The sequence below is a fragment of the Microcaecilia unicolor genome, chromosome 6, assembly GCF_901765095.1.
Source record: "Microcaecilia unicolor chromosome 6, aMicUni1.1, whole genome shotgun sequence".
Taxonomy (NCBI): Eukaryota; Metazoa; Chordata; class Amphibia; order Gymnophiona; family Siphonopidae; genus Microcaecilia; species Microcaecilia unicolor.
The window spans coordinates 10,726,210-10,964,184 of NC_044036.1; the positions used below are offsets into that span (position 1 = coordinate 10,726,210).

At 46.1% G+C, this 237,975-nt stretch overlaps 3 protein-coding genes across 4 annotated transcripts; 1 reads left to right on the plus strand and 2 right to left on the minus strand.

Annotated features, from left to right (window-relative positions):
- Positions 1 to 39,567: 39,567 nt before the first annotated feature.
- On the minus strand, positions 39,568 to 154,931 carry CCDC24 (coiled-coil domain containing 24). The gene is made up of 9 exons (XM_030205355.1): positions 154,795 to 154,931; positions 148,774 to 148,985; positions 122,175 to 122,353; positions 99,160 to 99,327; positions 90,393 to 90,497; positions 75,507 to 75,561; positions 61,433 to 61,496; positions 56,941 to 57,055; positions 39,568 to 41,566 (listed from the first exon to the last, which is right to left on the minus strand). Exons 2-9 carry the CDS (start codon positions 148,933 to 148,935, stop codon positions 41,026 to 41,028), a joined length of 1,389 nt encoding a protein of 462 aa, XP_030061215.1. The 5' UTR covers positions 148,936 to 148,985; positions 154,795 to 154,931; the 3' UTR covers positions 39,568 to 41,025.
- LOC115471625 (von Willebrand factor C domain-containing protein 2-like) lies at positions 142,977 to 188,661 on the plus strand. Of its 2 annotated transcripts, XR_003942381.1 has the most exons (5): positions 156,030 to 156,544; positions 166,650 to 166,779; positions 167,429 to 167,870; positions 180,843 to 180,846; positions 188,647 to 188,661. XR_003942381.1 is itself a non-coding variant. In XM_030205356.1 (4 exons), exons 2-4 carry the CDS (start codon positions 156,221 to 156,223, stop codon positions 167,614 to 167,616), a joined length of 642 nt encoding a protein of 213 aa, XP_030061216.1. In that variant the 5' UTR covers positions 142,977 to 142,986; positions 156,131 to 156,220; the 3' UTR covers positions 167,617 to 168,530. The 2 variants fall into 2 exon arrangements, 1 of the variants encoding a protein (XP_030061216.1); XM_030205356.1 differs by lacking the exons at positions 180,843 to 180,846; positions 188,647 to 188,661 and adding an exon at positions 142,977 to 142,986 and having other exon boundaries at positions 156,131 to 156,544; positions 167,429 to 168,530.
- Positions 188,662 to 208,701: 20,040 nt separating this feature from the next.
- LOC115471760 (beta-1,4-galactosyltransferase 2-like) lies at positions 208,702 to 235,589 on the minus strand. The gene is given in 6 exon segments (XM_030205576.1): positions 208,702 to 210,549; positions 213,293 to 213,397; positions 215,979 to 216,101; positions 235,384 to 235,419; positions 235,421 to 235,484; positions 235,487 to 235,589. Coding segments are annotated over 6 exon segments (582 nt in total). The 3' UTR covers positions 208,702 to 210,398.
- Between the last annotated feature and the right edge of the window lie 2,386 nt (positions 235,590 to 237,975).

The window sequence follows — 237,975 nt, forward strand, 5'->3', positions numbered from 1 at the left end:
CTGCTATTTAATGTTTGAGTATTTCTTGGTGAACGTAGTTAATCCTATCCCTTCCACTGCCCCGGATTTCAGAGTAAGGAATGGGCAGGTATAATAAAGATGGCAGTGACTGGAGGGTTCTAGTCTTGTACAGTGAAAGCTGAACATTCCGGGGAGAATGATTGATGAGTTTGCTCGATGTCTTTTGGATGAATAGAAGTTTTCCCTTCCAGGACATACACATGCCGGGGATGGTAATGAATGCCAGCTGTGAAGTCTAGAATGATAACTGCTCATGTTCAGGAAGTCCTTTATCCAATGTGTATGGACCAGTCCAGAAGAACTTTCAATCCTCACGGCATCTGTAAGTTGATTTAGAACCACAGTAGCATAGTAGATAACAGCAGATAAAGACCTGTATTGATCATCCAGTCTGTCCAACAAGATAAACTCATTATATAAGGTATGATGTCAGTGGCATAGGAAGGGGGGGGCGGGAGGGGCGGTTACTACCTGTTCCGGGGCAGAGAGAGCAGGGAACCAGCGGAGCCGACGCAGCTCCCAGCGACGTACCCTCGGGGTGGACCGGCCCTCCCGCCCGCTCCCTTTCCTACACGTGCGACTGGTAAGAATGCACTCCTGAGGGGGAGGGGATGTGCGCCGAGGTGGGGGGGTGCGCCATGCTGCACCCGGGGGGGGGGGTGCGCAGCGCTGAACCACCCCGGGTGGCAGCCGCCCTCGCTACGGCACTGTATGATAAGTACATAAGTACATAAGTAATGCCATACTGGGAAAAGACCAAGGGTCCATCGAGCCCAGCATCCTGTCCACGACAGCGGCCAATCCAGGCCAAGGGCACCTGGCAAGCTTCCCAAACGTACAAACATTCTATACATGTTATTCCTGGAAATTTGGATTTTTCCAAGTCCGTTTAGTAGCGGTTTATGGACTTGTCCTTTAGGAATTCGTCCAACCCCTTTTTAAACTCTGCTAAGCTAACCGCCTTCACCACTTTCTCCGGCAACGAATTCCAGAGTTTAATTACACGTTGGGTGAAGAAACATTTTCTCCGATTTGTTTTAAATTTACTACACTGTAGTTTCATCGCATGCCCCCTAGTCCTAGTATTTTTGGAAAGCGTGAACAGACGCTTCGCATCCACCTGTTCCACTCCACTCATTATTTTATATACCTCTATCATGTCTCCCCTCAGCCGTCTCTTCTCCAAGCTGTATAGCCCTAGCCTCCTTAGTCTTTCTTCATAGGGAAGTCGTCCTATCCCCGCTATCATTTTAGTCGCCCTTCGCTGCACCTTTTCCAGTTCTACTATATCTTTCTTGAGATGCGGCGACCAGAATTGAACACAATACTCAAGGTGCGGTCGCACCATGGAGCAATACAACGGCATAACATCCTCACACCTGTTTTCCATACCTTTCCTAATAATACCCAACATTCTATTCGCTTTCTTAGCCGCAGCAGCACACTGAGCAGAAGGTTTCAGTGTGTTATCGACGACGACACCCAGATCCCTTTCTTGGTCCGTAACTCCTAACGTGGAACCTTGCATGACGTAGCTATAATTTGGGTTCTTTTTTCCCACATGCATCACCTTGCACTTGCTCACATTAAACATCATCTGCCATTTAGCCGCCCAGTCTCCCAGTCTCGTAAGGTCCTCTTGTAATTTTTCACAATCCTGTCGCGAGTTAACGACTTTGAATAACTTTGTGTCATCAGCAAATTTAATTACCTCGCTAGTTACTCCCATCTCTAAATCATTTATAAATATATTAAAAAGCAGCGGTCCTAGCACGGACCCCTGAGGAACCCCACTAACTACCCTTCTCCATTGTGAATACTGCCCATTTAACCCCACTCTCTGTTTCCTATCCTTCAACCAGTTTTTAATCCACAATAGGACATTTCCTCCTATCCCATGACTCTCCAATTTCCTCTGTAGCCTTTCATGAGGTACCTTGTCAAACGCCTTTTGAAAATCCAGATACACAATATCAACCGACTCCCCTTTGTCCACATGTTTGTTCACTCCTTCAAAGAATTGAAGTAAATTGGTCAGGCAAGATTTCCCCACACAAAAGCCATGCTGACTTGGTCTCAGTAATCCATGTCCTCGGATGTGCTCTGTAATTTTGTTTTTAATAATAGCCTCTACCATTTTCCCAGGCACTGACGTCAGACTCACCGGTCTATAATTTCCCGGATCTCCCCTGGAGCCTTTTTTAAAAATGGGCGTTACATTGGCCACCCTCCAATCTTCCGGTACCATGCTCGATTTTAAGGATAAGTTGCATATCACTAGCAGTAGCTCCGCAAGCTCGTTTTTCAGTTCTATCAGTACTCTAGGATGAATACCATCCGGTCCAGGAGATTTGCTGCTCTTCAGTTTGCCGAACTGCCCCATTACGTCCTCCAGGTTTACCGTGAAGTCAGTAAGTTTCTCTGACTCGTCCGCTTGAAATACCATTTCCGACACCGGTATCCCACCCAAATCTTCCTCGGTGAAGACCGAAGCAAAGAATTCATTCAGTCTCTCCGCTACGTCTTTGTCTTCCTTGATCGCCCCTTTTACCCCTCGGTCATCCAGCGGCCCAACCGATTCTTTTGCCGGCTTCCTGCTTTTAATATACCGAAAAAAATTTTTACTATGTTTTTTTGCCTCTAATGCTATCTTTTTTTCATACTCCCTCTTGGCCTTCTTAATCTGCGCCTTGCATTTGCTTTGACACTCCTTATGCTGTTTCTTGTTATTTTCAGACGGTTCCTTCTTCCATTTTCTGAAGGCGTTTCTTTTAGCCCTAATAGCTTCCTTCACCTCACTTTTCAACCAGGCCGGGTGTCTTTTGGACTTCCGTCTTTCTTTTCTAATTCGCGGAATATGTATGGCCTGGGCCTCCAGGATGGTATTTTTGAACAGCGTCCACGCCTGTTGTACAGTTTTTACTCTCTCAGTTGCCCCCCTAAGTTTTTTTTTTACCGTTCTTCTCATTTTATCATAGTCTCCTTTTTTAAAGTTAAACGCTAATGTATTTGACTTTCTGTGTACAGTTACTTCAAGGTCGATGTCAAAACTGATCATATTATGGTCACTGTTATCAAGCGGCCCCAGTACCATAACGTCCCTCACCAGATCATGCGCTCCACTAAGGACCAAATCTAGAATTTTTCCTTCTCTCGTCGGCTCCTGCACCAGTTGCTCCATAAAGCTGTCCTTGATTTCATCAAGGAATTGTGTCTCTGTAGCGTGTCCCGATGTTACGTTTACCCAGTCTATATTTGGATAATTGAAGTCACCCATTATTATCACATTGCCCATTTTGTTCGCGTCTCTGATTTCTTTTATCATTTCTGTGTCTACCTGCTCATCCTGGCGAGGCGGACGGTAGTACACTCCTATCACCATTTTTTTCCCTTTTATACATGGAATTTCAACCCACAGTGATTCAAAGGTATGATTTGTGTCCTGCTGAATTTGTAATCTATCTGAGTCAAGGCTCTCATTAATATACAATGCTACCCCTCCACCAGTCCGGTCCACCCTATCATTACGATATACTTTGTACCCCGGTATGACAGTGTCCCACTGGTTATCCTCCTTCCACCAGGTCTCAGTAATGCCTATTATATCCAATTTTTCATTTAGTGCAATATATTCCAACTCTCCCAACTTCATATGGATACCTGATCTTGATTTGTCCTTGCCATTTTCAGGGCATAGACCGTAGAAGCCTGCCCGGCACTGTCCAGCTTTTATTTGACTTTTATTTTTTAAATCCTGATTATGTATCAGGACGTATCCTACATAGCAATGAAAGAAATTTATTTATATGTCAAACACATACATGTGCTCTTGTCTGTTGAAGGTAAGTAAAAAAAAATTGAGTCTGCTGGTGAACTGGAAAACAGATTTGCCCCATGCTGTTGCCCCCACACTTATCATTAGCAAAGAAACATATACCAGAAAAATTGTACTATAAAAAGTCTAGAAAGAAATGACCTAATAAATTGTTTCATGGATACAGGCTGAGGGGTTTTGACATCAAGAAGAGATGACTTTTTCTGACGCCAAGGAACTGGAAAAGCAGAAAATAATTCTGTTTTTTTTTAATGCAGGGATATCAATTTCACTAGGAATTTTGGTACAAATTAGTGAAGCCCAATTATGTTTGCTTCCCTAGATATGGTGTAGACCAGAGAGAAGTCCTGTGAAAAGCATCAGAGCTCATTCAGTGTGTCTGACTAACTGGTTCATTCTACGGTAGCCAAATTAACGCCAAAGGAGAGAAGCGTGCAGAAAGGCTTTCTTCTTGCGGAAGAATTGATTTGAATATGTGTAGAATCTTTAAAAATAGTCTTAAGGTACTCCTCCATTGTTGTGGTCAGAAAATGTAAAAAAGAGGGCTATGAGGACATTTTTGATGCTGTGTTCAAGATTTGGTGGTGACTCCCTGTTGTTTAGTGTGTTATGAATACCGTAGACGTGCTCTCATAGCCGTCAGCCTGCTGGGCGACGTCTGAATGCATGGGCAGAAAGGGTTTGAGACTTCCCATGTTGGTAACTGTGCTGTTGAGTTGGGCATTACTATAATCTTCTTAGCACATGCGTTTTGTACTATGGGAACAAAGTTCAGCCACCAACTTCCCGAGGAAGACGCGTTCAAGTCCTGCTTTCAGGGCAGTTTTGAAGAGTTGTACAAAATCAGCTTCAAGCATTCTCCAGTAGTAAAAGGAGGACATGGCCTCTTGATGGCGTCTAGGTCAAACTAGCTCTTACTACTTGTTATTCATAGTTTTATTTCAGCATTTTTGATAGCGTCAGGGCACTTTACTGCAAGAATAAAGCGTAACACTAGAGCGAAGGTCTCAATGTATTAACGCGTAAGTTGTTGACTAAGTTGTTTGATTCTGATACCATGAGTCAGTGTCTTTCCTCTCCTCTTTTCATATCACTCCTAAAGGAGGCGTCGCCGGCTTTGTATTCCTCCTCCAGTCCTGTGATCGAGTATAGGATGTTATGTCCTAGTCCTTCAGCTATTACTCTGCGAGCCTGTGCTTTGGAGACCAGGTTTCTAATCGTGCCGGTGTTCTCGTTAAATTAAAGCAACCCCTTGAGAAAACTGGAGGGAAGGTGAGCAATGAAAAGATTAACTCTTAGGGTGGCAGTTTGCAGGACACCGTTTTTATGAAAGAGATCCTGGTGGCTTCCGCCATGTGGCACATGCTGGCTGTAGCAGAAATAAGCAACTTGAATGCAAGCAACAGGTCAAGTTTCCAGGACCTCCACAACGTGTCTACATGAGATAGATATTCAAGCACCTCCTCCACTGTATTCAGATATACCTCATGCATATTCATTGTGGGTAACCTGAGCTGTTTTGGGCACTCAAAAGACCAGAATTATAGGATATAACCACTAGGTTTCTGTGAAACGCAGTCCAGATTTTGAGCATCTTCTGAACGCAGTGTCTCTACCTTCTCAATGTTGGTGCTCTTTAGTTCTCTCTGCCTCGGTGCTGAATGGGAGTTATTTTTATAGCTTGATAAGCAGATGTTCTGAATAGGGGCTATCTTTATAACTCTCGGTGCCAGCTGTGCAGATTGTGGAAGAGTCAGATCTATCTGTGTATCTGAATTCTGTGTAATAAGACCAGCTATCCTTTGAGACCAGAGCTCTGAATGTTGTAATCGACAGGTTGAACTGGGAATCATTTGCAAAGCTCCTATACTCCTCAAGTGATGAAAGCAGATCAGGCCTCATGAGACAGTTTAGTGTACAGTGGGTCTGAATGGAGTTAATCTGCCTATATTTCAGCTAATCTGAATTCCTGACCAGTGGTTGGCGCCCGAGGAGGGAAGCTGCCGCTTCCTTTTCGAATCTGTAATGGGTGGGGAATACCTGCCCAGAGTGATGAAGACTGACAGGTGTTAAGGTTCAATCTGGGCCACATTTTCAATATTATAGCTCTCGGAGAGCTTGGCTCCAAGTGGTGCTAGGGTTTCCAGCACTGGGGTGGTGAGTTTTCACGTATCTCTGCCAGAGGTCTCCCAGTTTGGCTGAAGACTTCATACATTATATCAGTAGTTTTCAACTTGGTCCTCAAGGCCCACCCTGGCCAGTCAGGTTTTCAGGATAACCACATTAAAAATGCATGAGTTATATTTGCATGCATTACCTTCATCAAATAGACATCTTTCTCATGCACATTAATAGTGGATAGCCTGAAAACCCACCTGTAGGCCTCAAAGAGCAAGTTGAGAAATTCCGTGTTCAATGACCTTTCAGGTGCTAAACATTCCACGTTGCTGGAGAGCAGGCGGTACTTAGTGGTCTGAAAAATAGGAAAGAGGTTGTCCATTCATTAAACGCATCTTCCAATGAACTTCATACTTAGAAAACTAGAGCACAACTCCACACAGCCCCTTTCCTTGTGGGATAAAATGTTTGCGTATGCCCGGCTCTTACACCACGTCCAGATGTTCCACGAGCATCTTCCCCGTACTGCCTCCTTGTTCCTTGTTCTGTATAGCTCATGTTTATATCATTTTGTGTTCTGTACAGTTGTAAAGTTATTGCCCACTGGCGACTGAAGTAGTCTGTAAAATAGTGGAGACCTTTGTATATTATTATTTTCTTGCTGTAGTGTTGATCCACCAGTGAAAACAGTATTATGATCTCCCACATGACTAGGTAAGAGTGTTTGTAATTATTTTAAGACAAAATGTATTCTCTTTGGCAAGCTAATGTTTTAATTCATTAGGAAACGTATTGTTTGGGGTTTTTTTTTAAGTGCATTATGTCTTCCAATTTTTGTATCCATTAGCTCTGGTCTTGCTTCTTCCCAAGGGTGACCTCGGCTGTAGTGTGTCGTGTACAATATTCACGCTCTGGGGCTGACTGTCACTAGCTATCTAGACTCATCCAAGTCAGGACTTTTCCTGCAAGCGTCAGGTTCACAGTCAGCACCATTGTCAACCACCTATTTGAGGATCTCTCTTCTGGCTGAAACTATCAGTTGTTCCCTACTCTGTCCTGCTGTCTTGGATGATGAGTATAAATTTACTTCCTTTTCTCTATAAATAAATTGTCTTTTTAAACTTTTTAAAATGCATCTATAAATTCTCTAGAGAAGGAAACAGTGGATCCCCTTAGCTGTTTAGGATGCCTTGTGCCAATCGGTCCTCCTCCTTTTAACATTATTACAAGCATTGCCGGTATTGGTGAATGCATGAGAGGACAGGCAGCAAAGTAGAACTTATTTCCAAGATGGCTGCCCTGCAGCTGTGGCACTCCAGTTCTGTCTCAGTATTTTCCTGCCTGTAATTCCGAAGCATTAAGCAGAGGATCCTATCCTCCATATATTCATCTCAGAATTTTAATATGAAGTCTTCAGTATGGCAGCGAGATGTACCTCGTAAAGTGGAGTCAAGATCTAAATGCGATGCTCTCCACCTGGTTCGTCTGACACTGGTGCTGAAAGCCTTACTGTTTAACGGGCTATGGGGTGTTGATCGGTAGGAACCTGCCAAAGTATACCGAGCCTCCTAAGCTCCATGATCCTGGAGAGGACACTGCTGCTTCAATGTATCACTTCCACCATCAGCCTTTGCCCACGTTAACAGTCAGTGCCACGGTTGGTGAAATTTGGGACACATCTGTCAGAGTCCACTGTTGCTGAGGTAACCCAGAGCCCCAGCTAATGGAAGGGTAGACCTACAACTGGACGTTTCCATTTTTCCACTTTCCTATTCCCTTAACTGTGGGTTTTCTCCCTTTTGACAACAAAATGGACAGACTCAAAGCAAATCCAGTACTTCGAGTGTGGATGGAACTGCGCAGCTCTCGTGTTCACTCTGTGAAACGTTACCCAATAATGTCCATGTTTAATTGTCAATAGTAATAATAGTGCAAAGTGTGATGTTACTGTGTTACCATACTGTACAAACGAATGACACTGATCTGTAGATTTTTCATGTCGATAGATTTTAAATGAAATTGATATTATGTTTTCTGTGTCTTCTTTTATTTGGGATTTATGAGCATTAAAGAAATAGCTATGGTTACTAAACTTGGGTATATCCAAAGTACACTTGAAGGGCATTTCTAGAAATTGGGCATCAGCATTGCTTCTTGCAGCTCCCAAGTGCCAGCCCAAATTCACACTGGGCGTTGTAAACTTCAAATGATTCAAAATAATTGGATAAAAGATCTTTAAAAACTAGTCTAAGAGGCTCATTTTCAAAGCACACACAAGTTCCATACTAAGTGCTTTGAAAATATGCATCAAAGAGGGCATATAATGATACAAAAAAAGACTAGAAAATATGGATGTAAATTATTTTAATTCTATAAACAATAGAGGAACAAAACGTGTGCCCATGTGACTTAGAAACAAGTGACCACTAAGTTCATCATTGCACATGAATAAAACCTCCATATGAATCAAAACATGTCTTATCTTCAGTCCTGATAAGTCTCGCAGGTCAGAAAAGTAATGCAGGACTGGGTACTACTGGTTTCATCAGGAAGTCACGTCCTCATAAAATGACCTAAATTTCCAAAAATACAAAAATTGAAAAACTCTTCAACGAAAATATATAAAGCAATCGGTCCATTTCTCAATTTTGAAAAGATTTTGTGGCGGCTGACTCCATCCAACCACTAAACCCATGCCATAACATCAAACAAAACTGGCAGGGGAAGTCACATGAGCAGGATCACCAATGAATTTAAATCCCACAGATTATTACGTTACTTCTTAAAATTACAAGTCATCCCAGTCAAGATCTTGATTCAACCCTTAGGAATAAAAGTCTGTTAGCAATATATGTAACACTGTTCCTTCCTCAGTAATATTTGAGAAACATCTCTGCCCCAACTTAAACATACCATTTCTAATACTACAAATTTTAAATCTTCCAATTGGTGGTGGGCGGAGTGCCAATACACATCTAATGACAGTGGCGTTCCTAGGGGGGCTGACACCCGGGGTGGATCGCCGATGCGCCCCGTCCCCCCCCCCGGGTGCAGTGACCCCCCCCATCCCAGTGCAGCGTGACCCCCCACCCTGGCAAAAGAACCACTCCCGGGTGCACGCCGCTGGGGGGGTGCCGCGCGCCGGTCACCTTCATTTTCATGCTCCCTCTGCCCCGGAACAGGTTACTTCCTGTTCCGGGGCAGAGGGAGCATGGAAACAAACGAAGCTGACCGGCATGCGGCACCCCCCCCCCCCCCCCCAGCGGCGTGCACCCAGGGCGGACTGCCCACACCTTGGTACGCCACTGTCTAACGGTGCTCCCTATCTGGCAGTTCTTAAACAGCTCAAGTGCTGTACAATGTGGACCTTAACATAGAAACAGAAAACAATGTAGGCAGATAAAGACCATATGGCCTATCCAGCCTGCCCATCCATGCTATCTACTCTCCCTATCACTCCCTTAGAGATCTATATACTTGACCCAAGCTCTCTTGAATTCAGGCACTTTTTTCATCTCTTCCACCTCCATTGGGAGGCCGTTCCATGAACTCGCAACCCTTTCCGTAAAGAAGTATTTCCTCAGGTTACTTCTGAGTCCATCTCCTTCACCTTCATCCTATGCCTCCTCGTTCCAGAGCTTCCTTTCAATTGCAAGAAACTGGGCTCCTGCGCATTTATACCACGTCGATATTTAAATGTCTCTATCATATCTCCCCCTCCTGCCTTTCTTCCAAAGTTTGTTTAGAAAATTTGTATTAGGCGAGGTTTAAACAGCAGCTGTATACTGTTGCTTCTTTTTATTCTAATTTTATGTTATTTTTGTTATCTGTCAAACTTGCTTGCCATCTTATTGTAAGTCGCATTGAACTAATCTGGGAATAATTGTGACTCATAAGAAATAATGTGGAGTGGAAATAATGGAGTGGAGTGGAGGAGTGGCCTAGTAGTTAGGGTGGTGGACTCTGGTCCTGGGGAACTGAGTTCGATTCCCACTGCAGGCACAGGCAGCTCCTTGTGACTCTGGGCAAGTCACTTAACTCTCCATTGCCCCATGTAAGGCGCATTGAGCCTGCCATGAGTGGGAAAGTGCAGGGTACAAATGTAACAAAAATAAAATAGATACTATTGGAGATTCTACATGGAATGTTGCTACTATTGGAGATTCTACATGGAATGTTGCTATTCCATTAGCAACATTCCATGTAGAAGGCTGCGCAGGTTTCTGTTTCTGTGAGTCTGACGTCCTGCACATACGTGCAGGACGTCAGACTCACAGAAGCAGAAGCCTGCGCGGCCACATTGGTGATCTGCAAGGGCCGACTTCTACATGGAATGTTGCTAGTGGAAAAGCAACATTCCATGTAGAATCTCAAATAGTAGCAACAGTGGAGGAGTGGCCTAGTGGTTAGGGTGGTGGACTTTGGTCCTGAGGAACTGAGTTCGATTCCCACTTCAGGCACAGGCAGCTCCTTGTGACTCTGGGCAAGTCACTTAACCCTCCATTGCCCCATGTAAGCCCCATTGAGCCTGCCACGAGTGGGAAAGCGCAGGGTACAAATGTAACAAAAATTAAAGTATACATATTGAGATCTTTAAGTCTGTCCCCATACAGACCACATACATTAGTTTGTCCAGTGTAGCTAGACCACAAGAGCACTGAATCAAATAGACCTTGCTCAGTTTCACAAGTTGTAATAGTCTTTAAGTAATGTTGTTTAAGAAGAGTAGGATGCTGAACTACATTGGTCTCTATCACAAAAACACAATATTGACAACACCCGCATTACTGATGTTCACCACTAGATGGAGGTACAGTCACTATATTGTCCAATTTTGTCAACAACTCTCTTAGATTTCTTACACAGCAGTATGCAAAACAGGGAAGGGGGGGGGGAGGAGAAGGAAAACAAAGCGTGCAATTTACTTGCCAATGTTTCAGTACAATACATTTAACATCAAACACTTGCTGTGAATAAAGAAGTACACACACACTGCTACCCTGTTGAACATTCAGACATGCTTGCAACAGTACAGATCTGTGTGCAAAATGCACCCAATTATAAGATTTTTTTTAACCATCTGCTGGGGATATCTCCTATTTAAAAATCTGTCAGATAATAATTGAGCGTGAAACAAGAAATCCTTTTGGGAACAGCAAATGTGTTTAGCTACAAAAACTGTCCAACCCGTGTATTACTCCTCAAGTGACGGGGTTGGAAGCTACTGTACTGCAGCAAACATATTTCTATCTGTTGATTTTTTGCTATAATGCTCTACCCAAATCAGTCAAATGTACCCAGACCTACTTAAAATTCAGAAAACTATTGAAAACTGTACTGTTTAAAAAGGCTTATATGTATTATATAGAGGACGACACGGGGCACCGGAGAAAGAAAGCTGTGGGGGGTGGTTAGTGGTTGAGCTCAACTTATTAAGCAAAATCCCCATGGTGGAAACATTGATCAGAAATTGTTAACAATATATCAAGCCGACTGTGTAGCTCCTAAAGAGACGACATTTCATGTGCTCCACTGTCAATCAGTACATATCTGTGCACTCACTGATCGACCCCTGATGAAGGCTTATTTAAAAGCCGAAACACGGACCGTGTAGGGTCCAAATAAAGTTTGTTTTCTGGAGCATCTCACCCTGGTGTCTCGGATTGATCTCTTGAAGTTGTGTTTTCCACTTCCTTTGGTGTTATTCTCTAGGCTCAACATAATCCAAATTAACTTCTAGTCCAATGAAAGATGTAATGGACACTAATTATATTATTATCTTTCACATATTGTTGCAAATGTTAAATATCTTACTTTTAACCTGTAAAAATGTACCAAATGCACTGTAGCCTTTTCTACAGATATGTGTAAGCCACATTGAGCCTGCAATTGGTGGGGAAATGTGGGATATAAACGTATTAAATACATAAATATAAAACCCTCTGAAATGAGGGCTGTAGCGATGTCCAAAAAAGTTATGGACTTGTAACTCACAGATGTGGTGAACCAGATATGAAGGTCTCAAGTGTTCAACCAATCAACAAATTCCCTCGACCCTGATTCAGTCCATCCATACCAAAAAAATATATATATCTATAAAACGCTTGAAAACCCATACTTGTGGTCAAAAAGATGAAATTTATACCTATTGTTCTTCAAACTGAGCCAGGTAAAGACAAGCAACCGCTGGGGCCTCTGTCGACCACAAAAGCTGTTCTTTCCATTTTTGTTTGATGTTATGCGTGGGTTTAGCAGTTGGATGGAGTCAGCCATTGCAAAATATTTTCCAAGTTTCCAAGTTTCTATCTACACTTCTTCCCTTGGTTCATTAATCTCATCCCATGGCTTTTCCTACCATCTCTATGCTGATGACTCCCAAATCTACCTTTCTACCCCTGATATCTCACCTTGCATCCAAACCAAAGTTTCAGCGTGCTTGTCTGACATTGCTGCCTGGATGTCTCAACGCCACCTGAAATTAAATATGACCAAAACCGAGCTTCTCATTTTTCCCCCCAAACCCACCTCCCCGCTCCCCCCGTTTTCTATTTCTGTTGATGGCTCTCTCATTCTCCCTGTCTCCTCAGCTCGAAACCTTGGGATCATCTTTGACTCTTCTCTCTCCTTCTCTGCTCATATCCAGCAGATCGCCAAGACCTGTCGTTTCTTTCTTTACAACATCCGTAAAATCCGCCCCTTTCTTTCCGAGCACTCTACCAAAACCCTCATCCACACCCTTGTCACCTCTCGTTTAGACTACTGCAATCTGCTTCTTGCTGGCCTCCCACTTAGTCACCTCTCCCCTCTCCAGTCGGTTCAAAACTCTGCTGCCCGTCTCATCTTCCGCCAGGGTCGCTTTACTCATACTACCCCTCTCCTCAAGTCGCTTCACTGGCTCTCTATCTGTTTTCGCATCCTGTTCAAACTTCTTCTACTAACCTATAAATGTATTCACTCTGCTGCTCCCCAGTATCTCTCCACACTCGTCCTTCCCTACACCCCTTCCCGTGCACTCCGCTCCATGGATAATCCTTCTTATCTGTTCCCTTCTCCACTACTGCCAACTCCAGACTTCGCGCCTTCTGTCTCGCTGCACCCCACGCCTGGAATAAACTTCCTGAGCCCTTACGTCTTGCCCCATCCTTGGCCACCTTTAAATCTAGACTGAAAGCCCACCTCTTTAACATTGCTTTTGACTCGTAACCACTTGTAACCACTCGCCTCCACCTACCCTCCTCTCTTCCTTCCCGTTCACATTAATTGATTTGCTTGATTTATTTTTGTCTATTAGATTGTAAGCTCTTTGAGTAGGGACTGTCTTTCTTCTATGTTTGTGCAGCGCTGCGTATGCCTTGTAGCGCTATAGAAATGCTAAATAGTAGTAGTAGTAGTAGTAGATATGGTAAGAGTCTAGAAAAGATCAGGAAAACAAAGGCAGCAATAGAATTTCAGCTTGAAGTTAAATAAGTACATAAGTACAATCAATGGTAATAAGCCATCTGGACTACTGCAATGCACTATATGCCGGGTGCAAAGAACAGACAATCAAAAAACTCCAAACTGCCCAGAATACAGCCGCCAGACTCATATTCTGGTTCACAAAATTAGTTCACAACATTATCCATGGAGACGTACGAGCTTACATGTCTGACCTGATAGACCTACCACCTAGGAATGCGAAAAGATCATCCCGCAAATTCCTCGATCTGCACTTCCCCAGTTGCAAGGGAATGAAATACAAATTAATGCATGCGTCAAACTTCACCTTCTTGAGCACACAGTTATGGAACGCACTGCCGCGCAACTTGAAATCGATATACGAAATAGCGAACTTCCATGCACTACTGAAGACCCATCTCTTTGAAAGAGCATACCAAAAAGATCAACCCAAGTGAAATTGCACAACTCGCTTATTTAATTTTAGAACTGTCTCCTAAAATCTGCTTGTATACTACGACTTCGATTTTCTTATCATGCTGACCAAGATCATGCAATACTAAATGTTTATTTACTAACATTCTTCCACTACTCATGTGTATTGTAAGCCACTTTGAGCCTGCAAAGAGGTGGGATAAGGTGGGATACAAATGCAACAAATAAATAAATAAAATATTTGGAAAAACCAAATATGAAAGCGCAAAACCCCTAAGAGAGAAACTTCACTGGCTTCCACTTAAGGAGCGCATTGCGTTCAAGATCTGCAAGATTGTACACAAAATCATTCATGCAGACGCCCCAATCTATATGCTAAACCTCGTGGACCTACCTCCCAGAAATGCCACAAGATCACCCTGCAAATTTCTCAACCTGCACTACCCCAGCTGCAAAGGACTTAAATACAAGATGATGCATGCCACTACCTTCTCTTACAAGAGCACGCAGATATGGAATGCATTACCTACAGACCTGAAAGCAATTAAAGAAACAACTATGTTTCGAAAATCTCTGAAAACATTCTTCTTCAACAAGGCCTACAATGAAAACCTATAACCTCACTAAGTCCATTCAATTATGAACGTACACCCTCTGTAACTACCTTAACAACTCTCTTCCTTCTTCCCTCTCCCCTTCCTCAATCGCTACACATAACTAACTGTATCTGATATCCAGCTATGACAATGTTATCAAATCTATGTAAGCCACATTGAGCCTGCAAATAGGTGGGGGAATGTGGGATACAAATGCAATAAATAATAATAAGTAAATCCACACTGGGAAAAGACCAAGGGTCCATCGAGCCCAGCATCCTGTCCACGACAGCAGCCAATCCAGTCCAAGGGCACCTGACAAGCTTCCCAAATGTACAAACATTCTATACATGTTATTCCTGGAATTGTGGATTTTTCCCAAGTCCATTTAGTACTTGTCCTTTAGGAAACCGTCTAACCCCTTTTTAAACTCTGCCAAGCTAACCGCCTTCACCACATTCTCCGGCAAATAATTGCTAAAGAACGATTTTTTAAGTCTAAATTCTTTTATTTTTCTATTTTGGGATTCAGAAACATCTAGAAAAGGTCAAAGGTTGCTATTGCTCATAGAGTCTGCATGTCTTTATCAGAGATACCTGGTGTCCCGGCTTTCTTCATTATCTTGCTAAACCTGCTGTACATAGGACAAGCCCACTGAGACTAGCCCCTTTTCAACAGATATGTGTAAGCCACATTGAGCCTGCAATTGGTGGGAAAATGTGGGATATAAATGTATTAAATAAATATTCAAATTTGTTGAAGATTTTTTTTCAGTTTTTGTATTTTTGGAGGCTTTTGGAAATTTAGGTAATTTAGGGCCTCTTTTACTAAACCATGCTAGCGATTCCCGGCACGGCAAATGAGAGGAAGCCCATAGGAATTAAATGGGCTTCCTCTCAATTGCCATGTGGGAATCACTAGCGCAGTTTAGCAAAAGACGCTCTTTATCTGGACGTTACTCCCTGAGGAAGGCGGTAGTACAGCGAAACCCAGTGCTGTATTGCTTTTCTGACCTGTGAAACTTATTTATCAGGCCCAAGTTTTTCTTTATAGGGTTTTGAATTTGTTAAAAATTATTTGTGGAACATTTATAGTACCATATGGAGGGAGGGGGGTTCGTGTGCAATAATGAATTTGGTGATCACTTGTTTTTAGATGACATGGCTTGAGCACACGGTTTTCTCCTTTACATATTAAACAAGTTATATATGTTATAGAACTGAAATTATTTATATTTATGTGTTCTAGCCTTATATTTTCTAATCTTTTTTTTTGTATCATGAAACTTCAAATGATGCCACGCGCATAAACTTTCCATTGCCATCATGCTGCTGCCAATAATCACAGTGAATCCAGAAAAAACAAGAATCCAGGATCACCGAGTATTGGGTTGTTAAGTTCCAGACAGACTTATCACCACTTCTATCTGTCAGCTACCTGGAATATCTTCACAAATGCTTCTCACCTTACATTTAGATAAGAGGGGGGAAATAAGCAGCTCTGCTTCCTGGCCTGGTTCTCTCAGAGCCAAAGTCACAGACTCAGAACCTGGCGGTTTGTTTGAAAAAAAAAAATGTGCATTGAGAGGGCAGTTCTAGGAAGGTTCCAAGATCCAACTTGCTAAGTCTTAATTCTAGAATAACATCTGGGTGTCCAAATTCCATTATAGAAGACTGGCATAAGTCGGCTTTGATGCACTAACATTTAGGCATGAGAAGAACGGAGTGGGAAAGGGATGACGGCTCTTCCAAGATGACCACAGGACACCCAAACGTAGGAAAATACTCTTTATTGGTCTTGAACAAAGACTTGACACGGCATCATTTTTTGGCAAAACGTGCTTGCCTCTTGAACATAGAGGGCATGAAAAATAGAAGATGCACAATTTAGAAACTGGCTGCAGTGAGTTGGTCTTTAGAAAGACCTTTACATAGTAATATAGTAACATAGTAGATGACAGCAGAAAAAGACCTGCATGGTTCATCCAGTCTGCCCAAGACAAACTCATATGTGTATACCTTACCTTGAATTTGTAGCTGTCCTTTTCAGGGCACAGACCATATAAGTCTGCCCTCCCCTATCCTCGCCTCCCAACCACCACCCTCCTCTTCCCCCCACCTGCTCCGCCACCCAATTTCAGCTAAGCTTCTGAGGATCCATTCCTTCTGCACAGGATTCCTCTATGCATATCCCACGCATGTTTGAACTCCGTTACCGTTTTCATCTCCACCACCTCCCGCGGGAGGGCATTCCAAGTGTCCACCACCCTCTCCGTGAAAAAATACTTCCTGACATCTTTCCTGAGTCTGCCCCCCTTCAATCTCATTTCATGTCCTCTCGTTCTACCGCCTTCCCATCTCCGGAAAAGATTTGTTTGCGGATTAATACCTTTCAAATATTTGAACGTCTGTATCATATCACCCCTGTTCCTCCTTTCCTCCAGGGTGTACATGTTCAGGTCAGCAAGCCTCTCTTCTACGTCTTGGAACGTAAATCCCATACCATCCTCGTAGCTTTTCTTTGCACCGCTTCCATTTTTTTTAACATCCTTCGCAAGATACGGCCTCCAAAACTGAACACAATACTCCAGGTGGGGCCTCACCAATGTCTTATACAGGGGCATTAAAACCTCCTTTCTTCTGCTGGTCACTCCTATCTCTATACAGCCTAGCAATCTTTAGTAAAATGCTTACTTTATATCACTCACTGCAGCCTATTTCTGCATCATGGCATCTTCTATCTTTCATACCCTCTATATTCAAGACTCCTGAGGCAGGCATGTTTTGCCGAAATACATTCGGTGCTCTGCTCCTTGTGTTCCTTTATCAGTCCCTCTGTCAGAGATCCATACTGACACCTAGCATAGGAGCAGCTGGTGGGAGAGGAGAGGAGCTGCAGTGCAGCTGAACTTCCTCTTCTGAATAGTTTACATAAATAAAGAGGAAGCTAGAGGGGGGTTTACCCATACCCTTAGTACCCCTGAGGAAGGTGCAAGATGCAAACATTCTGTTCCTTACAGTTTAAGGAAAGAGAAAATATAACACACTGGAGCAGTACAAAATATATGAGGAAAATAGGAAAGGAAAAGTTACAAATTAAAAACAAAAGATAACAAGGGAGGGACAAAATTGTGACTCTGGGCAAGTCACTTAACCCTCCATTGCCGCATTGAGCCTGCCATGAGTGGGAAAGCGTGGGGTACAAATGTAACAAAAATAAAATAGATACTATTGGAGATTCTACATGGAATGTTGCTACTATTGGAGATTCTACATGGAATGTTGCTACTATTGGAGATTCTACATGGAATGTTGCTACTAATGGACATTCTACATGGAATGTTGCTATTCCACTAGCAACATTCCATGTAGAAGGCTGCGCAGGCTTCTGTTTCTGTGAGTCTGACATCCTGCACATATGTGCAGGACATCAGACTCACAGAAGCAGAAGCCTGCGCGGCCACATTGGTGATCTGCAAGGGCCGACTTCTACTAGTGGAATAGCAACATTCCATGTAGAATCTCAAATAGTAGCAACAGTGGAGGAGTGGCCTAGTGGTTAGGGTGGTGGACTCTGGTCCTGGGGAACTGAGGAACTGACTTCGATTCCCACTTCAGGCACAGGCAGCTCCTTGTGACTCTGGGCTCCTTGTTACTCTGGGCAAGTCACTTAACCCTCCATTGCCCCATGTAAGCCGCATTGAGCCTGCCATGAGTGGGAAAGCGCGGGGTACAAATGTAACAAAAATAAAATAGATACTATTGGAGATTCTACATGGAATGTTGCTACTATTGGAGATTCTACGTGGAATGTTGCTATTCCACTAGCAACATTCCATGTAGAAGGCTGCGCAGGCTTCTGTTTCTGTGAGTCTGACGTCCTGCACGTACGTGCAGGATGTCAGACTCACAGAAGCAGAAGCCTGCGCGGCCACATTGGTGATCTGCAAGGGCCGACTTCTAGTGGAATAGCAACATTCCATGTAGAATCTCAAATAGTAGCAACAGTGGAGGAGTGGCCTAGTGGTTAGGGTGGTGGACTTTGGTCCTGAGGAACTGAGTTCGATTCCCACTTCAGGCACAGCTCCTTGTGACTCTGGGCAAGTCACTTAACCCTCCATTGCCCCATGTAAGCCACATTGAGCCTGCCATGAGTGGGAAAGCGCAGGGTACAAATGTAACAAAAATAAAATAGATACTATTGGAGATTCTACATGGAATGTTGCTACTATTGGAGATTTTACATGGAATGTTGCTATTCCACTAGCAACATTCCATGTAGAAGGCTGCGCAGGCTTCTGTTTCTGTGAGTCTGACGTCCTGCACGTACGTGCAGGACGTCAGACTCACAGAAGCAGAAGCCTGCGCGGCCACATTGGTGATCTGCAAGGGCCGACTTCTAGTGGAATAGCAACATTCCATGTAGAATCTCAAATAGTAGCAACAGTGGAGGAGTGGCCTAGTGGTTAGGGTGGTGGACTTTGGTCCTGAGGAACTGAGTTCAATTCCCACTTCAGGCACAGGCAGCTCCTTGTGACTCTGGGCAAGTCACTTAACCCTCTATTGCCCCATGTAAGCCGCAATGAGCCTGCCATGAGTGGGAAAGCATGGGGTACAAATGTAACAAAAAAAATTCCTTGTACGTGTCCAGGGAGGGGTTATTTCCACTGGGCATAGCACCCCTATTAAATTTGAAAAGTTGGTTCCTATGCGACAATCTCAGCCATTTACTGGTGTCTAGGAAGCATCAGGCAAAAAGCCAGTAAAAAAATAATAGGTTTTCAGCTTGCATTTAAAATTATTAAAAGAACCCTCCAACTGCAAGTACTGTGGGAGGCCATGCTATAAATCACACTAAAAGAAGATTTTCTACAGACATCTAGAGTAGAGAGATGCGGTAGCCGTGTTAGTCCACTTTTAACGGTAATCAATAGAAATAAAATAAAACATTGAAAGGAAAATAAGATGATACCTTTTTAACTGGACTAATTAAATACATTTTTTTTATTAGCTTTCAAAGGTAACCCTTCTTCATCAGATCAGAAATAAGCAAATGTTGATATTTATGTTACTGGAATGCTTTGATGTTTCACTTATATATACTGTTATTTTATATATAAGTGAAACATCAAAGCATTCCAGTGACAGTCTCACAGGATGAGGGTGGGGTGGGTTAGGTGAGAGTCAGGTGGATGTGGGACAGGCAGATATGCATAGCGATAAGAGGGTGACGTGGAGGTGCATTTTCGAAAGGTACATCCAAGTTGCGATTTGGACGTCCTTGCAAATCGGTGAAATCCAGGGGCGGGGAAACCCGTATTTTCGAAACAAGATGGACGTCCATCTTTCGTTTCAAAAATACCGTCAGAGACGTCCAAATCCTTAAATTTGGACATCCCTAGATTTGGTCGTCCCTAGACATGGACGTTTCTCACTTTCGGCGATTTTCGAAACCAAAGACGTCCATGTCAAAAACGTCCTAATGCAAGTCATTTGGGCGTGGGAGGAGCCAGCATTTGTAGTGCACTGGTCCCCCTGACATGCCAGGACACCAACCGGGCATCCTAGGGGGCACTGTAGTGGACTTCATAAATTGCTCCCAGGTACATAGCTCCCTTACCTTGTGTGCTGAGCCCCCCAATCCCCCCCACCCAAAAGCCCACTGCCCACAACTGTACACCACTACCATAGCCCTTACGGTTGAAAGGGGCACCTAGATGTGGGTACAGTGGGGTTGTGGTGGGTTTTGGAGGGCTTGCTGTTTCCTCCACAAATGTAACAGGTAGGGGGGTATGGGCCTGGGTCCGCCTGTGTGAAGTGCACTGCAGTACCCACTAAAACTGCTCCTGGGACTTGCATGCGCTGTCATGGACCTGAGTATTGACATCTGAGGCTAGCACAACATATTTTGAAAGATGTTTTTTGAGGGTGGGAGGGGTTTAGTGACCACTGGGGGAGTAATGGGAGGTCATCCCCAATTCTCTCCTGTGGTCTTCTGGTAATTTCGGGCACCTTTTTGTGCCTTAGTTGTAAGAAAAACAGGTCCGGGTGAAAACATCCAAGTGTTCGTCAGGGACGTCCTTGTTTTTTTCGATTATGGGTCAAGGACGTCCAAGTGTTAGGCATGCCCAAGTCCCACCTTCACTACACCTCCAACATGCCCCATTGAACTTTGGCCATCCATGCGACCGAGTGCAGTTGGAGATGTCCTAAATCGGGTTTCGATTATACCGATTTGGACATCCTTCTCTTTCGAAAATGAGCCCAATAGTAGACATCATATAAAAAATGCCAACCAGGATGTCACCTCTGTGGGGCAGCATTTTACAAAACCAGAACACTGTATCAATGATTTTATGGTGAGAATACTAAAAGCAAACTTTAAGACAATCCAGGAATGTAAGACCTTTGAAGTCAGAATGATTAAATATTTTGATACCCGCCAGACAGGATTTAACAAAGATCTGGGTTTTCTAGCCCATTATAAACCATAAAATTCTACTGCTTTGTCACCCTCTTAGCACTATGCATATCTCCCTGTCCCTCATCCACCCGACTCTCCCTGCCTTTCACCTAACCCACCCCACCCTCATCCTGTGAGACTGTCACTTGAATGCTTTGATGTTTCACTTACATATACTATTTGTCAACATTTGCTTATTTCCGATCTGAAGAAGGGTTACCTTTGAAAGCTAATCAAAAAATGTATTGTTAGTCAAATAAAAAAAGGTATCATCTTATTTTCCTTTCTCTATTTTCTTTTATTTCTAGAGACATCTAAAAAGAGCTAATGAAAAGAAGGGACTGATAGGAGACCCTGATTATCAGACTGAAGAGATCTAACAAGAGAATAAGCGATTAAGAAATTAGCTAAGAAAGATCTATAGACTAAGATTAACATTTGTCACATCAGATTCAAACAGAATCCTATAAGTGACTGGGCGGGGCATGTTGCTTCCGACCATAGAGATGTTTAATGGCACTGTTTGCACTAATTGAAGTCTATGTAATTGATAAGCAGGCAAGCGCACAAATATAGTAACATACATAGTAGCAAGCGCACAAATATAGAATTACAGTAATCCAATTTCGATAATTCTAGAGAATGAAGAATACGAAGAGAACCAGAATCTAAGTTTTTCACATCTGAGAGTGAAAAACAAGAATATACAACCCTAGAAATGTGAGAATGAAAAGACAGAGTGTTATCCAATAGGAGTCTCAATACTATTGTTGACTTAGAATAAGGAAGAAAGGTACCTTTAATTATGAAACCTGGAGGATCTATCTCAAGAGAATGAGAATTAAAAATCATAGCTACAGACTTACTAGAATTTAACTTCAGGCCACTGCAGTTAACTAATCTGCAATGGTGTCTAATTTCCTTGAGATTAAATAATAAGAGGAAAAAGAACGAGAAAAAGGAAGGAGAAGTTGGATGTCGTTATAATATATGAAAAAGGTGAAACCCAGTGTTTGAAATAGCAAGATTAAAGGAGCCAAAAAAATATTAACGAGAATGGGTCCCGAAACTGAACCCTGGGGGACCCCAGAAAGTAGTTTGTGAAGTCGAAATGGAGTTAGAAGGATACACTATATAAGAGCGATCAGTTAAAAAGGAATGAAACCATTGAAGAGCTTGAGCAGTAATGTCTAAATCCTTAAGAAGACTAGATAGATCTACTAAGTCGAATGCTACTGACTTATCTAGAGAGAAAAGAACCACATCCCTGCCCCATTTAATATGAACCTGATGTAATTGGTAAGCCCCAACAGTTGAATGGTGGGCATGAAAACCTGTTTGGCGAGGACGAAGAGCATTAGTTTGATCAAGGAAAACCGAAAGTTGAAGAGAAACAAGTTTTTCAGCTATCTTGGATGCAAATGGAAGGTTAGAAATTGGTCTGTAATTCTTTACAACAGAAATATCTGATTTAGGATCTTTAAGAGGAGGAGTCACAGTTGCTTGCTTTCAAGAGGAAGGAAATGTTCCTGTAGCAAGCAGTGGCGTAGGCACCGGTGGGCCTGGGTGGGCACAGGCCCACCCACTATAAGCTGAGGCCCACCCATAAGTGGCACAACTCTGATATGGCTGGCGAGGCTCCTCAAGCCTCGTCAGCAGAAGACTCCCGGCATCCCTCCCTCCCCTCGCCCACAGGCATTTTGGCATCTGTCACCTCAACTCTCCAACCTCTCTGTACCTTTTCAGTGCTTCATGAACAGCGACTCATACCCACAGCTCGTGCCAGCCCAGAGCCTTCCTTCTGATGTGACTTCCTGTTTCCACAATAGTGGTACCAGGTCAGAGGGAAGGCTCTGGACTGGTGAGAGCAGCAGGTATAGGTCACTGTTTGCCAGGGCTGTTTTTGACTCATGGTCCCCAAGTTATAGTAAAAGAGCTCAGGCTCTACACACCAATTCTGCCTTGTCATAGATTTTGTGATTGGTTGCAGGGGGCCTGGCTATTGTGGAGTGGGTCCCTCAGTGATCACCACACCCCTGAAGGGTGGTCTGGCATTTGAGTATCGGCACCTTTTTTGCTAGAAAGCACGCACTGCTGTTTGCTGACAGTGAAGCACTGAAGATTTGAAAAAGTACCAAGGGGAGGAGGAGAGGGTGGAATTGAGAAATTATTGGTCGCCTGAGGGACGGAGTGGAGGGAGAGATACCAGATGGGATTCTCATGCCCACCCACTTTAGGCTCAGGCCCACCCCAAATTGGGTGTCTGGCTACGCCCCTGGCAATCATCGAAAGAAGAAATGAAAGAAAGAGCTGAAGAAACCTCACTAAAAGTGAAGCTGGAATTTGGGTCATTGAAAGGAGATGATGCACAAAGCGAAGAAACGGTCTTCTGAAGAAGAGTCATTGTTGGAAGATTAAGGCAAGGGATGCTGTAGGAACAGTAGATGAAGCTGTTTCTTGATGCAGTGCTGCCCTCTTGTGACAAAAAGACATGCATTGTGATTGTAGTTTTCTGAGCCCATTTATTTGTTGGGATTTATTAACCGCCTTTATGAAGAGATTCACCCAAGGCGGTGTACAACAGGTACAGTTTAACATAAAACTTACAATTTTGTTAACAGCATAACAATAGTAAGATAACCAAGAACAAACATAAATGAGGTAAACTCGAAAATAGTACATTGAAACCTAGCAATAGAACTACCGTGAAACAGTATAAAAAATACACACATTTAACAGCACTAGAATTCAAATACCAGAGATATAATACAATGTTAGCTTAATACCGATACACCTAATAATCAGCGCATTAGAACATTCAACTAACATAGATATGATGCTAAAGATTTTCTACAATATGGCTTACCATATAGCTGAGGGACCAAAAGCCAGTGGCGTAGCCACAGGTGGGCCGGGGTGGGCCAGGGCCCACCCACTTAGGGCTCAGGCCCACCCAACAGTAGTGTTAGCGGTAGCTGGTGGAGATCCCAAGCTCTGCCAGCTGAAGACTTTCCCCATGATCGTAACAAAATTCTACTCTCCACAATAATGGCACCTGCGCATGCTCAGTTTTCAGTGCATGCCTGCTGCAGACTGCCAAGGTGAAAAGAAGCATTTTCCTGCCAGCGGAGATATTTTTTTGGTGGTGGTGGTGGGAGGAGAACATTTGGTGCCCACCCACTTCTTACCTAGGCCCACCCAAAATCTGTTGTCTGGCTACGCCCCTGCCAAGAGCAGATATACAATGGGAACAAGATGTCAGTTGGATAATTTGATAGTTGGCTAAACTCAAGGTAAGTTCTTTGTATAGTTAAGCAAGAGATAAGGAACTGGTCTATGTTACAGTGTGTGTAGAGCAAGCTAGTCCAGGTGCAGAATGAGTGTATAGTCAGTAGGCTTGGGAGAAGACGCAGGGGTGTGCTGGTAAATTGTTAACAGGGGGCTCTCTCTCGCCAGCAAAATAAAAGAGAATTCAGGAGGGGCCCAAGCCCACATTTTGGGATCCATTTGTTAAAGTAGCCATGGAGAACCGGCTCCCAAAATTCTTAAAAACTTAACAAACGGCTCTCGAGAGCCTATGAGAGCCTGCTCCAGCACACCACTGGAGAAGAGCCAGGCTTTCACCTGCTTCCTGAAGTAGAGGTAGTCTCGAGTTACACCTAGCCCCTCTAGGAGTAAATTCCAGCGCATGGGGGTTACTCCTGAGAAGGCTTGATGGCGGGTATCACATCATACTATTTCTTTTGATGAGGGTACAGATAGTGATGATCCTTGACAGGACCTTAGAGGTCTCAAAGATGTGAAGAGGGCTAGCTTATCCTTTATGTACTCTGAAAATCAAACACAGAGTTTTAAACTTAGCCCTGTAAGATACTGGTAGCCAGTGTAGCTTTCACAGGAAGGGTGTGATTTAATTACAATCCCCCTGACATTCAAAAGCCTTTAACCAGCCTGGATCAGCACCTGGCCAGTTAAATGCCCCATAACTGGCTCTCCACAAATTTTCTTCAGGACACGGCTGGCTATGACCCACTGAAAATTCAGTTAGCAGCTAGTTGATAGCTGGTTATATCATGGGATATAGCAGGCTATCCAGCAATTTTCAGCACATTGCCGGCTAAGTTTGGAGACCATATTTCGCTGCATGAATACCAGGCCTATCTTTGGCCAGTTCAAACTTAACCGGTCAGTGCTGAATATCGGCTTGGCCGATTAAGTTTGAACCAGCCAAAAATAAACCAGATATTCAATGTCGGTCACCGGAAAGGGCCCGGCGCGGAATATTCAGGCTAAGCACCGACCGCGGGACTTAACCGGGCTCACTCCCACGGTCTGAAAATCAGGCCCAATGTTTAAATACAATGCAGTCATTTATCAACCTCCTGATAAGTCCTTTTCTTCATTTCTCACTGACTTTGACTCCTGGCTTTCCATCTTTCTCAAACCCTCATCTCCTTCCTTCATTCTTGGGGATTTTAACATTCATGTTAATGATCCCTCTGACTCTTTATGTCTCTCAGTCTCTCACTTTAACACCCTCCTTCAATCTTCAGCTGTGCTCCACTACCACTACTCACCAGAATGGCCACTGTCTTGATCTTCTCTTCTTTTCCAACTGCTCACTCTCCAGTTTCTGCATCTCAGTTCTTCCCCTCTCTGACCATCATCTGATAATCTTCACACTTAAACACCCTCTCCCCCCCCCCCCCCCGAGTCCCGTCCAATCTCCACCTATACATTTAGGAATCTTCAGCCTATTGACTCTTGCACTCTCTCCACTAGTGTTTCATCCCTCTACTCAACCACTATGTTATCCAAGTCTGTCAATGAGGCTGTCTCTTCCTATAATACTATTCTCTCCTCTGCTCCTCCCATTCCCCATTCTTTAAGGCGTACCAAACCCCAGCCTTGGCTGACCTCTAGAATCCACTGCCCCACGTTCCTGTGCTCGATCTGCTGAATGCCTTTGGCTGAAATCCCGTGCCCATGCTGACTTCATACATTTCAATTTCCTGCTGACCTCCTTCCAGTTTACTCTTTCACTTGCCAAACAAAACTACTACATCCACTTGACAAACTCTCTTGGCTCAAACCCTCAACATCTCTTTACCGTACTGAATTCTCTCCTCAAAGTGTCTTCGCCTCCAACCTCTCATTCACTTTCTCCCCAGACTATGGCTGAGTACTTTCAGGAGGTTCACAAGATAAACCTTGAGTTCTCAACCAAGCCACCTCCACCTCTCCTTCCCCCAGTCCATTCTATGAACCCTCCTTCAATCCCCACCTCCTCTTCTTCCTTTTCTGAAATCACTGAAGAGGAAACTACTTTAGATGTTAGAGTCAGGTCTAATAGAGCAACATGCAGGTTCCCTCCCTGGAGTAGTGTCTATGTTTATAGAAACTTTCCTCTTTGAAACTAACTACCTGTTCCTCTGATCCTATTCCCACCCATCTACTCAGCACTATCTTTCCAACTGTCATCCCTTCTATTTGTCAAATCCTCACTCTTTCACTTTCCATTGCAACTATTCCTGATGCCTTCAAAAATGTCGTAGTTATACCACTCCTCAATAAAACGTCATTGGATCCTACCTGCTCTTCCAACTATCGCCCCATCTCCCCCTCCCTTTCCTATCGAAGATACTTGAATGTGCTGTTCACTGCCGTTGTCTTGACTTTCTTTCTGTTGCGTGACCAGGTTGTGAGCCCTTCATTCATAGTGGAATATTATGATAGACTAATCTCTAGCAAGGCAGGAAAACGTGGCAGGAACCAGGCAGGGTTTCAGCATAAAATAGCAATACCGAAACAAAGTTTGGCAGGAATGAGGCAGCGCCTCAGCAGCTTGGGAACAAGGCTAGCTGGAGCTGAACAAGAATGAGACAGTGCCTTAGCAAGTCAAGGACATGCTCACAAACAGGAGCCTGGCAGCCCAGGAACCCACTCATACCAGAAGCTGGAAGTATTTCAGGAACCCACCAACACACAAAAATTGGAAGTGTATCAGGTACCCATGCATAAACAGAAGCTGAAGGTTTCTCAGGAGCCCACATGGACACAAGAGGCTGGAAGTGTATCAGGATCCCACTCATACACAGAAGCTAGTGGCTTCTCAGGAACCCGCTCACAAAGAGAAGCTGGAAGCTGAAGGCTTTTTAGGAACTCATTCACCACCAAGCTAGAAATTAGAGGCATCTCAGAACCCACAGAAGACAAGGTAGCAACCACAGGTGGTTATGCCCCACCAAGGTAGCATCGGACCTAGTATCTGATGTCACTGCGGGGTCAGGGCACGCTGGCGAGTTGCCTGCACAGACCCTGTGACACTTCCAAGGGTCAAAAAAGGGTGTGCTTCTTCCGGCACCCGACACCAGCGGATGGCACCAGCCCTGGAGTCACGGTAGGACTGTGACAATTTCATCTCAAGCTATTCTTGACCCACTTCAATCTGGCTTTCTCCTTCTACATTCAATTGAAACAGCCCTTGCTAAAGTCTCCAATGACCTGTTTCTGGCCAGATCCAAAGGTCTCTATTCTATCCTCATCCTTCTCGATCTATCTGCTGCTTTTGACACTGTTTATCACCACCTACTCCTTGCTATGCTGTCCTCACTTGGATTTCAGGGTCTGTTCTTTCCTGGTTTTCTTCTTATTTCTCCCATCACACTTTTAGTGTATACTCTGGTGGGTCCTCCTCCACTTCTATCCCACTTTCAGTTGGTGTACCTCAGGGCTCTGTCTTGGGACTTCTTCAATTCTCCAACTATACTTCTTTCCTTGGTGCTCTGATCTCCTCCCATGGTTTTCAATATCACTTTTATGCTAATGACTCCCAGATCTACCTCTCCACACCAGAAATTACAGCAAAAATCCAGGCCCAAGTCTCAGCTTGCCTGTCTGACATTGCTGCCTGGATGTCTCAGCGCCATCTGAAACTAAAGATGGCCAAGACTGAGCTTCTCATCTTTCCCCACTAAAACCATCTCTCCTCTTCCCCCATTCTCTATCTCTGTGGATAACACTCTCATCCTCCCTGTCTCATCAGCTCATCTTTGACTCCTTTCTCTCCTTCTCTGCACATATCCAACACACTAGTGGTGTTCCTAGCTCGGCTGCCACCCAGGGCAGATCGCTTCTGCACCCCCCCCCCCCCCGAGCATTACCCCCCCTCCCAATGCATCACCTCCACCCCCCAGTGCATTGCTCTTACCTCCTGGGGGTCCAGGGAGCAGTCACACGAAGCCGCCACTGGAAGTCTCAAAAAAAGCGATGCGGCAGCGGGCAGGAAAGACTGGGGATCTTTCTTGCCCCGAAGAATCCACTAGACCACCAGGGTAGCTTGAGATATGTGCCAGGAGGGCACCCTGCAGCTCGGGGAAGGAGAGGGAAAGCTCACATCGCCATGCATTTCTGCAGGGACCCCACAAGACCTGGGTCCATCCCCATGGGATCCACAAAGACCAGGGTCCACTCCCGCGGGATCCCTGCAGACCCACCATTCCCACTCCCATGCAGTTCTCTCAGGGAATCCAGTGGGGAAATCGAAACCATGTCCCTGCATGCAACAGGGTATGCCCAGGACTGGATCAACCCTGACGGGCAAATGTGGATCTAGTTGGCAACCCTAGCCGGGGGTGGAGTCAGCACTTAACTGGTTAAAATAACCACAATCCTATCTTTATATGGTTCTTAACTGGCTGTGTTTTAGCTGGCTCCCTATTCCGCGATATTGTCCAGCATTGAATTTCCAGGCTTAATGCCGATCGCTGCCAGCTGAATATCAGGCCTATAGTGAATGAGGTCACATCAGGTATAACAAGATTTAGAAGTCAAGGGCATCTGGCACAATGCTTAGGAGTCAGAGCAGGGAGAAGGTAATCCACCTAAGTAGATGAACACTAAATCCCACGTAAATATAACAGTGTAAAGAGAGTGGGAAGTGGACCAATGACTCCACGGAAACGGAATATAAGATTTCAAAGTACCACTTTATTCAATGACTCGACACAGAAACTGTGTTTCGGCCACAGGCCTGCCTCAGGAGTCTAAAACAATAAATATAACAAATGTTCAAAAAAATATAAATTAACATGAAGAATGTACATAAAAATATCCAAAGACATATATATTATAGACATAAAATAAACTAAAAGCATATATGCTTTTGGTCCAGTTCCCACTCTCTTTACACTAGGAGTCAGAGCAGAACATTACTGAACCTTAATATCATGTATACCCTGGAGGAAAGGAGGAACAGGGGTGATATGATACAGACGTTCAAATATTTGAGAGGTATTAATCCGCAAACGAATCTTTTCCGGAGATGGGAAGGCGGTAGAACGAGAGGACATGAAATGAGATTGAAGGGGGGCAGACTCAGGAAAGATGTCAGGAAGTATTTTTTCACAGAGAAGGGTGGTGGACGCTTGGAATGCCCTCCCGCGGGAGGTGGTGGAGATGAAAACAGTAACGGAATTCAAACATGCGTGGGACAGGCATAAAGGAATCCTGTGCAGAAGGAATGGATCCTCAGGAGCTTAGCCAAGATTGGGTGGCGGAGCAGTTGGGGGGAAGAGGGGTTGGTGGTTGGGAGGCGAGGATAGTGGAGGGCAGACTTATTCGGTCTGTGCCAGAGCCGGTGATGGGAGGCGGGACTGGTGGTTGGGAGGCGGGAAATACTGCTGGGCAGACTTGTACGGTCTGTGCCCTGAAAAAGGCAGGTACAAATCAAGGTAAGGTATACACATATGAGTTTATCTTGTTGGGCAGACTGGATGGACTGTGCAGGTCTTTTTCTGCCGTCATTTACTATGTTACTATTTGCTTTTGTCAGTTATCGTTTGCTTTGCTACTTAGGTTTCTTTATTTTCTCTCTTTATTCGACTTTACTTAAAACTTTCATGCTCTCTTTTGTCTATTTTCAGATTGGGGTTTTTTTTTTCATTTTTGCTGTTTTCTAGCTTTGTCTTTTTTTTCTTTCTTGCTATTCAGTTTCAGATTTGTATTTTGTTTTGTCTAATGTTTTATTTTGACGAAAAGAAAACAGGGACACACAGGATTCTAGAAGTGAATGGCCTATAGAAAAAGAGAATCCTACAATACTCAAATCTATCAAAACAGATAAATTATAAAATCACTTTAGAACTTAAGAGCTGTCCTACTGGGTCAGAACAAGGATGCAACTAGCCAAGTCCTGTTTCCAACAGTGGCCAGTCCATGTTACAAGTACCTGGCAAAGAGAGAAAATCAATTCCAAATAATACTAAAGTATATATTTGAATAAAAAAAAAATAAGAAAATTGAGGGAAAAGGTGAGCTCAGAACAGAGTCAGAAGATATTTCAAATGAAACAATCCAATCTGTAAATATATTTTAATCAATTGTTGCACACCAAAAACCCCTCATACAGTTAAAAAACAAAAACCAGTGAGTACACATTAAGTACAAAAATCTTAGACTAGGTTCTGTCCACCAGTCACTAAATACAGTATCATTCATGGTTTATAAAAATAGTGAAAAGAATGCTGGTTGGTGGTGGTTCAGTTAGGGGACCTTGTATTAAAATGCATTTAATTTTGGGTTTACTGCATAATAACACATAATTTTAATGCTGCATCAAGAAGGGCATTTCCCACCATTTTTTTTTTTACAATTTAAAACAGGAAAACAATGTAACATTGTACAAATTTGATATAAAGATATATATAGAGTATATGCAATGCACAGACCAAAGAGTATATGAGATGCATGAAATAAACTCACCGGCGTAGCATTTTACACTAATCAGCTTTAAGCTTGTTCCAATCCTCCTGATCCCAGTTTGTTCCAGTTCGCCTGACCCAGCTTCCCCCCGCTTGCTCCAGTCCATCGGCTCCAGCCTGTTCCAGCCCGCCTGTTCCAGTCCATCGGCTCCAGCATGTTCCAGCTCGCCTGATCCAGCCAGCGTGTTCCAGCTCGTTCCAGTTCTCCTGAGCCCAGCTTGTTCCAGCCCGCCTGATCCTTCCAGTCTATCGGCTCCAGTGTGTTCCAGTCCGCCTGATTCAGCTTCTTCCGTCTTGCCCCAGTCCACCGGATCCAGCGTGTCCAGCTAGTTCCAGCCGCCGATCCAGCCTTCCCCCTGCTGTCCATCGGCTCCAGTGTGTTCCAGCCTGCCTGACCCAGCCTCTCCTTGCTTACTCCGATTCTTCTGCTCCAGCTTGTTCCAGCTCGTTCCAGTCTTCCTGATCCCAGCCTGTCCGTCTGCTCATCCTGACACAGTTCATCTGTTCCTGCTTGTTCCAGCCTGTCCATCTGTTCCTGCCTGTTCCGGCTTGTTCCTGCTTGCTTCAGCTTGTTCTGGCTTGCTCCAATCCATCTGCCTGTTAACAAATCGAGTAACCTGCCTGCCTGCTTGCGAGCCTCTCAGCCATTGACTTACCTACCTGCCTGCTAGCTTATCAACCATTGACTTACCTAATCGCCAACCCAAAACCTATCGTCAAGCCCTATCTATCTGCTTAACACCTCAGTCATTACATAGGCACCCATTAACACCTGTTAACTGCTTAACACCTCATTCACTATACAGTCACCTGTTACACCTCAGTCACCACCTATGGCCCCTGTCCATGTTCTCTTCCTTGCCCTGTCCCTTCCTAATCTTCTTTCCCCCCCCCCCCCACTCCCACTGTCTACCATTAGAACTATCCGCTGCCCTCCCACCCTGCCCGCCACCGCAATACCCTATTCACCTCCATCCCTCACCTCACCATCCCTCTTGTCCCCCTCCTCCTTCCTAGCTCTCAACCTTCGGCACTTCCTTCCTGCCATTAACCCATCCCCTTTCCTCCTAAGTACACCCCGTCTTCGTCGCCTTCGCCGCCCGACCTCCCCCACCCTCCTCTGCACTCTCTTGCTCCTCCTCCTGCTATCCACGGGAGACATTAACCCTAATCCAGGTCCCCGTCACCTGTCCCCGTCTTATCCCTGCGAACGATCCCGGGACGTCTCCAATCTCGTCTCTATTCCCCTCCTTCCCCCCTCCTCCCTCCCCTTCTCAATCGCTTTGTGGAATGCCCACTCAGTCTGCAACAAACTGTCTCTCACCCACAATCTCTTTATCTCTCGCTCCCTTCAACTGCTCGCCCTAACCGAAACCTGGATCTCCCCGGAAGACTCTGCCTCAGTTGCAGCCCTCTGCCATGGAGGTTATCTCTTCTCCCACACGCCCCGCTCAGTTGGCCGCGGCGGAGGCGTTGGGCTACTACTCTCACTCTCCTGTAGTTTCCAACCCCTCCACCTTCCGCAGTCTCACTGCTTCTCATCCTTTGAAGCCCATTCCATCCGGCTATTCTACCCACTACCACTCAGAGTGGCAGTCATTTACCGCCCCCCTGATAAATCCTTCCCTTCCTTCCTTACCGACTTTGATGCTTGGCTCTCTGTCTTTCTTGACCCCTCATCTCCGTCCCTAATTCTCGGAGACTTTAACGTACATGCTGATGACCTATCCGACCCCCATGCTTCTAAGTTCCTCACCCTAACATCCTCCTTCAACCTCCAGCTGTGCTCCACCACCCCTACTCACCGTGATGGCCATTGTCTTGACCTCGTCCTCTCCTCCTCCGGCTCACCCTCCAATTTCCACGTCTCAGCTCTTCCTCTCTCCGACCATCACCTGATCACATTCACACTTCTTCACCCCCCCCCCACCCCGTCCAACTTTAACCACCACCTCCAGGAACCTCCAGGCTATTGACCCCGCCACCTTATCATCTACTATCTCTAATCTCCTCCCCTCCATCACGTCCTCCGCAACTGTCGACAAAGCGGTCTCCGCTTAGAATACCGCTCTCTCCTCTGCTTTGGATACCCTCGCACCATCGATCTCCCGTCCCACAAAACGCACCAATCCCCAGCCCTGGCTGACTCCTTGCATCCGTTACCTTCGCTCCTGCACCCGATCCGCTGAGCGCCTCTGGAGGAAATCTCGTACCCTTTCAGACTTCCTCCACTACAAATTCATGCTATCCTCCCTCCACTCCTCCCTATTCCGTGCAAAACAGGACTATTACACCCAATTGACCAATTCTCTCAGCTCCAACCCTCGTCGTCTCTTCACCACCCTTAACTCCATCCTAAAAGTGCCCCCCGCTCCTACTCCCCCTTCTCTCTCTCCTCAATCGCTGGCCGACTATTTCCGCGACAAAGTGCAAAAGATCAACCTTGAGTTCACGACCAAGCCACCACCTCCTCTTCACCCTTTAACCCTTGCCCTCATCCAACCTACCCAGGTCTCTTTCTCCTCTTTTCCTGAGATCACCGAGGATGAAACTTCCCGCCTTCTTTCCTCCTCGAAATGCACCACCTGTTCCTCTGATCCCATCCCCACCAACCTACTCAACACCATCTCCCACACTGTCACCCCCGCCATCTGTCGCATCCTCAACCTCTCTCTCTCCACTGCAACTGTCCCTGACACCTTCAAGCACGCCGTTGTCACACCTCTCCTCAAAAAACCTTCCTGCCCCTCCAACTACCGCCCCATCTCTCTTTTACCCTTCCTTTCCAAAATACTTGAGCGCGCTGTTCATAGCCGCTGCCTTGATTTTCTCTCCTCTCACGCCATCCTCGATCCACTTCAATCCGGTTTTCGCCCTCTGCACTCGACTGAAACGGCACTCTCTAAAGTTTGCAATGACCTGCTCCTGGCCAAATCCAGAGGTCACTACTCCATCCTCATCCTCCTCGATCTTTCCGCCGTGTTTGACACTGTCAATCATGATTTACTTCTTGCCACGCTGTCCTCTTTTGGGTTCCAAGGCCCTGTCCTCTCCTGTTTCTCCTCTTATCTCTCCCATCGCACCTTCAGGGTACACTCCCATGGATCTTCCTCCACTCCCATCCCACTATCTGTTGGAGTTCCCCAGGGATCTGTCCTTGGACCCCTTCTCTTCTCAATCTACACCTCTTCCCTGGGCTCGCTGATCTCGTCTCATGGTTTTCAGTATCATCTTTATGCTGATGACACCCAGCTATACCTCTCCACACCTGACATTATCGCGGAGACTCAGGCCAAGGTATCGGCCTGTTTATCCGACATTGCGGCATGGATATCCAACCGCCACCTGAAGCTGAACATGTCCAAGACCGAGCTCCTTGTCTTTCCTCCTAAACCCACTTCTCCTCTTCCTCCACTCTCTATCTCTGTTGATAACACCCTCATCCTCCCCGTCCCATCTGCCCGCAACCTCAGAGTCATCTTCGACTCCTCCCTCTCCTTCTCTGCGCATATCCAACAGACTGCCAAGACCTGTCGCTTCTTCCTCTTCAACATCAGCAAAATTCGCCCTTTCCTCTCTGAGCATACCACCAGAACTCTCGTCCATGCTCTCATTACCTCTCGCCTTGATTACTGCAACTTACTCCTCACCGGCCTCCCATTCGGCCATCTATCCCCCCTTCAATCCGTTCAGAACGCTGCTGCACGTCTTATATTCCGCCAAAACCGATATACTCATATCACCCCTCTCCTTAAATCACTTCATTGGCTTCCGATCAGATATCGCATACAATTCAAGCTCCTCCTCCTTACCTACAAATGCACTCAGTCTGCGGCTCCTCACTACCTCTCCACCCTCATCTCCCCCTATGTTCCCGCCCGCAACCTCCGCTCACAGGACAAAGCCCTTCTCTCAGTACCCTTCTCCACCACTGCCAACTCCAGGCTCCGCGCATTCTGCCTTGCCTCACCCTATGCCTGGAACAATCTTCCTTTACCCATAAGCCATGCCCCCTCCCTACCCATCTTCAAATCTCTGCTCAAAACTCACCTCTTCAATGCTGCCTTCGGCGCCTAACCGCTCGAGAAATATAAAATGCCCCAATCCATCCACCCTATCAGATTAACTGTTCACTCGTCCTCTAGATTGTTCACTTGTCTTTAGATTGTTCTCTTGTCTTTTAGATTGTAAGCTCTTTGAGCAGGGACTATCCTTCTATGTTTGAATTGTACAGCGCTGCGTAACCCTAGTAGCGCTTTAGAAATATTTGTTTGTTTGTTGTTTTTGTAAAATAGGATACAAGCGGAAACCGTTTTTTTCTCATGCAAAGCAAAGCAAAGTGCTTTTTTGGCATAATAAGCTTTATACTTATAAGTTTGAAGTAGCAGATTCCACCACTCTTGGTAAGTAGCTTGATATAAGAACTTCCAATGCAAGAAAATTACTTTTAAAGCTATCCCACCATTTTTTTTATTGCAGGCTGTATTTAGTTTTACATTACGATTTGTTACACTGTAAACCGCCTTGGTTCCCTATCGTGTAATGTGGTATATCAAACGATTAAATCAAATCAAATCATGTGCAGTACCTTCTCCCAGTTAACACCTCTTCTTTTCGAGGCAGGACGCAGCCCTGCATTAACTCTTCATTCGCCAGTTAATGCGCAGTTAAGCGTAACGTGCTAGCTGGCAAACGCTTCCATGCCCACTCTCCGACCCATGCCAGAAAAATTCTGAAAACTTCAGTAACGTGGTTTAACGCGTGGAAACAAGCAAACTACTGCAAACCTTGCAAGTAAATATTGGAATATGCAGATCCCACCATCTGCTGCACTCGCTCCAGCTCTCTTAACAGTTCGCTTCAAGTAGCTGATCCGTGTAAGGAGGTAAGACCTCAGCAGCCCTGCTATAAGTTTGAATTGGAGATGGGTGGGACAGGGAAGAAGCAAAAGTGTCGTACACCAGGGGCGTAGCCAGACCTCGGTGGGAGGGGGGCCCGAGCCTGAAGTGGGGGGGCACTGTTTAGCCGCTGACCCCCCCCCCCCCGCCACTTTGGACCCCCCCCCCCACCGCCGTGCAGGACGTAAGACATCAGAAACAGATGAACACACCACGAAGGCCCCGGAGTCGACTGGCGCTGAAGACGACTCTTCGACTGGCGGGGATTGGGGACCCCCGCCAGCAAACAAGGTACCTGATGCGGTGGTGAGGCGGGGGGTGGGCGGCGGGGGGTCAAATGTAGAGGGGCCAGGGCATAATCTGTGGGGGCCCATGGCCCCATATAGCTACGCCCCTGATGTACACAACATCCACTCCCAGCGTAAAAATGGGGAGGGGGGACTAGTGCCGGACAGAGAGAACATAAATCGAGCACTTCCAGAAATTCTCTATAGGTTGCCTAAATTTAAACAGCAGGATGATACGCACTCAGGGGGGTCTTTTACAAAGGCACGCTAGCGTTTTTAGAATGCGCTAAATGCTAGAAATGTCCATTGGAATATATGACTAACAAAAAATAAATCCCACTTGAATTCAAGAACAAAACAGTCAATCCCAATACAAAAACAAAACAGAGATATCTAGAGAAATGCCCAATCCTGTGGCATAAATATCTGGATTGAAAAAGGGACAAAAGGAGAATTCAGTACAGGCTGCGCCCACAGCTGAGCTTAAATTTCCGACGAACGGCTCACTTGAAAGCTCCATACGTCATTTATGCTCCTTGATATTATCCCTTATCTTAACTCATGTTTCCTCGCTATTTCACTCTCTGTAACAAAACATGAGCAAACATGAGTTAAGTTCGTTCCTGTCTGCTCGTTTACATTCTGGTGCTTCCCCAAACCCCTTCTCCAAATTTACCTTTTCTTGTTTAAAAGGCAATGGTGACAGCAACAGCAATTTCCCATAGGCTGCCCTGCCGCCAGTCATGGCCCCTTCTCTCTACTGCGGCCCGCCTCCGAGGTAACAGGAAAGTCATAGAGGCAGGCCACAGTAGAGAGAAGGGGCCGGAACTGGCGGCAGGGCAGCCTATGGGAATCGCTGCCGCTACCGTCACCATCACTGCCTTTCAATAAACAAGAAAAGGTACGTTTGAGGAAGGGGGTAGGGGAAGGAAGGAAGAAAGGGCGGGGATGATGACACCTCAGAACAGTGCCGCCTGAGGCCCCCCCCCCCCCCCCTCAGTTGGTCTAGGTTTAACATATTTGCCCCGACAAAAAAAAAAAGAGGACAACATTAACCGTGCCCCACCCCTCCCCATCTCTCACCCCCTCTGTCTTGCCCCCTCCCCACCAGTGGCGTACCAAGGGGGGGCGGTGGATGCGGTCTGCCCCGGATGCACGCCGCTGGGGGGGATGCCGTGCGCCTGTCCACTACGTTCATTCTGTGCTCCCTCTGCCCCGGAACAGGTTACTTCCTGCAATCTGCTTCTTGCTGGCCTCCCACTTAGTCACCTCTCCCCTCTCCAGTCGGTTCAAAACTCTGCTGCCCGTCTCATCTTCCGCCAGGGTCGCTTTACTCATACTACCCCTCTCCTCAAGACCCTTCACTGGCTCCCTATCCGTTTTCGCATCCTGTTCAAACTTCTTCTACTAACCTATAAATGTATTCACTCTGCTGCTCCCCAGTATCTCTCCACACTCGTCCTTCCCTACACCCCTTCCCGTGCACTCCGCTCCATGGATAAATCCTTCTTATCTGTTCCCTTCTCCACTACTGCCAACTCCAGACTTCGCGCCTTCTATCTCGCTGCACCCTACGCCTGGAATAAACTTCCTGAGCCCCTACGTCTTGCCCCATCCTTGGCCACCTTTAAATCTAGACTGAAAGCCCACCTCTTTAACATTGCTTTTGACTCGTAACCACTTGTAACCACTCGCCTCCACCTACCCTCCTCTCTTCCTTCCCGTTCACATTATTTGATTTGATTTGCTTACTTTATTTATTTTTTGTCTATTAGATTGTAAGCTCTTTGAGCAGGGACTGTCTTTCTTCTATGTTTGTACAGCGCTGCGTATGCCTTGTAGCGCTATAGAAATGCTAAATAGTAGTAGTAGTAGTAGTAGTTCCGGGGCAGAGGGAGCATGGAAACGAACGAAGCGGACGGGCGCGCAGCACCCCCTCCCAATGGCGTGCATCCGTGGGGGGGGGTTCTTTCGCCAGGGGGTGTCCTTTCGCCGAGGGGGGGTCACGCTGCACCCAGAGGGGGCGCTGCACCCGGGGGCAGGGCACATCGGGTGTCAGCCCCCTTAGGAACGCCACTGCTCTCCATGCCAATCACCTTGACTTGACCCCTCTAAAACAAAGCCATCCCCTTCTATATATTTCCTTCCCCCCAAATCCTTTTCCAGTCTTCCTCCACCACCTTTTTTTTTTTTACAGCTCCCTCACCCCCTACCCTCTACCCACATTCCACATCCCCTCTCCTACCTTATCGTCCCCTGGTGGTCTACTGGCCTCTGCGGGGCAGGAAAGGAGCCCACTCTTTCCCGCCCGGTGATACCACTGCCCGCTGGTTGCAGGCACCACTTCAAAATGGGCTGCCGACACTTCAAGCGTTGACCTCGCAAGACTTCGGCCCAGCAACAGGAAGTGAGGCGCTCATGCACTTCTCTAGCCACCAGGGACAGAGCACAGAATGCTGTCTTTGAGGAAAGCAACGTGGAAACGTTTTCAAAAATTTGCCAAACTTTGCCTCCACCGCTGGGGCCCCATCACACTGTGGAGGCTGCTTGGAAAAAATTTACAAGACTGCAACGCACCCTAAGTGCTTCCAGTGTGCTCCTGCCCCACCTAATTGCCTCACACTGATAAGAGAAGCTAATGGCTGAAGCACCTTTTTAATATTCCAGCTTCCCTTGTTCCTTGTGTGGCCTCCTGTAAAATCATACTTGCTCCCTTTCCAGGGAAAACTCACAGAGTTAAATTTAGAACCGCATCCTTCTCGGACTGGATAGCTTACTGGTGCACAGTCCGGGAACCAGTAAGGGCAAGCTCCCTTTCAGTCCAGGTATCTGGCAACCTAGGCAGCTCCCTAAAACGCCTATGTTTGAATCCAGGCCTGAGCCTTACTCCCTAAGCCCTCAGAAGTAGAACAGCACAGAACTGCTAAGGAAACTTCACAACACAGGGTCCGGTCTGATGTTTAGAAGCACTCCAGTCAAATGACTTAACAAAATAACCATGTCCCTAAAACATCAACGCAAATAACTCCGTGATGAAAGGCAAGACATGGTGCTGGTTTTTTATTTTTACACATAACAGATATGAAGCAGTTCTGAAGTGCTGGTGGTTTTTTTTTTTTGTTACATTTGTACCCCGCGCATTTCCACTCATGGCAGGCTCAATGCGGCTTACATGGGGCAATGGAGGGTTAAGTGACTTGTCCAGAGTTACAAGGAGCTGCCTGTGCCTGAAGTGGGAATCGAAGTCAGTTCCTCAGGAACTAAGTCCACCACCCTAACCACTAGGCCACGCCTCCACTGTTGCTACTATTTGAGATTCTACATGGAATGTTGCTAGTGGAATAGCAACATTCCATGTAGAATCTCCAATAGTAGCAACATTCCATGTAGAATCTCCAATAGTATCTATTTTATTTTTTTTACATTTGTACCCTGCGCTTTCCCACTCATGGCAGGCTCAATGCGGCTTCCTCAGTTCCCCAGGACCAAAGTCCACCACCCTAACCACTAGGCCACTCCTCCACTGTTGCTACTATTGGAGATTCTACATGGAATGTTGCTATTCCACTAGCAACATTCCATGTAGAAGTCGGCCCTTGCAGATCACCAATGTGGCCGCGCAGGCTTCTACGTGGAATGTTGCTAGTGGAATAGCAACATTCCATGTAGAATCTCCAATAGTATCTATTTTACTTTTGTTACATTTGTACCCCGCGCTTTCCCGCTCATGGCAGGCTCAATGTGGCTATGGAGGGTTAAGTGACTTGCCCAGAGCTGAACTGCAAATAAGACCCCTCTGATTCAAAGGAGGGGGAGTAACATTGTACAGTCAAACAGAAAAACAACAGCACCGTAGAAATGACAGATAGGAAGTCATGGGCGGCAGACATGGAACATTCCCCTTGCCGATGGCATCGTCCATGTGAGTGGTTCAATACCGCTGCACCAAAGAAAGTGAGGCTGAAGGACACTGGAAATTCTGTCATATTTATTAGGTCAGAAAGTTCCCTCATTTCCAGGACAATTCTGCTCATGCCACGTTACTGAATGACAGCTGTTCAATTAGATATTGTGGAACAACATAGAACTGGACTATTTCTCTCTTTTAAAGTATAACTAATTCTCTGGCCACCAATGCCAACAGTTGCACAGAGAGGAAATAGATGGATGTCATTAAGGAGGCTTGGCCTGAGCTCAGGATGTGAGCAGAGCATAAACTGTGTGCTTGAAGAACTCAAAGTACAAGAATAAGCCTTGCAGAAATCCTCTCAAAGCACAAGCCTCAATATATGGAGGATCACTCTTGTAATCAATGAAAAATTCTTAAGTGGAATGAGATCAGCACATGGATAATGAGGCTTGTGGTAGAAGAGCCTCGCATTCAGATCATGCTGCTTGCAGCGGAAGAGTCAAGCACGTAGACGATGATGCTGGCAGTAGAAGAGTCTAGCAGGTAGACGACAATGTTTGCACTGGAAGAACTTGGTACTTAGGCAATAACAAAATTTAAACTGGAAGAAACAAGTACTTTGACAATGACGCTTGCAGTAGGGGAGCCCAAAACTTGTAAAATGAGAGATGAAATAGAAAAACCTGGCATTTAGTTGAAGATCGTGCAGTGGAAGGGCTCTGTACTTGAACGATGATGATTACAGTGAAAAAGTCAAGCATGTAGATAATGATGGAAGAACTCTGTACATGGATGACGTTTGCAGTGGAAAAGGCCAGAACTTGAATAATAATGTTTTATGAGAAAGAGCCCAGTTGTTAGATTATAATAGTTGCAGTATAAGAGCCTAGGGCATGGATGATGAGACATTTAGTGGCAAAGTCAAGCACATGGTCGATGACGTTAGCAGTGGAAGGGCTGAGCGCATGAATTATGATGCCCGCAGTGACAAGGACCAGCACATGAATGGATGATGCTTGCAATGGAAGAATCCAACATAGGGACAATGACGCCTGCAACCAATAAATCCAGCACTTGAATAATGTTTATAGAGGCAAACCCCAGCATCAGTACGATTACTCTTGTAAGTAGACAGTTCTAGTTGATGGATGACATATGACTTGTTTTCTTTCACACGGCAGACTTCCAAAATAAGAATATGATGTGGAGATTGATATTAAATGTGATAATTCTCTTCCTGCTTTGTTCCGTGAGACTGTTTTACACTAGGTGGCACTGTTTGACTGTAAACACCTCATTTTACGAAACGTTGTAGCAGAGGACGAGGAAGATGTTCGCCGGTTTGAGGGGGGTGTAGGAACTATAGCTGCCTTCACATCAGAGAGCTTCACCTTGACATGAGGTGGTCGGCCAAGAATAGAGTCTGCCGACTGATAAGATGATGCTCGCATCTGGAAAGACTCCTTAATTGAAGATGTTCTAGAGTCCAGAATAACTGTGCTAGAAGTCCTAGATCCAGAATTTGCCGGGAGTACATGGACCACCTCAGCAGCCATCTGTTCTTCTCCTCTGGCCTTGCCAGATCTAGGAGGCACACATTTCACAGGCGTCACCTTGGGTCTAAGTCCATGAGCACTACTGAGAACCGAGACTCTTGCTGCTTTAAATGTATGCTTCAAACCTGCTAGACAGGATGACACGTTAGGCTCTGTAGTACTTTCTACGGAACCCGAGTCTGAGTGAGCAAAGGAGGTTCCACCATGAATCATTTCTGCTGCTGAGGATCGAAGCATCAAATCAACTGGCCTGTAAATAAAAAATAAAAAAAGAGAGATATAAGATAGGTATTAGACTTTGCTAGAAGTTCAAGATCTTGTAACTGCAGTTACTCTGCAGAGGGGAAGCTGAAGACAGAACATCTCACCACCTCAGTTCCTGAGCCATAAGGGAGAATTATAGCAACTCACTCTACTTACGGGCTGAGGCTCCTTAATGCCTCGAGGACAGGGCTGGCTGACCTATCACACACCAAGAGCTAAGGGACCACACAATGCACAATAGCAAGAGAGTTTCACTGGAGGGAAGAGTGTGGCACAGGGGGCAGTACAGAAGGTGTCATACTGGGGGCAGGAACAAAGCCATTGACTGAAAGTTCTCTCAACCTTTTCGTCTGTGTCCATCAATCTGTCTCTTTCTCTCAACGCCTCTGCAGTCTCTCCCTCTCTTTCACTCCACCCTCTGCACAGTCTCTGTCTCTCCCCCTTCCCCCCCTCTCTCTCTCTGCCCCAATCCTCATGTCTCTCTCACCCTTCATTCCTGCTTGCCCAGCTCCCTTTCTCTCCTCCTGCCCCCACATCCTTTCTAATATTCTCTATCTCTCCCTTTGCCCTCACCCTCTGTATTGCTTCCACCTCATCTCTTTGGTGTCTCCTCAGGCTTTAGGCTGATGGCGGCAGCAGAGAATAACAGAAGGGTTGCAGCCCACAGGAACTGATAGTAGTAGGAGATCACTCAGGACTGCAGCTTATGGGCGGTGGCAGCAGGGAAGACTCTCAGTTGACGCACAGTTCTTTTTTGATGGATCTGATGGTGTGACAGTGTGCGGAACATGGCTCCTTTTGAGAAACCAGTGTGAAGAGGGTTCAAACGTTACAGGTAAAGATTGTTAAATGTTGGCCACCGTAGACTGATGGAAACAAATACCGGCGCTGAAGATCTGCTACATCGGTGGCCCCCAGAAATTACCTGGGTACCGCTGATATTCACAGCCTGGCTCTGCCCGGACCACCCCAGCACTAAGTGGACAATGCCACAGTGTTCTCCAGTGAACATCTGTGCTGGACCTCATCAAACCTTACTGAATATCAACCCGTTAGTTTCTTTCTTTTTATGTACACATTAGTGGCCAGTGTTGCATCTTTAAGGGATTATCTTCACAGTGGTGTGTCCTGTAGGGACTGTGGTACAAAGTAGCCAGTATGCTTTGTTTTGTTTTTTCATTTTGAGGAAAATAAGGTCTTTGGAACAGGTCATTTTGGGATCCAGGTAAACCCCCAGTAACTTTCCACTGGTTTTGCTGGGGGGGAGGGGATGGGGTAAAGAGATGGAGAAGCAGGGGTTGCGCTGTTTCATGGCGCTTCAGGTCTTTCTCTCAAAAGTGCGTGCGGGGGGGGGGGTTAGACAGAGAGTGGGGGGAGAGTTCTGACAGCTCCTGCCACTGCCGGTGAAATCTATGCAGCCAGGAGAAGAAGGCAGGCGGCAGGGTAGGGAAGAGCTGGTGCCTGGAAGGAATGAGGAGCAAGATGAGAAGCACCCATAAGAAACCAGTTCTGGCCAGAAACAAGTTTCAATGAAAGAGCCACATTTAACTCAGGGTGGGTTACATTCAAAGATTTGCTCATCTGCATATTGGGCAGCCTAACTACTAGCAGTAGTACTGCAGGATACTACTAGGGGGCTGAGGTTGCAGGGTCAGCTCAAAGCATGAGCCAGGCAAGGCACTAGCTCAGAGAACCCAGGGCTGAAAGGTGCCAAAAGCAGGTCTCACATAATTAGCCTTCACAGTAGAGAATGACAAAGGGACGGGGCGGGGACAAAGCCTGCGGGGACAGGGTGGAAACGGGGACAGATCCCATGGGAACGGGGACAAACTTTGTCCCCGTGTCATTTTCTATTTTGAAGCCTGTTAATAAACAGGACTGTTTATGTTTGAGTGGTGCAGTCGACGATATTTTGATTTTTTTGGAAAAAGAAGCAAACATGTTGGCCACAACTAGCAAAATTTGCATGGGGGAACCTGTACATTCCTGCTACCAGAACCTCTTCTAAGAAGATGAGTTGCTCATTTTTATGACTGTTTTCTATTTGTGATTTATAAACAACAGTTGCACAGCACATTGTTCCTTTTTATACTTTAATAAAACAATTTAAATAAAAAATCATAAGTGTTTGAGACTTCTGCAGAAGAGGAAAGAGCCCACAGGGATGGGGCGGGGATGGGGACAGAACCTGCGGGGATGGGGTTGGGGACGGAGACAGGGCCCACAGGGATGGGATGATGGAGACAGAACCTGCGGGGATGGGGCGAGGACGGAGACAGAATCCACGGGGACAGGACAGGGACGGGGACAAACTTTGTCCCTGTGTCATTCTCTGCTTCACAGTGATCTTGCATTTCTACTTCTCACTTCAATTTCCCTCCAACCCCTAGTCCACTGTCCATGCTTTTTTCTGTCTAGCATCTCTCCTTCCACTGGCCCTTCTCTCTACAGGTACAACATCTCTTCCTACTCTGCAGTCTGGCATCTCCCCTCCATCTCTCTCAGTCTACTCCTCCTCCGTAGTCTGACATCCCCCCCACACACACATCTTTCTCAGCCTCCCCCACCCCCTGTCTAACTTTATTTTCTCTCTAGACATCACTGGCAGAGATTGACATATGCTACCTGCTACTGGCTCCAAAGCCTTCCCTCTCTCACTCACACATACTGCCCACACGGAAACAGGTGGCTGCATCAGAGGAAAGGCTTCGGAGATGGCACCAGTGTTGGCGACGTTTACAGAGAAAAACAAGTTTAAAGGTAGACTGGAAGAGGAGAGACCAAGAGACAGGAGGGATGCTGGACCTGGGGATGAAAGGAAGAGAAAAATGCTGGACAAAGGGAGGGAGGGCAAACTAGATACACGTGTGGAGTGGAGGAGTAGCCTAGTGGTTAGTGCAATGGACTCTGATTCTGGGGAACTGGGTTTGATTCCCACTGCAGCTCCTTGTGACTGGGCAAGTCACTTAACCCTCCATTGCCCCTGGTACAAAATAAGTACCTGAATATATGTAAACCGCTTTGAATGTAGTTGCAAAAACCTCAGAAAGGCGGTATATCAAGTCCCATTTCCCTTTCCCTTATGACATCACAATATCAGAAGTGAGCCAAGTCTTTTGCATTGAGTGTCACATGTATGATTATCTCCCAATTGGTGAGGAGTCATATGTGTGTGCCCGATGCAAAGAGCTCCTAGCTCTCAGAGAAAGTGTCCGTTCTCTTGAGGCTAGAGTAGCAGACTTGATGGAGCTGAGGGAGACAGAGAGGTACATAGAGGAGACCTACAGGGATGTTGTAGAGAAGTCCCACCTCCAGTCAGGTAGCCCCTGTGCTACCTTGGAGGAGGGAGGTCTCCTAGAAGGAGAGCATCACCCTGGTGAAGTAGGAAGTACTCCTGTAGCCAGGACCTGCCCACCAGGGGATGTATTATCCTTTCGCACCGAGGATATATCTCCAAATGTTGCCCGGGAGGGAAAGGTTAGGACAGCTGTTGTACTTGGTGATTCGATCATTAGGCATATAGATAGCTGGGTGGCTGGTGGACGTGAGGATCGCCTGGTGACTTGCCTGCCTGGTGCGAAGGTGGCGGACCTCACGCGTCACCTAGATAGGATTTTATATAGTGCTGGGGAGGTACATGTGGGTACTAATGACATAGGAAAATGTGGGAGAGAGGTTCTGGAAGCAAAATTTAGGCTCTTAGGTAGAAAGCTGAAATCCAGATCCTCCAGGGTAGCATTTTCTGAAATGCTACCTGTGCCACGCGCAGGGCCCAAGAGACAGGCAGAGCTCCAGAGTCTCAATGCGTGGATGAGACGATGGTGCAGGGAGGAGGGCTTTAGATTTGTTAGGAACTGGGCAACATTCTGGGGAAGGGGGAGCCTATTCCGAAAGGATGGGCTCCATCTTAACCAGAGTGGGACCAGGCTGCTGGCATCGGCGTTTAAGAAGGAGATAGAGCAGCTTTTAAACTAGAAATGGGGGGAAGGCCGACAGTCGCTCAAAAGAGCATGGTTCGGGATAAGGTATCTTTCAAAGATATCACCATAACAGGGAAGATAGAGTATCCTGATAGTGAGGTTGCAAAAGAGATTGTAGTAGATCGGGTATCTTTAAATAACAATAAAAATCAGACAAAAGATTGCCAATTAATACTGTCAAGTACTAAGCATGATGTACTTAGGAACAACAAACATAGTTTGAAATGTCTATATGCGAATGCCAGGAACCTAAGAAATAAGATGGGGGAGTTGGAATATATTGCACTAAATGAAAAATTAGATATAATAGGCATCTCTGAGACCTGGTGGAAGGAGGATAACCAGTGGGACACTGTCATACCGGGGTACAAATTATATCGTAGTGATAGGGTGAATCGGATTGGTGAAGGGGTAGCATTGTATATTAACGAGAGCCTTGAATCAAATAGATTGAAAATTCTGCAGGAAACAAAACACTCCTTGGAATCACTGTGGATTGAAATTCCATGTGCAAAGGGGAAAAGGATAGTGATAGGAGTGTACTACCGTCCGCCTGGCCAGGACGAACAGACGGATGCGGAAATGTTAAAGGAAATCAGGGACGCAAACAAACTGGGCAACACAATAATAATGGGGGATTTCAATTACCCGCATATAGACTGGGTTAATGTAACATCTGTACACGCAAGGGACATAAGATTTCTTGATGAAATCAAGGACAGCTTCATGGAACAGCTAGTTCAGGAGCCGACAAGAGAAGGAAAAATACTAGACTTAGTCCTTAGTGGTGCTCATGATCTAGTGCAGGGGGTAACGATACGAGGGCCGCTTGATAACAGTGATCATAATATGATCGGTTTTGATATTGGCATTGAAGGAAGTGAAACTAGGAAATCAAGTACGCTAGCGTTTAACTATAGAAAAGGTGATTACGACAAAATGAGAAAAATGGTGAAAAAAAGACTGAAAGGAGCAGCTCGCAGAGTAAAAAACTTGCATCAGGCGTGGATGCTGTTTAAAAACACCATCCTGGAGGTTCAGGACAAATATATTCCACGTATTAGAAAAAAGGGAAAAAAGACTAAACGTCAGCCGGCGTGGCTAAACAGTAAGATAAAGGAAATCATTAGAGCCAAAAAACAATCCTTCAGAAAGTGGAGAAGAGAACCAACTGAAAGTAACAGGATAGATCATAAGGAATGCCAAGCCAAATGCAAAGCGGAGATAAGGAGGGCAAAAAAGGACTTTGAGAAGAAATTAGCGTTGGAAGCAAAAATACATAGTAAAAATTTTTTTAGATACATTAAAAGCAGGAAACCGGCCAAAGAGTCGGTTGGGCCGCTGGACGAAAATGGTGTTAAAGGGGCGATCAAGGAGGACAAAGCCGTAGCGGAGAAATTAAATGAATTCTTTGCTTCGGTCTTCACCGAGGAGGATTTGGGGGGGACACCGGTGCCGGAAAGAATATTTGAAGCGGGGGAGTCGGAGAAACTAAACAAATTCTCTGTAACCTTGGAGGATGTAATGGGTCAGTTCAGCAAGCTGAAGAGTAGTAAATCACCGGGACCTGATGGTATTCATCCCAGAGTATTAATAGAACTAAAAAATGAACTTGCGGAGCTACTGTTAGAAATATGCAATCTGTCCCTAAAATCGAGTGTAGTACCGGAAGACTGGAGGGTAGCCAATGTTACTCCGATTTTTAAGAAGGGTTCCAGAGGAGATCCGGGAAATTATAGACCGGTGAGTCTGACGTCGGTGCCGGGCAAGATGGTGGAGGCTATTATTAAGAATAAAATTGCAGAGCATATACAAAAACATGGACTGATGAGACAAAGTCAGCACGGATTTAGTGAAGGGAAGTCTTGCCTCACCAATCTAATGCATTTTTTTGAGGGGGTAAGCAAACATGTGGACAATGGGGAGCCGGTTGATATTGTATATCTGGATTTTCAGAAGGCGTTTGACAAAGTGCCGCACGAAAGACTCCTGAAGAAATTGCAGAGTCATGGAATCGGAGGTAGGGTATTATTATGGATTAAGAACTGGTTGAAAGATAGGAAGCAGAGAGTAGGATTGCGTGGCCAGTATTCTCAGTGGAGGAGGGTAGTTAGTGGGGTCCCGCAGGGGTCTGTGCTGGGTCCGTTGCTTTTTAATGTATTTATAAATGACCTAGAGATGGGAATAACTAGTGAGGTAATTAAATTCGCCGATGACACAAAATTATTCAGGGTCGTCAAGTCGCAGGAGGAATGTGAACGATTACAGGAGGACCTTGCGAGACTGGGAGAATGAGCGTGCAAGTGGCAGATGAAGTTCAATGTTGACAAGTGCAAAGTGATGCATGTGGGTAAGAGGAACCCGAATTATAGCTACGTCTTGCAAGGTTCCGCGTTAGGAGTTACGGATCAAGAAAGGGATCTGGGTGTCGTCGTCGATGATACGCTGAAACCTTCTGCTCAGTGTGCTGCTGCGGCTAGGAAAGCAAATAGAATGTTGGGTGTTATTAGGAAGGGTATGGAGTCCAGGTGTGCGGATGTTATAATGCCGTTGTATCGCTCCATGGTGCGACCGCACCTGGAGTATTGTGTTCAGTACTGGTCTCCGTATCTCAAAAAAGATATAGTAGAATTGGAAAAGGTACAGCGAAGGGCGACGAAAATGATAGTGGGGATGGGACGACTTTCCTATGAAGAGAGGCTGAGAAGGCTAGGGCTTTTCAGCTTGGAGAAGAGACGGCTGAGGGGAGATATGATAGAAGTGTATAAAATAATGAGTGGAATGGATCGGGTGGATGTGAAGCGACTGTTCACGCTATCCAAAAATAATAGGACTAGAGGGCATGAGTTGAAGCTACAGTGTGGTAAATTTAAAACGAATCAGAGAAAATGTTTCTTCACCCAACGTGTAATTAGACTCTGGAATTCGTTGCCGGAGAACGTGGTACGGGCGGTTAGCTTGACGGAGTTTAAAAAGGGGTTAGATAGATTCCTAAAGGACAAGTCCATAGACCGCTATTAAATGGACTTGGAAAAATTCCGCATTTTTAGGTATAACTTGTCTGGAATGTTTTTACGTTTGGGGAGCGTGCCAGGTGCCCTTGACCTGGATTGGCCACTGTCGGTGACAGGATGCTGGGCTAGATGGACCTTTGGTCTTTCCCAGTATGGCACTACTTATGTACTTATGTACTTATGTACTTAAGCCATTGTGACATCACTGATGAGGTTGGCTCTTATTGGTGGAATGAGTGGAGGAGTAGCCTAGTGGTTAGTTCAGTGGACTTTGATCCTGGGGAACTGTATTGGGCAATCAAGCCATTGTGACATCACTGATGAGGCTGGCTCTTATTGGTGGAATGAGTGGAGGAGTAGCCTAGTGGTTAGTGCAGTGGACTTTGATCCTGGGAAACTGGGTTCAATTCCCACTGCAGCTCTTTGTGACTCTGGGCAAGTCACTTAACCCTCCATTGCCCCTGGTACAAAATAAGTACCTGAATATATGTAAACTGCTTTGAATGTACTTGCAAAAACCTCAGAAAGGCAGTATATCAAGTCCCAGTTCCCTTCCCTTTATATGCCATCTGATACCAAGTTACTTTGATCCATATGGAGGGCGGGCAATTTAATCCTGGGGGAGTTCCGTACAAAAAAATTTAAAAATTCCGCCAACAATTTTTCAGAATTCTGTCCACATAACACCATATAATCACTAAGAAGTGATATAAAATGGTCAGTGGTCTTTGTCATAAAACATTTGGGAACAGGCTTCAAGATTTCAATATGGTACTGTGGAGGAAAGGGAGCCGAAAAGAACAGAAAACACGCCAAGTCGTAGTAAGATGTTTATTCAGCACAAGAGATTTCATACAGTAAAAATGCCTGGCATGGACCACGTTTCGCCCTAGAAAGGGGCAACAGTAGCTATAAAGATACTAACTTATTTTAGCTTTTGTGAAGCCCTTTGATGTTTCCTTGTGATTGAGGAATTTTCTGTGACCACGTGTCTTTTCATATAGAATTTAAACATTTTGGGGTCAATATTTAGCCATCGGCAGTGAGCGCTTTACTCACTGCTGAGGGCATTATTCCCAGGATATTCAAAGCTGGAACCTCTGCAGGCTTCGGGTTTGAATATCCGGTAATCTGTAAGCCGGCGAACACATAGCTGCTTAAGTCAATATTCATCAATCACTTAAAGGGCCAGGGGTTAAAAATAGGACAGACTTTTATGTGGTAAACCTGGCCACTTAAGGGCTGAATATCGGCACTTAAGTGGCCAATTGCTGACTCCGCCCCCAACATAGGCAACTTTGTGTTCTGCGCTAACCACAATATTCAGCGACACTTAGCCGGTTAAGTGCCCCTGAATATTAGCGGTTAACCTCAACAAAGAACCATCTTGTCCCCATTTATATATCTGCACTTGGCCCCTCGGCTACATGGTAAGTTGAATTGTAGAAATTCTTTAGAGATAGGAGAAAAGACATATCACAATTTTGCTATTTGAGGTCAGAATCTATTTAGATGCATTACAAGTTTATAATTTTTAAAGTAGAATATTGAACATTGTTTGACCTGTTTTATCTATGGACCATAAAAACTTTGTTACTCAACGTAGATTTTAAATGATTTTGAACCTATGTTAAATAAATCTCTTTTATGCATGTCCAGCTATGTCACAATGTTTAGCTCTGGTAAATTGGCATATTGGATTTCTCTTATGCATTGTTTAGATATGTCACATTGTTTTATTAGACCTTATATATGTATGTTATTTTATGAATGATGGAATAGTTAACTTATGTAATTTCAATGTTCTCAATAGATCCAACAAGTGGTTGACCTTATTTGAAATATATGAGGTATTTACATGTTCTCTTTTATATACACGTTTTCTATATATGTATTACTTTTTTCATTATTATCATGTAAAATTTAGAAATTGTGTCAAAGTTAGTAATTTTAATGCTTTTAAAATATATTTTTTAATTCTTCTTTTATATATGTTAACTATCTTTTATATTATTTACATTTTGAGTTGTACTCTTGCACTTGTATCCCACATTTTCCCACCTCTTTGCAGGCTCAATGTGGCTTACGATACATCATGAATGGTGGAGAAGTATAAGAAATAAACATTTAGTATTACAGAGGATTTTGGGTAACATGATAGTGAAAAAGCATGATATTAGTATAGCAAGCAAATGTTATGAGACATTTCTGTGGAGGGGTTCACATTTGTTACTCTTTGTGGTATGCCTTGTTAAAGAGATGTGTCTTCAGTAGTTTGCGGAAGTTAGTTAGTTCGTGGATCGTTTTTAAGTTGCGCAGTAGCGCGTTCCAGAATTGTGTGCTCAAGTAGGAGAAGGTTGACGCATGCATTCGTTTGTATTTTAGACCTTTGCAGTTGGGGAAATGAAGATTGAGGAATGTGCGGGATGATTTTTTAGCATTCCTGGGTGGTAGGTCTATCAGGTCTGACATGTAGGCTGGGGCATCTCCGTGAATGATTTGTGAACTAGGGTACATATTTTGAACATGATGCGTTCTTTAAGAGGGAGCCAGTGTAGCTTTTCTCGTAGGGGTTTAGCACTTTCATATTTTGTTTTACTGAATATGAGTCTAGCTGCTGTGTTCTGAGCTGTCTGAAGTTTCTTGATTATTTGCTCTTTGCAGCCAGCATAGAGTGCGTTACAGTAGTCTAAATGACTGAGTACCAATGATTGAACCAGGTTGTTTATATGTTTATTTTAATAGACTCCTGATGCAGTCCCGAAACACAGCTGTGTCGAGTTCAGAATAATCTACAATAAAATGTTTTCACTGATTAGAATGTTGTCCACTTATCCTTGTGTCATCTTCGCTGTTTTGCAACAGAAAATCCTTAGTGTTATATCTATGCTAGTTGAATATTTTAATGTTATTAGCTGTAGCATTAGTAGTAGACTAACACTGTATTATATCTCTGGTATTTGAATTCTAGTGCTGTTAAATGTGTATTTTTATTTATTTTTTATTTAGAACATTTATATCCCACAGATTCCCACCATGGTGGACGCTATGTGGCCAACAACATTTATGAAAAGAACATCATACAAATTCAAGGTCGGGGCAGAGAATAAGGAACATCCTGGGAGGGGAGCAAACAACAGGAGATACAAACGAGGGCCGGTCGGAAGTTCAATAACAGAAGAGTAGGCTCGACCACATAGATAAGTCTTAAGGGACTTCTTGAACAGATTGTGGTCGGTGGTCTCCTTTAAAGTAGATGGTAGAGCATTCCAGTAACGAGGACTCACAAAGCAGAAGGAGGAGGTGAAGAGCAATTTGTATCTCAGATTCCTGCAGTTCAGGTAGTGGAGAGTGAGAGAGGTTGGAGAAGGCTTTATGGAATTCCTGGAAGGGAGGTCAATCAGGCTGAGCATATAAGCTGGAGCTTCCCCCGTATACAGTGGCATAGCAAGGGGGGGCGGGAGGGGCGGTCCGCCCTGGGTGTCAGCTCAGGGGGGGGGTGCTCCCTGCCAGCTTCCCCCCCCCCCCCCCGGGTGCAGCACGATGACACCCCCCCCCCGACCCAGTGCCTACCGTCCTCCGTCCAACCAGCTCCCTACCTTAAAAAAATTATCGGAATCCGAGGCGAGGCGCAGCGCCTCGCGCCTGCACGTAAAAGAAATGTGGATCGTCTCATCGGGCCTTCCCTCGCTCTATCTGTCCCGCCCTCCGCTGACACAACTTCCTATTTCCGCAAGGGGGGGACAGACAGAGCGAGAGAAGGTCCGATGAGACGGTCCACATTTCTTTTATGTGCAGGCATGAGGGGGGGGTCATCGTGCTGCACCGGGGGGGGGGGTGCAACGGCAAATCGCCCCGCCCCGGGTGGCAGCCCCCCCCCCTGCTACGCCACTGCCCGTATACGATCTTGTGGATTAGAGCACAGATTTTGAATTCGATACGCTCTTTTATCGGGAGCCAGTGAAGTTTCTCTCTAAGGGGTTTAACTGCTTCAAACCTTGATTTTCCAAATATTATATCTTTGATACTGTTTCACGGTAGTTCTATTATTAAGTTTCAATTTACTGTTTTCAGGTTTACCTCATTTATTGCATTTATGTTTACATTTGGTTATTTTACTATTGTTATGCTGTTAAAAAAATTGTTTTATGTTAAACTGTACCTGCTGTACATCGCCTTGAGTGAATCTCTCAATAAAGGTGGTTAATAAATCCCAATAAATAACCGGTCAGCAGCCGGCTGAATCACTTTGAATATATTTATGATTGTCTTTTATGAACATTATTTAAGATACTATCTTTATATCTCATTTGCCCCTGACGCAGCCCTTTGCTAAGGTAAAATGTGGTCCACGTCAGGCATTTTTACTGTACGAGATCTCCTTTGCTTAATAAACATCTTACTACGAGTTGACGTGTGATCTGCTCTTTTTGTGCTCCCTGTGTGCTGTCTGCAGTATTCTACTGTGGGAAAAAGGCAGGAAAGGGGAAATAGGACAGAAATATTTAAATATCTTGCTTGCATAAATGTACAGGAGGAGAGTCTCTCTTTCAATCGAGAGGAAGCTCTGGAATGAGGGGGGGATTACTACTACTACTACTTAGCATTTCTATAGCGCTGCCAGGGTTACGCAGCGCTGTACAAGTTTAAACATGGGGCTGGACAGTCCCTGCTCAAGAGAGCTTACAATCTAAAGGTTACAAACTATGTAGTCAGTGTAGGTATCATGAATGGGGAAGGTGGTTAGGCGCCAAAAGCAAGGGAGAAGAGATGGGCTTTGAGTAAGGACTTGAAAATGGGCAGGGAGGGCGCATGGCGTATGGGCTCGGGAAGTCTGTTCCAGGCATAAGGTGATGCGAGGCAGAAGGGGCGGAGTCTGGAGTTAGCGGTGGTAGAGAAGGGTACAGATAGGAGTGATTTGTTCTGAGAGCGGAGGTTACGGGTGGGAACATACGGGGAGAGGAGGGTAGAGAGGTAATGGGGGGCTGCAGATTGAGTGCACTTGACGGTCAATAGGAGAAGCTTGAACTGTATACGGTAGCGGATTGGGAGCCAGTGAAGCGACTTGAGGAGAGGAGTGATATGAGAGTATCGGTTCACGCAGTAGATAAGACGTGCGGTGGAATTTTGGACAGATTGAAGGGGGGATAGGTGGCTAAGCGGGAGGCCAGCGAGGAGAAGGTTGCAATAGTCAAGACGAGAGGTAACGAGAGGATAAGATGAAGGTTTGAAAGGGGACAGACTTGGAAATAACTCAAGCTTGGTGAATTCATGGAAAGGTCTCCAGGTGGAGATGAAAACAGTATCTGAATTCAAGAGAGCTTGGGACAGGTACGTAGGATCTCTAGGGAGTGGAAGAAAGAATAGCTTGCATGGATGGGCAGACTAGATAAGCTATTTGGTCTTTACATGCCTTCATTTTCTCTGTTTCTATATTTCAAAGTTGTGTGGAATTACTCTATCATAAGTCCGCCCTGCCCTTTCTTCTCCTCAGCCTCCACCACTGCATTTCTTCCTTCTTTGGCTTGATTTTCTGCCAATAGGCACAAGCATACACACACATTCCCATTTTCCCTCTTGCACCAGACTCCCAACATGACCCCCCACTTTGCTTTTTCTGGCCCAGCCACTCGCTCTTGCTTTCTTAGGCTCCCCAACATTGTCTCATGTGCTTCCTCCTTCAGCTGCACAAAATGATGCTATTTCTAATCATTTTTTTTGTTACATTTGTACCCTGCGCTTTCCCACTCATGGCAGGCTCAATGTGGCTTACATGGGGCAATAGAGGGTTAAGTGACTTGCCCAGAGTCACAAGGAGCTGCCTGTGCCTGAAGTGGGAATCAAACTCAGTTCCTCAGTTCCCCAGGACCAAAGTCCACCACCCTAACCACTAGGCCACTCGTGCTGCTAGAGGTACGCAGCGCTGTACACATTATTTGCAGGTGCTTTCTCTGTCCCTAGAGGGCTCACAATCTACGTTTTTGTACCTGGGGCAGCGGAGGGTTCAGTGACTTGCACAGAGTCCCAAGGAACTAGAGTGGGAATTGAACCCAGGTCCCCAGGATCTCAGTCAGCTCCATTAACCATTAAGGTACTCTCAGTGATGATCCTAGGTCGGCTGCCACCCGGGGCCGATGCGCACCCACCCCCCCCTCCCGGCGCAATGACCCCCCCCCCTCCCCGGTGCATTCTTGGCTGCTGGGAGCAGCCGCGTGGCTCTCAGATCTGCTGGCTCCCTGCTCCCTCTGCCCCAGAACAGGAAGTAATCTGGGGCAGAGGGAGCAGGGAACTAGTGGAGCCGACAGGCGCGCAGCTGCTCTCTGCACCCCTCCAGCGGCATGCACCCGGGGCGGACCTCCCCTACCGCCCCTTTGTTTTTCAGCAGGGCCAGTTAACAATGCCTGTCTAGACTGTATTTTGGTTTGAGACTCAGGGGCCAAATACTGCCACTGCTAATTCCTCCTTGCAGCCAGTGCAGCTGTTTTCTCCTGCTCCTTGCAATCAATGCTGCACAGCAAATGCAGAAGTCCCCCCCCTACCTGTTACACTTGTGGTGTTAAGTGTTGAGCCCTCCAACCCCCCCCCTCCAAAACCCACTGTACCCACATGTAGGTGCCCCCCTTCACCCATAAGGGCTATGGTGGTAATGGTATAGAGTTGTGGGGAGTGGGTTTGGGGGGCATTTGGGGGGCTCAGCACAAAAGGTAAGGGAGCTATGCATCTGGGAGCTATTTGTGTATTTTTTAAACATGTTTAGAAGTGCCCCCTAGGGTGCCCAGTTGCTGTCCTGGCATGTCACAGGGACCAGTGCACTACAAATGCTGGCTCCTCCCATGACCTTGGATTTCGCCGGGTTTGAGATGGCCGGCATTTTTTTCCATTATCGCTGAAAAACAAAACTGGCCATCTCAAACCCGGCGAACTCTGGCATTTGGCCGGGCTAAACCGTATTATCGAAAAAAAGATGGCCGGCCATCTTTTTCGAAAATACGGTTCCAGCCAGCTGTTGCGCCACTGCCAAAATAGATCGCCAGCGACCTATTTCGCCGGCGACGTTCAATTATGCCCCTCCATGTCTCATTGCATCAAATGGAACCTGTGCTAAAATAGTGGTAAAATAATATGTCTTAACAGTAGCCCACATTGATAACTTTAGTGTGAAGAGTTTGAGTCTGTGTAACCAGAATTGATATTGTGATGTCATAATGCCTCATTCCACCAATGCCTATGAACCAACCTCATCAGTGATGTCACAATGGATTGACTGTCCTATACCAGGCTCACTTCCTATATAATAAAAGGCACCTCCAACATTCTGAAGCTGACTGCATGGCTGAGGCATTCCTGCTCTCTGTATCCATCTCCTGAATTGACATCACGTACTTCTGGGTTCGTCACAAGCAGAAGTGACCAACCACACGAGGTTTCTCGGCTTCAGAATGTTGGAAGTGCATTCTATTAAATAGGATTGGTCAGTTCTTTGAAGCACAGCCAGAGCTCAGTGTCCTGCACAGTAACACTCAGACACCAGAGAGAAGGAGGGAAGGGGGCCTGACAATAGAGAGAGGGGGGGGGGGCATCTCTGTCACACACACACACTCTCTCTCTCTCACAGTCAATGTCTTTCTCTCTCTCACTCTCACACACTGTCTCTCACACTATGTCTCACAATGTATCACATTCACTCTCTATGTGTCACACAGTCACTCACACACTCTCTTGGTCTCATACACTCAGTCTCACAGACAGTCTGTGCCTCACACACACTCTCTCTCTCTCTCGCACACTGTGTGAAACACACACTCTCTCTCTCACACTGTCTCTCACATACGCACTTGCACACACTCTCATTCTCACACACACACTCGCACCCAGACTCACTCTCTCTCTCTCTCTCACACACACACACACATTCACTCTCTTTCTCACACACAGTCACTCTCACATACATTCTCTCAAACATACACACTCCGAGGAAAACCTTGCTAGCGCCCGTTTCATTTGTGTCAGAAATGGGCCTTTTTTACTAGTATTACATAATACAGTGATTTTGATTTTTAGAGGCATTTCTTTTTTCTTTAATTAAGAGGGAAAGTTATCAACGTGGACTACCATTAAGACGCGTTGTTTTACTTTTCCCCCCAATTTTTCAGTAACTAGGTCTCATTGCTTAAAATGGAACCTGTGCCAAAATAACACATCTTAACAGTAGCTCCCATTGATAACTACACCCCACATTTGCCCTCCTTGTGGATACTCTGAAATGGGACAGGTGTAGTAGCTACTGCCCCAGAAAGAACCCCCATGGAGGATCTGTGGTTACAAGTTCAATTTCCCCAACCTGGATTCCCTTCTGAAAGTATTACCTGACGCTCTCGTCTAAGTTACTGGGTAGCGCTGCCTTGTGTGGCTGGCCAGAGTTCACTACCCATGGATTCAACTGCAGGTCCCGTTTAATCACTCGCCTCTCCTCCTTCAGCTCTAAGCAGGGAGAAAAGAAAGAACAGTAGTCAGGAATCCACCATCCAACTGGGAACAACAGATACCCCCCCCCCCCCCCACACACACACACACACACACACCACCACCATTATGTTTCTCCTCCCATTCTCACAGGGCATAGAGGTCAGTTTTACTCTTGCCTTTCCTGTACCAGCACCCAAAGCTGCAGTAAGTTCAGCCACAGTAAGGAAAAGATGCATTCGCCTCACCATCCCACAGCTACAAAAAGCTCAACCTAGAGGCTGCAATTTGGAGTTATAGTGTAACTAGTAAAAAAGGCCCGTTTCTAGAACGAATGAAACGGGCGCTAGCAAGGTTTTCCTGGGAGTGTGTATGTTTGAGAGAGAGAGCTAGAGTGAATGTGCGGGTGTGTGACAGAGTGAGACTGTCTGTGTGACAGTGTGTGTGTGAGAATGAGAGTGTGTGACAGGGCCCCCTCCCCTGTTCCTAATGCCCCTCACCCCGTTCCCTCCCCTCCTTTTCCTCCTCCTTCCCACACTTTGGGTTCCTTAAGGCTTTCAAAAGTCTATGTACCCCCGTGGCCCTAACGCCCAGTATCCGGATACCCCACCGCTTTCCTCCTCACCCCTCCCCCAAGATGCAATACTTTCACGTCCTTCATTTTTTTTAAAAAGTGTCCTATCTACCCTGTGTCCAAATGCCCGGCATTCAGATTGTGTTCCTCTCGTAAATTTTCATTTCTTTCATTCATTCAGAACTTGCCCCCCCCCCCCCCCCCCCCGAACACTTTTGGTTCCTTCAGTCTTTTAAAACTCTCCTATCAACCCTGTGTCCTAATGGCCAGCATTCAGATTGTTTTCCTTTCCCAAATGTTCATGTCTTTCAGTCGTTCAGAACTCCCCCCTCCCCCCATTTAACACTTTCGGTTCCTTCAGTCTTTTAAAACTCTGCTATGTACCCTGTGTGCTAATGGCCAGCATTGAGATTGTTTTCCTGTCCCAAATTTGCATGTCTTTCAGTCATTCACAACTCCCCCCCCCCCCCCCCCCAACTTCTCCAGTTTAACACTTTCGTTTCCTTCAGTCTTTTAAAACTCTCCTATCAACCCTGTGTCCTAATGGCCAGCATTCAGATTGTTCCCAAATGTTCATGTCTTTCAGTGGTTCAGAACTCCCCCCTCCCCCCATTTAACACTTTCGGTTCCTTCAGTCTTTTAAAACTCTCCTATCAACCCTGTGTCCTAATGGCCAGCACTCAGATTGTTTTGCTTTGCCAAATTGTCTGTCACTGATGTCACTGAGGTCAGAGCATGCCTGCCTAGCAGACCACTTCCGGCAGGCACGGTCCCAAGCACATCCTGTTGGAGGTGAGAATTATTATATAGGATAGCAAATCTGGCAGCTGAACTTGCGATGTTCACTTGAGAATCAGTTACAGTAACGTGCAAACTCGAACACTATCTGCACAACTTAAACCTGCTCAGTTTGTGCAGATGGCTAAGGAGAAATAACATGCAATTGTGAACATCCCAGGTGCACAAATTCTTCCCCCCCCCCCCCCCCCCCAACTTAAATATACCTCCAGGAGCACCTCTTTTTAACTCAAGTAAATTAGATCTACATATTTTTAACTGTTCTGAGTCGAACAGTTAGGAGTTACGGATCAAGAAAGGGATCTGGGTGTCGTCGTCGATGATACGCTGAAACCTTCTGCTCAGTGTGCTGCTGCGGCTAGGAAAGCGAATAGAATGTTGGGTGTTATTAAGAAGGGTATGGAGTCCAGGTGTGCGGATGTTATAATGCCGTTGTATCGCTCCATGGTGCGACCGCACCTGGAGTATTGTGTTCAGTACTGGTCTCCGTATCTCAAAAAAGATATAGTAGAATTGGAAAAGGTACAGCGAAGGGCGACGAAAATGATAGTGGGGATGGGACGACTTTCCTATGAAGAGAGGCTGAGAAGGCTAGGGCTTTTCAGCTTGGAGAAGAGACGGCTGAGGGGAGATATGATAGAAGTGTATAAAATAATGAGTGGAATGGATCGGGTGGATGTGAAGCGACTGTTCACGCTATCCAAAAATACTAGGACTAGAGGGCATGAGTTGAAGCTACAGTGTGGTAAATTTAAAACGAATCGGAGAAAATTTTTCTTCACCCAACGTGTAATTAGACTCTGGAATTCATTGCCGGAGAACGTGGTACGGGCGGTTAGCTTGACGGAGTTTAAAAAGGGGTTAGATAGATTCCTAAAGGACAAGTCCATAGACCGCTATTAAATGGACTGGAAAAATTCCTCATTTTTAGGTATAACTTGTCTGGAATGTTTTTACGTTTGGGGAGCGTGCCAGGTGCCCTTGACCTGGATTGGCCACTGTCGGTGACAGGATGCTGGGCTAGATGGACCTTTGGTCTTTCCCAGTATGGCACTACTTATGTACTTATGTACTTATGAACAGTTTTCAGACAACTCATGTTATTCAGATAAATCAGTATTTATTCACACAAATGTGTTTGGAAATTGACCTCACAATGGGTCATTTTTGAATTGTGTATTGCGTGCTTTGCCCTATGTGTACCTGTGTATGAAAGCAAGTTTGAACTTCCACTTTGAATTACTCCAGGAAATTTATGTACCATATACGGACACCAGGGCTTAGGCATGCACATATTTCTTGCATAATTACATTAATAATTCTTCCCCAACCTACACTGGGAATACCTATGGTCTGGATTAATTTCTGTGCGTACAAGTGGTTTATAGATGAATATATCTGTATATTAAACCCTCATCGTGTTGACCATTATGGTTTTCTTCCATTCGCTGCCTGTGGAGCAAGTCTTTTAATAAATCAGGCCTTGACGCACTGTAAAGATCCCAGTCAAGCAAAGGAAAGAAATTAAGGCTTTGTTTACACTTTCTAAAAATAACAGAACCAGGGGACACAAGATGAAGCTAGAATATGGTAGATTTAAAACAAATAAGAGAAAGTTTTTCTTTACTCAGCGTGTAGTTGGACTCTGGAACTCGTTACCGGAGAATGTAGTGACAGCAGCTGGCCTTACGGAGTTTAAGGGGGTTTGGACAGATTCCTGAAGGAAAAGTGCATTGAACATTATTAAAATGTTTTTTTTTTTTTTTTTTGGGGGGGGGGGGGGTTGCCGGGTTCTTGAAGCCTGGATTGGCCGCTGTCGGAGACAGGATGATGGGCTTGGTCTTTTCCCAGTATGGCGGTGCTTATGTGCTTAATAATGCTGAACAGTACAGCTTCATCATTTACAGCCATTCTCAGAGTGTCCTTCTTCAGCTGAGATGCAGTGAAACGCAGCGTCGAGACTTCATGTAAGAAAATACCGTGGTAGCAGATATGAATCTAGAAAACTGGAGTCAAAGTGAGAAAGTCAAAGAAAGCCAAGACGGACAACCCCGGCCCTGGTAAAGTGAAGCGCTACCCCACTGTACAGTCACTCAAGCTGGTATCGAGCTACCCTTAGCCAGCCAGGCATTCATTCAGGTACAGATTAGAGAATGACACGGAGACAGAGCCTGCGGGGATGGGGCGGAGATGAGGACAGAGCCCTCAGGGATGGGGCAGGGACGGGGACAGACTTCGTCCCCGTGTCATTCTCTACTTTGAAAGCTGTTAATGAATTGGACAGTTATTGATGTTCGAGTGATGCAGATAATGAAGTTTTCATTTTCTGAAAAAAACAGGCAAAATGTTAACCACAACTGGCTACATTTTGCAGGAAGGAATGAATCCTGAGATTGTTGATGATTTATTCATCCACAGATTAACAAATCATAAGAGTACTTCATAGGGCATATTTCTCCCCCACTAGAGCAGATTGTATTTTGTACCCCTAGACATTTTAACAGGGTGGATTAGGGTTACTTGGGGTAGTAGAAGTCAGCTACTGTTGGGTTTGGAAGGGTGGAGGTGGGAAGGAGGGTTATTATAGTTGCTGCTTGTTATTACTGTTTTCTATTTATGATTTATACACAACAGTTGCACAGCATATTGTTCCTTTTTATACCTTAATAAAAAGATTTAAATATAAAATCATAAATGTTCGAGGCTTCTGCAGATGAGGACAGAGCCTGCAGGGATGGGGTGGGGTGGGGATAGGATGGAGACAGGGCCCGCAGGGTTGGGGCAGGGACAGGGTGGCCGGGGATGGGGACAAGGCCTGTGGGGACAGGAACAAATTTTGTCCCCGTGTCATTCTCTAGTGATTTGCTTACTTTATTTTTTGTCCATTAGATTGTAAGCTCTTTGAGCAGGGTCTTTATTCTATGTTTGTGCAGCGCTGCGTACGCCTTGTAGCGCTATAGAAATGCTAAATAGTAGTAGTAGTAGTAGTAGTAGTGTAGAGTAAATCCCCCTTCCTGACTCACCTGTCAATGTAGGGTCTGGGGCCACCAGTTCTTCTGTGTAATCCTTCTCCTCCATCACGTAGCTCTGCAAAAGAAAGCCAGGTCACACGTCTTTCTTCTCGGTCCCAGGGATCTTTGTGACACATCAGGAATCAACACATCAGGCTACCTTTATCCTGCACTTTACACAAGACCTCAGATAGTTCAATAATTCAACATGATACTAGAGACAAGGGCTAATTCCAGCCGATATTCAGCTGGCAGCTGTCTGTGTTTTTTTTAAACACTGACCAATGCTGGCTACTTGAGCCCCAGATATTCAGTACCAGGCCCATGTCTGGGCAAGAGCACTGAATTTCCTGTCCTAACTGCACTGGCACTGGCTGCAGGAGCTTATGTGGGTCCCTGGCATTGAGTATTGACTAGCATCTTCACAAAGCTAAATATGATCCCCTTCCCACTCCTGCCAACATAGCCCCCCTCCTTCCCACCCAGTCCATGACATCGCAAACCCATTTTAATGATTCAGCCACTAGGGGGCAGGAGAGTGGGATTCACTCCTGCCTCATCACCCCCACTGCACACCAGGGATCTGAAGGAGGTCCAGGGGGGGGGGGCTATCATGACTGAAGGGTTGGGGTGAGGGGGTCAGAGGGACTAAAGCATCATGTTGAGGGTTACACAGGTGCCAGGCTATATTCAGTGCCAGCACTCGCATAGCTAACCAGCTAAATTAGGACAGCTTTTGAGCTTTTTTTTTACCTACCCAGAAGTGCAGCCAGGTTGAGGGTGCGGGGGGAGCGAAAGCGGACTGCCAACAGCGCTGGCGCTTAATTTAAATGTGACAGATCGCATCAAAAATAGTCACCGGCGCTGTTGGAAGTCCGTTTGAGGGAGCGGCCGCTCCCTGGCATCCCACCTAGCTACACCTGTGCTCCTCCCCAATGCTGTCGCCTGTACCTCCCCTGACCTGCCCACTTTGGAAATGGCCGCAGCGGCACTGCCCAGTTAAGTGCAGCTGAAAGTCGGTGGGTGGGTGGCGCCAAGCGATTTGGGCAGGCAGGGGCCTCTCCTGTCCACTTAAATCACTTTGAATGTCGGATGAGAAGGTTTCACATACAATACAGTCTCGATTATCCAGCGTAAATGAGACAGAGCCATTGTCGGATAAGTGAAAAGTTGGATAATTACTAATTAAATACTAGATAATGCAAAATCCTCAAATCGTTCCTATTCAAACAAACCCTCACAAAGAACAACCATATCTCAAACTAATTATTACCTGAATTGGTTATTACTGTATTTACCATTAACCTTCTCTTTGCTTCATGTACAATTTTTCTTTCATAATAGATTTTCCAAATGTTGAATATCCATAGTTATCCCGGTATATCTATGACAATGTATTGTATAACTGGGTTCTTACAAAAATTACTTTCTCAAGCATTATTCTTTGTTATGTATCCTATACTGTTTATTGTAGGCCACATTGAACTCAAACTTGTTTGGGATAATGTGGGATATAAATGTCACAAATTGAAAACAGTGGTAACCCCTTTAAAAATGCACAGAAAATATACTTTATGCATACCAAACAGGCATAGGGTATCTGTATTTAAAATACAGTATTGTAAAAGTATACTACGACAAGTAACAGAACTCTGGTCTCGAAGATGGACATACGATCCGAAGTTGCTTTTTGGACACCCAAGGCTAAGCAAGCCAACGCCAAAAGGATACACAGACTTCGTAAAAAGAGATACAGTAGTAGCCAAAAAAGCAATCCTGCAGGAGTGGCTGGGGAACAAAACCACCATCATTGCAATATTGGCGAACTCAAATGATTATACTTTTACGTACAGAACATCTGGCAATGCGGAACCAGCCACGGATAAGAAAGCAACAATTCGAATGCAGATGGGCACCCTTTTGGGAAACCTTGACCCCAATGGCCCGGAGCCAGATATTGAACCTATAATCCCCGTTGCTGCTGCTCCTGTAACCTCTGCTTGTTATTGGATATATAAGGGAAAAAGGGGGGGGGGAGGCTTTGGGGAGGGAAGGGGGGTAGGGAACAGGGAGGGGAGGGGGAGTAGTTTAGGGGGGGAAACTACTAATATTAATAAAAATACAAAATGTGAAGATATGCCAACTGCTGTTATGGAACTTACTTGTGTAATGTGAAATGTTACAGCTGATTATGTCAACTTAATAAAAATGATTGAAACATAAAATACAGCATTGTTTTAACGCTAACCAGCAGCCTGTGAAGCCGGAAAACAGAAAGAGAACCTGCGCAATTCTTAACGGCAAAGCGATGATGTCATCAGGGGGAGGGGGGTCTGTCAGATATGCTGGATAGTTGGATTAACGAAGGTCGGATAATCGGGACTGTACTGTATTTGCAGTGGGGATTCTGTAGGGATTCTGTAAGAGAAACACCTTACTCTTTGATGTATGGTATAGATTTCACTACCATAGAAGTTGAGCTACACTGACATAAAAACATGAATACAGCACAGACAGCTGAGTGAACACATAGTAACATAGTAAATGACGGCAGAAAAAGACCTGCATGGTCCATCCAGTCTGCACAACAAGACAAACTCATACGTACTACTTTTTGTGTATACCCTACTTTGATTTGTACCTGTGCTCTTCAGGGCACAGACCGTATAAGTCTGCCCAGCACTATCCCTGCCCAGGGCCGTGCCAACACAGTAAGCGAGGTAAGCACGGCAGGAGGGCACCGTCCTCTGGGGGGCGCCCCGCCATGCTTATCTCGCCCTCTCCCTTGTCCCAACTGCCCGCCCTCTTCTCCCCCCCAACAAGATCCCTTTTAAATTTACCTCCGTCCGGCAGCGAAGGCGCAGCGTCAGTGAAGGAGGCAGCGCTCCCAACGTCTCTACTAGTCTTCCCTTCGCTCAGTGTTCAGCCTTCTTCTGACGTCAAGGAAATGATGCCTCCTTCACTGACGCTGCGCCTTCGCTGCCAGACGGAGGTAAATTTAAAAGGGATCTTGGGGGGGGGGAAGAGGGCGGGCAGTTGGGACATGGGAGCGGGAGGGCAGGGGAGAGAGGAGCATGGATGGGAGGGCAGCGATCACCTTCACGGGGGGGAGGGGGCACGTGCGCGCAACTGTTCATCTACGGGGGGGGGGGGCACCAACTGATCCTCTGCAGGGGGGCACCACAGACCCTTGGCACGGCCCTGTCCCCGCCTCCCAACCACCAGCCCCTCCTCCCAACCACCGGCTCTGGCACAGACCGTACAAGTCTGTCCAGCACTATCCCCGCCTCCCAACCACCAGCCCCTCCTCCCACCACCGGTTCTGGCACAGACCGTATAAGTCTGTCCAGCACTATCCCCGCCTCCCAACCACCAGCCCCTCCTCCCACCACCGGTTCTGGCACAGACCGTATAAGTCTGCCCAGCACTATCCCCGCCTCCCACCACCGGTTCTGGCACAGACCGTATAAGTCTGCCCAGCACTATCCCCGCCTCCCACCACCGGCTCTGGCACAGACCGTATAAGTCTGTCCAGCACTATCCCCGCCTCCCAACCACCAGCCCCACCTCCCAACCACCGGCTCTGGCACAGACCGTATAAGTCTGCCCAGCACTATCCCCGCCTCCCACCACCGGCTCTGGCACAGACCGTATAAGTCTGTCCAGCACTATCCCCGCCTCCCAACCACCAGCCCCGCCTCCCACCACTGGCTCTGGCACAGACCGTATAAGTCTGCCCAGCACTATCCCCGCCTCCCAACCACCAGCCCCTCCTCCCACCACCGGTTCTGGCACAGACCGTATAAGTCTGTCCAGCACTATCCCCGCCTCCCAACCACCAGCCCCGCCTCCCAACCACCGGCTCTGGCACAGACCGTATAAGTCTGTCCAGCACTATCCCCGCCTCCCAACCACCAGCCCCGCCTCCCACCACTGGCTCTGGCACAGACCGTATAAGTCTGCCCAGCACTATCCCCGCCTCCCAACCACCAGCCCCTCCTCCCACCACCGGTTCTGGCACAGACCGTATAAGTCTGTCCAGCACTATCCCCGCCTCCCAACCACCAGCCCCACCTCCCAACCACCGGCTCTGGCACAGACCGTATAAGTCTGCCCAGCACTATCCCCGCCTCCCACCACCGGCTCTGGCACAGACCGTATAAGTCTGTCCAGCACTATCCCCGCCTCCCAACCACCAGCCCCGCCTCCCACCACTGGCTCTGGCACAGACCGTATAAGTCTGCCCAGCACTATCCCCGCCTCCCAACCACCAGCCCCTCCTCCCACCACCGGTTCTGGCACAGACCGTATAAGTCTGTCCAGCACTATCCCCGCCTCCCAACCACCAGCCCCGCCTCCCAACCACCGGCTCTGGCACAGACCGTATAAGTCTGTCCAGCACTATCCCCGCCTCCCAACCACCAGCCCCGCCTCCCACCACTGGCTCTGGCACAGACCGTATAAGTCTGCCCAGCACTATCCCCGCCTCCCAACCACCAGCCCCGCCTCCCAACCACCGGCTCTGGCACAGACCGTATAAGTCTGTCCAGCACTATCCCCGCCTCCCAACCACCAGCCCCGCCTCCCACCACTGGCTCTGGCACAGACCGTATAAGTCTGCCCAGCACTATCCCCGCCTCCCAACCACCAGCCCCTCCTCCCACCACCGGTTCTGGCACAGACCGTATAAGTCTGTCCAGCACTATCCCCGCCTCCCAACCACCAGCCCCTCCTCCCACCACCGGTTCTGGCACAGACCGTATAAGTCTGTCCAGCACTATCCCGGCCTCCGGCTCTGCCACCCAATCTCGGCTTAGGATCCATTCCTTCTGAATAGGTATTATATTTATTTTAAAATGTTACATTCTGCACTACCACAAATGTTCTAGGTGGATTACATTCAGTTTACATACATAGTTATATAAAACAAATATAAGATAAAGAGCAGCTAAATAAAATATTTATTTGTTGCATTTGTATCCCACATTTTCCCACCTATTTGCAGGCTCAATGTGGCTTACAATGTTCCGTCATGGCTTTCGCCATTCCAGAGCAGAAGATACAATTGGTGTTAGAGAACACGGATGATATAATTGAATTAAGCAAACAGATATAGTAAGAAAACATTCGGAAATAAGGTAGAGTGGTAATGTGTCACGCTTTCAGTTACTGATCATTGTGGTACGCCTTGTCGAAGAGATAGGTCTTCAGAGATTTACGAAAGTTAATTCGTTTGTGGAGTGGAGGAGTGGCCTAGTGGTTAGGGTGGTGGACTTTGGTCCTGAGGAACTGAGTTGGATTCCCAATTCAGGCACAGGCAGCTCCTTGTGACTCTGGGCAAGTCACTTAACCCTCCATTGCCCCATGTAAGCCGCATTGAGCCTGCCATGAGTGGGAAAGCGCAGGGTACAAATGTAACAAAAATAAAATAGATACTATTGGAGATTCTACATGGAATGTTGCTACTATTGGAGATTCTACATGGAATGTTGCTATTCCACTAGCAACATTCCATGTAGAAGGCTGCGCAGGCTTCTGTTTCTGTGAGTCTGATGTCCTGCACGTATGTGCAGGACGTCAGACTCACAGAAGCAGAAGCCTGCGCGGCCACATTGGTGATCTGCAAGGGCCGACTTCTACATGGAATGTTGCTAGTGGAATAGCAACATTCCATGTAGAATCTCCAATAGTAGCAACAGTGGAGGAGTGGCCTAGTGGTTAGGGTGGTGGACTTTGGTCCTGAGGAACTGTTAGATTCCCACTTCAGGCACAGGCAGCTCCTTGTGACTCTGGGCAAGTCACTTAACCCTCCATTGCCCCATGTAAGCCGCATTGAGCCTGCCATGAGTGGGAAAGTGCAGGGTACAAATATGACAAAAAAAATAGATTTTAAGTTAAGTGGCAATGCATTGCATAATTGCGTGCTCATGTAGGAAAAGCTGGACGTGTGTTTTAGTCTGTATTTTAGTCTTCTGCAGTTGGGGAAGTGAAGATTAAGGAATGTGTGGGCTGATTTTTTGGCATTCCTGGGTGGTAAGTCAACAAGGTCTGACATGTAGGCCGGGGCGTCTCCGTGAATGATTTTATGAACCAGAGTGCAGACCTTGAACGTAATACGTTCTTTAAGTGGGAGCCAGTGTAGTTTTTCTCTTAGGGGTTTGGCACTTTCGTATTTTGTTTTTCCAAATATGAGTCTGGCTGCAGTGTTCTGGGCTGTTAGAAGTTTCTTGATGATTTGCTGTTTACAGCCAGCATAGAGTGCATCGCAGTAATCAATGCAATGCAGTAATATAAAAATTAAACAAAATAAATCCTTTGGCGATTATTAGACCTTAATTCTTTCATCACTTAATACCTAAGCCTTTGTGTGGTAGGGGAAAAGGATTGTTCATAATATGTACATTCTTTTAATTCTTCTGGATAAATATATGTATATAGGACCAACATGAAAGGAAACCAATAAAGTACACTCAAAGAACAAGAAATAAAGTCAAGAGAACATAAAACAATATATGATAATATATACTTTTTGGTGTATGACATCTATGCAGGTGAAAGACATCTGAAGAAGAGCTCAAATATAACAACATCAATATCTAATTTAGCTTTCTTACTGCAGTATTGACAACCACAACAGACTAGATAGAAGGTGAGTTGCAGTTCTGAAGGATACCAGCAGAGAGCAGCATTGCTTCAAAATACATAATAGAGAATTCTATTTTCTGGCCACTAAACAGGTATCTATCACCTTACATTTTTTTTAGTCTTGTTGTTTTGATTTGTTATCCTTTACTTCTGTGGTGGGGGGGGGGGGGTGTTGTTTTGTTTTGCTCACACCTTTTCAGTAGTAGCTCAAAATGAGTTACATTCACAATCTAAGTTTGTACCTGAGGCAATGGAGAGTTAAGTACCTTGCCCAAGATCACAAGGAGCAGCAGTGGGATTTGAACCAGCCACCTCTGGATTGCAAGACCAGGGCTCTAATCACTAGGTCACTCCTCCACCCCAAAGAATCTTGTTACTCTTTAGAATTCTAGAATCCTTCTTTATTTAGATTATGCTCACACCTTTTTCAGTAGTAGCTCAAGGTGAGGTACATTCGGGTACACTGGGTTCTCTGTCCCTGGAGGGCTCACAATCCGAGCAAATGGAGGGTTAAGAGGGGCTTTTACTTAGGTGCACTGGCATTTTTAGCATGCGCTAAAAATAGGTGCACGCTAAATGCTAAAGATGCCTACAGAAATACATTGGTGTCTTTAGCGTTTAGCGCGCATGCTAAAAACACCAGCGCGCCTTAGTAAAAGACCCCCTAAGTAGGGTTACCATATTTTGACCCTCAAAAAGGAGGACACATGCCCCACCCCACCACACACCCCACCCTGCCCCGCCCCTGTCACACCCCACCCCACCCCTTTCACGCCCTCGAAGCGGCAGTCACAGATCGCCTCCCTTTGGGCCTTCCCTCCCTGTGTCCTGCCCTCGCGGAAAACGGAAGTTACATCAGATGAGGGCGGGACACAGGGCGGGAAGGCCAGAAGAGAGGCAATCTGCTACTGCCATCCTGAATGCAGGGGGCCCGGAGCCGTGGAGGCAGGCAGGTGAGACCGCGGACTGCAGCGGCAGGGGGTGGCAGCGGGGTGGCCTTGCCCCGGACCCCACCTAGTCTTTCGGTGGCCCTGTCCTGGAGAACTGGGTTCAATTCCCACTGCAGCTCCTTGTGATCCTGAGCCAGTCACTTAACCCTCCATTGCCCCAGGTACAAAGATTGTAAGCCCAATAGGGACAGAGAAAGTGCCTGCATATAATATGTACAGTGCTGTGTACATCTAGTAGCGCTATAGAAATGATCAGTAGGAGTACTCACAGCCCCCTACCATCTCCCTCACAGCACGTAAACAGCTGCAGTCCACACACCTAGGAAATCACAGTAGCCCAGACTACAGAGACACCACCCAGGGAGAAACAGGATAATGGAACAGCCAAGAAGGTGTTATTTGACTGGGGGGGGGGGGGGGTTGTTTGAGAAAAAGGAAAATTGTCAGCAGTTTAGTGCAGGGGCGTAGCCAGACCGGCGGGAGGGGGGTCCAGAGCCCGAGGTGAGGGGCACATTTTAGCCCCCCCTGGTGCTGCAACCCCCCTGCCACTTTTGTCCCCCATCCCTTTCGACCCCCCCCCCCTTCTGCCGCCACTGCCAAGTTCCAACCCGCCACCGCCAGCTACCTTTGCTGGCGGGGGTCCGCAACCCCCACTAGCTGAAGTCCCCGTAGTGGGTAAAAAAGGCTGAAAACAGCCATGGCCATCCGGTAAGATTGCCCTTACTGCGTGGCTATGTGAGGGCTTCCACGCTAACCCGCCGGTTAGCACGCGTTGACCGATTACAGCTGGGTTAGCACCACGCTAAAAAATACAGGCTGATTTCCCCTAGTGCAAGAAATGGTGTTACGCTGGGGCTGGAATTACCGCTGTCACCTGTATTAGGCCAGTAGTAGCTCCAGATTAGCGTGCAGTAAGCTCGTGTTGGGTTTACCACCGCGTTGCAAAAGGGCCCCCTGAGTGCTGCAAACAGATCTCGCAGTTCAAGACAGTCAAACTATGCAAGTGACGTTTATTTGGCGGTTTTAGCCCCCCCCCCCCCCCCCCCGCAGTAATAGCACAAGACAACCACAAGGGGTCAGAGATGCATTTTGAACTCGGGCCAGCGACACTGAAAGAAGCCAAGAGAGAGGTACGTCTGGCAAAGGCGGAAGCAGAAGAACAAATGGCTAGAAATGTAAGGAGGGGCGACAAAAATTTCTTCAGGTATATTAGTGAAAGGAGAATGACTAAAAAGGGAGCTCAGAGAGGTTCTGGCGGGTCCTCTTAAAGATTTGTTTAATAAATCCTGGGAGACGGGAGAGGTTCCAAGGGATTGGAGAACAGCAGACCGCCAAGACCTGTCGTTTCTTTCTTTACAACATCCGTAAAATCCGCCCCTTTCTTTCCGAGCACTCTACCAAAACCCTCATCCACACCCTTGTCACCTCTCGTTTAGACTACTGCAATCTGCTTCTTGCTGGCCTCCCACTTAGTCACCTCTCCCCTCTCCAGTCGGTTCAAAACTCTGCTGCCCGTCTCATCTTCCGCCAGGGTCGCTTTACTCATACTACCCCTCTCCTCAAGACCCTTCACTGGCTCCCTATCCGTTTTCGCATCCTGTTCAAACTTCTTCTACTAACCTATAAATGTATTCACTCTGCTGCTCCCCAGTATCTCTCCACACTCGTCCTTCCCTACACCCCTTCCCGTGCACTCCGCTCCATGGATAAATCCTTCTTATCTGTTCCCTTCTCCACTACTGCCAACTCCAGACTTCGCGCCTTCTGTCTCGCTGCACCCTACGCCTGGAATAAACTTCCTGAGCCCCTACGTCTTGCCCCATCCTTGGCCACCTTTAAATCTAGACTGAAAACCCACCTCTTTAACATTGCTTTTGACTCGTAACCACTTGTAACCACTCGCCTCCACCTACCCTCCTCTCTTCCTTCCCGTTCACATTAATTGATTTGATTTGCTTACTTTATTTATTTTTTGTCTATTAGATTGTAAGCTCTTTGAGCAGGGACTGTCTTTCTTCTATGTTTGTACAGCGCTGCGTATGCCTTGTAGCGCTATAGAAATGCTAAATAGTAGTAGTAGTAGTAACAGCGGACATGGTCCCTCTTCACAAAAGTGGTGATAGGGAAGTAGCTGGAAACTACAGGCCGGTAAGCCTCACTTCGGTTATTGGAAAAGTAATGGAAGCGATGCTGAAGGAAAGGATAGTGAATTTCCTGGAAGCCAATAAGTTGCAAGATCCGAGACAACATGGTTTTACCAAAGAGAAATCGTGCCAAACGAATCTCATTGAATTCTTTGATTGGGTAACTGGAGAACTGAATCATCGACATGCTAATTTGACACAGTTCCCCACAGGAGGCTTTTAAATAAACTCGATGGGCTGAAGATAGGTCCCGAAGTGGTGAACTGGATTAGGAACTGGTTGACGGACAGACGCCAGAGGGTGGTGGTGAATGGAATTCGCTTGGAGGAGGGAAAGGTGAGTAGTGGTGTGCCTCAGGGATCGGTGCTGGGGCCGATTCTGTTCAATATATTTGTGAGTGACATTGCCGTAGGGTTAGAAGGTAAAGTTTGCCTATTTGCGGATGATACTAAGATCTGTAACAGAGTGGACACCCCGGAGGGAGTGGAAAACATGAAAAAGGACCTACGGAAGCTAGAAGAATGGTCTAAGGTTTGGCAATTAAAATTCAATGCGAAGAAATGCAAAGTGATGCACTTAGGAAGTAGAAATCCACGGGAGACGTATGTGTTAGGCGGGGAGAGTCTGATAGGTACGGGCGGAGAGAGGGATCTTGGGGCGATAGTATCTGAGGATTTGAAGGCGACGAAACAGTGTGACAAGGCGGTGGCTGTAGCTAGAAGGTTGTTAGGCTGTATAGAGAGAGGTGTGACCAGCAGAAGAAAGGGGGTGTTGATGCCCCTGTATAAGTCGTTGGTGAGGCCCCACCTGGAGTATTGTGTTCAGTTTTGGAGGCCGTATCTTGTTAAGGATGTAAAAAGAATTGAAGCGGTGCAAAGAAAAGCTGCGAGAATGGTATGGGATTTGCGTTACAAGACGTTTGAGGAGAGACTTGCTAAACTAAACATGTATACTGTGGAGGAAAGGAGAAACAGGGGTGATATGATACAGACGTTCAAATACCTGAAAGGTATTAATCCGCAAACAAACCTTTTCCGGAGATGGGAAGGCGGTAGAACTAGAGGACATGAAATGAGATTGAAGGGGGGCAGACTCAAGAAAAATGTCAGGAAGTATTTTTTCACGGAGAGAGTGGTGGATGCTTGGAATGCCCTCCCCAGGGAGGTGGTGAAGATGAAAACGGTAACGGAATTCAAACATGCGTGGGATAAACATAAAGGAATCCTGTTCAGAAGGAATGGATCCTCAGAAGCTTAGCCGAAATTGGGTGGTGGAGCCGGTGGGGGGAAGAGGGGTTGGTGGTTGGGAGGCGAGGATAGTGGTGGGCAGACTTATACGGTCTGTGCCAGAGCCAGTGGTGGGTGGCGGGACTGGTGGTTGGGCGGCGGGGAATAGTGCTGGGCGGACTTATGCGGTCTGTGCCCTGAAAAAGACAGGTACAGATCAAGGTAAGGTATACACATACGGGTTTGTCTTGTTGGGCAGACTGGGTGGACTGTGCAGGTCTTTTTCTGCCGTCATCTACTATGTTACTATGTTACTTACCAGAGAAATGTCCTCTTCTCTCGGAACTTCTCAGAAAGAAAGTTCAGTGGGACCTTTCCTCTTTATATAGTTTTGAATCTAAGGGGCCATTTTTAAACAGGCTCTTTGAAGCTGACTCAGCAACCTATGCAAGTATTCTACTTAGGGTTACCATACGTCCGGATTTACCCGGACATGTCCTCTTTTTGAGGACATGTCCAGGCAACCGGGCGGGTTTTGCCAATCTGCCCGTTTGTCTGGACAAATGGGCAGACTGGTGGGCGGCCATTTTGAATCGGTGCCGAGATCACCAACAGGAAGGATGCATGCAGGGCAGCGCTCCGGGCAGGAAAGAGGGGGCTCTTTCCTGCCCCGAAGAGGTCACTAGACCACCAGGGCAGTAGTAAGGGGAGGGGGTAACAGGGAGGGGGGGTGACGGGGTGTGTGACATGGGGGAGGGGGAAATGTGAGGGGGCGGAGCGAGGGTGTGAAAGGGGGCGGCGCGGGGTGTGTGGTGGGGGCGGGGCATGTGACCTCCTTTTTGGGGGACAAAATATGGTAACCCTAATTCTACTTCCCTACACCTTAATTAACACTTAATTGAGGTCGCTGGATGAGCTACCTCTCCAGCAGCCAAGGAACAGAAAATAACTGCCTTTTAGAACAAGTGGGAAAATCCACTATTTCTGGGATAAGCAGTATAAAATGTTTTGTACATTTTTGGGATCTTGCCGGGTATTTGTGACCTGGATTGGCTACTGTTGGAAACAGGATGCTGGGCTTGATGGACCTTTGGTCTTTCCCAGTATGGCAATACTTATGTACTTTCTCCCACTAGACACCAGGAACCCTCAAGTAAGAGCAGAAAGAGCTGGGGGAGGAGGCCATAGAAAGGAATTGGGGGGGGGGGGGGGTCTTAAAGGAACGTCAGGGAGTTGTAAAGGTGAGAGCACTGTTTTGCACCTGCAGCCTCTTAATGCACTGTTGATTGCGTGGATGAAACTGCTCTACTGGCAATACACTTAGGGGGAAATTCGACAACTGGGCACATCCATTTAAGCACCCCAAGGACGAGTGGTGGGAGCCTTATTCTATAACAGCATCTGGGCAATTCAATTTCAGTTTCAGTTTTGGCTTCAGCACTGAAACCGGCCAGAAATTCACATATGGACATATTCCAGTCGATATTCAGCGCTATTTAACCAGGTAGAAATGGCTGCTGACCAGTTACATAGCGTTTCGGCATCTAACCTCTAATATTCAGTGCTACATAATCGGTTATCTCCGCTGAACACTGCCAATTAGTGCTGAAAAGATAACTGGTTATATTGCACGATAACTGGCAATAGTCATTGCTGGCCAAGTTTAGCAGCCAAATTGGACCACCTAAATAGCAGTGCTGCCTTTGGCCGCTATAACCTTACCATGCCAGTGCCAAATATTGATTGAACCGGTTGAGCCAACCAAAAATAACGGATGTGTCACTGCAAATGGCCTGCCATGAATATCGGGGGTCAAGGCAGGTTGCCTCCTGTGTGCGGAATATCGGCCTTATTAAGTTTACGCCAGGACCCCAAAACTTTTCTCTATGCCCCATGGCTCTCCTCCTCCCCAAATCAGAACCGAAAGAGCTCCCACTTCCTCCCTCCCTCCCCTCCAATCAGAAGAAGCCCTTCTCCAAGACCCACCTATAACCCTTCCCCACAAAACCTACCGTACCAGCCTGGTGGTCTAGCAGCTAGTCGGGACAGGAGTGATCCCCAGGTCAAAATGGCTACCGTGGCTTCTAAGTGGCACCAGTATTTAACTGAGTTCACATATTCAGAGTTGTTATCTGTATAGGTAACAGCCCTTAATACACAGTTTGTATGGTTCCCACACCAGCACTCTCTCTTTAGTCTACGTAGCAGTCGAGTATCACCAATATCAGATCATTTTTGGGGCTGCCCTAGCTGCAACCCTTAATCTGACCCTTTTTAAACCAGACAGTATCAGACCATTTAGCAATTTAAACAACCCAACGTTATCCACATAAGTTTTCAAAACATATAGCTAAACCAATAATGTGTTGACCGGCTGCCAGCAAACACATAATCAACTTTGGATTATTGGGGGCAACCGGGCGGGTTTTGCTAATCTGCCCATTTGTCCGGATTTCTGGACAAACGGGCAGGCTGGTGGGCAGGCTGTCCTATAGGACGGCCCGCCTACCAGCCTGCCCGTTTGTCCAGAAATCCGGACAAACGGGCAGATTGCTAGCCTCCCCTCCCCTTACTTACTACTGCCCTGGTGGTCTAGTGACCTCTTCCGCCTTCGGGGGAAGGAAAGAGCCCCCTCTTTCCTGCCCGGAGCGCTGCCCTGCATGCATCTTTACTGTTGTGATCTCGGCGCCGCTTCAACTCTCGGTGGCCATTTTGAATCAGCGCCGAGATCACGAACAGGAAGGATACATGCAGGGCAGCGCTCCAGGCAGGAAAGAGGGGGCTCTTTCCTGCCCTGAAGAGGTCACTAGACCACCAGGGCAGTAGTAAGGTAAGGGGAGGGGGGTGACGGGGAGGGGGAGTGACGGGGGAGGGGAAAATGTTACAGGGGGCGGAGCGAGAGCGTGAAAGGGAGTGGGGCGGGGCGTGAAAGGGGGCGGGGCATGTGTCCTCCTTTTTGGGGGACAAAATATGGTAACCCTATTCATATCAAGCTGGTAATTTTAACACATACACTCCCAGATCAGGGCTTGGCCTAACCAACAACACAACTTCTACACTGTGTTTCGGTGCTTCTGTGGTAGAGTAGCAGCGGGTTTTCTTTCTCTGCCGGTTCCCTTACCTGCAAGAAAGCGATATTTCTCTTCAGGGATTGACACTCCTCCTCCAGAACAGATCTGGGAAGAGAAGGTGATATAGATTTAATGGTGATTGTGGAAGCCCTCTATCGGCTCAAAAACCATCAGAAAACCTACAGGCAAAACACACTAAAAGAATACTTTAGCAGCATCCCAGACTATCTCTGACCGGTCACCGTGCCTTGGACCTGTAACTATCACAGCAGTTGATGACAGCATCCAGGCATTCTAACTAACACCCAAACCGATCAACTGAAAGTAGTAATGGGGTTACGGCTTCATTTTATACAAACTACCTTCCAATCACGTGTTGTATAGACTGAATACATAATATTTCATGTTCATGTTAGAGAAAGCCTCTTCTCTTTTTTGGAGTTGACACATAGGAAGTCTATTCTGGTGCTTTGCTGTGCTGGTGGAGTGTGTGTGTGTGTGTTGGGGGGGGGGGGTTCTTATTATTAAAAAGTGAGGTTATACTGAGTTTCTATATTTGCATTGTTATATTGCTCGCTGCTTTCTTTCTTTATTCAATGTGTAATTAAACTCTAGAATTCATTGTCAGAGAATGTGGTAAAAGCAGTTAGCTTAGCAGGGTTTAAAAAAAAAAAGGTTTGGATAATTTCCTAAAAGAAAAGTCCATAAGCCATTCTTAAGATGGACTTGGGAAAATCTGCTGCTTATTTCTAGGATGAGCAGGATAACATCTTTTGGGATCTTGCCAGGTACTTGTGACCCGGACTGGCCACTGTTGAAAACAGGGTACTGGGCTTGATGGACCTTCGGTCTGTCCCAGTATGGCAACACTTATGTTCTAACATTGTATTCTTTTGTTTTGTATGGCCCTCGTGTTTCCATGGGCTCATGCTTTTCCAATGTTTCGTGATGTGTGAACTTCAATAAAAGACCTTGTTAAATTAAAGAAAAAAAAGAGAGAAAGACTCTACTGCACTTTCCATATCCTGTGTGCTCTTGTCATTAAAGAGTTAAGAAAATACTTCCACTCACTCAGTACCTTTAATAGGTAACCATAATGCCCTCTAAATATTTTACAGATATTTATCTTTTAGAATCCCTTGGTTTTCTTTTTCTACAGGGGAGAATATAAAAATAATTGTCCATTAGAACGAGCTGTATGGTAAGTAAATTAGACAAAAAGGATGTTGGGTATCCAGTTGGAAAGCTAGATACATATTTTACACTGAAGGAAAAAAGCAAATTTAGCACTTTAACAGCAAATCCGCTCCTTTTGAACTATTAGCATCAAACAGGTCAGATTTACAGGAGCTCTATAACATGTGAGCTGTGAAATTCACCACGGGATGTTTCCCCCAAATTATCCCCTTCCCCATCCTCCAGATTCTATAAGTACATAAGTAATGCCACACTGGGAAAAGACCAAAGGTCCATTGAGCCCAGCATCCTGTCCATGACAGCGGCCAATCCAGGCCAAGGGCACCTGGCGAGCTTCCCAAACGTACAAATATTCTATACATGTTATTCCTGGAATTGTGGATTTTTCCCAAGTCCATTTAGTAGCGGTTTATGGACTTGTCCTTTAGAAAACCGTCCAACCCCTTTTTAAACTCTGCTGAGCTAACTGCCTTCACCACGTTCTCCGGCAACGAATTCCAGAGTTTAATTATGCGTTAGGTGAAGAAATATTTTCTCTGATTTGTTTTAAATTTACTACACTGTAGTTTCATCGCATGCCCCCTAGTCCTAGTATTTTTGGAAAGCGTGAACAGAAGCTTCACATCCACCTGTTCCACTCCACTCATTATTTTATATACCTCTATCATGTCTCCCCTCAGCCGTCTCTTCTCCAAGCTGAAAAGCCCTGGCCTCCTTAGTCTTTCTTCATAGGGAAGTCGTCCCATCCCCGCTATCATTTTAGTCGCCCTTCGCTGCACCTTTTCCAGCATTCTTCAAGCCCAATCTCATCACTGGCGTCCTTGCCACCCAGTAGGACACCTGTAGCCCACCTTTCCCACCTTTAGTGTCTTCCTTGGTTCTCTCTGTGAAATTTCAGCTGACACAATCCAGATGTATCAGCAGCATCCCAGAGTTATAACAGCCTGTGGAAATTAACCCTGTCACTGCTAGTAGAGGCAGAGTCTCAATGAATGCACCTCCCCCCCCCCCCCCCCCCCTCCCGGTTGTGTTGTTAGATGCCTGCAGGCTGTGCTCGGAGTCCCGCAGACGCCGCTGTCTCTGATTTTACTCCAACCGGGGAAGAAAACTCCAGAACTTGGTAAGATCAATCCTCAGGTCTTTATAAGATCAAGGGGACTGGAGTCTCCTTTTTGGAGTCTCCTTTTAGTATGACCCTCATATAGTCTTATATTCGTGTTCAGGTTCTTTGTTAATTTATCAAATTTAACATCTAAATCCAGCTTACATCTTGGGAGCACCAAATATTCATAAAAAATTGTATTCCTGTGTGTTTTCTGTTTTGGCCTTAGGATTATTTAGATGTGTTCACAGTCTATTGTTTCAGAGTCAACAAGCTGTAACATGAATCAAAAGCCCAAAATAGTTAACCATTGCCAGAGACTCGGCTTTCACAGCGGGGTCCATCTGGGATGGAAGAGCTGGGAATCTGAGAAAGGAACAAAACCCCTGAAGCATTTTCCAATATCCTTTCCAATTCTCCATCAAATAACTGGAATATAGTAAATGACGGTGGAAAATGACCAGTGTGGCCCTTCGAGTCTGCCCAGGAAGCAGTGGTGTAGCCAAGGGTGGGCCCGGGTTTAAGTTTAAGTTTCCTCATCGAATGGAACATTTTCTTTGTTGTGGAGTTTACTTGGTTCTCAAGAGTAAGGTTGCGGTCGATTATGACGCCAAGTATTTTTAGGCTATCTGAGATAGGGAGGGTGTGATCTGGGGTGTTTATGGTTGTGGGATTGTACCTATTATGATGTGATGTGATGAGAGGATGAGGCAGTGTATATATATCCTTCCATTGGGAATGTGTGTTGAAAATGTTTTGTTTTTTTCTTAGGCCATTTCAAACTTTTCCCCTATTTCCAGATTTTATTTTTCAGTTCATTTTACATATTTGCTTTAATTGTTAAAAAATGGATAACACACATTAAACTTTTTAGCACACATTAATCAATTCAGTTGTCGCTTAGCATGCGTTACATTGATTTTACATGCACTACATATTTTAAGGTGCAATCAATCCAAATACGGACTAATGAACGCACATCCCTAGCTTCCAACCTTAGGGAGCCTTCTGTGCCTACGTCCATCAGCATTTCATTTCAATCGTCGCTACTACTACTACTAATCATTTCTATAGCGCCACTAGACGTACTGCAGATAAAGACCTGAATGGTCCATCCAGTCTGCCCAACAGTCACATTCATGATCAATTCAAGATTTAAATCAACAATGAACGTGATACTAAATACTTGATTGTGGTCTTTCTTTGGTGTTTCTGGGACATAGACCGTAGAAGTCCCATCCCCCCCCCCCCCCCCCCCCCCCCCCCCCCCCCGGCTCTGTCCTTACGTTCCAACTACAAAGCCCACTCCAGCATATCCAAATCCGTCTTGTCATTTGTGGGACAAAGACCGTAAAAGTCTGCCCGCCTGTCCTCACGTTCCAAACCACTGAAGTTTCCGTCGAAGTTCTCTCCAATCCATCCTAAACTGGATCGCCATATGCGGGACTCAGACCGTATAAGGCAGCTCAGCACCGGCCTTAGTTAATGCAGCCAGAATCGCCATCTAAGCACCACTTCACATGCAAACACATATGCAACCCTTTAAGTTTTGTTTTTTTCTATGATTCGTTTTCTAACTAGAGATCTTCTGTGTTCATTCCAACGCCTTTTTGAATCCCACTACCTCCCTCAGGAGGCCATTCCGGGCATCCAACACCGTCTCCGTGAAAAAGAATTTTCTGACATTACTCCTGAGTCTACCATTTCACAAGGTTTAATGCTGATCAACCACAGCCCTGTTCTGATTCCCCTCTAGCTACACAGCGATTCATTGAAAGCAGTTTCCACATTGAATGGAACATTTTCTTTGTTGTGGAGTTTACTTGGTTCTCAAGAATGTTTGTCCGTTTGGGAAGCTCGCCAGGTGCCCTTGGCCTGGATTGGCCGCTGTCGTGGACAGGATGCTGGGCTCGATGGACCCTTGGTCTTTTCCCAGTGTAGCATTACTTATGTAGAACATAAAACAGTGAATTATCTACAGTCAACTGAGCTACACTATGAATATCAATTCCTTCTTGACCTAACACACCCACTCAGCCAGCTGAGGTCCATCAGGGGTTAATAGCTGAGAGGTTTGGGGGTCAGATTTCTTGTTTTCTTTGGTTCATTTACTATAAACAACTCCCTGAATCTGGTCTTCATTTTTGTACAATTCCTTCTTTGTTTTTTACCGGAGAAGGCTGTTCTCCCCCCCCCCCCCCCCCCCCCCCGCCCCCCAATCTCCCATCATTGTCATTCTCTGCAGAGTTGGACTAGGCCTGTAGGCTTTGCATTCCACTGCTGCACTGTTTATGAATGGGGTGGGGTGGAGATCTAGGCAGGTCTGGGAGGACTAGGCCACACCAGGTAGAAATGCAGCTGACAGATGCAGGAGAAAGATTACTGCACTTGACTGAGGACCGGTGGGCCCTCATCTACGATGTACGTTAATCCATCATTTCACCACGAGGAGGGGCAGAATATCATATAAAAGCCAAAATGATTATTATACTGTATGTCTACAGCTCTTTACCTCATCTGTCTACTTTTTTCTCTCTTTTATCCATTTTTGTGTCTCTCTTATCCACTTCACACAATTCTAAATGAGGTTCACACTCAATGAACGGTTGTACCTAGTATAATATGAAACATATTCAACGACCATTTATAATGCAAAAATTCACTCTTTATTAACTGTCTTTTATAAATCTAACTATGTTCATTTGGGGACATTACCCCCCGCATTCTCTGCATGGACTATGCAGGTGTCTGCTGACTCAGTTTCTACCCTGCTGAGGATATGATAACTTTGTCTCTCTGTTGAGGGAAACAGAACTTCAGATGTACCTTCAGATGTACTGGCCTGGAGAGCAGTGGCGTACCAAGGGGGGGGGGGGGGGGCGGTGGGGGCGGTCCGCCCAGGGTGCACGCTGCTGGGGGGGGGGGGGGTGCCGTGGCACACGCCTTTGGGCTCCGAGTTTGCTATGCTAACTTCGCAAGTTCGCTGCAGCTCCCTCCCTCTGCCCCGGAACAGGTTACTTCCTGTTCCGGGGCAGAGGGAGCTGCAGCGAACCAGCGGTTAGCGTAGCGAACTCGGAGCCCACAGGCGCGCGCCGCAGATGCACCAGGGGGGTGTCATTTTGCGGGGGGGGGGGGGGCGCATCGGCGATCCGCCCTGGGTGTCATCGAGGGTAGGAACGCCACTGCTGGAGAGTGCAAATACTACTTCTGCATAACCCAACCAATAAGTGCATAAGTATTGCCACTCTGGGACAGACCAAAGGTTCATCAAGCCCAGCATCCTATTCCCAACAGTAGCCAAACCAGGTCACAAATACCTGGCAAGATCCCAAAAAAGTTCAATACATTTTATGCTGTTTATCCCAGAAATAAGCAGTGGATTTTTCCCAAGTCAATTTAACAATGGTCTGTGGACTTGTCTTTTAGGAAGCCGTCCTAAACCAATATTTTGCCCTACTCAGCATCAGCAACAAAAAAGCATGGGGGCAAGGATGGAGATTGTTTCTTTGGCCTCTCTAATCAAAAAGGTGTTCTGTTGGCTCTATATAAGGTATTGATCACTCTAGAATCAATATAGATTTTTTGAGTTATTTGCTCAAGATAATCAGACAGTAGGGTAAAGGGTCATGGATTTGATATTCTGCCTTTCTATGGGTACAACCAGTTTATTTGCAGGTACGTTTTCTGTCCCTAGCGGGCCCAAATTCTAAGTTTTGTACCTAGGGCAATAGAGGGTTAAATGAGTTGCCCAGGATCACAAGGAGCTGCAGTGGGAATCGAACCCAGTTCCCCAGGATCTCAACCCACTGCACTAACCATTAGGCTACTCCTCCATTCCCAGGAAAAACAGCTTAATAAGATGGCAGCAAGTTGATAAGACCGAGGATGGAAAATACATTTTCAATCCCACAGGACATGCTGGATAACTTTGCTTTACACAACAGAAGCAAAGTCTTTGCTAGGCCCTGATTCAAATTCATTCACAGTGCCGTGGGTATTGTTCATCAGAACGACTGCCAAATTTCTCTCATTTACAATATCTTACAAATATGCAACTTCAGCTCCTGTGGTAAGCCAAAATTAAGTTCAAGAACATATGTGTCTGCCGGGGGGCTTTTCAGGGAATGTGTGCAGTCTTGTTTTGTACTGTCCACAAAATTGTGCATAAATGGATTTGTTTAGGCTGGTTAGAGTTGGCAGACCAAACAGCAATGTAACCAGAAGTCTAACAATTAGTTGATGCTAAACGGGACACTGGAGGCCGTAAGGAAGGAAACTTTTTCTTAAAGGAAAATGATGGAGGTCAAGCGGAGCTAGAAAGAGCCACTTGGGCTATACTGGGACTGACTGACCTACTACTACTTAACATTTCTAGAGTGCTACTAGGGTTACGCAGTGCTGTGCAAATTAACAAATAAGGGCAGTCCCTGCTCAGAAGAGCTTACAATATAAGGACGAAACGTCAAGTTGGGGTAGTTAAGATTTCCTGAGAAGAGGTGTAGTAATTAGGTGCTGAAGGCGACATTGAAGAGGTGGGCTTTGAGCATTGATTTGAAGATGGGTAGGGAGGGGGCACGGCGTATGGGCTCAGGGAGTTTGTTCCAGGCATGGGGTGAGGCGAGACAAAAGGGGTGGAGCCTGGAGTTGGAGGTGGTGGAGAAGGGTACTGAAAGGAGGAATTTGTCTTGAGAGCGGAGGTTACGGGTAGGGACGTAAGGGGAGATGAGGGTAGAGAGGTAAGGAGGGGCCGCAGATCGAGTGCATTTGTAGGTGAGTAAGAGAAGCTTGAATCTGATTGGGAGCCAGTGGAGTGACTTGAGGAGAGGGTTGATATGAGTATATCGGTTGAGGCGGAAGATAAGACGTGCGGCCGAGTTCTGGATGGACTGAAGGGGGGATAGATGGCTAAGTGCGAGGCCGGTGAGGAGTAGGTTGCAGTAGTCAAGGCGAGAGGTAATGAGAGAGTAGATGAGAGTTCGAGTGATGTGCTCGGAGAGGAGGGGGCGAATTTTGCTAATGTTATAGAGGAAGAAGCGACAGGTCTTGGCTATCTGCTGGACCTCCACTGACTGATTTGGTCGTCCCTAAACATGGATGTTTCTGACTTTTGGCAATTTTTGAAACCAAAGACGTCCATGTCAAAAACGGCCAAATTCAAGCCATTTGGTCGTGGGAGGAGCCAGCATTTCTAGTGCACTGGTTCTCACGACATGCCAGGACACCAACCGGGCACCCTAGGGGGCACTGCAGCAGACTTCACAAATTGCTCCCAGGAACATAGCTCCCTTACCTTTTGTGCTGATCCCCCCAACTGTATTCACAACTGTACACCACTACCATAGCCTTTACGGGTGAAGGGGGCACCTATATATGGGTACAGTGGGTTTGTGGTGGGTTTTGGAGAGCTTGCTGTTCCATCCACAAATGTAACAGGTAGTGGGGGTATGGGCCTGGGTCCGCCTGCCTAAAGTGCACTGCACCCACTAAAACTGCTCCAGGGACCTGCATGTGCTGTCATGGACCCGAGTATGACGTCTGAGGCTGGCATACAGGCTGGCATGATGTATTTTGAAAGATGTTTTTTTGAGGATGGGAGGGGGTTAGTGACCACTGGGGGAGTAACGGGAGATCATCCCTGATTCTCTCCGGTGGTCATCTGGTCATTTCAGGCACCTTTTTGTGCCTTAGTCGTAAGAAAAATAGGTCCGGGTGAAAACATCCAAGTGTTCGTCAGGGACGTGCTTGCTTTTTCGATTATGGGTCAAGGATGTCCAAGTATTAGGCACGCCCAAGTCCCACCTTCGCTATGCCTCCGACACACCCCCTTGAACTTTAGCCGTCCTTGCGACGGAGTGCAGTTGGGGACATCCTAATTCGGGTTTCGATTATACCGATTTGGACATCTACTACTACTACTACTACCTGCTCAAAGGAGCTTACAATCTAAAGGACAAAAAATGCACTCAATCAAATTGGGGCAATCTGGATTTCCTGGATAGAGGTCCAATGGTTAGGTGCCGAAAGCGACATTGAAGAGGTGGGCTTTAAGCAAGGATTTGAAGATGGGCAGGGAGGGGGTTTGGCGTATGGGCTCAGGGAGTTTATTCCAAGCATAGGGTGAGGCGAGGCAGAAAGGGCGAAGCCTGGAGTTGGCGGTAGTGGAGAAGGGTACTGAGAGGAGGGATTTGTCCTGTGAGCGGAGGTTACAGGTAGGGGCGTAGGGGGAGATGAGGGTAGAGAGGTAATGGGGGGCTGCAGATTGAGTGCATTTGTAGGTTAGTAGGAGAAGCTTGAACTATATGCGGTACCTGATCGGAAGCCAGTGAAGTGACTTGAGGAGAGAGGTGATATGAGCATATCGGTCCAGGCGGAAGATAAGATGGGCAGCAGAGTTCTGATTTATGTCGAAAGATGGACGTCCTTCTCTTTCGAAAATGAGCCCAATAGTCTCCCATCGTTAGTGATCTGAAAAGTCTGGGGGGGGGGGGCATATTGAGCTACAGCATTGAACAGATATGATGAATACCTATAGAAAGTATTTTATGGGCCATGATCAAAGCTTTACGTTGGATACAATATTTTATAGGAAGCCAGTGATTTTGAATAAACAGGAGCAATATGATCAAACTTCTTCGCATGAGTAAATACACGCAAGGCAGTGTTTTACACTGATTGCAAATGACGAAGGGAAGCCTGTGAAGTACCCGAGGAGATGATGTTACAATAATCTAAGCGAGATAGAAGAGTAGTGTAAAAAAAGAGTCATTTGCGACTTTGTATCCAGAAAGAACCGAACAGAACGAAACTGTCTCAAAGTGATAAAACAAGACCTGGTCAAGGTTGCTATCTGTGGGGTAAATGATAATTCATGATCTAAAATTATACTCAGGTATTTAAACTGGGGAAAAAATTGTAGCGGATAGCCGTGTAAGGAAGGTAGCCCAACAGAAACAGACAGTTATCTTAGAAGGGTTGAGAACTAACTTATTATCGCTTAGCCAAGAAGACATACTATCAAGCGCTGTTTGAAGAGGACCAATGTCAGGGAATCAGTAATATGAATGAGCAAAATGTCGTCAGCATAGTAATAAGCTTTTATACCAAGATCTGGAATGAGACCAGTGAGAGGCCCGAGATAGATATTAAAAAGAAACGGTCCTAGGGCCGAGCCCTATGGTACTCCAAAAGCCAAAGACTGAGGAGAGGATAGTGAACCAGTAAATGAAACCAAATAAGATCTATTAGGAAGAAAACCATTGTTGAACAGTTGCTGTTAAACAATACCAGAAAGACGGGCAATGAGGAGTTGGTCGATTAGGTCGAATACAACCAATAAATCTAATGAAATAAGGAGAGCTGTGTAATTCATTGACCAGAGATGTTAATACAGTTTCTGTACTATAACCCAGACGAAAACCTGACTGATTTGGGTGAAGTATATTGTAGGGATTGATATGTTGAAGTTGGTGGAAGACTATCTTCTCGACGATCTTAGAAACAAAGCATAAATTGGAGACTGGATGGCAGTTAGAAATCATAGATGGGCCACTGCTATGACCTTTGAAAATACAGCGTAAAATGGAATTACATAGGGCTAGGTTTACTAAGTGATGCTATGGGCGTGTTAGCGTTTTTAAGGCACGTAAATGGTTTACGCACGTTAAACGCTAATGTGCCCATAGAAATGTATAGGCCTGCACCTTAGTAAACATACCTCATATTGTTAGAATTGATAACCTAGAAAATCTACAACCAAGCTTAAATCCACTGTAGCTACTGTTTCCCAGGATAAAAGTTTATTTTTAACAAGATTTGAGAATTTGGAAAATTATAATTTTCCTCAATCTGATTTTCTCTCTGCAAAGGAGTTTGTTTGTTAAATTTCTAACTACTGTTTCGAGATATCCTGGTACCGTGGCTCCGCCTGAGCAAAAGATTTATTATTGATCTCAAACAAATAGGACTGATGAACTATCTGCTCCATTGGATGTGTCAGCTATATTGGAGTCCTCAACGGAAGAACTTAAAAGTAGATGAACACTATTGGTTTTGTTTGTATTTTTACAGGATAAAGAAGCAATTATGAAACTTAATTATCGTGCCAGAGATACAAACTTTTATGGCGTCAAAATACTAGTTTTTCCCCAATGTGTGTAAATGGACTCAGCTTAATTTAATGCCAAGAAATGCAGGGTCATGCACTTGGGTCACAAAAACCCATGGGAACAGTACAGTATGGGGGGGGGGGTGAAGTGCTTCTGTGTACAAAAGAAGAGTGGGACTTGGGGGTGATTGTATCTGATCATCTTAAGGTGACCAAACAGGTAGAAAAGACCGCGTTCAAAGCCAGAAGGATGCTTGGGTGCATAAGGAGAGGGATGACCAGCAGGAAAAAAGAGGTGATAGTGCTCTTGTATAAATCTCTGGTGAGGTCCATTTAGAGTACTGCGTGCAATTCTGGAAAGATATAAGCAGGATGGAGTCGGTCCAGAGGGTGGCTACTAGGTGGGGGGAGGCGGGGCTAGTGCTGGGCAGACTTCTACGGTCTGTGGCCTGAAAATGGCAGATACAATTCAAGGTAAGGTATACACAAAAAGTAGCACATATGAGTTTATCTTGTTGGGCAGACTGGATGGACCGTACAGGTCTTTTTCTGCCGTCATCTACTATGTTACTATGTTACACTGGTCAGTGGTCTCTGTCATAAAACATATAGGGACAGGCTTATAAACCTCAACATGTATATGCTGGAAGCAGTGGCGTAGGAAGGGGGGGCGGTGGGGCGGTCCACCCCTGGTGCACGCCGCTGGGGGGTGTCGGCGCCTCGCTGGTTCCTTGCTCTCTCTGCCCCGGAACAGGTTACTTCCTGTTCTGGGGCAGAGACAGCAGGGAACCAGCGAGGCGCCGACACCCCCCAGCGGCGTGCACTCGGTGGATTGGCTCTCCCGCCCGCCCCTCACCGGCTTCCACGTTTGTTCTCGAGGGGGGGGCTGCGCTCCGGAGGGGGGAGGGTGCGCCGCGCTGCACCCGGGGGGGGGGGGGGTGCGCAGCTGCGACCCGCCCCGGGTGTCAGCTGCCCTCGCGACGCCACTGGCTGGAAGAGAGGAGGGAGAGAGGAGATATGATAGAGATGTTTAAATACCTCCGTGGTATCAATGTACAAGAGGCGAGCCTTTTTCAAATGAAGGAAAACTCTGGAATGAGAGGGCATGCGATGAAGTTAAGAGGAAACAGCTTAGGAGGCAATTTGAGAAAATACTCTTTCACGGAAAGGGTGGCGGATGCGTGGAATGGCCTTCTGGTGAAGGTCGTGGAGACAAGGACTTTGTCTAGGTTTAAGAAGGTGTAGGACAGACCCATGGGATGTGTTACGAAAAGGAGGAGTTAGTGATTACTGAGGATGGCCCTTATCTGCCCTCATGTTTCTTTACCCAGGGCTGGTTAACCATTACACAGACTAGGTATTATCCTAGGGCAGCAAAGAGCAGCTGCAGTCAAAGCAAAAGTGATATCACACTGATGAACTAGGAGCACCCGGTCTTACCTGCACAGAGGGTGGGCAGTGGCAGTTTTCAAATAGCCTATTTACAGGGATTAATCACTTTTAGAAGGCAGCCTTATATACAACTAGTAAAAAAGGCCCGTTTCTGGAACGAATGAAACGGGCGCTAGCAAGGTTTTCCTGGGAGTGTGTATGTTTGAGAGAGAGAGAGCCAGAGTGAATGTGCGGGTGTGTGACAGAGTGAGACTGTCTGTGTGAGTGACAGTGTGTGTGTGAGAATGAGAGTGTGTGACAGGGCCCCCTCCCCTGTTCCTAATGCCCCTCACCCTGTTCCCTCCCCTCCTTTTCCTCCTCCTTCCCACACTTTGGGTTCCTTAAGGCTTTCAAAACGTATATGTACCCCCGTGGCCCTAATGCCCAGTATCCGGATACCCCACCGCTTTCCTCCTCACCCCTCCCCCAAGATGTAATACTTTCACGTCCTTCATTTTTTTTAAAAAAGTGTCCTATCTACCCTGTGTACAAATGCCCGGCATTCAGATTGTGTTCCTCTCGTAAATTTACATTTCTTGCATTCATTCAGAACTCCCCCCCCCCCCCCCCCCCCCCCGAACACTTTTGGTTCCTTCAGTCTTTTAAAACTGTCCTATGTACCCTGTGTGCTAATGGCCAGCATTGAGATTGTTTTCCTGTCCCAAATTTGCATGTCTTTCAGTCATTCACAACTCCCCCCCCCCCCCGCCCCTTCTCCAGTTTAACACATTCGTTTCCTTCAGTCTTTTAAAACTCTCCTATCTACCCTGTGTCCTAATGGCCAGCATTCAGATTGTTTTCCTTTCCCAAATGTTCATGTCTTTCAGTAGTTCAGAACTCCCCCCCCTCCCCCCCCTTTAACACTTTCGGTTCCTTCAGTCTTTTAAAACTCTCCTATGTACCCTGTGTCCTAATGGCCAGCATTCAGATTGTTTTGCTTTGCCAAATTGTCTGTCACTTCCGGCAGGCACGGTCCCAAGCACATCCTGTTGGAGGTGAGAATTATTATATAGGATAAACAGAACTGTTCCAGGAGGGGAGGTATTGCTATGATCAGGATCAAACTCCCAGGGAGAGGGGCTAAGTGAGGAGGGTGGGGGGAGAGAAGAACAAGGCTTAAATTTCATCTAGGTGTCCAGTATCCCTGTACAAGCCCTGTCTTTAACGGTCTATCAAATCTCTCACAAAGTCAGGTAAGTTAGGCAGCAACATCCCAAGTATTCCTTGCTTTCTCTGAATAACTTTATGTTGCAAGTACAAGAGTCAGAACTAACTCCAAAACAAAAAAAAACACAATTCAAGCTTATTTTTGAAAGAGAAAGACGCCCATATTTCGACCCAAATCAGGAGATGGGCTTCTTTCTCCCGTGGGCGCCCAAATCGGTATAATCGAAAGACGATTTTGGGCGTCTCCAACTTCAATCTGTTGCGGGAACGGACAAAGTTGACGGGGGCGTGTCGGAGGTGTGGTGAAGGTGGGACTGGGGTGTGTTTATCGGCCGAGGAGAGATGGGTGCCCTCGGCCAATAATCGAAAAAAGAAGGGCGCCAGAAGAGAGAATTTGGGTCACTTTTTCTGGACCCTCTTTTCTCACGAACAAGTCCCCAAAAAGTGCCCCAACTGCCCAGATGACCACCGCAGGGAATCGGGGATGACCTCCCCTGAGTCCCCCAGTGGTCACTAACCCCCTCCCACCCAAAAAAAACAACTTTAAAAACTTTTTTTTTCCAGCCTATATGCCAGCCTCAAATGTCATACCCAGCTCCATAACAGCAGTATGCAGGTCCTTGGAGCAGTTGTTAGTGGGTGCAGTACACTTCAGGCAGGTGGACCCAGGCTCAACCCCCCCTACCTGTTACACTTGTGCTGGTAAATGGGAGCGCTCCAAACCGCCTCCAAAACCAGGGCCGTGCCGATGCGGTAAGCGGGGTAAGCACCGCAGGGGGGCGCTATCCTCTGGGGGGCGCCGCCGCTGTGTGCTTACCCTGCCCTCCCGCTCCCATGTAGGAACTGCCCGCCCTCTTCTCCCCCCCAAGAACCCATTCCTTTTTTTTTTCTTTTAAATTTACCTTCCTCCGGCAGCGCAGCGTCAGTGAAGAAGGCGGCACTCCCAGTCCCGACGTCTCTAGCCTTCCCTTGTTCGCTGCTCACTGCCCCGCCTTCTTCTGACATCATCCTTGACGTCAGAAGAAGGCAGGGCAGTGAGCAGCGAACAAGGGAAGGCTAGAGAGACGTCGGGACTGGGAGCGCCGCCTCCTTCACTGACGCTGTGCTGCCGGAGGAAGGTAAATTTAAAAGAAAAAAAAAAGGAACGGGATCTTGGGGGGGAGAAGAGGGCGGGCAGTTCCTACATGGGAGCAGGAGGGCAGGGGAGAGAGGGGAATCGCTGCCTTGGAGCCAGGCAGGTGCGGGGGGGGGGGGGGGCGTCAACTGGTAGTCTGCAGGGGGGCGCCAGAGACCCTTGGCATGGCCCTGCCCAAAACCCACTGTACCCACATCTAGGTGCCCCTCTTCAGCCATAAGTGCTATGGTAATGGTGTAGAGTTGTGGGCAGTGGGTTTGGGGGGGATTTGGGGGGCTCAGCACCCAAGGGAAGGGAGCTATGGACTTGGGAGGTATTTTAATTTTTTTGGTAATTGTTACAAGTGCTCCCTAGGGTGCCCGGTTGGTGTCCTGGCATGTGAGGGAGACCAGTGCACTACGAATCCTGGCCCCTCCCATGACCAAATGCCTTGGATTTGTTTGCTTTTTAGCTGGGCGCCTTCGGTTTCCATTATCGCTGAAAAACTAAATCACCCAGCTCAAATCCGCCCAAATCTGATCCATTTGCCCGGCACAAACTGTATTATCGATAAAAAGATGGATGCCCATTTTCTTTAAAAATATGGTCTGGCCCGCCCCTTCACGTACCCGTCCTCGGAGATAGACGCCCATGGAGATAGGTGTTCGCGTTCGATTATGCCCCTCAATATATCTCGAGGCTTCACAATAAATCAGATCTAATATATACTTTACACAATTTATGGCTTTGTTTGACTGTCAGTCATTCCCAATAACCCATCAGGCAACTCTGCTAGTATAGTATATTTATCATGTACTCACCGAAGGTGAGCCACAACCTCGTCAATAGAAGAAATGTTCAGCTTCTCCTTGATGGCATCCAGGGTGTCTCCTAAGCTGCAGCCCATGGAGAGGGAGGAGCCCATTCTGGCAGGAGGAAAGACAGGCGTGCCATTACTGGAGGCTAAGATCTTTGGGAATCTCACTGGAGAGGCTGCAGGTAAAGGTAGGCCCCATCGCCTACAAACTAGGGGAGAAGGAGGCACCAAGAACACACATAAATGGCCAGAATATCAGCACACAGGGGCATAAATGTAGGGTTACCATATGTCCGGATTTACCTGGACATGTCCTCTTTTTGAGGACATGTCCGGGCAACCGGGCGGGTTTTGCCAATTGTCCAGAAATCCAGACAAATGGGCAGATTGCTAGCCTCTCCTCCCCTCCCCTTACTTACTACTGCCCTAGTGGTCTAGTGACCTCTTCCGCCTTCGGGGCAGGAAAGAGCCCCCTCTTTCTTGCCCGGAGCGCTGCCCTGCATGCATCCTTCCTGTTGTGATCTCGGCGCCGATTCAAAATGGCCGCCGAGAGTTGAAGTGACCTCGCGAGACTTCAACTCTCGGCGGCCATTTTGAATTGGCACCGAGCATCAGCAACAGGAAGGATGCATGCAGGGCAGCGCTCCGGGCAGGAAACAAGGGGCTCTTTCCTGCCTCGTAGAGGTCACTAGACCACCAGGGCAGTAGTAAGGTAAGGGGAGTGGGGGATGATGGGGTGTGTGATGGGGGGAGGTTCATTAATCTCATCCCATGGCTTTTCCTACCATCTCTATGCTGATGACTCCCAAATCTACCTTTCTACCCCTGATATCTCACCTTGCATCCAAACCAAAGTTTCAGTGTGCTTGTCTGACATCGCTGTCTGGATGTCTCAACGCCACCTGAAATTAAATATGACCAAAACCGAGCTTCTCATTTTCCCCCCCAAACCCACCTCCCCGCTCCCCCCATTTTCTATTTCTGTTGATGGCTCTCTCATTCTCCCTGTCTCCTCAGCTCGAAACCTTGGGGTCATCTTTGAATCTTCTCTCTCCTTCTCTGCTCATATCCAGCAGGTCGCCAAGACCTGTCGTTTCTTTCTTTACAACATCCGTAAAATCCGCCCCTTTCTTTCCGAGCACTCTACCAAAACCCTCATCCACACCCTTGTCACCTCTCGTTTAGACTACTGCAATCTGCTTCTTGCTGGCCTCCAACTTAGTCACCTCTCCCCCCTCCAGTCGGTTCAAAACTCTGCTGCCCGTCTCATCTTCCGCCAGGGTCGCTTTACTCATACTACCCCTCTCCTCAAGATCCTTCACTGGCTCCCTATCCGTTTTCGCATCCTGTTCAAACTTCTTCTACTGACCTATAAATGTACTCACTCTGCTGCTCCCCAGTATCTCTCCACACTCGTCCATCCCTACACCCCTTCCCGTGCACTCCGCTCCATGGATCTGTTCCCTTCTCCACTACTGCCAACTCCAGACTTCGCGCCTTCTGTCTCGCTGCACCCTACGCCTGGAATAAACTTCCTGAGCCCCTACGTCTTGCCCCATCCTTGGCCACCTTTAAATCTAGACTGAAAGCCCACCTCTTTAACATTGCTTTTGACTCGTAACCACTTGTAACCACTCGCCTCCACCTACCCTCCTCTCCTCCTTCCTGTACACATTAATTGATCTGATTTGCTTACTTTATTTTTTATTTATTAGATTGTAAGCTCTTTGAGCAGGGACTGTCTTTCTTCTATGTTGGTGCAGCGCTGCGTATGCCTTGTAGCGCTATAGAAATGCTAAATAGTAGTAGTAGTAGTAGGGGCGGAACGAGGGCGTGAAAGGGGGCGGAATGGGGTGGGGCATGTGTCCTTCTTTTTGGGGAGCAAAATTGTTGGAATAATGTATTGTGTTTTACATGCATTGTCTGTCAGCAATGTTTTTTTTTTTTCTTTCTCTGTGATTACTCTGTGATTACTCTGTGACCTCTGATGTGAATTACCTAGAGAGGTCACACCCATGCAACTTCCTGTGGTGTGGTTAGGAACAGCAAGCACATGGAGCTCTAATGGTCTCTCCTAATCTGAGGATCTATGGTGTGAGCATCCATTACCATCTAAGCACATGGAAAGAGCTGATAAACCAAATGTATTATATTATGTATATATAAGCCTGCTGAATATCAATCTAACTAAAACTGTGAGTAAACAGATGTTTTGTTAATTCAACTTTAAAGTGACTCAGCAGTGAATTATTCTGGGGTGTATGTGAGAGAGATGAAGAAAAGAAATTAACATTTCTAAAGCTGAAGCTGTGTGTATAAAAATCTGCTAATTATTTACTACAAATAATCCAACAAAAGGGTTATGGGCCCAGCCCAGGAATTGAAAAAGGAAAAAGAGAAATATTACCAGGCAGTGAAAAAGCCAAATTTTTTCTCTTAAGTTTTAAAAGAAAGATTCAGTCTGTCTCTCTCTCCCCCCCCCCCCCCCCCACACCAAACAGTAAGCAATGGCTGAGGGAAGAAATTCACCATTTTTCCACTCTCTCAAGGTGCCTAAATTAACTGAACATAATTATAAGCAATGGGAGCTAAGATTCGGATGTCTCCTTCAAGCAAAGAAATTAAGCATATGTTTAGACCAAAACAGAACAGCTGAAAATATGGCTGAATGGGACAATGCAAACTATTATGTGAAGTGCATGTTTTTTGAAGCTCTCTCAGAGAAACAAGCCATATTGGTGGAGGCAAAAGATACAGCAAAGGAAATTTTAGAAAAACTGAGAACTATGTATGCAACTACATATGCAAAACAGCAACCAATTTGGATGGCAGAGTTGAATGAAACCAAATTAAGGGATAAAAGTAAGTGTAATGATCACATTATGCATCTTATGTCTTCATTTCAAAAGTTAGAACTTTCTGGAATTCCCATGTGTGATGCATTGAAAAGAGCATTTCTTTTTACCTCACTATCAAAGAAGTTTGATGTTTTTAGGTCTGTAAATGAAGCCATTGAAGGGCAATCTTTTGAACAGGCAGCATCAAAACTGAGGCAGGAATGCATAATTAATGATTCTGAGGAGATGTGTTCTCAAAGACAGTCAGAGAGAAATGAAACAAATTTCTTGGCAAAGAATAGAGGAAGGTGGAGCTATGGGAAAACTCCACCCAAGGGCAAGCTGATTTGCTACTCATGTGGAAAGGAGGGACATGTATCTAAATGGTGTAAGGAAACACAAAACACCCCCTCTAGCTCACCTAAGCCAATGGAACAAAAGAATTTTCCAAGCAGGAAATGTACAAAGGACAATGATAAACATAAGAGCTTTCTAATGGCAGAAAAATCTTTGACTATGGTAAATAATAATTCAAATGAAAGTACTTGGATTTTGGATTCGGGGAGCACATGCCATTTAACCAATTGTAAGGATTTTTTTCAGGAAATGTGTCCAGAAGAAGGTATTCTTAATACTGCAAACGCAGGGACTGCTAAGATCCAAGCAAAAGGCATTGGATTCTTAAAATGCAAAGTGTCTAATGAAGTTGAATTGTTGCAGGAATTGATACATGAATTTGTGATACTTCAGGAGTCAGACAGCACACACCAGAATGAGAGAGTAATCTTCTTATTTGCCAGCAAACACAGTAGGACATCAGTTCTAGCTCTTTTCTTCTCTCAGCTCTTTTTGTGTCATGTGGCTTCTGTCTCAGCTGCTTCTCTTCTGCTGTCTCTCCTGTTATCTTCCAGCTTTCTTCTGACGTAAACTGCTTCTGCTCTCACTTAAATACTGTTCTATCCCCCTCCTAGCCTAGCCCCCCCTTACTCTCCAATTGGTTAAGGAATAGATTGGCTACCTTGCCTCAACCAATCATTACTTTTAAAATATCAGTTACATAGGTTTGATATTTCTCAAACTGACCTCTGACCTGGGGCCCCTCAAGCCAGACAATATGGCACTAGAACTCTTACATTTCTCATTATGATTGATTTCTCATCTATAGCTTAAACTGGGTTCCCTTAGAGACTAAGAGGCCCAATCTGACATTGGTTATTCTCATATTCCTAGTCAGCTTCATACTACCTGCTAGCTGAACTCTGGCATTCATTAAAGGGGTCAAAAGCCAGTCTTACTTAATGGCATAGCTTGTTATTACTTTCAGGACCATTCCTATACTTAGCTAATCAATCAAAGAGAAGCTTTTCCTGACCTTTTTCACCTATCAGCTTCTTACACAGAACTTGCTAGGACCACAGAAAACTCAAAACACATGTTGGCCTCTTCACTGCAGTCTTTGCTTAGAAAGTCAGACAAAGAATTGAACAAATATTCTACATAGAAATTACAGAATAAAACATATTCTAAAATAAGCATCCTTATAAGACATATTCTAAATATCAAGAACTTCTAAATTCTAATCTATTGCCTCTCTCTAAACAGTATTTCTGCCTAATCTTTAAACTACAATATATCTGACTCATGCCCGCTTACAAAGGCTGCTCAGCATGCCTAATAGCACACAGATGTTGAACTAGCCTTCATTATTCACAAAAGAATCAAAGAAAGTCTCTCTGACCCTTTTAACCTCCAGCTCAACAGAGCCAGACTCTCTAAGTAATTAAATCCAGCCTGCATTCCTTTACCTGCAGGACTGAAGAGAATTCAAACTTCAAGCTTTTAATATCATTTCTTATATATATATAATTATGCCCATGGCTGCCTCAAAAGAAATTCCTGTAAGTGATGTCTTGTATATTCCCCAAGCAGTTTGCAATATGCTTAGTGTATCTACATTAGATAAGAAGGGATTTGTGATTCATTTTGAAAACAGTAAGTGCACAATCTCTAAAAATGATGAAGTGTATGCTGAAGCTTTTATGCATAATGATATTTATAAACTGAGCATTTCAGGTGAAGCCTCACATATGGCGCAAGTAAGGAAGAATGATGGTAAATGTAGTCTGGAAATCTGGCACCGCCGCCTGGGACATCGTGATTTTAAGGTGATCCAGGATCTTTACAGTAAGCAACTTGCTACAGGCATTGAAATAAGTGCAGATACTGGTAAAATGGAGAAATGCATAGACTGTGTTACTCAAAAAGGTGTGAGACCCTCATTTCCTGCATACACAGGAAGTAGGAGGAATAAAGTACTGGACTTAATACACAGTGACTTATGTGGACTGTTTAATATCCCATCATTGGGAAATAACAGATTTGTGCTAATATTCTTGGATGATTTCTCTAGATACTGTGTGGCCTATTTGCTGAAAGAAAAAAGTCAAGTCACAGACATGCTGAAGAAATACGTAGCCATGGTGAGCAATAAATTTGAAAGAAAACCAAAGGTTCTTCAGACCGACAATGGTGGTGAGTTCACTTCACAAAGCATAAGCACATTTCTAGAACAAGAAGGCATTCAGCATATCACAACAGTAGCTTATACACCAGAGCAAAATTCTGTTGCAGAGAGAAAATTTAGGTCACTTGTGGAAATGACCAGATGTATGCTGTCAGATAGCAATCTCCCTAAAAGACTATGGGGGGAAGCCATTCTCACAGCAGTGTACCTACAAAACAGAATGCCAACTAAAGGCGCTGAGCGCACACCACATGAGACATGGCATGGTAGGAAGCCAAACCTGTCACACATAAGAACATTTGGAAGTACAGCATATGCTCATGTACCAAAGCAAAGAAGGCATAAGCTGGATTCCACAACAGAAAGGGGCATTTTAGTTGGCTATGCTCCAGGACACAAAGGATATAGAATTTTGAATCTGAAAACTTGCATTGTTGGCATAAGACATGTTACATATTTTGATGAAAACAAAAGGGTTGATAAAGGCTGGATTATCCCAGATGAGCCTTATCATCCAGAATATGAAACTAGAACCATAATAGACATGCCAGTGTATATAAATGCCATACCAAGGCAGATGTCTGAAAGCAACTCATCTGTATCTAACGAGGAACAGGCAGAGGAAGCAGATACAGAAAGGATCATTGAAGAAGACAGTACAGTTGGAGAAGGGGAATCAATTGGAGAAGGACTCTCAGATTTAGAGGATGCGGAAAGGTCAGACCAACCTGTTGTCAGACGCTCATCCAGGGAAAACAAAGGTGTTCCACCCCCAAGACTGTCTTACCTAACAAAGTCAGCAGAAGCTCAAGAGCCCTTAACATGGGATGAGATTGAGAAAATGCCAGCAGAAGAAGCTGCTGAATGGCGTAAAGCTGCACAAGAAGAAATTGATGCATTGCATAAAAATAAAACTTGGATTCTTACAAAATTACCTCCTGGCAAGAAAGCTATAGGATGCAAATGGGTATTCAAGTTAAAAAGGAATGCACAAGGAAAAGTGGAAAGGTATAAAGCCAGATTAGTCGCAAAGGGATATCTTCAAAAATATGGAGAAGATTTTGATGAAGTGTTTGCACCTGTAGTGAAACGCACGACAATTAGAACACTTCTGAGCATTGCAGTCTCAAAAGGCATGCAAGTCAACCACATTGATGTGAAAACAGCATTTCTTCATGGAGATATAACTGAAGACTTGTACATGGAACAGCCAACAGGTTTCATAAATACAAAACAAAGACAGCTAGTGTGTAAATTAAACAAAGGTCTTTATGGATTAAAGCAAAGTGCAAAATGTTGGAATGACAAATTACATGAAATATTGACAAATTTAGGATTTAAGCAAGGTGAAGCAGATAAATGCTTGTACACTAGGTGCAGAAATGGACAATATGCATACATTTTAGCTTTTGTTGATGATCTGCTCATTGCAAGCGAAAGTGAGCAAGAGTACAAGGACATTGTAAAATATTTAAACCTGAATGTTGAGATAAAAGAACTTGGTAATGTGTCATACTATCTTGGTATAGAAATTGAGAAACAAAATGATGGTTCTTATCTTCTAAGCCAGAAGCAGAAAATAAATGAGCTTATTGAAAGTTTAGGTATGCAAGATGCCCAAGTTGTAAGCACTCCCATGATCACTGATTTTCTGAAGGATGAAACAGTAAGAGAACCTTTACCAGATAACATCCAATATAGATCAGCCATAGGTAAGCTTTTATATCTGACTACCACATACAGGGCTGATATAGCAAATGCAGTAGGAATTTTGAGCAGAAGGGTCAGCTCACCTACCAAATCAGATTGGACTGCAGTTAAAAGGATGGTAAGGTATTTAAAAGGTACCATTGATTGTAAATTAAAGATTTCAGCCAATAGTAATCCAAAACTAATATGTTACTGTGATTCAGATTGGGCAGGGGATCATTCTGATTATAAATCCACAAGTGGATATGTGTTTATGTATGGAAATGTACAAATTTCATGGGCCAGTCATAAACAAAGTATTGTGAGTCTGTCTTCTACAGAAGCTGAATATGTGGCTGTATCAGAAGCATGCAGAGAACTGATGTGGATTGAAAAACTTTTGCTAGATTTTGGAATAGATGAACAGAGACCAATCCAGATAATGGAAGATAATCAGAGCTGCATCAGACTGTCACAGAATGACAAGGTTCAGTCACGCACCAAGCACATCGCAACGAAATATCACAACGTGCGAGAGCTGGCGAAAGAAGGAGTTATCAGTCTACACTATTGTCACACCAGTGAGATGACAGCTGACATCATGACCAAACCGTTACCCAGAGAATGTTTTGAGAATCTGCGAATAAAGCTTGGACTTTGTATGAATTAATAATTGCATGACAGTTATGCATGAGAAGGGGTTTGTTGGAATAATGTATTGTGTTTTACATGCATTGTCTGTCAGCAATGTTTTTTTTTTTTTCTTTCTCTGTGATTACTCTGTGACCTCTGATGTGAATTACCTAGAGAGGTCACACCCATGCAACTTCCTGTGGTGTGGTTAGGAACAGCAAGCACATGGAGCTCTAATGGTCTCTCCTAATCTGAGGATCTATGGTGTGAGCATCCATTACCATCTAAGCACATGGAAAGAGCTGATAAACCAAATGTATTATATTATGTATATATAAGCCTGCTGAATATCAATCTAACTAAAACTGTGAGTAAACAGATGTTTTGTTAATTCAACTTTAAAGTGACTCAGCAGTGAATTATTCTGGGGTGTATGTGAGAGAGATGAAGAAAAGAAATTAACATTTCTAAAGCTGAAGCTGTGTGTATAAAAATCTGCTAATTATTTACTACAAATAATCCCAACAAAAATGTGGTAACCCTACATAAATGCCAATATTGCAGCTACACGTATTCTATAACAGAATGTCTAAATGCGGTGGCACGTAGTAGTCTGGGTAGTGTGGGCAGGACACACAGTTATGTAAGTAAATTTTACAACACCATAATTTACATGTGTTTTTTTAGCAATCTAGGCACAATGATGAACAGCAGATTTATGGCTGGTGTAAGCAATCACATCTATATTACACATGTGGATTTGCGCCATTAAGCTAGTGTTCTGTAAAGGAATCCAGGTGCCCACTTTCGTTTATACAATAGGCTTCAAATAGGTGCCTTCCTGGCCCCTAAATATGTGTCCCATTACAGAATTGCCCTCCTTAAGGGCAATTCTGTAATGGGGGAGGGGGGGTCAGGCCCCCAGGGAGAGAAGTATTTTGGCCATTAAAATGAACAATTAACTGATTTAATAAATGCAAAAGAAAATCAGTTGACAACACTCTTTCGATCTGTGAAAAGCTAAACAGTGACTTGCATTTTGGCCAAGTAGAGAATATCGGCTCAGATCCCCACAACGTGAAACCAACCTTTCATCCTTACTGTCTCTTGCAGTCTGGACTCTGCTGGGGACTTCCTCTCCATTGTGTTTAGCTACTAAACTTCCAAGCTGACACATTCTGCTTCCAGGTCGACTGGAGCCCATCACAAAGTGAACAACCTTGGGATTGTACTTGGCGATGGCCATGTCTTCATCTCTACAATGACAACACAGAAAAACTCACAGATTGGCTCTCTAATCTCCACAGTTTTCCCCACAGGAATGCTGTCATAAGGAAGTGACTGAGGGGCCAATGCAAAAAGCTAGCACAGGTGGCAATGTGCAGTTAAAGGGGGGGGGGAGGGGTGATTTCATATACCGCCTTTCTGTGGTTATAATCAAAGTGGTTTACATATTATATACAGGTACTTATTTTGTACCTGGGGCAATGGAGGGTTAAGTGACTTGCCCAGAGTCACAAGGAGCTGCAGTGGGAATCGAACCCAGTTCCCCAGGATCAAAGTCCACTGCACTAACCACTAGGCTACTCCTCCACTAGCAACATTCCACATGGAAGCCTGCCCTTGCAGATCACCAATGTGGCCGCGCAGGCTTCTGTTTCTGTGAGTCTGACGTCCTGCATGTACGAGCTGGATGTCAGACTGACAGAAACCGAAGCCTGTGCGGCCGTGTCGCTCATCTGCAAGGGCAGGGTTCTGTTTCTCACAGAAACAGAAACAGAAGCCTGTGAGGCTGCGTAGCCGAAATTGGGTGATGGAGCCGGTGGGGGGAAGAGGGGAGGGTGGTTGGGAGGCGAAGATAGTGGTGGGCATACTTATACAGTCTGTGCCAGATCCGGTGGCGGGACTGGTGGTTGGGAAGCGGGGAATAGTGCTGGGCAGACTTATACGGTCTGTGCCAGAGCCGGTGGTGGGAGGCGGGGCTGGTGGTTGGGAGGAGGGGATAGTGCTGGGCAGACTTGTACGGTCTGTGCCCTGAAAAAGACAGGGTCAAATCAAGGTAAGGTATACACATGAGTTTGTTGGGCAGACTGGATGGACCCTACAGGTCTTTTTCTGCCGTCATCTACTATGTATGTTAAATCTACAAGAGCAGGCTTCTACATGGAATGTTGCTAGTGGAATAGCAATACTCCATGTAGAATCTCCAATAGTAGCAACATTCCATCTAGAAGCTACAAATAGCAACATTCCATGGAGAATCTACAAATAGGGGAAGGGAACTTGGACTTGATATACCGCCTTTCTGAGGTTTTTGCAACTACATTCAAAGCGGTTTACATATATTCAGGTACTTATTTTGTACCTGGGGCAATGGAGGGTTAAGTGACTTGCCCAGAGTCACAAGGAGCTGCAGTGGGAATTGAACCCAGTTCCCCAGAATCAGAGTCCACTGCACTAACCGCTAGGCTACTCCTCCACTAGCAACATTGCACGTGGAAGCCTGCCCTTGCAGATCACCAATGCGGCCGCGCAGGCTTCTGTTTCTGTGAGTCTGACGTCCTGCATGCAGGGGCGTAGCTACGGGTGGGCCCGTCTGCGGGAGGAGCCTGCGAGCCATCAGCCAATGCCTCAGCAGCCAATGCCTCAAGGCTGCCGAGACAGTGCCTGCCGGTGCCGCGCTTTTTTTTTTTTTTAACATTTCTCGTCCTACGGTCCTTAGCGCCGTTAGCGCTTCTTCTTTTTGTAGCGCCGGCCCTGCTGCTCAACAGGAAAAGCAGCAGTGGCCGGCAATGGGGGCTGGCGCTGGCATGCAGGGCGGGCCTTGTCGAAGAAAAGAGGGAAAACATGGAAGGATGGGGAGAAAGAGGGAAACATGGAAGGATGGGGAGAATGAGGGAAAACATGGAAGGATGGGGAGAAAGAGGGAAACATGGAAGGATGGGGAGAATGAGGGAAAACATGGAAGGATGGGGAGAAAGAGGGAAAACATGGAAGGATGGGGAGAATGAGGGAAAACATGGAAGGATGGGGAGAAAGAGGGAAACATGGAAGGATGGGGAGAATGAGGGAAAACATGGAAGGATGGGGAGAAAGAGGGAAAACATGGAAGGATGGGGAGAAAAGATAGAAAACAGATGGAAGGATGGGGAGAGAAAGAGGGAAAACGGATGGATGGGGAGAGAGACTCTGGATGGAAGGATGGGGAGAGAGACTGGAAGGATGCAAAGAAAGGTGACAGACTGGAAGGATGTGGAGAGAGAAGGGACACTGAACAGAAAAGGGTAGAGTGATACAGAGACACTGGTTAGAAAGAGGGAGAGAGACATTAGATGGAAGGATCAGGAGAGAGGATAGATGGATGGAAGGATGGGGAGAGAAAGAGGGAAGACGCTGGATGGAAGGGTAGGGAGAAAGAGGTGACACTGGACGGAAGGATGCAGAAAGAAAGAGGGGAGACTACTGGAAGGATGGGGAGAGAGAGGGGAGACTGGAAGAATGGGGAGAGAAAGAAGAGAGCTGCTGGATGGAAAAGGAGAGTAATGAAAGACTGGAGAATAAGAGGAAGGGGCGTGGGGAGAACAAGGGTGAGAAAAAGATGAAAAGCCATAAGTAGATGAAGGAAATTAAAGAATGGATAGTAAGAATGAATTAAATCAGGACAGAGAGAGAGGCAGAAAAGTATTGAAGAAAGCAAAGAAAAAGGAGAGAAAAATGACAAATGGCCAGGAAACGAAGAGTTAAGCGAAAACGAAGGAAAGCAGAATCTAGAGACTGGGAGCGACACAATGAGAAAAAGTAAATGGCCATACAAGAAAGGTAAAGAAAATAATTTTATTTTTAATTTAGGATAAAGCAGGGGCGTATCTGGACTCCGGCGGTAGGGGGGGCCAGAGCCAGAGGGAGGGGGCACATTTTAGCGCCCCCCCCGCCGCCGCCGCGCCCCCACCGCCACCAATAACTTAGTCTCTCCACCCCCCTCCCGCCGCCAACCCTCCCCCGCTGCCGTTCTTACTTTTGCTGGCGGGGGACCCCAACCCCCGCCAGCCGAGGTCTGCTTCCACCTGCCGCTGCCTTCAAAACTTCTTCTTCAGCCGGCGGGGGACCCCAAACCCCCGCCAGCCGCCCCGCGCTGTTTAAAATTCATCTTCGGCCTCCGTGGCCGTGCTGCTGGGATAGGCGGCGCTGTTGAAATCCACTTCGGAGTCTGACGTCGTTGTACGTTGTACGTGCTGCGACGTCACAACGTACAACGACGTCAGACTCCGAAGTGGATTTCAACAGCGCCGCCTATCCCAGCAGCACGGCCACGGAGGCCGAAGATGAATTTTAAACAGCGCGGGGCGGCTGGCGGGGGTTTGGGGTCCCCCGCCGGCTGAAGAAGAAGTTTTGAAGGCAGCGGCAGGTGGAAGCAGACCTCGGCTGGCGGGGGTTGGGGTCCCCCGCCAGCAAAAGTAAGAACGGCAGCGGGGGAGGGTTGATGGCGGTAGGGGGGTCCAGGGCAAAATCTGCGGGGGCCCAGGCCCCTGAGGCCCCACGCAGATACGCCCCTGGGATAAAGTAATATGGTACCTGTGTTAATGAAGTTTCAGAGACCAATACTTCCTTCCTTAGGTCAGGCGAGGATACCGTAACAGCATTATACTGACCTGAGGCAGGAGGTTTTGGCCTCTGAAAGCTCATTGAAAAGGGTGTTAGGCTATTAAATAAATTGTCTGAAATCTGATGCACTGAAAAGCAGCACTTTACTCTGTGTGACAAATGCATCTGATTAGCGTGACTAAATTTTGCTGGGGGAGGGGGGTAGAGAGAAAATTTTGTGCCCACCCACTTTGGGTTCAGGCCCATCGAAAATTGGCAGTCTGGCTACGCCACTGCCTGCATGTACGTGCAGGACGTCAGACTCACAGAAACAGAAGCCTGCGCAGCCTTCTACATGGAATGTTGCTAGTGGAATAGCAACATTCCATGTAGAATCTCCAATAGTAGCAACATTCCATGTAGAATCTCAAATAGTAGCAACAGAATCTTAATAATAGCAACATTCCATGGAGAATCTACAAATAGGGGAAGGGAACTGGGACTTGATATACAGCCTTTCTGAGGTTTTTGCAACTACATTCAAAGCGGTTTACATATATTCAGCTACTTATTTTGTACCAGGGGCAATGGAGGGTTAAGTGACTTGCCTGGCGTTACAAGGAGCCAGTTCCCCAGGTTTTCAGGCCACTGCATTAACCATTAGGCTACTCCTCCGCTCCCAGTTAACGTGACATCTAAGCACAACCTTCTGGGTGAACGATGCAGAAATAGGTTTTGTACAGAAAATAGCCCTGCATTAGACACCAGTGCACAGCATATTAAAATCAAAGATAATGAGGTTAATAGCTATTCCTCCTAATGCAGAAACCCGCACAGAAGACTTTAAGGTGAGCACAGTGCAGGAACTCGAACGCCAGGTCTGAGGAGGTGTAGAAGAGTTACCTCATTCTTCTGCAGTATCATCTGTGAGAATTTAATGCCCGCTTTTTTCTTTTTGCTGCAAGAAGAACTGTACCCACAACTTATAGTTTTCATGAAGAGTAAAAATAAAAAAAAGGGAACAGGGGAAGTAACGGTTCTACTCGCAGGACCGAGAAGAAAAAAAAACTACTACCTGGGTATGTGCTTGAATGTTGTTCTGTGCAATACATATTGATATCACAAAAATTTTATGCACATAAATTTATGTCATCAATATTTATCTGCAGAGGAATACTCCAGCACATGTGCAGATGTGTGCTGATCATTTCTTGCGGCTCTGACATGCAACTGCAACCAGAAACTCAATCGGAACAACACGAACTTACTTAAACCTCCACTACCCAAGCTGGAAGGGACTCAAATACAAATCAACTTATGCATCCAGCTTCTCCTACATAAGTACACAACTGTGGAACGCACTACCAAAAGCAGTGAAAACAACGTACAACCACCTTAACTTTCGGAAATGACTAAAGACCAACCTGTTCGAAAAGGCTTACCCTACCAACCCAACTCAAGTACCCGAACCCTGCAACACAACGAAACAAAAGCTCACAATGAGAACGCTATATTACTGTCATGACTCTTGGAGCTTGGTAATTAGAAGCCCCAATATCATGGTGCATAACCCTGGCACAGCAATCACCTGAAGTCTCTATTATTTTATGAAGTCTCTTTTATTGAATAAATCACAGATAATTTACTCACAGATAGATGTTCAGGATACAGAGACTTCTTAATCTGGAGGCTGTGGGAGGTGGAGATCTGAGGAGAGAGGTAGTTGTATTGCAGGGGGAGGGGAAGGTAGTTGAACAGGTAGAAATAGTCCAAAGCTGGGTGACTGCAATGTGCGATATCTCATTTGGAAGAAGATATTCACAGGGTAAAAAAATCCAGGTTCGTTACAGGGATTTTCAGCAGGACAGAGCTGTCTGGAGCGAGATGGTGTTAGCTCCATGTCCCTGGCTATAATGGAGTAAGAAGCCCCACGTGGCTGAAAGGACAAAGAAGTGGTGGGGCTTCACACAGGGAGGAGCAGATAGAGACCAATGGGGACAGAGCCTGCCATCGAATAGCAAGGGGTAGTCCTAGAGATACCTGGCTGACCTCTGAGGACAGGTAGTAAGACTGAACAGGAAGACAAAAGAGCCAAGCTTGGCAGAGAGAGAGAGAGAGAGAAGGTCTGAGCAGCCTCACAACCAGTAATAGCAGTTCTTACACAGCCAAACAAGTGTGGTTGCACTGCCTGTGAACTACCCACAGTGCATTGCTCATGTATTTCTCCAGTGGGAAACTGCAGCAATGATAGTCCTTGGGACTGAGAATAACAGTAAAGGCATTACACACATTTTAGGATCACGTTATAAACTAGTGCGAGGTGAACAATAACCCTTCTCCCCCACGACTCCCAATGTGACTGCAACACATGAACCTTTTTGACCACAACATCACTTTGTAACTGCCTCTCCACCGGAGTTGGCGAACGCCTCTACGGCACCATATAAGCCACATTGAGCCTGCAAATAGGTGGGCAAATGTGGGATACAAATGCAACAAATAAATAAATAAATAAAACAGTACTAGCTGCCCTTAGCATGGAACTTTGTGCACTTGCATCCAGTGTGCACGCCCTGATTGGTGCACAAGTTCTGCACACATCAAATTTGCATATAATTTGCTTATTGCATTGGAAAGCAAAAAAGTGGGCATTCTGTTTGAATTAGAAGCCATGTGCTCAGCCATCAGTGCATGGCTCCACGGCTCTTTCTGCAATATTTCCTGTTAGAAGTCCTTCAGCATGCACACATAGAATAAAGGTGCAAGCTGCAGGAGAAGTATACCTCACTAGCATTTATCAACCATTAATTATCTTTAATTGATTTTGACAGGTGGCCATATACCTCACTAGAATTTATCACTACTACTACTACTACTACTTAGCATTTCTATAGCGCTGCCAGGGTTACGCAGCGCTGTACAAGTTTAGACATGGGGAAGGACAGTCCCTGCTCAAGAGAGCTTACAATCTAACGGTAACACGCTATGTAGCCAGTGTAGGTATCAGGAAAGGGGAAGATGGTTAGGCGCCAAAAGCAAGGGAGAAGAGATGGGCCTTGAGTAAGGACTTGAAAATGGGCAGGGAGGGCACACGGCGTATGGGTTCAGGAAGTCTGTTCCAGGCATAAGGTGATGCGAGGCAGAAGGGGCGGAGTCTGGAGTAGCGGTGGTGGAGAAGGGTACAGATAGGAGTGATTTTTCCTGAGAGCGGAGGTTACGGGTGGGAACATACAGGGAGATGAGGGTAGAGAGGTAATGGGGGGCTGCAGATTGAGTGCACTTGAAGGTCAATAGGGGAAGCTTGAACTGTATACGGTAGCGGATCAGGAGCCAGTGAAGCGACTTGAGGAGAGGGGTGATATGAGAGTATCGGTTCACGCAGTAGATAAGACGTGCGGCGGAATTTTGGACAGATTGAAGGGGGGATAGGTGGCTAAGCGGGAGGCCAGCGAGGAGAAGGTTGCATAGTCAAGACGAGAGGTAACGAGCGAGTGGACGAGGGTTCGGGTGGTCTGTTCAGAGAGGAATGGGTGAATTTTGCTAATATTATAGAGGAAGAAGCGACAGGTCTTAGCTGTCTGCTGGATATGGGCAGAGAAGGAGAGGGAGGAGTCAAAAATGACTCCGAGATTGCGGGCTGAAGAGACGGGGAGGATGAGGGCGTTGTCAACAGAGACGGAAAGTGGCCATGCCCACTTCTGGTCACATCAGCCAATCAGAATCAAGGATCTGCCCAGGCCACACTCACTCTCCACCCAAGCCTTGCCCACTACCCATCCTGCCATACCCCCTTTGATGACATCACTGGATATATCACAGCCCCACCCACACCCCATCCCTTTTTCATAATTCTGCCTATAGCCTCGCCTTATTAGCATGACCACACACCCCAAAACCATACCCCTTTTGTATAACACCACTCCAAACCCACCTATTTTGCTGACATCGCAGTAAGTGATATCACAGCCAAACCCTTTTCCAAGATGGCAGCGACGTCTGTGCATATTAAATGATCTCAATAGCTGGTGAAATTCACTCAGATGTTAAATAAAATGAGGAACATTGGGGAGTCAAATCAAGAACCTCTAGGGTAGCATTTTCCAAAATGCTCCTCGTTCCACGCTCAGGGCCCAAGAGACAGACAGAGCTCCGGAGTCTCAATGCATGGATGAGGCGATGTGCAGGGAGGAGTGTTTTAGATTTGTAATCAATAGAAATAAAACATGGACAAGAAAATAAGATGATACCTTTTTTATTGGACATAACTTAATACATTTCTTGATTAGCTTTCGAAGGTTGCCCTTCTTCGTCAGATTGGAAATAAGCAAATGTTGGTAGATGACAGTATATATAAGTGAAACATCAAAGCATTTCAATGACAGTCTAACAGGATGGGGTGTTAGACTGTCACTGAAATGCTTTGATGTTTCACTTATATATACTGTCATCTACCAACATTTGCTTATTTCCAATCTGACGAAGAAGGGCAACCTTCGAAAGCTAATCAAGAAATGTATTAAGTTATGTTCAATAAAAAAGGTATCATCTTATTTTCTTTTCCATGTTTTATTTTATTTCTATTGATTACCTTTAAAAGTGGACTAACATGGCTTCCACACCTCTCTACTTAGATTTGTAAGGAACTGTGCAACATTCTGAGGAAGGCGAAGCCTATTCCGGAATGAGTTTATCTTTTGGGCAGACTGGATGGACTGTTCATGTCCTTATCTGCCATCATTTACTATGTTACTATATAAACTTACTTCCTGTTTCATACCACTCGACGCCATCTTGGATGGGGTCATGTGATGGGAAAGCATCCAACACTGCCCTCTACAGCCTAGGAGGACCATGAACAGCTTAAAAACTCTCTCTCTCTCTCGGGAAATAAAATAGGCATTTTTTTTAGCCTTTACACAAAGTAAAGCTCCTTTTTTCTGAACAGTACAGCAAAACAACATAGGAACGTTTTAGCCTTCAGACTACTTTACACTCCTTTTTCTGAATAGTGCTACAAAAAGGCTTGACCCCAGACCCTCCCTTCTCCTCCCCCAAGCCCTGGTGTCAGATAGATGTTTTTTACTCTCTCAGTAAAAAATGCCGCTAACCCAGGCACCCACCTTTTCTCCCCCCAGAACAAACATCCAGCTGACTGAGCAATGTTCTGTATTGTGCAAGAGAATCCACACCTTCTCCCCCTCACATATCCCTCACACCCCCTTCCTTTCTGCATCCAGACCAAAAGACATAAAGATCAGCAAACTCAAATAGGCTGACAAGCTCCCAGAACAAACCCTAGCTGACAGAGCGATGTGCTGTATTGTGTGACAGAATCCAGACCTCCTCCCCTTCACTCCCCCTCCCATATCCCTTGCACCTCCCTCCTCCTCTCACAGCCCTTCTGTTTCAAGGCTTTGTAACAGTTTCCACATCTGTGTGAGCTCAAATAGGTTCCTGTTGCTCCTCCTCCTCCCAAATCATGCAAAACACAGGTTCCTCTCCCAAGGAAGACTACCCCACAACTCCCTCCCCTCTAGGAGTAGCCTAGTGGTTAGTGCAGTGGACTTTGATCCTGGAAAACTGAGTTGAATTCCCACTGCAGCTCCTTGTGACTCTGAGCAAGTCACTTAACCCTCCATTGCCCCTGGTACAAAATAAGTACCTGAATATATGTAAACCACTTTGAATGTAGTTGGAAATGCAGTATATCAAGTCCCATTTCCCTTTCCATCCCAGGCAGACAAGGTCACCTGAATGAAATGTATAGCAGCTTCTGGGGTTTTATTGAGTAGGAAAAGTTACAGATAAGCAAACTTTTCTTTTTGAAGCAAAAATAGTTACAGAACAATGCACAGGAGTTTCTTTTGTGAAGACTACCCCATGCCTCCCTCCCTTTCCACCCCGGCAGTTCCTTTAACAAAGAAGACTCCCTCCCTCCAGCCCCATCCCTCTAAACATAACATACGAATAGCCACTGGTCAGACCAGTGGTCCATCTAGCCTGGTATCCTGCTTCCAACAGTGGCCAATCCAGGTCACAAGTACCTGGCAGAAACTCAATTAGAAGCAACATTCCATGCTACCAATCCCATGGACAAGCAATGGCTTCCCTCATGTCCATCTCAATAACAGACTATGGACTTTTCCTCCAGAAATTTGTCCAAACATTTTTTAAACCGAGAAACACTAGATCACTCTATGGTGTTACCACACTCTCTGGAGATTAACTATTCACCAAGTAAAAAAAAAATATTTCCTTCTATTTGTTTTAAAAGTATTATCATGTAACTTCATTGAGTGTCCCCTCGTCTTTGTACTTTTTGAGGGGGGGGAAAAAAAGATCAATTCACCTTTACTCGTTCTACACCACTCAGGAGTTTGTAGACCTCTATCATATGCCCCCTCAGTGGTCTTGTCCAAGCTGAAGAGTCCTAACCTCTTTAGCCTTTCCTCATATGAGAGGAATTCCATCCCCTTTATCATTTTGGTCACCCCTCTTTGAACCTGGAAGTTCAAATAGGTGGAAATTGCAGGGTCCAACAAAAAAAAGTCACACAGAGCCAGTTTATATTATTATTATTATTATTATTTTAGTAATAATAATAATCTGGAACAGTTTATCTAGCATTTCCAAAAATTCTTGAATAGCAATGATCTGTGATTAGAGCCATGGGACAGTTTGTTCTAGGTGTAATAACATTCAGTTATTTGCAGGTAACCCACCAGAAATAGATACCTCAAGCACACTAGAATTGTAAAACATTGCACACATCTTAAACCATCTTAAAAAGATCATCTCTTTAGAGGCCTCTCATTTTCTTGAAGGAAAAAAAACAACAACAACCCAAACCAAACAGAGGAAACATAGAGGCATATTTTCAAAGCACTTAGCCTCCCAAAGTTCCATAGAAACCTATGGAACTTAGCCTCCCAAAGTGCTTTGAAAATAAGCCTGATAGTAACATAGTAGATGACGGCAGAAAAAGACCTGCACGGTCCATCTAGTCTGCCCACGATAAACTCATATGTGTATACCTTACCTTGATTTGTACCTGTCTTTTTCAGGGCACAGACCGTATAAGTCTGTGCAGCAGTATTTCCCGCCTCCCAACCACCAGTCCCGCCTCCCATCACCAGCTCCGGCACAGACCCCGTATAAGTCTGCCCTCCCCCATCCTAGCCTCTCAACCACCAACCCCTCTTCCCCCCGCCACCCAATTTCAGCTAAACTTCTGTGGATCCATTCCTTCTGCACAGGATTCCTTTATGCCTGTCCCACGCATGTTTGAATTCCGTTACCGTTTTCATCTCCACCACCTCCCGCGGGAGGGCATTCCAAGCGTTCACCACCCTCTCCGTGAAGAAATACTTCCTGACATCTTTCCTGAGTCTGCCCCCCTTCAATCTCATTTCATGTCCTCTCGTTCTACCGCCTTCCCATCTCCGGAAAAGATTCGTTTGCGGATTAATACCTTTCAAATATTTGAACGTCTGTATCATATCACCCCTGTTCCTCCTATCCTCCAGGGTGTACATGTTCAGGTCAGCAAGTCTCTCTTCATACGTCTTGGAACACAACTCCCATACCATCCTCGTAGCTTTTCTTTGCACCGCTTCCATTTTTTTAACATCCTTTGCAAGGTACGGCCTCCAAAACTGAACACAATACTCCAGGTGGGGCCTCACCAATGTCTTATACAGGGGCATTAAAACCTTTTTTCTGCTGGTCACACCTCTCTCTATACAGCCTAGCAACCTAGAAGCCTCAAAGCTCAAAACAGCTTTCAAAGAGAAGTAGAGCAGTTTGCTAGGAAGAGACAAATTGTCAAAGATTTAGCAGCAAAAGGAGTTTATATGATGAAACACAGTATATGAAATAGCTATAGACATATATAGATACATACGAACAGCGGAACAGTAGTCGACAAATCAGAGAAAAAGAAAACAGGAAGGAAACAGACAAATAAAGCAGAAAGATTGACAGGATACAGTCAATTTGTTTAACTGTAGTGAACATTGTTATCATTAGCTCTGCACATGGTTTTCAAAATAAATGGGAAGGCACTTGGAAAAACAGTTTTCCCCAGCTCCCCCCCCTCCCCCCCCCAGCAAAGAAGACCACCTGCACAGCCCCCATCCTCTCCATCCCTGCAGGCAGAAAGGAAAAGCTGGCAAATCCCAAAGGACCTTTTACAATAAAACACCTCTTTTTATGACGAAATGTGTACTGCCCTATGAAGTCATGTAGAAAAACAAACAAACTATAATTTACTTCCTATCCAGAGGCAGTCGGGAGTTTAGGAGGCATCACGCTTCTGCTCAGGCCTCTAGAAAATATAATAAGTCTCTCAAACATGTCAAAGAATGGCTCAGGGGGCAAAACGCTTATACCTTACACCAAACGTCTTGCATTTGTTTCCAAAGAAGCAAAACCATAGTTTCAGAGGTGGACGCTCAGTGGCGAGCAGACTTGGTGGATCTATCGGCCCTGTCTTCTTTTAACTAGGGCTATAAATACATACTGACGATTATCGACATTTTATCAAAATATGCTTAGGCGTGCGTCTAAAAACAAAAACCAGCTGTGAAGTGGTATTTAGTTTAAGTCGCAAGTCTAAAAAGATACGGATGGATAAAGGTAAAGACTTTTTAAATAAACCTGTACAAATGCTATTGAAAAGAAAAGGAACTGCACACTGAAGTCTAAAATGTGGTGGTACTTCACGCCACCAACACGTTTCACTATGTAGATGTATTGCAGGCCATGCTACATAGCCATAATCCGAGTTTTCACAGAACCGTACGGGCAGACCTATCGATGTAATGCCTCAGAATTTTCTGCAGGTTTGCAAAACAATCTATACAGGGAATGCAAAACTAGAAACCGTCATGAAACATTTTGCAAAAGGCGACCAAATAAGACAGTCGAAAGCCAAAGGCAGTTTTCAAAAACAGACGTGGACCGATGAGGTATTTATATTATTATTATTGGTTGCATTTGTAGCCCACATTTTCCCACCTATTGGCAGGCTCAATGTGACTTACATTATTCCGTAATGGCGATCGCCATTTCCGAGATGAGAAATACAAAAAGTGGTATTGCATTAAAGTTCATAAGTGACAGATTAAATAAGGAATCAAGTATAGAGAATTCATTTCCGGAATGAGAAATAAAGTGGTACTGTGTTAATTAGTGCCAACGTAAATGAAGCAGTCAGGTATACAGAGTTCGGTTTTGTCCAGTTCTGGTGTAAGTTTCGTTGTCTAGTGTTTAGGATGGATCATTATGGTATGCCTTATTGAACAGGTTTTAATGATTTTTGGAAGTTTGTTAGGTCGTGCATTGTTTTTATGGCGTATGGTTTTATAGGAGGCAGAAGCCTGTTTACAAGCTACATGATCGTGACGGAGGAACCATGGAAGGTTCTTTTTACCCAGAAGAAATATTAAAAATCAATTCTGACACTGACAAAGTCTCCCATATTGAAAAAGTTTTATTTTTATTACATTTGTACCCCGCGCTTTCCCACTCATGGCAGGCTCAATGCGGCAGGCAACGGAGGGTTAACTGACTTGCCCAGAGTCACAAGGAGCTGCCTGTGCCAGGAATCGAACTCAGTTCCTCAGTTCCCCAGGACCAAAGTCCACCACCCTAACCACTAGGCCACTCCTAGCAAAATCTCTAGTGAAATGGAGAGACTGGCCTGACAAATGTAACAGTTGGGTGCTGGCCAGCAAGGAACAGACATCTAAGGCTGCACACGAGAACCATGGACGATGAGGGGTTCTACATCACAGTACCTAGCAATGACTCTGTGGAAATATTTCCGCAAAACACCAGTTCTAATTTTACAGTACGTTTAGCAAGGCCCTTGAGAAGTGGGTTTAGTGAAAAAACAATACCCACCTATGTGGGACAATCTTACGAAAGACCAATTTTATGTCTTGATGGTGTATGGCTTACTGGATGGAAAATTTGAAATAAACAGAGATGCCACTTTGTAAAGTTTTGCGAGCGTTGATGGTTGAGTATCATCATTTATGTGAATGACATCAATTCTTTGTTTGCTATCGATGATGCTTTTTCAGCAGGAAGCATAAACCTGGAAGTGACACATACTTGAATGAGTAAGAATAAACTTACTCTAAATTTGTCTAAAACTGAAGTAATGATAATAGAGCAAGATAACACAAATCAAACTCTAACCCACTATCGGTTTCAGACCCACTAAGGCTTTTCGATGACTTTACAGTTCCGGAAGGAAAAAGGCCTCAAAGAGCTCTCTAATGTGCCATTCTTAGCCGAGCTTAGCGGATCCATTTAATCCTCTCTTCATCATCGGCCTAAAAAAACCTTCCCTAACCCTATGATGAAGAGTCGATGATGAAGAGAGGATTAAATGGATCGGCTAAGCTCGGCTAAGAATGGCACATTAGAGAGCTCTTTGAGGCCTTTTTCCTTCCGGAACTGTAAAGTCATCGAAAAGCCTTAGTGGGTCTGAAACCGATAGCGGGTTAGAGTTTGATTTGTGTTATCTTGCGATATTGTTCTCCCACTTTCCATTGAGTACTGTAAATGAACCTCCCCTCTGCCTGAGGGTCCTCGGGATCTCCCCTTCACCCTTGCTACTCAACCTCCTGGTTCACTGCAGTCCACAGGGCAGGGCTCAAAGAAATCCACTTCAAAGCAAAACTAACAAGTTCTTTATTTTTCTTGGGATCCAACAGTCCAGCAGTTCAAAAAGACAAAATACTTGAAGCAAAAAAAACCAACCTCACAAGTCCCCCTGTTGCTCCTCTCAGGGGTACAAACACAGCAAGAAAAAAAAAAAACAACTTTTAACTCCCAGGCTTCCAGCACCCAGCTGGGTTCCTTTCGGACAGTTTTATAGCCCTGGGTCTTCTTTCTCCCCCCCTCTCCCTTTCTCTCCCTTGGGAGGGGGCAAAACACTGCAAGCAGTTCCATCAAAAAAACAAACAAACACAGTTCTTGAGGCTTCAACTCACAGCTCAAACCCCTTCAGCTTCTTTTAGGCTTTTTAGCCACAGTTCACCCTCCACCTTCCTCCTGCTGGGGCTCAGCCCACTCTGAGAAAATCTCTCATCCCTCTTCAACCAGAACTCTTTAAACTCACAGTTCAATCACAGCCTGAGCTCTGGAAAATGAAAAGGCCCCACCCATCTGGGTCACTCTCTCTAAGCACTGACCCATTCTCCCACATGACCTTTCCTCTTTCCTCTCTTAGCCCAGTTACCATACCATGAAGTTACCTGGTCTCTTATTTTGTTACCTAAGGAGTGAGCCCAGGCTGAGAGGTCCATAGGCTCTTCCTCACTCTCCTCTCTTTCTCTCTGCCCAGCTTCTTGATACGCCATGGGCTCCCCGTCCCACCCACTTTGCAGCTGTTCCTCTTTCCCTTGATTACCCTGCAGGGGCACCACCCTTTCCTTGTTAGAGTTCTCCCCCTGTTCCTGCTGGGGAGGGTAATCTCTGTACCAGGCTTTGCCCCGAGGGTGCTGGAAAATGTAGTCTCTTCCTCTCCTCCATTTTACAGGGGTCACGAACCTTTCTCTGTTCTCTCTCGGGGGATGCTGGGTAATGTAGTCCTTTTCTCTCCACCCTTTTCTAGGGGGCATTACTACTTCTCTCACTCTCTGGGGATGGAATGGAGGCAAGGCTCTGTTCTGCCTACGTCTGCTCATGAGCCTCCTCCCTTCTTCCTCTTCCACTTCCATCTTATCTATCCCCAGGTCCTCTTCTTCACAGTACGTAATGATAATAGAGCAATGTGTTAATAATACACAATATGATCCAACTGTATTTCAAATGCCATCTCTTTTGCTGTGAAAAATCAGTATGTTAGTTTAGGGTTTGTTTGGATTCACAATTGACTATGCAAGCTCAGGTGACCAGCTTGGGACTGTTATGCTTTTATCAACTGCGTGTGTTACGTAAAGTAAAACCGATGTTACTTCAAAGTGAATTTCAGATAGTAATCCAGGGTTTGGTGTTGTCAAAATTGGATTACTGTTAACAGCTTGTATTTGGGTTCAGCACAGGTATTGTAAAGCGCTGCAGGTTGTAGAAAATGCAGTAGTGCAGTTGGTGGTTGGGTTGACTTGACATGATCGTTGTTTCTTCATTGGCTTCCGGTCTGGTACAGGATCAGAGTTAAACTTTCGATGCACGTTCATAAAACTTTGTCTGGCTTGGCTCCCCTTCATGTGTTCAGGAGCTGCAGATTTCTCGACCAAATCACTTATTAAGCTCAGAAGGAATCATGGCAACTTCTCATACTTTCCTTGGCTAAGCTGCATTATTTTGACACTACGCAAGCAGCATTTTCTATTATGGGACCACTGTTATGGAATAAATTGCCAGAGACCTTACGTCTCTTTTGACTGATCTGACAACATGTCAGAAGCAGTTAAAAGTATATTTTCTCTGGCTTACTTGTCTTATGCTTGAATCAGCAGATCTTATAAGTTCTGGCTCAGTTGGTACATTTACTGAAGTAACGGTTTATGTTTTTCATTACGTATGTTTTTAATATAACCCGCCTAATTAATAGGCAAGCTAGAAATGGACAAAATAAATCTCTATGCATGCAGTGAAGTAAAATTCTAGACAGCATCAGTATGTCAGTAGAAAAAAGAGCCAAACCGAGTTTCTACCAAGAAGTCACGTGCGATCCCTGGTATTTTCCATCATTTCTCCCAAATCCTACCTTCAAATGGGTCAGTGAGGCCTCTATATGTTACATCTCCACAGTTACTTAAGCCCCCAGCCTTGAGAAGATATCTGAGAGCATTCCTAGCCAAGCAAAGGGGTCTGATAGAATCCCCCCTCTCTCATGCCTGGTGAACGTGTGGCACCTTCTGCAGGATGTGGGGTTTACAGGAGATTTGTCATTTTTCAATTCCTCTGCTGGAAAATAGGTGTCATGTGCCAGTCAATGAAGCCATCAGATGGGCTGACACACCTCCCCTCTAAGAGATAAATGAGCATTACTCTGATTTGAGCCTGTGCAAGGCTCCTATTTGCAGATCGGAAATCAGCAGGAAAAGAAGCATTGCTATTTTCCTTTCTCTGTGCTGTCTTTGCCTCTCTTCATGTCTTTCAGCATTTCAGCAGGCACAAAGGAACACCATCATCTTGTGGTGACCATAACAAGGCCATAAACAGTCCTCTCCTTATGTCCCTCTGACCTCACTTCCAGGGAGGTCTGAATAGGACAAGCCACAGAGGGTGTAAACCTAGGGTTACCATATGGCTCCAGAAAAAGGAGGACGGATTGAGCCAGCCGGGTTTTACTTCCATTGCTTTCCATTGAAAGCAATGGGCAATTACAGTACTTCGATTGAAAGCAATTACTTCCATTGAAAGCAATTGCTTTCCATTGAAAGCAATGGAAGTAAAACCCGGCTGGCTCAATCCGTCCTCCTTTTTCTGGAGCCATATGGTAACCCTATGTAAACCCCACATGGTGGGACAAAAGCCTGGTTTCCACATGTCTCTGGAAGGTTAATAGAGAGGACAGTTGCACTGTTTACTACCCCCAGCTGCTGCCTTCCAACACAGCAGGGTTGCTATGAAAGGGAAGTGTGGGGGCATTAAGGCTGCCATTGTACTAGAGATGGGGTGACCAGCTGGCAACCAGGAGGAAGTGATCTTCATACCTTGGATTTGACTGGCCCTCAGAGGCAGACCGAAAACTACTTATTTGTAAAAAAAAAAGGTCAAAATGTGGCCTGCAGTAACTCTGATATTTCAGCCAAAAAGTCCTAAGTCGATGTAATTATTACTACTACTACTTATCATTTCTAAAGCGCTACTAGACGTACGCAGCGCTGTACACTTGAACATGAAGAGACAGTCCCTGCTCCACAGAGCTTAAAATCAGGACAGACAAACAGGACAAATAAGAGATAAGGGAATATTAAGGTGAAGATGATAAAATAAGGGTACTGAACAAGTGAATACATTTGAATACATTAGCTTACATTTGAAGACGGCCAGAGACAGAGCTTGACGTACCGGCTCAGGAAGTCTATTCCAGGCATATGGTGCAGCAAGATAAAAGGAACGGAGTCTGGAGTTAGCAGTGGAGGAGAAGGGTGCAGATAAGAGAGATTTACCCAGTGAACGGAGTTCCCTCGGAGGAATGTAGGGAGAGATGAGAGTGGACAGGTACTGAGGAGCTGCAGAGTGAATGCACTTATAGGTCAATAAGAGGAGTTTGAACTGTATGCGGAAACGGATAGGAAGCCAGTGAAGTGACTTGAGGAGAGGGCTAATATGAGCATAACGACACTGGCGGAATATTAGTCGTGCAGCAGAATTTTGAACAGATTGAAGAGAGAGAGGTGGCTAAGTGAGAGGCCTGTAATTATAATTTCTGAGCACATACCATATGTGCATGGTGCTGTACAAAGACACGAGAGCCATAAGTTCATAACAGGGCACCTTAATATTTTTATAAATCCCTATTTTATAAAGGCAATATGGGCACATATAAACCTTTATTTTAAAAAAAACTCCCAGAATTATCCTCAATAGTGTGCAGTCCTCTCACGAGGATTTACACCTGCTCCGAGGCTCATAACTAAAGGGTCATATCGATGCACATCTGAACCTCTGTCAAAGCCTGCGATTTCTTCATTTCTCACGGGCCGATGTTCAGAACTCGGCGCTATCTGGAACAGCGCCCTATCCATACCACGGGAGCAGCGCAGAAAAATAGCTCCCCAATGCTCAACTGTAAAAAGATGCAAATGATATGCGCACTATTTTGAGTGAAAGTAAAGGGGAGGAACACGCCTGGTGCATGCGCACAAGAGTTGTGATAAGCACATCTCTTGTACACATGCGCCAGGCAAACCCTGAAGCAAAGCGCACATGGGTACTGTTCCTCTGCGCTTTTAAATAGAAGCTCTTCAAAAAAAATTTTCACCTGAAAAGTTTATATTTAAGCACAGAAAAAAAAGCAATGTGTGCTATCACTTTTAGGTTTGCTCTGGCTCGCATACATTCGTCTTTCGCTACCACCGCTTAAAAGCTTGCACATTCCTTCAAAAATGGCAGCTTTTAAAGAAAAAATCATGGAAAATCCTCTCTTCAAACACTGCCAAGCCTGCTCCGAGTTAGCGTTAGGTTTTCAGTGGTAAGGGCGGCTTTGTTTTGCGCGCTGAGCGTTGGGAGGGAAGAGGAAATGACCTCATTGACATCCATTTGACTACATTTGCAGGCTATTTGCGCTAATCTTTGGTGCACACATTGAGGGGCATTCTCGAAAGGAACGTCCAAATTGCGATTTGGACATCCTTGCAAAACGGCGAAATCTAGGGGCGGGGAAACCCATATTTTCGAAACAAGATGCGCGTCCATCTTTCATTTCGAAAATACCATCAAGGACGTCCAAATCCTTAAATTTGGACGTCCCTAGATTTGGACGTCCCTAGACATGGTTTTTGGCGATTTTCAAAACCAAAGACATCCATCTCAGAAATGACCACATCCAAGCCATTTGGTCGTGGGAGGAGCCAGCATTTGTAGTGCACTGGTCCCCCTGACATGCCAGGACACCAACCGGGCACCCTAGGGGGCACTGCAGTGGACTTCAGAAATTGCTCCCAGGTACATAGCTCCCTTACCTTGTGTGCTGCGCCCCCCAAAACCCACTACCCACAACTGTACACCACTACCATAGCCCTTACGGGTGAAGGGGGGCACCTAGATGTGGGTACAGTGGGTTTCTGGTGGGTTTTGAAGGGCTCACATTTACCACCACAAGTGCAACAGGTAGGAGAGGGGGGTGGGCCTGGGTCCGCCTGTCTGAAGTGCACTGCACCCGCTAAAGTCCTTACTCAAAGCCCATCTCTTCTCCCTTGCTTTTGGCGCCTAACCACCCTCCCCATTCATGTTACCTACACTGACTACATAGTTGTAACCTTTAGATTGTAAGCTCTCTTGAGCAGGGACTGTCCTTCCCCATGCTAAACTTGTACAGCGCTGCGTAACCCTGGCAGCGCTATAGAAATGCTAAGTAGTAGTAGTATTAAAACTGCTCCAGGGACCTGCATACTGCTGTCACGGACCTGAGTATGACATCTGAGGTTGGCACGACATATTTTTAAAGATGTTTCTTGAGGGTGGGAGGGGGTTAGTGACCACTGGCGGAGTAAGGGGAGGTCATCCCCGATTCTATCCGGTGATCAACTGGTCATTTTGGGCACCTTTTTGTGCCTTAGTCGTAAGAAAAACAGGTCCGGGTGAAAACGTCCAAGTGTTCGTCAGGGACATCCTTGCTTTTTTCGATTATGGGTCAAGGACGTCCAAGTGTTAGGCACGCCCAAATCCCGCCTTCGCTACGCCTACGACAAGCCCCCTTGAACTTTAGCCATCCTTGCGACAGAGTGTAGTTGAGGACATCCTAAATCGGGTTTCGATTATACCGATTTGGACGACCCTGGGAGAAGGACGCCCATCTTCCGATTTATGTCAAAAGATGGACATCCTTCTCTTTCGAAAATGAGCCCATTTGTCTCCTGTGCTAGAGCCTTCTGGGCATCCTGCGCCAACGCCAGCGCTAATCGCCTTTAGCTCCAACATTAGGTTTTGAGCATTGGCCCATCAGTATGGCTATCACAATGCTCATCACCACCTGCCTAGACTACTCCAGCCTACTCCTCATGGCACACCTGCCCCAACCATTATGGTTTATGGCTGTTTGTTTGAAAATCTTTTATTGACAAATCTAAAACATCTCAAATATCACCCCTCCCTCTGCCCCCCCCCCCAACCCAAATACCATTCAATGCTACAAAACCAGATAAAAGGAAGAATTAATCCTGCCTCTGGGGCTATGAGGCTTATACCCCAACATACGCTGTATGGAATAAGCGGCCTACCCCATTCTCCAATCCCACCCACACCCTCCCCCCCTCCCAGGAACCCATCACAATAGAGATCTTACTGGTCTGTGTGAAATTTGTTGAGCACACAACTATGTGCCTTAGGAGACAATTGCTTCATGTAGAGACCCCACACCGAAATGAATGTTTTTGCCCATCTGGGAGAAAGGTGAGGCCCCTGAGGACTCCCACAACATAAGCTCGTGCAGTTTATTCCTCCAGTACCAAAATGTTGGTGCAGCATCGGAGAACCAGTGATTGAGAATGCATTTCCCCCCCCAAAATGCATGCTTTCCCCAAGAAATACTTAATCCCTAAGGTTCTCCCTCCCACTATGGAAAAGGTAAGGTTTATGGGTGTTTGATATCCCACCAGTTACGGAACACCTAGCACCCACCTGGGGCTAACCCTGGGGTTACTTAGAGAGTCTGTCCCACCACTGCTCAGGCCCACTACCACCAGTGCAAGTGCTTTATTCTGGCATACCCTTCCTCCCACCTGCTGGGTTACGCTTGCATCTGAAATCTCCCACCCGCAACTTAATTCCCCAGTGGTTTCTAAGGAGAATGGGGCTACTACACTTCCAGGGGTCCCACAGTTCCTAGAAAGCACCCAAAGACCCAAAACACAAACAACCTGGATTCATAGTCAGTCCAGGACAAACAGAGCTAATAAATTAATTGATTTATTATCAAAACAAGTTAGAACAGTGAACGGATGAATAGGGTGTAATTAGTAGACAATAACAGATAAATTAAACAGGAATCAATATTAAACTAACTAAACACTTATTCACTACCTGAGTAGCACCTGGGGAGTTCAGGAAAATTAACTGCTCACAGTCTTTGAACAGGGTCTCAGTATAGAGGTCTGTACCTTCCACACTCCCACGCTGAGACTAAAGATTTCCAGCAGATCAATTAGAGCCCAGAGCATAAACACTGAGGGACTTCTGACCAACAGGAGTGCAGATTGCTTCTCAGCTTAGGCGGGAAAAATAAACTGTCACTTCGGTAACAACTTTACAAACAAAGGACAGACACCGTCTGCTCACCAAACAAAGGAAATACACAGCATAAAAAATAGCTATACAATTTACAAGCAGGAAAATTCCCTGTTTTGCCACACCACCCTTACTGCTCAAGGTTATTAGGCAGAGCTAGGCAGTCACCTAGGGCAGCAAAGAACAGCTTTAGTGAAAGCAAAATTCCAGGTCCTCACAGCCAAACGCAAAGAACCATCAGCACAGATTTTAAACTGCATTTTTATAGCATGTTCGTGTGATGAGCAGAAGTGGGGGGGGGGGGGGCTGAAAGTTAATTGAGGGGGCGTGCAAGGATGATTCTGACCTAATGTGGACTCTTATAGATCGTTTCATCCCAATAATTGGTCCAAAGCAGTTTATAATAAGGTAAAAAAGGCACAATGAATTAACCAATGATAAACTAACACCGATGCTTTTGAAATAAATAAATGTTTAGTTATGTAAGGAATGTTTAAGGAAGGTAACGTAACAAGATGTTCTATCTGTTGGAACAGGATAATGCATTCCATTTCCAGACTGCTTGAAAGGAGAAGGACTTTTCAAGAATTATTGTAAAGCGTACTTGTGTGTTAAGAGAAGAGCAGGTTAGAAAAAAATCCAATATTTTAAAAGCTAGGCAGGCAACTTTAAATTCTACTCGAGCTCTTACAATGAAGACACCCCAAAAGAGGTGTACCATGATTGTACGTTGTCTGTAAATCAATTTGGCCTCATTGTTCTGCAACAGTTGGAGCGTTTTTGTAAGTGTAAAAGAAACAGCGAAGTAAAGTGCATTGCAGTAGTCCAACCGAGATAAATCAATGCTTGCAGCACCAATATAGAAAACTGACTTTCCGAAAAATAGAAGCAAATAGCTCTCAATAAAAGCATTTTTTTAAATAGAAATTACTAACCTGAAGACCAAATGTCAAGGAAGAAGTTAAAAGGCTGAAGATTTGCATAGGTAGCCCACCCCCTTGCACCAGCTCTGCCTCAGGATTTCCTGTGGAATTATCATGTAATGATGTAGTCAGGGCTGTGCCTAGGGTCTCCGGCGCCCCCATGCAGTTGGCGCCCCCCCTCTCCGGCGCCCCCCCTGCAGTTGCCCCCCCTCCCCGAAAACGATCGCTACACTACCCGCCCTCTTCTCCCCAGATCCTTTTCCTTTTTTTTTGTTTAAATTTACCTCTGTCCGGCGGCAGCGTAGCGTTAGTGAGAAGGAGGCGGCGCTCCCCCACCCCGACGTGTCAGACAGTCTTCCCTTCGCTCAGTGTCCCGCCTTCTTCTGACGTCATTTCTGATGTCAGAAGAAGGCAGAACTGAGCGAAGGGAAGACTGACACGTCGGGGTGGGGGAGCGCCGCCTCCTTCTCACTAACGCTACGCTGCCGCCGGACAGAGGTAAATTTAAACAAAAAAAAAAGGAAAAGGATCTGGGGAGAAGAGGGCGAGATAAGCATGGTGCGGCGGGGCGCCCCCCAGAGGATGGCGCCCTCCTGCCATGCTTACCTCGCTTACCGTGTTGGCACAGCCCTGAATGTAGTGGTTTGTGTGAAGACCTCCCTTTCCTCCTCCCTTGCTCTTACCTGCCCTCTTTGTGAGCCCTCTGCTGAACACTCAGCAACAGCAGCCGGATCTCCTCTTTCAACATGTCCTTGATCATGGGCGGGTCAGCTAAGACAGGTCCGCTGCTTGGCACAGGGAGACAATCTCCAGAGAAGGTGCCTGACCGCAGTTCATGCCACACCTTTAACCAGGTGTCTACCTAAAAGAGAGGTCACACACTTACACTTGTACAGAACCAGTATAACTGTCTGCTGAGTACGACATACGTCTTCAGGGTCAAGGAAGAAATGCACTACAAAGTTACATGACTGGCTGGAAACTTTCAGGTAGGTTTAACAAATGAGTGCATAATTTATTCTGTAAACCACCTAGTGTTGAACTATGGCATAAGGAACACAGTAGAGAACTAAGTTATATGACAGAAGAAAACGGCAAATTCATTCACAGGTAACAGGCGAGAACTAGCTGGTTATCTTTGGGTTCAGCAGCTCCCTAGTCAAGTTATGACTCAAGAAAGTGAAGTTGCTTACTGGTAATGAAGGAACTCCATAAACCACACTACATCACTAAAGACAGCTCCTGCCTCAGACGCTCTCAGGAAAAGCGTCCAAAGTCCTTCCAGACTTTGTGCGAGTGGTCCTGCACGGCTGCTGGTCACATTCGCCTCTCACTTCATATCATTGCTACTGGTCTTGAACTGGAGAGGTATAGGGGTGGGAAAGTGTGACTGCATTCTGCTGATGTTTACAGAGTACCCCCATTGCAGGTAAGCAACTTGACCTTCCTAGGGCATAATAAGAGCAATTCTATATACTAGGCGGGGCATTTTCGATAGAACGTCTAAATCAGAATTTGGACGTTTTACAAAAACATCCAAATTCTGAACAGGAAAGAAGGTCATTTTTGAAAAAGATAGACGTCTATATTTTGTGTTCGAAAATGCTATGGACGTTTTGTGTTTTGGACTGGGTTTTTTTTTTTGGTCCATTTTTGAACAAAAAACGTTCAAATGCAAAACATCCAAAACAGAGGAGTGGCTTAATGGTTAGTGCAGTGGACTTTGATCCTGACAATATGGGTTCAATTACCACTGCTGCTCCTTGTGACTTTGGGCAAGTCAAATGCACAAGGGGCATTTTTGGATATGACATCTAAGTCTGAATTTGGACGTTTTTTGTAAAACGTCCAAAATCAGAACTAGAAAGGTAATTTTCTACAAAACAAATAGTCTATCTTTTCCTTTTGAAAATGCTGTTTGGAAAAAACATTTTCGGGCTCATTTTCGAAAGCGAAGGATGTCCATCTTTCGACATAAATCGGAAGATGGGCATCCTTCTCACAGGGTCGTCCAAATCGGAATGGAGGAGTGGCCTAGTGGCCTAGTGGTTAGGGTGGTGGACTTTGGTCCTGGGGAACTGAGGAACTGAGTTTGATTCCCACTTCAGGCTCAGGCAGCTCCTTGTGACTCTGGGCAAGTCACTTAACCCTCCATTGCCCCATGTAAGCCGCATTGAGCCTGCCATGAGTGGGAAAGCGCGGGGTACAAATGTAACTAAAATAAAATAGATACTATTGGAGATTCTACATGGAATGTTGCTATTCCACTAGCAACATTCCATGTAGAAGGCTGCGCAGGCTTCTGTTTCTGTGAGTCGGACGTCAGACTCACAGAAGCAGAAGCCTGCGCAGCCACATTGGTGATCTGCAAGGGCCGACTTCTACATGGAATGTTGCTAGTGGAATAGCAACATTCCATGTAGAATCTCAAATAGTAGCAACAGTGGAGGAGTGCCCTAGTAGTTAGGGTGGAGTTAGGGTGGTGGACTTTGGTCCTGAGGAACTGAGTTTGATTCCCACTTCAGGCACAGGCAGCTCCTTGTGACTCTGGGCAAGTCACTTAACCCTCCATTGCCCCATGTAAGCCGCATTGAGCCTGCCATGAGTGGGAAAGCGCAGGGTACAAATGTAACAAAAAAAAATCGGTATAATTGAAGCTCGATTTAGGACACCTTCAACTGCACACTGTCACAAGGACGGTCAAATTTCAAGGGGGCGTGTCGGAGGCGTAGCGAAGGCAGGACTTGGGCATGCCTAACACTTGGACGTCCTTGACCCAAAATCAAAAAAACAAGGACGTCCCTGACGAGCACTTGGACGTTTTCACCCAGACCTGTTTTTCTTACGACTAAGGCACAAAAAGGTGCTCAAAATGACCAGATGACCACTGGAGGGAATTAGGGATGACCTCCCCTTACTCCCCCAGTGGTCACCAAAACCCTCCCACCCTCAAAAAACATCTTTAAATATATTTTATGCCAGCCTCAGATGTCATACTCAGGTCCGTGACAGCAGTATGCAGGTCCATGGAGCAGTTTTAGTGGGTACTGCAGTGCACTGCAGACAGGCGGACCCCGCCCCCCTCCCCCCACCTGTTACATTTGTGGAGGAAACAGCGAGCCCCACAAACCCACTATACCCACATCTAGGAGTCCCTCTTCACCCTAAGGGCTATGGTAGTGGTGTACAGTTGGGGGTAGTGGGTTTTGGGGGGTTCAGCACACAAGGTAAGGGAGCTATGTTCCTGGGAGCAATTTATGAAGTCCACTGCAGTGCCCCCTCGGGTGCGCTTTTGGTGTCCTGGCATGTCAGGGGGACCAGTGCACTACAAATGCTGGCTCCTCCCATGACCAAATGGCTTGCATTTGGTCATTTTTGACATGGACGTCTTTGGTTTCGAAAATCGCCAAAAATCTGAAACGTCCATGCCTAGGGACGTCCAAATCTAGAGACAGTGAAATTTAAGGATTTGGACGTCCCTGACGGTATTTTCGAAACAAAAGATGGACCATCTTGTTTCGAAAATATGGGTTTCCCCACCCCTGGATCGGGACGTTTTGCAAGGATGTCCAAATCAAAACTTGGACGTCCCTTTCGAAAATGCCCCTCCGTGTGATTTGAACGTTTTATTGTTTGGTCCGTTTTCAAACAAAAAACATCCAAATGCAAAACGTACAAAATACACAAGAAAACCTACAATAGAGTGAAACCATTCACGTGTTCTAAGTGTGGTAAAAGCTTTGGTTGTAATGTAAATCTCAAAGCACGTCAGAAAGTCCACAAGGCAGAGAAACCATCTGCATGTATAGAGTCTGGTAAAAGCTTTCTTTGGTCAGAAGGTAAACCTCACAATACACCAGAGAATACACACAGAAGTGAAACCATTTACATGTCCTCCTGACTGTGGTAAAAGTTTTGGCTGGAAAGAAAGCCTCACATGGCATCAGAGAATCCACACAGGGATGAAACCATTTACATGCCCTGAGGAGGTAAAAGCTTCAGTTGTATTAGGGTATTCAGGTAATTAGGGAACGTAAGCTCTTGCTATGTAGTATGGAAAAATAGCACTCTGGTATTTATATATATATAATGAGACCTATCTATAGATCTGAATTCAAAGCCCAAATCTACTGATAAACAATAGACACAAGGCTCAGATGTTATAAAAAAAATTAGAAAGTTTGGCATCAGGTAGAATAGTAGAAAAGTGACATCCCAGGAAAGCAATAGGGCATCCCTTGGGGGCACTGCAGTGGACTTTATAAAATGCCCCCATATACACATCTCACCATTGCTCCCTTACCTTGTCTACTGAGCCCCCCAAAACCCACTACCCCCAACTGTACACCACTACCATAGCCCTTACAAGTGAAGGAAGCACCATGGAGGAGTGACCTAGTGGCCTAGTGGTTAGGGTGGTGGACTTTGGTCCTGGGGAACTGAGGAACTGAGTTCGATTCCCACTTCAGGCACAGGCAGCTCCTTGTGACTCTGGGCAAGTCACTTAACCCTCCATTGCCCCATGTAAGCCGCATTGAGCCTGCCATGAGTGGGAAAGCGCAGGGTACAAATGTAACAAAAATAAAATAGATACTATTGGACATTCTACATGGAATGTTGCTACTATTGGAGATTCTACATGGAATGTTGCTATTCCACTAGCAACATTCCATGTAGAAGGCTGCGCAGGCTTCTGTTTCTGTGAGTCTGACGTCCTGCACGTACGTGCAGGACGTCAGACTCACAGAAGCAGAAGGCTGCGCGGCCACATTGGTGATCTGCAAGGGCCGACTTCTACATGGAATGTTCCATGTAGAATCTCAAATAGTAGCAACAGTGGAGGAGTGGCCTAGTGGTTAGGGTGGTGGACTTTGGTCCTGGGGAACTGAGGAACTGAGTTCGATTCCCGGCACAGGCAGCTCCTTGTGACTCTGGGCAAGTCACTTAACCCTCCATTGCCCCATGTAAGCCGCATTGAGCCTGCCATGAGTGGGAAAGCGCGGGGTACAAATGTAACAAAAATAAAATAGATACTATTGGAGATTCTACATGGAATGTTGCTACTATTGGACATTCTACATGAAATGTTGCTATTCCACTAGCAACATTCCATGTAGAAGGCTGCGCAGGCTTCTGTTTCTGTGAGTCTGACGTCCTGCACGTACGTGCAGGATGTCAGACTCACAGAAGCAGAAGCCTGCGCGGCCACATTGGTGATCTGCAAGGGCCGACTTCTAGTGGAATAGCAACATTCCATGTAGAATCTCAAATAGTAGCAACAGTGGAGGAGTGGCCTAGTGGTTAGGGTGGTGGACTTTGGTCCTGGGGAACTGAGGAACTGAGTTTGATTCCCGGCACTGGCAGCTCCTTGTGACTCTGGGCAAGTCACTTAACCCTCCATTGCCCGCCGCATTGAGCCTGCCATGAGTGGGAAAGTGCGGGGTACAAATGTAACAAAAAAAAATATGTTGGTACAGTGGGTTTCTGGTGGGTTTTGGAGGACTCAAAGTTTCCTCCACGAATGTAACAGGTAAGGGGAGGTAGAAGCCTGGGTCTACTTGTCTGCAGTGCACTGCACCACTACTAGACTACTCCAGGGACCTGCATGCTATTCTAATGGACCTGAATATAACATCAGAATATGGCAAGTAATATTTTAATCACATTTTTGGGGGGGTGGGAGGGGGTTAATGACCATTGGGGGAGTAAGAGCATCTTTTTGTGTGGAGTGGAAGAGTAGCCTAGTGGTTAGTGCAGTGGACTTTGAACCTGGGGTCAGGGCCACCGTGAGTGTAGGCCGCCCCCCCCCCCCCCCGCTGCTGCAGTCCGCGGTCTCACCTGCCTGCCTCCACGGCTCCGGGCCTCCTATATTCAAAGTGGCAGTCGCAGATCGCCTCCCTTCGGGCCTTCCCTCCCTGTGTCCCACCCTCATCTGATGTAGCTTCCGGTTTCCGCAAGTGTGGGACACAGGGAGGGAAGGCCCGAAGGGAGGCGATCTGCGACTGCTGCTTCGAATGCAGGGGGCCCGGAGCCGAGGTGGCAGGCAGGTGAGACCGGGGACTGCAGCGCCGGTGGCCTGACCCCAGCGCCCGGGCCAGGGGAATTTTGTCCCCCCTGCCCACCCTCTCTGCGGCCCTGCCTGGGGTAGGGCGTTCAATTCCCACTGCAGCTACTCGTTATAAAAACAGGTCTAGCTCAAAACGTCTAAATTTTAGTCCTGGATGTTTTTGTTTTGTTCCATTATGGCTGAAAGACGTCTAAGTCTTAGGAACACCCAAGTCCCGCCTTGAACACGCCCCCTTGAGATTTAGACGTCCTTCTGACGGACTTCAGAGAAAAACATCTAAAAAGAGGTTTCGAAAATACTATTTGGATGTTTTTGTGAGATAAACGTCCAAATGCAGGTTTATGTCACTTTTTGGACATTTTTCTCTTTTGAAAATGAGCCCTTAGGTGTGTTATGCGTATAAAAGTTTAGAATAATGACATATAGGCGTGTATGTGGACAGAGCGATGGGGCTGGATGGCATAAATCCGAGAGTACTGAAGAAGCTACAGACGTTCTAGTAGCTCCGCTGATTGACCTTTTCAGTGCTTCTCTAGAGTCAGGAGTGGTCCCGGAGGACTGGAGAAGAGCAGATGTGGTCCCTCTCCACAAAAGCAGAAGGAAGAAGTTGGGAGCTACAGGCCGGTAAGTCTGACTTCTGTGGTAAGTATTACTTATTATTATTATTTATTGCATTTGTATCCCACATTTTTCCCACCTATTTGCAGGCTCAAAGTGGCTTACATAATGTTGTTAACAATGTCATTACAAGATATTAGATACAGTTAGTATTGTGCAGAGATTGAGTAGGGAAGAGAGAGGAAGGGAGAGAGTGATCGGGAGTTCTGTAGTTGGATTTTCATCACCGATTGGGTTGGTGAGGTGAATTGGTGAGTTGTCAGTTATATATGCTTATATGGTCTGTGCCCTGAAAAGGACAGGTACAAATTCAAGGTAAGGTATACACATATGAGTTTGTCTTGGGCAGACTGGATGGACCATGCAGGTCTTTTTCTGCCGTCATCTACTATGTATGTCTTCAGAGCTTTGCGAAAGATAGTTATATCGTTGATTGTTTTCAGGTCTGTAGGTAGTGCATTCCATAACTGCGTGCTCATATAGGAGAAGGAAGTGGCATGCATCAACTTGTATTTTAGTCCTTTACAGCTGGGGAAGTGTAGGTTGAGAAATTTGTGGGATGATCTTGTGGCATTTCTGGGAGGTAGGTCCACGAGGTTAGACATGTACATTGGGGCGTCTGCATGAATGATTTTGTGAACAATCGTGCAGATTTTGAACGCAATTCGTTCCTTAAGTGGTAGCCAGTGAAGTTTCTCTCTTAAGGGTTTAATTAAGTAAATTAATGCAAATGCTTTTAAAACAGAGAATAGTAAAGTTTTTGGAATCCAATAGATTACAAGACCCGAGGCAACATAGTTTCACTAGAACCAAGTCTTGTCAGACGAATCTGATCGATTCCTTTGACTGGGTGACCAGAGAGTTGGATCGAGGGAAAGCAATAGATGTGGTGTATCTAGATTTTACCAAATACCAAAGTAGAGAGGTGTGGTAGCCATGTTAGTCCACTCTTAAAGGTTATCAATAGAAATCAAAATAAAACATGGAAAAGAAAATAAGATGATACCTTTTTTATTGGACATAACTGAATACATTTCTTGATTAGCTTTCGAAGGTTGCCCTTCTTCATCAGATCGGAAATAAGCAAATGTGGTAGCAGATAGTATATACAGTGGTGGAAATAAGTATTTGATCCCTTGCTGATTTTGTAAGTTTGCCCACTGACAAAGACATGAGCAGCCCATAATTGAAGGGTAGGTTATTGGTAACAGTGAGAGATAGCACATCACAAATTAAATCCGGAAAATCACATTGTGGAAAGTATATGAATTTATTTGCATTCTGCAGAGGGAAATAAGTATTTGATCCCCCACCAACCAGTAAGAGATCTGGCCCCTACAGACCAGGTAGATGCTCCAAATCAACTCGTTACCTGCATGACAGACAGCTGTCGGCAATGGTCACCTGTATGAAAGACACCTGTCCACAGACTCAGTGAATCAGTCAGACTCTAACCTCTACAAAATGGCCAAGAGCAAGGAGCTGTCTAAGGATGTCAGGGACAAGATCATACACCTGCACAAGGCTGGAATGGGCTACAAAACCATCAGTAAGACGCTGGGCGAGAAGGAGACAACTGTTGGTGCCATAGTAAGAAAATGGAAGAAGTACAAAATGACTGTCAATCGACAAAGATCTGGGGCTCCACGCAAAATCTCACCTCGTGGGGTATCCTTGATCATGAGGAAGGTTAGAAATCAGCCTACAACTACAAGGGGGGAACTTGTCAATGATCTCAAGGCAGCTGGGACCACTGTCACCACGAAAACCATTGGTAACACATTACGACATAACGGATTGCAATCCTGCAGTGCCCGCAAGGTCCCCCTGCTCCGGAAGGCACATGTGACGGCCCGTCTGAAGTTTGCCAGTGAACACCTGGATGATGCCGAGAGTGATTGGGAGAAGGTGCTGTGGTCAGATGAGACAAAAATTGAGCTCTTTGGCATGAACTCAACTCGCCGTGTTTGGAGGAAGAGAAATGCTGCCTATGACCCAAAGAACACCGTCCCCACTGTCAAGCATGGAGGTGGAAATGTTATGTTTTGGGGGTGTTTCTCTGCTAAGGGCACAGGACTACTTCACCGCATCAATGGGAGAATGGATGGGGCCATGTACCGTACAATTCTGAGTGACAACCTCCTTCCCTCCGCCAGGGCCTTAAAAATGGGTCGTGGCTGGGTCTTCCAGCATGACAATGACCCAAAACATACAGCCAAGGCAACAAAGGAGTGGCTCAGGAAGAAGCACATTAGGGTCATGGAGTGGCCTAGCCAGTCACCAGACCTTAATCCCATTGAAAACTTATGGAGGGAGCTGAAGCTGCGAGTTGCCAAGCGACAGCCCAGAACTCTTAATGATTTAGAGATGATCTGCAAAGAGGAGTGGACCAAAATTCCTCCTGACGTGTGCAAACCTCATCATCAACTACAGAAGACGTCTGACCGCTGTGCTTGCCAACAAGGGTTTTGCCACCAAGTATTAGGTCTTGTTTGCCAGAGGGATTAAATACTTATTTCCCTCTGCAGAATGCAAATAAATTCATATACTTTCCACAATGTGATTTTCCGGATTTAATTTGTGATGTGCTATCTCTCACTGTTACCAATAACCTACCCTTCAATTATGGGCTGCTCATGTCTTTGTCAGTGGGCAAACTTACAAAATCAGCAAGGGATCAAATACTTATTTCCACCACTGTATAAGAGAAACATTAAAGCATTACTTTGACAGTCTGACAGAGTGGGAGGGTGGGGGTGGGTAGGAGGTATGCATGGGAACATCAAAGCATTTCATTGATATTCTAACAGGATGGGTGTTGGTAGGTTAGAGGAGGGTGGTAAACAGAGAAATACAATTTTATGGTTTATAATGGGCTAGAAAACCCAGATCCTTGTTAAGTCCTGTCTGTTGGGTGTCCAAAGGGACTCATATATACTATCTGCTACCACATTTGCTTATTTCCGATCTGAGGAAGAAGGGCAACCTTCGAAAGCTAATCAAGAAATGTATTAAGTTATGTCCAATAAAAAAGGTATCATCTTATTTTCTTTTCCATGTTTTCTTTTGATTTCTATTGATAACCAAATAACAACAAATTTCAGGAAATGCAGAGAGATCATAGAATACCCCAAAGAACAAAGGTCTCTCAAAAAAGTGAAGTAAGATATTTCAAAGGATTCATATTGATAAAGTTCTTTATTTCACCACTAGTAAAACATAGTAACATAGTAGATGACGGCAGAAAAAGACCTGCACGGTCCATCCAGTCTGCCCAACAAGATAACTCATATTTGCTGCTTTTTGTGTATACCCTACTTTGATTTGTACCTGTGCTCTTCAGGGCACAGACCGTATAAGTCTGCCCAGCACTATCCCCGCCTACCAACTACCAGCCCCGCCTCCCGCCACCGGCTCTGGCACAGACCGTATAAGTCTGCCCAGCACTATCCCTGCCTCCCACCTCCGGCTCTGGCACAGACCGTATAAATCTGCCTAGCACTATCCCCGCCTCCCAATCACCAGCCCCGCCTCCCACCACTGGCTCTGCCACCCGATCTCGACTAAGCTCCTGAGGATCCATTCCTTCTGCACAGAATTCCTTTATGCTTATCCCACACACGCTTGAATTCCGTTACTGTTTTCATTTCCACCACCTCCCATGGGAGAGCAATCCAAGCATCCACTACTCTCTCCCGTTTCTCAAAAAAATGAAATTGGTGCTAGCAAGGCTATTTTGAAATGGTGATTATGTTTTAAAGGCTCTCGGCAAAGCAATTTCTCCTCTCTCCCCTGCCCTCCCCTCCATGTCCAGCGATTCTTCCCTCCCCTCCCCTCCTTGTCCTGTGATTCTGACCTCCCCTCAATGTGTAGCAATTCTCCTCTGCCCTGCCGTCCCCTCCGTGTCCTGCAATTCTGGCGTCCCCTCCATATCCAGCGATTCTCCTCTGCCCTGCCCTGCCTTCCGTATCCCAGGGTTCTGGCCTCCCCTCAATGTCCAGCGATTGTCCTCTGCCCTGCCCTCCCCTCCATGTCCAGCGATTCTCTTCTGCTCTGCCCTCCGTATCCCAGGATTCTGGCCTCCCCTCCATGTCCAGCGATTCTCCTCTGCACTGCCCTCCCCTTGTTGTCCCACGATTCTGATGTCCCCTCCATGTCCAGCAATTCTCTTCTGCTCTGCCCTCCGTATCCCAGGATTCTGGCCTCCCTTCCTTGACCAGCGATTGTCCTCTACCCTGCTCTCCCATCCATGTCCCGCGGGGGGAGGGGAAAAGGTGACAGGGGGTGGAGCAAGAGTGTGACAGGGGCGGAGTGAGGGTGTGTGGTGGGGGCGGGGCATGTGTCCTCCTTTTTGGGGAACAAAATATGGTAACCCTAGTCTACACTAATAGGTGGACATATTGACAGCTCCCAGGGAAAACTCTGTTTATTTGCTACATATTATACTCTATTGGGGTTTTTATTTTCCTTGATAACTGAATAATTGCTTATTGGCTTCTTTTAATAAAGATTTATTAAATCTAATACTTATTTAGTAGCCAGAGTTTTTCTGGCCTGGGGGAGTAAAGATTTACTCGAGGGTCCCCCCCCCCCCCCCCCAGGAGACCTCCAGAAGGCTACTCTGTCTCTGAGGCAAAGACAGAAGTGCAATGGTACTTTCAGTAATTGGAAAATCAGGCCAGTGCCAGGCAAACTTCTACGATCTGTGCCCCTATTATGGCTAGACACAGCTGGGGTGGGCTTCTCCAGTAGTTGGGGAGTACGTTCAGTGCCAGGCAGTCCTCTACGGTCTGTGCCCTGAAAATAGCAGCTCTTATATTGCAACACAAGCTATGAGTTTATCTTATTGGCCAGATTGGATGGACCATGCAGGTCTTTATCTGCCGTCATCTACTATGTTACTAGTCAGTGTTTGAAGAAGCTTTTAGGAGTGGAATCATTTCTCCAGAAAAGCTTGTTATAAACTTAGGTTATAGCAATTGAAGGAGGTTGGAGAAAGATCTGAGGCCCAGGAGTTGGCCATTAAGTCAGTTCAATCGGTGCACGCTACCCTTATTAAAGAAAATAAGTGGTTACATGGGAAGATTGAGGCTCTTGAAAATCGGCAGAGGGCTAACACTCTGCGAGTGATAAATTTTCCTAAACAACAACTGACTGCACCTATTCTGACTTTTAAAAAATACCTATTGGAAGTGTTAAAGGTGCCGGAACCAGCATGCCCGGCTATCTCACAGATATATTATTTGCAACCATTTAAACGAGTGGTGCAGGGCGTGCAGGCTGGTGTTGAGGAGTCTGCTGTGCGGTTTGACACCTTGGACTTCATTAGGGAGCTGGAGGGTGAGGAGGAGCGGCAGGAGCGCGCTACTCTTATTGTGACATTTATTTCTCATTTTGATAGAGATCGGATTTTGAAGCTGTTCTTTAAATTTCGGAAGGAAAAGTTTTTGAATGTTCAAGTTCGGATGTATCCTGATGTGACCAAGGTAACGCAGAAGAGGCGGCAAGCTTTTCTGAAGCTGCACCCTACTGTGTTTCAGTTGGGGGGCCTTTTTTGGCTCAATTATCCCTGTAAATGTGTGGTGAAGATGGAGGCTGTGAAGTATGTGTTTTTTGAACCTTTGCAGTTGAAAACGTTCCTGGACTCTCGGGGGGGCGCGGGTGCCCCTTCTCTGGTAACTGGAGCAGAGATAAGATCAGCACCTCAGTTATAATAATCCTCTACATCTCCTTTTTGAGTCGCTTTATTTATGTCTCCCCTTTAGGGGGGGTTTTGATTTACAATTCTTTTCCTAGAACTGTGGCTTGGGTTTCCTAGGTGTGGACTAAGGAAGGAGGCGGGATAGTAATTGTGAAGTTTTGTTATTTCCTGTATAATATGTAAATACTGTTCTCCTGTAGTGGTACAAGAGTGTTCTTGGTGTATATATGAAAGTCTAATAAATATATTGAAATATAAACTTAGGTTATTTGGAAAAGCCTCCAATGAGTGTCTGTGATTAACAAAGGCTGGTCAACCTGAACATGAGAAAAGCTTGTTTATTCAGCAGAAAAGTTCTGTTTCCTTAATAAAATATTGCTTTAAGGCACAATAGCAGCTCTTTTATTGTGGTCATAAAGAGTTGGCTTAGGAGGAGCTGTGGGGGGAAGAGCAGAAGAAACAAGGCAGCAGCCCCTTCCCAACAGGCAACTGAACCGGATACACCATGACGCCCACACACACAAGCACTCACAAAGACCCACATACACACACACACTCACTCACTCACTCAAAACACACATACAGTCACCCACAAACACCCACACACACTCACAGTCACTCACAAAAACTCACAAAGACCACACATTCACTCAAAAACACATACAGTAACTCACAAACACCCACACACACTCACTCACATACACACACACAAACACAGTCACTCACAAATACTCACAAAGACCACACATTCACTCAAAAACACATACAGTCACTCACAAAGACCCACATACACACACACACTCACTCACTCAAAACACACATACAGTCACCCACAAACACCCACACACACTCACAGTCACTCACAAAAACTCACAAAGACCACACATTCACTCAAAAACACATACAGTCACTCACAAACACCCACATACACCCACACACAGTCACTCACAAACACTCACATACACACACACACACACAGTCACTCACAAAAACTCACAAAGACCACACAATCACTCAAAAACACAGTCACCCACATACACCCACACACAGTCACTCACAAAGACCCACATACACACACACACTCACTCACTCAAAACACACATACAGTCACCCACAAACACCCACACACACTCACAGTCACTCACAAAAACTCACAAAGACCACACATTCACTCAAAAACACATACAGTAACTCACAAACACCCACATACACCCACACACACAGTCACTCACAAAAACTCACAAAGACCACACACTCACTCAAAAACACATACAGTCACCCACATACACCCACACACAGTCACTCACAAATACTCACATACACACACACACACAAACAAACACAGTCACTCACAAAAACTCACAAAGACCACACACTCACTCAAAAACACATACAGTCACTCACAAACACCCACATGCACACACACAGTCACTCACAAACACCCACATACACACACACACACACACACAGTCACTCACAAAGACCCACATACACACACACACTCACTCACTCAAAACACACATACAGTCACCCACAAACACCCACACACACTCACAGTCACTCACAAAAACTCACAAAGACCACACATTCACTCAAAAACACATACAGTCACTCACAAACACCCACATACACCCACACACAGTCACTCACAAAAACTCACAAAGACCACACACTCACTCAAAAACACATACAGTCATCCACATACACCCACACACAGTCACTCACAAATACTCACATACACACACACACAAACAGTCACTCACAAAAACTCACAAAGACCACACACTCACTCAAAAACACATACAGTCACTCACAAACACCCACATGCACACACACACAGTCACTCACAAACACCCACATACACACACACACACAGTCACTCACAAGAATTCACAAAGACCCACATATACACACACACTCAAAACACACATAGTGACTCAGAAACACTCACAAGCACCCAGATACCGACGTGTGTGTATATACACACACATACACACAAACATAAGAACAGCCATACTGGGTCAGACCAATGGTCCATCTAGCCCAGTATCCTGCTTCTAGTGGCTAATCCAGGTCACAAGTACCTGGCAGAATCTGAAATAGTTGCAAGATTCCACACTACCAATCCCATAATGAACGCACACACACATTTACACACAGCCTAGCTTAGCTCTGCTTTCTTTTCTTCATGCTTGGCAAAGGGCCACACTTCCCACAGAAGCTGTTTTTCTTGGAAAGAGACAGATCCCTTAAGATTACATCTAATCAGCAAAAGGAAGAAAACTGTCAGAGCAGAGAAAAGAGAGAGAGAGAGGTCTTACCTCTGAACCATGTGACATGAAGAGAAAGACAAAACAAGAGACCAGAACCGAATGACCAAATATTATCCGGGGTCAGCTGGGAAAAGGAAAACAAACAGGACTGCTACCGATCTGTACCCAGAAAATGCACATCAGCAGAATCACTCAGAACACAGACAGACACCCAACCACCCAATACAGAATAAGAGACCACAAACTAGAAACAGAAACATGCAGACACAACTGGAAACCCTAGGAAGCCAGACTGTGCATCAACACTAGAGAAACAGAAATGCAAAATCCCGAAGTTAACAAGGGAAACCAAAGACCTGCAGAAAAGAAGGAGCAGGCAAAACTCTGGATAATCCTGGGGGAAAGAGGAGGTAGAACAGATTTCCTGCCATCAGGCTAGGAATGTGATCTGACCAGGGTCAATCCAGACCAGCATCAGAACCTGAATCTTTGCAATTTCTCTTCTGGTTTAATTCTTTCTCTTTACCGCTTTCTGCCTCATTCACTATGCATCTCTATACTGATGACTCCCAAATCTACCTTTCTACCCCTGATATCTCACCTTGCATCCAAACCAAAGTTTCAGCGTGCTTGTCTGACATTGCTGCCTGGATGTCTCAACGCCACCTGAAATTAAACATGACAAAAACCGAGCTTCTCATTTTCCCCCCCAAACCCACCTCCCCACTCCCCCCGTTTTCTATTTCTGTTGATGGCTCTCTCATTCTCCCTGTCTCCTCAGCTCGAAACCTTGGGGTCATCTTTGACTCTTCTCTCTCCTTCTCTGCTCATATCCAGCAGATTGCCAAGACCTGTCGTTTCTTTCTTTACAACATCCGTAAAATCCGCCCCTTTCTTTCCGAGCACTCTACCAAAACCCTCATCCACACCCTTGTCACCTCTCGTTTAGACTACTGCAATCTGCTTCTTGCTGGCCTCCCACTTAGTCACCTCTCCCCTCTCCAGTCGGTTCAAAACTCTGCTGCCCGTCTCAGCTTCCGCCAGGGTCGCTTTACTCATACTACCCCTCTCCTCAAGACCCTTCACTGGCTCCCTATCCGTTTTTGCATCCTGTTCGAACTTCTTCTACTAACCTATAAATGTATTCACTCTGCTGCTCCCCAGTATCTCTCCACACTCGTCCTTCCCTACACCCCTTCCCGTGCACTCCGCTCCATGGATAAATCCTTCTTATCTGTTCCCTTCTCCACTACTGCCAACTCCAGACTTCGCGCCTTCTGTCTCGCTGCACCCTACACCTGGAATAAACTTCCTGAGCCCCTACGTCTTGCCCCATCCTTGGCCACCTTTAAATCTAGACTGAAAGCCCACCTCTTTAACATTGCTTTTGACTCGTAACCACTCGCCTCCACCTACCCTCCTCTCTTCCTTCCCGTTCACATTAATTGATTTGATTTGCTTACTTTATTTATTTTTTGTCTATTAGATTGTAAGCTCTTTGAGCAGGGACTGTCTTTCTTCTATGTTTGTGCAGCGCTGCGTACGCCTTGTAGCGCTATAGAAATGCTAAATAGTAGTAGTAGTAGTAGTAGATTTTCTTTCATTCTATGTCTACCAAAAACAAACAAACAAAAAAATCTGGTGACTCAGGCCTTTCCTGTGCTACTTTGGCAAAATATCAACTGTCATGTAAGTACAGGTTTCTGGAACCTGAATGTGAGACAGGCAAGCAGAGAGAGAGAGAGAGAAGAAAATGGAGACAGGGAAGGTAGAAACCCTCTGCTCAGTGTATGGTGGCAGCTAAGAAAGCAAATAGAATGTTAGGTATTATTAGGAAAGGAATGGAAAACAAAAATGAGGATGTTATAATACCTTTGTATTGCTCCATGGTGCGACCGCACTTCAAATACTGCGTGCAGTTCTGGTCACCGCATCTCAAAATATAGTGGAATTAGAAAAGGTACAGAGAAGGGTGATGAAAATGATAAAGGGGATGGGATGATTTCCCTATGAGGAAAGGCTAAAGCGGCTAGGGCTCTTCAGCTTGGAGAAAAGACGGCTGAGGGAAGATATGATAGAGGTCTATAAAATCAGTGGAGTGGACCAGGTAGATGTGAATCGCTTCTTTACTCTTTCCAAAAATACTAGGACTAGGGGGAACGCAATGAAGTTACTAAGTAGTAAATTTAAAACAAAAATCAGAGAAAATATTTCTTCATTCACCGTGTAATTAAACTCTGGAATTTGTTACTAGTGAATGTGGTAAAAGCAGTTAGCTTAGCGGGATTTAAAATAGTTTTGGATAGCTTCCTAAAAGAAAAGTCCATAAGCCATTATTAAATTGGACTTGGAGAAAATCCACTGCTTATTTCTAGGATAAGCAGCATAAAATGTATTGTACTGTTTCGGGATCTTGCCAGGTACTTGTAACCTGGATTGGCCACTGTTGGAAACAGGATACTGGGCTCGATGGACCTTTGGTCTGTCCTAGTATGGCAATGTTTTTGTTCTTATGTAAGATCAAATTGCAAATATGCTGTTAAAAGTTTATTGATGAGGATTTACTTACCACCTTTTTGAAGAAATTAACCCAGGGCATTGTACAGCAAGAATAAGCTATGGAACGCACTTCCCACCCACTTGAAAGCGATCAACGAATTAATTAACTTCCGCAAATCCCTGAAGACCTATCTCTTTAACAAAGCTTACCACGAGAACACATAACCAACTTTAACACTACACCTACCCATCTTTATTCAGAATGTATCTCTCTATAACTGCTTGACCAAATCTACTTGGTTCCCTTGACTTCTTTGTAACACCAACTGTATTCTCTACCCTGGCATGGCTATGCCATAACAGGGCTTTGTATTTACTTGTGGCATTTATACCCCGCTCTTTCCCGCTCAATAGCAGGTTCAGTGCAGCTTACAAAGTATGGTACGTGGAGGGGCATAATCGAACGGAAACGCCTATCTCCATGGGCGTTTATCTCTGAGAACGGGTCCGTGAAGGGGCGGGCCGAACCGAATTTTCGAAAAAATGGACGTTTTTGAGCTGGGCGTTTGGTTTTTTTAGCGATAATGGAAACTAAAAACGCCCAGCTCAAAAACGTCCTAATCCGAGCCATTTGGTCGTGGGAGGGGCCAGAATTGGTGGTACACTGGCCCCCCTGATATGCCAGGACACCAACTGGGCACCCTAGGTCAGTGCGGTGGACTTCAGAAAAAGCTCCCACATGCATAGCTCCCTTACCACGGGTGCTGAGCTCCCAACCCCCCTCCCCCAAAATCCACTACCCACAAATGTACAACACTACCATAGCTCTTAGGGGTGAAGGGGGCACCTACATGTGGGTACAGTGGGTTTTGGAGGCCTCCCATTTACCAGCACAAGTGTTACAGGTGGGGGGGGGGGATAGGCCTGGGGCCACCTGGCTGAAGTGCACTGCGGTACCCACTAAAAGTGCTCCAGGGACCTGCATACACGCAGGCCTCTAGGACTGGTTGCTGCTATATAACATTGGCACACCAGTTGACACCTGAAGACTAATCTCTCCGAAAACGTCCTTTATTGGAATAACCGCCTTTACTCACAGTTAACTGCAGATCAGAGGTTGTGCCCCACTGGCAACGAGTCTCCCTGGTACTGAGATGAACAGTAGGTCAGAGCTGGCAGAATGTTGTACAATGCCCTCTTTCAGCCACATTCAAGGTAAGAACTAAGTTGTCTAACAGTGGCTAACACAGGAAAGGGAACTAAAACTGGCTTACAAAAATGGCCACTACCGCATGGACTACAACAGGAAACACAACAGGGCACAATCTGACCCAGTAGGCAGGGGGAAAAGCACCATGGGAGAAGAGCCTACCAACTACCGACATCGTGAGACTGCAACACAAGCTAATGAAATCACGGAGCCCAATACCCTACACCCACCACAATGCAATGCTGATGTGAACTTGTACAGCACCCGAGAGCCACATCTGACCCAGGGAAAGGCTGTGAGAGGATCGAACACACTCTGCTGTCATGGAGGTGGGTACGGCATTTGAGGCTGGCATACAGGCTGGAAAAAAAGTTTTTAAAGTGGGTTTTTTTTTGGTGGGAGGGGGTTAGTGACCACTGGGGGAGTCCGGGGAGGTCATCCCCGATTCTCTCCAGTGGTCATCTGGGCAGTTGGAGCACTTTTTTGGGACTTGTTCGTGAAAAAAAAGGGTCCAAAAAAAGTGACCCAAAATCGCGGTAAAAACGCCTTTTTTTTTTCCCGATTATCAGCTAAAGACGCCCATCTCTCCTCGGCTGATAACCACGCCCCAGTTCCGCCTCCACCACGCCTCCGACACGCCCCTGTCAACTTTATTCGTTTCCGCGATGGAGTGCAGTTGGAAATGCCCAAAATCGGCTTTCGATTATACCGATTTGGGCGCCTTTGCGAGACAAACGTCTATCTCCCGATTTAGGTCGCACTATAGGCGTTTTTCTCTTTCAAAGATAAGCAGGATAGTATCACAGAGATAATACAAAGTATGGTACAAAGTAAGCGACACACTGAGCCTGCAAATAGGTGAGAAAATGTGGGATACAAGTGCAATAAATAAATAAATAATAAACATAGATAACCAGAGCAGTAAAGATATTCAAATAACAGTAAACATATGGCACATATGGATTTATTAAATGACACCGAAAGGTAGGTGCTGGGAATCATTTGTGCTTCGTGCTGAACGCATATTCCGTACTCAGCCCCCAAATTCTACAACACTGACCCGCCCTTTCCCTTCCCATAGCTACGACCCCTTTTGGCTTGTGCACGAGAGGATTTCGATGCGGATCTGTCTATTCACACACAGCTCCAGATTAGAGCCAACTAATCGATTGTTAAGGTTTTATTAATAATAATTTATTAATTAATTTATTGACTCATAACCACTTGTAACCACTCGCCTCCACCTACCCTCCTCTCCTCCTTCCTGTACACATTAATTGATTTGATTTGCTTACTTTATTTTTTGTCTATTAGATTGTAAGCTCTTTGAGCAGGGACTGTCTTTCTTCTATGTTTGTGCAGCGCTGCGTACGCCTTGTAGCGCTATAGAAATGCTAAATAGTAGTAGTAGTAGTAGTGTACGGATCTCAGATTGGAGCGCCATTTCCAGAATGCGGAAGACGGTGTTCTAGTTACATTAAAGCATCATAATAGACCCCACTGGGAAGTAGAACGTATAGACCAGTAGTGTTCACCGAGGGCACCCTGGATCCAGATGAGCTGAAGGACAGCGGCCAAATATCTACCTACGTGAGATCCATCTCTTCCAACTCAACTTCAGACTTTTCAATGAGGTCATCCTCAGCTTGAGGTGGGTGTTTCCAAATGCATTCTCTTCTTTTACCAAAAAATGCCTTGTCCTTCAAGCACACCCTTCTTACCCCCTTTTCTGTCACGAGCATAGGTAGAGTCACAGAGGTGCAGATGATCAGAAGCCCCACGCTGTTCCAAATAGCGCTCTAAAATTAGCGCCGGACCAGCATGGGGCAATAACGCCCCTATGATCAAAGTTAGTAGTATGCAAATTAATGCGTGTTATTAGCTCTGATCATAGCGGTACTTCTGAAGGAGGATTGTGCCGGGGAAATTCACCCAAGGCACAATCCTGCCGCACAAGTTGTTTGACAAGTCCAGCAGAACAGGTTTGGTAGGGCTGGGATTTTCTCGCGGACCTGTCAAACCTAAGCCCACCCCCTAAACACAAGGCCTGGAGGTCCCCCACCCCACCTCCCAAACACTAAAAAGGCCTGGTGGTCCGTGGGGGAGGGGTACGGATGCAGAGGGCCAACAGTCCCACTGGACTACCAGGGTCTTGTTAGTGCTGGGGATGGGGATAGCGGTGCCACTGGATCACCAGGTCTTTTTAGTGTTTCGGGGGGTGGGCTTACGTTTGACAGGTCCAAGAGAAAATCCCAGACCTGTCAAACCTGGTCTCCCTCATTCCTCCGACCCCTAACGTCAGCTCCGAGCTAGCATAAGGTTTGCAGCTGGGGCACTGCCTGCTGATCATGACGGAGGAATGTGGGAGACCCTCGCTTGCAATTAGTGGTCAGAGCCGGCGAGCACATTATTTCATGTCCTCGCCGGCTTTGATCCTGGGGCGCAGGCAAACGCAGGAGGTACTCCAGTGCTAACGGCCTCTGGCACCTACGTTTGCGTCTGATCATCTGGGCAAGAGAGTAGCGAAAACAGAAATGACAACGGGAGCCACCACTGGCCCCCGGGTCTTGCATTGAAGAACACCAATATAGATAGATAGGATAGCGTGACTGGAGTTCGATAAGGGGGCCTAACTGCACATGGAGTCAGAAAAGGTGCAGGTGTCCTAAGCAAATTTTGTTTCTGTGTCGCAGTTACAGTAGAAGGACTGACAGACTGCAAAATGGCTTTTAAAAGGCAATTATAACTCACCTTGAGGCTAATTTTGGAACAGCCTAACATGCAGCCAATACACATAAAAACTGTACCAGTTTTCAAAGGGAAGGCTACACACACACACACACACACACCGTCCTTTTGAAAATGAGCCCCTGAAATTTAGGCTTTAAAGTTTTTTGTTCTGGATCTAAAGTACTGATAAGATAACTTATATTTACAAACAAAATTCTCAATTTACCATATATTATACCGCTGTAAGGCTTTATTTTGAAACTGGACTCAGACTCCACAGCCCTGGTACAGATGAACGTTTCTCACAAATGTTAAGCATGCATAAGTCCATCTCTGCTCCCTGCATGTCAAAGCGTGCACGAAATAGTGTTATGCACATACCTTTACCCAGATGAGGGTGGGGTAATTTTCTACAACAGGATTTACCTGCAGAAAACAGCTCTTAATCAATTGCACGGATGGATAAGGGTGCCAACGAGCACATGGACCGCACATAAGCATTCCCAGGGCACAGCTCTGATGTACACGCATTCTTTATAGAACATATGTGCAGACACAGAATACATGCAAAATAAGTATCTGAATATGTGTAAACCACTTTGAATGTAGTTGCAAAAACCTCAGAAAGGCGGTATATCAACTCCCAGATCCCTTTCCCTATTTGACATTCTACATGGAATGTTGCTACTATTGGAGATTCTACATGGAATGTTGCTATTCCACTAGCAACGTTCCATGTAGAAGGCTGCGCAGGCTTCTGTTTCTGTGAGTCTGACGTCCTGCACATACGTGCAGGATGTCAGACTCACAGAAACAGAAGCCTGTGTGGCCGCGTTGCTGCTTCTACATGGAATGTTGCTAGTGGAGGAGTAGCCTAGTGGTTAGTGCAGCGGACTCTGATTCTGGAGAACAGGGTTTGATTCCCACTGCAGCTCCTTGTGACTCTGGGCAAGTCACTTAACCCTCCATTGCCCCAGGTACAAAATAAGTACCTGTATATATGTAAACTGCTTTGAATGTAGTTGCAAAAACCACAGAAAGGCGGTATATCAAGTCCCATCTTCCCTTTCCCTTAAAGCAGGTGTAAATTTGTGCAAGAGGATTTTTGTGCTGCTGTTAAGGAATGTTCCAGGAGCCTATTTTATAAAAACACATAGGGATGAGGAACGGAGAGACGGCCAGAGGTGGGGATTAGAGAGGGGGAAGATGAAAGACAGAGAAAGGTGGGGGTAAGAGAGAACCAGGGAGGGGGAAGGAGAGGGAGAGAAGGCTAGAGGTGGGAGGAGAGGTGGGGGTAACAGAGGACTAGGGAGGGGCAAGGAGAGAGGTGGAGATAAGGGAGGACTAGGGGCGGGGGAAGGACAGAGAAAGGTGGGAGGAGAGAGAAATAGGACTAGGGAGGGGAGGGAGGTGAGGGTAAAAGAAGGACAGAGGACTAGGGAGGGGAGAGAGGTGAGGGTAAAAGAAGGACAGAGGACTAGGGAGGGGAGAGAGGCGAGGGTAAAAAGAGGGACAGAGGACTAGGGAGGGGGAGGAAAAGGAAACGGGTGGGGATGAGAGAGGGACAGAGATTTGATATACCACCTTTCTGTGGTTACAATCAAACTAGTTTACACATTATATATAGGTACTTATTTTGTAGCCGGGGCAACGGAGGGTTAAGTGACTTGCCCAGAGTCACAAGGAGCTGCAGTGGGAATTGAACTCAGTTCCCCAGGATCAAAGTCCACTGCACTAACCACTAGGCTACTCCTCCACTCATTCCACCAATAAGAGCCAACCTCATCAGTGATGTCACAATGGCTTGATTGCCCGATACTTGCCAATACTTGGCTCACTTCTGATATTGTGATGTCATAAGGGAAAGGGGGAAAGGGAAATGGGATTTGATATACTGCCTTTCTGAGGTTTTTGCAACTGCATTCAAAGCGGTTTACATATATTCAGGTACTTATTTTGTACCAGGGGCAACGGAGGGTTAAGTGACTTGCCCAGAGTCACAAGGAGCTGCAGTGGGAATCGAACCCAGTTCCCCAGGTTCTCAGGGCACTACACTAACCATTTGGCTACTCCTCCGCTTGAGAGGGGGAATAGAGAGAGAGAGAGGACCAGAGAAGTGGGGAGGAGAAGGAGACAGAGGATAGATGAGAGCTGGGCTACCCATCCATGCCATTTACTATCTCTTCCTCTCCCTAAGAGATCCCAAGTGCTTGTCCCAAGCTTTCTTGAATTCAGATACAGTTTTCATCTCCTCCACCGGGAGGTTGTTCCACACATCTACCACCCTTTCCATGAAGAAGCATTTTCTTAGGTTACTCCTGAGTCTGTTCCCTTTCACCTTCATCCTATGCCCCCTCATTGCAGAGCTTCCATTCAATTGAAAGAGACTCACCTCCTGTGCATTCATGAAATGGAGGTATTTAAATGTCTCCATCATATCTCCTGCCTTTCTTCCAAAGTATACATATTGGGATCTTTAAGTCTGTCCCCATATGCTTTATGACGAAGACCACTGACCCCATCCTGTTTATATCTTTTTGGAGGTGTGGGGCCTCCAAAATTGTGCACAATATTCTAAATGAGGTCTCACCAAAAACCTGTACAGAGACAAAATCACTTCCTTTTTCCTGCTGGATATTCCTCTCCTTGTACACCCAAGCATCCTTCTGGCTTTGGCCTTCGCCTGTTCCACCTGGTTGGCCACCTTAAGATCACCAGACACAATCACTGGTGTAGGGCATCCCTCCCTACCATCCATGAATTCCATACCGGGAGGAATATTCCCTAGCTCATTATACACTGCAATTCTTTAAGACAACTCCCCCCACTGCCCCCTATCCATTCTACTTCCTCATTTCACAAAATCCGTTTCACCTCTTGGAGCACCCATGTCCTCTCCATAACCTTCACAATCCCCAGCACCCTCCAGCCACTTTTCTCCTCTGCCCAGTATCAAATCAACAAACCCGAAGTGGATAATGTGACCAATACCAAACACATATTTCAAGAATTTTATAAAAAGAAGAAAGGGAAAAGGTTTCAGAAGTTCATGGTAATACAGCACCGTAACGGACCGGTCTGTGGAGCACTCTGATAATACTCAATTAGAGCTCATTCAAAGCTATTTCCACTAGACCTCAATCTATCATCAGCCAAAATACCCTTCCAAAACCCTATGCAAACTTTTGCTCAATTAAGTCAAACCCATAAACTTTATGTGTGAGTTTCATATGCAGTGTGCAGTACACTTATCCGTTTTACCCTCAGGCTTCATCAGGGATGCAGCAGGTAAACGGTGGCGCTATATATCCACCAACCAATTAACAGCGTTGACGTCCTAGCGTGAAACTAAATGCTGGTATGGAATGTAAAATATCCAAATCATCTAACCAATAGGCATGCGGAGAGAAAGGAAAACAGACCAAAATTCCAAATAAATGCAAAGAAAAAAATTCAAAGAAGAAATTCAAAGACAAATGGGCCATTCCACTGCGGTTCTACAGATCCGAGTCTATGAATCCAACGTTGCTCACTACGTTTCAAAGATTTTCCCCTGTCTCCACCTCCTATTAAAGGTAATATTTATTTATTTGTTGCATTTGTATCCCACATTTTCCCACCTATTTGCAGGTTCAATGTGGCTTACATAATACCGTAGAGGCAATCGCCATTTCCGGTAGTGAAACAAATACAGAGAGTTGTAGTAGACGAATAAGGCTCATGTGTTATAGGCACATTGGGGAATCGTAGAGGGGAAGAGTTGCATAGAGTCTGTTACGAGCTTTGGCTTTGTTGTGTTGCGAAGTTTAGGCACTTAGGTTGGGTTGGATGGGTATGCCTTTTAGAACAGGTTGGTTTTTAGTGCTTTCCGGAAGGTCAGGTGGTCGTACATGGTTTTCACAGCTTTTGGTAATGCATTCCACATTTGTGTGCTTATGTACGAGAAGCTGGATGCGTAGGTTGATTTGTACTTGAGTCCTTTGCAGCTTAGGTAATGGAGGTTGTTGTTCAATCACCCAGCACTGAAAATCATCTAACATGTGATTAAACCGTGTACAATGTGCTACCACAGGGGCTGTTATTCGCTGATTAGAAATACAGGAGAGGTGCTCACTTTCCTGCCTAATTTCCTCATGGTCTTTCCTATGTATAATTTCACACAAGGGCACTGTAGGGCATATTCCAGAACATCAGACCGATAGTCAGTTTTCTAAGTTGAAAAAGTTCCCCATTAAGGAGACTTTCAAACTCGTGGCAAACTTTCATTATATTGCAGACCTTGCATGAACCACATCTGTGATGTCCTAATTCAGATAACGGTGCTATCACTTTTTTTTTTTTTTTTTTAATGGGTATGCAGGACTCAAAATTTCCTTTAGATTTTTCCCCCTCAGACACTGTTTCTCAAATAATGGATGAGAACGTACTATACCCCAGTTTTTCCGAATGATGCGTGATGGTTCATGCAAGGTCTGCAATATAATGAAAGTTTGCCTTGAGTTTGAAAATCCTCTTAACGGGGAACGTTTTCAACTTAGACAACTCAGCTTTGAATGAAGGTTTTGGAAGGGTTTTTTTGGCCGAAGATAGATTGACATCTAGTGGAAATAGCTTTGAACAAGCTCTAATTGAGTATTATCAGAGTGCTCCACAGACCGGTCCGTTACGGTGCTGTATTACCATGAACTTCTGAGGCCTTTTCCCTTTCTTCTTTTTATGAAATTGTTGAAATAAGTGTTTGGTATCGGTCACATTATCCACTTCGGGTTTGGTGATCCTGGTTACTATTTATGTGGACAGTGAGTCAATTTTGTTAACAGTATCAAATCAAAACACCCGAAACAGCTCGTAACCTTGGGGTCATCTTTGACTCCTCTCTCTGCTTCTCTGCTCATATTCAGCAGATTGCCAAAACCTGTCGTTTCTTTCTCTATAACATTAGCAAAATCCGTCCCTTCATCTCTGAGCACACCACCAGAACCCTTATCCACATTCTTATCACCTCTCGCTTTGATTATTGCAACCTGCTTCTCACCGACCTCCCACTTAGCCATCTCTCTCCTCTTCAATCAGTCCAAAACTCTGCTGCGCGACTCATTTTCCGCCAAAGTCGCTATGCTCACATTAGCCCCCTCCTTAAATCACTTCATTGGCTCCCTATCCGTTTCCATATTCAGTTCAAGCTTCTCTTATTGACCTATAAATGTATTCACTCTGCCGCTCCCCAGTGCCTCTCCACTCTTGTCTCTCCCCACGCCCCCCCTCGGGTACTCCGTTCTGTAGATAAATCTCTCTTATCCGTCCCCTTCTCCCCTACTGCTAATTCTAGACTCCGTTCCTTTTGTCTTGCCGCACCTCACGCTTGGAATAGTCTTCCCGAGCCTGTGCGTCTAGCCCCGTCCTTGGCTGTTTTCAAGCCCAAACTTAAAACCCACCTCTTTACCACTGCTTTTGACTCCTAACTCACTTGCCCTGTCCTTTTATCCTCACTTCTTTATTCCCTTACCCTTAATTGTTCTGTCTGTTTACCTGTCTTATCTAGATTGTAAGCTCTTCGAGCAGGGACTGTCTTTTTGTGTATGGTGTACAGCGCTGCGTATGCCTTGTAGCGCTATAGAAGTGATAAGTAGTAGTAGTAATGTAGAAGCCTACCCTTGCAGATCAGCAACGCGGCCGCGCAGGCTTCTGTTTCTGTGAGTCTGACGTCCTGCACAGAAACAGAAGCCTGCGTGGCTGCGTTGCTGATCTGCAAGGGCAGGCTTCTACATGGAATGTTGCTAGTGGAGGAGAGTAGCCTAGTGGTTAGTGCAGTGGAACATGGGATGTTGTTACTATTTGAGATTCTGGAATGTTGCTATTACTTGAGATTCTACATGGAATGTTGCTATTCCACTAGCAACATTCCATTTTTAGATTGTAAGCTCTTTAAGCAGGGACTGTCTTTTTGTGTATGGTGTACAGCGTTGCATATGCTTTGTAGCGCTATAGAAATGATAAATAGTAGTGGAAATTCAAGAACACATGTGATAAGCACCAGAGATCCTCAGTTCAGGGAAACAAAAGTAAAGTTCTAGAACAAGCAGAGTCTACGGAATTGTCCCAGGAACAGAAACTGAGCGGGCTTGATCGAGAAGTTTATGTAGAGTACAAAATCTAAGTGTAATACTAAAGCAACGTGCTTCACCTCTCTGTGTAACTCCAGGCTTAGATCGATGGTGTGCTCTCCCAGTATCTTCCTGATCTCCGGCCTCTCGCTGGCTGGCACGTGCTCCTCCACCACCTTCCATAGGGACAAAGGAGGCTCGAAGGCCTCCCCAAAGCCGCTGTCCTTGTCATCAAGAGGCATAGAAGATTAGCAGTCGTCAGCTCTGAGGTGCCGTCTCTTCCAGATACAACCTGACGATGGAAAAGGTCCTGGAGGTCATCCCATGAGAAGACATTGCTACTTAAAATAAAATCACATTTATACTTTCTATGCTTAATTATTCAACCAAACACTAGAATTAACTCGTAAAAACACTTGCAGTGCTTAACTGCACGATACGTGCAATATAATTACAAGGTTAAATGGTTAATTACTCAAAAATAAAACATCTACTTAATTAACCTGTAATTACACTGCAGTTACTGTTCTCAACAGTGTCAGTACCAGGGGCGTAGCCAGACTTCAACGGTAGGGGGGTCCAGAGCCGTGGAGAGGGGGCACATTTTAGCCCTCCCCCCCGCCACCGACCCTCTCGACATGCAGGATGTCAGACTCACAGAAACAGAACGAAGCCCGTCAGATTGAGAAACCAAACGAAGGAAGAAGACTTCGACTGGCGGGGGTTGGGGTCCCCCGCCAGCAAAGGTAGCAGGCGGCGGGTTTGCAGCAGGAGGGGGGTTGAGAGGGTCGCCGGCAGGGGGGTCCAGGGCCAAATCTACGGGGGCCCAGGCCCCCGTGGCCCCATAGCAGCTACGCCCCTGGTCAGTACATTTTCACAGTAGGTATATTAGTGACTGTTTACTACACCTCAAACCACCGGCAACCTCCACATGAGGGTCAGGGGTCAGCACCAATGGAATAGTAGAGCAGCTGAGAGACTTAATTTCCATATATAGTGGGCAAGAAAACTTCAACAGGGCCGTAGGGCACTGACCCCAGAGATGGAAAACGATCCATTTCCAGATGTGTCACCAGCCATTCACACACTTAATCTTAAAATGGCTTCTCTCTGTGTTACTGGGGTGCCCAGCTTCCAAATCTCCTTTTCTACAGTTCTGCCATCTGCTAGCGCTTGGCGGTTCATACTATGGATATTTGGAGGGGTAAGGTATAGGTTAGTATGTGCTGCTCATGGTTTCTTATCATGTAACGGTGGCAGGCCATGCACATACAGAACAAATGTGGGTGCACAAGTGACGCTCAAAATAAGAGACATTTCCCAGTGCCATGTCATAATCAATTGATAGGAAGGTGCTTTAGCAAAACCTGGTTGGCTTTTAAAAATGGCCCCTAGGGAAAATGTCCTCTGTGGCCCACATTGGGGCACTGCACAGCAAACTAAGTGAGACTTAGAAGCAGGGATCCTTTCAACCAGGCTGATTGCCCCTAGGGAATTATACACACAGGGCCCGATCTGGTAGATGGAACTCAAATTTAGGTACCAAGAAAGATTCACACTAAGCGGTATTCTACAAAGGGTGCTTAGAGCGGATTCCCAGGCCAGACTTACACCAGCCAAAACTTGATAAGTCCTGGCACACAAGTTGGGCACATAACTCTGGTATTCTAGAACACCGAGTCTAAGTGGAGGAGTGGCCTAGTGGTTAGAGCACCGGTCTTGCAATCCAGAGGTGGCCGGTTCAAATCCCACTGCTGCTCCTCGTGATCTTGGGCAAGTCACTTAACCCTCCATTGCCTCAGGTACAAACTTAGATTGTGAGCCCTCCTGGGACAGAGAAATATCCAGAGTACCTGAATGTAACTCACATTGAGCTACTACTGAAAAAGGTGGGAGCAAAATCTAAATAAATAAATATTTGGAATGCCCCTGACCTACCCATTCCCCTCCCATGGCCATGCCTCCTTCTGTGTTGCGCACGAGACAACTTTGGACTAGATTGTATATATGGCGTCTGAAAAATCTGCACTGAAAATATTTCCCCGCCTAGGTGTATTCTGTAAACCCATGGGGAGCTGCAAATTGGGAACAGAACATGTTGAACTTCTCAAAACGTGCATGAAATCTACACGCTACGAGAATCTCTCATCTTGGTCATAAGCGGAGAACACAGACAATCCTTCAGCAAACACAAATTAGAAACAGAAATGTGCAGGTAGGCACTGCATTGGAGACTGGAAGAAGCCAGACTCTACATGCATTGCAACAATGCAGAATTGGAAACCAAAATGCATTTCCTCCCCAAAATTGACAGGGAGTCTGAAAGAATGGACAGGAAGAACTCTGTATAATCCTGGGGAAACAGCAGCTATAGCAGCCAGAATGGAATTTAACATGCGGGCACCCATAGGCAAAGGGAAATCCCCTTCCCACCCAACACCGGTAATTGGGAAGCAAAGCCAGAGCTGGGCAGACTTCTACGGTCTGTGCCCTGAAAATGGCAAGGACAAATCAAGGTCAGGTATACATATAAAGTAGCACATAGGAGTTTATCTTGCTGGGCAGACTGGATGGACCGTACTGGTCTTTATCTGCTGTCATTTACTATGTTACTCTTTGGGGTTCTACGTGGAATGTTGCTACTAATTGGGATTCCGGAATCTTCAGAACTTTTAGTACAAGAAGAGTGCTGGGCAGACTTCTACGGTTTGTGCCCTGAGAATGGCAAGGACAAATCAAACTCAGGTATAAAGTATCACATACCATGTAAAATGAGTTTATCTTGTTGGGCAGACTGGATGGACCGTACAGGTCTTTATCTGCCATCATTTACTATGTTAATATACGGGCTCATTTTCAAAAGAGAAAAACGTCTAAAAAGTGGCATAAAACAGCATTTGGACGTTTTTCTCACAAAAACATCCAAATCAGTATTTTCAAATCTCAAGGGGGCATTTCAGGGGCGGGATTTGGGCATTCCTAAGACTTAGACATTTTTCAGCCATAATGGAACAAAACAAAAAAACGTCCAGGACTACATTTTGAGCTAGACCTGGTTTTATAATAAGGCACAAAAAGGTGCCCTAAATAACCAGATGACCACTGCAGAGAATCAGGGGCGACCTCCCCTTATTCCCCCAGTGGTCACTAACCCCCTCCCACCCCCCAAAAATGTGATGAAAAACATTACTTGCCAGCCTCTATGTCAACCTGAGATGTTATACTCAGGTCCATCAGAATAGCATGCAGGTCCCTGGAGTAGTCTAGTAGTGGGTGCAGTGCACTGCAGACAGGTGGACCCAGCTTCCTACCTCTCCCTACCTGTTACACTTGTGAAGGAAACTGTGAGCTCTCCAAAACTCACCACTGTACCCACATATAGGTGCCCCCTTCACCCGTAAGGGCTATGGTAGTGGAGTACAGTTGGGGATAGTAGGTTTTGGGGGGTCTCAGCACACAAGGTAAGGGGGCAATGGTGAGATGTGTACCTGGGTGCATTCTATGAAGTCCACTGCAGTGCCCCCTAGGGTGCCCTATTGCTTTCCTGGGATGTCAGGGGGACCAGTCTACTAAAAATGCTGGCTCTTCCTACAGCCCAATGGCTTGATTTTGTGCGTTTTTATCACTTGGACGTTTTGTTTTTTTTTCAAAAATGAACCAAACAAAACCCGTCCAAATCACTAAACAGTATTTTTGGGGGAAAAAAAAAAAAAGATAAGACGTTTTTCTTTTTCCAAAATGACCTTCTTTCCTATTTAGATTTTGGACGTTTTAGTCGGACTTAGATGTCATATCGAAAAAGCCCCTCCACATCACTCCCAATACCAATAATAATAACAAAATGCAGAGAGAACTATTCCTCCGCAGAAGTTATCACAGGGGCAGGGGTGAACACTTGATTGCCCCTATCCAGACCCTCCCGATCGATCCTCAGTGCCCTCTTTCACCTGCTCTTGTTGCCTGCTGAATGCTGCTAGCCTCACAGTTGCCACTCCAGCAAGAAAATTGAGCTTGGGGCCTGTCACCACTTATCTTGTTGGGCAGACTGCATGGACCATACAGGTCTGTATCTTCCGTCATTTACTATGTTACTATGTAAGCCCATGCAAAGGCCAGCTCACTGCAGGCTCCATGCTGAATTCTCCTGGAGCGGTTGGTGCTCCTGCACGGAGCAGGGGCGTAGCTACGTGGGGCCACGGGGGTATGGGCCCCCGTAGATTTGGCCCTGGCCCCCCCCCCCCAACCGTCAGGTACCTTTGCTGGCGGAGGTTGGGGACCCCCACCAGCCAAAGTCTTCTTCTCCGGCGCAGCCGCGTTGCTGATCTGCAAGGGCAGGCTTCTGTTTCTGTTAGTCTGACGTCCTGCAAGCACGACTTCCCTATGAGGAAAGGCCAAAGCGTCTAGGGATCTTCAGCTTGGACAAAAGACGGCTGAGGGGAGATATGATAAAGGTCTATAAAATAATGAGTGGAGTGGGATGGGTAGATGTGAATCACTCGTTTACTCTTTCCAAAAATATTAGGTCTAGGGGGCACGCATGAAGCTACAAAGTAGTACATTTAAAACGAATCTGAGAAAATATTTCTTCACTCAACATGTAATTAAACTCTGGAATTTGTTCCCAGAGAATGTAGTAAAAGCAGTTAGCTTAGTGGGGTTTAAAAAAGGTTTGGATAGCTTCCTAAAAGAAAAGTCCATAAGCCATTATTAAAATGGACTTGGAAAAATCCACTGCTTATTTCTGGGATAAGCAGCTCTTCCTCCCTTCTCCCCCATCCATGCAAGGTAGCCCGGGCTGCTGCTGTCAGTCCTAGGGGTACAGTGGACTCCTGGAACCACCAATTGCTAAGGCCCTGGTTGCCTAGTGCCCCTCCATGCCCCCCCCCCTACAGACAGCGACACGGGGGCTGGAGGTCTGGTGGACCTATAGGCCACCCAACACAAAAAGTAATCAGTGACTTGCCCAGGGTCACAAGGAGCTGCAGAGGGACCTGAACCTGGATATCAACCCACTGCCAACCGTCAAACAGCAGTGGGAATAGAACCCAGTTCCCCAATCCGCTGCACTAACCACTAGACCACTCTTCCATTCCACAGAGATATGCACCCTGTGTGGTTGAATAGTGACCTCCTTGTGACCCGCCAACAAGTGATAAATGTGATTTAATCAGACACATACTAACCAGCACCAGAACCCAGGAACTGGATATTTTCACAACTCTGTCCCTTTACCATTTAGGGTAATTTTACACAGGGAAACAGTTCATCCGTCTCAAACTCTTGCTTGAAAACCGCCTTTCTGTTCCCTCATGTGGATAAAAACAGGTGCATTCTTTATACAGTGTGCATTCAACCAACCCTGCACTTTACACTTCCTTCAAAGCAGTACAAAGCCCAAATTGCCACAAGGAAAGTGCAGGAGAAGCAGTTTGCAGTTCTGTTTTAAACAATATTAATTTCCTTGTTTCTTTTTCTTTTATCGTTTACAGGGTTTTGTTATTTTGCATTTTATGATATATTATAAGCCGCTCAGAAGCCCCCCCCCAAAAAAAAAGCAGAACATCAAATACTAAGGGGGTCTTTTACTAAAGCTTAGCTCGTTATCTGCAGCAGGGCATATAGGAATAAAATGGGCAGTGGCGTTCCTAGAGGGGGGCGGTCCACCCCGGGTGCACGCCGCTGGGGGGGGGGGTGCCACGTGCCTGTCGGCTCCGCTCGTTCCGTGCTCCCTCTGCCCCGGAACAGGTTACCTCCTGATCCGGGGCAGAGGGAGCATGGAACGAGCGAAGCCGACTGCGCACGCGGCACCCCCCCCCCCCAGCAGGTAAAAATGCACCCGGGGGGGCGCATTGGCGATCTGCCCCAGGTGTCAGCCACCCTAGGAACGCCACTGAAAATGAGCTAAGCTTTAATAAAAGACCCCCTAAATAAACTTGGAAACATAAAAGTTATATAATCTTTACAAGTATATACAAGAATTTTACACACTCAGCTTATAAAACGTAGAAAAGTGCCCTGGGCACAGCATAGGCGGGATGCGCATTTATTTAGACGCCTATCCTGTAAAATAAGGCACAGGCGCATTTCCTACAGTTCCATACCCTCATATGTTCCCTTTAAATCACGCACAGCCTATGCGCCTAAGTCCAGACCGACGCAAGGACCGGGGCTCCTCGTCCCGGTGCGGTGTGAGCGGAGAGGGGGGGGCGGGGCCGGCCAGGCCCCCGTTATCTCTCTGGTCCGATGGTGGGGACGAGGCCGCACTTCCGCGTTACGGGTAAACATTGCTGTCTCCGCGGCAACGGCGCCCCGCCCCCAGCCTCTTGGGCCCTCCTCTTAAAGCGGCTCTGCTCGAGAACCGCTAAGTATTACTTGAAGGCGGGCCACGGTGATGCACCTGCCGCTTTATGGATGCGCGAGCCCCCGCGCTGACGTAAACTGCGCGGTCCCGCCCCCCCACTGGCTCCGACCCGTCTCTGCACGTGTATTTTTGCGCTGGATCCAATTTTAAAGCCAAGACAGGCTGAGCTTATTATAATATGCATAAACTAAAAACTAGGATGAAGAAGTATGTTGTACATGCAAACGTTTTGGTTAAAGCGAATTTGTTTTTCATCAATAAGATACATTTTTTTAAATTTATTTATGGCATTTATATCCCACATTATTCCCACCCACGGGCAGGCTCAACATAATATGCACAAATAGCAGAAGAAAAAAAAAACCCAAAATCTTTAAATAGGGTAATCTGGAGCCTGCTGAACCTTCACTTCCCCAGCTGTAAAGGCCTAAAATACAGACTAATGCACGCGTCAAGCTTTTCCTACTTGAGCACACAGCAATGGAATGCACTACCCGCCTAACCTAAAACCTATCCACGAATTAACCGGCTAAATCTGTAAAGACCTTCCTCTTCAACAAGGCCTAGCACAATAATTAAGAACTGTAAATGTACCAATTGTCCACTCTACCTATACGTGGAAATGCTTACCTCTTATATATGTTCACTTAATCTTACGATGCTTAATCTTATCATGCTCTGTATGTAATACAAACTTGTACCTAACCTGTTAAGGCGAATGCCATAACGATACACTGTAAACCACATTGAGCCTGCAAATAGGTGGGATACAAATGCAATAAATAAATAACACATCCGTTTTTTGCCCAGTCCCGCACAACTGGAGTAGGGAAGGACTGGGATCCCGTCTGGGACACCTGCACGCACTGGTCCCTGAATGGGGGAGAGGGAAGCACTCCTGGCACTGCCTCAGAGGGAGGGGGAGAAGGGACGCTGCCGTGCTACTACTGCTGGGATTGCAGATTGGGAGGGTCCGGTGCCCCCTCCCCACCCCCTCCAACCTATGACATTATTTAGGGAGGAGCAGTCTGTCCCGACTCCCAGCGATTTGCAGAGCAGCTGGTTTAAACGTGCAGAAGAATGAAAAGCTGATCTCCGGATAAGGAGTGGACGTGCTCAGTCAGATCGCCTCTTTCTGCTTCAGCCATCGCACCACCTGGCCCAGTATGAGGGAGAGCAGGCTCGTCGCCCTGTCGCTGTGCCTGCTGCTGCTGGGGGGGCCCGGGGGCTGGGCTCTGGCTAGTCAGGCGAGCAGCTGTGAAGCCAATGGCAGCGTGTACTACGTGGGCGAGTGGTACCTCCTGGACTCGGATCCCTGCAGCCAGTGCGAGTGCACGGCGGAGGGGGCGGCTTGTGCCCGGACCGAGTGCCCAGCTCTGCCCCCCGCCTGCATGCACGTTAGCCACTACCCCGGGGACTGCTGTCCCCGCTGCGAGAAGATCGGCTGCGAGCACCGAGGAGAGGTCTACGAGCTGGGCCAACATTTCCAGGTACCGGCTGAGCATGAGCATGAGCGTGAGCATGCATCTGCACCTCCCACTCACTCACTCCCCAAAGCCACTGGATGTCCCTGTTGTGCCCTGAGCTTCCACCCTGAATCCCGGCTTCTCCTGGGATTTGCTCCTTTGACACTTCTCCAAGGTGCTGAAGGTTTGGGAATAATCAGGGGCGACATAGGAGGGTACACAGGTCAGATTAGGGGTCTTCTTGTGTCTCTAAAAGCGAAATTTGGTCGACACCTCCTTCTCTTCCAGAACTTTCTCTTGCTCTTGGGACTGCCTGAGTGGGGCTGATACAGAACCCCATAGGGGAACACACTGACCAGACCAGTACTAATCGTACATGGATCTGTAGCAGAGCTGGTGTTGGGGGAGGGGGGGAGATAAAGGCTGTAAAGAAACAACTAGCAGTCATGAAGGTTGCCCCCCTCCCCCATTCCTCCAACCAGTGCCCTCTCTGCCCCTGGTTTTCGTTTAACCCCTGTGCCTCTCCTTGTTCTCACAATCTTTCAGCCCTTAATGTTCCTTCTGTACGTTGTACATCCCTCAGTCCTAAATACATTTCACTTTTAGGTAATGCTCCTTTTGCCTCATGGTCAAAAGAAAGGGAGGGGGGGGGGGGGCTTGAGGACATGACTCCTTGTTCACCTGGGTAAAGCTAAACTTTGATCTAGTTCAGGGGCCCGCAGGAGGGGGCAGGCAGCACTGTGCTTTTGGCCAGGTCTGACTTAATGGGATTTCCTGTTCTTCCTGGGAACTGCACTTAAATGTTTCCAGCTGCAGACCTCTGAGATCCTTTCTCAAGGAGCAGATTAGAAGGGGAGGGGAGGCTCTTTAGGCAAATAAAGAAGGCTTCATTGAAACAGTGAAAAATGAAGGCAGATAAAGAGCATATGGCCTATCCAATCTGCCCATCCGTACCCTGTACTACCTCTTACCCTCTTTTAGGCTCCAATGATTAACCCCACGCTGTTCCAAACAGCGCTGTAAAAGTAGCGCCGGAACAGCGTGGGGAAATAACGCCACTATGATCGAAGCTAGTATCTTGCAAATTGATCGTGGGGGTACTTTTATGCGAGGATTGTGCCTGGGCATTCATTCACCCGAGGCGCAATCCTCCTGCAGAAGATTTTTGTGGTAGGTCCAGGCTGTCAAAAAAAGAAAAAAGCCCAGACCTGTCAAACATACGAATATAACCTCCAGGCCCCCTGGACAAACCCCCCCATGCCTTGAAGATGGAGGGGGGAGAAACTCTCCTTCCAGTGCCACCTCCAAATGGTGACGCCCTGCCCTTTGCATCCCTAACATATAAGAGTTCCTGGGATGCGCTGGGTAGGGCTTCCCTACCATATAAGGGAGTTTCTCTCTTATATGAAAGCCCCGCCTAGCGCATCCCAGGATGCACTGGGCAGGGCACCACCATTTTGGAGGCAGCGCTGGAAAGAGGAGGGAGTGCTAGACCACAGGGAGGAGGGCTGGAGTCCTCTAGCCCTCTGTCCGGGGGGGCCGTTTGAGGACTTCTGTCCAGGGTGGGATGGGGGGGCCTGCAAGCAATGTTCTACAAACCCTAAGAGCTCCAAGCTGGTTTAGGGTTTGCCGCAGCAACCGCGCCCTTGTTTGGCACGCTGCCCACTGTGCATTGGGGAGGAATAGTTAATGCCCTGTTTTGCATGCATTTGCCATGCTACTTGCAATCAGAGCCGGCGAGCTCTTTGTTTCACACTCTCGCTGGCTCTGATCGTGGGGCGAGAGCAAAAGCGGGCGCTAGTACAGCGCTAATAGTCTCTGGCGCCCTTGTTTGCTTCTGATCATTGGCCCCTTACAGATTCTTTGTACTTGTCCTTTCTTGAATTCAGATCTAATCTCCATCACCGAGGCCATTCCATGAATTCATCACCCTTTCCGTGAATAAGTATTTCCTTAGGTTATTTCTGAGTCTGTCTCCTTTCATCTTCATCCTATGTCCCCTCGTTCCAGAGCTTCCTTTCAATTGAAAGAGACTTCCTGCTGTGCATTTTTGCCAAGGAGGTATTTAAATGTCTCTGTCTCCCAGTGGCGTAGGTAGGGGAGCGCCAGGGGAGCGGCTGCTCCCCCATATGGAGTTCTGCTGGCGCCGGCGCCTATTTTTTCTCAATGTATTGCATTGAACTTGTGCACCGGCGGAAGGCCACTCTCACGCCGCTTTCGCTCCCCCTGCGACGTCAACCTGGCTCCGCTTCTGCTATCTCCCCTTGCCCACCTTTCTTCTAAGGCATGTCTGTCCCCATTGGGTCGGGAGATATACAGGCAGAGTGGACAGGTGACAGATGTAGACCTAGGAAGAGCTGAAAATGATACAAAGGATGGACCCAAGCAGTTTGATACATTTCTGCTTGGAGTTGGATCACGACTGTCTTACTCGGTGGGACTCCCCAGTGTCTTTCCACCTTGATGATATTGGGTAGATTTCTGGGCTTCCACTTGGGGGCGTTGTGGTGGCTGTGATCATGTACACCAAGGTTGAATGGATGCCTGAGGGAGGAAGGTCCTCAAGTCAGATTCAGGCCATGTAGCCCAGCATCTTACAGGGGGACAGGGGAGGAGGGTGTGAGGGCATACTGGTAGTCTATAGCTGGACAAAGCTGGGGAGAGGAGGCAAGCAGGGCAGGGTTAATACACAGGCAAACTGAGCACATGCCTAGGTGAAGGACTGAGATTTGAGAAACTGGCATGACAGTGCGGAGGAGTGGCCTAATGGTTAGTGCAGCAGGCTTTGATCCTGGTAACCTGGGTTTGATTCCCACTGCAGCTCCTTGGGCAAGTCACTTAACCCTCCATTGCCCCAGGAACAAAAACAAAAAACCAACCTACATTGTGAGCCCTCTAGGGACAGAGAAAAATACCTACATATAGGGCACTGCGTATGTCTAGAAATGATTAGTAGTAGTTACCAAAGTAATTCCTAAATTGTTTAAAATCATCAAGCTGCACACACAAACCCAGGGGAGCTGAGCTGAAAACCAGAAGCCTGCTCTTTCACACCCCACTCAGCCCTATCACTGTCCTGCTTCACTCCTGGTGCTCAAATTTCCCTTCCCCGATACACCTTACACCAATCTACATTCATGGTCTTTCTCGTCTCCAGAAGTGACTTGGGGGAACTACAGGGGCAAGATCTGGACAAGGAGGTTAGATTGACAGGAGACAGTGTCACATGAAAAGGTTGAAGCTGACTACACCCAAGGAGGTTGAATTGCTTCCCTACGCAGCCACCATCTTGATACACTCAAAATATGTTACTTTGTATGGCAGCAAGCTCCACCTATTGGCTTCAGGCCACATAATGGGCCAAGCACTCTCCCGTGTTCCCAATTAAACTTCCTTGGTTCTGGATACGGTGGTTTCTGCCAGAAAATTCTGTTCATAGGTGGGAGGCCTGGCAGGTCTGCAGGTCCCCTCCAGGAATAGCAAATGGTCCTGCAGCTATTGAGAGACACTGGTGAAACAAGTATCAAGAAGCGAAACAGAAGAAGGGTTATGTGGAACGTGATAAAAGATCTGGATGCAATCTGCGTAACAACAAGGTGTGCAGCCTTGTTACATAGTAACATAGTAAATGATGGCAGATAAAGACCTGTACGATCGATCCATCCAGTCTACCCAACAAGATAAACTCATTTTACATGGTATGTGATACTTTATACCCGAGTTTGATTTGTCCTTGCCTTTCTCAAGGCACAAACCGTAGAAGTCTGCCCAGCACTGCTCTTGTACTAAAAGTTCTGAAGCTAACTTTGAAGCCCCTTAAAAGTTACACTCCAGCCCATCCCTATCTATTCAGTCATGATCAGGGCACAGACCTCAGAAGTCTGCCCAGCACCGGTTTTGCTTCCCAATTACCAGCGTTGCCACCCAATCTCTGCTAAGATTCTGTAGATCCATTCCTTGTAAACAGGATTCCTTTATGTTTATCCCACGCATGTTTGAATTCCATTACCGTTTTCATCTCTACCATCTCCCGCAGGAGGGAATTCCATGTATCTACCACCCTTTCTGTGAAAAAATACTTCCTGACATTACTCCTGAGTCTGCTCCCCTTCAACCTCAATTCATATCCTCTAGTTCTACCGCCTTCTGTCTCCGGAAAAGGTTTGTTTGCGAATTAATACCTTTCTTGAATAATTGTGAGCAGAGGGACAAGGAATACATTTAAAAGTGCGGGGGAGAGACTAGAACCTTGGGGAACACCAGCAAGGACAGGGAAAGTGGAAGAGTGAACGCCATGGTGAGTGAGCTGAAAAGTAAGGTTTGATGAATAGTTGGAGAACCAAGATAATACAAGATCGGAAATCCCCAGCAAGCGAAGTCTGCGGAGCAAGAGAGAGTGGTCGACGAGAACAAAAGCCGATGAGAAGTCTAAAGAAACCAGAATAATAGGCTGACATTGGTCAAGTGAACATCCAGTATTGTTGTGAAGAGTGAGGTGAAGGGATTTGATGCTGTGGCCACGACGAGAAGCCGCCTGGTAAGGGTGAAGAGCAAGATTACTTTCTAGGAAGGTATCTAATTGGTAAAGAGCAAGTTTCTCAAGGAATTTAGAAAAAAAAAAGGAAGGTTAGAGATAGGGTGAAAATTAGAAGGGACTGCAGTCAAATTGTAAATGTTTGAGCGATAACAATGGGAGACCAGCGTATAGAGAGGTTGCTTTTTCTACTGACTTCAAGATGCTGACTATTGACCTGATATACGTTTGCATTTTAAAGTCTCACTGAGAGAAAGTTAAGTTCCCCCTAGTGTCAGGCGTGCAAGTAGTATCAGAAGCAGACAGCAGAACTGTGCAGGATTCAAGCATTGCAGAAGTTGCATTTGTGTAGTAATGGCGCCCTCTGGTGCTCACTCCCTTGCACTACATCATCAAGTGTATTTACTGCCCCACTAGACTTGCATCAAAATTTGTGATTCAGAATCTCAGATGAATATCTGGCAGGAAGTTCTTCCTCCACTTCGGTAAATAAAAAATAATCACATTCTATGTAAACCTGAAATAGAGTTTAGATTTCATTGTCAAGTTTACATCTCCTAGGCACTATGGGCCTCATTTGCAAAGCCACACTTCCGATTGTTGGTGCGGCAAATGACAGGACATAGTAACATAGTAGATGACGGCAGAAATGCCCAAGAAATGTGCCACTTTTTTGTGTATACCTTACCTTGATTTGTACCTGTCTTTTTCAGGGCACAGACCGTATAAGTCTGCCCAGCACTATCCCCGCCTCCCAACCACCAGCCCCGCCTCCCACTACCAGCTCTGTTATCCAATCTCGGCTAAGCTCCTGAGGATCCATTTCTTCTGAACAGGATTCCTTTATGTTTATCCCACACATGTTTGAATTCCGTTACCATTTTCATCTCTACCACCTCCCGCGGGAGGGCATTCCAAGCATCCACCACTCTCTCTGTGAAAAAATACTTCCTGACATTTTTCTTGAGTCTGCCCCCCTTCAATCTCATTTCATGTCCTCTCGTTCTACCACCTTCGTATCTCCGGAAAAGGTTCGTGTGTGGATTAATACTGTTCAAATATTTGAACGTCTGTATCATATCACCCCTGTTTCTCCTTTCCTCCAGGATATACATGTTCAGGTCAGCAAGTCTCTCCTCATACGTCTTGTAACGCAAATCCCATACAATTTTCGTAGCTTTTCTTTGCTCCGCTTCGATTCTTTTTACATCCTTAGCAAGATACGGCCTCCAAAACTGAACACAATACTCTAGATGGGGCCTCACCAACGACTTATACAGGGGCATCAACACCCCCTTTCTTCTGCTGGTCACACCTCTCTCTATACAGCCCAACAACCTTCTAGATACAGCCACTGCCTTGTCACACTGTTTCGTCACCTTCAAATCCTCAGATACTATCACCACACTGGGAAAGACCAAAGGTTCATCGAGCCCAGCATCCTGTTTCCAACAGTGGCCAATCCAGGTCACAAATACCCGGCAAGATCCCAAAAATGTACAAAACATTTTATACTGCTTATCCCAGAAATAGTGGGTTTTCCCCAAGTCCATTTAATAACGGTCTATGGACTTTTCATTTAGGAAGCCGTCCAAACCTTTTTTAAACTCCGCACATTCAGTTCCTATGGGCTTCCTGTCATTTGCTGCACGGGAATCGCTAGCGTGGCTTTGTAAAAGAAGCCCATAGTGATGTTTGCTAATAATCTTCTATAATAATTTGCACCTCCAATGTTCTGAAGCTGACTGCCAGGAAGTTGAAGCCCGGTTCGTAATGTCTGAATCCTTCTGGTGACGTCACCGTGTTGCCTGGGAAACCGCAACACGACTCAAGCACGGGCGCTACGAGTTCGCACCACCATCTCCATCCCCTCCCAATTCAGCAGTCCGCCCCCCCCATACATCACCCCCTCCCTCTGTCTCTGTGGCCTCCGAGTGCAAGGAGGACGTGTGCGGGTGCCCCAGCCCTTCGTACGTGGCAGCGGCTGTTTAAAAGGTTTTACCTCCTGCTCGGCCATCAACACTCAAGTCCACCAAGTACAGACGCCGCTTCAGACAGACTGTGGTTCGCTGTTCCTGTGGTCCTGCCCTTCCGCAAACAGGAAATGAGGGCGGGACCAGAGGAACAGCTAACCACAGCCTGTCTGAAGCGGCGTCTGTACTTGTTGGACTTGAGTGTTGCCGGCCGAGCAGGAGGTAAAACTTTTTAAACAGCCGCTGCCACGTACGAAGGGCTGGGGCACTCGCACACATCCTCCTTGCACTCGGAGGCCACAGCTACAGAGGGAGGGAGGCTCTGGACAGCGGAAATCGGAGAGGGGGGTCCTGAGACGAGGGGGGGTCCTGAGATGAGAGAGAGGGGGGAGGAGGAGGGGGTCGGGAGTGGGGAGGGGGCCCTGGAACCTTGCTAGCGCCTGTTTCCTTTCTGTTGGAAACGGGCCTCTTTTACTAGTATTATTATAATAATGCGCTTGAAGTGCGCTCATTATACTCATTATTACTGCAAGTAGGTGGGAAAATGTGGGATACAAAAGCAGCAAATAAATAAATTATAGTCTTCCAGTATTCATAGAATTGTGAGAAAGCACAAAAGGCTTCATCACAATTCTATGAATACTGGAAGACTATAATGAGTGTGGCATCTAGATTTCTTATTTAAATTCTTAAAAGAAGCTACATATATTCTTGGAAGGTTTTTGCTGCTGATGAAGCAAAGATCGGTTTGATCAGAACAGCTCTTTAAATCTTTTTTGGACCTTGAGCTTTTGGAGGTCCTAGCAAGGGAGCGCAGCTACTGGTATACCCTTGACCCGAAGAACGGTACTTCTATCCGGGAGGTCCATCCTCTTCCACCGGGCGCGCAGCTTCGGGAGGGACGAACATGGAGCAGTGAGGGAGCCAGCCAGATCAGTCGAATCAACCCTAGCGATCAGTGGGGTGACAGATGTCGCAGCCAGATCACCCTCACATCCACTTTAAATCTGTTTTGATTTTGAGCTCCTTTGAGGCTTTTCCTTCCTTTTTTTTTTAGTAATAAGTTTGCTTTGGGTATATTTGTGCTGGGTGTGTTTATATTATGGGATGACTTTGGGGGGTTTTCTTAGAAATCTAAAGAGGAGTAGCCTAGTGGTTACTGGAGTGGACTTTGATCCTGGGGAACTGAGTTCGATTCCCACTGCAGCTCCTTGTGACTCTTGGCAAGTCACTTAACCCTTCATTGCCCCTGGTACAAAATAAGTAACTGAATATATGTAAACCGCTTTGAACGTAGTTGCAAAAACCTCAGAAATATATCAAGTCCCAGTTCCCTTTCCCTCTTTCACTTATGACATCACAATATCAGAAGTGAGCCAAGTATCGGGCAATCAAACCATTGTGACATCACTGATGAGGTTGGCTCTTATTGGTGGAATGAGTGGACAAGTAGCCTAGTGGTTAGTGCAGTGGACCTTGATCCTGGGGAACTGAGTTCAATTCCCACTGCAGCTCCTTGTGACTCTGGGCAAGTCACTTAACCCTCCATTGCCTCTGGTACAAAATAAGTACCTGAATATATGTAAACCGCTTTGAATGTAGTTGCAAAAACCTCCGAAAGGCGGTATGTCAAGTCCCATTTCCCTTTCCCCCTTTCCCTTATGACATCACAATATCAGAAGTGAGTCAAGTATCAGGCAATCAAGCCATTGTGACATCACTGATGAGGTTGGCTCTTATTGGTGGAATGAGTGGAGGAGTAGCCTAGTGGTTAGTGCAGTGGACTCTGATCCTGGGGAACTGAGTAGGATTCCCACTGCAGCTCCTTGTAACGCCAGGCAAGTTACTTAACCCTCCATTGCCCCAGGTACAAAATAAGTACCTGTATATATGTAAACCGGTTTGAATGTAGTTGCAGAAACCTCAGAAAAGGCGGTGTATCAAGTCCCATTTCCCTTTCCCCCTATGACAATATTAGCATGGTTCATGCCTGAAGATCCAGCCCCACCCCAGGTGCCTGTGCTCTTCATAGATAGTACCCAGCCATAGCCAAGCTGTTGGTACCAACCTGATATGTTGCTGGTTCCTCTGCTCTAGTTTGGCTCTGGCTTGCAGTGTTCCTTGCTTGAGCTGCCCTTGGTTTTCTTTTGATCTCTTTGCTGACACCCTAATATTTCGCAGTGTTTGCTCTCCAAAAATATTTTTATTCCACAGAGCCCTTTGTGCCTTCAGAAAGGACAATGTGCCAGTGTCACCTGAAGCCTCCAGTTATGCTGTGGAGTTACTCCAGGCAGGCAGATCAGTGCATAAAATGGCCAGAAGGCAGTGAAAAACCACTGTATCAGCAGCACTGCAAAAAGGGAGCACAGCAGGGGGAGCACAGCAGGGGCAGCATAGACTAACCAGAGGAGTGAACATGGCATTAATAACACTGGGGAGAGACCAGTGTACCCAAAGGAGCACACACTGCAGTGATAACCCAGGGGAGAGACCAGTTTACCAAAGGAGCACACACACTGCAGTGATAACCCAGGGGAGAGACCAGTTTACAAAAGGAGCACACACTGCAGTGATAACCCGGGGAGAGACCAGTTTACCAAAGGAGCACACACTGCAGTGATAACCCAGGGGAGAGACCAGTTTACAAAAGGAGCACACACTGCAGTGATAACCCGGGGAGAGACCAGTTTACCAAAGGAGCACACACTGCAATGATAACCCAGGGGAGAGACCAGTTTACCAAAGGAGCACACACTGCAATGATAACCCAGGGGAGAGACCAGTTTACCAAAGGAGCACACACTGCAGTGATAACCCGGGGAGAGACCAGTTTACCAAAGGAGCACACACTGCAGTGATAACCCGGGGAGAGACCAGTTTACCAAAGGAGCACACACTGCAATGATAACCCAGGGGAGAGACCAGTTTACCAAAAAAGCACACACTGCAGTGATAACCCAGGGGAGAGACCAGTTTACCAAAGGAGCACACACCACAGTGTGTGGCCTAGTGGTTAGGGTGGTGGACTTTGGTCCTGGGGAACTGAGGAACTGAGTTCGATTCCAGGCACAGGCAGCTCCTTATGACTCTGGGCAAGTCACTTAACCCTCTATTGCCCGCCGCATTGAGCCTGCCATGAGTGGGAAAGTGCGGGGTACAAAATGTATCAAAACAAAAAAACAAAACAATAACCCAGGGGAGAGACCAGTTTACCAAAAAAGCACACACTGCAATGATAACTTGGGGGGAGGGGGCAATTTACCACAGGAGCACACACTCCAGCGATAACACTGAAGTGGAACTAGTTTACCAAAGGAACACACTGCAGTGATAACATGTGGGCGGGACTGATTTACCAGAGAAGCTCTGGTAACTCTGAGAAGGAGCTAGTTTATCAGAGGTGTGTACACTGCAGTGATATCACTGGGGAGGGGCAGTACTGTATTATATGGTTATATTCTCTTTTTAAGTTTTCTTCTCATCTCTGTGTTTGTTGCCTCGTCTTCAGGCTCTCTCTCTTCCTGTCTCTCAACTTTTCCTTCTTTCCTTTCCCTCTCCCCCATGAATCATTCTCCTCTCCTCACTCTCCCCTTCTCTCACACTAGCTCTCTTCTCTCCCCAGCCCTCCGAATGTGAGCAGTGCACGTGTGAACTGGATGGGATTGCCCGCTGCTTAGTGGCAGACTGCGCCCCCCCACCTTGCGTGAACGCCATGTACATGACGGGGGAGTGTTGCCCCAAGTGCATCCAAGGTGAGTCCTCGAGCACCAGGCCAGAAATTAGACTAAACCTAATGGCACGGCCCACTAGTGTGTCCAGTGCAAGGAGGTTTGATAACAGGAGACGGCATGAGTCTATCTGACCCATTATGTGGGCTGAAGCCAGTAGGCAAAGCTTGTCACCCTATCAGTTTCATTCTTTTGGGTGTACCAAGATGGTGGCAGCTGCATTGAGGAGAATTAAAACCTCCTTAGGTGGAGTGGGTGGAGACCAGTTTCAGCCTTGTGACATCATGCCGTGTCCTGTCCTATTATCAAACCTCCTTGGTCCAGTATTGTTGACATTTGAAAACCAAAGCCCAGGAAGAACTGAGTGGAATTAATCTTGTTTCAGTGTTTTTTTCCTTCAAGTAAATGTTTTATTTTTTTCTCCTCTCTCTCTCTCTCTCTCTCTCTCTCTCTCCATGCTTTTCCTACTTCTCTTACATTCACCTTTTCTTCTACCTGGTTGCTGCCTCTTCCTCTCTCTTCTCCTTCCTTTCTTCTCCTCCTTACTCACCATCATCCTGCCTTTCCCTTCTCCTCTCCTTCCTTTTCATTCTCCCCTGCTTTTCTTCATTCCTTTCTCTCTTCACTCGCTCCCCTCCACCCCCACCCCCACACTTTTGCTCTGTCTCTCCAGGTCCTAACTGTTACGCAGATGCCTCTCAGAGCCAGATCATTCCTGGGGGCGAGTATGTCTGGTTGGATTCATGCACCAAGTGCCGCTGCCATGATGGACAAGACGTTGGCTACTGGGAGGGTAATCGTGTGGCCAAATGCGAAACATTCCAGAATTGCAGCCCTGAGGAGGGAGCAGACAATTCCTAGGAGGAGAGGGGACACCTGATATTGAGACCGTATCACTTCACTACCTTGCATCTCTGCAAAAATGTCTATATCCTTCCTCTCCCATCCATGCCGCAATCTCTGTCTTCTCAGTGAGCCATGGACAGTGAAATTCCCCTCTGCCCCCCCCCCCCCTGCCCATTCCCTTCAGGATCTGCCAGAGCCTGCACTATAAAACTTAGCACCTTTCCCCAAATTCTGACCTTCTTTTTGATTTGGGCTTTAGTTTTACATCTGTGTTTGCTTCTGAAAAGTGCCAGACTGTTAGCAATCGAGCAGATGAGGTGATAGAGATAAGGGCAGGACCAGAACTGAGCGACTCCTGGGAAAAGCACAAGGGAGCTTCAGCGGTGGAGAGGTGAGGGGTAAAGCCGAAGTACTCACAATAGGAAGGGACTCAGGCAGACGAGATGGGCCTTGAGCTGTTCATTTAATGTCACGTCCAATGCTAGAGACTGAGAACCTGCAGACCCAGATGAGAGGCAGCAATCAAAACCAGTTGCACCCTCCGTACAGCAGCAGAACTCTGCTCCTTCACCAGAACCGATCACCTTGAATGTTACAGGAGCACAAGGAAACCACCTTCTTAAAAATAGAATCGAGTGGGATTTCAACAGCTTTCCTGGGATGGAGGAAGTGCGAGGCAACGTTGAGCAGTTCTAACACATAAAAATCAATTCACTCTTCTACCTTTAAAAGGGGGTCTGGACTGCCATTCATCTCTCACATGTTTTACCATCCTTGAAATCAACTGTGACCTCAGCGACCTCTTACAGATATAAGATGGTTTCAGGCGGGTCACCGCATTGTGTAAAGGGATACAGTCTTATGCAATGTTCTGACTGGAGGAATGTCTAGAGGAGTTTATAAATCTCCTTGAAAAGTGGAACATTAACAGGGGGGGGTGGGGGGTGGGGGACAGATGCCTGCACAGGCCTACTGGGCCCAGATCCGGGGGGCTTCTCATTATCAAAGTGAGCTTTGCATAGTAGCCTACCTGTACAGTCTGATGGTTGTGTTTTTCAGGATCATGATAAATCTTTTTAGAAACTCTGCTGCAACCCTGACCTTAATGATTTATTAATGCTCGTGTCAATACCCTGTAACACTAACAGTAACTTGATGTTATACATGTACTTGTATCAACAATCAAAAAGAAAGGGGATACAATAACACAAATAAAGAGGTTTGCAAAGAATTGCACAAACTCAATTCCCAAGGGGTCCTGTATGAGTAACTTCATTAAATAAATGAGTCCTCAAAGCTTCCAAAAGAGATCAATAGAACATCTGTTAATCAGCCTCTACCTTACAGGGAGTCCTGTTATTCTCACTGGTGTCAGCAAGTGACATCAGTACAGCATATCTCTACAGACCCTCATTCACCAGAGAACCAGGTCCCACATGACGACACCACTGTAGCCCCTCATTAACCAGAGAACCAGGTCCCACATGACGACACCACTGTAGCCCCTCATTCACCGGAGAACCAGGTCCCACATGACGACACCACTGTAGCCCCTCATTCACCGGAGAACCAGGTCCCACATGACGACACCACTGTAGCCCCTCATTAACCGGAGAACCAGGTCCCACATGACGACACCACTGTAGCCCCTCATTCACCGGAGAACCAGGTCCCACATGACGACACCACTGTAACCCCTCATTCACCGGAGAACCAGGTCCCACATGACGACACCACTGTAGCCCCTCATTCACCGGAGAACCAGGTCCCACATGACGACACCACTGTAGCCCCTCATTCACCGGAGAACCAGGTCCCACATGACGACACCACTGTAGCCCCTCATTAACCGGAGAACCAGGTCCCACATGACGACACCACTGTAGCCCCTCATTCACCGGAGAACCAGGTCCCACATGACGACACCACTGTAACCCCTCATTCACCGGAGAACCAGGTCCCACATGACGACACCACTGTAGCCCCTCATTCACCGGAGAACAAGGTCCCACATGACGACACCACTGTAGCCCCTCATTCACCGGAGAACCAGGTCCCACATGACGACACCACTGTAGCCCCTCATTAACCGGAGAACCAGGTCCCACATGACGACACCACTGTAGCCCCTCATTCACCGGAGAACAAGGTCCCACATGACGACACCACTGTAGCCCCTCATTCACCAGAGAACGAGGTCCCATATGATGACACCACTGTAGCCCCTCATTAACCGGAGAACCAGGTCCCACATGAGGACACCACTGTAGCCCCTCATTTACCGGAGAACCAGGTCCCACATGACGACACCACTGTAGCCCCTCATTAACCGGAGAACCAGGTCCCACATGACGACACCACTGCAGCCCCCGTTTCCCCACCAGTCAGACAACCAGGTCATAAGAAGTGTTCTGCTGGGTCAGATTAGTGTCCAGTATCCGGTTAGTTTCAGTTGAAAGTGGCAACAGATCCCAATAGGAAAATCCTTTCCACATTGCATGGAGAGGAGATATGGAAGTCCATCTCTGAATAATAATTATTTGTGGAACTCTCCTCCTGATATCTGCCAAACCTCTTCTAAGATCAGCTATGCTGCCAGCCTGGACTATATGATCTGGAAACAAACTGCACAGTTTAACTGTGTGTTGACTGACATAAAGACTTAAATTTATTTTCATGCTCTTACCAGCTAGTTTCGTTGAGAGGTCCTTAGTTCTGCTAGTTTTTCAAAGGATAAACAGCTGTTCCAACCCACTCATGATTTCGTAGAACTCTGTCGCAGCCCCCTCTTTCCTCATGCTGAAGAGCTCTAACTTCTGTAACCTGTCTTCATACAGTGAGGCAGCTCTTCCAGCCCTTTTATCACTTCTTCTTTGCCCTTCTCTGAACCTTTTCTAGTTCTACTCTGTTCTGTAGTCACGTTATAGATTGATACGGAGGCCTTTGTTTATCTTTCTGCCTTTTCCCAGGTATTAAAAGTACTAGTTACCTGTAACTTCAGGGAATATGGTTCTAACACCAGCAGGTGGAGAGACAGAAAGACACAGAAGACTATTGTAATATGAGAATAATCAGTAATTTGTTTATTACACTTACCAATCAGGAATACAATTAGACTACGTAATATAATTAATTAATTCTCATATGAGACAGCAACCGGGACACAAACGTGACCTCTGACATTAGCTCTCTGGTTGCCTGTCTCCATAATTCTCCTGAATGTGGATCCAGTAAAGCTCCAGTCGGTACTCGGGGTCACGGGTTCAGTGTGCAACACACCCCAAGTCAGGTGCGAGTAGGCGCACATGACCAACAACACAGATGGCGGTCGGCGGCTGAGCTTACATGCTGGACCATGTTCCATAGTTGGATCACAGTGGCGGGAGCAGAGACGGAAACCAAGTAGACCCAAGACAGCGGGTCCCGAGGGCAAACCTGGAACCCCTTCGACCGGCATATGCCCCTGGACTGAATGAGGCATAAGCACAGAAGGCGATCGCACAGAAGAGAGACAGCGGGTCCCGAGAGAGAATCCCAGACCCCCACTTGACCGGTAGGGGCTGGTGAGGAGTCTCTCCCAGGCAGACAGCAGGAGCAAGAAGACAGTTGGCACAACTGCAAGTAATCAATATCCGGACGCGATCATCAAGATCAGAGTCCAGTGCGAGATGCCCCCAAATCAGCTGTGAGTTGTTACACTCACCCAGCAATGTCTGCCTCAATCGGGAAGTCACAAAGAAGGAGAAACTGAGGAGCCTCATCAGAAACAAAGGTAGAGAAATGAGGCCCCCCTAATCTCACATACACACACAAATATACACACTCTCGAATCCCAGATACACACACACTTCTCAAAAAGAAATTTTTTTTAAGTTAAAAAAATAAACACAGCAGACAACATCAATCTTGACTGGAAGATATGAACACTGTAAACAAGAGACTCCCCTTCAACCTAACCAACCAGCATAATGGCAAATCTAAGGATATGGATTTTCTATTACATAATAACAATATGAATTATGGGGATACCAGCTGCTTCGCCAAAAGAATGGAACAAAATCCCCATACGCATCACTGCCAGACGACGCTCACAACAATTGGAAGAGCCTAATCACACCCATCACAACAAAACAAAGACCAAACCAACAACCAACAACACCAAGCTAAGTCTGAACAATAATCAGCAAGACCACAATCCTGAAACTGACAGACCACATAGACAACTACAAATGGTTAAACACACCAACATCAAATATAATAAATACATCTCAATACCAATAGGATACATAAATGCGAGCGACAGTAAAGAAGACAGCATTAATCAGAGATAGGATAGAAATGGAACAACTAAGTACATAAGTATTGCCATACTGGGAAAGACCAAAGGTCCATCCAGCCCAGCATCCTGTTTCCAACAGTGGCCAATCCAGGTCACAAATACCCAGCAAGATCCCAAAAATGTACAAAACATTTTATACTGCATATCTCAGAAATAGTGGATGTTCCCCAAGTCCTTTTAATAACGGTCTATGGACTTTTCCTTTAGGAAGCTGTCCAAACCTTTTTTAAACTCCGTTAAGCTACTACTCATAATGGAAATATGGCTACACTTAGAAGATAACCCAGCACTAAATGACCTCTGTCCACCGGTATACAAAACAATACACATAACAGAGCTAAAAAGAAGGGAGGCGGAGTTGCAATAATATACAAATCTTGCTTTAAAGCAGAACCTGTCGCTCAACACATATCCTCAGTTATTGAAATTCTGGCATTCAAAATCACTGACACAACACTAGCTGATCAACTATGTATCATACTGTTTTATGCCCCCCCCCCCCCCCCCCCACCCCAAGGAAGCTGGTCAAATGCTCAAGAAGAGTTCATGGACTTCGTATCGAACATATGCACAAACCAACCCAATATCCTACTACTAGGAGTCATCAGTCTGCACCTTGAAAAACAAAACGACATCAACACAGGAACGCTAATGAGCTTCATAAACCAATGGAACTGAAAAACAACACAAGATACCTCAACTCACACAAAAGGCCACATATTAGACATATTAGCGCATAGACTTTCAACAAACAACAGTCACATATTAGAACATCACAAATGGGAAGAGATACCATGAATAGACCACAGCAAGCTCACTTTCACACTACAATGGAAAGAAAATGGCAAGAATAGAGATTACTACTACTACTACTTATCATTTCTATAGCGCTACTAGACATACCAGGGGCGTAGCCAGACAGCAAATTTTGGGTGGGCCTAGTCAAGAAGTGGGTGGGCACCAAGTGTTCTCCACCCCACCCCAAAAAATGCTTCTCTCCACCATGGCAGTCTGCAGCAGGCAGGTGCTGAAAACAGAATGTGCAGGTGTCGGTATCATGGAGAGTAGCATTTTCATTACTATCAGGGGGAAGTCTTCAGCTAGCAGAGACTGGGATCCCCACCAGCTACTGCTAAATGTGTATTACTGTTGGGTGGGCCTGAGCCCTATGTGGGTGGGCCCTGGCCCACCCCAGCCCACCTGTGGCTAAACCACTGAGACGTACACAGCGCTGTACACTTGAACATAAAGAGACAGTCCCTGCTCGACAGAGCTTACAATCTAATTAGGACAAATAAGGGATAAGGACAAAGAGTAGCAAGATTCCGGAATCCCAAAGACTGCTACTACTACTTATCATTTCTATAGCGCTACTAGATGTACGCAGCGCTGTACACTTGAACATGAAGAGACAGTCCCTGCTCGACAGAGCTTACAATCTAATTAGGACAGACAAACAGGACAAATAAGGGATAAGGACAAAGAGTAGCAAGATTCCGGAATCCCAAAGAGTAGCAAGATTACAGAATCCCAAAGAGTAGCAAGATTCCGGAATCCCAAAGACTACTACTACTTATCATTTCTATAGCGCTACTAGACGTACACAGCGCTGTACACTTGAACATAAAGAGACAGTCCCTGCTCAACAGAGCTTGCAATCTAATTAGGACAGACAAACAGGACAAATAAGGGATAAGGACAAAGAGTAGCAAGATTCCGGAATCCCAAAGAGTAGCAAGATTACAGAATCCCAAAGAGTAGCAAGATTCCGGAATCCCAAAGACTACTACTACTTATCATTTCTATAGCGCTACTAGACGTACGCAGCACTGTACACTTGAACATAAAGAGACAGTCCCTGCTCAACAGAGCTTACAATCTAATTAGGACAGACAAACAGGACAAATAAGAGATAAGGGAATATTAAAAGTGAGGATGATAAAATAAGGGTTCTGAACAAGTGAATAAGGGTTAGGAGTTAAAAAATAAGGGTTAGGAGTTAAAAGATACAAGAACACCAGAGGGAAGGTGGACAATCGAACCTTCTGGACAACAGTGATGAAGGAACATCGCAACATACCACCCAAAGACATCCAATTCATGAGACACTGGGATGAAACAAATGAAAATGTACTTAACAAAATAGCACCACTTAAAATGAAAACAAGAAATAAAAAAACAACCACGACCCTGGTTCAATGATGAGCTATTACAAATGAAAAAACTATGTAGGAAACTCAAAAGAACATGGGTCAAAAACAGAACTGACACAAACAAAACCACATGGGGAAAAGCCATAAGAACATACACACACAACATAAAGAAAGCTAAAGCAAACTATTACAGCACATATGTCAACCCAGAACAGTCCAACACGAACTAATGAACAACCTACTGAAGACCCAAGATGTACTGGCATCAACAGAAACACCACCTACAGCAGATGAACTTGCACAACACAAAATAGGAAAGACAAGATCAGACCTAAAATAACCACAAACATCCATACTAGACTTTTTACATGACTGTGAAACAAATGACGCCCACACCACGGCAGACAGAATATGATCCTCCTTCAAATCCCCCAGCTTAAACATAGTAAAGACATTACTGACAAAATCCACACATTGCACGCTGGACAACTGCCCAAACTATATGATGAAAGACCCACCGGAATGGTTCAGCGAATGCTTCACCAAACACATCGCATACTTGTTTTCAAGAGGTCAATTCCCAACAGTCAAAGGTAACATTTTTCTCACCCCAATCCCCCAAAACACAACCAGCAAGATCAGCGATTCTATAGACTGGTGGCTTCAATACCATTACTGACCAAAATAATGGAGGGCCTAGTAGCAGAGCAACTAATGGAACACCTGATTCTCAATCGTTCACAACGCCCAATCAGGTTTCAGACCACAGCACAGCACCGAGATGGTCGCAACCACCCTGATAATGAAGTTCAGAAGCTTAATATGCCAAGGACAGAATATATTACTGCTTCAATTTGACATATCAAGCACATTCGACCTAGTAAACCACATAACACTAATGATCCTACTCGACAACATGGGAATATGCGGCGCAGTGGCAACATGATTCAATGGATTCCTAAGAACCAGATCCTACATTGTAAAGATGTCAAACCAGATAGCTTCTTGTACCCCAGAATGTAGGGTACCACAGGGATCTCCAATATCACCAATACTGTTCAATGTAATGATGGCACTGCTCAGCAAAAAATTGGAGGTAATGGGCTTCAACCCTTTCATATATGCAATGTCACCATCTACATACCATTCAACAACAGCATCACAGAAAGACTGGACAAAGTCAAAACAGGCCTGGCCCTTATGGAAAACTGGGCAACAACTTTCAGACAAACTAAACAGAGAAAAAAAACAAGTCCTATCCAGCCCGCACAACCCCACAGCTCACCAAATTTTCACAATAAACATACCAAATAAAAACACAACTGAAAATACTGGGAATTATTCCAAACAAACATCTATCAATGGACAATCAAATATCAGAAGTAACATCAAAGTGCTTCAGAACACTTTGGAAACTAAGAAGGATAAGAGACTATTTTCCCAATCATTCCGGATAATGGTACAATCAACAACACTATCACAATTAGACTACTGTAACGCAGCGTACATGGTGCAAGAAAAGCGCACTAAAATCACTACAAACCATCCAAAACACAGCAGCAAGACTGATTTTCAAAAAGTCGAAATATGAAAAAGCTACCCCTCTATTCGAAACACTGCACCGGCTGCCAATCAAAGCAAAACTAATCTTCAAAGCCAGCACCCTCATTTTCAAAATACTATTCAGAATGGCACCTGCATACATGCAAGACATGACAGAACTATCACCAAGAAACGCAAGACCAGAAACCAGAAGCTACCTACTTCTTCAACTACCCAACTGCAGAAACATAACATACAGAACCATCTACACAGCAGGATTCAGCTACCTGGGATCAAATTGGTGGATCTCGATACCAAAAGCCATAAAAAGCATCTACAGCTATCTTCAGTTCAGAAAAGAACTCAAAACACTCCTTTTCAAAACATTCTACAGCTAATTGCGCTACCACACACCTCCTTTTTGAAGTCAAAACTGTAAAACATTATTGTAACGTACTGTAAATTGTAAGCCGCTTTGAACCGAAACTTGGATAATAGTGGGATACAAGAATGCATTGCATAAATAAAATCCAGATCCACTAGATCGACTGGTTCACTCATATCCATGTTTCTTTATACTTTCAAAAAAATTTAATAGAGAGGTAAGGCAAGACTTCCCTTTACTGATTATGTTATGTGTATTCATATGGCCAGTAACTCTGATAATTATTTGACCACCCTGGAAAATGCCCTTTGCTGAGGGGGGAAGCGGGAGGAATTTCCAGGGGAACACAAGAGAGTGGGGGCCGGTAGAGTCGGCCTACTGGGTGGTGATAGGGGGAGCCGGGCCCCTTACGGCAGGACGAGAAGTAAATAGAAAGGGTTGTGAGTAGAAGAGCGCGTTCTTTGGTTGCCTGGCCCCCGCTGAAACCCAAAGAACCAAGGGGGAGTCCTGGAGGGAAGCCAGTAATCCTGGGGATGATGGACATTGTTTAATCCCTGCCATATAGACAGAGGGGACTGTGGTTAGAATTTCCCAACAAGGAGATCTGAGGAAAGAAGTGCCTGATGGAAAAGGACACGCCAGGCATTATGGTATTGGGTGCGAAGGAGCCTCACTTCTGAGAGAGGGAGAAGTGCAGGTAGCCCTGGACAGGGACAGTCTGTTGTTGAACGTTAACTGGATGTGATTCTGTCTTATGCACCAAAACCAATAGAAATAAGGATTCTTTATAAACTGTTGATGGTTTTGAAGTTGCCCCAGCAAAAAAAGTTTGGAGTTACTTACTGAGACTGCTGGTCATCTTTTCTAAAAGTGAACTTCTGAGTATCAAGGGGAGAAAGTGCCCTTCGGCCTACCGGGATTTAGCTCAGCCCTGGCCTGCGCCCAGCTCGTCTGAAATACAATCTGTTTTGAGGGCCCTGGTCCCAGATACCTGGCCCAGGGAGCTTAGTCAGCGGCCCTGATTGAGGGGCAAACCAGGGTTACAATTATAATTTCAACCATTTTGCCTAGCTCTAAAGTCAGGCTCACCGGTAAAACTGATGTTATTTTGGTCACTTTCCAGTCCTTGGGTACTGGAACTAATTTGAATATACAGATTATCAGCAGCAGGACTGCAATTTTAAATTTGAATGTTTTCAGAGCTCTGGGGTGAATACCATCAGGTCCTGTCACTTTGCTCTAATACATCTTCCAGTTTCAGAGAAATTTTATTCAGTTCCTTTGACTCATCACCTTCAAATAACAGATCCAACTTTTTAAATAAAAAACAAAACAAAAATGAATTTACTTTTTCTGCGATAAATTTGCCTTCCCTGAGCACCCAATGTGTTTACTAGTCATCCGACTGAGCCCCTTGCAGGCTTCTGCTTTTGATGTATTTGAAAACGTTTTTATTTTGCTTCTTTCTTGGCCTGCTGTATAAATGTTTCATATTGAGCTTGCGTTTGCTTTTATTTTCCCGTTCTCCTCATTTGAACCTGCATTCCATTTATCAAATGTAAAGAAGTCACAATGGGAATCCTTGTACGAAAGCCTAGCGCATGCTAATCTCTGTTAGCACGTGCTAAGAAAAGGGCCTCAATGTTTTCTACGCCAGAAAAATTTTGGGATCGCAACATTGACAGAACTGTGTAGAATAAAGTAGTTGTGATCACCTGGAACATTTATTTATTTATTTATTTATTTATTGTATTTGTATCCCACATTTTCCCACCTATTTGCGGGCTCAATGTGGCTTACAGAGTCCTGTTATGACGTCATTCCAGGATAGCAGTTACAATTAGTGAAGTACAGAGATTAAGTCAGAGTGAAAAGAAGGGAGTTAGGTGAGTAAGTATAGAGGTAGACTTTCTTAACTGATTGGATTGGCGAGGTAATTTAGCAAGGCTATGGGTTTTCTTTGTACTACTACTACTACTACTATTTAGCATTTCTATAGCGCTACAAGGCGTACGCAGCGCTGCACAAACATAAAAGAAAGACAGTCCCTGTTCAGAGAGCTTACAATCTAATAGACAAAAAATAAAGTAAGCAAATCAAATCAATTAATGTGTACAGGAAGGAGGAGAGGAGGGTAGGTGGAGGCAAGTGGCTACGAGTCAAAAGCAATGTTAACGAGGTGGGCTTTCAGTCTAGATTTAAAGGTGGCCAAGGATGGGGCAAGACATAGGGGCTCGGGAAGTTTATTCCAGGCGTAGGGTGCAGCAAGACAGAAGGCGCAAAGTCTACTACTATTGGAGATTCTAGATGGAATGTTGCTACTACTACTACTATTTAGCATTTCTATAGCGCTACAAGGCGTACGCAGCGCTGCACAAACATAAAAGAAAGACAGTCCCTGTTCAGAGAGCTTACAATCTAATAGACAAAAAATAAAGTAAGCAAATCAAATCAATTAATGTGTACAGGAAGGAGGAGAGGAGGGTAGGTGGAGGCAAGTGGTTACGAGTCAAAAGCAATGTTAAAGAGGTGGGCTTTCAGTCTAGATTTAAAGGTGGCCAAGGATGGGGCAAGACGTAGGGGCTCAGGAAGTTTATTCCAGGCGTAGGGTGCAGCGAGACAGAAGGCGCGAAGTCTGGAGTTGGCAGTAGTGGAGAAGGGAACAGATAAGAAGGATTTCTTAATGGAGCGGAGTGCACGGGAAGGGGTGTAGGGAAGGATGAGTGTGGAGAGATACTGGGGAGCAGCAGAGTGAGTACATTTATAGGTTAGTAGAAGAAGTTTGAACAGGATGCGAAAACGGATAGGGAGCCAGTGAAGGGTCTTTGTAGGCCTTGTTGAAGAGATATGTCTTCAGAGATTTACGAAAGTTGGTTATTTCGTCAATGGTTTTCAAGTCAGTAGGTAATGCATTCCACAGCTGCTTGCTCGTGTAGGAGAAGGTGGTGGCATGTAACAGTTTGTAATTTAGTCCTTTACAGCTGGGGAAGTGCAGATTGAGAAATTTGCGGGATGATCTTTTGGCGTTTCTAGGAGGCAGGTCCACAAGGTTTAGCATGTAGGTTGGGGCGTCTGCGTGGATGATTTTGTGTACAACCATGCATATTTTGAACGCGATACGTTCCTTAAGTGGGAGCCAGTGAAATTTCTCTCTTAGTGGTTTTGCACTGTCATATTTAGTTTTGCCAAATATGAGTCTGGCGGCAGTATTCTGGGCTGTTTGGAGTTTTTTGATAGTCTGTTCTTTGCAGCCAGCGTACAGTTCCCACTGATAAAAAGCTCAAGCAAGCAAGCCGGACATTGTAAGAAAGGATAAAAGCAAAAGGTGTCATCAGTGCTGAGGGAAATTATCTTCAAGAAATTGAAAGCCAAGATAATGTGGTGGAAAATACAGAAATTGCCCAATTTTAAAGGCATCACCAAGTAGACCTTTATATGTTGCCCATATAGGAGGGAACTTTAAAAGGCATGTTCTGCGGATTTTAAAATTACACAGGCTAGAGACACATAAAAAGCAAGCACCAGGAAACAGAGAGGATTGTTTACTAAAATGTAGCTTGAGTTGTCTGCAACAGGGCCCATAGGAATAAATTGGGCCCTGCTGCAGATTACTCGAGCTAAGCTTTAGTGGACAGGGGGGATAGTGTCTGCTCCTACATGGTACTCATGGGTCTTTTACTAAGCAATGGTAAAACATGGCCTGAGCTAGTGTGGGTGCGAGAAATTGGTGCATGCTGGGCCATTTTTTACCGCGGTTAGTAAAAGGCCTGAATTTTTTGGAAGGGAGGGAGGGAGGGAGGGGGCCACTAGACTACCAGGGGAAATTTTTTGGAGTCCAGTCTGGTCAGAGGGTGGGAGGGAGGAGTGTAACTAGACACCAGGGATCGTTTCCAGCAGTCCTGATGGGAGGAGTGCTTGGTCATGAGGGGATGGATGCCGCTGTACACCAGGGATATGTTTTGGGGTGGGAAGAGGAATTGGGTTGGGATGTATATTAGGGCATTGTGTATGGGGAGGGGGCCAAGGACTGATGCAAAATGCCACAACATACTTTTTATTTAATTTTTTTTTAATGTCACCCTTCCTATTAATGCCTGCGCCAATCACAGCTCAGGCACTGACAGGAACGGTAACATTTAGCAGTGAGCCACAGATTGCTGCCGGAATTTTTTTTTTTTTTTTGCATGTCACAGTGTTTTTTGTACCTCTGGTTTTATGGTAGTGTGTGGGCTGTACCATGAGGCTTTCTGCATGGGCCCCTGAGAACTGCAATTCCAGCTGAATGTCAGTACCAGACTCAGGGGGGTAGTTACCAATGTGGGCTACTGTTAAGATGTATTATTTTCTTGTTAGCCCCAGTTATTAGTAACTAGGTCTCATTGCATAAAATGGGACCTTGCTAAAATAGCACATTAATGGTAAAATAACCCATTTATCATAGAAACATGATGGGAGATAAAGGCCATATGACCCATCCAATCTGCCCATCCTCTGTAACCCCTAATTCTTCCTGTTTCTAAGTGATTTTGATTTTTAGAGACATTATTTTTCTTTAAGAGGGAAAGTTATCAACATGGGCTACCATTAAGATGTGTTATTTTACTGTTTATCCCATTTATTAGTAATTAGGTCTCATTGCTATTGCATAAAATGGGCCTGTGCTAAAATAGCACAAGCTAGTGGTAGAATAATATATCTTAACAGTAGCCCAGTTGATAACTTCTCCCCTTACTGTGAAGAGTTTCAGCCTCTGGTAACCAGAGCTGATATTGTGATGTCATAATGCCTCATTCCACCAATGCCTAAGAGCCAACCTCATCAGTGATGTCACAATGGCTAGATTGTCCTCTACTTGGTTCACTTTTATTACATGTAGCAGTGTTGTTGATTTCTAGAGATTTTTTTTCCTAAGTTAAGGACTGTAGTTATCAGCATGGACCTACGTTAAGACGTGTTATTTTACTGTTTACCCCATTTATTAGTAACTAGGTCTCATTGCATGTGCTAAAATAGCATGAGTTAGTGGTAAAATAACACATCTTATCAGTAGCCCAGTTGATAACTTCCTCCCTTAATGTGAAGAGTTTCAATCTCTGGTAACCAGAGCTGATATTGTGATGTCATAATGCCTCATTCCACCAATGCCTAAGAGCCAACCTCATCAGTGATGTCACAATGGCTAGATTGTCCTCTACTTGGTTCACTTTTATTACATGTAGCAGTGTTGTTGATTTCTAGAGATTTTTTTTCCTAAGTTAAGGACTGTAGTTATCAGCATGGACCTACGTTAAGACGTGTTATTTTACTGTTTACCCCATTTATTAGTAACTAGGTCTCATTGCATGTGCTAAAATAGCATGAGTTAGTGTTAAAATAACACATCTTATCAGTAGCCCAGTTGATAACTTCCTCCCTTAATGTGAAGAGTTTCAATCTCTGGTAACCAGAGCTGATATTGTGATGTCATAATGCCTCATTCCACCAATGCCTAAGAGCCAACCTCATCAGTGATGTCACAATGGCTAGATTGTCCTCTACTTGGTTCACGTTTATTACATGTAGCAATGATGTTGATTTCTAGAGATTTTTTTTCCTAAGTTAAGGACTGTAGTTATCAGCATGGACCTACGTTAAGACGTGTTATTTTACTGTTTACCCCATTTATTAGTAACTAGGTCTCATTGCATGTGCTAAAATAGCATGAGTTAGTGGTAAAATAACACATCTTATCAGTAGCCCAGTTGATAACTTCCTCCCTTAATGTGAAGAGTTTCAATCTCTGGTAACCAGAGCTGATATTGTGATGTCATAATGCCTCATTCCACCAATGCCTAAGAGCCAACCTCATCAGTGATGTCACAATGGCTAGATTGTCCTCTACTTGGTTCACTTTTATTACATGTAGCAGTGTTGTTGATTTCTAGAGATTTTTTTTCCTAAGTTAAGGACTGTGGTTATCAGCATGGACCTACGTTGACGTGTTATTTTACTGTTAACCCAGGTAATTAGTAACTAAGTCTCATTGCATAAACTAGAACCTATGCTAAAATAGCCAGAGTTAATGGTAAAATTACCCATGTTAACAATAGCCCACATTGATAACTTCCCCCCTTAATGTGAAGAATTTGTCTCTGGTAACCAGAGCTGATATTGTGATGTCATAATGCCTCATTCCACCAATGCCTAAGAGCCAACCTCATCAGTGATGTCACAATGGCTTGATTGTCCTATACTTCACCACTCATTTGTATTACACAGATTGGTGATTTTGATTTCTAGAATCATTTCTTTTTTCTTTAATTAAGAGCCCAGTATAGGGCAATCAAGCCATTGTGACATCACTGAAGAGGTTGATTCATAGGCATTGGTGGAATGAGGCATTATGACATCACAATATCAGCTCTGGTTACAGAGACAAACTCTTCACACTAAGGGGGGAAGTTATCAACATGGGCTACCATTAAGATGGGTTATTCTACCACTAACTTATGCTATTTTAGCACAGGTCCCATTTATGTAATGAGACCTAGTTACTAATAAAAGGGATTAACAGTAAAATAACATCTTACTTTGTAGCCCACTTTGATAACTTCCCCCCTTAGTGTGAAGAGTTTGTCTCTGTAACCAGAGCTGATATTGTGATGTCATAATGCCTCATTCCACCAATGCCTATGAATCAACCTCTTCAGTGATGTCACAATGGCTTGATTGCCCTATACTGGGCTCATGTGATTTCTAGAGACATTTCTTTTTTCTTTATTTAAGGGGGAGGGGTGTTATCCATGTGGACTACCTTTAATGCATGTTATTTTACTGTTTTCCACAGTTAGTAGTAACCAGGTCTCATTGCAGAGGCGTATCCAGATGGCCGATTTTGGGTGGGTCTGAGCCCAAAGTGGCTGGGCACAGAATTCACCCCCCCCCCCTTCCAGTTCCACTCTCTGTCCTGTCCTGCCAACCCGAAATGTTTAAATACCTGATCTGCTGGGGATCCCCAGATCCCACTAGCTGAAGATTTCCTCCTTCTCGAGCAGCCATTGCTTTTCCAAACAGCAGCAGCACTTGCCTTGAGCTGATACTGACGCCAGCAGGCTGCACGTGCTCAGTGCTTGTGCATGCACGAAAACTGAGCATGTGCAGAGGTACGGTTACCATACGTCCGGATTTCCCCGGGCAAGTCCTCCTTTTCAGGGGACTATTGGGGGTCCAGACAGTTTATTTCCAGCCAGCCCATCGGCTGGTGGGTTGGTTGGTGGGCAGGCAGGTGGGTGGGTGGACAGACTTCCTTTCTCCCTCCACTCCCCAACGTACCATAGCGCATCCTGGTAATCCAGTGGCCTCTTTGGGGCAGGAAAGAACTTCACTCTTTCTTGCCCACTGATGCTGACCTCTTTGCTATGGTAGTATAAGATCACAAAGTGTAGCAGTGGGTTTTGCCAGCCCACTGCTCTAGCCATTGAGCCTGCAAATAGGTGGGGGAATGTGGGATACAAATGCAATAAATAAATAAATAAAATTAGCCCACTCCTGTGCTGTCTCTGTAATTCAAAAGGAAATCAGACAGATGTACCCCTTATGCTATCCAGCTTATTTTCGAAAGAGGTCGCCGGCCATCTTCCGACACAAATCGGGAGATGGCCGGCCATCTCCTGAACCTGGCCAAATCGGTATAATGGAAAGCCGATTTTGGCCGGCTCCAACTGCTTTCCGTTGCAGAGCCGGCCAAAGTTAAAGGGGGCGTTTCGGAAGGGTATGGGAGGCGGGATGGGGGCGTGGTTATCAGATGGCCGGCTTCAGCCGATAATGGAAAAAAGATGGTCGGCTCTGACGAGCATTTTGCTGGCTTCACTTGGTCCATTTATTTTTAGGACCAAGCCTCAAAAAAGTGCCCCAATTGACCAGATGACCCCCAGTGGTCACCAACCCCCTCCCACCCCAAAAAATAATTTTAAAAACATTTTTTGCCAGCCTCTATGCCAGCCTGAAATGTCATACCCAGCTCCATGACAGCAGTATGCAGGTTCCTGGAGCAGTTTTTTGTGGGTGCAGTGTACTTCAGGCAGGTGGACCCAGGCCCATCCCCCCCTGCCTGTTACACTTGTGGTGGTAAATGGGAGCCCTCCAACCCCCCCCAAACCCACTGTACCCACATGTAGGTGCCCCCCTTCACCCCTTAGGGCTATGGTAGTGGTGTAGAGTTGTGGAGAGGGGGATTTGGGGGGGCTCAGCACCCAAGGTAAGGGAGCTATGCACCTGGGAGCAATTTTTGAAGCCCACTGCAGTGCTCCCTAGGGTGCCCGGTTGGTGTCCTGGCATGTGAGGGGGGCCAGTGCACTACAAATGCTGGCTCCTCCCATGACCAAATGCCTTGGATTTGGCCGGGTTTGAGATGGCCGGCTTCAGTTTCCATTATCCGCGAAAACCGATGCCAGCCATCTCAAACCCGGCCATCTCTGACATTTGGCCGGGCCCAACCGTATTATCAAAACAAAAGATGGCCGGCCATCTTTTTCGATAATACGGTCGCAGACAGCTCTTTATGGCACCGGCCATATAGATGGCCACCCATATAGATGGCCGGCGCTGTTCGATTATGCCCCTCTATGTCTCATAAATAGATCTACACTAGAATCATGCAAAGGCTGTCAATCAAACACACACAAACTCGCCTCACAATCGCTCGTATACAGAGGGTATTGTAAGAACAAGGTGCCTGTGTAATTTTTTTCAAAAAAAGTGCCTATTTTGGAACTGATGAACAGACTCGTTGGTTGGTACTACTCTTCCATCTCTGAAACTCCTCGTATGATTATGTTAAAAATGTTTTTAAGATGATGGCTGCTATTTCAGTAATTTGTGTTGAGCTCTTTTGATGATTATATACCTTTACAGTGAAGCTCACTTCTATTTTAGCTCTAACGAGTCCTTCTAAAAGAAGCTCTCAGACCTCTCTAATTGTGCACAAATTCCCTTGCCCAAATTCATTCCTGCTCCAAAGAAGATGTAAATAAGTGATGTGTACGTGTGCCTGCTTCCGTTAGAAAAGACCTGTGTACACTGCGGCTCCTCGGCTGCTCTTCCAGACTATGCTCCTCGGAATGCCTATACACAGGATTTGCATTGCATGTATTTGTATGTGCATATGTGACTGTGTAGTAATATAAAAGACATTTACCACGTGTGAAACATGCATTACCCCCGATTCTAGAAAAGCCATCAAACCTTTAATTGGCACTAATTAGATTTAATTGGCATTTATGCACATAAAATATACGTATGATCTTTAAAAGGGGGCACAGAAATGGGAGGGCCATGGGCATAAAATTAACACGCATTGTTATAGAATAACAGGGATATGCGTGTAATGTAGGCATGTACATTTGTAACCATGTTTCAGTTGGTGCAAATGGGGCATAAGATCTTTTTTTTTTTTTTTGCATTTGTATCCCACATTCCCCCACCTATTTGCAGGCTCAATGTGGCTTACATAGATTTGTTAACATTGTCATTTCAGGATATCAGATACAGTTCGTAATGTGTAGCGATTAAGGAAGGGAAGAAAGAAGAAGGAAGAGAGAGATTAGGGTAGTTATAGAAGATGGGCGTTCATACTTGAGAATAGCACCTTTTTCAGCACACATTTCTTTTTTGGTGCCATACATAGAATCTAGCCCTATATGCTACAAAAATCTATAGAAGAAGGAAAGGAGGAAGGGCCCCTCATGCAAACGTTAGCAGCGAAAACAAAAGGGTTGCTTTACTCATACTACCCCTCTCCTCAAGACCCTTCACTGGCTCCCTATCCGTTTTCGCATCCTGTTCAAACTTCTTCTACTAACCTATAAATGTACTCACTCTGCTGCTCCCCAGTATCTCTCCACACTCGTCCTTCCCTACACCCCTTCCCGTGCACTCCGCTCCATGGATAAATCCTTCTTATCTGTTCCCTTCTCCACTACTGCCAACTCCAGACTTTGCGCCTTCTGTCTCGCTGCACCCTACGCCTGGAATAAACTTCCTGAGCCCCTACGTCTTGCCCCATCCTTGGCCACCTTTAAATCTAGACTGAAAGCCCACCTTTTAAACATTGCTTTTGACTCGTAACCACTTGTAACCACTCGCCTCCACCTACCCTCCTCTCTTCCTTCCCGTTCACATTAATTGATTTGATTTGCTTACTTTATTTTTTTGTCTATTAGATTGTAAGCTCTTTGAGCAGGGACTGTCTTTCTTCTATGTTTGTGCAGCGCTGCGTATGCCTTGTAGCGCTATAGAAATGCTAAATAGTAGTAGTAGTAGTAGAAGGGTCGCTGGACATGGGTGGATAGAGGGCAGGGGGAGAGAAGGGTCGCTGGACATGAGCCCCTACATCTTGCCCCATCCTTGGCCACCTTTAAATCTAGACTGAAAGCCCACCTCTTTAATATTGCTTTTGACTCGTAACCACTCGCCTCCACCTACCCTCCTCTCTTCCTTCCCGTTCACATTAATTGATTTGATTTGCTTACTTTATTTATTTTTTGTCTATTAGATTGTAAGCTCTTTGAGCAGGGACTGTCTTTCTTCTATGTTTGTGCAGCGCTAAATAGTAGTAGTAGTAGGATTCAAGAAGGATTTCAAAGTGTAAACGTCTTCTTGCGAAAGGCAGAAAACCAACCCAACATTGTCATATCTGGTTGGTTGTATGCCTTTTACAGTAAGACTTTTACACTTTGATACTCTCCTTGAATCCGCCTCACTCGATTCGCTACAAAACTCTATGGAACAGTACCCCTTAAGGGCTAGATTCAATAAATAGTGTAGCCCCTAATTACTGCCAATGAAGTGCTTGTTAACTCCGAAAATTGATTGTGACCATGTAATAGACTAATTAGTTCATGCGCGGATCTGAGACCCTCGTTCAAATTTGGGCGACCGATACAGAATCCAGGAGTATGTGTGTAATTCTTATCTTTCCGCCTAAACCAACCTCTCCTTTTCCCCCATTCTCTATTTCTGTGGATAACACTCTCATCCTTCCTGTCTCATCAGCTCGTAACCTTGGGGTCATCTTTGACTCCTCCCTCTCCTTCTCTGCACATATTCAGCAGACTGCTAAAACCTGTCATTTCTTTCTCTATAATATCAGCAAAATTCGCCCTTTCCTTTCTGAGCACACTACAAGAACCCTCACCACACTCTTATCACCTCTCGCTTAGATTATTGCAACTTGCTTCTCACTTAGCCATCAATCTGTTCAAAATTCTGCTGCACGACTAATATTTCGCCAGGGTCGTTATGCTCATATTAGCCCTCTCCTCAAGTCACTTCACTGGCTTCCTATCCGTTTCTGCATACAGTTCAAACTCCTCTTTTTTACCTATAAGTGCATTCACTCTGCAGCTCCTTAGTACCTCTCCACTCTCATCTCTCCCTACATTCCTCCCCGGGAACTCCGTTCACTGGGTAAATCTCTCTTCTCTGCACCCTTCTCCTCCACCGCTAACTCCAGACTCCGTTCCTTTTATCTTGCTGCACCACATGCCTGGAATAGACTTCCTGAGCCAGTATGTCAAGCTCCACCTCTGGCCATCTTCAAATCTAGGCTAAAAGCCCACCTTTTTGATGCTGCTTTTAACTCCTAACCCTTATTCACTTGTTCAGAACCCTTATTTTATCATCCTCACTTTAATATTCCCTTGTTTGTCCTGTTTGTCTGTCCTAATTAGATTGTAAGCTCTGTCCAGCAGGGACTGTCTTTTCATGTTCAAGTGTACAGCGCTGTGTACGTCTAGTAGCGCTATAGAAATGATATGTAGTAGTAGCAGTAGTCTTTGGGATTCCTGAATCTTTGCTACTCTTTGGGATTCTAGAATCTTGCTATTCTTTGTGATTCTAGAATCGTTCTACTCTTTGTCCTTATCCCTTATTTGTCCTGTTTGTCCTGATTAGATTGTGAGCTCTGTCGAGCAGGGACTGTCTCTTCATGTTCAAGTGTACAGCGCTGCGTACATCTAGTAGCACTACAGAAATGATAAGTAGTAGTAGTAGTGTAATGCATGTTTTATGAAATATAGATGTATATCACATGTCCACCCACACTACGTCCATGAAAAGGCTTGTGTTTGGTATGCGTAGAACTATACACAGTCTTCGCAGACCACTTACATTTAAACATGTATTCATCTGTTCCTTCTGTGTGGGTGAAGCCTGCTCTACATGGGGAACATGTTTCCCTTCTAATTTATGTCAGAAATACAGAAGAAACCTGTCTTCGCAACAACAACAATAATCAAAAACAGCGAAGATGACACAAAAAAAGGGGGGGACGAAAAAAAATAAAAAAGAAGAAGAATAAAAAAGAACAAAGAAAAAAGATTAAAAATTAAATTAAATAAAAATTGTAGAAAATATAAAAATCAAAAAGGAAGACGACACAAGAAGAATAAAAAATAAATAGATTTATTGAGGTGATATGACTCGACACAGCTGTGTTTCGGCCCAACTGGCCTGCGTCAGGAGTCTAAATAAAGCAAATTAATTTTAATTTAAACATATTAATATACAATAAGAAAATTTTTTAATTATTTTAAACATGTAGATATGCAATAAGAAAAAATTTTTTAAACATGTAGAAATACAATAAGAAAACAAATTTTTAACAATAAAAAAGGTTTGTACTACAATCATTGGTCCAATGCTTTTTGTGAGAAAGTATGCATCTTTATAGTATATACAGTCAGTCTTTCAATAAAAAAATGTCTCACAAAAAGCATTGGACCAATGATTGTAGTACAAACCTTTTTTATTGTTAAAAATTTGTTTTCTTATTGTATTTCTACATGTTTAAAAAATTTTTTCTTATTGCATATCTACATGTTTAAAATAATTAAAAATTTTTCTTATTGTATATTAATATGTTTAAATTAAAATTAATTTGCTTTATTTAGACTCCTGACGCAGGCCAGTTGGGCCGAAACACAGCTGTGTCGAGTCATATCACCTCAATAAATCTATTTATTTTTTATTCTTCTTGTGTCGTCTTCCTTTTTGATTTTTATATTTTCTACAATTTTTATTTAATTTAATTTTTAATCTTTTTTTCTTTGTTCTTTTTTATTTTTTTTCCCTTCTAATTTATCACACGCTTACCCGAGAGAAAAGGAGAACCAGGGGTGATATGATACAGACGTTCAGGCTCAGGAAGGTATTAATTCACAAACAAACCTTTTCCAGAGACGGGAAGGTGGTAGAACTAGAGGATATGAATTGAGGTCAAAGGGGGAGAGGGCTGACTCAGGAATAATGTCAGGAAGTACTTATTCACAGAGAGGGTGGTAGGTACTGTTAAAATCTACCCCTCTCTAGACCCCCGCAGGACCCTTGCCCACGGAGGTGTACAGAGGGTTTGTTCTTCTAGGATCTTGTTGATCATCCCCTCCCTAAATTCCAGCGAAACCCCATTCCATGGTGTTACGAATCGGGGTTCTAAGGAGCGCCTCCGGTCACGGAGGCGTAGGGGGGGTGACAGAAGGCGCAGTTCAAATCTAATTCCCATGACCACAGCTTTCTGTCTCTCTGGATCTAAGTGTATCTTTGGCCATTTATGTTCCCACATGAAATCTATGTAAGTGAGAGAGAATCTTACTTGTGTGTGTAGTATTCTGTGAAACAGGTGGAGGAGAGAAAAGAGATTGAAACAGGGACTGAAGCAGTTTAGTGAAAGAAATAGTCTTTTATTCTCACCCAAATCAGGACTTCAAGTTGGTACAAACATCAGACAGATTCTGGGTTCAACCGGCCAGAGCTTCGCCTTCAGAGATTTGGTGGGGAAAGAATCCGATTTTAGCTCAGCTCTGCATTTCTTATATAGTATTTCGTCCCCATACAAGTCAATTGGAGAGAGACTTTTTTTCTAATCTTTCTTCATACTTAACCGCAGGTCAGGTGCCCACCTGCCCCTCCTCTCAAAGATTTCTTCATAGTGCCAATTTCAACACTTTTAAAACCTCTTTCCTAATATTGAGAGAGATCTGTGTCTTTGTATCTTGTGACTCTGGGAGCCATCTTATAAAGACAGACTCCATTTTAAGAACCAAGCTTTTTACCATTTTTGTCATTATTTTCTACATCTTAAGTGTTACACTCAATTTGAAACTTGTACCAGGTTTCAATAACATAGTAGATGACGGCAGAAAAAGACCTGCACGGTCCATCCAGTCTGCCCAACAAGACAACTCATGTGTGCTACTTTTGTGTATACCCTACTTTGATTTGTACCTGTGCTCTTCAGGGCACAGACCGTATAAGTCTGCCCAGCACTAGCCCCGCCTCCCAACCACCGGCTCTGGCATAGACCGTATAAGTCTGCCCAGCACTATCCCTGCCTCCCACCACCGGCTCTGGCACAGACCGTATAAGTCTGCCCAGCGCTATCCCTGCCTCCCAACCTCCAGTCCCGCCTCCCACCACTGGCTCTGGCACAGACCGTATAAGTCTGCCCCGCACTATCCCCGCCTCCCAACCTCCAGCCCCGCCTCCCACTACCGGCTCTGCTATACAATCTCGGTTAAGCTCCTGAGGATCCTTTCCTTCTGAATAGGATTCCTTTATGTTTATCCCACGCATGTTTGAATTCCGTTACCATTTTCCTCTCCACCACCTCACGCGGGAGGGCATTCCAAGCATCCACTACTCTCTCCGTGAAGAAATACTTCCTGACATTTTTCTTGAGTCTGCCCCCCTTCAATCTCATTTCATGTCCTCTCGTTCTACCGCCTTCGTATCTCCGGAAAAGGTTCGTTTGCGAATTAATACCTTTCAAATATTTGAACATCTGTATCATATCACCCCTGTTTCTCCTTTCCTCCAGGGTATACATGTTCAGGTCAGCAAGTCTCTCCTCATACGTCTTGTTACGCAAATCCCATACCATTCTCGTAGCTTTTCTTTGCACCGCTTCGATTCTTTTTACATCCTTAGCAAGATACGGCCTCCAAAACTGAACACAATACTCTAGATGGGGCCTCACCAACGACTTATACAGAGGCATTAACACCCCCTTTCTTCTGCTGGTCACACCTCTCTCTATACAGCCCAACAACCTTCTAGATACAGCCACCGCCTTGTCACACTGTTTCGTCACCTTCAAATCCTCAGATACTATCACCCCAAGGTCCCTCTCCCCGTCTGAACCTATCAGACTCTCGCCACCTAACACATACGTCTCCCGTGGATTTCTATTCCCTAAGTGCATCACTTTGCATTTCTTCGCATTGAATTTTAATTGCCAGATCTTAGACCACTGTTCTAGCTTCTTCAAATCCTTTTTCATGTTTTCCACTCCCTCCGGGGTGTCCACTCTGTTACAGATCTTAGTATCATCCGCAAATAGGCAAACTTTACCTTCTAACCCTTCGGCAAGGTCACTCACAAATATATTGAACAGAATCGGCCCCAGCACCGATCCTTGAGGCACTCCACTACTCACCTTTCCCTCCTCCGAGCTAACTCCATTCACCACCACCCTCTGGCGTCTGTCCGTCAACCAGTTCCTAATCCAGTTCACCACTTTAGGTCCTATCTTCAGCCCATCCAGTTTATTTAAAAGCCTCCTGTGGGGAACCGTGTCAAAAGCTTTGCTGAAATCTAAGTAGATTACGTCCATAGCTCGTCCCTGATTCAATTCTCCTGTCACCCAATCAAAAAACTCAATGAGATTCGTTTGGCACGATTTCCCTTTGGTAAAACCATGTTGTCTCGGATCTTGCAACTTATTGGTTTCCAGGAAATTCACTATCCTTTCCTTCAGCATCGCTTCCATTACTTTTCCAATAACCGAAGTGAGGCTTACCGGCCTGTAGTTTCCAGCTACTTCCCTATCACCACTTTTGTGAAGAGGGACCACCTCCGCCGTTCTCCAATCCCTCGGAACATCTCCCGTCTCCAAGGATTTATTAAACAAATCTTTAAGAGGACCCGCCAGGACCTCTCTGAGCTCCCTTAATATCCTGGGGTGGGAGCTCACCAAGCAGTCCTGCTCTTGCAGGCTCTCAGCTATAAGGCCATCAGCTGGTTATCAGGCCTAGTCAGTGCTTTTCAGCTGTTTAAGCTATGTAACTTGGCCCACCACTATTCCAGTGGATAGGTCTCAAGCTGGGACACATATTAACAGTACCTGGCATGCCCTCTCACAGGAGGTGGTGGAGATGAAAACGGTAATGGAATTCATAAATGCATGGGATAAACATGTAGTAATCCTGTTTAGAAGGAATCAGTCCAAAGAAGCTTAATGGAGACTAGGTGGCAACACTGGTAATTGGGAAGCAGAGCCAATGCTGGACAGACTTCGACGGTCTGTAGCCTGATTGTGGCTGGATAGTTTTGGATGGGTTGGAGTGGAGCTTTTCAGGGGCTTTGATGACAACTTTAGAAGTTAAAGAACAAGGACAATGCTGGGCAGACTTCTACAGTCTCTGCCCTGAAAATGGCAAGAACAAATCAAGATCAGGTATACATATGTTGTACCACCTCATACCTTATGTAATGAGTTTATCTTCTCGAGCAGACTGTGTGTACCGAACAGGTCTTTATCTACCATCATCTGCTATGTTACTATATTACCGTATCCCCTGGGGATCCGAATATTACACCCTGGAGGAGTGGTGGAGTAAATATGTGTCTGAACATGGTTTCAAGGGGATTGATCGCATGTATGTGTCTGTGAACACAGATAAGAGCTCGATGGCCCTGCAATGAAGTGAAGCTGGCAAGTTGGACCAGTTTCAGCACCTGCATCACAGACTTTCACGACACCTCTTAATAAAAAGCAAGAGAATACAGAACACTTCTTAATACTGACTGATAATGCTGATAACAGTGGGTGAGAGTGTAACATAACGCAACCTTCTCTGGGAAAAGACGACTAAAGTAACTGATCCAAAAACGTTGAGAGTGGCTGATTTTTCATGTCAAGGGTCCATGGTTGAACTTCTGTATCTTTTTTATTTTTTTCACCTAAAAGGATGGGGTTTGGACTGTTGTATTGCAAATCCTTTGCTGTAGTGACTTTAGTCACCTTTTCCCAGAGATGGTCACATACCCCCCTAATTCTATATATGGCACTCAAAATTTGTGCATGGAACTTAATTGCCAAATGAGACAATTAGTGCTGACAACTGGGCACTAATATAAGCAATTATCAGTGCTAATTGGCATTAATTTTATTTATTTATTTAGATTTTGCTCACACCTTTTTTCAGTAGTAGCTCAAGGTGAGTTACATTCAGGTGCTCTGGATAGTTCTCTGTCCCAGGAGGGCTCACAATCTAAGTTTGTACCTGAGGCAATGGAGGGTTAAGTGACTTGCCCAAGATCACAAGGAGCAGCAGTGGGATTTGAACTGGCCACCTCTGGATTGCAAGACTGGTGCTCTAACCACTAGGCCACTCCTCCACTAGCAACATTCCATGTAGAATCTCAAATAGTAACAACATTCCAGAATCTCAAAAAGTGGCAACATTCCATGTAGAATCTTCAATAGTTGCAATCTTTTTCACACCTTTTTCAGTAGTAGCTCAAGGTGCTCTAACCACTAGGCCACTCCTCCACTCCATCTTTAGGCCACCAGCATCTGCATCTATGTTTTACGCATGGATCCAAAAGGGGGATGCAGCTATAGGAGGGGCATGGGCAGATCAGGTGCATTCCTGGAATTTGTGTTCAGTGTTACAGAATAAGGGAGAATCTGTGCCCAATTTAGGCACGAAGATTTTCACTAGGGATCAGTTGGTGTAAATCCTTGTGCCTAAAAGTTAGGTGCAGATCCCAGCACTAAGTACTGTTCTATAAACAGTACCCAACTTTGAGCACCTGTTTAAAGAATCGGGCTTAGCGCTCATTTTTTTCCCCATGCCATTTATGTAATCCAGGGGGGATATTGTCTACGCATCTTCTTTTCTATAGCTGAAACAGGAAGGCTCACCCGCAGCCAATTTTGCAAAAATGTGTATTTTGGAGCTGCTAATTCTGAAAGGAAAGGTAAGTACAAAATCCACTTGGAATGTTAGAGAAAGCTGCAAGATTTTCCAGCAGCTTTAATGGGTTGGAAAAGGTGCTGTCCTGCAGTTCCTCAGATATCCACAGGAGGGCAGCATTCCCAGCTGAGAAGTGTGGCCCCAGCCCAGTACAGCTCCAGGGTACTGAAAGGAAATACAGGGCTGTAGGTAATACATAGTAGAGGTCTTCCTATCCCCCCCCCCCCCCCCCAATATCAACAGAGCCCCTCAATCACTATAGAGCAAAGCTTCCCAAATCTGTCTTGATGAGCCTACAACCAGTCAGGTTTTCATCACACCCACAACGAATATGCATAAGAAAATCTGCATATGCTGGGTTTCCAATACATGCAGCTATATCTTATGTATAACCATGTGAATGTCATGAATATTCATTAGAAATCAAACAAAATAAAACAAGGAAAAGAAAATAAGATGATACCTTTTTTATTGGACATAACTTAATACATTTCTTGATTAGCTTTCGAAGGTTGCCCTTCTTCGTCAGATCGGAAATAAGCAAATGTGCTAGCTGACAGTGTATATAAGTGAAAACATTCAAGCATTACTATGACAGTCTGACAGGGTGGGAGGATGGAGGTGGGTAGGAGGTATGCATTTCTCTGTTGATCACCCCACCCCTCACCTATCCACACCCATCCTGTTAGAATATCAATGAAATGCTTTGATGTTTTTCTCATATATACTATCTGCTACCTCATTTGCTTATTTCCGATCTGAGGAAGAAGGGCAACCTTCGAAAGCTAATCAAGAAATGTATTAAGTTATGTCCAATAAAAAAGGTATCATCTTATTTTCTTTTCCATGTTTTATTTTGTTTGATTTCTATTGATAACCTTAAGAGTGGACTAACACGGCTACCACACTCCTCTACTTATGAATATTCATTGAAATCCAGGTGCCACAAAGATACCCCTTAATATCTGCTTATGGTCAGGAATCCTTTTCTGTTTTGTTCAAGCAATTTGGTAGCAGAAGAGGTTTGTAACTTTAAGACCAGGTATCAGCAGCTCCAGCTTAGGGTCATTTTAACTTCATTGGCAACATCCTTCTAGGAATGAGGTTCCTCTGCTCCCATTCGTCTCCTGACTTGAGACTTCTATATGCACCTGGATTGTACATATTAGACTGTGTTTTTTTTTTATGAATTTGTTTCGAGTTGGTTGTTCTGTAAAGAGAAGTTGAAGTTACTTACCAAAATTGCTGGTCATCTTTTCTGAGAGTGAACTTTTGAATACTCCAGGGGGAAAGAGCCCTTCAGCCTACCGGGATTCAGCCTGGCACCCAGCTCAACTGCTCAATTTGCTTTGTGGACCCAGGTCCTGGGTACCTGACTCGGGGAGCTTAGCCCTGACTGAGGGGGTTATATATATATATTTAGAAAGGCAGTAAAGATCTACAGGGCCCTTTTTCTAAGCCACATTGAGGCATATTTTCAAAGCACTTTGGGAGGCTAAGTTCCATAGGTTTCTATGGAACTTTGGGAGGCTAAGTGCTTTGAAAATGAGCCTGATAGGCACCTACGTGTACCCAGCGTGCGCCAATTTGGAGTTACCATCTGGCTACCAAGTGGCCCGTGCAGTAATTTCATTTTTTACGCATGCCAGCTACGGTGAAAATCGTAGGTGATTACCGCACGGTTAACACGAGAGACCTTACCGCTAAGTCAAAGGCTGGCGGTAAGGTCTCAGACCCAAAATGGACATGCGGCAATTTTGATTTTGTCACACGTCCATTTTTGATGAAAATTTTAAAAATGAATTTTTTGCAGGCGCGCTGAAAAATGGATGTGCGCGTGCCCAGAACCCACGCCTGCACTACCGCAAACCATTTTTCAGCGCACCTTAGTAAAAGGACCCTTTCATTTCTCAAGCGCTGTGCAATTTCCTACTTTTGACCTAAGCATTTTTTTTGTGAATCTGAAATACGAGAGATACAATGTAATGTGTTCTTTTTCAGTGTTGTGTCATCATCACTGTTGATTTAAACATGAGAACCAGAACTACTGCTGTTCTCGCATTTAAAATCAACATCACCAGCAGAATGCTGAACAGTGCAACGGTGAGAGCAAAGGAATCCACTCCCACCACTGTGTAAAGGATTAATGGAAGGCTCTGGCTGGAAAGGGCTGATAACCGGGGAAGGGGGATGATGCTGATGGGGGGGTTAGGATTAGAAGGGGGTTGATACTGGCGTTGGGAGGTGTTAGGATGGAAAGGGTTGATGCTGAGAGGCTTAGGTCTGGGCTGATACTGGGGAGCTAGGACTGGAAAGGGGCTTGTGCTGGGGGGGGGGGGGGGGGGGGGACTGATGCTGTGATTCATACAGCAAGACCGGCCTCAAGATGGGGGCTCAAAAATAAAAGTTGGCTCAGGGCTCCACAACCCTTTTAGCCATCCCTACTGAAAGTTATCAGAAATGAATTATTTCTGCTATAAATTCTCTCAGCTGCTATAAATTAATTTAATTCTGTCTGTCTGAACTTCTGTAGAAGCCTGCAGCGCTGAAGACACCTCAGGTTTTTCTGTTAATTTTTATTTTATTTGTTACATTTGTATCCCACATTTTCCCACCTATTTGTAGGCTCAATGTGGCTTACATAGTACCGGAGAGGCGTTTGCAGACTCCGGTGTAAACAAATACAAAGTGATATTGTAGTAAGATAAAGTTCATGTGGCACAACCACACTAGGGAATCGTACAATGGAAGAGTTGTGTTACGTCCATTACGTTCTTTAATTTTGTTGTGTTGCAGAGATCAGGCATTTATGTTGGATCGGTAGGGTATGCCTTTTTAAACAGGTTAGTTCTTAGTGTTTCCGGAAGTTTAGGCGGTCGTTTGTAGTTTTCAAGGCTTTTGGTAATGCGTTCCACAGTTGTGTGCTTATGTAGGAGAAACCGGACGCGTAAGTTGATTTGTATTTGAGTCCTTTGCAGCTTGGGTAGTGCAGATTTAGGTACGTTCGTGTTGATTCGGATGTGTTTCTAGTTGGTAGGTCGATCAGGTCTATCATGTATCCCGGGGCTTCACCGTAAATAATTTTAAAATAATTACAACTGATATTACGGAATAATGTAAGCCACATTGAGCCTGCAAATAGGTGGGAAAATGTGGGATACAAATGCAACAAATACATAAATAAATATGTCTTGAATCACTACTAATTTAGGGCCCCTTTTACTAAGCCGTGGTAAAACGTGGCCTGTGGTAGTGTAGGCGCATGTATTGGGCATTCGCTGGGCCAATTTTTACCGCATCTACAAAAAAATGACTTTCTTTATAATGGGACGGGAAAAGGGCATGCGGTAAAAATGAAACCAGCATGCACCCAAAACTGGCTACCATTGATCTAGTGGTAAAGGCTCACACGCTACACATGCGGTGACCCATTGGCGTGTGCCGTTACGGCATGCGTAGGTGGAAATAAATAAAAAATTCATCCACGCGTTATAGGCGGGTGCCAAATCTGAAATTACCACCAGGAGGGCGCACTGGTCTGGCAATCTCATTTAGGTGCACGCTGCACATGCGTAGAGCCTACCGTGGCTTAGAAAAAAGGACCCCCGAGTGAACAAATATTTTCTCCTATTTGTTTTAAATGTGCTATTATGTAACTTCCTGGAATGTCCCATAGATTTTCTACTTTTTGAAAGCGTAAACAGTTCATTCACATTTACCCATTCCACTCAGGAGTTTGTGGACTTCCATCATATCCCCGAACCCAAATCATCTCTTTTCCAGGCATTGATGGATTTGTATTTCCTGTCTTTGTTACAGAATCTGTATAATGTAATCCACCTTGTACATTTTGTCAGATTGATAAAGCAGAATATATTACATTAATCAATGGGGTAAACCCAAGAGTGATGTAAGAGATCTGCCTGTACTGGAAATGGTTTTCAAGTGTAATGATGTGGAGGAACTGAAAGAAATCTCTGTGAACCTGGAAGCTATACTGAGCCAAATTGACAAATTAAAGAGTAGTAAATCGCCTGGACTGGATGGCATACATTTAAGGGTACTCAAAGAACTCAAGCATGAAATTGCTGATCTGCTGTTAGTAATATGTAACCTGTCATTAAAATCATCCACAGTATCTGAAGATTGGAGGGTGGCCAATGTGACGACGATTTTAAAAAGAGTTCCAGAAAATTACAGAATGGTAAGCCTAACATCAGTGCCGGGCAAACTAGTGGAAACTATTATAAAGAATAAAATTACAGAACACATAAACAAACATGGTTTAATGGGACAGAGTCAGCATGGGTTCAGCCAAGGGAAGTCTTGCCTCACCAATTTGCTTTGGCCGGCCCTGCGACAGAAAGCAGTTGAAGCCGGCCAAAACCGGCGTTCGATTATACCGATTTATGTCGGAAGATGGCTGCCCTTCTCCTTCGAAAATAAGCAGGATAGACAAACATGGCTTAATGGGACAGTCAGCATGGGTTCAGCCGAGGGAAGTCTTGCCTCACCAATTTGCTTCATTTCTTTGAAGGCGTGAATAAACATGGATAAAGGTGAGCCAGTTGAAGCAGCGTATATAGATTTTTAGAAAGCTTTTGATAAAGTTCCTCATGAGAGACTCCTGAGACAATTAAAGAGTCATGGGATAGGAGGCAAGGTTCTGGTGTGGATTAGGAATTAGTTATTGGACAGAAAACAGAGGGTAGGGTTAAATGGTCATTTCTCTCAATGGAGGAGGGTGAACAGTGGAGTGCCACAGGGATCTGTACTGGGACCAGTGCTACTTAACATGTTTATAAATGACAAGGAAATTGGAATGACGAATGAGGTGATTAAGTTTGCAGATGACACAAAACTATTCAAGGTTGTTGAAACACGAGCAGACTGTGAAATACTGTAGGAAGCCCTTAGGAAACTGGAAGACTGGGCATCCAAATGGCAGATGAAATGTAATGTGGACAAATGAAAGTTGATGCACATTGGAAAGAATAATCCGAATCATAGTTACCTGATGCTAGGGTTCACCTTGGGGGTCAGAACTCAAGAAAAAGATCTAGGTGTCGCTGTAGATAATAAACTGAAATCATCTGCTCAGTGTACGGCAGTGGCCAAAAAAGCAAACAGGATGCTAGGAATTATTAGGAAAGGGATGATGAATAAGACCGAAAATACTATAATGCCTTTGCACCTTGAGTATTGCGTTCAGTTCTGGTCGCCGTATCTCAAAAAAAGATATATAGAATTAGAAAACACAACGTAACCAAAGCTCATAATGAACACTATATAACTCTCCTTCCCTACGATTCCCAATGCGTCTGTATTATTCGATTACAACATCACTTTGTATTTGCTTCTCTACCGGAGTTGGCGAACGCCTTCACAGTACTATGTAAGCCACATTGAGCCTGCAAATAGGTGGGAAAATGTGGGATACAAGGAGTGGCCTAGTGGTTAGGGTGGTGGACTTTGGTCCTGGGGAACTGAGGAACTGAGTTTGATTCCCAATTCAGGCACAGGCAGCTCCTTGTGACTCTGGGCAAGTCACTTAACCCTCCATTGCCCCATGTAAGCCGCATTGAGCCTGCCATGAGTGGGAAAGCGCAGGGTACAAATGTAACAAAAATAAAATAGATACTATTGGAGATTCTACATGGAATGTTGCTACTATTGGAGATTCTACATGGAATGTTGCTATTCCACTAGCAACATTCCATGTAGAAGGCTGCGCAGGCTTCTGTTTCTGTGAGTCTGACGTCAGACTCACAGAAGCAGAAGCCTGCGCGGCCACATTGGTGATCTGCAAGGGCCGACTTCTACATGGAATGTTGCTAGTGGAATAGCAACATTCCATGTAGAATCTCAAATAGTAGCAACAGTGGAGGAGTGGCCTAGTGGTTAGGGTGGTGGACTTTGGTCCTGGGGAACTGAGGAACTGAGTTGGATTCCCACTTCAGGCACAGGCAGCTCCTTGTGACTCTGGGCAAGTCACTTAACCCTCCATTGCCCCATGTAAGCCGCATTGAGCCTGCCATGAGTGGGAAAGCGCAGGGTACAAATGTAACAAAAACAAAAAATTCAATGAAGAGCGACCAAAATGATAAAGGGGATGGAACTCCTCTCATATGAGGAAAGGCTAAAAAGGGTAAGGGCTCTTCAGCTTGGAAAAGAGATGGCCATGGGGAGATATGATTAAGGTCTACAAAATTCCGAGTGCTGTAGAACGAGAAGTAAATCAATTTTGTACTCATTCCAAAAGTACAAAGCCTAGGGGACACTCAAGGAAGTTACATGAAAATACTTTAAAAATAGGAGGGAATATTTTTTCACTCATCGAATAGTTAAGCTCTGGAACTTTTTGCCAGATGATGTGTTAACAGTGGTTAGCGTATCTGGGTTTAAAAAAGGTTTTGACAAGTTCCTGGAAGAAAAGCCCATAGTCTGCTATTGAGACAGACATGAGGAAGCTACTGCTTGCCCTGGGATTGGCAGCATGGAATGTTGTTACTAGTTGGGTTTGTGCCAGGTACTTGCGACCTGGCTTAGCCATTCTTGGAAACAAGATACTGGGCTAGATGGAGCACTGGTCTGACCCAGTGTGGCTACTCTTTTGTTCTTATGTTCTAAGAATGGGTTCTTGCTGCTGACATGAAGCTCATTAGTAACTTGAGGACCAGATGTTTTCTTGTCTAGGTGCACAGGTCCCCAACATCTGTCCAGGGACTTCTCAATCAGTCAGGTTTCCAGAACAGTCCTACTGAAGTGTGTATGACATTAAATTGCATCCGATGGAGGCAGCTGCCCAGGTCAGGTTTGGGAAGCCCTGCACTAGTGTAACACAACATCCTGACTCCAGAATCCCTTCACAATTTCCCTTTACAGTTCAAAAACTTAGAAAATGGGAGATCTGCTGCCTGAATCCTTCCAAAAGAACTGAGAGATTTTAGAATAAAGACTGGAAAAAAAAAAAGGAAACATTTTAAAACATTTCCCACTTGAGAAGGGGAATTCTGGTAATGGGTTAAGTGACGTTGCATCTTTTCAAACAACAGTAAAATATGACTTTTGGGAGCATGGAAATCCTGTCCACAGCAAAGCTATCAGGAGGACTGAACAGTGCAGGGACTTTCACAAAGGAATAAGTGGTTTTGGTCCTGGAAAACAAACCCACTGGTTCATTTAGATACCCTAAAACGTCCCCTGCCAAAACCAGTTATCCAAGAAGCCATCAGATTGTCCTGATGGAAAAGTTTAAGAATGTAAATGAAGTCCCTGACTTGAAAAAACCTTTTCGGAAGTATGAACTCCCTTAAAATCACAGGAATATTGGGATACTGCTAAATTCATCATTTACTTTCACCCTACAAATTCAATCAACCTTTAAGAATGATCATCTGCAAAATCTCTCTCCACATATCGAAAAGACGAGTCTGACCACAGTGGTCTGTGCCATGATAACATCACGACTAGACTACCGTAATGCCCCGTACGCTGGTCAAATCAAAAAGAGTTTGCGTCAGCACTAACTGGTGTGTCCAGAGCACACCCTTCCTGCAAAAACTACACTACAGGGCTAAACTTAAAACTGATTTTATTTGTTGCATTTGTATCCCACATTTTCCCACCTATTTGCAGGCTCAACGTGGCTTACAATGTTCCGTCATGTCATTCGCCATTCCAGAGTAAAATATACTACTACTACTACTACTACTTAACATTTCTAGAGCGCTACTAGGGTTACGCAGCGCTGTACAATTTAACAAAGAGAGACAGTCCCTGCTCAAAGAGCTTACAATCTAATAGACAAGTGAACGGTCGGTCCGATAGGGGCAGTCAAATTGGGGCAGTCTGGATTCACTGAACGGTAAGGGTTAGGTGCCGAACGCAGCATTGAAGAGGTGGGCTTTAAGCAAAGACTTGAAGACGGGCAGGGAGGGGTCTTGGCGTAAGGGTTCAGGAAGGTTGTTCCAAGCATAGGGTGAGGCGAGGCAGAATGAGCGGAGCCTGGAGTTGGCGGTGGTGGAGAAGGGTACTGAGAGGAGGGATTTGTCCTGTGAACGGAGGTTTCGGGTGGGAACGTAAGGGGAGATGAGGGTAGAGAGGTAGTGAGGGGCAGCAGACTGAGTGCATTTGTAGGTAAGAAGGAGAAGCTTGAATTGAATGCGGTATCTGATCGGAAGCCAGTGAAGTGACCTGAGGAGAGGGGTGATATGAGTATATCGGTTCTGGCAGAATATGAGACGTGCAGCAGAGTTCTGAACGGATTGAAGGGGGGATAGATGGCTAAGTGGGAGGCCGGTGAGGAGTAACTTGCAGTAGTCAAGGCGAGAGGTAATGAGAGCGTGGACGAGAGTACGTGTGGTGTGCTCAGAGAGGAAAGGGCGAATTTTGCTGATGTTAAAGAGGAAGAAGCGACAGGTCTTGGCTATCTGCTGGATATGCGCAGAGAAGGAGAGAGAGGAGTCAAGGATGACTCCGAGGTTGCGGGCAGATGAGACGGGGAGGATGAGGGTGTTATCAACTGAGATAGAAAGTGGAGGAAGAGGAGAAGTGGGTTTTGGTGGAAAGACAATTGGTATTACATAAAGAACAAGGATAACATAATAGAATTAAGCAATCAGGTATATAGAGGAAACATTCAGAATATCAGGTAAGTAAGATGCATTACAGTTCCTATTATGGATCATTGAGGTATGCCTTGTTGAAGAGATAAGTCTTCAGGGATTTACGAAAGTTGATTAGGTCGTAAATTGTTTTCAAGTCAGGTGGCAATGCATTCCACAGCTGCGCGCGCATGTGTTAATCTGTATTTTAGTCCTTTACAGCTGGGGAAGTGAAAATTTAGGAATGTGCGTGCTGATCTTTTAGCATTCCTGGGTGGCAAGTCAATAAGGTCAGACATGTAGGCCGGGGCGTCTCCGTGAATGATTTTATGAACCAAGGTGCAGACCTTGAACACAATACGTTCGCCAGTGTAGCTTTTCTCTTAGGGGTTTGGCACTTTTGTATTTTCAAGGCCCTCAAACAAAATGGGCCCGAGTACGTAAAGAATAAGTTAGCCCACACACCTTTGAAACCTCTAAGGACATGACTATCTGTACCCTCATCAGAAGAAATTGTACGATATGGTGCTTGCCAGCGATCTTTCTCAGGATTAGCCCCCACATTCTGGAACTTACTCTCGGAGGGGCTGTGTCTAACCCTACTTTAGGAAGTAGGTGAAAGATTGGCTCTTCTCACAAGCCTTTAATACATGTAGTGACTGACCATACACTCAGTCTTCACCTGGACTAGCTTGCTACAGGGCCGCCGAGAGGGGGGGGGGGGGCAAAGTTCCCTGGGCCCGGCCTTCCAAGGGGGACCCGGCGCCAGGGTCTCTCTCTCTCTCTCCTGCTCCTGACGGGACCCGGGTGATCGTGTCCTGACAGGTGCAGGAGAGAGAGAAAACTCTGGTGCCGGGCCCCCCTTGGAGGCTGCGGAGGACCTGGAGGAACAGACACAGCAGACTGCTCTTCACAGTCTGCCGCATTGCCTTCCCCTGCGGCTACTTTTCCCCTCAGGCTGCGCATGTGCGACCTGAGAGAAAAAGCAGCCGCAGGAGGCCACGTGGCAGGAGCCACGCTGGAGGGCAAACTCTTCCACTGGCAGGGCCTTGGGATCCCCGCCAGCCAAGGTACTTAACAGTTATGGCGGGCGGGCGGCAGCGATCGGGGTGGGTGGGGCGACAGTGGCAGCAGCGATCGGGGAGGGTGGGGCGGCAACAGCAGCAGCGATGGAGGGGGGTGGCAGCGGCGACAACAATCCTGGGGGAGGCCAGCAGCAGTGACGATCTTGGGAGGGGGGCCCAGCAGCGGCCTTGCTCCGGGCCCGGCTCAGTCTCTCGGTGGCCCTGACTCACTACATACACTGTAACTTTGCCCAGTTCCTTATATGTTACTTAACTGTACATAGAACTTGCTTTGAGTTTAGCCAGCCAGCTATTTATCCCATATCTTGTCCCTGTCTATGTATCTGAACTTGACCCCTGGCTACATAGTAAGATGTCTCATTGTATTGTAGAAAAGCATTAGCAACCTATGGTATTTGTTTTTTGTTACATTTGTACCCTGCGCTTTCCCACTCATGGCAGGCTCAATGCGGCTTACATGGGGCAATGGAGGGTTAAGTGACTTGCCCAGAGTCACAAGGAGCTGCCTGTGCCTGAAGTGGGAATCGAACTCAGTTCCACTAGCAACATTCCATGTAGAAGTCGGCCCTTGCAGATCACAAATGTGGCCGCGCAGGCTTCTGCTTCTGTGAGTCTGACGTGCAGGACGTCAGACTCACAGAAACAGAAGCCTGCGCAGCCTTCTACATGGAATGTTGCTAGTGGAATAGCAACATTCCATGTAGAATCTCCCATAGTAGCAACATTCCATGTAGAATCTCCCATAGTATCTATTTTATTTTGTTACATTTGTACCCTGCGCTTTCCCACTCATGGCAGGCTCAATGCGGCTTACATGGGGCAATGGAGGGTTAAGTGACTTGCCCAGAGTCACAAGGAGCTGCCTGTGCCTGAAGTGGGAATCGAACTCAGTTCCCCAGGACCAAAGTCCACCACCCTAACCACTAGGCCACTCCTCCACTCCTTACAAAAGGGTGTTCTAATGCGTTGCTTATAGGTGTTTCATTGGTATTATGCTAATATCCTCCTTAATGTCTTGATTATTCTATATCTAAACCAACCACTTTTGATCCCTCTGAACTGTTTATATTAGTCATGGCCATTATATTTTACTGCTTTTTTTTTACTATGTGTTATGTAAATCATTCTCCCGACCTATCTTCCTTATTTCTTACATAGTAATATGTTAAAGTAGAACAAACCTTTTACTCTGTTCATAATTATACCTTTGCAAGATAATGTAAGCCACATTGAGCCTGCAAATAGGTGGGAAAATGTGGGGTACAAATGCAGCAAATAAAGAAATAAAGATCGTATTATAGCTGTGTTATTTGAATGTTCATTCCAGTGGTGTAGCCACAGGTGGGCCTGGGAGGGCCGGGGCCCACCCATTTAGGGCTCAAGCCCACCCAACAGTAGCACACGCGTAGCGGTAGCTGGTGGGGATCCCAAGCTTGGCTAGCTGAAGACTTCCCCCTGATGGTAACAAAAGCGCTACTCTCCACGATACCGGCACCTGAGCATGCTCAGTTTTCAGCGCATGCCTGCTGCAGACTGCCAGGGTGGAAAGAAGCGTTTTCCCGTCAGTTGAGATATTATTTTGGTGGTGGTTTGGGGGGGGGGGGGGGGGGGAGAACACTTGGTGCCCACCCTCTTCTTGCCTAGGCCCACCCAAAATCTATTGTCTGGCTACGCCCCTGGTTCATTCATGCTGTTTATTATGATAGTTTGTATCATACTGACATTTATCCTATTTCTGTTACATGATTGTTCTGCAGAGTTGTTAAATGCAGGGCCGTGCCGACGCGGTAAGCGAGGTAAGCATGGCAGGAGGGCGCCATCCTCTGGGGGGCGCCCCGCCACACCATGCTTACCTCGCCCTCTTCTCCCCAGATCCTTTTTTTTTGTTTGTTTAAATTTACCTCTCCGGCGCGCGGCAGCGTTAGTGAGAAGGAGGCGGCGCTCCCCCAGCCGCCCCGACGTGTCTTCCCTTCGCTCGGTTCCGCCTTCTTCTGACGTCATTTCTGACGTCAGAAGAAGGCGGGACACAGCGAAGGGAAGATACGTCGGGGCGGGGGAGCGCCGCCTCCTTCTCACTAACGCTGCCACGCGCCTGAGAGGTAATTTTAAACAAACAAAAAAAAAGGATCCTGGGGAGAAGAGCGCGGGTAGTGTAGCGCTCGTTTTCGGGGGGGGGGGGGCGTCGGAGAGGCCAACTGCAGGGGGGGGGCGCCGGAGACCCTAGGCACGGCCCTGGTTAAATGTGTACATTTCTGATACTGTTTCACGTTAGTCCTGTTACTAAGTTTCAATTCACTGTTTCCAAGTTCAGCTCTTTGATTGTATCTATTCTTAAATGCCGTCATTTTGCTATTGTTGTGCTGTTAATCAAATTGTAAGTTTTATGTTAAATTGTACCTGCTCCACACCACTCTGGGTGAATCTCTTTATAAAGGCAGTTCATTAACAAAAAATCCCAATAAATAAATATAATGTTGCCCACCATTTGCAACGTGGCTTAGAGCAACAGCCACATTGCTTGGTAGTTACGAAAAAAAACATATCAAGAATATTTTCAATCTGGTGATTAAATCAAGATTCTTCTTTATTTCAGATCTGAGCATTTATAAAAGTTGGACATTTCCGAATGCTCCTCCGTGGAACTGTCAGAGATAACTGACTGCTTCACCAATGTACATAGGAGCTGAGAACAGCTGGGGGTGACATATACCGTGTTTCCCCGAAAATAGGACATCCTCCGAAAATAAGACCTAGTAGAGGTCTTGCTGCAATTTGAAAATATAAGGCCTCCCCCGAAAATAAGACCTAACAAGGGAGGCCTTATTTTTCGGGGAAACATCGGGGTCACCCCCCTACCCGAGATCGCAGGCTCCCCCCCTCGATCGGCGGCTCCCCCCGCCCTCAGTCGCGCCCGGAACTAACCTCTTAAACGCTTCCTTTCACCTTCGCACTCGCCGCAAGCAGCAGGGCAGGCCACTCCTTCTTTCCGTGTCCCGCCCTCGCCTGATGTTACGTTACGTCAGGCGAGGGCGGGACACGGAAGGAAGGAGTGGCCTGCCCTGCTGCTTGCTGCGAGTGCGAAGATGAATGGTGAAAGGAAGCGTTTAAGAGGTTAGTTCCGGGAGCGACTGAGGGCGGGGGGAGCCAGCGATCGAGGGGGGGGGGAGCCGGCGATCTCGGTTGGGGTGGCGACCTCAGGTGGGGGGGGGACCCAATGTTTCCCCGAAAAATAAGGCCTCCCCTGAAAATAAGACCTAGCGGGTCTTGGGGAGCAAAAATTAATATAAGACAGTGTCTTATTTTCGGGGAAACACGGTATTCAGGCCACAGAGGTGGATGGTGGGGAGGGGGCTGGGAAGATGGCCGCTGCTGCTTACAAAGCAGTTGGAGGCGGTCTTCCAGCCCTCAGGGCCCACCAGCTACCCACACTCACATGCTGTCCACAGTGGGGTTAGCAGGGTGAGAAGGAGGTCAAAGATTAAACAGCAAAAGGGGGAAAAGGGGGAAAAAAAGTCAATTGTAAGAGAATCCTGTCATAAGTGTAACGGAGGAATGTAACAAACTCTCACCCCTGTTTAGGTTTGGACCTCGAAGCCTGAAAGCAGGCTTGCTTCTAGAAAACAAACCAGAACTTTCTTGGACAACATGGGGCCTTCTGACCCCCTTTCTCTGAAATAAATCTAATTTCAACTTTAAAAATTAATTCAAACTTAAACATGCATACGATTGAATTCTTCTTTTCAAGAAACTATAAATCAAACAAACCTGAATGCTAAGAGGTGGGCCTCCAGTGGAAGCTCAGCACCCGGACAGAACCACTGAAAGTGGCAGGATTGGGCAATGGGAAAACGGATCTAGCTGCGTGGAAAAGCAGAAACAAGAGGGGAAAGTTCATGTGCAGGGTCAGCCCAATCATTAGGTACAATTAGGTGATCGCCTAGGGCAGCAAAACGGAAAGCAATAAACTCAAAGAATCAACAGCCTGGGAATTTTCCAGGTAAACAGCTTTTGGGAATTGTCTACTGTCCAATTACGCATTTTCAAGAACAGCAAACACAGCGAGGAGATGGAGACATTTTATGGAACCAACAATCTTTCTTCCTACCAGTAGACACAGAGCAAAAACCGATGACCCCGACATGGCCGTGTTTCAGCAGGGGGGTCTGATGACATAAAGAGCTGGTGATAAAAGAGAGCAATCACAGATATACAATGCTTCAGAGAACCACCTTTCAAAGTGAATGAATTAGTAAGAACGAAAGCGTCCCAATGATGCAAAATTGCTATGGTATAGTGATTTCGCATCAATGCTGGTTCCATGAAGTGTCTCCATCTCGTCACTGTGTTTAGTGTCCTTGATTTTCCTCGCGACGTTTTGATCCTTCTCTGCTGCTGCTTGCTTGTCAGTTATCCATTTTTGCAGGATTGTTCTGGGAGGCCAGGCATTGAGGTGATCATGATTATGAGTTTATCAAAACGTCAGGGGGCTGCCTACGGCCTTGCAGTTAATCGGGGGGGGGGGGAGGGTAGGGTTACCATTTTTTGTCCTCATAAAAAGAGGACACTTGCCCCGCCCCTTTCACACACCCCTGCCCCGCCCCCTTCACACACTTGCCCCACCCCTGACAAATATTCCCCTCCCCCGGTCACCCCCACCTCCCCCCATCACCTTCTCTCCCCCATCATCTCCACTCCCCCCCCATCACCTCCCCTCCCCTTCCTCTACTATCCCTGGTGGTCTAGAGGTACGAGGGTGCTTCAACTCTCGGCGGCTATTTTGAAACGCCGAGAGCCAGACTCACAGTATGCAGGGCAGCTAGCAGCAGCGCTCCGGGCAGGAAAGAGGGGGCTCTTTCCTGCCCCGAAGACGAAGAGGTACCTCTAGACCACCAGGGATAGTAGAGTAAGGGGAGGGAGGGGAGTCCTGCCCCCGCCAGCCAGCCCATTTGTCCAGAAATCCGGACAAACGGGAAGGCTGGCCAAATCCGTCCGGATATGTCCTCAAAAAGAAGACATGTCCGGGTAAATCCGGACGTATGGTAACCCTAGGGGAGGGGGAACAAGGCTGAAGATTCTCTTAGGGTACCTAATATCTTGCACCAGTCCTGCCCATGTGGACCTCTGATGACGTCCTGCCGCTGCTGTTTCCTTTATCGTAGTCTCCATGGAAGTCAGATTTACACTCCCCCTCCCCTCCAGTAAAAAGCACAAACCGGCCCACCCTAAAAATAGAACCTAAGGGTCCCATGATAACCACATCAATAGAAAAATCCACAAAACTGGAACCTTTAATAGCACTACATTAAAAAAAAAAGAGTCTCTTTTTACCAGTTTTGGTAGAGAAGCCGGACCGTAGGAACCTAGAAATTAGGGTTGATACTCATTCAAGCTGCTACGGGCCTAGCTTTCCCCTACTGCATCTGTAGTTCAGATCTTGCTAGGGAATCGGAACTACAAATCCAGACAAGGGGACAAAGACTGAGCTACATCCATTTATACGGTTGGCCTGGGACGAGGTGGCCACCTTTACCAGTAACGTAACAACACTAATACTGGTCAGACCAGCTTGGCTCAGCTCCAAAGGTCTGGCTTGCAGTGATCCTGGCTTCCCCAGGGGTCATCCCTTCCCCCCCCCCCCCCCCCCGACACTTTTTGTTAATGACAAGTTTTAAAAAACGCAGCATCTCCGTGGGTCTTCTGGCACATTCTCCGCTGAGCTATCCTTGTAATGTTACGTTACACTTTTTTTTCACCAGAGCTGCTCCTCGGTTCGGCCAGGGAGCCTTTAAAAGCAAATAACCCCTTACTCTTCCAGCCCTCTGATATGGCACCCGTCAGTCACGTTCTCCCACCCAAAGCCACAGGCCGTCACTTCTTGTTTAAGGAGTCACATCTGAACCTTGCACACCTGGCAGCAGGCTGAACATCTGGGAACAACTGTCTAGGGCCGAGCAGGGCAAAGGGCCCCTCCTGTAGCTCAAAGGCCTCCTTCAAGGGAGGTTGTTATCCACGCATTACCCCACCACAGATTACGTGGAAAGTTCCGATCGTTGGACCTTCCCAACTTAAAAGTTACATTTAAAAAAAAATCCAGAATGCAGAGGGATCCCGGACATGGCAACAGTCCTGAAAGCTGCGTAGCAATTCACAGACCAGTCACGTACCCTCTCTAGAGCTGTTCATTGCCCCTGAATGCGTCTGAGCAACACATTTCTTGTACTCTAACAGGGTCCATAATAAAATACTGTGAGCCTGGGGCTTTTTAGTGGAAAATCTCTAAGCCAGACTGAATACATCATGACCAACACAAGTTGGCGTTGTCTTACTGTCATCATTTCCCTCCTTTACAGTCTATTTTAAATTTAAACAATGCCTACTCATATTCTTGCCCTCACTTCCCACTGTTAAAATCTGTAGCCCCACTGAAAAGCCCAGGAAAAAATGGACGTCCACCAGCAGGGGGACGGTGGGGAGTTGTGGGGTTGTGTCTCTGTGTGTGTTGGGGTGAGAAGAGGGCTCCAGCTCCTTTCTGCAAATATTTTGCCCCTCTCTTCAAATTCCAATCGCTGGGAAACAGACGGTGTTGAGGAAGGCAAGCGGGACTCCAGTGTGGTCATGTGGAAGAAAGCTCTGGACAAGCTCATGAATCTGGCACAACCGCAGGCAACTGGTCCTATCCTCGTGGGGGCCGTGCTGGAGGTTTGCCAATGTCCACGGTGATGTTCGTATACAAAGGGTGTTTGGCCACATTGATCACGTGGTACTGCAGGGAGTTGATTCCATCTCTTTTCATGGTCATCTTCGTGTTCTGGATTTTTGTAAACCTGGGCAATGACAAAAGGAGAGACTTTTAACGAGGCAGCATTGTACCTGCAGCTCCAGAAGTTTGGTGCTTCTGTTGCAGTGGTGTAGCTAGGTGGGGCAACAGGGGCCTGGGCCCCCCAAATTTGCTCTGGGTCCCTGGTTGGCTGGCGGGGTCCCCAACCCTGCCAACTGAACACTTCGTCCAGTGCTGGTCTCCGGTGCCGCCGCATTGCCTGCTCTGCTCTCTCTTCCCATCACGTCAGGCACGCTCAGTTTCACTAAAAGGAATGTGCCGGATGTGTGGGCAAGAGAAAGCAGGGCAGGCAATGCGGAGGCGCCGGAAACCAGCACTGGACGAAGTCTTCAGCTGGGGGGGGGGGGGGGGTTGGGGACCCCCAGGAGTCAAGATGTACAATGGCAGCAGTGGGCAGCGGGGGAGGGCGGCAGTGGGAGGATGGCAGCGGGGCGGCGACCAAAAGGTGCCCCCTCCAACTTGGAGTCTGGCCCCCTCCCACCTCAAGGTCTGGCTACGCCCCTGTTTGTTGGGTGAAAGTGGCTGAAATTCCTGAACATGGGCAGAAACCTGCAAAGAAGCTCAAAGCATGAGCGACAGCAATCGGCTGGTTTCAGCCAGATCCCTTTAGAGGGACAGGATTAGAGGACGTGAATTTCCAAAGGTTCTCAGACTTGGCAGGAGGGGGTAAGTTCTGTAAAACTAGAGTGTTTTGTCTTTTGCTGGTACAAATGCTATGTCTAGGGTACCGTGTCTGCTTCTCTGCAGTGATCAGGAGGCTCCCAGATATGCCAATTCCAGGTTGGAAACTTTGTGGCCAGTTCCTGGTTTTGAAATTAATACCCCAAAGGAGTTCGGAATTTTACTGCCTGACAGTGGCGTACCAAGGGAGGGGTGGGGGCGGCGGTGGGGGCGGTCCGCCCTGGATGCACGCTGCTGAAGGGGTGCCGCGCGCCTGTTGGCCGAGTCCGCTCGTTCCCTCCCTGCTGCTCCCTCTGCGCGGAACAGGTTACTTCCTGTTCCGGGGCAGAGGGAGCAGCAGGGAACGAGCGGACTCGGAGCCGACAGGCACGCAGCACCCTCCCCCCCCCCCCAGCAGGTAAAAATGCACCGGGGGGGGGTCGTGCTGCACCCAGGGGGGTGTAATTTCACTGGGGGGGGGGGGGGGTTGCACTGCACCGGGGGGGGGGGGGGGGCGCATCGGCGATCCGCCCCGGGTGCACGCCGCTGGGGGGGTGCCACACGACTGTTGGCTGAGTCCGCGCATTCCCTCCCTGTTCCGGGGCAGAGGGAGCAGCAGGGAACGAGTGGACTCGGAGCCGACAGGCGCGTGGCACCCCCCCCCCCCCAGCAGGTAAAAATGCACCTGGGGGGGGGGGGGGTCGCGCTGCACCCGGGGGGGGGGTGTAATTTTGCTGGGGGGGGGGGGCGCATCGGCGATCCGCCCCGGGTGTCAGCCAGCCTAGGAATGCCACTGCTGCCTGATCCTGTCCATTGTCCTATAATGCACTAGGATGGTCAATACTCCAGGATTGTTCTAAAATCTCCAGCCTGGCACTGGGCAACTTGGCATCTCTGAGCTCCATGTGATGACGGCCAGGCTGAGCCATTGATCTGCAAATAGTAGGGCCTGCGAGTTCATAGATGCGACAGAGGTAAACCCAAGACTGGCTCAGCCTGACATGGAGAGACCTGAACCTTGTGGCTCAGTATTAGGGAAAGAAATGTGCCACCCTCCATATTTAACCTGCACTTTAAAGCGTTCCGCTAACAAGTCTGAGACACACACCAGCGAAGGATTCGGATTAGCAAGACCCCGTTTCTTGGGACACACCCAGCCAGTCAGGCAGAGGCGTAGCCAGACTCAGTATTTTGGAGGGGCCCAGAGGTAAATTGGATGGACCCTTCCACAAGCTGTTTCAACATAAGTGTTTTCAATTGCTAGGACAGGCAAAGCTTGCCTGTCCCTCACTACTGAAAATGTGATAGCACCCCCCACTGGTAGGTCTGTAGGTGGAGGACTCCAACTCAACTTGCGACACACCTAGTCAGTCAGGTTGTCAGGATATCCCCAATGAATATGCATGAGACAGATTTGCATGCACTAGCTTCATTCTATGGAAATCTATCTCATGCATATTCATTGTGGGTGTCTTGAAAACCTGACTGGCTAGCTGTGTCCTGAGGACTGGGTTGAGAACCCCGGGCTTAGAGAGAACAGTGCAACAAACATATACCTTTAATGTCTTCCGTGCCAGCAGAAACCACCTCCTCCATCCAGAGCAGTGGCGTACCAAGGGGGGGGGGCAGTGGGGGCGGTCCGCCCCGGGTGCACGCCGCGCGCCTGTCTGCTCCGCTCGTTCTGTGCTCCCTCTGCCCTGGAACAGGTTACTTCCTGTTCCGGGGCAGAGGGAGCATGGAACGAGTGAAGCAGACAGGCGCGTGGCACCCCCCACCCCCCCAGCAGGTAACAATGCACCCGGGGGGTGTCCTTTCGCCGGGGGGGGGGGGGGGGGGGGGGGGAAGGAGGTGTCCTTTTGCCGGGGGTGGAGGGGTTGTGCTGCACTCGGGGAGGTGTCCTTTCGCTGGGGGGTGGGGGGGGTCGCGCTGCACCCGGGGGGGGGGGGGGCATCAGCGATCTGCCCCGGGTGTCAGCCACCCTAGGAACACCACTGATCCAGAGATTTGGAAAATTATCCCTAATGTGGACCACATGATGAGTTTACAGGCAGGACGAGGCAGAAACTCACCGTTGAGGGTTGGCCTCATTGTGTTTGTCCCGTTCGTGTTTGATCATCCGATACCTCCCAATCCGGATGTCTGGCCGAGACACTTTCATTCCATTCAAGGTTATCCTGAGAGAGAGAGGGATAGTAAGGCGTGGGAAGGGGAAAAAAGAAAGGAGAACATTTTAAAAACACAAATTAGAAAAAGAAACTAATCTGGAAACTGCAGAAGCCAGACGCTGCGGAAAGAGAAAGAGAAACGCAGCTCCTTCTGTGCTGTGCAAAATACGAAGATGCCAGACAGGCACATTGCTCAAACTGAGAGAAAAAAATGAAAGAATGAGCAGGAAAAACCTGCAGTCCTGGGGAAAGGGAAGAAATCATCATTAGATCAGTAAAATATGCTGAGCTCAATATTCAAAAGCTGTTATGTGGATGCGGAAGACGCTTGCGATGGTCACGTAAATGCTGTATTAAACAAAACTTCCTGGGGTCTGAACGGATAAGTTTGGACATTTAAATTATTATTATTTATCCAAAAAAGGGGAGGAATTTGTAGCATTCCAGGGGTGACGCCACGTCAATGTGTAACTTAAATGTCTAAGCACAATATTCAGCCCAAAATGCATAAGTTACCAGCCCAAAATTCAAAGGATTTATGCTCTTAACTTTGAAAATTAGGATCATAAATTGGTCTCTGAAAATTTACTAAGGCTGAGTGCATAAATTTTTACTTAAAATTTCACTAAACTTCTAAATTTAGGAGCATAAAAAGGGGTGAATTCGGGGCAGGGAAAAAGGTTACGGGCTTAGCATTCATTTTCAGCACTTGGCTAATGAATCAGACTCAAATCTAAGCAAATGAACAACAATCCGAAATTTTTAGCACAAATTTTCAATGAATTTTTAGCTGAGAATTTAGGCTCCTAAATTTGGCTAACATTAGGAGAGAAATTTAGGAGAATAAATTTAGGCGCTCGGCTTTTTTTGAATCTTGGGCCGCCGAGGGGGGGGGGGGGGGGGGAAGGGGATCAAGATTCCCTGGGCCCAGCCTCCAAAGGGGGGGTCCGGCGCCAGAAGGTTGTTCTCCCTCGGTCTGTCTCTCTCTGGCTCCTGTGTGTCGGGATCCGGGTGATTGTGTTACCGTGATAACCACACAGGAGCAGGAGAATGGCAGACTGAGGGAGGAGCAGACGCAGGAAAGTAAGGGGTAAGGGGGAGGCAGGGGGCGGTGGCAGCCCAAGTGGGGAGGGGGGGGGGGGGCAAGGCAGCTGTGGTGGCCCTGCTCCGAGCCTGGCTCTGTCTCTCCTCAGCCCTGATCTTGGGTTCTACAGATCTCGGTGGACCACATAAATAGCAATTATAATGTGAAAGATCTGATTTAATGTCACTGAATATACACATGATCTGAAATATCTAAGCTGCGGTAAAAAGTGGCCTTACCGTGGCCCTACGTAGATTTTTCCTGCACGCTAAGGCCGTTTTTACCGCAGCCCTAAAATGGCTGATTTTCTATTTTGTTATTGATAGCCATGTGCTAATCTTGTCATTCGTGAGCAGCCATTAAAAAAAATTACCGTGGGAGCACTTACTGTGGTGGAAGGGGCTCACGCGGTAATCCTGCGCTAACCAGTTATCATGTGGTAATGTAAATGTGCTAACTGTTTAGCACAGGGATGCCCACTCTCCCCCTCCCCCCTCGATACGCCCTCTCCCAAAAACCTTTTACCATGCAGTTAGCGCGCACACGTTTGACAATTAACGTAGGACGCCTGAGCGCATCCCACAGTATGCCACTTTAAGCTGCTGTTTATCAAACAGAGGCAATGTGCAAAGGGGGCAAGAGTCCCCCACCGGATCTGAAGATCGGCTGGATAATATTTGTATTCCATGGGTGGCACACACAGTAGATGATGATGACGGCAGAAAAAGACCTGTAGGTCCATCCAGTCTGCCCAACAAGACAAACTCATATGTGTATACCTTACCTTGATTTGTACCTGTCTTTTTCAGGGCACAGACCGTACAAGTCTGCCCAGCAGTATTTCCTGCCTCCCAACCACCAGTCCCGCCTCCCATCACTGGCTCTGGACAGACCGTATAATTCTGCCCTCCGCCCACCAGCCTGCCCGTTTGTCCAGAAATCCGGACAAACGGGCAGATTTCCTAGCCTCCCCTCCCCTTACTTACTACTGCCCTGGTGGTCTAGTGACCTCTTCCACCTTTGGGGCAGGAAAGAGCCCCCTCTTTCCTGCCCGGAGCGCTGCCCTGCACGCATCCTTCCTGTTCCTGATCTCGGCGCCGATTCAAAATGGCCGCCGAGAGTTGAAGTGACCTTGCGAGACTTCAACTCTTGGCGGCCATTTTGAATCGGCGCCGAGATCAGGAACAGGAAGGATGCGTGCAGGGCAGCGCTCCGGGCAGGAAAGAGGGGGCTCTTTCCTGCCCCAAAGAGGTCACTAGACCACCAGGGCAGTAGTAAGGTAAGGGGAGAGGTGACGGGGAGGGGGAGTGACGGGGTGTGTGACAGGGGGGAGGGGAAATGTGACAAGGGGTGGAGCGAGGATGTAAAAGGGGGCGGGGCAGGATGGAAAAGGGGGTGGGGCATGTGTCCTCCTTTTGGGGGGGACAAAATATGGTAATCCTACTCCTGGGCCTTATTATCTGTGTCACCCATCAAACCCTGCACCTTATCATCTTTACCACCTACCTATTGTAAATGTCATCATCTTCTCCTCCCCAGCCCCAGTATTCATTGGGGAAGCCATTGATCTTTAAGAACTGAGTTTTGCTCAAGCCGGATACGCCACCAAAGTAACCTGCATAAGGAAGCCTACAATGGACAAAATGACAAAGGTATTGTCACAAAATCATTCACCACACTCTACCTACAAAATGCAAAGGTTCAAGGCAGATACAACAATAAGGTCTTTCACACAGTTATAGCTTGCCTGGAATTTCACAGGGTTCTACTGAAACTGGCCTACAGGACTCACAGAATTAGTCAATGCAAGCTGGTAATTCACTGTGACGTTTTAACGCTCATTTACTTATGTAGACCCAGTGGCGTACCAAGGGTGGGGGGGATGGGTGTGGTCAACCCTGGGTGCAGGCGCTAAGGAGGTGCACTGAGCAGTCGTGCAGCTGTCGGGTCTGCTGGTCCCTTGCCCCCTCTGATGTCAACTTCCTGTTCCAGGGCAGGGACCGAAGAGCTGACAGTAATGCAACTGCTCAGTGCAACCCCTTACTGCTTGGAAGGAGGCAGCTGGAAGGGAGAGTGACGTGCCTGGAGGAGGGGGCTTGCTTCGCCGCCAAGGGTAGCAATCAAGTTAGGTACGCCACTGTGTATACATGAGGTAAACTGAGCTGCAAGATGTAAAGGGCACAGAGAGTGCTACTGACAGAGCTGTGATCAGAACCCTGGAAGAGGGCCTGATTCCCAGCCCTGTTCCATAATCCTTAAAGACTAAAGTGGATGTCAGGAGTGTTTCCCTGATGTCTTGTTTCGGAGTTCTGCCTCTTTAAGGCAGTCGGCACATTTCGATAGGCTCCTAGAATGTATACATTTAGGCGGCAAAAGTGTGGGAAAAATTAAGCACCAAAATTCCGACATCAGCAGATCAGTTTAAGCAGGAGTTCAAAACATTCAGACTGCGGCAGCTAGCCGGGCTGCCTCCCGTGGTCGGTGCTGAGCCCGGATAATCAATGCCAGGGCACCTACTGGTGACTGGCATTCAACATCTGAGTGTTTTATGGCTGGTTTCAATTTAAACATCCAAGCCGATATTCAGTACTGACTGGTTAAATTTAAACCGGTCGAAGGTATTCCAGCTATTTTGGCCGCCAAATTAGCTGGCGATGCACTGAATATCAGCAGATAGCCAGTTATATCACGTGATATAACCAGCTATTTATTTATTTTATTTATTTATTTAACACATTTATACCCCACATTTTCCCACCAATAGTAGGCTCAATGTGGCTTACAAGACCGTAGGGAAAGCTACCGCATTTCAAAAAAGATATAGTGGAATTAGAAAAGGTGCAGAGAAGGGCGACGAAAATGATAAAGGGGATGGGACGAGGCTAAAGCGGCTAGGGCTCTTCAGCTTGGAGAAAAGGCGGCTGAGGGGAAGCCCCGGGATACATGATAGACCTCATAGACCCACCAACCCAGAAACACCACAGGATCAACACGAACATACCTAAATCTCCACTACCCAAGCTGCAAAGGACTGAAATACAAATCAACCTATGCATCCAGCTTTTCGTACATAAGCACACAAAAAGCCGTGAAAACAACTTATGATCACCTAAACTTCCGGAAATCATTAAAAACTAACCTGTTCAAAAAGGCATACCCTACCGACCCAACTTAAATGCCTGTACCCTGCAACACAACGAAACCAAAGCTCGTAATGGACATATAATAATTCTTCCTCTCTACGATTCCATAATGTGTCTGTACACACGAACCTTATTCTACCACAACATTCCTGTATTTGTTCATACCGGAATTGGCGAACGCCTTTACGGTACTATGTAAGCCACACTGAGCCTGCAAATAGGTGGGAAAATGTGGGATACAAATGTAACAAATAAATAAATAAATGAAATTCAGATAATCAATCTAGATCCTTAAGAAGAGGAGATGTTTTAACGTAACGTGGCGATCTATGTATAAGGTGGGCAGACATGTTTTGTGCAGTTTGTAGTTTTCTTAGGAGACTCCGCTTAATACCTGCATAAAATGCAATAGTCAAATATGGTTAAGACTAACGAATGAACTACAGCGCCAAAGACTGATCTTGAAAAGAATGGTCTTAATCTTTTAAGTTTCCACAATGTATTAAACACATTCGGGACTACTTTGGAAATTTGGCAATCAAAAGAAAGAAACTGATCAATTAAGATTCCCCAAGATTTTCATTGTTGAATCCAAAGACTAAGTAACATTATCAGTCTTAAAATTTGAGATGGCTATTGGGTGATAACAACTAGTTACTATCATAAATTCTCAGTTACGCTCTCTATTCTTGTCCAAATAATCCCTTACGTGGTATTTCCTTTTGTTCCTGATTATGCTAGTGCATAAGTACATAAATGTTGCCATACTGGGAAAGACCAAAGGTCCATCGAGCCCAGCATCCTGTTTCCAACAGTGGACAAATCCAGGTCACAGATACCTGGCAAGATCCCAAAAAAGTACAAAACATTTTATACTGCTTATCCCAGAAATAGTGGATTTTCCCCAAGTCCATTTAATAATGGTCTATGGACTTTTCCTTTAGGAAGCCGGCCAAACCTTTTTTAAACTCCACGAAGCCTTTAACACATTCTCTGGCAACGAATTCCAGAGTTTAATTACACGTTGAGTGAAGAACATTTTTCTCCGATTCGTTTTAAATGTACTACATTGTAGCTTCATCGCATGCCCCCTAGTCCTAGTATTTTTGGAAAGTGTAAACAGGCGCTTCACATCTACCCGTTCAACTCCACTCATTATTTTATAGACCTCTATCATATCTCCCCTCGGCTGCTTTTTTACCAAGCTGAAGAGCCCTAGCTGCTTTAGCACTCTTTTATTTATGATTCTTGAAGGTTTTTAATATCTTACACTGTGACTGCTTCTACGTCTACTATCCTCTGACCTGAATATGTATAAGTGACATCAGTGGGTATGATGGACAAAGATCTCTATTTAAACAGTGAGGTCCGTATTGGAGCGCTAAAGAAGGAAGCTTGAGGAAGGTACAATCATTGCCTTTCAGAACGACTGACCTCTGACTTGAATGTGCATGAGTGACATTAGCAAGTGTAGTGGAGTGAGATCTCTATTTAAATGGCCACAATTTCGAAGGTATCGTAAGCTGTTCTGATAAGACGAGTAGCACAATCATAGAACCCCGCTGGGTTGAGCTTGCGCAGAGAAAACATTCCACCTTCTGAAAGATGGTAAGAATGTACCAGACCATGTAGCGTCGATAAGCAGCAATGTGAGCAGAGAGCATAGCTCCCTGGAAGACTTTCTTTCCTAAATGATAGGCCTTGGTGACGAAGGAACTTTCGATAGGTTTTTGGAGTAACCTTTGACAAATATTTTCTGAAGGAATGAGTGAGAATGCTCTGGATCCTGAAGAGATGTGGAAGATGAAGACTCATCCATCACTGTATCTAACGCTGACATAGATGGAATAAGCTGTTGAACAATGATTGCGCAGAAGTAGGTCTATCTGTACTGATTGTATTTCTCAGTGTCAGGTGACTCCATAGAAGAGATACCGGTATTATGCTGTTGTTGTTGAACAGAAAGTGAAACCATGAGCCTGTTCTTAGTGGTAGGAGTGTCCGTGTTGGTCTGTTTGTGCTTCAACAGCGCTTTCGTTGAGAGTTGACAAAAGCAGCTTTTCTTCAGGCTATTGCTGATGCTCCAGAAGTTGCTACACTAAGAGCCTGGAAATCTCAGGGGGAACGGGAGCCACTTTCATCACTGCCTAGTGGTCCCCTTGGGCAACTGGAGTCTTAAGCTCACTGTGCTTGAAGTTAATGGTCTTTTCACAGAAGATTCTCGGCTGGTATTACCAGTGGCTGAAGTCTTCTGAGCAGAGGAGCTCTTCTTATGCGATTTTTCAAGATTTTTCTTCTTGGCTTCAAAATGCTTCCAAAGGCAATTAAGATGATCTCTCCGTGCTCTAGGTGGCATTCGAGCATAATGTTTACAGTACTTCTAATCATGGTCAAGACCCAAGTTCAATGGCACTCGGTATGCACTTCAAAATTCTGGATCTTTCTGCTGCATTTTGGGCAAGGTCTGAAACCCGACTTCCATGCCGTAATAATTTTATTTATTTATTTATTGCATTTGTATCCCACATTTTCCCACCTCTTTGCAGGCTCAATGTGGCTTACAATACATCATGAATAGTGGAAATATATAAGAAAATAGACATTTAGTAATAACAACAGGGTCTTTGGTAACATGATGATGATAAGGCATGATAGTAATTTAACAAGCAGATATAATAAGAATTATTTAAGAAAATACACATTTAGTAATGGCAGAAGGATCTTGGGTAACATGTTAACGAAAAACATGATAGAAGTTAGGAAGCAAATATTGTCAATGCAGTTCTGGATACGTGTACAGGAATTCATATTTGTTAATCCTTGTTGTATGGTTTGTTAAAGAGATGGGTCTTCAGTAGAATTCGGAAGTTAGCTAGTTCGTACATCGTTTTTAAGTTGCGTGGCAGCGCGTTCCACAATTGTGTGCTCAGGTAGGAAAAGGTTGACGCGTGTGTTAGTTTGTATTTGAGACCTTTACAGTTGGGGAAGTGAAGATTAAGGAATGTGCGGGATGATTTTTTTAGCATTCCTGGGTGGTAAGCCTACCAGGTCTGACATGTAGGCTGATATAATTCAATTATAATTATATAATTCAATTAAAAAAAAATAACAAAGGAAATAAAAATGACAAAAACAGTGTCAATGAAATGACAATTTTTAAACAATCGTACAGGAGAGCTTTGTTTCACATCCAGTCAGCAGAGCAGAAAAAACAAAACTGATTTGCTGAGGAGACAACTTTGCATGAGAAGGGCCGTGCGTGCTCAAGAACTTTAAACCATATTCTGAGCTCTCCCGGCACCAGTGGATGATGTCACCCACTTGTGTGCCTGACTCCATCCTGTTTGTGGGTGGAAAAACAAGGCTTGACCACCAGGACATCTGAGTGTTAAAAGTTAAATCTGAGTAACTTACAACCCCAAGAATGGTGATGTTCTCCTTAAGAGAGATGGAAAAGGAGTTTTGTTCCTTGAAAACCAGATAGCCTCAGATTTCTGAGGATTGAGGACCAGTCAGTTTTGAAGTAACCGGTATGCAATAGCATCCAAACAAAAACTGAGTAGATGCAAATCCACTTCCAGGTCGGCTGTTACTACTACTACTATTTAGCATTTCTATAGTGCTACAAGGCGTACGCAGCGCTGCACAAACATAGAAGAAAGACAGTCCCTGCTCAAAGAGCTTACAATCTAATAGACAAAAAATAAAGTAAGCAAATCAAATCAATTAATGTGTACAGGAAGGAGGAGAGGAGGGTAGGTGGAGGCGAGTGGTTACAAGTGGTTACGAGTCAAAAGCAATGTTAAGAGGTGGGCTTTCAGTCTAGATTTAAAGGTGGCCAAGGATGGGGCAAGACGTAGGGGCTCAGGAAGTTTATTCCAGGCGTAGGGTGCAGCGAGACAGAAGGCGCGAAATCTGGAGTTGGCAGCTACTATATAAAGCAGCCGACTGCAAAGTACTGAGTGATAATATTTACAGGAGAGAGAAACATATTAACCATGTTGCGGATAAAATAGGCCCTTGGGACATGGCACAGTTGAATGGTAGAAAAGTCGAAAGTTGGGACTTGTATTCTACTAAAACGCTGTACTACGACTAGGAGAAACTCGATCATGCAGCTGATTTAAAACAAAGTTATTTTTTTTCACTTAACAAATGGTTGAGCTGAGGAATTTGATGCCAGAGAATGTGGTTCTGCCTAGTAATATGGCTGAGTTTTAACATGTTTGAACAAGTTTCTGAAAAACAGATTCATTAACAATTTGCCAGACAAATTTTAAGATCATTGCCTTTGACTTCTGGGAGTGAGCAACAGGGAATGGATCTCCTCATTTGAATCTTTTGGGTCTTGCGAGAGACCCAAATTGGTCACTCTTGGACTACTACTATTTAGCATTTCTATAGCGCTACAAGGCATACGCAGCACTGCACAAACATAGAAGAAAGACAGTCCCTGCTCAAAAAGCTTACAATCTAATAGACAAAAAATAAAGTAAGCAAATCAAATCAATTAATGTGTACAGGACGGAGGAGAGGAGGGTAGGTGGAGGCGAGTGGTTACGAGTCAAAAGCAATGTTAAAGAGGTGGGCTTTCAGTCTAGATTTAAAGGTGGCCAAGGATGGGGCAAGACGTAGGGGCTCAGGAAGTTTATTCCAGGCGTAGGGTGCAGCGAGACAGAAGGCGCGAAGTCTGGAGTTGGCAGTAGTGGAGAAGGGAACAGATAAGAAGGATTTATCCATGGAGCGGAGTGCACGGGAAGGGGTGTAGGGAAGGACGAGTGTGGAGAGATACTGGGGAGCAGCAGAGTGAGTACATTTATAGGTTAGTAGAAGAAGTTTGAACAGGATGCGAAAACGGATAGGGAGCCAGTGAAGGGTCTTGAGGAGAGGGGTAGTATGAGTAAAGCGACCCTGGCGGAAGATGAGACGGGCAGCAGAGTTTTGAACCGACTGGAGAGGGGAGAGGTGACTAAATGGGAGGCCAGCAAGAAGCAGATTGCAGTAGTCTAAACGAGAGGTGACAAGGGTGTGGATGAGGGTTTTGGTAGAGTGCTCGGAAAGAAAGGGGTGGATTTTACGGATGTTGTAAAGAAAGATGTTGGTCACTGTGGGCTCGATGGACCATTAGTTTGAGCCAACATGGCATCTGTCCTGTTATACAGTCAAGGTTGACTAGAATGGTAAAAACATTGGCCATCTGATGTCAACAGAGCAATACAACCAATACTGAGGCAGCCAGGGGCAAGGATTACTTACTGTTATGCTGCTAATGGCAGGTAATTTTTTTTTTTCTGAGGGATTTAGAGACCTACAGAATAATGAATCAATGAACGCTCACATTCTCCAACCACCATTCTGTTTAGACTATGTCATAAGAGACAATAGCCTTGTACAGCTTTGCACTGTAATGATGCTCCACAAATGTACTCTACACTGCATTAATTGGAAGGGCAATTAAGTCCAATTAATAGCTGTTATGGTTTCCTAATGGAGCTGTCAGCAGGTCAGGAGTTTCATCAGTCACTGCAACAGCCACATGGGCTGAGAGCTTTCCCACAAGGGAAGGGAAGGAGGGGAGGGAAAGGCCTGGATATCAGGTAGGCAGATGCAACTGAAAAGCTGATGTAACATGCTGTGCGTCAGAATGGCTTGCTGAGCTTCAGCGCAAAGTTTTCTAACAACATGATGAAAAAAATGTTTACTTCTGATGTAGTAAACCAATGAATGAAAATACCCACAGAGTTAAAAATGCACGCTGACGCGAAGAAACAGGACGTAGCATTGTGGTAACATATCGTCAATTTTCACATTTAAAGGAAGGTTTTTCTGTCAGTGTTTGAGTCAATCCCCATTCACACACTGACAGGAAGAGAGGAAAACTGAACTTCCTCCCAAGAGCTACTGGGTCAGGACGGCTGGGACAAGAAGACTTTTGACCAAACAGCCACCAATGGTCAAATAATATCTGGTTCCAGGAAGACATCAAGCAAGACTCTACTTTCAGCCACCATCTTGCAAAACTGTGGCAGCTGACTCTAGTGGTTCATCAGGAAGCACTGCTGGGGTCAGTCTGCCAAATATGGATAGTCTGTCCTGATGCACGCATCACTTCTGCCTTTCAGCACCCAGTGAGCCACCATGGATAGCTCTGTGAGGTCAGAGGTTGGAAGCATCTAGGGTCCCAGGAGCCATCAGGGTGGCTTTGTGGATTCAGGAGGTTTGTGGAGTGAGGGGTCCTTTTACTAAGATGCGCTGAAAAATGGTTTGCGCGCGGGTTTCGGGTATGCGCTGATCCATTTTTCAGAGCGCCAATAAAAAAAAGGCCTTTTAGTTTTGCCGAAAATGGACGTGCAGCAAAATCAAAATTGTCATGCATCTATTTTGAGTCTGTGACCTTACCGCCAGACACTGACCTAGTGGTAAAGTCTCACACTGTAACCGGGCAGTAATGACCTACACACTCGGCTTTACATCCGAAAATAACATTTTTCGGCCGCGCACCAAAAGTGAAATGACTGCAAGAGCCACATGGTTGCCGGGCAGAAACTCCATTTTGGCGCACGTTGGACGTGCATAGACGCTTACGCGGCTTAGTAAAAGGGCCCCCAAGTTTGTGGAGCGAGTGGTCTAGGCTTCACAAAGGTGATTTTGTGGTTGTGGGATCCAGGGCCCAGTGGGGAGACTAAAGTCTCCAATGACCTATTACTGGCTAAATCCAGAGGTCAATATTCCATCCTCATTTTTCTTGATCTTTCCGCTGCTTTTGACACTGTTGATCACAGCATACTTCTCGATACCCTGTCCTCACTTGAGATTCCAGGGCTCTGTCCTTTCCTGCTTCTCTTCCTACCTCTCCCTCCGCACCTTTAGTGTTCACTCTGGTGGATCCTTTTCTATCTCTCTGCCTGTCGGCATACCTCAGGGTTACTACTACTACTACTACTTGACATTTCTAAAGCGCTACTAGGGTTACGCAGCGCTGTACAATTTAACATAGAAGGACAGTCCCTGCTCAAAGGAGCTTACAATCTAAAGGACAAATGTACAGTCAGTCAAATAGGGGCAGTCAAATTGGGGCAGTCTAGATTTCCTGAAAGGTATAAAGGTTAGGTGCCGAAAGCAACATTGAAGAGGTGGGCTTTGAGCAAAGATTTGAAGATGGGTAGGGAGGGGGCTTGGAGTAAGGGCTCAGGAAGTTTATTCCAAGCATAGGGTGAGGCGAGGCAGAATGAGCGGAGCCTGGAGTTGGCGGTGGTGGAGAAGGGTACTGAGAGGAGGGATTTGTCCTGTGAGCGGAGGTTACGGGTGGGAACGTAAGGGAAAATGTGGGTAGAGAGGTAATGAGGGGCTGCAGACTGAGTGCATTTGTAGGTAAGAAGGAGAAGCTTGAACTGTATGCGGTATCTGATTGGAAGCCAGTGAAGTGACCTGAAGAGAGGGGTGATATGAGTATATCGGTTCAGGCAGAATATAAGACATGCAGCAGAGTTCTGAACGGATTGAAGGGGGGATAGATGGCTAAGTGGGAGGCCAGTGAGGAGTAGGTTGCAGTAGTCAAGGCGAGAGGTAATGAGAGCGTGGACGAGAGTACGGGTGGTGTGCTCTGAGCGCAAAGGGCGAATTTTGCTGATGTTAAAGATAAAGAAGCGACAGGTCTGGGCTATCTGCTGGATATGCGCAGAGAAGGAGAGGGAGGAGTCAAAGATGACTCCGAGGTTGCAGGCAGATAAGACGGGGAGGATAAGGGTGCCATCAACTGAGATAGAGAGTGGAGGAAGAGGAGAAGTGGGTTTTGGTGGAAAGACAATAAGCTCGGTCTTGGACATGTTCAGTTTCAGGTGGCAGTTGGACATCCATGCAGCAATGTCGGATAAGCAGGCCGATACCTTGGCCTGGGTCTCTGCGGTGATGTCTGGTGTGGAGAGATACAGCTGGGTGTCATCAAGATGATACTGGAAACCATGAGATGAGATCAGGGAGCCCAGGGAAGAGGTGTAGATTGAAAAAAGAAGGGGTCCAAGGACAGATCCCTGGGGAACTCCAACAGAGAGCGGGATGGGGGTGGAGGAAGATCCATGAGAGTGTACTCTGAAGGTGCGGTGGGAGAGATAGGAGGAGAACCAGGAGAGGCCAGAACCCTGGAACCCAAATGAGGATAGTGTGGCAAGAAGTAAATCATGATTGACAGTGTCAAAAGCGGCGGATAGATCAAGGAGGATGAGGATGGAGTAGTGGCCTCTAGATTTGGCAAGGAACAGGTCATTACAGACTTTAGAAAGTGCCGTTTCTGTCGAGTGTAGAGGGCGAAAACCGGATTGAAGCGGATCAAGGATGGCATGAGAGGAGAGAAAATCAAGGCAGCGGCTGTGAACAGCAAGCTCAAGTATTTTGGAGAGGAAGGGTAGAAGGGAGATGGAGCAGTAGTTGGAGGGACAGGTAGGGTCAAGTGATGGTTTTTTTTGAGGAGAGGTGTGACTACGGCGTGCATGAAGGTGTCAGGGACAGTTGCAGTGGAGAGAGAGAGGTTGAGGATATAGTAACATAGTAACATAGTAGATGACGGCAGAAAAAGACCTGCATGGTCCATCTAGTCTGCCCAAGATAAACTCATATCTTGAATTTGTACCTGTCTTTTTCAGGGCACAGACCGTATAAGTCTGCCCAGTAGTATTTCCCGCCTCCCAACCACCAGTCCCGTCTCCCATCACCGGCTCTGGTACAGACCGTATAAGTCTGCCCTCCCCTATCCTAGCCTCCCAACCACCAACCCCTCTTCCCCCCACCTGCTCCGCCACCCAATTTCAGCTAAGCTTCTGAGGATCCATTCCTGCTGCACAGGATTCCTTTATGCATATCCCACGCATGTTTGAATTCCATTACCGTTTTCATCTCCACCACCTCCCGCGGGAGGGCATTCCAAGCATCCACCACCCTCTCCGTGAAAAAATACTTCCTGACATCTTTTTTTGAGTCTGCCCCCCTTCAATCTCATTTCATGTCCTCTCGTTCTACCGCCTTCCCATCTCCGGAAAAGATTTTTTTTGCGGATTAATACCTTTCAAGTATTTGAACGTCTGTATCATATCACCCCTGTTCCTCCTTTCCTCCAGGGTATACATGTTCAGGTCAGCAAGTCTTTGGTCATACGTCTTGGAACGCAAATGCCATACCATTCTCGTAGCTTTTCTTTGCACCGCTTCCATTTTTTTAACATCCTTCACAAGGTACGGCCTCCAAAACTGAACACAATACTCCAGGTGTGGCCTTACCAACGACTTGTACAGGGGCATCAACACTTCCTTTCTTCTGCTGATCACACCTCTCTCTATACAGCCTAGCAACCTTCTCGCTACGGCCACCGCCCTGTCACACTGTTTCGTCGCCTTCAGATCCTTGGATACTATCACCCCAAGATCCCTCTCCCCCTCAGTACCTATCAGACTCTCCCCGCCTAACACATACGTCTCTCGTGGGTTTCTACTCCCTAAATGCATCACTTTGCATTTCTTCGCATTGAATTTTAATTGCCAAACCTCAGACCATTCTTCTAGCTTCCTCAGATCCCTTTTCATGCTTTCCACTCCCTCCCGGGCGTCCACTCTGTTGCAAATCTTAGTATCATCCGCAAATAGGCAAACTTTACCTTCTAACCTTCGGCAATGTCACTCACAAATATATTGAACAGAATCGGCCCCCAGCACCGATCCCTGAGGCACTCCGCTACTCACCTTTCCCTCCTCCGAGCGAACTCCATTTACCACCACCCTCTGTCGTCTGTCCGTCAACCAGTTCCTAATCCAGTTCACCACTTCGGGAGCTATCTTCAGGCCCATCTAGTTTATTTAAGAGCCTCTGTGAGGAACCGTGTCAAAAGCTTTGCTAAAATCTAAGTAGATTACGTCTATAGCACGTCTATGATTCAATTCTCCAGTTACCCAATCAAAGAATTCAATGAGATTCGTTTGGCACGATTTTCCTCTGGTAAAACCATGTTGTCTCGGATCTTGCAGCTTGTTGGCTTCTAGGAAAATTCACTATCCTTTCCTTCAGCATGGCTTCCATTACTTTTCCAATAACCGAAGTGAGGCTTACCGGCCTGTAGTTTCCAGCTTCTTCCCTATCACCACTTTTGTGAAGAGGTACCACCTCCGCCGTTCTCCAGTTCCTCGGAACCTCTCCCATCTCCAAGGATTTATTAAACAAATCTTTAAGAGGACCCGCCAGGACCTCTCTGAGCTCCCTCAATATTCTGGGGTGGATCCCATCCGGTCCCATGGCTTTGTCCACCTTTAGCTTTCCAAGTTGTTGATACACACTCTCTTCTGTGAACGGTGCTATATCCATTTCATTCTCAGGTGTACTTTTGCCAGTCCCTCGTGGTCCTTCTCCAGGATTTTCTTCAGTGAAAACCGAACAAAAGTAGCTATTTAGTAAATTGGCTTTTTCTTCATCATTATCTACATAGCGGTTCGCTGTATCTTTTAGTCTCACAATCCCCTTTTTAGTCCTTCTTCTTTCACTAATCTACCTGAAGAAATTTTTTGTCGCCCCTCCTTACATTTCTAGCCATTTGTTCTTCCGCTTGCGCCTTCGCCAGACGTACCTCTCTCTTGGCTTTCTTTCAGTTTCATCCGGTATTCCTCCCGTGTTCCTCTTCTTGAGATTTCCATATTTCTGGAACGCCAACTCTTAGCCTTATTTTCTCAGCCACTTGCTTGGAGAACCATATCGGTTTCCTTTTCCTCTTGCTTTTATTTTACTCTCCTTACATAAAGGTCTGTGGCCCTATTTATTGCTTCTTTCAGCCTGGACCACTGCCCTTCCACTTCCTGTTCGTCCTCACAGCCCATCATCTCCTTCCTCAGGTATTCCCCCATTTTACTAAAGTCAGCACGCTTGAAATCCAGGACTTTGAGTTTAGAGTGGCCGCCCTCCACTTCAGCCGTTATATCAAACCAAACCGTTTGATGGTCACTGTTTCCCAGATGTGCACACACTTGCACATTGACACACTATCCCCATTTGTGAGCCCCAGATCCAGCATCGCTCCCTCCCTCGTGGGTTCCGTCACCATCTGTCTGAGCAGAGCACTTTGGAAAGCATCCACGATCTGTCTACTTCTTTCCGATTTGGCAGACGGAACCTTCCAATCTACATCCGGCAGATTGAAATCTCCCATCAACAGAACCTCTTTTTTCTTTCCTAATTTTTGAATATCTGCAATCAGATCTTTATCTAGTTTCCTCTAATTGTGTGGGAGGTCTGTAGACAACACCCACGTGGACAGAAGTTTTATCCTCTCTTTTTAAGGTGTCCATATTGCTTCTTCTTTTCCCCAGGTCCCTGTCATTTCAGTCGCCTGATATCATTCCTCACATACAGAGCTACTCCTCCACCTTTACGACCCTCTCTATCCTTCCTAAATAGATTATAGCCTGGTATGCTTGCATCCCATTCGTGGGAACTGTTGAGCCATGTCTCTGTGATTGCAACAACATCTAAGTCTGCTTCCACCATCAGGGCTTGAAGGTCATGAACTTTATTGCTTAGACTATGAGCATTTGTGGCCATTGCTTTCCACCTATATTTCTTGGTATGTGTTTTAACATTAGTGATTGGGGGTGTCTTTCACTTTGGGTACCTTCATGTCTTTTTGTTCCAACTTTATTGCTTTTTCCTCTGCTTCAGTTCTATTTCAGGAGCATTACAGTGCTGTAATGGAGCAAAAGAATTCTTTAGTGGCAACACTTGTGCGGGCGGATGCTTCTGTGTCACATGACGAAGTCTGCCTGAGCCTACTGTGAACCATCTGTTCTTATGTGGTTTTATTCTTTGAGGGAGTGGTGAGAAGCTATTTCTCTGTGCAGTCCTAGAAGCTGGTTTAATTGTATCCAATTCTTGCATTACTTTACTGAGCTCTTGTTTAAAACTAGATAGTGAAGACAGATAGGGCAAGGCTTTAAGTCTCCAGATGATTGGCCTTGAAACTAAAGTACCACAATTGTTGCAGAGAATAAAAGTCATGCTGATTTTCTTGAATTGGGTATGAACAGGTGTACTTAGTTGGGGTTAACAGTCTGTAAGACTGCCTGTGTATGATGAAGTCTGTACGACTACCTGTGTATGATTAACGTTAATGAGGTTTGGTTTGTCTATAAATGAGTGGAAAACCCTGGGGTGCGTGGGTGGGATTCTAAGTCCCAAGTGCCAGCTAACTACTGTTTAAGGCAATTCTCTGGGTGGGACCAGAATTTTCACATGATTTAACTTCCAATTTTGCCCCAGAATATAAAAAATAAGCTTCCTTGTTGTAATATAACTCCAGATATTCCCAATAATTATATCAGTTTCAACAACTGACAGATGGAAGGGGTGACAGTATGAGAGACTGGTGTTAAGTAAGTTGGTGGGGATGGGATCAGGGAACAAGTGGTGCATTTCGAGGAGGAAAGAAGGCAGGCGGTTCCTCCTCGGTGATATCAGGAAAGGAGGAGAAAGAGGTCTGGGTTGGTTGGTTGAGGGAGAGGGTGAAGGGTGAAGAGGAGTAGGTGACTTGGTAGTGAACTCAAGGTTGATCTTTTGCACCTTGTCGCGGAAGTAGTCAGCCAGTGATTGAGGTGAGAGTGAGGGGGTGGTGGGGAGCGGAGGGCACTTTGAGGAGGGAGTTAAGGGTGGCAAAGAGACGACAAGGGTTGGCGCTGAGAGAATTGGTCAATTGGGTGTAATAGTCCTGTTTGGCAAGGAATAGGGAGGACTGGAAGGAGGATAGCATGAATTTGTAATGAAGAAATCTGAATGGGTACGAGATTTCCTCCACAGGCGTTCAGCAGATCGGGCGCAGGAGCGAAGGTAATGGATGCAAGGGGTCAGCCAGGGCTGGGATTAGTACGCCTTGTGGGACGGGAGATGGATGGTGCAAGGGTGTCCAGAGCAGAGGAGAGAGTGGCATTGTAAGCGGAGACAGCCTTGTCGACAGACTCGGAGGACATGATGGAAGGGAGGAGATTAGAGATAATGGAGGATAAGGTGGGAGGGTCGACAGCCTGGAGATTCCTGGAAGTAGTGGTTAGTGTTGGGCGGGACTGCGGGGAGGGTGATGAAGTGTGAAGGTGATCAGGTGATGGTCAGAGAGAGGAAGAGCTGAGGCGCAGAAATTGGAGGGTGAGCAGGTAGAGGAGAGGACGAGGTCAAGACAATGGCCAGATTGGTGAGTAGGGTGGTGGAGCTCAGTTGGAGGTTGAAGGAGGAGGTTAGAGTGAGGAACTGAGAAGCGTATGAGTCGGATGGGTTATCAGTGTATGTTAAAGTCTCCAAGAATGAGGGATGGGGATGAGGGCTCAAGAAAAACAGAGAGCCAGGCATCGAAGTCGGTAAGGAAGGAAGATAGGGACTTATCAGGGGGGCGGTAAATGACTGCAACTCTGAGTGGCAGCGGGTAGAATAGACGGATGGAGTGAACTTCAAAGGATGAGAAGCAGTGAGACTGCGGTAGGAGGAGAGGTTGAAAACTGCAGGAGGGCGAAAGTAGTAACCCGACGCCCACCGCGGCCAACTGGGGGGGAGAATGGGAGAAAGATAGCCTCCATGGCATAGGGCCGCGACTGAGGCAGAGTCGTCAGGGGTGAGCCAGGTTTCAGTTAGGGCGAGGATTGGAGAGAATGGGAGATGAAGAGGTCATGGGTAAAGGAGAGTTTGTTGCAGACAGATCGGGCATTCCATAGGGCGCACGAGAAGGGGAGGGAAGAGGGGGAGAGGAGGGGAATGGAAATGAGGTTGGAGACATTCCGGAGTGGTCTGCATAGATAGGATGAGGATTGGTGTGGGGGACCTGGATTGGGATTGATGTCCCCTGCGGATAGTAGGAGAAGGAGTAAGAGAATACGAAGAAGGGTAGGGGAGGTAGGGCGACGAAGGCGGGATGTGCATAGGAGGAATGGAGATGGGTCAACAGCAGGAAGGAAATGTTGAAGGTTGAGGGCTAAGGAGAAGGAAGGGGAAAGGAGAGAAGGTGAGGTGATGAGGGTAAGGGGAGGGTAAAGTGTAGCAGCAGTGCAAAGTGTTTTGGGTTAAGAAGTAGGTTGGGAAGGGACAGCATCAGGAAGAGAGTGTGATAGGGGACATGGCATGCAGAATTGGATTGCTGGAACACTGGAATGTTGGAATGGGTGAAACTGGTAGGCTGGGCTACTGGGGGAAGGTGATGAATTAGGAATAGATGTAGTTGGAAGAGGTCAGTAGTGATAATTTGGCTGTAGGGAGGCTATTTAAGAGATGTCACTCTAGGGGTGGGAGGGACTAAGCCTAAGAGACAGAGCTGTTCTGCAGGAGACTATCTCTAAAAGGTGGTCTCTGAAAAAGCAGTGGTTTTGAGGCTGAAATCTGCTCTCCCAGAAAGAACTAGTCACACCCACTAAGTTTGAAACTTAGTGGGTTCTGTTCTTGGTCCCCCTCTTTCTATCTACACTTTCCCTTGGTTCATTAATCTCATCCCATGGCTTTTCCTACCATCTCTATGCTGATGACTCCCAAATCTACCTTTCTCCCTGATATCTCACCTTGCATCCAAACCAAAGTTTCAGCGTGCTTGTCTGACATTGCTGCCTGGATGTCTCAACACCACCTGAAATTAAACATGACCAAAACCGAGCTTCTCATTTTTCCCTCCTAAACCCACCTCCCCACTCCCCCCGTTTTCTATTTCTGTTGATGGCTCTCTCATTCTCCCTGTCTCCTCAGCTCGTAACCTTGGGGTCATCTTTGACTCTTCTCTCTCCTTCTCTGCTCATATCCAGCAGATCGCCAAGACCTGTCATTTCTTTCTTTACAACATTCGTAAAATCCGCCCCTTTCTTTCTGAGTACTCTACCAAAACCCTCATCCACACCCTTGTCACCTCTCGTTTAGACTACTGAATCTGCTTCTTGCTGGCCTCCCACTTAGTCACCTCCCCCTCTCCAATCGGTTCAAAACTCTGCTGCCCGCTCGTCTTCCGCCAGGGTCGCTTACTCATACTACCCCTCTCCTCAAGTTGCTTCACTGGCTCCCTATCCTTTCGGGGGTCTGCTATTTTGTTTTTATCATCATTTGTAGGGTTACTATATTTTGTCCCCCAAAAAGGACACATGCTCCGCACCCACCACACACCCAGTCCTGCCCCCTTTTCACACCCTACCCCGCCCCCTTTCACGCCCTCACTCGCCCCATCACATTTTCCCCTCTCCCTGTCACACACACCGTCACCCCCTCCCTAACCTTACTACTGCCCTGGTGGTCTAGTGACCTGTTCAGGGCAGGAAAGAGTCCCCTCTTTCCTGCCCGGAGCGCTGCCCTGCATGCTTCCTTCCTGTGCTGATCTCGGCGCCGATTCAAAATGGCCACCGAGAGTTGAAGTCTCACGAGGTCACTTCAACTCTGGCGGCCATTTTGAATCGGCGCGAGATCAGCAACAGGAAGAAGCATGCAGGGCAGCGTTCCGGGCAGGAAAGAGGGGGTTCTTTCCTGCCCTGAAGGCGGAACAGGTCACAGACCACCAGGGCAGTAGTAAGTAAGGGGAGGGGAGGCTAGCAATGCACGTTTGTCTGGATTTCTGGACAAACGGGCAGGCTGGCAAAACCCACCCGGTTGCCCGGACATGTCCTCAAAAAGAGGACATCTGGGTAAATCGGACATATGGTAACCCTAATCATTGGGATCATGTGAATTTTAAGTGTTAAAATGGGTCATATTGAATAAAAGTTTAGGAAACACTGCATGAAAGAGTCCTGGTCAAACTATTCATGGAGGAATTCATTACCAAATCACCTACACCATCTGATTAACTATTGACCACTAGGAACCAATGGCGTACCTACATTTGTTGCCACCTGGGGGAGCATATCCCCCCGCCTCCCGGCAGAGCACCCCCCCCCCCCCGTCTCCGAGCAAGGAAGGTGTGTGCGGAGCACCACACAGCTGTCGGTTCAGCCGATCCCCTGCCCTCTTGATGTAAACTTCCCGTTCCAGGGCAGGGGACCAGCACAGCCGACAGCTCCACACATGCTCCACACCCCCTCTTGCTGCCTGCACCCAGGGCGGACTGCCCCCACCGCCCCGAAAGCCAGACACAAAGAGTCTTTTGCTCAGCTTGGAGACTGTACCACCTGTTTTCAGGAGCAGATCGATGGTAAAGCCAGGCCCTGAAGAGGTTGAGAGGTTCTCTTTAATGAACTGTTCCCAGTATCAGAGCTCAGCGCCATATGCTCCGCACCTCAGAGGCAAAGAGCTTCTCTCTTAGCGTCTGATCCAAAATCTTCTCTTGGGTACTTGCTTGTCTTCCAGGCCTATGACTTTTCCCTGCCTTCTAGGTCACATCTGCTCTTTTTCTAATTTAGGCCTTGGCTCCAGCACAATGAGATGGGAAGGTTTTCGTTCAAACTTTGGATTCCCTGCTAGACTAGAACCTGCTACTAACTGTCCAATAAGGACCTGAGCTATGAAGAAAGAACCTGAGCCAAAACAGCCCAAGTTCAACTGCAGGAACCAGGAGGAGCTTTTCACGTTGATATTCGAAAGGAATTATCCATAGAACGGACACTGTCCCCTACCCATGAACTTCAGTAGTATTAGCTGTATAATGCCACTGAAAGACCTTACAGACCGCCCTGGCATTATTCGGACAGGGCCACCAAGTGGAACAAGGCCTGGACGGTCAACCCGCTACCCGTACAGATGTGTGGTTTAATTTCGATCAGCACAAAGACTATCCTAAATTAAAAGGATTAGCTAAAACAGATCTACCACTCCAGATATATTTAGTGCCACTCACCCCTCTGAATAGGAGGGCTGAATACAGGCGTTTAAAAATCCACTGGATAATGGCTGTATTCTGTATTTATAAAAGTGAACGGGTGTAAGAGACACATATGCAGTACAAACCTTTGCCGCTGTTATACTCTAATACTACTACTACTTAACATTTCTAGAGCGCTACCAGGGTTACGCAACGCTGTACAGTTTAACAAAGAAGGCCAGTCCTGCTCAAAGGAGCTTACAATCTAAAGGACGAAATGTCAAGTTGGGGCAGTCTAGATTTCCTGAATAGGTGCCGAAGGCGACATTGAAGAGCTTGAGTAAGGATTTGAAGATGGCATTTGTCCTTTAGATTGTAAGCTCTTTGAGCAGGGACTGTCCTTCTATGTTGAAGTGTACAGCGCTGCGTAACCTAGTAGCGCTTTAGAAATGTTAAATATTAGTAGTAGTAGGCGAGGCAGAAAGGGCGGAGTTGGAGTTGGCGGTGGTGGAGAAGGGTACTGAGAGGAGGCTTCTTAACCCTGCGATCTAGTAGCGCTATAGAAATGATAAGTAGTAGTAGTAGTTAACCCAGTCCTCAAGGCATACCTAGTCCCTTCAGGTTTTCAGGATATCAGCAATGAATATGTATGAGCTCGATTTCCATGCACTGCCTCCTTTGGTATGGAAATCTATCTCATGCATATTCATTGTGGATAGCCTGAAAACCTGATGGGACTAGATGTGCCTGGGTTGAGAAGCATCGCATTAAAGCTTTGAGCCTGCATTTAATTGGAACAAAAATGTCCGATCAGTACCAGGTCCAGAGTTTCTCATAGTGCATCACACATGACACAAGCACAGTGAAGGCCTCTTTTCTCCTTCCAGAAACCACAAGTCACTTTTCCTTCTTGTTTTCTGCCGTTCCACCCCATCCCTGGACCACTCTTGCCCCATGCTGGCAGCAGCCACAGTATAAAGTGGCCTCTGCCCCACCTCACCTGAAGCCAAACTTGTCCATGGCAATGGCGAAGTGTCGGCTGGTCATAGCAATGGTAGAGGTTCCGGTCATCCATGGGGACCAGGTCAACATCACTGATATGAAACAGTCGTAGGGCTCCTTCAGCGCCTCCAGGAAGCCGATATTCAGGAGCTTGGCTCGGTTAAAGGTGTCCTCGCCATTCTGAGGGAGAAGGAATAAATACATCTTTAGGAGGGGCTTCTTAGAGCAAAAGGGGGAATGGAGCCTTTTCTGTCTAACGGCATCAAGACAGCACAGCAGAAACTCAAAAGCATCAGCCCTCTGTCAAAGATTAGGCTTGCACACCAACCAAGTGTCCCACTTTCGTGTGCAAGAGTGGGAAACTTCCACCCAATACAGCATTCAAATGTCTCTCCAGGAGAAGAAACAGGAGATGAACTCTGCCAAAACACACAGGCAAACTCATCAGCAGGGTTCATCTAGGGAATGAAGATAAAGATCGAGTTCACTCAACTTGGCCAACTTGTCAGGGGTCGCCAAATTCTTCCAATGTATTGACTGAACCTTGGTTGTGATGAAGTTCTACGCCACACAGTATAAAGAGTTTCTCTATTGAATCTCATTGATTTTGTTTGGAAAATCTGGCAACCCCTGATGAAGGCTAAGCTGAAACTTGGCCGAGTTGGGTCCCTTTCCAGTAAAAATATTTTGGTGAATTTCCATCTGTTTCTTCATTCCCTGAATCACCTTTGCTGTTGAGTTTGCCAACTGCCTCTCCCGACAGAACTGGTAACAGGTTCAAAACCCTGCGAGCCGTTACATCCTGCTGCAGATTTCACCACACAAGAGATGAGCAGCAGGAAGCGCAAATGACAAAGGTTGAACCTGCTCCCTCCCCTGCCCCCCCCCCCCCCAAATTCTGAAGCAGGAACCTAAATGAAGGGTAGAGTGGGGCAGGGCAGGAAGAAGCAGAGAGCTGGTAATGGCAAATTTCCCACTTGGGAACTCCTCCCTCTTAGCAGCTCTGAGCGGAGCCTGTGCAAGGGTCATGGGCACTCTAAGCACACCTTCAGCCTTACACCTCCCTCCCTTAATTTCAGTCCCCTAGCTGCAGCTCCCCCCCCCCCCTCCAAATTTTAATAATTGAACTCAACCATCATGATCATAACACAAGTATCATGTAAACATGTATCGTAAGCTGATAGATCTTTGAGATGTGTCGCTGTCAGGATTTATTGTTTTGCTCTGACTTCAACTACTTTTTCCAGTCCCCCAGAAGCTGCCACCTTAGGCAACTACCTAGTCTTGCCTAATGGTTGGGTCGACCCTGCTGTGTCTTTGCTACTTTCCCCCCCAGTGAGATAATTGCAAAGGACGTCATATAAATCAATATATGCATCCAGCTTCTCCTACATCTGCACGCAACTATGGAATGCACTACCGAATGCCATAAACACAACGCACGATCTGGCAGCCTTCCGGAAATTACTAAAGACTAACCTGTTCAGAGAGACTTATCAAAAGGATCCTTCATAAATGACCTGGCGTCAAAACTTGACCAGAACAAGTTAACATTGAACTCTTGTATTTGGTTACTTTAATCACATTGTCATTACTGAACATTATACATTACCCTTGATCTCAAATACCTGAAATGAATTGTATATCTATTTACTTCAATTTACTTTATTTTCTGTACTTTAATTGCAATAATATTCTGTACTTCTCGTTCCGGAAATGGCGATCGCCATTACGGCATAATGTAAGCCACATTGAGCCTGCAAATGGGTGGGAAAATGTGGGATACAAATGCGGCAAATAAATCACTCTTGGTGTTACCCCACTGCACACATAGACTCAAGGCTCTGATATACCTACAAAACCAAGGTGATAAATCCCACCATGAGATGGTGCTAAAACTAGGGTTACCATACGTCCGGATTTACCCGGACATGTCCTCTTTTGAGGACATGTCCGGGCGTCCGGACGGATTTGGCCAGCCTGCCCGTTTGTCCGGATTTCTGGACAAACGCTGGCGGGGGCGGGGCGGGCTGGTGGGACCCCTCCCCTTACTCTACTATCCCTGGTGGTCTAGAGGTATCTCTTCGTCTTCGGGGCAGGAAAGAGCCCCCTCTTTCCTGCCCGGAGCGCTGCTGCTAGCTGCCCTGCATACTGTGAGTCCGGCTCTCGGCGTTTCAAAATGGCCGCTGAGAGTTGAAGCAGCCTCTCGAGACTTCAACTCTCGGCGGCCACTTTGAAACGCCGAGAGCCGGGCTCACAGGATGCAGCTGGCAGCAGCGCTCCGGGCAGGAAAGAGGGGGCTCTTTCCTGCCCCGAAGAGGTACCTCTAGACCACCAGGGATAGTAGAGTAAGGGGAGGGGAGGTGACAGGGGGGGGAGGGAGATGACGGGGGGGGGGTGACGGGGGCGGGATGAGTGCGTGAAAGGGGCGGGACAGGGACATGAAAGGGGCGGGGCAAGTGCTCTTTTATGAGGACAAAAAATGGTAACCCTAGCTAAAACCAGGCTGGATAGCCTGTCAGGAAAATCAGATCCAGCTGGTGCCCTCTCGGGGATCGGCTTCCAAATTTACAGGATTTCGGACAGAAAA

Excerpts from the sequence above, each read along its gene's own strand:
- CCDC24 (XM_030205355.1), bottom strand. The coding sequence starts at position 148,935 with ATGCCTCTTGATGACAAGGACAGCGGCTTTGGGGAGGCCTTCGAGCCT. Across the intron at positions 57,056-61,432 it reads CCCAGACCCTACATTGACAG|AGCTGAAGGAGGAGAGGCGA; the intron begins GTGAGTCAGGAA and ends CTCCCTGCTTAG. Across the intron at positions 41,567-56,940 it reads AACTTAGACGAGAGCGTCAG|GCCAGTTGATTTGATGCTTC; the intron begins GTAATACTTTCA and ends TTTTATTTACAG.
- LOC115471625 (XM_030205356.1), top strand. The coding sequence starts at position 156,221 with ATGAGGGAGAGCAGGCTCGTCGCCCTGTCGCTGTGCCTGCTGCTGCTG. Across the intron at positions 156,545-166,649 it reads AGCTGGGCCAACATTTCCAG|CCCTCCGAATGTGAGCAGTG; the intron begins GTACCGGCTGAG and ends TTCTCTCCCCAG. Across the intron at positions 166,780-167,428 it reads TTGCCCCAAGTGCATCCAAG|GTCCTAACTGTTACGCAGAT; the intron begins GTGAGTCCTCGA and ends CTGTCTCTCCAG.